The sequence below is a fragment of the Rhinolophus sinicus genome, linkage group LG14 (assembly GCF_036562045.2).
Source record: "Rhinolophus sinicus isolate RSC01 linkage group LG14, ASM3656204v1, whole genome shotgun sequence".
In the NCBI taxonomy this organism is placed as follows: domain Eukaryota; kingdom Metazoa; phylum Chordata; class Mammalia; order Chiroptera; family Rhinolophidae; genus Rhinolophus; species Rhinolophus sinicus.
Window position 1 is genome coordinate 39,533,586 of NC_133763.1, and position 237,956 is coordinate 39,771,541.

Below are 237,956 nucleotides of genomic sequence, written 5' to 3' on the forward strand. Positions count from 1 at the left end.
ATTTACAGGTATAATGATTCATGCATTGATAGTAAAGAAACAGCAATATGATTGCTTTATGGTAGCCTAGTGTAATCTATACAATTGTTCACAGTAGTAAGGAAATTTCCAAAAGTTTTCTAATATAATTTTTGAAAAAAATCAGCGTGCAAATGGACCCTCACTGTCAGTTTAAACCTATGTTGTTCAAGGGTCAACTGTATTTCCTAAACTAAATATATCTAAAAGCATGTAGATAGAGAAAAGTAAATATAGAGATGGGTAGAGAAAGAAAGAGTGGGAGGATATGAGATAGATATGATATATGATTTACATTTATAGATGATTGACAGTCATTATCTGAATTGTCTTTGAAGGAGGGATAAAGCAAAATGTTTTTTTTTTTCTGTTGTAAGATAAATATTCAAAATTTAAATAATATGTGTGTGGGAAGGGTTCAGTAATTTACTACTATATTAGAGTATACAGAATAGTTAAGACATTATAAAGTGGTACTCTACCCTTTTGGTATTTTCTCAGAAATTGATAGCTTCATTATTTTGTCAGTTCTTTCAAAGTTCATAAGTTAATGCCTGCTTTAAAATTAACAAAATACTTTAATTATAATTATAACTTATCTCTTATAGTTTAATATTTTTGTGTAGAGTGAAAATTTAAAATGAGAACTACAAGAGGTCAATATCTGAAATTCCTGCTTCACTACTAGAATAAAAATTAGCAGATTTCAAAGGTTGTGAAAAGATCTAAGAAAAGCTAAATTTACTTACTTTCCAGAATTAAAAAGATAAATTTGTCCTATTTTGGGAATTTAAACAATCATAATTATTTAATATGCTAATATTTGATACCATTTGTGGTAAATCTATATAGTAAGTGAATGATTATCTTATCTACAGATACCTTTTAAAATGTAATAACATCATCTCGTGCCTGATATCTGGTGTATCAGAGTATTTTATTATGTAAGCCGGAAGTTTTGAAGAGTGCCTGGTTATAGGGAACAATTGACTTAAGAGTCACTGTGAATATCTCCTTAATTTAATATGAAATCCCAATTTATCCTCAGTCACAGGAATTTTCTCAATCAAATGGCCATCAATGTTACTACAACAATTTGAATTTTTCTTTTTCCCAGCATAATTCTTTTTTAAAAAATTGTATTAATTTCAGGTGTACAAAGCAACATAATAGTGAGATATTTACACCACTCACAAAGTGATAACCCTCCTTCCCCAAGCTACTATCCCTTTGACATCGTATATAACAGTTACAATACCATTGACTGTCTTCCTTATGCTATAGTCCACCTCCCATGAATATATATGTATATATTTTTTCTTTATAGTTGACATACAATATTATTCTACTTCAGCTTCAGGTGTACAGCGCATTGGTCAGGCATCTACACAGTCTATGAAGTGACCCCCTTGATAAGTCCAGTGCCCATCTGGCACCTTACACATTTTTTTACAACATTGTTGATTATATTCCCCACGCTGTATTTCTAGCATCCACAGTCTATAACATGCTGTTCAAAGCCATTCTTCCTAGATAACAACAACAAAAATCATGCTATCAAAAAATAATCACAAAACAGAACTATCCTGATTTCTTTTTTATTTCAGTTTACTCCATCAATGAGAACCGTATGCAAATGCTAGAGTAAACAAATATAAACAAAAGTAAACAATATTTTAGAGGGAAAATTAAAAAGGGGGATTTCTGATTAAAGTGATCTGTTGGTTGGAGATCCCCCAAATTTACTGCCTATAAGACATGCAAAAGCTTAAAAATATTATTTTCAAGTAATGGAAGAGACTGCCAAAACACAGAATTATTTGAAACTAGCGCTGAAGCAAGAATACCATCCAGGAAAGTAAGAGATGGGAGAATTGCCAAAAACAAAAACAGAACACTGATGGCATTCAGCCTTAGTGTTTAGAGCTTAATGCCACCAGAGATTACATGGGTGGGGGCGGGGGGGAGGGGGGCCGTGCAGAGAGGGGTGCTATGGGATGAGCCTTGGGCTTGTGCTAGGTGATGAGGCAGAAGAGAAATCTCTCCTCACAAATATAAAATCAGGGAAAGATGTATCTTGAGGAAAGTGATGAACTTAGAAAATAGACAGCATTTCTTGTGTACTCTGGAGAGGAGATTAACAACACAAAAACAAAAATTAGAAAAGCCAAACTTCTTCCTCTTCCCTAGAATTTTAAGGGCATCAGTCACCCTCATGTGTGTTTAGGCCCTGAATGTTTACATCCTCAAATCATCCAGTTGAGATGGTACTTCTGACAGTACCAGGAAAAATCAAACAGAAGTTTTCATAGATACACACTCATACATGTGTGAATGTTTTTACCTAGGCAGAAGGTGTGGGGATCTCCAGTCCAATACTGGTGTCTTTGAACTTCTGTTCCAAGAGTTCCCACAGATGTGAGCCCACAGTAGTAAAATAATAAACACAAGAAAATAAGAGGGAATTCAAAACTAATACCCACACAGTAACTAAATCCTTAAAATTTTCAGTGAATTTATCTTTTATGCCTTTTATAAATTACATCAAAAGGGATTGACAAACAATGTTGATTTTATGGCAATTCCACTGTAATACTGGTTTTACAATAACAGGGAATCAAAGAGTCACTTAAAGTGAGGTGGTGGATAAATGCATCAATATTCAAATTAAACTAAGTAATTTATTTCCAAAATTCAAACACGGTGATAAAAACACCCTAATAAGATCTAGCCTGAATTGTCAAACAGATTTTTTGGAAATGCTGGAAGAGAAAGGAGTCATCAATAGCTGTGCCACATGGAAAATCCTGTAGCATACATACATACATGCTCGTACATACATACATACACGCAAACATAGAAAATAAAAAAAAATCCAAATTGTGTTTACCAAAATCATTCATAGAATTTCCAAACCACTATATCTCATGAATTAGAAATATATTTATATTTTTTCACAGGTTTCGATGTTCTTGTATACATGGCAGATGTATTAGATGTATAAATATTGATAGATATGCTGTTATATTGCTATATTGCTGGTGGAAAAACTGTACCCAAAGAAAATTCATTATAGAACTACTTAATATGAACAGAAATATCTTGTAGTATACTAAAAAATTCTCTCATTATTTTACTAATTTATTCATCATTCTAACATCTTTATTTAGCATTTACCATGTATCATTCACTGTCCTAGGAAGTGAGAATATAACAATGAAACAAAGTGCAAATAAAGTCATTAGCCTGTTACATTTATGTGTTGGGGAGGCAGACATTAAAATTGTAAACAAGTGAATGTATAATATATGACATCCAATAAATGCTTCGAAGAAAAGTAAGCCATGATAAAGGAAAATAGAGAATTACAGGATTTTTTAAAAGTATCAGGTTAGTATGCGTATGGTTAGACTTTGTCTGATAAAGTCACATAAGTTAAGAGACCCAAAGAAAGTGGCAGAGAAAACTAAGCACTTTGCAAAAACAAATAAACAAACAAACAAAAAAAAGTATTGTATCAGAGGAAAGAGCAGGAGCTAAGAACCTAGAGCAGAATAGGTTCAGCATGTTGGTGGGTACCAAGAAGGTCATCATGGCTGGAGCAGAAAGAGCAAAGTAGAGAAAAGGATCAAAGAGCTCTCATGTCAAACCAGAGACCTGCATCATATAGAATCTTGTAGACTGTTAGTCAGTACTCTAACTTACTCTCAGTGAGATGGGAGGCAGTGGAGAGGTCTGAGCAGAACAATCCTATGATTTGACTGTTTTTTGTTTTTTTAAATAATAGCTATGGCTGCTTTGAGGGTAATAAACAATGAAGAGGATGAGGCAAGAGCAGAAACAGGGAAAGCAGTTAGAGGACTACAGCAAATGCCCAGGTAAGAATTTAGGAATCTTAGATCAGATTGATAGCAGGGGCAATTGAAAGAATTGACAGGAGGTGAAGGTGAAAAGACTGGAGTATAAGAGAAAGAAAAATATTGAGGATTCCCTGATTTGGGGCTGGAGCAATTGACAGAATGGAACTGCCTCTTATTAGAATGCAAAAGACCTTTGGTGAGGGAAATCAAGAGTGCATCTTGGGACATATTTCATTGGAGACGTCTATTGGACATTGAAATAGAAATGTTGAACAGGGAATTTGATTTTCAAATGTTGAATTCAGGAGAGAGTTTTGAGTTTCAGCGGTACACTTGGTTGTCAGAATAAACGTTGTTTAATGTCATGGGAGACTATGACGTCACCTGGGAAGTGGATGTGTGTCGTAGGAGGGACGGCTGGACCTCAGGCTGTCCAAAGTCGGGAAGTCAGCAGGAGGAAAACGGTGGAGCAATGAAGTATGAGAAGAAGCCTCCAAAGAGGTAACCGGAGTACAGATAAGAGCGATGACTCAAAAGTAAGTGGAGGCTGCTGGGCCTGACCCTCCGCTCTGGGCTTCGTGGGTGTAGGCCACATGGCGGAGGCCTTAGGGCAGGGCCTCTTCCCAGCAGGTGGCGTGCCGCTGGCAAGGGCATCCGATGCTGGCGTGGTGTGGGAGGGACCCGCGTACGTGGCCGGAGCTCACGTGGCAGGTAGGGATGAATCCCTCAGAGACCCTGGGCGAGGAGCCAGGGCAGCCAGGGGCCAGTGCACAGGGGTCCCAAGGTGGAACAGGGCCCAGCAAGCATGGGACGAGGTGTAATGCAGACCCTGCCCTCGAATTCTGCTTCAGTGGGAGAGCACAGCGCAGGGGGTGAGGTGAGGGTGGGGTGGGGGTGGGGTGGGGTGGGGGTGTGGAGATGTGCAAGGAAAGGCTTGGAGCTGCCTGTCCCCACAGCAGCCACCAGCAGCGTGTGGCCATAGAGCACTTGAAAAGCGGCTGGTCTGATTTGAGAAGTGCTGTGAGTACAGAATAAAATATACCCCGATTTTGGAAGATTTAGCACCAAAAAGAAAAGTAATATGTTTTAGTAATTTTTAAATATTGATTATGGGTTGGAAGGATACTATTTTAACTATATTGGGTCAGATAAAACATAATACAATTTAAAAAATAAGTGGAAAAAATGTTTCAAGAGGAAGTTATGATCACCTCTGCCAGTTGCTTCTGAGTGCTTGAATAAGGTGTTACTTGAGAACTGAAAATTGTATTTACTAACTACAGGTCATTTGTGACCTTCATAATAACTGTTTCGATGGCATGGTTAGGAAAAAAACATGACGTTGTGAGTTCAAGAGATAATGCGTAAAGATAAAACACAGTCATTTGAGAGTTTTATGTAAATGGGAGCAGAGAAGTTACACTGGAGCTATGGAGGGATACAAGGTTCATTCTTACTTAACATAAGAAATGCTATAGCATGTTTGGGTGACCCTCAAATGACAGTGAAGATGGAAAAATTGATAATGCAGGAGTCGGAGGATACACTTGTAAGAGTACTGTCCTTGAGTAGGTGGGTAATGCACAAACAGGGCTGTCTTTTGCTGGGATCACGGATATTTAATGGAAAGGCAATTGTATGGGAATAGATACGGATTTCAACTCCATGCCCCACACCCGGCACCACTGTTCATTCCCACGGTCATCCCCTGTACTTGGCAACTATTCACGGAGCATTTTTAAATTAGGCATCTTCATACAGGCCAATGAAGAGGACACTGTTAAGGGTGTTAGGGTTCTTGGGTTTCCCAAGATAGAAATCGAGAGGAATCCCCAGGAAAATTTCCAGACAAATTTTATTAAGCTTATGTTTAGGCACAAGGGAGGCAGCATAGAGAAAAGGAAGGTCCTCTGGACTTGAGGGCTGGCTCTGCTTGGCTGCTTGTATAAGCTGGGGACAAATTAGGCTTGCACGAAAGGCGTTTTTTTGTTTTTTTGTTTTTTTGTTTTTAAAGGCAGGCCTTCTTTAGTTGCTCTGTTGCCTGGTAAACATGTTTGTGCATGCGCTATTCGGGCAAGATGATGGCTTGCTCATTATTGCCACCCAAGAAGGTTGTATGCTGTCCAACCTTCATCAACTTCGTATGAGAAACAGTGGTTTCCATCTCTTGGAAGGAGTAAAAAAGGCGATACAAATTACCTACTTCTGCACTTTTGTGTAGGGGTGAGGGGGTGGTGGCTTTCTTGTGGTCAGCTCATCCAGCGTTCTTCCTGGCCTTCTGGCATTCCTCCTGCCCTGGACGTAAGTCCCTCTGCTATCTCCACATCATATTTAGAAAGTGAGGTGAATTCAAAAATTGCAGATTCTAAGGTTCCTGGAAGGTAAGTAAGAATTTAAAAAAATCTACAATTAATGTAAAAGCAGCTAAAACACATCTGTAAATCTGAATTATTTTAGTTTTCTCACAGCTTGAATTGATAAATGTGTTCCGAGAAGCATCTAGATTTTGTAACAGAGCAAAGAGTTTGTCCATCCAGTGCTGCATAGAGCCACTTACGCTGACGCCAGGGTGCAGTGACAGTGGTGTTAGTTGTATAGAACTACATAATGGAGAAGGGGCACCTGGTGCTGGAAAACCCCAAACTCCCTGATGTGGGGTTGAGGCAGGTCATACGGGTTTAGCCTGGTCAGGTACGCAGAAGTGCTGGGGGGCAAGTTTTAATTGAAGCACCTTGTAGCTTGTTCATTTATGGTAAAGGGTGTCAGCACCGGCTCTTCCTGGAAAACTGAGCCTTCCCTTCTGAAAGGGTTCAGGTTCAAGTTCCAGTTTTGTCCCTGTCCTTCAGTTCCAGGGTGGGGAGGGAGGTGAGACTTTGGTTCCCTGTGCAGCTGGAGGTTAAAGTTCTCTCATGCAGGAATGCTTCAGCTACATAACTTCCATGTTTCCCGGAAAATAAGATTTAGCCAGACAATCAGCTCTAATGCATCTTTTAGAGCAAAAATTAATATAAGACCTGGTATTATATTATATTAATTATATATTATATTATATTATATTATATTATATTATATTATACCCGGTCTTATGTTATGGTAAAATAAGACCGGGTCTTATGTTAATTTTTGCTCCAAGAGACACATTAGAGCTGATTGTCTGGCTAGGTCTTATTTTCGGGGAAACATGGTTGCAGTTTTGTTCTATTGTCTTTGAGAAGCAACTCAGAATCATTTTAAACAGGACAGGACCATTCTGAGCTGGTTCTGCAGTTACAGTTTTCTACTCTTTTTTTCCCTTCTCATGTTTAGGAGAAAACATTCTAATATCTAATGTAAAAGGGAGCAGAATTTGTCACCCCAAAATATGCCTTTTTGGCATAAGGATTATTTTAGGCAGATTATTTTTAAGAAACTGCAGTCACAGGAAGAGCTCTGAAAACCAAGTAGAAGTTACCCTTTTATAAGAGACATTTGCATTTATAAGGGAAATCTGTATTTGTAAAGGGTCTCCCTGGCTGAACCAGGAAGGGGAGAATAACTAAATCTAGAAACTCATATCAATGGACAGGGCCAGGACTTAAATCTGCATAACAACCTGCTCTCATATGCTCCGACCCTATGCCCAGATCTTTTTTTGTCTTTGTCTGGAGATGGTATTTAAGGTGACGGCTTGCAGCACTTAGTTTCAACCAAGAGCCTAAAAGGGTTGAGAGAAAATCATTTTTCCACCCCCACAAATGGAATTCAGGTTGTTCTTTTTTAAATAGAAGATATGCATTCCAACACTTGTATTACCATAGAGGCTTGCAAAATAAGTTCTACTACTGGTCAGCATGCAACTACAAAAACCAAGAAGAGCACATGGGCTGACAGAAAAGCAGGAACATAAAAGAGACATTTTTTTTTCCTTCTGATTGCCCCCTCTTGTTTTTACTCCGTGTGCTTGTGATTTTTATGTGGAATATTAATAAGATGGCCCCAGGGTCGGCCCCAGCCCATCCTGTAAATTTTAATGACTTGGGATCTAAACACCTGGCATTTATTTTTAGTTGTAATTGGGAGATTATATAACTTACTAACAATGTAACTGGTAACATTACATAGCTCAGGACGTTTTGCAACTAATGTTAAAATGTAAATATAGTAGCAAATGTGGTAGGTAATATAACTAGAAACTGCAAGCTCTTAATTCTTATTCTTCCTTTTTGTTGCTATACACTAACCAGACCTCTATGCTCTGTTGCTAGTTACTTATAGGTAGCAACATATACTTGTAGAGGCTCTAACCTTTGTTTAAAGTGTTCCAGGGAGGATCTTGTAAAAGCAAGCTGACCTGGTTCCCAAATAACCCAGGTGCCAGAGACCAAACTGCAAATTCCACCAATGATGCAGACCGACCCTCTTTTTAATCAGTTTCAGATGTCTGCTGAGCAAACTGAAAGCAGGAGGAGATAACTTCAGGATCTCCAGAATTTATGAATTTATTTTGCAGAAAGGAATATCTCCAAGGCCCCTATGACCAGCTGCTGGCGCCCAGGAGCCTGATGTGAAAAAGCATTATTTATGACTTAAAAAACACAAGCTTTTCTCTCAGTTCCCTGGAGCCCCTACTCCCCTTTCACCACCCCCCCCCTTTAAAATTCCTCTGGTGGGTCCAGAACTTCGGAGATGTTTGGAATGATAGTCTGCCATCCTCTCAGGGTGCCAGCCCCTGAATAAACCTGATTTCCGCCCATCAACTCTTGTTTCTTGGTTATTGGCTTATGAGTGGCAAGCAGCCAGACCCAAGTTCAATAATAGTAGCAATGAGTTCTAATATTTTTCTGTTAAAAAAGGAAATCAAAATGGAAAAGCAATTTAAAAGCAAATTAATAATTTAGAGTAAAACTATCTCTTCACACTGGACATTGAATAGCTATTGCATTAATCCAATAATTATGTGTGTGTGTTTTTTCACTTTTATCATACAGTAATGTTTGTTTCCAATTAAATTGTTGACATTATCAGGCAAAAATGCTTCCAACATTTAAAAAAGGAAAAAGAAAACATGCTCTTTGTATTAATCACCTTTTTATATCTTCACAATATAATATATAACTCTGCTGCCTTAAAGTAGGGTAGAGAGATGCGTGTCATTTTTTCCTGCATAGAAAAATTTATGTTCAGAAGTTGTTTTTCTTTTTCACTTATATGATAAGCTAAAGTCTTTCTTTTGGTAAAAGAAATTTACCTTCTCTTTAACAAAAGATGTTTTTGCAGCATTTTTGAAGCATTAACTACATGTCAGCTCATATGTTCTGCAACTGTCCCTACTGATACCAAAGATAAATAAGTGAAATCAGTAGCAAGAGAATTGTGCTTCATAGATTGAGTTCAGTGTCAAGTTGGCACTCTCACCTCTTTGGGTCATCACCTTTCTTATGGTGATTGGCATATCTCATCTGACATTTTCCAGCTTGCCTTTCGATTGGCTGAATTTCTCTGTTAGCCCTCCCAAAGGCACAACCTCTTAGACCCTGTGCTTTGTCCAACAGCTGTGCTGCTCAGAAGTAGCTAAGCATTTTCATGAGGAAAGGACAGAGAGGTTAGGAAAAAATGTCAATCATCTCTAGTTCTATTGCATTCCCTACTGGCCTGAAGGTAAAAGGAATACCATTTAAGTGACTTCAGTGTAAATGCTATTATGTTCATTTATGTCTAAGCCAAATTGTAGTGTCTGGCCTATTCTACTTAATATAATCTGTGGAATCCAATCATTATTGAAATCATATTTCCAATAACGTAAAATCTATATTAAATTAGTAGATTAATGTAAATAAATGCCGGTAGGACAATGAAATAAACCTTTAGAAACTTAAAACATAGAGTTCCTAAAATACTTTTACATATGTAAATATATTCTTATTAAACTATTATGAAAGATAATGGTTTACCTTAGGAATAGGACTTTGTATCTCCTGCAAAGGAAGATTAAATAAAAAGCTCTCAAGCAAACCATCATTCCCCAATGACTCAGAAGAATCTTTCAAATGCTAACATATATTAGAAATTATTATAAGTTTGTAGCCTCAAGCATATATTGCCTGTAAATTTATGATTAGAGGAGAAAAAACAAGATATACTGAAATCAGTTAGCAAAAGCTGCATATTTTTCTGAATTGTTTCATATAATTTTGTCTTGGTAATATAAAGTAAGAACTGAACTAAAATTTAATTCTACTTTTATTAATTGCATTTATGTTTCCAAAGTAAGAAATAATAGAAATTTATTTAAGACATGAAATTATAAAAATCTATTAATATGGAATTGTTTGTCATATTTAAACAAATATCCTTTTGTGAATATCTGTACCTATTTTCTCTTGCCTGAAACAATTCAGTATCCACACAAATTAACTGCAATCACAAAAAGCATTAAGACAATTAAGTTGCAATGTAGCACAAATACTTTCTTTTATTAAATAGTTTCTGAAAGGTTCATACGATATTACATTTCTTTTCATAAGGATTTCAAAAAATCTGGTGGGAAAATGTTTACTATGTTCACACTAGTAACTTTGATAAAATAAATTAGTTCATTGTTACGGGGAGGAGAGGAGGAAAAGCCTGTTCACTTTGTTAAGGAGCTTATCTTTTAAAATGCATCAGCTGTCACCTGTGCAGTCCCCATTTGACAGTTCAGTACCTCCTCATCGTCTAAGAATGGCATTGCTGAGCTCTGAGTAAACTCTATCTGTGTGCAAACTGTCACAGAGAGCCTGACACATCATTAGTACTGACCTGCGTAATGACAATCACAACATAAAACCAAACAGCACAGCTAATTTTCATTAGAGTTCAAATTAATCTCCAAATCTTTCTGTCCAGCATCGTGCAAAGCAAGTCCCAGAAAGAAGGGCATTTGATGAAGTGTGTGATCAAATGACAAAACCCTGACGCTTAGGAATCCACATAAAAGAGTGTGTTCTAAAAGGCTCGATGTGATTATTTTCATAACTCGGGCAAAAAGCAACCTTTTCTACCAACAGTGGAATTAAATTAGTCGGTGGTAACTCACAGCAAGGATTCCAAATTGCCCAATCTTAGCAGCACGACTGCTGTAATTCCCTTCTAGCTCAGATGTTTTAGACGATCATCCACTGTCACAAGAGGCACACAGGTATGGCGTGACTCACCAAGCTCTCTGAGTGTCTTTGCCCAGCTGCTCTTTGGCCTTACTTGAGCATGAAGTGTGTGGAGAAGTGCATGGCATGTGACCTGCAGTATGAGGAAGCCAGGGAACAAACAGGACCAACAAGTGTCGTATTGAAACACCGTGCAAGCAGGCAAATGAACCAATTTTCTGGCATTTGACTTCCAAATGTGAAGAAATCACAGAGCTAGGCCATTTGGGGGAAAGGATGTTCCCCCAACCCCAGGACGGTCACAACCACACGTCACCCACCCTCTCATCCCATGAGAATTAAACAACTTCAGTCTGGACAAAGTGTATTTACTGAAACCATCCACACATTCAGCATCCAATCGTCTTGTCATACGTTTGGCATATGTGATTCCCTGAATATTTGTTCAACTCAATCTGGAGGAAAATACATTTTAAGGATAAAACAAATGATTTTAAATATTTAAACCACCTATTCCTGTGTTTTAATACATGAATTGATTTCTTGCAGAACCAGCCATATTTTCCCGGCAAATTATACTGGCACCTTTGGAAGACCATTAAATTTTGAGATAGTCCTGGTCCTTTTGCTCAAATTGCTGCTTCCAGGCATCCAACAGCGGCCTGTTCAGGGGCTCTGGGTATGCAGAACAGATGATCTACCGTGCAGACTTGGAAACAACCTCAACCTCTGCGGCATAACTGAGGATACTGAAGGGCACAAACAGCCAACTAACTTGGGAATTTAGTGATCGGATATAGATTGGCTTATTTTGTGCAGAGGCCCTGGACAGCTGGTGAAGGAAAGTGGCAGAGTTACAAATGGTGACAGGCTCTGGAGAGAGTGACTACATTAGCGACAGTGATGTATATACAGTGACTCATTTTTCCCCCCACTTTCAGCCATCCTCACATAAATAGCAACAGCATCCCCAATAATAGCAAAGCTGAGATTTGAAACATCAATGATATGTTTTTAATTTTCTCAACATTGTGATATTTGTCATAATTTATTGGAAGCCACACGGCATAGCAGAAAAGAGCACGGGGCTTTGAAATTAGATCAACCATGGTTTAAATCCTGTCTTGGATATTTACTGATCTTGTGACCTTGAAATAGTTATTTAAACTCTTTTATTCTCAGTTCCTCCTCGGTAAGATAGTGATAATAACATTCAAATCACTTGACTAAGGTATGGATTAGGAATGATATCTATGAATAGAGAGACAGTATCACTGGCACAGCAAGTGCTAATTATAGATTTGGTGTGGTAAATCTAAATTTCCTGAGAGTGTTCTCTTCTGCTAGATGTTTGAACTAAACTTTAAATAAACTGTTAACTGGTTGATAAGACTGTTTTGACTTTAATTTTATGGTGTGAATGCTTGGGTTTCCCCAAAGCACAGTTATTTAAGTAAATAAAAATGCAAACCCATTATTTACTCAGTTTTATTTTTCTCATAAAATTGAGGATGATTACTTAATGGCAGATGCTGACCACAAGGAGGAGCCCAAGATTCCTTCATACCCTCATTTCCCTTAAAATGGGATAAATCACATGACAGGGTAGGGCCCAGGTGATAGGTGTCCGTTTCTCTCTCTCTAGTTTAGGACTCTCATGTTTTCCCATTGTAACCTCTCTTGAGATTCATCACACTAGAGCCCTAGTTTTTCAGGTAATTAGGAGGAAACTGGGTAAATTGAGGTTTATTCCAATATGAAGAGGCTCTGAGAAGGCGCCTTCTAAGATGGGTACATTCATTTAGTTCTATTCTAAACATTGAAGAAAAACAAAAACAAAAAACACTTTCTTCACTTTCTTTTTTCTTTACTCTTCTTTAGTTCTTTAGTCTTTAATTCTCATGGGACTGGTTATTTTTTGAGGACTATAATCTGGAAATAGGTTTATGGAGAAAGAAGTAGATTTCTTGGCTTATTTAGGTGCTAGAACTTGTGTGCCTCATTTCAGTAAGAGGAGTGTTTGCCACCCCACAGTGAGCAGGCTGATACCCAAGGAGATTGCATTAAGAGCTCAACAGGGAACACACACTAGTATAGCAGCCTGTAGTAATCAGTATAAGCTAACTTGTGACTTGGTCCTGCAAGATTGATTGTTGAATATTTGAGCTTTCAGGTTCCTAGGTCCCAGGCAAAAAAAAAAAAAAAAAAAAAAAAAGTCATTCTTCTATATATATCAATGTCTCCCTATAGACATTGGTAGTGTGTGCTCAGAAATTGGGTTCAAGTCTTGGACCCTTCATTTGCTAGTTGCATGAGTTACTTAATCAGTCCTTGCCTGTTTCCTCATCTGTAAAATTGAGATTATAAAATGCACTTCTCATAAATTTAATTCACTTGTTCAACAAATATTGATTGGGCCCCTGCTACTTGACAGACACTACTCTAGATGCTAGAAAATAATGCTAAACAACAGACACCCAGTCTGCACAAACTATGTTCTAGGGCAGGACATTGACAGTATACAAATAGACAAATAACACTTAAAGTGTTATTAAGGAAAACAATAAAAGTCAAAGTGTTTGTCAAGAAAGTCATCTCTGATGTAGCAAGCCATGCAAATATTAGAGGAAAATTTGTTTCAGGCTGAGGGAAAATCAAGTACAAAATGCCTTGAGATGGTGTGTATTAGACAAGTCAGGATCTACAGAAATTCCAGGGTTGTTGAGTTAGGCATATGGTCAAAAAGTGTCAGGACACAGATAATAGAGTGTCCTTTTGGGACATTGAAAGAACTTCAGCTTTTATTGTGTGTTTGATGAGAAGGTATGTTCTCTTGAGCAGAAAGTGACATGATATGACTTCCATTTTGAGCACATGTAGACAATAGGACACATGAGAGGCAAGGTGGATGCAGAGAAATACTGGAAGGTACACGAATGATACAGCCAGTGGTTGTGGCTTGCACTAGGGCAGAAATGTAAAAGGAACGGGGAAGAAGAAAGAGCTTAGAAACATATTTGGACGGTACCGCTAATGAGTCGTTTCATGGACAGATTACATGTAGGGTGTAAAGGAAATGTATGTGTGAAGTTTTTGCCTTAGACCAAATAGCAAGGCCAGGAGAGAGGGAAGAGTCATACAAACATCAAGAGTTCTGTTTGAGATGTTTGCTTAACATCAAAGCGGAGATTTTAAGAATATGTTTTATTATAATTACTAAAGTCTCGAAACCACATTTTGCACAGAGTAAGAACTTGGAGAATTATAGTTACTATTTCTATTACTGTTTCTGCCTTATCATCTGATGTACTATTGATAAAAAAGGTGAATACGGGCATAGAAGATCAAAGGTAAAATGCTTCCTGGGGACAACAGGGCTCTAGTACTGAGAGTTGAGAGCTGCAATTAATTGGGACAAAATCCCCCGTTAAAGTAGCAACATCTGGTATTTGCAGAATTAGCATTTTTTAAAGGGGCTAGATGCATGGCATTTGGGGATTCAAAAGTTCCCTGGTCAATTCTTTACCAGAGTCTCACTGGAGACAAAATTAGACTAATAAATGCTATCTTTATTTCTACTCACTAGACCATCTACGGTTTATTCTCCCGGTTACAATCAAAACTATTTCTATCTTTAGGCCTAGTAGAATATACTTCCTAACTCACCTAGCATCCTGATATTGTCTGTGGTGCTTACTAAGGTGAATTACTGTGTCAAAGACTATTGCAGTTTCAATTAGCCTTTTAAATTATCTTTAGTGAGAGAGGTTAAAGTGCTTTCAACATAAGTGGAGATACAGACACTAAAATCTATTTTGAATTTATATTAGGAGACAGCTCTAACACAGATAAAGTCCTAGAAAACAAAATCATAGATACTTATGACCCTACCACCCAACTTTTTAAAATATTAGCATTTTTCCAAAATTGCTTCAGAATTTTTTAAGGAAGAAAGCATTATTAATATAGTTGAAATCCCTTAGGGTCCCATCCCAGATCTCATATTTCTTGCCAATCCCAAAGACAAAAATTTCCTTGATTTGGTGTTTATTTTTCCCATACATCTTTTTAAACTTGTATTACATAGCTATGTACTCAAACACAATCTTTAGTACTTTTGCAAGTATATAGATTTATCTAAAGAGTAAGAGTCCACAGCTTAACCATCTTCACTCTTTATATTTGGAAAAGTTATACATGTTGATACATGTATCTTTTGGCCATTTATTTTCATTTTTGGAAATATGCTATAATGTACTAACATAGTGTAATATATTAATTCATTCTCCAGTTTATAGACTTTTAAGTCATTCCAATTTTTCAAAATTAAAAACGAGGTTGCAAAGAACTTTACCTACATGGTCTCCTTGTGTACAAATTCGGTCTTTTCTCTCAGGCAGAGAATGTTTGCAGTGTGACACAAATGGGATACACCAATATGGTTGAACCCTCAGGTGTCTGAGCAGCTGGTGGCCAAAGGGAAAGAGCACAGACCGTTGCCTCTTGGAACAGCCAAATTTATTTACTCTAGTGCAGGGGTGTCCAAACTGCGGCCCCTGAGCCAACTGCGGGCCACAATCCATTTTTAATTGGCCCGCAGCAAATTCCAAAAATATATTTAGTTTACTTAAATAAACCAGGTGAGGCAATATGTACTTCACCTCGAGTGAGTGGCCCAGTTGTTTGTGTATTTTACCACATATGGCCCTTGGTAAAAAAACGTTGAAAAAAGTTTGGACATCCCTGCTCTAGTGTGTCTTCAAATATTATAATTTTCTATATTTTTTGTGAAACGAAAATATTTGGGAAACAGTCATTTAACCTGTATAGCTAAAAGTACAGTTTCTAGTAATGAGTGTGCAGGAAAGAGTTAACACAGCAAGCCTGACTGTCATCCTTTGAAAGGGCTATTTATAAGGTTGGCTCTACCCTGGTATCTGGGAACTTGGGTTTCATTTCAGGAAGGTTTCACCATTCCCGGAACTGGTAAAAGTGGCTTGCTGTGCCTGAAATGTTTGTACAAACAATATGATTTATACTGAATACCTGATTTCCTTCTGGGACTCTAGAATTTTGGTATGTGCTAGGCAGACGGTAGCTACATGACTAGCCCCCAGTACAAACCCTGAGCACTGAGTCTCTAACAAGCTTTCCTGAGAGATAACATTTCACATACATTGTCACAACTCTTTACTTTGGAAATCAAATGCATCCTGTGTAACATCATTGGGAGAGGACTCTGAAAGTTTGTGCCCGGTTTTCCCCAGACTGCACCATATACCTTTTCCCTTTGCTGATTTTTCTCTGTATTCTTTTTGCTGTAATAAACCATAACCATAGGTATGACTCTGTGCTGTATCCTGTAAGTCCTCCTAGAAAATCATCACCTGAAGGTGGTTTTGAGGACACATCGAGTATGGCTATATTTTTCTTACTGTGCAAGCTTCACTAGAAGCAGTTCTGGTCTTTGACTTGTAAACCAGGTCTACTCTGTTCTTGCAACCTGCAAGGCTCTAATCCTTTCCCTGGATCTGGGAGCCCTTAGTACAAATCCTCTGAAAAGGGGACACTTCCTCCTGGTGGCTGACATTGTTAATGAGCAAGCAGCCTGGCTAGAGTGGGCAAACTGTGAGTTCATGGGCTACCACGTCTGATGTCCTTTGTTTTTTGAGCACTACTAATATTGTACTTGTCTGTTCACTTGTTTCATCTCATATTATAATATTTTTCTACTTCAGAAACTTCCTTGTAGCTAGATTTCAAGAGATGGTCCACTTCAAAGGTAACTCCCTTCTTCTCCATTACTATTAATTATTATCGAGTAATTTGCTTGTAATTATTTCTCTAGTTATCAACCAACATCCCAAAGGTGAACTGTCTTTAAATAAAGAATATTTTGTCCCATTAGTTTAAGATTATCAACAATTTTAACTGACTATGTTTCTTTTCAGATTACATCCATTTTTCTATTCATAGCACCTACTGCATTGAAGATGATAGATGACAGATAGATAGATAGATAGATAGATAGATAGATAGATAGATAGATAGATAGATGATATATAGACACTAGGTATATGCTATGGACTATCTCAAGCCATATCTAGGAAGAGCATTTTAATTATTGACTAGAATTAAATATTTTCATCCCTTAAAAATTAATTGCTGATTAATTAAGAGAATTAACTTTGAATTGTGATATTAATAAATCCACAAGTTTGGATTTCACTGTTGTTTTTCTCTCCAAGAAGTTGTGTTTGAAAAGAACTCTACTCAAAGAAGTTCCTCTTAATTAAAAAATAATTTTTAGAAATAAAAATGTAAAAAGGAGAATAAGTTTTGAAGTTATTCATTAATTTTCTGGCTAAAAAGTTTAATCAGACTTCTAATTTAGCTCTCTGTGGGACACTGAGCCACATTATTCAAGGTAATGTGTTATAATTTTGGAGAGTAAATTTGGCATCTTCGGTAGCTGTTTCACAGGGCATGAATGCATTTAGCAAGTAACATCCGATACGTCTTATTTCCTCAAGTAGGTTGTAAATTCCTGGAGGATAAGGAGACATGATATAAGGAGCTAAGATAAGGTGTCATAATGATTCCTGGCATAATGATAGGTGCACAGGAGCCACACACACACATACACGCACACCATTGCTAAATACACGAGTATAAATAGGGGAATTACTGTTCACAAAAGAATTACTGTACACAAAAGAAAGTACGTTCTTTTTGCAAGTACACAGATGAATTTCCAAGGGGCAGGTATCTTATGATGACTGTCTGTTTCTAAATTTTTGGACAGAATTCCTCTCAAGCACCTCATCTGGAATCGTTAGAGCCCAGGAAAGTTAGTATGCTGCTACAACTTCCAGGCTTGTAAAAATGATGCTGCCCCATTCTTAGAAGTGATTTTTCAAAGTGCTCTGATCCAATTTCACTTCCAGGCCTGGCTTGCTGTGGTCCATCTCTCTTCTATTTACCACACAGCATCCACTTGGATGCCCTGCAGTAATTGTTAATGTAACCGCTATTGAAAAATAGCGTTGCCCAGGGATAGAGCCCATGCTGCCTGCATTAGAACTCACTTAAAAGTCAAGTGCCCAGATGTCAAAACCAGTACAAACCTTAGGCACCTGACATGTAGGTATCAATTCATTGCCATTATGGGAAAAACATGCTTCCAGCAGAGTGAAAGAGAATTCTAGATAGTCCCCCAAAAGAAAACGTTACATAGAAAAGGTTAATAAATAGGTAGGATTTTTATTGTGTGTTTTACTGGATAAAAGTTAAAAGGGAATGAAAATAATACGCTTTAAAAAAAAAAAAAGATTAAATCCAAACTAAAAATTAGTTTAGTGGTGTCAAGAGTAAATACAACCCATAAATATGGCCAAAACAATCAATTTATCAAGTGTCAATGAATCCTATAATTTCAGACAGGAAAGAGCTATAGAAAATATCTAGTTTGGAGATTTCAAATTTTTATTTTTTTAATTTATTGGGGTGACAATTGTCAGTAAAATTACATAGATTTCAGGTGTACAATTCTGTATTACATCATCTATAAATCTCATTGTGCGTTCACCACGCAGAGTCAGTTCTCCTTCCATCACCATATATTTGATGCCCCTTACCCTCATCTCCCACCCCCCACCCCCCTTACCCTCTGGTAACCACTAAACTATTGTCTGTGTCTATGCGTTTTTGTTTCTCATTTGTTTGTCTTGCTCTTTTGTTGTTTTTGGTTTATATACTACATATCAGTGAAATCATATGGTTCCCTGCTTTTTCTGTCTGACTTATTTCTCTTAGCATTATCTCAAGATCCACCCATGTTGTCACAAATGATCCTATTTCATCTTTTCTAACCACCGAATAGTATTCCATTGTGTATATATACCACAACTTCTTTATCCATTCATCTATCGAAGGACATTTTGGTTGTTTCCATGTCTTGGCCTCCATAAACAAAGCTGCAATGAACATTGGAGCACATGTGTCTTTATGGATAAATGTTTTCAGATTTTTTGGGTAGATACCCAGGAGAGGGATTGCTGGGTCATATGGAAGTTCTAGTCTTAATTCTTTGAGGAACCTCCACACTGCCTTCCATAACGGCTGCACCAGTCTGCATTCCCACCAACACTGTATGAAGGTTCCTTTTTCTCCACAGCCTCTCCAATACTTGTTACTATTTGTCTTGTTGATGATAGCCATTCTGACTGGGGTGAGGTGATATCTCATTGTGGTTTTTATTTGCATTTCTCTGATGATTAGTGATGTTGAACATTTTTTCATATGTCTATTTGCCATTTGTATGTCCTCTTTGGAGAAATGTCTCTTCGGATCTTCTGCTCATTTTTCAATTGGGTTGTTTGTTTTTCTGTTGTTGAGTTTCATGAGTTCCTTGTATATTTTGGATATTAGCCCCTTATCAGAGGCACTGTTTGCAAAAGTCTTCTCCCATTCAGTTGGTTGCCTCTTTATTTTGTCGATGGTTTCTTTTGCTGTGCAGAAGCTTTTAAGTTTCATGTAGTCCCATTTGTTTATTTTTAGCTTTTACTTCCATTGTCTTTGGAGTCAAATTCATAAAATGCTCTTTGAACTCAAGGTCCATAAGTTTAATACCTATGTTTTCTTCTATGCAGTTTATTGTGTCAGGTCTTATGCTTAAGTCTTTGATCCATTTTGAATTAATTTTGGTACATGGTGACAGATAGCAGTCCAGTTTCATTCTTTTGCAGGTGGCTTTCCAATTCTCCCAGCGCCATTTATTGAAGAGGCTGTCTTTTCTCGATTGTATGTTTTTAGCTTTTTTGTCAAAAATTATCTGTCCATATTTATGTGGTTTTATTTCTGGGTTCTCAATTCTATTCCATTGGTTTATGCATCTGTTTTTCTGCCAATACCATGCTGTTTTGATTATTGTAGCCCTGTAGTACAAGCTAAAGTCAGGGAGTGTGATACCTCCAGTATTTAAGATTGCTTTCGCTGTTCGGGGTCTTTTGTGGTTCCAAACAAATCTGATGATTTTTTTGTTCTATTTCTTTAAAAAATGCCATTGGGATTTTGATGGGGATTGCATTAAATCTGTATATTGCTTTGGGTAATATGGTCATTTTAACTATGTTGATTCTTCCAATCCATGAGCACGGAATGTCTTTCCATTTCTTTGTGTCTTCTTCAATTTCTTTCAAAAATGTCTTATAGTTTTCAGCATATAGGTCCTTCACATCCTTGGTTAAGTTTATTCCTAGGTATTTTATTCTTTTTACTGCAATTGCAAAAGGAATTGTTTTTTATGTTTCTTTTTCTGAGATTTCATTGTTATTATATAGGAATGCAATGGACTTTTGTACATTGGTTTTGTAGCCAGCAACTTTACTGTATTTGTTGATTGTTTCTAATAGCTTTTTGGTGGAGTCTTCAGGGTTTTCTATATATAGCATCATGTCATCTGCAAAGAGTGACAATTTAACTTCTTCATTCTCAATTTGGATGCCTTTTATTATTCCTCCTTCATATCTAAAGGATATCTTTGCTGGATATATTATTTTTGGCTCATAATTTCTCTCTTTCAATAGTTTGAATATTTGGTTCTACTCCCTCCTGGCTTGTAGAGTTTCAGCTGAAAAATCTGATGATAATCTAATGGGCTTTCCTTTGTAGGTCACCATCTTCTTTTTCCTGGCTGCCTTGAAGATTCTTTCTTTGTCGTTGATTTTAGACAGCTTCAATACAATGTGCCTTGGAGAAGGCCTGTTGGGATTGAGGTAATTAGGTGTTCTATTTGCTTCTTGGATTCGAGGATCCATTTCTGTCCACAAGTTTGGGAAGTTCTCATCAACAATTTGTTTGAATATGTTCTCTGTTCCCTTCTCTCTTTCTTCTCCTTCTGGTATGCCCATTATTCTTATATTGCTCTTTCTGATGGAGTCAGAAAGTTCTTGTAGAGTTCTTTCATTTCTTTTAAGTCTCAAGTCTCTTTCTTCTTCCATCTGTGTAATTTCCAGGTTTCTATCTTCGATGTCACTGATTCTTTCCTCCATCTGGTCAGCTCTACTACCTAAGCTTGTTATTTCATTCTTAATTTCTTCTATTGAGTCCTTAATCTCCAGAAATTCTATTTGGTTCTTTTTTAAAATTTCAATCTCTTTTGTAAAATGCTCATGTTGTTCTCTGTTTCTGAGTTCATTAAACTGCCTTGCTGTCTTTTCTTGCATCTCCTTGAGTTTTTTCAGAACTGCAATCTTGAATTCTCTGTCATTTAAGTCATATATTTCCATATCTTTAAGTTCCTTTTCTGGAGACTTTTCACTTTCTTTCTGAGCTGTCTTGTTGCCTTGGTTATTCATGGCAATTACTGATTTATTATTTCTCTTCCTAGACATCTACAGGAGTGGCTTCTGCAATAGGTTGATAGGAAGAGGTCTTTCTTTTGTTTTCCAGTACGTGTTGGTAGAATGTTTTATTTTCTCTCCGACTGCAGCCTTTTATTTTCTCTCTCACATGGTAGTGCTATGTTTTCTCTGCACTATTCCAGCTTCTCACACAATAGGGGGATTTCCTGGGAGACGGGCTTCTCCTCTGTTAATAGTTTGCCTGGGTCACAGGGCGCAGTGTCACAGTGGGTATGCGGAGAGCTTTTGATGTTCCAAAGCTCTTCCAGCTCCAGATTCAGAGCCCGTATGTTTCAGCAGTTCTGTTTACTCCTGCAAGGATCCGCCCAGATAGGTGGGATCAGGGGCGGGGTGAGTTGTGAGAGGTGGCCCAGAGCAATGGCGGGGACCACCACCTCAGCCGGTCCTGCTTCCACAGCTCCCTCCCCTTTGCCAGAACTAGTTGGGCTGTGAATCTGTGTCTGCAGTCCATAGTTCTCAGAACAGCAAATATTCTGTTCTTTTGATCTGACACGGCTACTGTTCCGCTTCTAGCACCAGGCAGGTGGGGGAGGGGCGAGCTCTGGGAGGGTAGGGAGGGGGCGGCTAGTCTCAGTGCCTAAGGCTTCCGTTCTCTGCTCGGCAGTGAGGGCTTAAACCACCGTTTTCAGCCTTCTTCCCTCAGTCTTTTCTCCGAGGTCTCTGCCATGAGCGTTGGGTTCAGCCGTGTTATATGCTGCCCCCTCAGCCCTGTGGGCCATAAGCAGAGCCCTAGCAGTCCGAGTTCTTCCCTCTCCTGCAGCTGTGGTAGTTCCGGGATGCAGCGAGATCGGAGCACTGAGCTAGGTCTGTGTCCTGCGCCCCCGCCTCTGTCTCCGCACGGCTCCCTTCCCTCTTCCCCAGCTCGCTTGATTCACCCACCTTTAGGCAAATTCAGTAGTGGGCCTCTTCGTCTTGCCTGTCTGCTGTGCACAGAGTCCTTTGTGGAGTTTTTGTTGTTCGATTTGTTGTAAATTCCAGGGGAGCTTTACAGAGGCTCACCTCATGCCGCCATTTTGATCAAAATTTTTTAACGTAAGAATATTTTTAAATAAAATCAAATAAGAAAGTTGTGTTTTCAGTTTCTGTTGATTTGGAAAACACCCAAAGATTCTTAAATATCTAGTATAATTTCAATAGTGTTACTAAATTTATACACACATTTTTAAGATACTTTCTCTAATTGGTACACACTCATCACTTGGGGGCAAATATCGATTCAACAACCACTGTTAAGTTATACCATTACCCTCCCTTTTCTCACTCCCGCAAAGTTCCTGATCAATACACTTGGACTTATCATGTAGAACAAGAAAAATCTGAAATACAGAAAATAGCTGATTTACATACAAACATGCATGTTCTTCTTGGCAAAGCAGAACTCAACATTAGTTCTTTTGATTTTCAAGACTTCTGCCTGAAGACTACTGCTTCATATCTTTCTAAGGATTACTGCTGTATGACAAAGAAGGCATGGAAAACCTATAGCCTGACTGGCATTTCCAAACAAGGCAAATGCTATCACTAATCAGGCCTAGCGGATGAGGTCCTTCCCAGAATAGGGAGCAATGGGTACACGACTAGGAGGGGTAGAGCAGAGGAAATGCCTCTGGTCCTCTACTGTCAATGACCTTTATTTAATTGTGTCTGCTCTGGTTCACTTACTTACACTTAGGAGTAGTTCTGAGGACAGTAGTTAGAAAGGAAGGATCTTTCCACTAAGGGTCTTCCTGTAATGCTGTCATGCTATCATGTCCAGTGTAGCTGTGGTAAATTTTTGAGGTGCAGTCTGCAATTTTGCACTGAGAGTTGCTATTCTTATCTAGAAAGAAAAGGAAAGAAAAAAAAACCATTACCTCCATACTGTTTTCCATAGTATGGAGGTATCTCAAAAATCTGAAAATGGAACTACCTTATGATCCAGCAATTCCACTCCTAGGTATCTATCTGGAGAAACACAAAACTCTAATTCAAAAAAATGTATGCACCCCTATGTTTATTGCAGCACTATACACAATAGCCAAGACATGGAAACAACCAAAATGCCCATCGGTAGACGACTGGATTAAGAAACTGTGGTACATTTATACAATGGAGTATTACCCAGCCATAAAGAAGAAAGAAATCTTACCACTTGCAACAACATGGATGGACCTTGAGAACATTATGTTAAGTGAAATAAGTCAGACAGAGAAAGACAAATACCATATGATCTCACTTATATGTGGAATCTAAAGAAGAGAATAAGTGAATGAACTAATCAGAAACAGTTTCAGAGACATAGAGGAAAAACTGAGGGTTGATAGATGGCAGGGGGTTGGGGATAAGGGGGAAGGTGAGGGGATTAGAAAGCAGTCAGTAGCCACAAGATTGCCAGGGGGTTATGAAAGTTAATTTGGGGAATGTAATCAATAATGTAAAGATTCTGTAGGGTATCCGATGGACACTTGTCTCATTAGGGAGACCACCTCAGGGATGATGGAGATGCCTGATCACTGCACTGTACACCTGAAGCTGAAGCTGAACAATAATGAATGTCAACTACAAGTTTATATATATATATATATATATATATATATATATACACACACACACATATATACACACATATCTATGTGTATATATATATATATATATATATATATATATATATGTGTGTGTGTGTGTGTGTGTGTGTGTATATATATGTATATAGTTACAAGAAGCAGAGTACAGCATTAGGAATAGAAACAGTGGAAATGTAATGGCTGTGTACGATGTCAGAGGGATAGCGGAGGGGGGGAGGGGGATTGACACAGTGTGAGGGATATAAATGATAAACGTCTAAGTATTACTATGTTTTGTGCACCTGAAACTAATTCAAAAAAACAGAAAACAAAAAAACATTAGACTAGAAAGCAGGTGATACCTGTTTTATTCAGTTTTCTAAGTACAGAGGTATTGATTTATGAACAAAGATTGTATATAACTATAGTGGGTGTGGCTTGGTTAAATGAGAACTGTAAATGACAACTGTCCACTAATATTTAAAGGCTGAGGAGCCCCTCAGGGGCAGAGTGTAATTTTAGCCAGGTTGAAATAAATATGGATGAAATATTATTGAAACAAAACATCAAAATCCAACCCAACAGAATAGATAGACTCTACCTGTAAATGGTAGGTTAAATATGCAAATAATATGAAGAGAAGGGAGAAGGTAAGATGGAGAAGGTAAAATAGAAAAAACTTCTTTTATGGGATATCCATTGCTTTGGGATGGGAGTTTTTGTGTTGTTGTTTTTCTGTGTTTTTTTTGTTTTTTTTTTGGGGGGGGGTATGTGTATAAGAGATTAATTGGGATCAAGAACAGAAAGGTTAACTGATAGAGGTAACATAACTAGCTATCTCCACACTTTCCTTAAACATCAGACTAGGAAACATCCCAGGCTCTCTTCTGCCTAATGGAGAAATATTTTATTCTAAATCCAAAACAAAGTACCTGAATACCTAAAAATGTATGTGAGTATTTTTATGTGGGGTATGCTCATTTAAAGGGTAGGTCATTGAAATCCTCTGGTGGTGAAAGAAGAAATGCTACATGATATGATTATTAATAGAGTTTTAAATATACTGATTACTTAAAGCCCTCCATTTCACTATAGTAAAACAGAGAGTATTTCATTTAAAGAAGTTAAATAAACTTTAGCAAAAATGTAAGCTATTCATTAGTATTAGAATTACAGTGCTGAAACTCAGCAGAAAGTAAAAAGAAAAAGAAAGAAAAGAAGATATAAACTTTTCTCTTATTAACTCTAGGGATCATTTTATCAACTAGTACAAAACTACATAACAATTATTCACTAAAATTCTTCCTTCTGATACCCCTTTACCCACCAAGAACTGATTTGCTTATTAGGTCAGGCAAGGATTTGCAGAAATGTCACTTACTGAGGGTCTTTCTGCAATGCTGTAATGCTATCATGTCCTTTGAGCCAGTGGTACATTTTTGAGGTGCAGTCTGCAATTTTGTACTGAGTTGCTATTCTGAGCTCAGTAAGAAAAACCATCAGACTAGAAGCAGTTGATTCACTATTTTATTCAGTTTTCTGACTAAGGGCAAAGGGATTGATTTATGGATAAAGATTGAAACAAGCCACAATGGGTGTGGTTTAGCTAAATGAGAACTATAAATGATAGGTATCCACTGATATTTAAAGGCTGAACAGCCCAGGGGCAGAGTGTAATTTTAGCCAGGTTGAAATAAGTATGAGTGGGGAAAAAGGATTGAAAAAAATAGTCAGCATAATCTAACTAGAAGGAAATGTCGCTATGAATTAGCTTGCAAGGAAGAAAGAAGGAGTACTTTATTTATACATATATATTTTTTAAATCACAGTTTAAGTAACGTACTCTCACATTTTGAAACAGAATTTCAATTTCAAGTGATACTACCTGGAAAGATGCTAAGGGAGAATGGTACGACCCAGTATGTAAATAACATCTGGGGTGAGAAGGTGCTTCTGGGACTACTGGCTACTAATGGCTTTGAGTTTGTTAAATTTAACAAATAGAATTTTAGTGCAGTTAGTTTGGAACATACAGGAGAGTTTTTATTTTATTTATAGCTAAAGAGGTGGTCATTTCCAATGGGCAAAATTAAGAACCAAAACAAGGAGTTTTTGAAAAACACTGGAAGTGGAAAAAAGAAAAAAAAAGAAAAAACAGAAACCTATAGAACAATGCCATCAATATGTAAAATAACTGATTCCAATGTACTAGTATGTTTATTGCCTGATCTCCCCCATTCCCTTTCCACATCTCATACAATAGTTTTTTATGATCCTTACTTAGATCCCACCTATTCCAATTTTTCCTTGAGGTTTTAGACTGAATCTCTGGCATAAAATTACTTCAAGTTTCTTTCAAATCCTGTCTTTGTATTATTTTCTTTTGGTTCAAATCCAACCTTTAGTACTTGTTTTGCTGAACAAAAATAATGGTAAATTATTTTAGTTTTTATGTGGACAAAAATATCTTTATTTTTCCCATATATGATGTTTTATTTTATATAAAAATCAAAGTTGAGATTTATTTCTCTCAGAGTGATTAAAATTTAATTTATTGTCCTCTATAACATATCTGTTGCTGAAGAGAAGTCTAATTATTTTGCCTAAGAATGACTTCTTTATGGATCGTCTGCTTTCTCTCTGACAGCTTTTCATATTTTTTCTTTATTCTTGCTGTTTTGCAGTTTCAGTGTATCTTCATCTTCTTTCTATGTGAGTGCAATTTTGATCTAAAGATACAATTTCAAATCTCAGCAACTCTCTTCAATATTGTTTCTCTCCCTTCTGACTATCTCCCTTTGGAACTTCATATAAGGCATCAAGCCTCAGATTGAATCTCCAGGTCTCATCACTCCTCTTTCCTTTTGGTTCTTTGAGACTGCTTGAATTTGTAGTATTTTCAAATTCACTATGTCTCTCCCCAAATGAATTCTGTCTTAGAGCTTATAGAGTTGTAATTGGTGTTGAAATCTAACCTTTAGTATTTACATAACTTACATTAAGTTTTTTTTGTTTGTTTCAATTACCTAAAGTCTGCAGTTCGCTCTTGGTGTTCTACAGTCAATGAGTATAAACAAATGTATAATTACATGCATTATACAGAGTATTTTCACTGCTCTAAAAATCTCTGTGCTCCACTCATTCATCTCTCCTTCCTCCTTAACCTCTGGGAACCACTGATCTTTTTCCTCTCTCCATAATTTTGCCTTTTCCAGAATGTCATGTATTTGGAATTATACAGCATGCAGACTTTTCAAGTTAGCATCTTTCTCTTAGCAATATGCATTTAAGGTTCCTCCATGTGTTTTCATGTCATGATAGCTCAGTTCTTTGTATCAGTGAGTAATATTCCATTGTGTGCATACCTCACAGTTTATTTATCCATTGATTCATCTTTGGAAGAACTTCTTAGCTGCTTTCAAGTCTCAGAGATCATGAATAAAACTCCTATAGGTATCTGTGTGCAGGTTTTTGTGTAGAAATAATGTTTTTTCATTCATTTGGGTAACCAATGATCCCTGTTGCTTTGGTTATAGCACTCTATCATCCTACTAATAACATTATAATAAAAACAAATTAGTTAAATAGTGATCGTGGACATTCAAGGCAAAATCTCATAAATTTTATTTTGAAGCAGACATTAAGGAGCATGTCAGTTGTTTCAAATAGAAAATAAAGAGGGAAATCATGTATGGGATAACTAGGATTGAAATACAGTTGATTCTAACTATTCACTATTCTTTGTTTTTTTAAAAAACTTGTGGTGTATGTGCTTCTTTTTAAACAAATCTTATTTACTATATCTTGTTGGTCCGTGAACATTAGACTCATGGCCAACAGTACTATAACTCATATCTGAAAGAAGCTTATCTAGCACATAGTTTCTTCACAAGGCACATCACAGCCCTTTGCACGTAGATACATGAGGCAGCACTTCAGCATTATGCTTTTGGGGCCAATTTAAACAATAAAATCACCAACTAAAAACGCAAAAATGCAAAAATCATGGCACTAAGAAGACTGCGAAAAAGATATTTATTTGTTCATAGTATAAGAAGGAAACAGAAGGGCAGTGTGTTGCTTTGTCTGATCTCATCTGGGGATGTGAACATTGGAGGCTCAAATTTTGTGCCATTTTGCACGTCTAGAAATGACTGTGAAAGCACCATAAGTATAGGCTTGGGGGATAAAAAGTAAATTTTGGGGAAGAGTCAAATGTGCAAATATGGAATCTCTAAATAATAAGGATCAATTAGATATGGAACATACAGAGTCTGCATGCTTCTCATTTCTCCCACTGGCATTGTCTCTACTTTGTAAATAAACCAAGTTCACAAAAATCCACGTTGCCTCACCTTTCCTTCCTGTTAATACCATGTTCGATAAGAAACCAAATATGCAGCCTGGCAGGGAACTTAATGTTATATAAGATACAAAATTGTAAGTAACCTAAATGTCCAACAAGAGGGGCTTGGAGCAATAATTTATATAATATTCTTAATATTTATGTCCTCTGATCATTAAATATTATGATATACACTAATTTTTATTCATATGGAAATGCTTTGATGTATTTCAAATAATAGATCCAATCCAGAATAAAAAATAGTGTGATCCACTTTAATAACATGTTAATTTACATGAAATGAATTTTTCTATAAATAGGACTGGAAGATTTTCACCAAAATTTCTATTATTGTCATTCCTATGTAGTGAACTTTGAGGTGTTTTACTTTTAATTTCTATTCAGTTATTTTGATTGTCTATTTTATATAATGATTATAGTTTATTTATGCATTTAAAAACACATATGACATAGGAAATGTGTAGAGGATTAAGATTAATTCAATGAATTATCAGTCATTACTCAGCATTATCTATATGCACAATGGTTTGCTTTCCTCCCTTTCCCAACTTTTGTTAATTTTCTTGTCATTTTCAGTACACATGTCTGGACCTTCTAATCATATCAAAGTACTGTCAGTCAAAAATCTGGAGGAACTGAACTGAATTCACACTGAAGTGTATATGGCCATTGTTAAACACTGAAATTTGAAGGCTTTTTATTATACACCAGGCACAAAACTAAGAACATTATATAAATGATTATATTTGAGCTTTAAAATAATCCTGTGACATGGGTAAATATTATTTCCATTTTTTAATACATGTGAAATACTGAAACATAGTGTACATAGTCAAAGCATACACAGCTAATAAGGGGTCAAAGTGAGATTTGTAGTCAGGGAACCTAACTTCAGAGCCTGTATACAAATCACTATGCTATTTGGCTGCCTCCAGTAAGACTCCTGTACTCTGCTTCCCTGTCCTACTTGGAAATAACCTATATATTTAAAGAATATATTTTTGAAGTGGACATTTTTATCCCATCCTGGAATGTAGTATTTAAGGAGGGGTGTTAAGGTTTAGGGTGGGTGGATAAGGTGAACAGGAGGGGAAGGAAGTGAAATTCCCTTGGAAATCTTAAAACAGTCTAGCAGTGCTACTATTAAAGTCTGCTTTCCATCTACCAAGTCAGAGGAAAATATCAATAGGCATTTTAGGTTTGTTTCTCATAAACTCATTTGATTAATGATGTTAGCTGAGGAGCATCAATTACCAAAAACACATTTTGCTCTAGGATATCCCAAGATCCAGTCACAAAGGGATATTTATGGGAGAACACAAGAGATTTATGCTGTTTATGGAAAGCGCTATATGTCTTGGATGATAGTTTGTTTATCTTTTACTTCAGAACAAGGATTCCAAAAATATACGTGCTGTGAAAGACATCGTGAGAGAAAGAGGCCCACAATGTGATAAATGCCATCCTGCTTCAACAACTATCTACTATTAAATAAACTGATCTTTTTAAAAATTTATGAAAGCAGAATATCCACTCAGAACCACCTATCATTGGCTGGGGAAAAAAAAAGGGACATTTATAGTTAGTACATGTGCTTATTTTTTGTATTAATATTGATATTGTCATTTTGGAATTTTTTTATATAATAATTTGTAGAAAATCAATAATTATACTTTTTTAAGGCTTAAGATTTTCAGTGTAGTAAGTAAAATGAAACAATAAAACTTTTTAATATACAAATATACACCAATGTTGAAAATAATTGAAATAAAATTAATTAAAAAATTTTAAAATATATGTTATCTAGCTATGTCCACTGGTGTGACCTAAAATCAATACCAATCCAGGAGAAATAAGTGCCTTAGAATCTAGATTTTTATCTTGAATATAATTTCTTCATAAAAGGAACCACATTTCTTCAGACAAAGGACTGATTGTAGTTCTGAGTCAAGAAAGGTGCAAAGTAAACCTCAGATATCTTTTTGTACCAGAAAGCAAAGAAATTTCCAAAAAATTCTAAGGTTCACATCAAAATGAGAAGGAGGCAGCATACAGGAGCCTGCACTGGAGAAAATAATGATGTTAATCATTTCAAACACAGTAAATCAGCAAAACCAATGAGTATAGAATGATAAATCTAAAAAAAATTTTCACCATTCAATGTCATTGATAAGCCATCTTCAAAATATTGTAACTAAAAGAAAAGTATTATATATATATATATATATATATTTTTTTTTTTTTTTTTTTTTTCCTTTCATTTAGGTACTTTTTTTCAAAGTAACTGACTAAGGACACTTGATTGGGGAAAGTTCTATTGTACAAAAGACGTCAATGGAATATTGTAGAATTACTGTTAGAATTAGAAATTCATTATCATTCTATTCTATAACCCTTAATGAAATTCTTAACTCATGCTAGGATTATCAGAGTGCAAACAGTTATACAAATAATGTAAATACAAAGTCTCAAGAGAGAAAAACAAATCACAGTGAAGGGATCAAGCCCGTGGTCAATATTAGCATCATTAATGGAGAGTCACCCCATGTTGAGTCCCCTAAAGTGATGCATAATATCATTTATGATTTATTCTACCCATATATGCTTAACTTGAATCTATAAACTTTTAAATCTAAACATAGGTGACAGATAATCTAATTGATACCACAGAAAAAGCAACCAGATAAATCCCCAAGATGGGACATTTTGGAGGACAAAGACATGGTTCTATTCGATAACCAAGGACGTGAGAAACAAAATCAATGATGTTCAAAGCAAAATAACATTAAAAGAACACGATAACCACATAAAATGTGTTTTTAAAAAGCAAATCTAACAAATTATAAAGGAAATTTGGGGGAAAATTTACTTACGGAGTTGGGCTTTAAAGAGATAAAAATCTGTTTACTAGGAAAGATACATTTTGGTAACTGAAAAGAGCAGTTTGTAAATAAACATATACAGTGTGATCATGTTTTGGTAAAAAAATGCTTGTAGATGAGATACATAATATATTAAAATATATGAGAAGTTCTTTAGATTGTTATGATCAGAAAGGCAGGAATGTGATGCTTTACTTCTTATTTTTGCTTTGCATTATTTTCTATCATTTTACAGGGTATATATGCTACTTTTGCATAATAAAAGATTATTTAACTTTAACAAGTCAATAGTTATGTTAGAAATTACATCATTTACAAATATGATAAAATACAGACGTTAACTTAATATTTTGAAACAGCATACACTGTATCCAACAACAATTAGGGAATTGAGCAAAATTGTTATTTTGAAGATGACGATCTAGATGAAGATGACTGAGAAGGCACTCCTGTAAGTCAACATGCAGAACTCAGGAATCCCGTAGAAGAATTATGAATGGACAGAGTATGGAAGAGGAAAGCCAAAAGGCCAAGACACTTAGAAGGGATGCTCACATTTGATGGTAATGAGAAATGCAAATTAAACAGTAGGGAAAGGCCACTGGATAGCTATTCAAGTGGCAGAACTCAGTTGATAGAGCCAAGTGTTGGCAGTGATGTACATACGTAGTTTCTACTGATGAAAATACAATACAATGTAGTACATCCTTTCTTAAAAACAATCTAAGAGGACTACCAACTCCTAGTCTTGTCTGTTTCTTTGCCAGCATTTTGATTCTGAGCTGACTCTCCTTTAAACTTCTCTGTGAGTACCCTTCAGTGTTGAAGTTGATTGTGTCCTGCAAAAAAAGTTGTGTTTGTTTTCTCTGGGGGGAAGGGAAGGAGCTCAAGTGTTTCAGTGGTCTACCAACCTAGGACCTGATATTTATTTATTTACTTAGTCAGTTAGTAGTTGGTTAATTAGTTAGTTAGTTAATTTAGCGTGTGCTTTTCTGTACAAAGTATGTAGTGTAAATTTAAGCCCCCAAACTGCGTGAGAGCAAAACAGGATAAAAATGTTCAAGGGAAATATTTTATCCCCGATCCTAATACGAGGACCAAGACACACAAGGTTTCTTGTCAAATGATGTTGCTGTAGGTGCACTTTATTTCCAATCCATCCTTCCACTGACTTTAAAAAATATATATCATTATTTACATTTTAGGTAGGAAAGAGTTTGGCAGAAAAAGATCATCAGAAAGTGACAAATGAAAATTGCAAATGAGTGAGGAGTTAATTGATGTACTAAGGACCCCAAAGAGGCATGAAGCACTGGGATCAAAAGCCAAGAATAAGTCAGTTGTGCTCTTCTGAAGGTACACACACCTCGCTCTGAATGAAGCAAAGAAAGAGGGGAATAACGAAGATCGAAGAATTGTTCTGGATTGACAAAGGGCTGTGAATGATTATGGAGTCTGCCTGCTTCTCACTCTTAAAAGAAGCAAAATAATCTTCCACTGGAGGGAAATATGATGGCTTTGGTCAGTAGTTCTTCACCTTGACTGTATGTTGGAACCACCAGGAGAGTTTTAAAAACTATAGATGACTGCTTCCCATTTTCAGAGTTATAAATTTAATTGATCTGTGTGGGTCCTGGATGTCTGGATTTTTTAAAGGTTCCCAGGTGATTCTAAAATGGAGCCATGGTTGAGAAGCACTGGTATAGAAGGGTGAAAAAAGGTTTGAAAATAGATACATGCAAAGAGATATAGGAGGTCATTTATGATAGAGACAAAGATTGCTGAAAACTGTAAAGGACTAATTGAGATGGGATGTATGTTCAATTTGTAATACTGCTAACTGAGGCAGGACATGTAGCCTAGGAAATTGACAACCCCCTCCAGGGTACAACCATGAGGTGCTTCGCTGGTTACATCAGTAACAAAGTGAATGTATCCTGTACCTGCAGCTGAACAAAAACAAGAACTAGTTTATTCCAGCTAGGCTGCTCCTTATGACCAGGACCTGACCTTCAGCTAATTATACTGTCATTATAATCTCATTTACACTGTGGTTCCTACAATGGGATGTTACCAAAACCTGCCCCAGGCGGTATAAATACGCCTGGTCAAGACTTCCTCCATGCAACTCTTCTCTGAGTTCAACCATCTCTTCCTCTCAAGTGTGTACTTTCATTTTCAGTAAATCACTTCCACTTTCCTGCATCTGTCTCACTGTTGAATTCTTTCTTGAGCAGAGACAAGAACCCAGTCACCGCTGCTCCGGGTTGAGTCCTCTCTTGCACAACCCCGTGAGCGATGCTTTAACACTTTAAACACTGTTGACATACATAGTCACAAAGATAAAGAAAGAAAACTATGATGTTAATATGTCTCTTGGAACTTGGAAATAAATTGCAATCTATTGCTCCACATATCCCTATGCCCAAGGCAAAAGTGGCGCCTAAATTGTCCAATAATTTATTTTTGACAATATAGATCAGTTATTTTACTTACTTACTCCAGGTCTATTCCACAACAAAGTTTTCATGTGAACCAAAATCTTTATCCATGCAACAGACACTTCAAAATAAAATTAATATGTGTGACCAAAATGAACTTACTGATAACACTCTAGATCTGAGGAACAATTTATATCACATTTGACAGCTTTGATTCCCTAATGAAGTAGTGTTTTTCCTTCCAGTTTGAAGGCAAAAATAAAAACAAGGTTTCAATTACTAAACTATTGACCTGATAGCATTTTTGCATGTTTTTCTCCCATCCTAAACAAAAGCAAACTCTTTGATGTGCTATAAAATGTAAGTGCTAGAACTGCTGTGTTTAATCACTGCTCTCGTACAAGCATAATTGCATGGCTGTAGGAAGCATCACACAAGTGAGCCCCACATGTTTCCTGAATAACAGGATTTCTCACATTTAAATCTTTCTTATGGGGGAAAAAAAACAAAACACATGAATCTTTCAGTGACTCAAATTATTTTATTATAACATTAAAAAAATATAAACCTAAAATTGGGTTCCTTATGATAATAGCTCTTTTATATCATTTAAAACCAAAATATTTTGACGTATTAAATAAAACCAAACCAAATAAAATCTAAAATTAACAACATTAAATACAAAATATTATGGATGATATTTTACTGATAACAAATGCCACTTCCAATGAAAATATTAGTGCCTTCAAGAGTAGCATTCTCTACCCCCCCTTTTAGCATTTCTTATTAACTTGTTAAGCTTTGTTTCCAACAACAAATTTACCTACTAGGATCACAGCAAAATTCTTTGTATACTGCATCATTTACACATAAAATCAGCCTGTATTTTTTTCTCATTATCCTGCAATAAGAAAGCAACAAGAAAGCTTGGAACCAATACAAAGACAAATAAGATGGGCCTCGAAAGCATACTATAGTCCGAGTTGTAAGGTAGCCATTCAGATGTTAGAGGATATAATAGCATGAATTTTTCTTAGGTTATAATTGAAAACAAAAAGTTTTTTAATGAAGAACTCACAGACATGAGATACATTCCTTGATGCTCTTTTAGAAATAATGATATAATTAGTCACAAAAGAAAAGTACTAATGAGTTACTGCTCTACTAGCCATGAAGCTCAAAGACAGTGGTATTTTATGTGTACAGGTTATTTATGTAAACCTCAAACAGATGGTAATTTCTATGTCTAAGTTTCTTCTAATACCAAGTAAAGATAATATTATTCTCAATCCTGGCTTTCTGCTGTTAAGGGTCAACAGATGTGTCATAAACACAATGTTGTATTCTAACATACTTTTCTATTACAAGAACAGATTTGAGTTTTGACCTCATGAAGACCTCCCCCCCTTTTAACTCTATAGAAGTTGAAAAATATATTTCTAAATGTAATAAGTGTCAGAAATTCACACAATTTTTAGACAAAAGGAAGCATATAAGAACATCTCAGAATGAAAAGATAATTACACAGTAGCTAAATGAAATGTTAAATGCAGTAACTAAAGATGAATTTAATTAAAAAACATTATTAATTGCTTTATTCTAATTTGGCTGCCAACTTAATGTTAAAATTCCTCATTGTAACGGGAGGTTATATTAGTTACTATTTCTACTCTGTTTTTTTATACACACATCACAAATCGTATCACTTAGCGGGAAAACCACTCAACTGTTTCAATCAAAGATGGCATATGCACCCAAAACTAAATACTTATTCAAAACATAATTTAAAATGCATAAAATATTTTGAACCTAAAAAAGGAATTATGTGACTACTTTATACTATGAATAGGTGGATTTCTACCATTGTTTGACAAGGCTAGTCCAAAACTCCAAGTATCTGCATACACGGTTAAGTACAGTACTGTGAATAGTTTTATAAAAATTTCAGTATTCTCCATGGATGTTATCATCTAACAAACTCTTCAATCACCTTCATAATACTGAAGTTACAAGTTGCTCATTGAATACCAAATTATCCATTAGGGAGAAAACTGACCAAGAATGTTACATCTACTAAAAATTATCTATTACTTTTACTATCTCTTATCATAGAAATGAATTAAGCTAACCAGTAACAATATCAGAGATAGGTATCACCATTCTCTTTGAAATTTCATCTGTCTTGCATAACACTTCATGTCTTTTAAGATGAGCTTTTAACTTTGTAGCTACTAGATCACTGTAATGTTAACTGAAATCCCAAGTGTGACTATCAGGAAAGAAAGAAAAAATTTTCTGAAGTGCATTTGCCTACAGCTATCTTTAAATGACTTTACTAATCTATGAAATATCATGTAGATACATCTTTTTAAAAAAACATCATGGATATTTACTCTCCATCTTTATTTGTTCCACATTATCTTCTTTTTGCTCACTCTGCTATTCTTTGTTTTGAGAATATTGACTTTTTAAGAATTCTTGTCTTTCATATCAACACCTATGTCAATTGATATGTTTGCATTTACTCTCAAAATAATCCACCTGGATTCTAATACCTTTCATCTTGATATTATTTTATGCACTGTAACTATAGATAAGCTCCTCTGAAACCTATTTCATGAATTGTTGCCAATTGCCTCTCCTCAGTCAGACAGGGAAGAAGGATCTAAGATCAGTGTTCTGTACAAAATAATCACATCTGAGCCATAAAACACACTTTAATAAATTTAAAGAGATAGAAATTATGCAAAGTATGTTCTCAGATTTTTGTAATCCATCACATTAATGAATTTTAAAAAAGGAAAAACCTATTAGAAGATGCAGAAAAAACATTCAAAAATGTTATCACTCATTCATGATAAAAACTGACAAAAAAATGTGTATAGAAAGAAATTATCTTAAACTAAGGTATATACAAAAATATCTATACCGAACATCATACTTAATAAGGAGACACTGTTTTCCTCATAAGTTCAAGAATTAAACAATATGTCCTCTCTCATCACCCCTATTTAACAGCAACTAAAAGTCCTATCTAGTACAGTAAGACAAGGGAAAAAAGGCATATAAATTCAAAGAAAGAAATAAACCTGTTTCTATTTGCAGATGACGTGATCACCTATGTATACACCTCAAAGAATTTGGAAAACTATTGAGATAGTTTTCATTTGGTCACTAGATACAATATCAGTATACAAAAGTCAGTTGCTTTTTTATGTTCTAACAAATAATAATTATAATATAAAATTAAAATACAACAACATTGAAAATTAAGTTCTTAAGTTTAAATCTAACAAAACATGCTGGATCTGTATACAGAAAACTACACACTCTAATGAAAGAAATCAAAGAACATTTAAGTAAATGGAGATATTTTCTATGTTCATAGATTGAGAGACAATGTTGTTAAGATATCAAATTTCTTAGCAATATTAATAGATTTAATGTAATCCCAATCAAAATCCAAACAAGCTTTTTAAAATAGATACTAGCAAACTGATTTGAAAATGTATATCGAAAGACAAAGCATGTAGAATAGGCAACAGTATTTAAAAAGAGCAAAGTTGGAGGATTCACACTACTTGATTTTGAAACAATAAAAAACTAGATTAACCAAGACAGAGTTTTACTGGAGAATTAATAGACATATAGATCAATGGAACAGAACAAAGAAGCCCGATATAGATCCACACAAATATAGTCAGTCAACTGATTGTTGACAAAGGCACAGCAGAGAAAGGTGAATCTTTCCAATAAAAGATGCTAGAACAACTGGACATCCATGTGCAAAAAACTGAACCTAGACACAGACCTTACACTCATCAAAATAGTTAACTCAAAATGGATTATAGACCTAAAAATATTCTAGAAGAAAAAACAGGAGAAAATTGAAATGACCTTCAGTATTATGATCAATTTTTAGATACAACACTAAAAGTACAATATATGAAAGAGAATTTTGAGAAGTTGGACTTTATTCCAAATTTGCTCTGTGAAAAAAAGCATTTAGAGAAAATTTTTGCAAATCATGTATCTGGTAAAGGATTTGCATCCATTACATACAAAGATCTCTTAAAACTTAACAATAAGAAACAAAAATTCAATTAAAAATATGGGCAAAAGATCTCAACAAATATTTCACCATAGAAGATAAATAGATAACAAATAAGCATATTGAAAGATGCCCAGCATCTTTGCCATTAGGGAAATGCAGACTAAAACAATGAGAGAATGTTACACATGTATAAGGATGGCTAGAATTCAAAAAAATGAAGATACCAATTGCCAGTGAGGATGTGGAGCCACAAGAACTCTTATTCATTGCTGGTGGGAATGCATAATGGCACAGCCACTTTGGAAGACAGTATGGCAGTTTTTCTTACATACATCACACAGTCTTACAATACAATTCAGCAATCATACTGCTTGGTGTTTATCCCACTTATTTGAAATATCATATCCACACACAAAACTGCACACAAATGTTTACAGCAGCTTTACTCATAATCACCAAAAAAAAAAAAAAAGGTAACAACTAAGATATCTTTCATAAGGTAAATTGGTAAACAAACTGTTGTAATACATATAATTAAATATTGTTCAGTGATTTAAAAAAAAGAAATATCAGTCCACACAATTAAATAGATGAATCTTAAATAAATATTGCTAAGTGGAAGAAACTAATTCTTAGTGAAAATGTTACATATTGTATGACTCCATTCACATGACATTCTAGAAAAGAATACTACGTAGAAGGATAGACATCAGTGGTTGGTAGGAGTTTGCAGAAGGGGAAGTTTTGAATAATTGAAATATAGGAGTTTTAAGAGTTGTGAAACTAATCTACGTAATATAATACTATAGTGGTATACATGATAAACATTTGTCAAAACCCATAAAAATGTATAGTACAAAGAGTGAGTCTTAGTGTACGCAAATTTAAAAAAAAACTAAATTAGGATATTCGGGGACACCATGATGAAATGTAGACTGTGACAACATAATCTCCTTGTATTATAATTGTCGGACCTCACCTCACTGTACATAAGCACTGTCTTCTAGTTGGCAAAGTTGTTTCTTACTGGTGTATGAGTTAGCAATTCTGGAACCACCGTAGTTGCATTCAAATAAATCAGTACCTGGATGGCAGATAGTGGGAGCCAGATTTCTCACTGTTGGAATGGAATGTTAAATATAACCAAGGGATGCAAACTAGAATGAGCCATGTGATACTAGAGTAAAGTTGGTTACATTAGTGTGAGTTTATGTTTAGCATAATAAAGATTCAGATGGGTAAATATGGAAATAGTTACAGGTATGTGTGTATACTTGGGTTAGTGTACACACATAATTACAAAACCTGTTGCTAGAAGCAACTACACCTAAGTACAAACTAGCATACCCAATGCCCAGATATTGGTTTCTGATACTATTCTTCAATACAAGAAATCAGGGCTTCTTGGAGAAATGGTTGATTCTAAGACTGGAATAAGAAAGATACAAAACGATACCAGAAGTAGTGTCAAAAAATAAAGAGGTGTTCAAAAAAAGAAAAGAAGAAAACTATTGAGGTGTGCCAAAGGGATATAGGAGCTGACTGAAAGATCTCCAATGGCCAAAATTGGAAAATTTGAGCAGCAAAACAAACAAACAAACAAACAAACAAAAAATAAACTTCATTATTGCATTATAACCCAAAATATGAAATAAATACCCCCAAGTCTATGCTGATAAAAATAAATGACTAAATAAACAAATGGGAAGAGGAAGTAGATTTCTCATTTACAATAATTCCAAATAATTTATGTTGGTACTGCCCCACAAGGACGTGGAACATAACTCTTCATCTCCAAGTCTGGGCTGTGCATATTGACTTGCGTCCTAAGAATACAATATGGAAAGTTAGGGAGAGGAAGTTTACAGTGGAAATCCGTAACTCTACTCCAACCAGCTGATGATGCGTAGTATCATGGAGATAACTGATGTGATAACATGTATCCTTCATATAATATGATAAGAATGACACTTTACCTCTGTGGTCTTTGTCCTCCAAACTCATAACTCATGTCTAATCATGAGAAAATATCAGATAATTCTGTTAAAGGACATCCTACAAGTACCTGACCAGTACTCCTTAAAACTCTCAAGGTCATCAGAAAACAAGGAAAGTCAGAAAAAGTGTCATAGCTGAAAGGAGCCTAAAGAGACATGATGAGGAAATGTAGCATGTGGTCTGACAATTAAATTCATGAACTTCTTTGCAAGGATGTTGCTAACCTTTCTTAATATCAAAAGGATTATTCATTATGAAGTTGTACCAACTGGACAAACAGTTAACCAAGTTTACTATTTGGAACTGCTGAAAAGGCTGCGAGAAAAAGTTAGATGAAAACGACCTGAACTTTTTACTTCCAATTCATGGCTCTTGCATCACAAAAATGCACCAGCTCACACGGCACTGTCTGTGAGGAAGATTTTAGCCAGTAAACAAATAACTATTGAAACAGCCTCCCTACTCACCAGATCTGGGTCCCAATGACTTCTTTCTTTACCCAAAGAGAAAGGAAATATTGAAAAGAAGACATTTTGATGACATTCAGGATATCAAGGGTAATACGATGACAGCTCTAATGGCTATTCCAGAAAAATAGTTTCAAAATTGCTCTGAAGGGTGGACTAGGTGCTGGCATCGGTGCATAGCTTCCCAAGGGGAGTACTTTGAAGGTGACCATAGTGATATTCAGCAATGAGGTAGGTAGCACTTTTTCTAGAATGAGTTCATGAACCAAATTGCCCAACCTCGTATGGTATACTGCATGAGATTCCATAACAAAAAAACATTAGATAAAAACTAAGGATATCTGAAAAAAGTATGGACTTCAGTTAATAATAGTATATCACTATTGGGTTATGAGTTGTGTTATGCACATCATGCTCATGGAAGGTCTTAACAGCATGTATAAAGTATACATGAACTCTATGAACTACTTCTGAAACTTTTCTCTAAATCTAAGACTAGTCTAAAATAAAAGTTTATATTATCAAATAACAAACAACTGGTTTATGTTTCTAGTCCATTGATCCCAAATTCTCCTTCTAAAATTAACTTAAAATTAGTAATAGTAATTAGAAAGGCATTATTTTATGATTTTTCAATTAAGATCTTTACTGGAAGGAAACAAACACTCTTTTATTCAGTAATAAATACTGAGAGTTTCTAGGACTTTGCTCTCTTCAGAGTAGAAGCATCATTACCATCACTGCAAATTGATAATAGTTTCCTATTTTTCTCTTTCCTTTCCCCCAAGGATTAATTCATGGTATGACTAGCATTACCTTATTTTCTTTAAGTGCCCTGTCTGTTACAGTCTATCAAGTACATAGTTCAATGCTCAATACATTTTTTTCAAGTACAGCATGTAATAAATGGAAGGTAGAATGAATTTTTTATTAACCATCAGATATGTATTTTTTCCTAAGAAATCTGGAGTAGGGAACCAATTTGGAAGGCATACATAAATTTTATAAAGGTATTGACAGAACACCAGTGAGCAATGTGATCAAACACAGTATTTCTTATAATTTGATGATATTTAAGTAGATGGGTATGCAAAGAGACCTAGAATAATATCCTGAATATTAAGCTCACTGTTCTTAATATCATTTTCAGGGCCATCCATATAGAGAGCCATTAGAAAACATTATAAAATTTAAAAAGTATATATTTTGCTTTTAATGTTAGAAAGAGATTACTTCACACAATTGTCTTTAGAATTTCAACATTAACTGACTGCTACATATTTTAGTAAAACACAAACCAACTTTTAGTATAATCAAAATGTCCTGATAATTAAGAAATTGATAAAAGTCCTAGCTTAACTTTATTAAGTATAGCTATTAATAAAGACTAGAACAGTGAAACTCAGGACTAATGTGTCCTGATACTGTTAAGTTGGTACTAGATCTGTAAGAAACAGCTTAAATGCCACATTTCTATCAATAGTCACAGGGAAAAAAAGATTTTCTTTTTTAAAAAAAGTACAACTGAACTGTAGAAAATGTTTAAACAAATAATTATCTGCTATGCTTTTTGTTACAAGATACCAGGAGGTAATTATGCTAAGATCTACCAGTTATTTTTTAAATAATTCTAAATATTTTAATAAAATTCAATGCTACAAATATTTTTGAGCATTGGAACCATCTACAATTACTTCACTTGCTGCTGGGCTGGGCATGTGTTAGTCACTATGCATGAAGTGTGTGTGTGTGTGTGTGTGACAATCTGTAATTAAATTTCTCCTAAATACATATATAGGTAAACAATGATGTGCCTGTGTTCATGCCATTCCAAAGGTGCTTAGAATACATCAACGAATATAACAGACAAAAATCTCTGCCTGGGTTCCCCATACAGTATGTTCTGGTAGTATGTTGTAAAAGTAAGAGGAGAGAAAGGAGGCAGACTATAAACAACCAATCTAATAAATAAGTACATTATTTCGTACATTAGAATGTGAAAAGAGCTGTCAGAATTTTTTTTTTTTTTTTTTTTTTTTTTTTTAAGTGGAGCCATGTAAGGGAGATTTAGAATGTGAGGGGGTAGGAGAATCGGTTAAAGTTTTAAACAGGTTTTTTTATAGCGGGTGTCATCAAGATGTTTAAGCAAAGATTTGAAGGAAAACAGAAAGTTAGCAATGTGGACATCTGGGCGTCTCCTGGGCAGTGGGAACAGCCAGCCTGATGGCATTAGGTCAATCCAGTGCTAGTTGCTCCCGGAAGAGCGGAGAAGCTGGTAAGGCTTCAGCAGAGTGAGCAAGGCAGAACATATTAGGATATGAGGCTGGAGGTAACATAGGTCATATTTTGGCAAGATTAAGTTAAAATAAGGTTGTTTTAATTGAACTGTATTATTTCAAAAAACACAAAGGCAAAGACGTGGCATTTATATATATAATATGTAATTGACCATATACTGGACTGAAAAGTCTCAAATAATCATAGGGCAGTGTCACTTACTAACTAACCTTCTTCCCCATTTTTACCAGTAAAATAAACTTTAACCAAAATAGAATGTCATGCTTTTTTTTTTTTTTTTTTTTTTAGGGGGGGAACTTTCATAGAGGCTGAAAGTTAATCATCAATTAAACTGTCCAAATTTGTGTTGTGGCTGTTTCACAGCAATTTTCTTTGCAGAATTTGATGCATTTTATTCTGACTATATCAAGGAAGGATTCCTGAAAGAGGAACATATTCATTTTATTCTTTAAAATGAAAAGTTTGTTTTGTTTTTGACAGTAGACTCAAAAATATTTTGACTGAATTCCCCTTTGTTAGATGACAAATCAGAGCTACATCGTGAAATAATTTTTCACTTACAGGTAATGTGTCCCCACTCCCTCTTGACTGAAAATGCTATTATTTTCTGAGGATGCTAATATATATGTCCACCAACATATATTCTTGAAGAAAGGGGAAACTATTTTTTTTTAAATAATAAACTAAATCAAATTATAACATACATGTCAAAAAGCACCAAATCATAATTAAACAGTTTGAAGATTAAACACATCTTGTAACCACCGTTTTGGCCAAAAAACAGAAGATTACTAGTACCCTAGAAGCTCTCCTAGAGCTCTACTCCAGCCATTACTATTCCCTCTTAAAAACGGCAACTGCTTTGTCTTCTTTCCTCGTTTGGTTTTTGAACTTTGTGAATAGAATTTAATGGTACAAATAGGCAGAATTCTAAGATGGCTCCCAAGATTCCCTCTCCCTGGTGTATATGATCCATTTATCCCCTTCCCTTTGAGTAGAGCCAGGACTTGTGAATATAATGGGATTCCATTCCTGTGATTAGGTTACTAAGTATTTGACTCTGAGCTATCCAAATGGGAGATTACCATTGATGAGACCGACCTACTCAAGAGCCCAAAAGAGGGATTAGGGCCTTCCTGAGGGAGTTTCAAAGACATACATGTTCTCCTACTTGACTTGAAATAACCTGCCATGTTATGAGAGGACCATGTGGTGAGAACCTGAGCATGACCTCCAGGACCCAAGCAAACCCTGGCCAGCAACCAGCAAGGAAGCACGGACCTCAATCCTAATTGTGAGGAACCAAATTCTGCCTACAGCTTGACTGAGTTTGGAAGAGGACCTCAAGCCTCAGATGAAATTGCAGTTTCAAAGGACACCTTGATTCAGCTTGGTGAAACCATGGGCATAGGACCCAGCTACTTATTCCTGGACTCCCCATCCATGGAAACTGAGATACTGAACATATGTTGTATTAAACTGCTAAACTTCTGGTAGATTTTTATACAATAGAAAACTAATACATACAACACATACCCTTTTGTGCCTGGCTTCTTTCAATTACTGTTATAAGACTAGTCCTTGTTGTTACACACAGTAATATTTATTCATTTTTAATGCTCTGTAATATGCCACTGTATGAAATATATAGATATTTCAGATTATACATTCTAATGTTGTTTCAAGTTTTGGGCTATTACAGACAGTGATATGGTGAACATTCTGGCACATGTTTTTGGTGCCTATACTCTACTGAGCAGAGTGGAATTGCAGCTGTAGGGTATGAATATGTTCATCTATAATAGATACTGACAGTTTTCCACAACAGTTGAATCAACTTGGAATTCCAAAAGCAGAGTGAAAGCTTGAGTTGCTCCATATGCTCACGTATCATCGATACTGATCTTCGACTTTTGTTTGTCTGGCTTTTTTAAAGCTTGGATATCGTGATGGGTTTGTAGAAGGATCTGACGGCAATGGCTACTACCAACATTGTGAACCATCTTCTCCCTAGTCTTCTGTTTAGGTCTATGCACTGACATCCTAAGGTTCATTCAAATTGCGCTGCTGTCTTTATGCCAGCTAACTAGAGAAAATAGAGATTTGACTTGTGGCAAGTTATAGGAAGATTATCCTTTTTTTAAGATCAGCAGGCAGCTATAATTACAACGAAAAAGACAAGATGCTTATTTAATCGGTTAGACTCTTTTCTTCTCCTGACCACTTATCCAGCGGTACTCCTGAGCTCTGCGTTCACCCTTAGTTCCGACTCCTACACAGAGTGTAAGCACAGCTGTTATGCAAAGAATTACCAGCAATTTTAGCTCATCTTCATATTAACTTGTCAGAATTCCAATGGTAAATGAAATAAAATTTTTGCTACTACATCCTTTCAACATTTTCTTCTTTTGCAACAGTTGATGCCAAATAGAAAAAGTTAAAAAAAAAAATAACAAACTCTCAATGTAATAGTCTAATTCTCATTGAATTGGTAATAAAATCCCTATAATATATTCATAAAATCATGCTGTTTCTTACAATAAAAATATCCATTATTTAAATATATTTTTTCCTGGATTGTTCTTATTTACTTCATGATAAGAAGGGCGTATCTAACATAAATCATGAGCTAGAACTACAGATATTGCGTAACTGCTTTGATGTGCCCACTTAGAGTTCATCAATCCATACACATCGTTTTAAGCAGATTCCAGTATAATACACTTTATGATTTAAAAAAAAAAAAAAAAAAGAATTTACTCTTGGATCCCTTACAGAGTAAGCTGTCAGAGGTTTTAAAAATTATTCCATTTATATAATATTCATCAACATATTTTTCAGGTAAACATCTAGAGTATAAAGAGACCTATACTTGTCATGTACATTTAGAAACAAATCAGAAAATTTATTTCCATGAAACATTTCAAGCCTAAAAAAGAATATAGAAATAGCATTAAGTGCCAGCACTCATCATTCACCTTTTACAAATACTAACATGTCATATTTAATTCAGAAATGTTTATCCAGTAACTAAAAATTACAGATGTTTACATCCTCCTCACCACCTCAAGAGAGAACCTGCAGTCTGAATTGGCTGTACCTCATCCTTGTGTATTTTTGAAAGTTCTCCATTTATCATCTTTGGTGAAATGTCTGTTCATTTCTTTTGCCCATTTTCTATTTGGATTGTTTGTTTTCTTACTGTTGCATTTTGACAATTCTTTATATATTCAAGATAAAAGTCCTTCATTACATATGTTGTTTGAAAATATTTTCTCCCAGTCTGTGTGGCCTGTCTTCTCACCTTCTTAGTATGGTTTTGGCAGAGAAAAGGTTTTCAGTTTCTATTAAGCCCAATTGTTTTTTTTTATTTGTTTCACATATTTGTTTCACATATAAGGACTCTTTACCAAGTTCTAGGTCCCAAAGATTTTCTCCTATGTTTTCCTCTAAGTTTTACCTTTTTTACTGAAATACATTATTAATTTTGAATTATTTTTCTATAATGTTTCGGGTTTTTTTTTTTAGCTTATGGATGGCCAAGTAGTCCAGCACCATTTCTTAAAGAGTATTCTTTCTCCATCTGATCGTTTTTGCATCTTGGCAAAAGTATTCAGTTGTCTATATTTGTGTGGGGTTGTTTCTGGATTCTCTAGTCTGTTGATTTATTTGTCTATTCCGGGTACTAATATCACAGTCTTGGTTATTGGAACTATATAACAAGTGTTGAAGTTGGGGAGAGTGATTTATCCCACATTTTTTTCTCTTTCAGAACAGTTTTAGCTATTTGTTTTAGAAAAAGATTATCTATATCTATAAAAAATCTTGCTGGGATTTTGATAGGAATTGTATTAAAATTGATTATACATCAAACTGATCACAGATCAATTGGGGAGATTTAAGATCTTTATTAGGTTGATTCTTCCAATCCATGAATACACTATGTTTCTCCATTTATTTAGATCTTCTGTTACTCATTTAATTATCGTTTTGTAGTTTTCAGCATACAGATTCATGTTTTTTTTAAGCTCATACCTAAGATTTTATTTTGGGGGTGCAATTGTAAATGATTTTTTACTTAATATGTAAATATATTGATTTTCATATGTTGATCTTCTACAAAGTAACTGTGCTGATGTCACTTATTAGTACTGGAAGGTTCTTTTTTTTTTTAAGATTTCCTGGGATTTTCTACATAATCATATCCTATCTGCTAATGGGAAAGATTTACTTTCTTTCTTTTTAATCTGTATGCCTTTTGTTTCCTTTTCTTGCCTTCTTGCACTGGCTAGAACTTCCAATATTGTCCTAAATGGAAGTGGTAACGGCAAATATCCTTACCTCTTCCTCCATCTTAAGGAAAGACATTCAGTCATTCACCATTAAGTATGATGTGAGTTGTGGGCTTTTACATATGTACCTTATTAGATTGAGGAAGTCTACTCTATTCCTAGTACCCTGAAGGAAATAAGGATTTAATATAAACATCTGACCAGGCTGTTGAGGGCATTAACCAAAAAGTTATAGAATTTCAGCACGAATTAAAGAGAAAATAAAGAATTGTTAAGCACTGCTAAGCAAGTAACTATGGATAGAGCATATTGGAGTATGAAAGAATGAGATTCAAGAAGGTCAAGTTGAACAACTATTACAATAATCCAGGTATGTATGAGCCTCAAAATTTCTGAACTAGATTAATGTCTATAGAAGCAACAGATAAGCTGTGAGAAAGATTAAAAGAAGAACAATTAGGCTCTAAGCAGCAAACAATGGTGATATCAAGTATGACTGAGGTTTCAAACCTGGATGCTAGGACGCCATTAATAGGTGCAATGAAATTACAAAGACTGGAGGAAAAATGATCAAATTGTATCATAAGTAGAAGTACAAGATTGAATTTAGATTGAAAACTGGGACTACAAACAGAAATACAGGTTTATAATTAATTATGAATTTAGAGGTCTCTTTTTAGGGGATAGCTTTAACCTAAGGTTTACAAATAGTAGTTTTTTATACTCTCTTTATATATATAATAATTTCCTTATAATTATTTTTAAGTAATCAAGGAACATATTAGATTGAGCTACGTAGTTGAACTATATGAAATTGCCAATATCTACTTTTGGTGAACACTTTTTTTGTAATTCAATCTAATTTTAAAGCTACACAATCTCTTATCTTTGGATCACATGTACATATGAATTATAAAACACATATATATAATATATATAATACATATGCATATATATTTATTTTAGTAAAGCAATAATGTGTATATATGGGATATTAATTACCACCCACAGCAGAGTCTGGAACAGCACCCCAGGGTCAAGTGCATTAATATTTTTTAACAAAATATTAATATACACCCTGAGTTAAATAAATAAAGTCAATAAATAACCCCACTTCAGTCCAGAACAGATTTTGCTACCAAATGGGTTGGAAAAATAAAATAAAATTAGAATAGGAATAGATCTTATCTCCTAGAGATGTTTAGAAGCTTTAAAAAAAAAAAAAATCTCTGGTAAAAGAAAAATATATAAATAAATAAAAATTTGTTTTTCATAGTTTTTTGGATTTCACAACTGTGGACCAGGGCTGTAGAGTAGTATAGACTATCTCACGTGCTATAAAAATTTTGTTTATTTATAAATGTGCATATTTTGTCATGCATTTAAATATATAAATAACTTATTTATATTTGACTTTTATAATGAACTAAGATTTAATGAAAAGCATAAAACTAGATCATTTGGGGGGTTTTTTTGTACTAGAAAAAACAAATGTCATCACTTGGTTAAACAATTCAAAATCAGAAATCATGACCTAGGAAGAGACCTGTTGTAGCTTTGAGCAATACAGCTGTATACACTTATAATTCAAAGGCACTGAGGCAAAAACTGTCAGAATATTACTAAAATTGACAAGGATATATGGTTCATTAGTCTAGGAACTGATGCATTATAAAGCAGTTGGTGATAATTTGAATAAAGTTGCATGTTTATGGGGAAAACACACACACACACACACACACACACAACTACTAGCTGCTATATTTAAATTTCAAATCATGCCTGGAAGTAAAGTAAATACAATTGTGGACATTTATCATGAGGTTAAACCTAATGCCTATCAGAACAAAATAATCAACGATCAAATTTAAAATACAATTGTTTTAATTGAAAATTTCTTACTATATTCTCAGTATTGACTTTGAAGACTTAACAGTGTCAATAAGCTAATTCTTGGTGCATTAACATGGAATTAACTTATAAATGATTCAACATTCAGAACAGTCAAATAAGACAGAAAAAAAAAAAAAAGTTTCACCAGGAGTTGGAAATATATTGCATCTCCCGGAGTTATTTTTTCTGACTTCTGAAATCCATTCATGCATACAAAGTATTTTTATTATTTACAGTTGACATTGTTATTCTAAAAATAGGGTTGTTCTAGAGTTCCTTACCCTGTGAAAATTCTGCATGAGGAAACACTTATAGTTTTTTGCCTTATTTCATTTTTAACATGATAATTTCATGGTTGTGTGGGAAGGAATGTACATGTGTGAATATGTTGTAACTGACGGCTCCAGAAAATTTCACCTGGAGGTAGAGTGCTAACATAAACCTGAAATGTGTAGAAATGCCCCAGAGGTTGGGCAGTTGGTGGTGAAAAGAAATACTGCATCGGGCAAAGGTGATAAGGCTCTTGATAAAACTATTGCCTTTATTAACACAGAAAGTAGATGTTCCCCCCAAGCTTATTATTTACTCTAAGGGAGCTTAGTAAAACTTACAATGATGATATGTGATCATTGCTTTAGTAAAATTCCACAAGGGAAGATAAAGTCAGACCAGAATTACATAATTTTCAGATAGAGATGGAAGGGGAAACAGCCCAGAAAAGAGAAACTTTCTTTGCTTGCAGCTGAATTTTTTTTTTTTTTTTCATTTTACCACAAATTGGTCATCATTCAGTTAAGGAAGAAAGAGATGTGCATGGCATACAGACTGATAGTGCATTCTTTCCAAATTTCAAGAATTATGACAAGATGAGAAGTTTGACTGTGGTTATTTGCAGAAGAGATTTGGAGAAAGGGAAAAAAAAAAACAGAAATTGATTAAGTTTTAGGGGATTTCTATTGTCAAAGGAAACATAGCTCTGCCTGCAAAAACAAACAAACAAACAAAAAAACACAAAACAAAAAACACCTCTGGTTTCTCTGCCTCTAAAGCAACGCCAGTCTCCAAAACTAAACCAGCAGAACAACACAGGCTGTGAAAACTATGGTTCTGCTGAACCACTTTTGATCATGAACACTTTTGATCTGATAGGACAACATTCTATCAGAAGGAGGAAAAGATAGTGGGAACCAGAATACGTTGATGTACCTAAGAAGCAGGACATAGTCACTTCAGACTAGGACCCTACATCTAGATTGTTCTATGGGAGAAAAACAAACTCTTGTCTGAGCCAATATATTTTTAGGGGGTGTTTTTTTTCCTTTCTTTCTTATAGCTACATATAATGCACCCTAAACATGCAAAATGAACTTGCCAGATTGTATTAAATAATGTGTTTAAGGTGTTATATGCATTATAAAGTGGATAGATTGACAAAAGAAAAGGGGAGAATATTAATTAATTAAAACACGAAAAAAAGGGACATCTGCTGCTAACTGAAATTGAATGGTTTGTGGCAGACCAGTGCTTCCTCAGATAAATTACAAATTTGAATGAATAAATGAGGCATTTGAGAACTGCAGAGGCAAGCCCAACTTGAAAGGGTAAGATCACACAGTAGGGAAAACCATTCTCTTTGGAGTATTTGCTGCTTCTGGGTCCCAAACAAGAAGGGGATAATCTGAGTCACTCATGAAAGAGATCAATATCTGGTTTTAAAAACCAGGAGTTTAGGGTAATTTCATTAGTAAAAGTAAAAAAAATTAGAGACTTGAGCAGCCAGAAAATGGAGGGGCAGAAAATTGAAATTGATATTTGACCTGTTTTCTCATTAAGACTTTTTATAAAATTCAAAAGCTTTTCAGAACAAGAGGTTGAGAAATTAGAGAAAGCTGTTGAAAAACAAAACAGAGATTCCTCTCTGCCTAGGACAGAGAAAGCTGGAAAGAATGTCACTCCAGGTAATCTACACAACCATGGCTTTTCTTGAGCCTTTCAGAGAACTGAGGTCACAAACCCAATAATCTGAATTTAAAGACAGTCAGGGGAGCTTTCAAGAAGGGGCAGAGCTTGAGCACTAGGTCACCTGCAACAGAACGTGGGAGGAAGATCAGCCAGACATAACAATGAGTAAGAAGAATTCAGGTTCAAGTTTAACTAATTGCTAAAATCTGAGTGTTGGCTAGCACGATAATATGAAACCCAAGGAGTCACAGACACAAGGGGAGATTGGACTGTAGGCACATTTCCATGGACCGCTATCAGGCTCTCCCAGGAAAGACCATGGGCAAGAAAGCAATGCAGTCCTGAGAAAAGGAATCTATCTCAGATTGTTCTCTCCTAAGTGACAATTGATTCAGCTCTTAGAGGAAATCTAGCCAAAACTACTGCCCCAGGGAACAGATGGATACCCATTGGGAGTGGGAAAATAAATCAAATTCTGTACCCTTCAAGGGAGGAACAATCCTGAGTTCAGACCATTACAGGTCTCCTACTGCTGGTTCTTTGGGAAAGGCCCATATTCAAGAGTCCGGTACACAGACACAGCCTAAGATTAAGGACAACAGAAACTACCCCCAAAATCCAACAACCAGACTATCAGCACCGAGTTAAAAGTGATAGCAGTTTACTACTGTGGGAGGGTAATAATGTGAGAAGCCCTGTCTGAGGCATAAGTGTAGAGAAATGGACTAAATGTGAGATTACAGCAGAAATATTGTGAAACATCTATTTACGCACATGGCAACCATGGAAGAATTCGCCCTTACAGAGGACTGACAATAACATAAAGCTGTATCAAAATCCAAACTCAGTTCAACTCTCAACTCTATTGACTCACCCCCTCTCCCCCACTAATGTCTTAACATAAGAAGTATGACAATTTTCAGGCATGCATACTATTTGCCTGAATTTACTATCCCATGTGTGATGTTTAGCACTGAGTCAAAACTTTAGAGACACACTCAAGGACAAATAAAAGCCAGGAGAAACAACCTACTGTCCAAAGAGAAAGCAATCCAAAGTACCAAACTCAGACATGGCACAGATGTTGGATCAGACAGAGTTGAAAATAGCTATAAATAATATGTAAAAGACTCTAGCACAAAAGATGGCCAAAATAAATGAGTAGGTGGGGAATTCCAGCACACAAATTTCAGCAAGGTACATTTAAAAATAACAAACGATCATAAATACCCAGACATGCCATATTCAAATTGTTGAAAGGCAACACTAAATAAAAAGCTTATATATATACACATATATATGAATATATATGAATTACAGTAAATTTCATGTCAGATATTCTGCAATCTAGAAGACAATGGGGAGGGGGTTAAAAAGGCTGATGGATTAAAAACTGTCAATCCAAAATTCAATACCTGGTGAAAACAGGTTTCAAAATGAAGGAGAAATAAAAAAATAAAGCCTTTTTAGATTTTAAAAAAACTAGAGAATGCATTGTCAAGGGACCTGGACTACAAGAAAGGTTAAAAGAAATTGTCAAACATATCAATATAATACCAGAGAGAAATTTGGGTCTATAAAAACCTATGAATCGCTCTGGATAAATTTTGAATGACTGTAAATATAAAAGATTGTTCCTCATTTTTAATTACACTTATAGCTAACTGCCTAAAGCCAAAAGAATAGCAATGTATTGTGAGTTTAGGGCATATGTAAATATAAAATAAATGATAATAGCCAGAAAAACAAATCCATTTCTGATAAAAACTCTCAACGAGCCAGGAATGGAAAGGATATCAACCCAATGCTACACTTCTATCTAATGTGAAAATCTGAATAACTCTTCCCTAACATCAGGCACAATAAAGATATCTGGTCCCATCACTTCTGTTTCACAACCTACTGGGTACCTTTGCCAGTATAGCAAAGTACTTAAAAGAAAAAAATCATACATATTTGAGAGGAAGAAACAAAACTGTTTCTATTCTCTCATCACATGATCTTCTATGTAGAAAATCCCCAATAATCTGCAAATTCTTCCAGAACCAACCAATGAGTTTAGCAACATTGCAGTATACAAAGTCAATGGATGAGCAATAAAGCTTTGGGAATTGAAAACAAAACAAAACAAATAACAGTAGCTTTTACTCTAGCATTAAAAATATGAAATGCATTGATACAAACTTTACAAAATGCATGCAAGATCAGTATGGTGAAATCACAAACACTGTTGAAAGAAACTGCAGAAAACCTAAATTAATAGAAATAAATATTGCATTCATGACTCAATGTTTAGATATCATTTTATCTCAGATCTATATATTAGATATCATCTCAGTCAAAATTTCAGCAGGATATTTTGTAGAATCAATAAGTTGAACTAAAATGTATATGGACAGGCAAAGGAAATATAATAGCCAAAACAATTTTTTAAAAGAACAAAGTTGAGAGACTCACACTACCTGATTTTAAGACATATAAGAAAGTTTCAGTAACCATAGAGGTTGGTATTGGTGTACTAACAAATAGATCAATGGAACAGAATATTCGTAGAAGGCCCAGAAACAGACCCAAGCTTATGTGATCAAATGATTTTTCTTTTTAATGCAACAGAACAATCCAATAGGAAAGAGATACTTTCAGCAAATGGTGTTGGAATAAGGAGATACCCATATGGAGTAGGAGGGAGAGACCTTGAGGCCTACTTCACACCACACACAAAAATTAATTTCAGATTCATCATAGATGAAAACATAAAAGCAACACTTTTAATGCTTCTAGAACAAAACATGAGAATACTTTCATGGCTTTGGGTAAGCAAAATAGTCTTAGGATATGCAATACAGTACACAGAAGAAAAATTTAATAAATTAAACTTCATCACCTAAAAGCGTCTCATCATTAAAAACAAAAAAATTATGTAGCTATTCAATTTCTAAAGGCCATATTACCTTACTTATAAAATAAACCTTTCAATTGAACAGTTGAACAGAAGGAAAATTTTACTGATTTTGATTTTTTAATCACTTAATTCAGTTACACTAACTCAGTAATTTTCAGTGTGGTCTTTAAACCAACTCCATAACTACATGACCCAGTTCCTGGGTCGAGGACAGTACCGTGTTTCCCCCAAAATAAGATTGGGTCTTTATTAATTTTTGCTTCCAAAGACACATTAGGGCTTATGTTCAGGGGATGTCATCCTGAAAAATTATGCTAAGGATTATTTTCTGGTCTTATTTTCTAGGTCTTATTTTCGGGGAAATACGTTACTACTAAAATAGACACGATGGTTCAGCCTGGAAGTCTGCACTTTAGCTGGCATCTTAGGTAATTCCTACACATTAATTTGAAATTCTTTAGATAAAATCCATATTCTGCAGATCACTTGAATTTATCTTATCTGATTATCTCTGCAAAACTGTGAGATTGACCTCATAATGTGGTTGTTGCTTCCACCCTTCCACTTTCATACCGTCATATTCTCTTTCCTTACTTTCATGGCATATTGTGCCCTGTCTCTATATCTCTATAGCTCTATAACCCCATCTTCTTCATGTAATCGCTTATTCCCTTATTCCCTCTTTTGTAAGTGCTCATTGAGGTATAATGCAAATAAAATAACAAACATCAACACCATTATTGGCATGAACGATAATTTTAAATATGTTCATTTTCATCTGTTTTGCAAGAACAAAAAAATAAATTACTCTCCCTGGATAGCTCCACATAAGGCCTGGAGTAGAGCACTCTCAACAATTCCTTCTCAGACTCAGGCGACACTGCTGCCTGCATCACTGTAAGAATTAACTTTGTCTTAATGCATTGAAAGTGTTAAGGTATTAAATTTGTCTAAGGAATGACGTACTGACTATGGCAAGACTGGTAACAGACTCACATAAATCTGACCATTTACGAAGTAATTTCAGATATTTATCTCCCTGTTTTCTTCCAAGAAACATAGGGTTGAGTGAAATCATTATTTATAGCTGAGGAAAGGCAGTCACAGAGAAATTAAGAATCAGAAATGATATCAACTAGTTCCTGCCACCTACTATTCAAGGGGTATCACTAGGCTAGTAGACTGGGAGGTGGCAGAAGCAAGGCTTGATGTTTGATGCTCCATCCCTTCCAATAATCTACACTGCCTGTTAGACTTCTGTGACAAATTTTCTCCTTCAGAGCTGTTGGAACAGTTTGCTTCATCTCCAACTTATCCAATCATTGTCTTAATGTTCAACATGACCAGTATCTTTGTCTAAAATCCAACATAAAAACTCTTACACTACACCAGTACTATCAGAGAAAGAATGCTCAGAGGCTCCGCTGTGATATTAACAAAGTAAACCCATTGAAAGAAAATCGTCTCTTCTGAAACTCCACTGCACAAAGGAAACCATATCCTTGTTTGTAACTACCATCATGCATGCAGCTAATCACCCAAGTGTATATAGATCATACCAGACATGCTCTTCCCAGGCAAGACAGCACGTTGAAAGCATTTGTTAGCCTTAACCTTGTAGCTTTGGAATTTGATTTTAAAGATCATCACACCTTGTAGTGTGGAATTGTGTTTTAAAGATAATTTTAACCCTGGAATCCTTATTTGTTGCCCCTGTACAAGGGACAGCAGCTTCAAATCCTAGATAACCTGAACTAAGCGCCTTACATAAAAGGACAGGTGTTTCCACTTCCCTGTTAATGACTCTCTAAGTATGGACGATGATGATCCTATCAGTCATTACTAAATTTACTTCACAGAAATTAAGAATTAAATTACAGTTTCAAGGCTCATTAGGTCTTGTTAAATTTGTTGAATTGCCCACATGTGTATGTCTTGTCCTCTATGGGGTATCTGTAAAGCAGGTGTTTTAATTCATTGGAAGTTTGTTGCATCTAGTCTGCCCAAAGTGTATGATGCTACGTATTGTATTTGAAATTCCAGGTTGGGTTCCTATATTTGAAGATCAGACTTCAAATAGTCATATTTGGCTATCAAGCTTAGTATAAAGAGGAATAATATGGAAATGGTCTCTTTGGGGAGCTTTTGAAACGGAATATTGAATGTGAAATTCAAGGACACAGTAGGGACCATATTCCATACTTACTGTCTTTCTCACTTGTCCCAATATTCTGATGCTAAATAATTCTACATGCAAGTACAAGTGGAAAAATCTTTTATATTATTATCCGTGTCTATGGGGATGTGTCTTCTGAGGCACTCAGAGCACAACTCATTTCTCTTTGTTTGAATGCAGGGGATATTAGGCCAGATAAAAATTACTGCTATTGTGTAAGTCCTCTTTGCCACGTAGTCCATATACTTTCCCTTTGGCAAGAGGAAAATGCCCCAGACAATGTCACCTTCATTTAATGTTCTCCTTTGAAAATGTAAACCAAATCAAAGAAAGTCTATATTTTGGGGTATAAAAAAGGAACTAGATTCAGGAGCAGATCAAATAACTGTCTGGGATTTAAAACAAATGTTTATATTTGTAAATCAGCCATTTTAATATGATTAGAGAATCCCACAGTATTTGGAAGATCAATTAACATACCCGATCTGTTATCTCATACTATCAGGAGATGCTGTAGTTGGTGATAAATTTACACTGGAATTTTAGAAATAGGATGATGTCTTACACAGGTATCCCGAGGCAGTGCAATGTCACAAAAAGAGAGAAGAAATTGAGAGTGGATTTCAGGCTCTTTAATCCCATTCTAGTTTTTGTCTTTACCAGATAATAGTGCCTGCATTTAAGAAAGAGAAGAAATATCTTACCTGATGTTGATGATGATGGTAATAACAATAATAATAATAATAATAACTGGAAGCCAGTAGCAACGATAAAACTACTTAAGGACTGTTTGTCATCTCTGTTGATGGAGCATCAGTAATTTTTCTTAGAACCATGAAATGGAAAATAGGAAAGTTTGTGAACTAAATGAGTTTTTAATGGTCAAAAGCAGAGCTTATAGCAAATTTGCACAAGAAGCTAAAATTCCACACCCCACCTCTAATAGCTGGGGGATTATTATGGCAGCATCTCCTGTCATCTTGGCTACCTACCCGCAGTCTCAAGGCAAATCAATATTCAAATCCTTGAAGAGTTTCCAAAAACGAACTATTTACAGTTGTATCACTGAAACAAAAACAACTCAGTTTCCTAAATTATGTATATCTTTCCACATAGAGAGTGACTGAAATAGACATAGGAATGTAAATCCTTGATATCTTCTCAATACAACCCTAAAAGGCCAACTAGAATAAGATAACTAGTCTAATAATTTATGAGACAGTAAAGAATAGCAATCCAGAATATAGGCTTTAAAGTCAAATAGACATTTCAATTGCAGATGTACCGCTTTTCTTAATATTTGGGTTCTACACATTTCAAAAAAACAGGTGCAAGTGAAAAGATTTTTAACTGTGTGTGACCTTGGGGAATCTCCTATTCAGTGTAAAATAAAAAGGAAAATGTAGTAGTAAACAGGTCAGAGATCTGTTATGATGGAAAAGTAGAATTGTGCTTATCACCTGCTAAGCATAGGATGTGGCACAGACTAAGCACTGAAGAAATATAAACTATTGTTATTATTATGGTCATTGATTTTACTATTGTTAAGCGTTACCCAAATCATTATAAATGCTACATAAATGTAATTCCAAACCATTAACACCTCAAATACAATTACAGTTAAAACATATAAAAACAACATTAATCAGTAGGTTCCTTTACTCTTAATAGGCAAAAAGATAACTTTAAAAATTGGCATTTAAGCATTTTAAAGCACTGCCTAGTTGCAAATTGGTACAGCCACTGTGGAAAACAGTACAGAGATTCCTCAAAAACTAAAAATAGAGCAGCCATACGATCTAGCAATTTCACTTCTGGGTATTTATTCCAAGAAAACAAAACGGATTCAAAAAGATATCTGCACCCTTATGTACATTGCAGCGTTGTTTACCACAGCCAAGATATGGAAGCAGCCTAGATGTCCAATAATAGATGACTGGATAAAGATGAGGCGGTACATATGTACACTGGAATATTACTCAGCAACAAAAAAGGATGAAGTCTTGCCATTTGAGACATAAAGGATGGTCTAGAGGGTATTATGCTAAGTGAAATAAGTCAGACACAAAAAGACAAATACTGTATGATCCCACTTATATACAGACTAAAAATAAATAAATAAATAAGTGAATAAATGGAACAAAACAGAAACATACTCATAGATATAGAGAACAAGCTGATGGTTGCCAAAGTTGAGGGGGTCAGGAGATTGGAATAAAAAGAAAAAAACAGTATGGTACTGGCATAAAAACAGACATAAATAAATAAATAAACAAATACTGCCTAAAATGCTCCCAAGTTTCCAGATACTCTATAAACATTCCAGAAAAATCTTTCAAGATTCTCTGCTAATTTTTAGTTTCATATCAGAAGCAAACTTTTTAAATGACAATAATTCACAGCATAATTTTGCAAATGACGAAAAAGAATTTCTCACTTTAGGCTTTGATTAAAAAACATTAATTCAGTGGGGTGTCCAGGCTTTTCCAAAGACTAACATCTTTTAAAATGCCAACCTGGTTTTTTGTTTGTTTTTAAATTCAGTGGATGGATTTTTATGCAGTATTATTGTACTCTCTGTTGTTTTCTTCACTAAGACAACAAAAGAAACCAAAACAGAATCCTTATAAAATTAATAATTAAATATTGCCTTAAGATGCAATAATTTTGCCGATGAAACATTTTTTTTCCCTTGAGGTATGTTGAAATTCAAAACCCATAGCATATGGGATTATAGCACCTAATAATGAGGTTTTTTAAAATGCATTGAAATTCAGCTCATAACTCTTCTTAAAAAATTACCAAAGGTATACATCATTTATAAAATATCATTATATGATATTCTATACATACGAATACATTTTTAATTCTAAATTTTTCTACAGTTTTTCTTTTGCCCTATGTTTCCTAAATCTATATATAAACATATATAAATAACAATCTGAGAAAGTAAAGATTATAAGAGAACAAATCACACTAACAAGTGACTCAATAATTTAATATTACCACATATTGATTAGTGATGGATTTTTATGTATAATTTAAACATAAGTAATTAAAATAGAAAAAAGTATAAATACCATAATTAATGGAAGAACATAAAATCACATGTAAAGAAATTTTTATACCCCCCATTTGTTCTTCATATAAATTCAGTGATCTATTTCTTCCATTAATTTTACAACATTGAAGTACTTTTCATGCCTCAATCACACAAGTTAACTCCCTTTTCATGAAAACAAAAGTAAAAGAAAAGATGGTTATATTTCTACAAAAGAATTAGAAAATCATCAATTAAATATTGTTTAAAGGGGTGTGTTTTTCTGATAACTTAATTATATTGCATTATAAAACTCCCATGAATCTTTGTGTGTGTGAATAAGTATATCATATTATATTGGCTATCTGTCTGCTGTTACTGTTTAAAAAAGTACAATTACATTGCCCCACCTTATTCTCCACAAGCAATAGAGACTCATGCTTCAAATAAGTAGTATTCTGCTATAAACTTAGCAATATTGGTCTCTTCTAAATATCTCAATTTACTTTTTAAAACCCTGCATATATAAATGTTTCATCACAATGTTTTAGGATATTTTTCATATAAACTTTAAAATAAACGTACATGCAATCAATTATATTTGTGTAAGTTTTAATTTTTCTTTAATTTTTTAGATTTTTGTTTTAATTTTTCTTGATAATTTTAAAATCAATCTTTAAAATATTTTTACTGTTTTATGATGTTCTGGTTAGAAATTCAAAATATATCACAATATTTCATGACTTTTTCCAGATTAATTTTACCACAACTTTCATCCCTGGGAAGTGTTCTTTGAAGATGGTTCCAAAGTATGAATCCAATGGGAACTGCTTTGTCATTTAGGTTTAGTTGATGTCACCTAATGAGATAAACATGCTAAGGTTACCTGTAAATGGGTCCAAGATATTGATTTAAAAAATAAATTCCTTTGTAGTTTAGATTCTACCCATCTTAGAGAATACTTCCTAAAATTTCAGTCAAGAAAATAGCAATCTCTGAGTAATGTTTCTTCCAGGATTTTAAGATTTAATATGGAGACATCTTACATGGAATATGATTTTCCCTAATAAAGAAACATATCTTGATATTAAAGGAATAGACTAATTAACTCTTATGAGTTTTCACTTACTGAGAGTGATATGTGGCAAGGTGACAAAGCCACATCAAAAACACAGAAACTACTGAACCAAAAATCTCAGCATATTCTTCTGCAGTATTTGATTCTTGTTCTCGCAGAATATATGAAACAATGAACAGATTTGGAATTATTGTTAATTTATAATTTTAACATAAAATTAAATATTAGTATCACTGGAGAGTCCCAATCAGTAAGACATAATGTAGGAACTGCTTGTATCTCCCCTTCATTCTCTATTCAACTGGATTTTTATATTTTTATTTTACGTTGACCTTCTACTGTTGTTTCCTATTCTATTCAGTTGATGTGTTTAGCTAGCCAATATAACCTGTTAACACATTGAATTTCCTAGCAGTGATTCAGTAGCTGTCACAGTAATCATCATGGGAACACCTAAATGCTATAGACGACTTCCTATTGATTGCTATAAAAACACACAAATAAAATGTGAACTCTAAAAATCTATTTACAGCCATACATGTAATCCTTAAATACAGTTTACTGATTTTTCAGCTGGCTTTGCTTGAGCCATTCCTTTCTTTCAAGGACATCCATTACACAGCAACATTCTAATAAAGCTTACAATTACAGGGTACTTGGGAAATACCTATCCTTTAATACTAATACAAAATTAACACTTTCTTGACAATAAACATATACATCCACTAGACCCAGCTTTACTTTGTATCAATGTTATATTCTACTGCACCGTCAATGTTTATATGACAAACCACCATTTTGGGGACACAGTGGCAAACTGAAAAACCCACTGGAGGCATATGTCTTAAATTGAATTTCTCTTCTGATATTTCCAGGTCATGCATGCAATCCTTAGTCTATCTCAATTTCTTTGAGTCCCAGTTTTTCTTATCTGTAACATGTTCTTTCCATTCCCAGAATTATAACATCCAGAGAATTTCAGAATTCTATGACAGCTTAGGGGTTATTTTTCTAACATCTTCATTTAAAATTAGGAAACTGAAGGCCAGTATTCAGGCTCAACTGAAGTCTTATATCTTGCATGAATATTGTTCTTGACAGAAAAGTAACAGGAGTAGTATTCACAAATTTAATAACTGGTAAAGCTTGGTATCCATCAGGCAGAATTAATGACTGGCTAATGAGAACACTGATTTACTATAAACAACTGACTATGCTTCTGCTAGTATGTAATGTATCAATTTGCTGGGGCTACTCAAACAAAGCACCACATTCTGAGTGGCTTAAACAAATTTATTGTCTCAAAATTGTGGAAGCTAGAAATCCAAGATCAAGGTGTCAGGAGGTGCACCTTCTGATAGCTGAGAGGAAGAATCTTGTCCATGCCTCGCCCCTAGCTTCTGGAACTTTGCTGAAAATTGTTGGCATTTCTTTGTTTGTGGAAGAATCCAAACAAGCATACATTTGGAGGTACTGGGGGGTTAAAATTCAACATAGGAACTCGGGGAACACATTTCAACCCATAATAAGTAAAATACAAATGTATACTGCAGAATGAATTACCAATATTCCACTGGTAAACTTAAATGCTCTCCATAATTTCTATCTTATAGTGTCACTAATTTTCCAATAATTCTTTTTTAAAAAAATTAAAGTTTATTGGGGTGATAATTGTTAACAAAGTGACATAGATTTCAGGTGCACAGTTCTGTAATACATCATCTATATATCACATGGTGTATTCACAACCCAGGGTCAGTTCTCCTTCCACCACCATATATTTGATCCCTTTTACCACCATCTACCACCCCCTTCCCACTTACCCTCTGGTGAACTATTGTCTGTATCTATGAGTTTTTGTTTCTTCATTTGTTTGTTTTGTTCTTCAGTCATTTTCAGTTTTAAATACACACATCAGTGAAATCATATGGTTTTCGACTTTTCCTGTCTTATTTCACTCAGCATAATAATCTCAAGATCCATCCATGTTGTTGCAAATGGTACTATTTCATCTTTTCTTATGGCAGAATAGTATTTTGTTGTGCATATATATCACATCTCCTTTACCCAATCATCTATCGAAGGACACTTTTGTTGTTTCCATGTCTTGCCCACCGTAAATAAAGCTGCGGTGAACATCAGAGCACATATGTCTTCACGGATAAATGTTTTCAGATTTTTTGGGTAGATACCCAGGAGAGGGATTGCTGGGTCATATGGTAATTCTATTCTTAATTTTTTGAGGAACCTCCACACTGCCTTCCATAGCGGCTGCACCAGTCTGCATTCCCACCAACAGTGTATAAAGGTTCCTTTTTCTCCACAGCCTCTCCAACACTTGGTACTATTTGTCTTGTTGATGATAGCCATTCTAACTGGTGTGAGGTGATATCTCATTGTGGTTTTTGTTTGCATTTCTCAGATGATTAGTGATGTTAAGCATTTTTCATATGTCTATTGACCATTTGTATGTCCTCCTTGGAGAAATATCTATTCAGGTCCTCTGCCCATTTTTTAATGGGATTATTTGTTGTTTTGTGGTTGAGTTGTATGAGTTCCTTGTATATTTTGGATATTAGCCCCTTATCGGAGGCACTGTTTGCAAAAATCTTCTCCCATTCAGTTGCTTGCCTCTTTATTTTGTCAATGGGTTCTTTTACTGTGCAGAAGCTTTTAAGTTTGATATAGTCCCATTCATGTATTTTAGCTTTTACTTCCCTTGCCTTTGAAGTCAAATTCATAAAATCCTCTTTGAAGCCAAGGTCCATAAGTTTAGTACCTATGTTTTCTTCTATGCAGTTTATTGTTTCAGGTCTCATGTTTAGGTTTTTGATCCATTTTGAGTTAATTTTGGTACACGGTGACAGATAGCAGTCTAGTTTCATCCTTTTGCACATAGCTATCCAATTCTCCTAGCATCATTTATTGAAGAGGCTGTCTTTTTGCCATTGTATGTTTTTGGCTTCTTTGTCGAAAATTATCTGTCCATATTTATGTGGATTTATTTGTGGGTTCTCAGTTCTATTCCATTTGTCTGTGTGTCCATTTTTCTGCCAATACCATGCTGTTTTGATTATTGTTACCCTACAGCACAAGCTGAAGTCAGGAAGTGTGATACCTCCTCCAGCATTGTTCTTTTTTCTTAGGATTGCTTTGGATATTCAGGGTCTATTGTGGTTCCATACAAATCTGATGATTTTTTGTTCTATTTCTTTAAAAAATGCCTTTAGGATTTTGATGGGGATTGCATTAAATCTGTATATTGCTTTGGATAATATGGCCATTTTAACTATGTTGATTCTTCCAATCCATGAGCACAGAATATCATTCCATTTCTTTGTCTTTTTCAATTTCTTTTAAAAACGTCTCACTGTTTTCAGTAGATAGGTCTTTCACATCCTTGGTTAAGTTTATTCCTAGGTATTTCATTTTTTTGTTGCAATTGCAAAAGATATTGTTTTTCTTTTTTTCTTTCTTTTTCTGAGATTTCATTGCTAGTGTATAGGAATGCAATGGACTTTTGTATGTTGATTTTGTAGCCAGCAAATTTACTGTATTCATTTATTGTTTCCAATAGCTTTTTGGTGGAGTCTTTAGGGTTTTCTATATATAGCATCATGTCATCTGCAAAAACTGACAATTTAACTTCATTCCCAAGTTGGATGCCTTTTATTTCCTTCTCTTGCCTGATTGCTCTGGCGAGGACTTCCAACACTATGTTGAAAAGCAGAGGTGATAGGGGACAGCCCTGTCGTGTTCCTGAACATAGAGCAAAGGATTTCAGGTTTTCACCATTAATTATGAGATTAGCTGAGGGTTTGTCATATATGGCCTTTATTATGTTAAGGTATTTTCCTTCCACATATTTAATTAAGTGTTTTAATCTTAAATAGATGTTGTATCTTGTCAAACGCTTTTTCTGCATCTATGATATAATCATATGATTATTATCCTTTATTTTGTTTATGCGATGTATCACATTGATCGATTTGCATATGTTGAACCATCCTTGTGCCCCTGGGATGAACCCCACTTGGTCGTGATGAATAATCTTTTTAATGCATTGTTGTTTTCGATTTGCTAGAATTTTGTTTAAGACTTTTGCATCTGTATTCATCAGAGATATTGGTCTGTAATTTTCTTTTTTTGTGTTATCCTGGCCAGGTTTTGGTATCAGGGTAATGTTGGCCTCATAAAATGAGTTAGGGAGTATTGTCTCTTCAATTTTTTGGAAGAGTTTGAGCAGGATTGGTATTAGATCCTCTTTGAAGGTTTGGTAGAATTCACTAGTGAAGCCATCTGGTCCCAGATTTTTGTTTTTGGGAAGGTTTCAGATGACTGATTTAATATCCTTACTGTCGATCAGTCTATTTAGATTTTCCAGTTCTTTGTGATTCACCCTAGGAAGGCTATATGTTTCTAAGAACTTGTCCATTTCTTCTAAGTATTGAATTTTGTGGCATACAGTCCTTCATAGTATTCTTGGATGATGCTTTGTATTATTGTGGCATCTATGGTAACTACCCCTGTTTCATTTCTGATTTTGTTTATTTGTGTCTTTCCTTTTTTTATCTTACCGAGTCTAACCAATGGTGTTTTAATTTTATTAATCTTTTCAAAGAACCAGCTCTTTGCTGCATTGATTTTTTTCTATTGTCTTTTTGTTCTCTATTTCATTTAGTTCTGCTTGGATTTTTATTGGTTCCTTCCTTCTTCTGACTTTGGGTTTCATTTGTTGTTCTTTTTCTAGTTCTATAATGTGTAACGTAAGGTTATTTATTTGGGATTTTTCTTGTTTCTTGAGATAGGCCTGTAATTATATAAATTTCCCTCTTAAAACTGTTTTCACTATATCCCTCAAATTTTGGTAGGAGGTACTTTCATTCTCATTTGTTTCTATGTATCTTTTCATCTCTCTTCTTATTTCTTCTTTGACCCAGTCATTCTTTAAAAGTATGTTGTTTAATCACATATTTTTTGTTTTTTTCCTGCTTTCATTTTGCAGTTGATATCCAATTTCAAAGCCTTGTGATCAGAGAATAATCTTGGGATGATTTCAGTCTTGTTAAATTTGCTGAGCATAGTTTTATGTCCCAATATATGGTCTATCCTTGAGAATGTTCCATGTATACTAGAAAGAATGTATAGTCTGATGTTCTAGGATGAAGTGCTCTATATATATCAATTATGTCCATTTCATCGAATGTGTCATTTAGGGCTGATATCTCTTTATTTATTTTCTGTTTGGATGATCTATCCTTAGCTGTCAATGATGTATTTAGGTCCCCTACTATAATTGTGTTTTGGTAAGTTTCTCCCTTTAGTTCTGTTAGTAGTTGCTTGGTATATTTTGGTGCTCCCTGATTGGGGACATAAATATTGATGACTGTTATGTCTTCTTGTTGTATAGTCCCCTTTACCACTATGAAATGACTATCTTTGTCTTTTATTACCTTTTTCATCCTGAAGTTTATTTTATCTGATATTAGTATGACTACATTTGCTTTTCTCTGAATACCATTTCCTTGGAGTGTCAATTTCCACCCTTTTGTTTTGAGTCTATATTTGTCCTTGTAACTGAGATGTGTCTCTTGGATGAAGCACATGTTTGGGTTTAGTTTTTTGATCCAATCTGCTACTGTGTGACTTTATATTGGTGAGTTCAGTCCATTTAGATTTAGAACAATTATTAATATATGAGAATTTCCCATCATTCTATGTCTGGTTTTCTGGCAAGACTGTGTCTCCATTGTTTCTTTGCCTTTTTGTTGCTGTCTATTATTTCAGTGTGGTGGTATTCTACGATTTTGCCCTTTGCTTCTTTTTTTATGTTATATATTTCAGTTCTGATTTTTTTGAGTTGTTATCATAAAGTTTATGTAGAACAAAGTTTCATATTTATAGTATTCCTTTTTCTTCAACATGCTTCCTTTCTCCAGTCTCTTGTACTGGTTCAGATCTTTACTCTCTCCCCTTTTATGTTTTTGTTGTCAAAATTATCCCTGTTTATGCTGTGAGTTGATTTCTGCACTGCAGTAGCAAGTTATCTTTTTCCTCTCTTTTTTTCTTAAATTTTTTTTCTTCTTTATTCTGTATGTTAGTTTTAAGTGTATAGTGTCCTATTTGATGTAGGGGTTGTGATTTCCTGTGTCTGTCTATCTGTTCACAATACCACTCTTCGTTCGAATAACCTCCTTCAGTATTTCTTGTAGTGCAGGTCGTGTGTTAGAAAATTCCCTCAGCTTCTGTATGTCTGGAAAGGTCTTTATTCCTCCTTCATTTCTAAATGATATATTTGCTAGATATATTATTCTTGGCTCATAATTTCTCTCTTTCAATCGTTTGAATATTTGATTCCACTCCCTTCTGATTTGTAGAGTTTCTGCTGAAAACTCTGACAATAATCTAATGGGCTTTCCTTTGTAGGTTACCTTTTCCCTGGCTGCCTTGAGAATTTTTTCTTTTTTTTTTTTTTTTTTTTTTTTGTCGTTAATTTTTGACAGCTTCAATGCAATGTGCCTTGGAAAAGACCTGTTGAAATTGAGGTAATTAGGTGTTCTATTTGCTTTTTGGATTCGAGAATTTAGTTCTTTCCACAAGTTTGGGAAGTTCTCATTGATTATTTGTTTAAATATACTCTCTGTTCCCTTCTCCCTTTCTCTTCCTTCTTGTATGCCCGTTACTCTTATATTGCTATTTCTGATGGAGTCAGAAAGTTCTTGTAGAGTTCTTTCATTTCTTTTAACTCTCAAGTCTCTCTCTTCTTCCATCTGTGTCATTTCCAGATTTCTATCTTTGGTGTCACTGATTCTTTCCTCCATCTGGCCAGTTCTATTACCTAAGCTGGAATTTCATTCTTCATTTGTTTTATTGAGTTGTTAATCTCCAGAAATTCTATTTGGTTGTTTTTTAAAAATTTCAATCTCTTTAGTAAAATGTTCATTTTCTTCTTTGATTGTGTTTTTGAGTTCATTAAACTGCCTGTCTGTGTTTTCTTTCATCTTGTTGAGTTTTTTCAGAACTGCAATCTTAAATTCTCTGTCATTTAAGTCACATATTTCCATGTCTTTAAGTTCCTTTTCTGGAGTCTTTTAATTTTCCTTCTGAGCTGCTGTGTTACCTTGGTTATTTATAGCAATTAGTGAATTATTATTTCTCTGCCTACGCATCTACAGGAGTGAGTTCTACAACAAGTTTATAGGAAGAGGTTTTCTTTCGCTTTCCACTAGGTGTTGGTAGAATGTTTTATTTTCTCTCTGACTGCAGTCTTTTATTCTCTGTCATGCTGTAGGGTTTATTTTCTCTGCACTGTTCCAGCTTCTAATACGATGAATGGGTGGGGGTTCCCTGGAAGGTGGGCTTCTCCTCTGTGAGCAGTTCACTTAAGTCTCAGGGCTTCACCCCTGTGGGGGGAATGTGGAGAGCTTCTGAAGTTCCAAAGTTCTTCCTACACAAGTCCCAGAGCCTGTGTTTTTCAGCAGCTGTTTACTTCTTCAGGGATCCACCTAGATAGGTGGAGGTAGTGGCAGAGTGGGTTGTGAGAGGTGGCTCTGAGCAATGGTGGTGACCACCAACACAGCCAGTCCTGTACTCAAGGGTCCCTCTCCTTCCCCACCACTAGTTGGGCCATGAGTCCGTAGCTGCGGGCCGCAGTTCTCAGAACTGTAAATGTCCTGCTTTTTGATCTAACACCGCTACTGTTCTGCTTCTAGCATGGGGCAGGTGGAGGCAGAGAGAGCTCTGGGAGGGTAAAGAGGGGTCAGCTAGCCTCCGTGCCTATGCCTTCCATCCTCTGCTTGGCAGTGAGGGCTTAAATCTCCACTTTCACCCTTCTTCCCTCAGTCTTTGCTTCAAAGTCTCTGCTGTGAGCATTGGGTTCAGCCGTGTTATATGCTGATCCCTCAGGCGGGACTGTGAACCATAGGGGGGCATTGGTCATCTGAATTCTCCCCTCTCTTTGGCTGTGGTAGCTCCGGAATGCAGTTCCTGGGAACTCTGGTCCGTGTCCTGCACCCGTGCGACCTGTGTCTCTGCACTTCCTCCTTTCCCTCCACCCCTGCTCGCTCAATTTGCCCACCTTTAGATGATTTCAGTTATGCATCTCTTAGTCTTGCCTGTCTGCTGTGCAGGGAGTCCTTTGTGGAATTATGGCTGTTCAATTTGTTGCAAATTCCAAGAGAGATTTCAAGAGGCTCACATGCTGTCATTTCTATGACATAATTCCAATAATTCTTTTTCTCTAGAAAAGTGTATAGAAAAATGTGGGGACAGAGCCAGGAGTGCAGTTTCCAGGCTCTCGGCTTCACACTAAAGGGTGCTGGCTCAGGTAGTAAATGGCCATCAATTGTGATTGGATGGTCATCAGCTGTGGCTAGTTGGCCATCACCTGTAACCAGTGAGCCATTGGCCACTAATATAACTGCCATGGCTATGCCAACAGAAAATGGGGGCTAGCAAGAAGATGGTGGCTGGCAAGCACAGATTGCAGTTAGGACGGCAGGTTGCGGACAGTGTGGCGCCTGCTTCCTGTGTCTCCAACCCAGCCGCCAGCGAGAATATAGTGGTATGACTCCCCTACCTATGGCTCCGTGGGTGTTCCTTTTTGGCCTCACCATATCCTGCGTTCTTATGTGGGGAGCTGGGGTAGAGACCCCACAGGCCAGCCCACATGACAAAAAATGTTACCTAGAAATAAATATGTATTTGTGAACTATTTATAATAATAAAATTGATGTCATTATGATCAAAACTTAGAAAAGTTGTATCAGAAGTTATGAAAAACATGGTTTTAGTAGCATCTAGCATGTCACATCCTGCACTTTATCTCTTATTCCTTAATGTCAGCAGTCAATAAAATAAACATATTAAACCAGGATTCATTATCAACAGTTTGACAGGAATTTGCAACAGCTAAACATTTCTCATGGTTTAACAACAATGACAACAATTCAGAAAGAAACAAATAAAAATAATACAATAAAATCTCAGACTGACACCAAACCATAAGTTATATTCATACGTACATACATATTTACCTGAGTGCCATAAGAAGTGAAGCTTGTATCCTGCATTCCCACCAAGAGAAGACTCTGGTTCAAGTTCATAAAAACACCCTTGGCTAGCCCAATTCAGACATCCAGAAGAGACATTAAATGCAAACTAGAAATCTTAGTGCCAATGCTGAAGTTTCCATGGTACAAAGCTAAGATGTATTTTATTTCCTTGACCTTTTTGAGGGTAATCTGTTATAAATGTGTAGTCAAGTAATAGAAAAGCCTTATGCTTTGAGGCTGTAGCTGTGGACATTTGGTTGAGAGCAAAAGAGCTTGGGGCATAGTTTTATTGAGGGGGCTGTATTTCATCACACTATACTTCCACTCCAGCTTATAAGAGTAAATACAATGGAGCTCATTTTAAAAAATCTCCTTTATAAAGACTGTCTTTGGAGAGAAAGAGAGTTCTTCTTTACCAATTGTATCATTGCCTTTTTTTTTTTTTTTCTTTATTAGCACTTTGTCCCAATGGATAAAGTAAAGTAATGTGGACCAGGGAACAGTCACACTTTGGAAATAATATTAATTCCTTCAGGCTTTTGGGGTATCCAAATGTGTCACTTTAAACTATAAAATGATTGTAGAATGTCTTTTTACCTCCACTATATGTCATATTTTATCAACATATGGTAACTTTCACATCATTTATATTTTCAAAAAACTTATTTTGTTAAACATTTTTCCTTTTGGCATCTTTCACTTGTAATATATTTCAATAATCACTTTAGGAAGATTTTTGTTCTGACTTCATAAAAAAAAAAAAAACTCTCCACTCTGATTTCATTGAATCTTACAGAACAAGAATTTGGGAACAAAGAAAAGTACTGAAGTAATCGTCTGAGCTAAGTTTATGGATTCAACTGAGGGAAATTTCAGGTCTATGTGGATTCACTCCATGTAGCATTTATCTGAAAGCAGACTACAAGAGATAGTAATGTTATACCATAATACAACACAAGCTATAGTAAAGACGTATTTGTACATTACAACACACTTGAAAGGGACAGGTGGGAGGGAAAATGGACTATGTATCATTTAGGAAAAGAATAATTGTATACTAGTATATTTTAATTATATTAATATATAGTACAGTCTATAGAATATATGATAGCATACCTAGAATAATAGTATATTATAATAACATGTATTTGATATTCATAATGTATCACAATAATTTTACACAGCAGGTGATATTGTTATCCCCATTTTTTTAGAAGAAAAAACTGAAGTACAAACAAGGAAGTAAAAATCACCTTTTGATCTTCTCATGCATAGATTCAGTTTATATTTTTTAAAATGTCAAGATAAGCAACCTTCGAAGTCATTTTTTTGTAAGGAAGTACTTTATTTGGTATTAGATGGGAAGTACTGAAGTGCAATGGAAATAAAATGGATTAGAAAATGAATGCACGGTTATTTTTGCACCTGCATTAACATAATGATTCCAAAAGGAAAACAGATAATTCTTACCAATTTAAGGTTTCCCTTAAAAATATGTTTGCTTAAAAAAAATAAAAAGTCACTGATGGTTTTCTTTATGTCAGGTGTCTTATGAAAAATATGCATATAAGAGTCATTTTCTAAAGGAAATTTTTTAAGTCACTGAAGAATGATTTTTAGGCTTCTAATACGAAATACGTATTTTAAAATTTCCACATGGAGAATGGTTTCTAGCAATTCACCCTTAAGGATCATGTCTAAATCTCACTGTAAGTGAAAAACAAACAAACAAAGGCTGTCATGATCTTTGTAAAGAACTACATTTAAGGTATCACTTGAGTGTCTAAACTTATAAATTTTTTCCCTCTTCAATGACAAAACAAATGGATAACGTAATAAAATCCCCAGCTTCTATGGTCTCTGGCCAACACAATATAAACCGGAGAAAGCCTGAGCATTGGAAATGTTTGTTTCCAATGAGAGATGTGACCTCTCTTCCTAAAATCTGCATTAAAAGCCATGGATAAGTCCACCTCTCAAATATCCACATGCTTAGTTAAACAGAGAAACTAAAGAAAAACAAACATGGACACTACATCTTTGCTTATGAGTAATCTCCTTTGCTAACTAAATTTTCTGAAAGACTATCTCTGTCTCCCTCCATTCTCTGGTTTCTCCTGCTGATTCATTCCTCACATCCCTACAATCTGGTCTCTGGTCCCACATGTACACAATACTGAAGCCATTTGAAATGTGTAGAAAAATTATGCAATTGATCATTTGGGTTTGCTCAAAAGACTTAAAATTTTTTCTTAACCATCTTTACAAATCTTAGTGAAAATAGGATGGGAAAAGATCCAAGATGGTCAAAATAGGTAAATGCTATATCTGCCATGTCCCATGATCACATTAAAAATAACAAATAAATTATAGAACAATCAACCTCGAGAAGCAGCTGAAAACTAGCTGAACAGTACCACTATAACTAAAAATATAAAGAGGAAGCTGCATTGTGACTGGTAGGAAGGGCAGAGACATGAAGCAGACTGACCTCAAACCCACAGGCAGTTGTTAAGCGCCTGGAGGGACACCTCGGTGGCAGAGGTCCCCCTGAAAGAGTGAGGGGGTTCCAGCCCCACACCAGGCTCCACCACCCAGGGGTCCTGTGCCAGGAAGAGGAGTCTCCACAACATCCGGCAGTGAAAATCAGCGAGGATTCTGTCCATCCATCCTGGTGAGATGGAGGGTGGCTAGAAATCCAGATGTCCTCTTAAAGAGCCTGCACACAGACTCATTCACTTGCAAGCACTCACCCTGGGCTTGCTGGAGGGGTGACAACTTGAGTGGTAGCAGAGACATACAGGGAAATTCTGAGTTGTTTGGCTTCAGGGCAAGGGTTAGAGGGACAGTTGCCATTATCCCTGTGTGGTGCCTACCTCATGTGTAACCTACAGGAGGGCGTCATCTTTCCTGTCTTAAACCCACACCCAAAGGGCCAGATCTGAGACGCCATTGGTCTGGTAAAATCCACATGCGGGTGTACCACCTTGCAACCCACTTGCCCACCCCTCACCACACTCCTCCAACTAATGCGGCATCACCCATGGCACTCCCAGATCCTGGGTGGCCAGCCCTTCCCTGAAAGCTAGAGGAGACTTGTACAACAGTTGACAGCCTGCTGCAGCCTGGAAAATTTTCAGTGGTGGGCAGTCAGCCCCAGTTTGTGCTGCAGGCTTTTTTGGGCATCTCTCTGAGATCTGTAGACCTAAGGTAAGGGATGGCTGGCTGCAGTTTTCTCTGGCCATTTTGCAGGGTGGCCACAGGCTCAGCACTGGCACAAGAAATGAATCTGCACTACATTTGTAAAGACCACAGGCCACAACCCGTGACTCCCTGAGACCCTGCCCCACCTATATTGAGAGGCATTGCTGGGGCACTGTCAACACTGGGTCATTCAGCCTGGCTGATGCACCTTAGGGAGAATCTTTTAGTGGCTGAGCGTCACAGGCAGCTGGTAGATGCCAACAGGCCTGGGGGGCTGTGGACCTTTTGCTAAGCTGTCCCAGGCTTGATACTAGTGGCAGCTGGCCTTGGTTCACAGCAAGGCCACCATCCCACACTTCCAGGTCTACCACAGACAGCAACCAATTGCATATAGCTTTGCAGATACTACTAGATAGCCTCAAGCTGGTCACAAACGTGGTTTGCCAATCCCAAGAGGGACCAGAAATAACGCACCCAGAGTCAAGCCCAAACCACACCAGAGTACTACCCGATTAGCCCCACAAGTAGCACACCCAAAGGGTGGTCTCAATAGGCACAAAGGCCCAGTTGGGCGTATTCTCCTCTTAGGGGTCAGCCCCACATAGCAGCTCATATGCTGTGGGCATAACCAATCCTCACAGTCAGCCTGGGAGTCAATCACAACCACTGATGTGCCAAAAGCAACTAAGGCTCAATTACAACAGGAGAACACACACAACATACACAAGGGACACTCCTGGAACACATGCCCAGCTGATCAGGGAGAATGTGCCACTGGACCACCCAGGACACCTACTATATATATTACCACTTGGCAAAGGACAGACACATAGGAGATCCACCTAATATGTAGAAGCAAACAGAGAGGCAGCCAGAATGAGGAAACAAAGAAACATCTCCTAAATAAAAGAACAGGAGAAACCTCCAGAAATAGAACTAAGTGAAATAGAGGCAACCAACCTACCAGAGACAGTTTAAAATACTAGTTATAAGAATGCTTAAGGAATTTTTGAGAACTTAAATAAAGAAGGATACAGAAATCATAAAAAAAGAACCACTCAGAAATAAAGAGCACAATAACCGAAATGAAGAATGCACTAGAAGGAATCAACAGCTGGTTAGATGAAGCAGAGGACTGAATCAGCAATTTAGAAAACAAGGCAGCAGAACACATCCAATCAAAACAACAAAAAGAATAAAAGAATAAAAAAAAAACAATGAAGATAGTTTAAGGGACTTGTGGGACAACATCAAGCTTAACAACATTCACAAAACATACACATAGGAGTACCACAAGGAGAACCAAGGCCAGCTGCCACTAGTATCAAGCCTGGGACAGCTTAGCAAAAGGTCCACAGCCCCCCAGGCCTGTTGGCATCTACCAGCTGCCTGTGACGCTCAGCCACTAAAAGATTCTCCCTAAGGTGCATCAGCCAGGCTGAATGACCCAGTGTTGACAGTGCCCCAGCAATGCCTCTCAATATAGGTGGGGCAGGGTCTCAGGGAGTCACGGGTTGTGGCCTGTGGTCTTTACAAATGTAGTGCAGATTCATTTCTTGTGCCAGTGCTGAGCCTGTGGCCACCCTGCAAAATGGCCAGAGAAAACTGCAGCCAGCCATCCCTTACCTTAGGTCTACAGATCTCAGAGAGATGCCCAAAAAAGCCTGCAGCACAAACTGGGGCTGACTGCCCACCACTGAAAATTTTCCAGGCTGCAGCAGGCTGTCAACTGTTGTACAAGTCTCCTCTAGCTTTCAGGGAAGGGCTGGCCACCCAGGATCTGGGAGTGCCATGGGTGATGCCGCATTAGTTGGAGGAGTGTGGTGAGGGGTGGGCAAGTGGGTTGCAAGGTGGTACACCCGCATGTGGATTTTACCAGACCAATGGCATCTCAGATCTGAAAAAATAATAACCTAGCAAAGGAAATGGACATATAAGCCCAGAAAATACAGAGAGTCCCAAACAAGATGAACTCAAACAGGCCCACACAAAGACACATCATAATTAAAATGGAAAAGTTTAAAGAAAAAGAGCTAATCTTAAAAGCAGCAAGAGAAGGACAACTAGTTACTTACCAGGGACTATCAGCTGATTTCTCAAGAGAAACTTTGCAGGCCATAAGGCAGTGGCAGAAAATATTCAAAGTTATGAAAAGCAAGGGCCTACAACCAAGACTACACTACTCAACATAGCTATCATATAAAATTGAAGGAGAGCTACAGAGCTTCCCAGACAAGAAAAAGCTAAATGAATTCATTACCACCAAGCCAGTATTCCAAGAAATGTTGAAGGGACTACTTTAAGAAGGGGTTGGGGGAACAAACAAACAAAAGAAGAACAAAGATATGAATAAGAAAATGGCAATAACTTTGCACCTATCAGTACTTGTGTTTAATATAAATGAATTAAATGCTGCAATCAAAAGACACAAGGTAGCTGAATGGTTAAGAGAACAAGACCCTTACATATGTCACCTACAGGAGACCCACCTCAGATTGAAAGACAAACAGACTTAAAGTAAAGGGGTGGAAAAAGTTATTTCACACAAATGGGAACAACAACAAAAAAAAGCTGTAATAGCAATACATATATCAGACAAATAGACTTTAAGTCAAAGACTATAGTAAGAGGCAAGGAAGAACATTACATAATGATAAAGGGATCAATCCAACAAGAGGACATAACTCTAGTAAACATCTATCCACGCAACATAGAAGCACCTAAATATATAAAACAAATATTGGCTGATACAAAGTGAGAGATCGACAGTGACACAGTTATAGTAGGGGAATTTAACACCCATCGACATCAATGAACAGTTCATCCAGATAGAAAATCAACATGGAAACAGCAGCCTTAAGTGACATACTAGACCAGATGAATGTAACTGATATTTTTAGAGCATTTCGCCCCAAAGCAGCAGAATATACATTCTTTTCAAGTGCACATGGAACATTTTCCAGGACGGCCCACACAAAAGTTGACAAAACAAGTCTCAATACATTTAAGATTGAAATCATATCATGTGTCTGACCACAATGATATAAATGGTATAAAATGAGAAATCAATTACGTGAAAAGAACTGAAAAACACAAAAACACATAGAGGCTGAATAACATGTGACTAAATAATGGATAAGTTAACAATGAGATCAAGGATGAAAAGATACCTTGAGACAAATGAAAATGAAAACACAATGACCCCAAATCTACAGAACACAGAGCAGTCTTCAGAGGGAAATTCATAGCAATACAGGCCCACCTCAAGAAACAAGAAGAATCTCAAATAAACAAACTAACTTTACACATAATGGAACTGGAAAAAGATCAACAAATAAAGCCCAAAGTGAGTAGAAGGAAGAAAATAATAAAGATCAGAGTGGAAATAAAGAAAATAGAGGCTGAAAGAGAATACAAAACATCAATGAAACCAAGAGCTGGTTCTTTGAAAAGATAAACAAAATTGGTAAACTTTGACTAGACTCATCAAAAAAAAAAAGAGAGAGAGAGAGATAACACAAATAAGTAAAATCGGAAATAAAAGAGAAGTCACAACTGACACCACAGAAATAAAAAATAAAAAAATTATGAAAATACTACAAGCAATTTTATGCAACAAATTGGGCTATCTGAAAGAAATGGATAAATTCCTAGAAGCATACAATCTTCTGAGACTGAGTCAAAAAGAAACAGAAATCTGAACCAACTAATTACTACTACTGACATTGAATCAGTAAAACAAGCTCCCAACAAACAAAAGTCCTGGACCAGATGGCTTCAAACACTCAAAAAAGAATTAATATCTATTTTTATCAATTATTCCAAAAAATTCAAGAGGAAGGGAGGCTCCCAAGCTCATTCTACAAGGCCACTATTACCCCGATTCCAAAACCAAACAAAGACATTACAACAACAACAAAAATTATAGGCCAATATCCCTGATGAACATAAATGCAAAAATCCTCAGCAAAATATTAGCAAATCAAATTCAGCTATACATTAAAAAGATCGTACACCACAATCAAGTGGGATTTATTCCTGGGATGCAAGTTTGCTTCAATACCTGCAAATCAATCAACATGGTACAGCACATAAACAAAGTGAAAAATAAAATCATATGATCATATCAATAGATGCAGAAAAAGCATTTGAAAAAATCCAGTATCCATTTATGATAAAAACTCTCAGCAAAGTAGAAATAGAGGGAACATATCTCAACATAATAAAGGCCCTATATGACAAACCCACAGCTAACATTATACTCAGTGGGGAAAACCTAAAGCCATTTTTCTTAAAATCAGGAACATCACAAAGATGTCCACTTTTACCACTTTTATTCAACATAATATTGGATGTTCTAACCACAGCAATCAGACAAGTAAAATAAATAAAAGTCATTGAAATTGAAAAGGAAGAAGTAAAACTGCCTTTATTTGCAGATGACATGATACTATATATAGAGAGAATTCCAAAGATTCCACCAAAAAACTATTAGAACTAATAAATGAATTTAGCAGAGTAGCAAAATAAAAAATTGATATTCAGAAATTGGTTGCATTTTTATACACCAATAATGAAGTATCAGAAAGAGAAATTAAGAAATCAATTCCATTTATAACTGCATCAGAAACCAAAAACCAAAAAAACAAACAAAAAATTAGGAATAAACTTAACCAAGAAAGTAAAAGAGCTGCACTCAGAAAATTATAAGACATTGAAGAGAGAAATTAAAGAAGATACCAATAAATGGAAACATATACCATGCTCATGGATAGGAAGAATTAATATAGTGAAAATGTCCATACTACCCAAAGCAATCCATAGTCAATGCAATTCCTATCAAAATACCAATGGCATTTTTCACAGAACTAGAACAAATAATCCTAAAATTGCTATGGAACCATAAAAGGACCCAAATAGCCATGACAATCTTGAGAAAGAAGAAGAAAGCTGGGGATATCATGCAACATGATATCAAACTATACTACAAGGCCATAGTAATCAAAACAGCATGGTATTGGCATAAAAACAGACACAGATCAGTGGAACAGAATAAAGAGCTCAGAAATAAATCCATGCCTGTATGGTCATTTAATCTATGACAAAGGAAGCAAGAATATACAGCGGAGTAAAAACAGTCTATTAAATAAATAGTGCGGGGAAAACAGGAGATATACAAAAAAGTAGAAAAGAAACCAGACCACCTTCTTACTCCACATACAAGAATAAACTCAAAATGGTTAAAGAGTTAAATGTAAGACCTGAAATCATAAAACTCCTAGAAGAAAACATAGGCAGTAAACCCTTAGATATTACTCTTAGTAATATTTTTATTAATATATCTCCCAAGGGAGATATAATATATCTTCCCTTCTTTGGAGCAAGGGAAACAATAGAAAAAATAAACAAGTGGGACTATATCAAACTAAAATATTTTTGCACAGAAAAGAAAACCATCAACAAAACGAAAAGACATCCTACTGAATGAGAGAAGATATTTGCCAAGGATACCTCTGATAAGAGGTTAATATCCAAAATCTATAAAAACCCATGCAACTCAACACTAAAAAAAACAAACAATCCAATTAACAAATGGTTAGAGGATCTGGGTAGGCATTTCTCCAAAGAGGACATACAGATGGCCAACAGACATATGAAAAAATGCTCAACATCACTAATCATCAGAAAAACGCAAAATAAAACAAAATGAGATATCGCCTCACATCTGTCAGAATGGCCATCATTAATAAATCAACAAAGAACAGGTGCTGGCTATAATGTGGAGAAAAGGGAACCCTTGTGCACTGCTGGTGGGATTGCAAATTGGTGCAGCCACTATGGAAAACAGTATGGAGGTTCCTCAAGAAATTAAAAATGGAACTACCTTAAGACCCAGGAATTCCACCTCTGGGTATTTATCCAAAGAAATCCAAAACACTAATTTGAAAAGATATATGCACTCCTATGTTCACTGCAGCACTATTTACAATAACCAAGATATGGAAACAGTTGAAATGCTCATAAATAGACTGGATAAAGAAATTGTTGTACATATATACAATGGAATATTACTCAGCCATAAAAACAAATGAAATCTCACCATTTGTGACAACATGGATGGACATAGAAGGTATTATGCTAACTGAAGTAAGTCAGACTGAGAAAGACAAATACCATATGATCTCACTTATATGTGGAATATAAAGAAAAAAAATAATAAGTGAACAAATAAAACAGAAACAAACCCGTAGATACAGAGAACAAACTGGATGGGAGGGGTGTTGAGGGCTGGGTGAGAAAGGTGAAGGGATGAAGAAATACAAATTGGCTTTACAAAGTTACAAAACAGTCACGGGGATATAAAGTACAGTATATGGGGAATATAGTCAATAATATTGTGAAAACAATGTATAGTGTTGGGTACTAGACTCGTCGGGGGATCACTTCATAAATTATATACATGCACATGTCTAACCACTGTGCTGTACACCTAACTCTAATATAAAAATAATCATAGGGATATATAGTACAGCATAGGGAATATAGCCAATAATATTCTAATAACTATGTAGTGTCAGATGGGTCATCAGCTTATTGGGGTTATTACTTTGTGAGGTATATAAATGTCTAATTGCTATGTTGTTTTGTACACCTAAAACTAATAAATAATAAATACAATAAGATGATAATCGAATAATCAGAGTAAGCAGATGGCTATTGGATTGAATATTTGTGAATTTATAGGGGACCTTAACATGAGCAGTATCAGTGGTTATCCCTCTTTTCACAGCACATCAGTGAAAAGGTAAAAGAAAATTAATGTTTATCCTTATGACAAGATACTAATTTCTTAAAAATGTAAAGTCACTTTCCTTTAAACGATACAATATCTGAGATTCACTTCAAAAATGAGAAAGTCAGTTTTCATGTAAATATCATCAGCTATGGATTTTCCTCTGACACCAAATTAAAAACAATAATGTATGTAATGGACTAGTTTTTCCCCTTATGAAACCTTGCTGCTATCAGAGTAACGTGAGAAAAGGAAAAATAAAGTTAAAAGTCCCACAATAATGGGGAAGCTTTTCATGCATAGACAATATATACATAGTTTTTTTTTCCTCCAAATAGTTACATAAAATCTGTGAGGGATGCATTGTTTGTCTTCTTTTCCAGATTACATTTGGAGGACCTGTGACAGAAAGTCATTAAGTCACACAGAAAGTCTGGGGCTGAGCGAAGCAAGACTCCTAGGTATTCTGTTAGCTAACCTCCTGTTATTTCCAATCAACTATGGTCCTTCTCACTTTTTTGTCCATCTGACTTTCAGAGTCCACCAATTTATTGATCTGATATTTATGAATAATGCCATGGCTTTATGTAGCATCCTCTCTTTGGTGCTTGAAGGAGAAGAGTAAGAGCTGTCCTCCCCACCTCATATGCCAGTGCAAGGGAGCTCTGGGATCTCTAGCCTTACTACAAAAAATGTCTTGCTTTTAGTCCTACTTACCTTGTATATATTTAATTCCAAGCATTTGCACTCTCTCCCCACATTCATGGGATCTGTACCCACTTGCTTACATCATCATCTATGAATTCACATTATATTTTCACTAACAGAGATGGTTTTTTAAAAATTTAAAAATTTTTGACCAAACCCAAACAACCAATTATCTAATCTATATACACAATTTCAAATGGCTGTCTTACAGAAGATGCTGAAAAAAACGTTGACGGCATGATTTATAATATATCCCCTACCCTGTTAGGGAGGTTGAGATAAAAATGTTACATGGTTTCAGAGCTTCCATAAAAATAGATAAATATTTAGCAAGAAAAAAAAAAGCTAATTTCCTTTACCCTTAGTGGTAGAGAGAATGGGCATTTTGTTCAGCTAGTTTGGTTTTATGCACTCTTATGCTCAAGTTGAAAAATATAAATGTTCAATAATAAAGTAATGATAACAGTCATATTCCATTTTCACTTTCTATCTTATTAGCTCCAGGTAGGTAATTTCACTATGTATATAAATCATTAGTCTTCATCAACTACTCAGTTCTCTAGTTATCTTAGGCTCCCAAGCAGTTTTATTTTGCTAAGAGCCATTCCCGAATGTCTCCAGAGCGATGACAGGGGTGAGGGAGAATTCAAATTAGCTTCAAGGTACATTTACTTCTATTATTCAGAAATAATACCCCTGTGACATACAGACTATTCCCTAGTCAAATACTAATTTACAATTGCCCTGTATCAGTATAACCAGCATGTACTGCTAAATCTTTTCTGACAAGGTTTGATTTCAATAATACAAAACCGAGCATTTTTGGTGATTCCAACCTGCTTAGTAAAAAACAAAAACAATTTCCCCCATAATTTAAAAAAGGTAACCAAGAACAGTTTTCAGGGAGGAGCTCAGAAAGAAAGTCTATGTAATGAGCAGAATTCCCCAAATGAAGCCAAATGAAACACCAAGAGCTTCAAGGGTTTTATTGATTTACTAAGGCACTTCTGTCAGAAAAGTTATGAAAAGAAAATTAATTATAATCACTAGACCTTGGGCAAGCCATTTAAAGATTAGGGGTCTTATGTGATGTTTGGAATCCTTTGCTTCTAATGTTTAATGTTAGTGTTTCCACAACTTTCATGTTCCTGCAAATATATATTGCAAGTATTTATGACACAATTAAGTCCAGAATACCTTTTTTTTTTGTTGAAGAACGAATGAAAAACTATAAATGGAATGAATAAAACAATAATGTGTTGTTTTTTTCTAAGACTTTCTTGATTTTTCCCTATATTTTGCTATGTAAAGTGCATAATTATAATGTGAAGGTAAGTTGGGAAAAATGAAACTCTATGATTTTCTATTCCCCTTCCAGCTCTAAAAGTGTATATAATATTATAGTGCAAGCAAAAGCAAATAAATAATACAACTTCTGTGCCTGTCACATAATAGGTGCTTGATAAATATTTGTTGAATTAATGCTAAAACTCCTAGTGGGCAGAACCTGAGAATAAAAAGGAACAGGAAGATAAGGTTAGAATTGTCTCACTCAAAGTAGTGCCCGGTTCATGCCAGTTAGGAAAAGAACAGTGCCTCTTTGTGTAGCTCTCAGTCTTTGGTGGTCTCTTAGCAGCCCCAGCTCCACCAGTAGATGGAAACTCTTACAGAGCAGTACCCGATATACCTCATTTTATATACTGTATTTGCCGATATGTGAGTCAATGAGTGACATATTTAGACCTCATCTTAAAGAGCCCAGTGACTGGATTATCCTTTGAACCTCTGAAATTTTGGCTGGGCTCATGAAATGCATATCTGGAGAGCTTGTTAGCTCCTGGGTGGAAAGAGGTGAGAGGATTGGGTGTACTACCATAGGCAGTTAAGAGATGAGGCATTCAGACATTGTGTCCTGTTGTTTCCTTGGAGCAGATGTCAGGGCTCAAACTGCTCTGCAGGGTGTCACCATCCTCTGGGGAGCTAGTGTGTGGAGAACGAACGTCTGGGTCAAGTAAACCCTTACTTCTCACCAACCCATGCTCCTTATCATTCACTATATGACAAACATCAAGCAGTGTTAGGAAAACTGACGAGGTTATTTGATTCTGAAAATAAGTGGCCTCACATGTTTTTCAGACAGCCACGTTCATGTTTGGCATTTCAGTCAAATTTTTAATGCACAAAGGGACACAACTATATCTCCTTGTTTTTTGTTAACCTTCCTAGAAATAAAACAGGTACTTAAATGTGTGTCTTTAATTTGGGATTCCTATGAATCCAAGGGTCTTTCTGTGTGGCTCTACCCCTAAAACTATTGAATACAGCTCCGACTCCTAATGGAGGACTTTGTTCAAAGAGGTCTTGGAGCGATGGTTCTCAATCTTGGCGGCATATTAGAGTCCTCTGGGAGGTTTTAAAAATGCAGATGTTCAAGACACATCCTAGACTATTCAAATCCGTGTTTCGTCACTTGGGATCCAGTCATCGATATTTTTTAAACTTGTCAGTGATTCCAATGTGAAACCAAGGTCGGAAAGTTCTATTTTTAGCGTATATCATATGTCTGGTGAAAGGATACCATGATTATATAATCATGTATTATATACACACATGTATATATTTGTGTGAGTTTCCTGCTAACGAAATAGAGAATTTAAAACTTTTTTCAATTCTCACTTACAAATGTGCCTATCACAGAGAGGTAAGTAACATTTTTTTTTTTTTTTTGCAACATGTAAACAATATATTAAGTATATACTTTTCAGTGCTAATGTAGAGTATTTGCATTGTCTTGGTAGAAATCCAGTACCCAGATATTTTGGGATCACCTTTATTTAAAGATTGCAACAACGGAATTAACCTCAAATTTTGCATAAATCAATTCTTGAATACTTTCTGCTGTTATGTGACACTGGGGGAAGCTGATTTAGATAAAAATAGATGCTAACCAATGGATTTGCTTGCTGCTATTTAAAAAAAAACATATATCAGCAACCACAAAGGCAGTATCATCAAATCATGGGAATTAATCAATTATTTCAGGTCGCTTGATGCAGATTCAAGTTTGAAGGCATGCTAATGGCAATATACCCTCTTTACAACTAATCCTGGTTTTCTCCTCTGACGTTATTTCTTTGGGCTGCAGCACAGGACTCGATTATTCATCAATTACTGAATCAAAGACTTATGAAGTCTGTGCTTTGTGTTGGGCTTTTTATATATGATATTTGGATTTTAAATAAATAAACAAAGAAAAAGGCATTTCTATTTTACATAAGACACTTTGAATCTAGCAGAGGAATTCGCAGCTATTTTCACTAAATATATTTCTGCTCCTGCTAAGATGCTAAGGCTTTCGCATAAGGAAGACACTAAGATGATTCTGTATTAACTAGAAGTAAAGCCTCCCTTTGTGGTTGCCCTAGAGAGCTCCAGTCACTAGTGAAGTCAAACATGAGTATTTCACAATCTCACTCTGAAATAACGTGGCACCAGAACTATATTCATGTATGTGAATAAGCCCCTAAAGAAAGCTGCTAATTGCATACATAGCATATGATTTAAATAGAAGGAATTACAAAACCTTATCATATTTTAAGGGTGTGAAAACACAAGAAACTTGGTTATGATTTTTTTCCCCCAAAAAAAGATACTCTAATATGGAGGAATGGCTTAGAACTGATTGAATGAAAACCAACTTGGTTTTTAACTCTATTTGAAAAAAACTTAAATCACCAGCATCTTCTCAGCCTACATTTCTACAAAAAGCAGGAAAGATTCTCACAATGAATAAAAGCTCTCTGAAGTGTCAAAATGTGCAATGTCAGTGTCACAAGCAGAGTTTAAAAATTAGCATAAACAGATCTAATTTGGAGCAAGGAGGTTTTAATTATATTAAGTTATAATTTTTAATTGTGATATATAATTTACCCTTATTTTGGATGTCTTTAATCATATATGTGTGTGTGTTTGATAAATAGAAATACATGCGAACACTAAAATGCATGTGCATAAAATTTAAGAGGGAACGTGTTATTATTATGTCATCCAGATAAAGGAAATCTTGAAAACAACATTTAGGTACTTTGCTATCTGTCCCATAACCAATAAGTGGTGGGTCCAAAGACAGAGAGTTGATCAGCTCTCACAAAAATTATCTGGAAAGGATAAAAAGTGGTAGAAGTCACTTTAGGCTTCTTTTAAAGGTCCATTTTCCAAAGGGAGTTAAGATTCTTAGAGCATCTCATGGCGCTTGTGATAACCATCACCCCTTCCAATTTGTTAATATTGATAGATTACAGTCTACATATTTTAGGGCACTAGAGAACACGAGCCTATGACTACAATGAAAGGTGGGCATTTTCTGTCTGAAATTTGACATACACTAAGGATGCTTTCATTATAACATAGTGTAATAAAGACTGCACACTTTACAGGCTAAATGTGTGCATTAGAACCTCCAGATGAATAATACAATGGTGGTGTAAGGAATTGCTTTATCCATAGAGGCAAAAACTGGTAACTACTACTTTTAAAGTCCAAAGAGAAAGCAGAGCATACAACAACCACTTTTAACCTTCTCCATGCACCAAATGAAAAGCAGGAAGAGGACTGAGAGAAATAAAAAGTCGAATGCCACACATATATGTGCCCACGTGTCTGTAACTCACCATTAGTGGCCTGCTCTGAACCAACTGTAGGAACATAAGGGAGCACAGGGAGGAAATCCCAAAACACCATTTGGTTTGTTTTCCTGAAGTGAGTCTTCTGCTATTGGCATGTTGGGTCCCCTCAAAACCTTAGGAATGACCCAGTTAAAATACTAGTTCCTTTTATCTGGCTGAGGGGATTGAGAATGCTATAGAGAGGAAGAATGCATGCTGTCTCTTAGAGCAGTGCTTCCCAAATATTAGGATGCCTACAGATGCCCTGGAATCTTGTAAAGATGCAGTTGCTGTGTTAGGAGTTCTGAACTGGGTCCCCAAGATTCTGCCTTTCTAGCAGACTCCTGATGATATCTACGCTGCTGGTATTTAGACACTTTGATTAGCCCAGTTTTAGAGCATAAAATGATCTGAGACACAGGCAGGCAGCCAAAACACGACCCGAAAAGAACAGTTTGGTTTTAGGTTGAAAAAAAAAGGGAGCTGGTTATAGGATTAGCGCTCCCCTAAAAGAAAATTGTGCCATTTGTTAATATCAGGTGTTTCTTTTCTATAATTTAAGAGTAACATTATTTTTAAAAGCCAGTATCTCTTCCTATAAAGTAAGTGTAAACAGCAAGAACAATTGAGCACAAATGCATTCTCTCTCTAACTTATTCAATGCAACCAATTGTCAGTATGTGAATTATCTATTTTTCTCATAACTATGGGATGTCTAAGACCAATTGCTTATGTCATACTAGCTTTCCAAAAATAGTGCTTGAGCTTCAACCCTGCTACCTGGCAGTGTGTGCAGAATACACAGCAAATACAGATATATTTATAGCATAGCTGCATGTATATATAATTAGGAAGGGAGGTTTTCTGAGGGAGAAAGAAATAACTATATTTGAAAGACAAAATTATATACACAGACATATATGTGTGTGCATTTTATATACATATAAAACTATATATATATATATATATATACATATATATAATGTACACACATATATATCTGTGTATATAATTTTACTATAATAATATTTTACCAAAGCTCCACTACTAAGTCCATAATGAAAACTTTGGAGAAGTCAAAACAGTTTCAGTAGATGAATAACTGAACCGAGACTCCAGACACTGCTATTTCAGGGTTCCCTCTAACAGCCAATTGTGTAACCATGGGCAGGTCTTTGAACATTTCTAGACTTTTCTTTCTCTGGAAAATGAAGGATCTGAGATACGTGATCTTTACGTTTACTCCCAGTTCTAAAATTTTATGGATTAAAAACAATAATAAGTGGATATCCTTTAAAAACTTCTCTTCTGAGCTGACCTCTCTTTCTCTAAGCAGATAAGTACTGTTACTTTCTCTCTTGTTGGGTAGTCTGGCCCATCTCTCATTAGTAGTAAGATGATATATATATTAAAAAAATGCTAATAATGACTTTGAGGCCTGATTTAGTTTGTATTTTCAAGATAAAAATGCCCATCAGTCCTTTCAATGGAAAGTAAATTGGTATTAGAAAAGCGATTGCTACAGGGGAAAAAGAAGGGTGGCTCTGCTATGGGCCTCAACCTCGATAAGTATCTTTAAAAGGTCCATTCAATGGAGAGATGCCTGGTGGGCAGAAACCAAGCAGAAATAAGATAGTAGCTTCTATTGTTAAGTGAATCCCTTATTACATCATTTACTTAAATAATAAAATGGAAAATGAGGTCAACTTCCTTTAAGAAAAATACCACTACCACGAGAATCTCTACATCCTCCTTAAACATTACCAAGTTATCTGCCAAGAGTATCTTTTGTTCTTATATGAACTTAAGACTCGTTGAGCATATGTGAGGCACAGTGCTAGATGTTGGGGTTCTGTAGATGAGTAAATAGCTTTTCCTGACCTGCAGGAATTCATTTATAAACTGACAGACACAGACACACAAAGGGAAAATGACATTTACTTAGTGTTTGTGACATGTCAGCCGCTTCTGGATCTGGCATATATTAGGTTATTTTAGCTTCACTGCTGCAACTCGGTGGAGTGGCATATGTACCCATTTGTCCAGTGAGGACCTTGAGACTCCAAGAGCTGAAGTAGCATGCCCAGCAAATAGTCGGTACAGCTGCGATTGGCACTCAGGGTTTTCTGACTTGCGCGCTTTCATTGCTCAGTGAGTACAGCACCACTCAGTCCACCAGATTCATTGTAATAGTCCACGATACTGACTGCAAGGAAACATGATAGAGATGAAACTAAATCTGCTTTCAGAAGCAGAGAAGACTTGACATTGTAGGCAACGGGTGGGTGAGTTGTGCGTCAAGGAAGGAGGATTTTGCCTGGAGGAAAAGGACATCACAAGCAACGGGAACAGTGTCATTTGTCAAGGTGATGACAAAGGCTTGAGCTGTACAACAAGAATAGCTTCAAATGCATTGAACTTTATAAAGCCTTTCTTCCCTTTTAACAAGAATGTTTTTGTCTTCGTCAGCTTGGGCTGCTATAACAAAATACTATAAACTGGGTGGCTTATAAACAACAGAAATTTATTTGTCACAGGTTCTGGAAACTGAAAGTCCCCAATCAGATTCCAGGATGATCACCTTCTGGTAAGGACCCTCTTGTGGGTTGCAGACTGTCAGAATCTCCTGTATCCTTACGTGGTGGACAGCAGAGCAAAGGAAGTACACTCTGTCATGACTTGTAAGAACACTAATCTCATTCATAAGGGGCTCATCTAATCCCAATTACTCCCCAAAGGCCCCACCTCCTAATGTCAGCCATTACATTGGGGGTAGTTTCAACATATGAATTTTGGGGGGAAGAGGAGAGATACGTATTCAGCTTTTAAAAAGTAAATGGGAGTGTATTTAATAAAATACAGATTTAGAAGACACCATTTTGAAAGATAGCGCATAGGACCTACTTTACAAAATACTGCTATTCATTCAATAAATACTCACTTTGTTCAGATAATGACAGTTTAATAAAATCTTGCATTTGTGAAAGAGTTTGTCATTTAAAAATATGTCTTTATTATAGTCACAACCATCTAGCAGATCATTGCAGGTATCATAATTCCTCTAATTTCAAGGTTCTTACCAATTTAGTGACAAGTAACAAGTGATTGGAGAATAACATAATATAACAAAAAGCAGGCTACTGAAATAGAAGATAGTAAGAATCCAATTTTCAAAAATTTGTATTATATACTGATAAAAACATACAGCACTTCTGAAATCACAAAATAAAATTTTGCCTGAAAAAATGAAGTTTTTCCTTACACAAGGGAAGGAGAGGCTCGAATGGGGTGATGACAATGGGTTTTGCAATACCAATATTCTCTTAGTGTTTACAAAATTCTATGGGATTTTTAAATTTGCCATTCAATGTTTTCAGAGATGAAACTCTGAAGTGCTACTTCTGCTTGGTACTGGTCTAGCTCTCTAAGTAATAACTGGCTAGCAGGCATGTACCTGAGAATCTTAACTTCATAACATTTTTCACTAAATTTGGGAAGAAACTTTTCACTCACCACATAATAATTTCATCTTGTAAACTGCATAGTGCTTCATAGAACATTCCCATTTAATAGCACATGGCTTCTTTTATAATGTAGTAAAGCTATATATTATAAATAAAACACCTATGTTCATCTGGGCTTTATAACATTTATATGGCTAAAACCCTTTTTCTTTTATTAGGAAATATGTGCTGATCCCTCTCCATCACATTTCGTCATTTTCATTAGCAATATAGTGCCCCATGCTCATGAAGTTGCTAACTCATTGCTAAAACAGGGAAAATATAAGAAATAACACACACAAAAAAATATCACTTAAAGAAATAATCATGCACAGTCTGAACTATATGTGAAATGAAATTAGCTTTGAAAGAGCCATTATATTGTGGTTCGGGAGCAGTGGCACAGGAGTATAGAGAATGGGTTTTAGAGCCAAACTTACCTGGATCCAAATATTAACTCTACAATTTACTAACTATAAAGACAAGTTGGAGTGTTAAATTCTCTGGGGAGCAGATGATGAGGTTAAATTTTAGCTTTTTGTGATGTCTTTTCTGATCCTACATCTTTTACTCCCACAATCTTCACTATACTTCTGTTTTCTCATAGAATCTAATTTATATTTCTATTTTAATACCCACCCATTTATCTTTTATATTCATTGTATGTCAAGGTCATGAACTAGACAATGAGATCTTTGAAGGCAGGGAGCATTTATCTTTTTATCATAAGTACTTAGCATAGTTATAGATACACAGTGCAGTAAAAATTCAAAAGAGTTCATTGAGTCAATGAAAATTGGAGCAGAATATTATTTTTAAATCTCCATTGTAATAAACTTTTCAGCAAAAGTCCTTGTATTTAAAAAAAGTTATTTTCAAAATTATCAAATAAACACTAGAAAATTCACCTATATATAAAGATCTCAATATATTTAACTTTCTACAAACACTTAATTCACAGAAAATATGTAACTTTCTTACAAGAAACAAGATTATTTTTCTCCTCTTGCTCAAAAAACTCAAACTTTACCACCACAGTTGTGCCAATTTCTATGCAGCAAAGTTTTAAACTTAGATGATTTTACAGACACCAGGAAATCATAGTTTTATTTTAAGTACACAAACGCATGACTTCCTTTACTTTCATTTGTGTATACATTATTATTTTATCTTAAAACATCTTTCTTGAGCCCCATCAATGTGGTCAACACAGTATGTGGCACTTGGTGGGATTAAAAAAGAGAATATGATTCAAGTGAAGTTCTCAGTCTGGTGAGGGGGGCAAAGATGTAAATAAACAGACCACAACCTTCCTGGTGTTATAATAGAGTTAGGTACATTACAATATAGAGGTAGAAATGCTGTAGTGACTGTAAAATGTCCTTTTTTTTTTTTTTTTTGGAACTGGAAAATAATTGTGAATTATGCTAATAGTGAAATCTAGGTCCCTGCTATTATAGCTGCCTTCCCTTTGAAATGCCTTTACTTTAATGGCTTTGTAGAATAAAGACTGTGACTATTGTAGATAAGCTCTGAATGGCAAACACTGATTTGAAAAAGGAAATGCATTACAGGGACATTGAGTATGCCAGTGCATTCAAACTGATTTTAGCAAATATTGAAACTTTATCTGACACCACAATGATCTAAACAAAATTATAGTACAATTACCTGTAATTAGAGAGTGAAATTTCTCGTGGAAAGCTTTCCTTTTGAGCCTCTGGAAACAATAGAGTTTTCATCTCTGCTTGGCAAAGAGTTATGATCTTTGTTTGGATAAATAATGTGTGGCATTTAAATAAGATCCTCTTTCCAAAACAGCCAATGGGGATTTGGGGAAAAAACAATTAGGCTGGCACTGACTAACTAATGTTAGTCTGCTTATATTTCACCACAGACAGCCCCTAAATCTCTTTCTAGGACAACATGTAGTGATAACTTGGAAAATATTTGTTTTTTTATTAGCAACCATCAGATTCCAGCACTGTCTCAACAATGTCAAGCAATCTTTATATTAAGATGGAAAAACACAAACTATGATGTTTTTAAGGAAGTCATTCTCTCAGCCTCAGTTTCCCCATATGAAGAGTGGGGTGATAAGGTTAAATGTAACCTCTGGGAAGTCATTCCAGAGGCACCTCTTCTCTTTTCCCTGCCAGTACTATCCACACTTAGATGCTTTCAGAGTACTTTGCTTATACCTTTATTTCCCTTGCCTGACCCAGTATAACAATGGAGAAATTTACGTCAGCAACCCAGGGAAATTCTCAACCTCCTTCCTCAATCTCCCTCATCCCACATAAAAATGTGTAGGGGGATAATTTTCTGAAATATTAACCATTAATTCTCCTCATAGTTCTATGTTCTCCCTTCCATGATGCAATCAGGTTCATTTATTGCTCCAGGAAATTGAAGAAATAGATTTCAGTTTCAAAAACTTAGGTTTTCCTAAATTTAGAGCCAGGAGGTATCAGAACATAAATGTAAGGTGTTGCTATAATAAATAGATGCCGTCTATGCTGGGAGCAGAGAGGAGAAAGGAAGAAAAGAACTATGAGTTAGACACCTGTCTATATCCTCTAGGACATATTTGAGTGCTGGGTTGACTTGTGTATCTACTCTCCCAGATAAACTGGGAAAACGTTAAGGAACTTTTTTAGAACAGAAGAAATGGTGGAGTGGATGTGTAAGCGTGGTACTCGACATGGTCTTCCTGAACCCCAGGAGAAGCAGAGTGTTTCAGCTGCACCAGGCAGTGGCACGGATGTGGCATCATGATCTGTGGGACTCTAGTAGTCTGGCTTCCTGGACCCAGAGGAAATAGCAGTGACTAATCTTCTCTGCGTCTTACCAACCTTTGGGGTGCAGCTCACTGCCTCCCTCTTTCAATGACCAGGTTGGAAGTAGACAGCTGCTCTTTGAAATATTCACAGCACTTTATCATACTTTATGTTGAACACTTGTCACCTTTTCTCATTGAGTAGATCACACATTCCTTAAAGGCTGAATCCTATTTTATTTTTATATCCTCATTGAGTACTCAATCAACATTTGCTAAAGTAGTGATCAAATTAATCTGTATTTGATCATCAATTAGAAAACAGCCCTGATGGAAAATATGAAGATGAGGCAAAATTGAAACCAGGTGAATACAAAAGGCATTTTTTGAATGGTGATAATGTTAAAGTCAAACAAACGAAATAGAAATCAACCTCATAGCCAAATTCTGTGGTCTGTGAATATAGCCATGACAGAATTAATCTGGCCTTTCTCTCCTACGTAAAGAACACCCCCCAAAATCAATATTATTAGACTAAGTAAAATTTCACCCTGACAGCACCGCCCCAACGGCCAAGAAAGAATACTAATGGTCTTGTGGTATTTGGCTTACCTGAAATGCCAATATAAATTAGTTCTGCTTTTCCTGCTTGCCAGCTTCTATCTGCAACCAATTCATAACTTTGTTTCTTAAACTTGTGCCCAAATAGACCACTTACCTGGTAAACACTCAGCTGGCCCTTCCTAGGCCCTGGTGTGTCTGTCATCTCCCTGACAGCCTGTAGAGCATGCTGTGTCCCTCACACACTTCTGTCTACACAAATGTGAAATAAAGCTCTTTTCTTCCCAAGGAAGCTAAAAATCTCTTTTTCTCTCTTTGAAGCGTAAAAGAAAAGGCTTATTCCCATCACATTAAGTAAATAAGCAATAAAGCTTGAATTAAAGGCGGAAGTAGAGAAGTTTTCAATCTTGCCTGAAGAATGTTTATATGTGATGGCTAAGTGCCTAGAGAAATGATTTATTAGGTAACATATTTATCTTCTGCAAAAGTAGTGCTTAAAAATACAGTCACGATACCCCTTGTACAGATGGGGAAAAAAAACTCAACATATCACGGTAAAAAAATATCTAAAGGTTTTTACATGTTACAGATACTTTACCTGGGGATAATTGAGTCAAAGTAAATATGGGGAAACTTTTTTTTTTCTTTTCGTATAGCTTTTTAAAAAATCACATGTCAATTATATGTAAGTATAATTCCTGGAAGTACTCTTCTTTCTTATTAAAAGACACATCAAAATGCTGTAATCCCCAAATCAATGACTCTGTTGAGGCCAGAGTTAGAGGAAGATTCTAGGCAAGTGTTCCTCTAATTGAGAAGTATGATAGGCGTCTTGAATCTATCAAAAGCCAGATATGATGTACACATTAAAAAACAGGCAAAACAACTGCAAAATCTTTCCCATGGTCTTTCTGAAGAGGAAGCGAGTAAGGTGTGAGAAATAACAGGTTATTTTACGAGCTTGTGCAAAACTTAATTGACTCTCAGAAATATATGGAAAGTAATGAGTGAAAACAAACCACAGACTGCGAAACTAATCAGTCACAGGAAAGGAAGCAAAAGAAGGTAACGGTAAAGAATTGCTGAGGCAAAATCCAAAGGAACTTGAGTCTCCCAAGCTCTAATTATGTCGTAGACATTTTTTTTCTCTGCATTTCATTCAATGGTTTAGCATCTTCTCAGCAAATCCTAAGCCATTCAAATGTCCCTCTTAAGAGAAAAAAAAAGGGCTAACCAAAGCAGAATAATGAATAAAACTTCTACCTTGCATTTGATTTAACTTGAATGACTAATAATATTAAATTTTGATGCACAACCAAACCATCAACGAGTCTAGCCTTCCTTTAAATTAAACTGAACGCAAAGTCAAATTTAACAATATTTGGTTATCCAGTATTTTTCTTTCTGTTCTCTGTCTCCTCTCTTTCTCTTTGACCATTTGCCCAGTTTATCCCTATGCTTTTCATATCTTTATTGCTATTAAGAAGGCAGAATTTCAATAAATCTTATGAAAAAAAAGGCTAAAGTGTGATTTTGGATTGTATTTTCTTATCCATGCTATGTTTACACATTATTCTTATCCATTCTATGTTATGTTAGAATGCGAATCACAGTGAGTAGTAACCATATTGGCAGTAAGCAGATTATCTTAATAGTTGAACACAGACTTTGTAGGTAGACTGCTTGCGTTATAAAAAAACCAGGCCTGAAATGTATTAGCTATATAAACTTCAGCAAATTATTTAGTCTCTCTGTGATTCTGTTTTCTAATCTAGAAAATGGCCTTGATAATTCTAGTACTTGCCTCCTAAAGATGTTGGGAGGAATAAATAAATTAAAGCATACAATGTCAGACAATTAAGTTTGTGAACTTGTTGCAACAATGTTGCTAACCTTCCTTGATATCAGAGGGATTATTCATTATGAATTTGTATCAACTGAACAAACAGTTATCCAAGTTTACTATTTTTGTTTTCCAAGTTTACTATTTGGAAGTGCTAAAAAGGCTGCATGAAAAAGTTAGACGACCTGAACTTTTCGCCAACAATTCATGGCTCTTGTATCACAATGCCCCAGCTCACATAATACTCACTGTCTTTAGCCAGTAAACAAATAACTGTACTGGGACACCCTCCTTACTCACCTGATCTGGCCCCCAATGACTTCTTTCTTTACCTGAAGACAAAGGAAATATTGAAAGGAAGACGTTTGGATGACATTCAGGACATCAAGGTTAATATGGTGACAGTTCTGATGGCCATTCCAGAAAAAAAGTTCCAAAATTGCTTTGAAGGGTGGACTAGGTGCTGGCATCAGTGCATAGCTTCCCAAGGGGAGTACTTTGAAGGTGACCGTAGTGATATTCAGCAATGAGGTATGTAGCACTTTTTCTAGGATAAGTTCACAAACTTAACTGTCTGACCTCGTATAATGTGCTTAGAAAAGTATCTGTCATACAGTAAATGGAATATAAGTATCTAATGTTATAATTACCAAATACCAACTTAAAGCAATGACAGGCTTCTTCCCTGGGTCATCACCCTGGGGAGAATGGTAGCCAACTAAGAGTGCCAGTTTGGGGTTTTATAGGGTTGATGAATGAATGAACTGTGGTGTTTGTTAATCAGCTGGCATAACTAATCTAATTTACTATCAGGCATGCTCTTATACTTTTTCTACATGTTTCTGCATTCACAAAGTATATGTACGTAATTCACTTTCTGATTGAAAATTATATAAATGATATTAAGTTGCAAAATTTCCCTTAAAATTGCTCTTTTTAAATATCCATCACATTTAAACACGTAGAGCTAGTTAATTCATGTTTAACTATTGTAAATAATTACTTTTTATGAATAAATGTTTATCTGTTCTGCTACTGATGAACTTTTATGTTGTTTCTAACTTTCTGTGGAAAAAAAAAGTTCTCCAGCAAATACGCAGGTTAATTTTCTCCATATGTAATAAAATTTTCCAATAATGAATGCTTAGAAGTGGATTTTCTACATCCTTTGGTATATTCATCTTCAACTTTAAAAGATAGTTCCAAATTGTGCTTCAAAGGGCCCCTGCCAACATACTGAGATATCAAATGTAAGTTAATTTTACCATTCTGATGTGCATGAAATGGTATTTATTATTTTGTTGTTTATTACATTTTCTTAATTACTAGTAAAAGTGAGCATATTTTCATGTTTGCTGACCATATATTCCTCTGTATATTGCCTGATCAAATCATTTGTCCATCATTCTATTGGAATGACTGACTATCCTTCTATTATTAGTTCTAAAAGCTTCTTGAGTGTTCTCAATAGTAAGCCCTTATATATTTTAGATGTTGTAAATATATTCTCAGCTCTGATTTATCTTTATCTTTTTTTACCTAATTTGTAGTGACTCTGTTTATTTTAGTAATATTTAGATTACTATTGCTGAATTTATCAATCTTTCCCTTTTTTGTTTCTGCTTTTTGTTCCTTTTTAAAGAAAAAAATTCATACCCAATATCATTAAAGGAAAAAACATGTTTTCTTCTAAGTGGTTCACACATCAGAAGGGGGTATATCAGTTTCTTTATATGTAAGACTGAAGATAGTTGTACCTATTTCATGAGAGTGTTATAAAGACTTACTAAGAATTCCTGTCCAGACCTGGCACTTGATATGGCAGATTTTCATTAAACGTTAGTTACCATTTCATTCCATTGCCTATAGCTCTCAATTAACAGGAGTTAATTCCAAGTTTCAGAAAGAAGGTAAATGAATCTAAAAGTACCTCTGAAAGAAATGAGTTAGAAAAAAACATTAATATGAAGCCAAATTTGATGTTCTCTCTTCTGTCCTCGTCAAATATCGGAGTCTCCAAATAGTAGACATGATTTAGCATCCTTGGGTCAGAGAAAACAGCAAGCATTTGATTTAAAAGAACCCACAAAAGAAGGTAAAATTGAAGTACTTTCTGACTGAATATCTTCAAGACAAAAGTAAATTTACCCTGGGAATCTAAAAAACTGCTAAAAAGGATATCTAACATAAGAGGGAAAGGTAAACAAGAATATGGGAAATTTGGTGATTAAAAGCTTGAACCAAACAGGGCTTAAACACCTGGAAGCAAGTATGAGATGTGAACTTCCAACTAACAAAAATGTAAGGCTACTTAATTTCACTTTTCATTTTGAAGGGACAGTAGAAATTTATTTCATACTGGCATATATATAAGGGAAGAGTAAAGATTTCTGTCATGAGGTTGTATGAGTTTTATGTGTCCTAGTAAAACTCATCATTAATATTCACTCCACACCACTATGCTTTGAGCAGGGAGTCACATGACGGTGACTTGTGTTTCAAATATATTAGTTATAAATCTTTCAGTGGAGCTTTTAGAAAGAAATAGCCAACATCCCTTGTCAGATTGAAATAAATCTGTATTTGAAGTGTTTATTCTCTTGTTGAAGGATGGTTTTTCTACCATTTCCTCATTAAAAAAAGAGAGTTAAGTTAGCTGAGATTCTATTTTTGGTGATTCTGATATCACAGAAAGCATTTGTTGTCCATAATTCATGAAAGGTAAGGATCAAATATGTAATTACAGATGTTGAAAAGTACATACGAAATTTTAAAACAGTATAGAGAAATTAGGTGGAAGGACAAACCTCATATCTAAAGTAAATCCTTATAGTCTTGGGTTGTTTAATTTTTTTTTTTTTCCAATTTATGGAGTGAAGGCATGACATATACTACCCCGCCCCTCCTCCCTCAGTTGCTCGAGGTAAGAAGGCCATAATTTGCAGACATAGAGCCACCCAGTGCCTAACAAATCCTGAAAGAATATTCAGAATATCATCCACCAAATTAGGTAGGACTTTGAAATAGTCATGCTGCTTTTCAGTGTGTTATCCAGGGGTTCTGGACCATCACCCCAAGTAGTGATTTGCTTATTTATAAAAATGTACTCTCCTCCTTTCTGTCACATATGCTTTTCCTATACCTATAGTTGGATTTCCTTCCCAATTCATAATTTAATCGTAATTTCTTTACCTAGTCTGCAAATATGAGGATCAAATTCTTGCCTTTCCTCTTTCTTGAGGGTTGACTCATTTTACTATGTCTTTAGATATTGTCTGAGCTCCAGCATAACTAGACCTGGACCAACCAGCTTCAGAACAAGTCACCAGCTTCCTGGCCACTGCCCTCCTGTCTGTCCTTTTCCTCCAAGTACATCTCTTGCAAAGTCCCTGCATATCAGACCCTTTTTGCTAATGTTTAGGTCAACTTGAGGCTTTAACATGTTTGTGACCATTATAAGTTTATGCCCAGGAGACTCTGTTCTCAGATATAATTCTCATATCCTAAGGCTTACTTGCATGATGCTTTTATATTCCAAGTCTTTCCTCGCTTTGTTTTTTAACATTAAGTTGCTGTATTTATTTTGTTTTCTTCTTTACCTATTCTCACTGGAGACAGATGTCTGACTATATTTGGAACATGTTTATGATGAACCAATTCAAGAATATATTTCTGATGCATTTGCTCCAAAATTAATTTGTGTAAATCACCCTCCCCAAATCATTTCACTTCAATTGCTCTTAAATTCTTGTCAGAAGGTAATGGAATCTAAATATTAATTTAAATTATTTTTTTTTAAAAAAAACATACGAACAGATTATAGTTTTGAAAATGGTGGGTTGGATAATTTTTTCTGACTCTGCCAGTGAAAACAACTTAAAAATCAATAAATATAATCTGTCTGTAGGTCTCAGACAACTAACATGATAATGAAGAGTAAGTGGATCAGATTCCAGTAGAGAAAAGGCCTATGGAAGTATGTCCAGCTTTCGGGCTTTATGCCCCCCCCAAAAAAAAAAAAAAAAATCTATTAGCTCTTGAAAAGACAGCTTACAGAAAGAAAGGCTAAGTGGCGATTTGACAACCTAAAGTATCTGGGAGAACAGATGCTGGAATCTAGGACCTACAAAGTGAGATCCTGTTGAACCCCTCTTTATTTGGATTGAGATCTGAAAGGGAGTCAGTCTCAGAATAACCAAAGGTAGATAATCCTTTGCAGGGAGCGGCATCTCTGCTCCAGAGCTCAATTCCCAAAATTCTATAAGGTGATCACAGATTGCTATTGTCCCCAAGTACCTGGCAGGGGCAAACATAACATTTCTAAATGTATTTCTCCAATATTTTTGTAAATACAGTATGCAGATATGATTAAACATAACTAGAAAACCAAAGTAAGACAAAAACAAAAGAACATGCCCACAAAAATACATGAACTACCAATTAGAAGAAATAATACACAACAGGTAAACCATCAGGGACTCCAGGGACGCCCATACTTATCTTCTTACTGCAGATTTTAGAACAAAAACCCAACAGAACTACTTACTTAGTTACAGATAAGTAACAGCTTATTGAAAGAAAAGAATTGAAAGAAAATATCTAAAAAATATATGTATATATCTAAAAAATTAAGGGAATCTTCAACATCACATTGATTTCTCTAACTTTGATCCTCTTGCTTCCTTATTGTAAGGACCCTTGTGATTACATTGGGCCCACTGATTATCCTTAGCTTAATAGTATTTGCAAAATCTCTTTTGCTATGTAAAGCAACACACAGGTTCACGTAAGGCAACATGCATGAATTAGGATGTGGACATCTTTGGGGGTGGGGGGCATTTTTCTGCTTATCACAAAATCTAATAATGTATCCACGTGGAGATGTTAGGCTGATGGTTGGATAGAAATCTGGATATCAGAAGAGAGGATTGAGATAGAAACTAAATTTGCATGTTATTAATATACAGATATGACTTAAAACCCAGGAGTGTCAGAGCCTGAGAAATAGCAAATTTAAAGGATGGGCATCCCAGGTGACTTGAGGTTGAAAAGCAAGGCAAGTGCCTCACACACCTGGAAAGCCAAGAGAGTAGCCCCATTCATGTACAAACTGAATTGAATTCAGCTGGGGTCATGCAAGAGAAAAAGTATGTGGCATAATAAATGAAGTTAGGGATTTTGATAAGAGTAGTTCCAACCTAACTGAAATGGGTTGAACGGTGACATGGATCCAGCAAAAGAAGGTCATGCATCGCAAAGCTTCACTCTGAAGAGCAGGGAATACACAGGAAGGCCAGAGGAAGATTTCAGTCAAGGAAGACGTGTTCTCCTTTTCTCAAGAGAGGAGATAAGAGAATATGCTTGTCTGTTGATAGAAATGATCCAGTAGAGAGGGAAAGGCTTATAATGACAGAAAGAGAAGGGGTGAAGGAAGGGAGAAAGTCCTTGACAAGTAGCAAAGAGGGCCCACACCACAAAAGGATGACTATGATGAGAGCAGATAACCTTTCTGGGAATAAAGGAGAAGGCAAGAAAGACAGGCATGGATGAAAACTGGCAGGTCAGTTTATGGAGCAATCATGAGGGTGATCCCCTTCAATAACTCTATTTTCTTAGTGATGACACAGGGTGAGAGAGAATATCCTCGCAGATTCTGTAAGTAGAAATCTGACAGGACACAGAGTGCATGTCTTGTCTCTGCTCCACTAAGTCTGAAGGCTTATCTGAGCAGACTCAGAAGGCAGAGGATGGAATCATCCAGAGACTTCCATCTCGTGTCTGTCGCCTGGGCTGGGATGACGGGAAAGCTGAACTCAGCTGGGACCTACTGATGGCCTCTCCATGTGGCATAGCTCACAGCTCTGCAGCTGAATTCTGAGAGGAAGTGTCAGACAGTGCACCTGGAACAAGAACTGAGTAGGAGCTGATGGCTTTTTCTAACCTAGCTTCAGAAGTCATATGGCATTACTTGTATCTTATTGTATTGGTGGAAGCAATCACAAGTCGATCCAGATTCAAGGAGGGAAAATTAGACGGCTTTGGATGGGACGTGGTATTTACAGCAGAACATGGGAGATGGAAGCAATTGTTAGGGTCATTTTCGGGAAACACAATCTGCCACAGAAAAATAAGAAAGTTAAAATTAATATAACTGTAGATGTAAGAGAGTCAATGGATAGCGCTACGGTCCCTCTCAGGGATGTCATCTCAGGAAAATCTACATTTAGGCAGAGACGTGGATGATTAAAGGAATGAATTGTCGCATCCAGCACCTCGAGGATTTAGGGGAGCAAGAAGGTCATAGGTGCAGGGTTAAGAAAAGACAGTAGCCATGAATAGAGTTAAGCGGGGCCAAGAGACTGGGCTGGGGGCCTGCCCATTAGCTTTTATTTGTTAGGTGGGGAAGTAAAGGAGATAAAGCTTGTCAATCTCAAGATCTGTGAATTCCACACATCATAATAGGAAACCAATTCAAGCCAATCACCCTTGCCTGCAGGCCACTGAACCATAAGTCTCGGAATGTTTGTACTTCCCCAAGGGACAAAACCTATATGCATATGAATAGATGGAGAGCACATCATTGAATCTCTTCCCTTGCAGGTTGTGGGAAGGAATGCAGCCACAGAGGCAGGGGCTTTCCTTAGCCTGGGGAAGGTGGGGGGCTGTGCCCACCTTTACGAACCCCCGTGGGTTCTCCTGTTGGTCCCCACTTGGCTCTGCCTGTCTTAGGTTGCTTTCCACGCGGAAAGTCGTGCCTGTCATTGGCTGACCAGCCATCTTTCTGGGACCAAACAGGGAGGCATAAGGTGGAAACAAAAAGGTTTAGCAAAGTCGCTGAAAGGATCCATCTTACAGATTCTCCTTTCTTTGGGGGCAAGTACAAGGAAACAAAAGGTTAGGCTGCTGTGTGGAGACAATGAATCATGTAAAAATCTGAGAAAAAGTATGCCCTAGCAGAAGCAATGGTTAGTGTACTGGCCCTGAAATGGAAAGAAAAAAAAACAAAAAAACTTAACCTGTTTGAGAAGAAGGAAGGCCTGGGCATCTGAAATGTAATGAGAATAAAATAGACAAGTAAGAGAGACGGTGGGAGAGATAGTAGGGCCCAAATAAAAAACAAAACAAACAAACAAAAAACCCCAACAATTATTGTTAAAACTTAAGGAATTTATTCTAATTGTAATTGAAGCCAACGGAGGCATTTAAGCTGGGTAAGGTGATCTAATTAAGTTTCTTAATAAAAGATTTGGTGCCATGTAGAGAAGTAAAAGTGAAAGCAGGGGGTCCATAGAAACCTGGTGTGATAAGCCAGAAGGCAGGTTAGTGATGTAGACTATGGAAAAATGGAGATGCTGGTAAGAAACGGTCCAAGAGAGCATAGAGGTGGCAAAAACTTATGGATGGATTAGATGTGGCATTGGAGAGGAAGAGCAGAATAAAGACGACTCCATAGTTTTGGGGCAAGAGTTACCGAGTGAATAGTGGTACCATTAACTGTGATGAGGAAGACGGGGGAAGAGACTGAATAGAAGAGGAAGTACAAGTTCCCTTTGGACATGTTGCCTTTTAAGTAAAATAACCCATTAAATATCCAACACATATTGCACACATCAGGATGTGTTGGGAAGAACATGAGAAGAATCAAAACATGGTATTTTCCATTATCCATTACAAAACGCATTAGAATAATGTAGTACTTCCCATAAAACAATTGTATAACTCAAGAAAAAAAACACACAAAAACTAGAAACATGTTCCTAGTCAAATGTTTATAATGCTATCCATTACAGGTTCCCAAGGTTAGTTTTTCCTACTAAATCGTGTTCTCTCCCTAACAAATAATCTACCAGAAGTGAAAAAAATGTAGGCCAAAAAGGGCCTGTATTATTTAATGCCACACTCGGTCCCTTGCAACATTTAAATTATTAACATTACCATCAAAGTCAATATCCAGAGACTACATTCTGCTTGCAACCTCATTTCATTTTTCAGCTCAACTCTAAAGAAATGCTTCCAGCACAAAATGAACGACCTAAATTATCTTTCTTCCAGGCCCTGGATCTTTCCTTCCTACCACCTCCAGGGTGTTTAAGAGGAGAGGTTTGAAGTTGAGAGGTCTGTGTTCTAGCCAGAGGGTACCTAGACTTGAGTAAATGGCCTTTGAGAACATGCCTGGTCTCTTCCTGAGGCTTCTAGGCCACAAGAGCTTTTCTCTCTCTCTCTCTCTCTGAGAACAAATGCAAGAATGAAGATGTTACCTGGTATGTTTCATTCCAGAAAACAATTTCTGCAAAAATGTTTCAGAGAACATCTTTGTCTATTATTATAAAAGTAGTAGGAAAAATCAGCAAAGGTGGTGACTTTTGGTTTAAAAAAAAAAAGACAACTAGGGAGAAATTTAATAGATTCAGATTTGATCATTTGAAAGATCCTATGTCCAGTAATTTTAATTAACATAGATGCATGCTTTGCTATTATTATAAGTAGTTGGTACAAGAATGCTTTCTCATTGGAAAGACAAATAATGTAGTGACCGGCACAGCCATTTCTGGAATCAGACACTTTGTGTTTGAATCCTGATTGTGCTTCCTACCAGCTGTATAATCTTGGCCAGGTTTTCAAATTCTTTGAGGCTTTATTTCTATATATGTAAATTTATTATCACATTAATAAAATTTCCCTCAGAGGGTTATTTGGGGTACTAGATACTTAAATAATTTAATAGAAGTAAAGCACTTAAAATGGAATGGTACATACTGTGCCCTATGCCAGCTAAGCCTACATATTAGCCATTATTAATTCTCCTTCTCATTTACTCTTTAATTTGCATCCCACTCAAGATGGGAATACTCATTAGATCATTACGTGATCCACATAGATCTTTTAGCCTTCAAAACCAAGAATTCCTCAATTAGAGGCACAGAATACTGAACTGAACTGCTCATTTTATATTTAGTGATAGTAATGTAACTATTCAGAAAATTGTGGCGAGACTAGGAAACAATCTTAATTTTATTTTGGAAATATAAGAATTGTCATTTTTGCTCCCTATTTGCCTGTTTTTACAGATGTCTCAGTGATAAAGTAATATCTAAAGACTTTTTGAGTGCCCAATAAAATTATGCCTGCAGGTGAGTATTATTATATGCCAAACACTATATATATATATATATGTCATTCACTTCTCATAAGAACCCTACAAGGATGGGTTATTTGTCCCATTTTACATTAAAAAAAAAACAAACAAAAAACAGGCTCATGATGATAAATGTGTGCCATAAGTTCCATCAATGGCAGATACAACACTGGGTTTTGACTCCAAAAACCATGCCTAAGTGTGGCAATAATAATATAATAACAGCAAAATATAAATGAAAGGACATTACATTATATATTGCTGTATTAAATTTTCTAGAGTTATATAAAACCAATTTCTCATTTGGTTTGCAAATACACATGGAAATTATTCTCTACAAGATGGTTATTTTTGACCTTATTCATTAAAGAGAATATTTGAATTGAATGTAAGAACACAATGTATTTCAGGACAAATGGCCCTGAACTGAAGGATAAGTGACCTTAGTATCTACGGGAATTTGATGGTTAATTTGTTAAACATTAAAAGGCCTCAGTTTCCTTAATTTGAAAGTAGAGTGCTAGACATGATTTTTTAATGATTTTTTTTTCAATGTTGAACTTTTTTGGAAAGGTCACGGAATAGATAATTTATAACGGGTCAATTACCTCTAAGGGTCAAGAAACTTCTCTGAGTCAGGTAAGGTGTTCAACTCTTTATGTTAATCTCCTCATATAATATTCCCTGAAACTGGGGGTTTATTATTAAGTAATTATTATTCTACTTTTCTTGAAAGAAAACTGAAGTTCAAAGAAGTAAACTAAATATCCAGAATATAGAGCTAATAAGCAGTGGAGCCAGGTTTCAAAACCAAGTCTGTCAGAATTCACGTTATTCCCACTACACTTATTGTGTCCTTCTGCAACTATTAAAAAAGCATGAAGGTTGAGTTAGTTTGAATTGAATCCTATAGACGAAGGAGAGGCGCCTTCTTCAGAGGAAGAACCTCACACAGGAATCTATTATTGTTTTATCAATATACACATTGTTAAATGTTGGGAAATCTATTATTATGTTGACTGTTTATAGCATTTTTATTTGAAATGCTACCGTCCTAGTCATTTCCTGAGCAATTACTGAGTATAATCCTATTCTGTGATTGTTTATCTGGCATCTGTTAAAGACACTCACTAAAATATTGGCTGTCTCATCTAAAAGATAATAGTGGGCCACCAAATGGACACAAACGATGACAGACTTGAACTCAACCGTCTCAGTGAGACAGCTCCACTTGAGCTAACAGAAATAATATGATCCCTCATATACCTACTGATTTTGATGATAGCTAAATCCTATCTTCTCAGGGAGATGGCTATGTGATTAAATAATTCCATGGGTGCTCCAGTTTACAGAGTTTTATCTTCTTCATGCATCAGATTTTTGTATATCCCAAAATGATGCGTATACTTGTTTTACCTGAAAAAAATGTACTATCCTCCCCACACAGAAGCAAAGGAAATGCATACTGTCTTGGGAATTGTTAAAAAAGAAAATCAATTCATAAGTTTGGAATAACAAGTTATTGTTAACTGCAGAATTAACCACATTTGACTTAATTATCATTAATAAAAAATTTTCCTAAGGGAATAGATCAGCTGTCAAATTTACTAAGTCCAAGACTAATTTTAAAAAGCTTATTAGTTGCAACATCTGGAATTGTGTCTATATCTCATCTCATCTACTATCAAAATCCAAGACCACATTAAATTTTCAAAAGTAAATTAATTACCTCAGACAGTTAAAATCAGAGTAAGGAAAACTTAATACATATCTTGCTTCCTGCTTGATATCAGGGAATCACGTCCTTTAAGAGAGTATAAAATACATGAATACTGTTAAAAACAAGATAGGCCTCCAAATGGAGTTGCTTATGCTAAGCCCCACATCACCAAACCAGGACTTAAGTACAGTTTGGCTCTCTCAGAAATGGAATCTGAATCCAGTCAATCACTAATCGCAGGACCAGCACTAGTTAGCTAATCTGACCAAGAGACCCCTGCCAGCAACTGAAGCCAGCCATGTGCTTCTTTCCCATGTCTACTTTTTGAATTCTAGAAAGTTTTCAGTTTTTCTGAATAAAAAAGATTCTCAATAAGAAATAAGAGAATAAAATAGTGTAAATGTATGGCACATGGCAGGCAAAATTACTATGTCACTCAAATGCCTCCAAATCCTAAACCACAATGCCCCCTCCCTTTTTTTTTGGCTCACTCTGTTCTACAGCGTCTACCTCTCCTGCCTTTGCTCCTTTGCTTGTCTTCTAATGATTCCCATTGCAAAGAAATCCAGATACCTCCCTCCAGGGTAGGGGTGTGTGTGTGTGTGTGTGTGTGTGTGTGTGTGTGTGTGTGTGACTTTTAAAACTATTTCTATGTTGCAGTAAAATAAATGACACATGCACTATAGTCTATGACTGATCTGTGAGTGTTTTAGCTTAAGTCCCAGAGATAACTCTTTTAGCTCTATGGCAACAACTTTAAGAACATCCTTGTGTTAAGTTCTGTTATCCTGAGGAGACAAAGGTCATAAAACTATATACTGTGTGTGTGTGTGTGTGTGTGTGTATGCACACATTAACACTAAGCTTAAAATGGCACATCTAACCGAGACATATATAATAATCTCAGCACATATCCTTAACACTCTACATGCAGAACTACTCCAACTTGGCTGTACTTCCAAAGATTTGAAGAGGAAATTGCTAAGTCAGATATTACCAGCAACAACTGCATGTTTTTGAGTGTAAAATTCTGGGGATGTGCCTGTTCTTTGGAGAATGTTGCAAAGCTGCCTTATGTAAACATTGTTAACATTGAATTTCTTACTTAAACTTTAGATCAGAAAATTCTGTTTTATTGACCCAATAAGTGTATGTATGTGGACAGTCTATCAGTACACACCTGTCAATAAATCTTCCTGGTATAGAAAAATTTCAGTGAGGGAGACTCTCCAGGGGCTGCAATAGGACTGTACATGGTGGCCATTACTAGGACAAAAACTGTCCTCAATTTTGTTCATTCAAATATTTCATTTGGTCAGAAAAACATCAACAACATTTACTAAATAACAACATTGACAAACACTAATGATAAAAAAAAATGAGTAAGATACAATTTCTGCCTTTACATCCAGTAGTCTAAACATGCAAGATATTTAACAGCTACCATACATGTGGTAGTAAGTACTACCTTACAGAAGGTATGTACATGAAGAAATTTCTCTTACTTTAGTCTAAATTGGTAAATGAACTTCTATGTGTAGAAAAGTCTGAAGGAATACAGCTGTGATAATGAGATTGTCTACTCCCTCAATATAGTAGTTTCCTCATCCTTAGCAGAGAATTTCAAATTTTTAGCCAAGTACACGGATACGCAGACTAAACAATGCAATTCCCATCTGTAGTGCCCCTCATTATTCCTATGTAATCATATGTTGGCCAATAGTATAGAATAAGAAGGGCTGTAAGCAATTTTAAGACATGTCCTTAAAGAGAGGAAGAAAGTTAGTCTTCCTCTGCTCTTTCCTATGTTCTGGAACATAGACAAGAGGACCAGAGGTTGAGAAAATTTATTTCATGACAAGAAAGCATGTTGAGAATTGTCAAGTATAAAGACTGAAGGAACCCAAGTCCCCAATGATGGTAGCAATATTGTATTAGCCCCTAATCTCCTCATCTCTGGATTTATTTTAAAATAATTTTATACGTTTCTATTTTTATGTTTTATTGTGCTTGGGCAAGAAGTCAGCAAACTTGCACTATGTAGCTTTTCTAGTTTAAGTGTTTCGGGAGTAAACTCTGATCTGGCTTCTGTGTGCTTTTAAACACTTTCTCATGTTGTTGTGTTTGTTTTTTTTTTTTAACAATATATATTTCTCAAAATTTTATCTGTTACCTATGGGTGGACTGACTCAATCTCTTCATTCTACCACCTTTCCATTATAGGAGTTCATTTTTGGCTTTTTTATGTGAGAGAAATAATCTTCTCTTTTGTTTAAGCTATAGTTATTCTGAGTTTCTGTCACTCTCATATGAGAAGATTAAATGAATTGATACCTGTAGTATGCTTAAAACAATGTCTAGCACATAGTGAGCAATATGCTGTCTGTCTATCTATCTATCTATCTATCTATCTATCTATCTATCTATCTATCTATCTATCTATCTATCATCACTATTGTTGCTACCATTTACCTAAGCCCATGTGCCACTCCTGCTCTACAGAGCCCAGAATGTTTTTGTTAATTATTTAACAGGTACCAAGTTCAAGGAGATTCCCATATTGTAGAAATAGAACTACAAACATAAGAAGAGAGAAAATCTGCCTGCCTGAAATCAGGTTACAGCCTCGATTAAAGGAAAAAGCATATAAATGATTATAATATGATAACTAATAAAATGGAGGTATACTAAAAGGGCAGGAAATCTCCCTATGATATTACGGGAAGGTTTCTCTAGAAGGTAGCATTGGATCTAAAATTTGAAGGATAAAAAGAGTTTACATGGTAAACAAACAGAGATACTGGTAGATTCAGTATCTTTTCATCAGGACCTTTTAACATAGTGTCTGCCTGAATATTCAAAGTTCCCTTTTTATATTCTATGCAAATCATTCCCGCTGTGGGGATTATAACTAATTTTGTTAGATTTTTTTCATTTATAATACTTTTTCATATGCCTCAAACACTTTGTTAGAGCTTCAGAAATCCCAAATCTACTCAGTTTTTATGGGCTGGTGAATTGAACAGCTGGCTAATATCACTCATTACACCCCGAGAAGGTGATATAGTTTTTATATTCTGCGAATATTTATATTATTAAAATCTATAACTTTCTTCTTCCTTCAACCCAATGTACACTACTTTCTACTCTCTTAATTCCAAACATTCATCCAAGAAAATATTTGTGAAATCAAAAGCATTCTAACATCTAACAGCTATTCTTCAAATATCATTATTCAACATTCCGGCTTGATCTTAAGAGCTGTATGCATCTAATTCCAAATGATGCTTTTCGGAGGTGAGATTAGATTTTTCCATTCTCTTCCTTCACATCCCATACTACGTTTCAGGCAAACCATCTCGGGCTCACACTGAGCAAGTGCTCTCCAGTTTGCCCCTAAAGCAAATATAGCCCTAGGACAGCATTTCTTTAGTCATCTTTGATTAAGAATTATGATTACTGTTTTACTCTCCAACCCAATGCATTGCAATATTATTGTAAAATCGTAGAAAATTAATTAGTAGAAAAAAATACCATGCATTTAGATGGTGTAAACATGTCAAACCGCTGTGAAAGTTTGTAAATGCTTGCTCTAAACGTCAGTACTTCACTGGTCTGTGACGCTTACGCTGAGCAGCGCTGGTTTTGTGTGTGCCCACAGAAACTGCTCAAAAGGAGGGAAGAAAACCACTTCAGTGAGGGCCCCGTGATCTCTGTCACAGGGTGAACACTGTTTCTAGCATAGCTTCCATCTGGCATCCTGTCATATGGTCTCACTGTAACCAAAATTATCATCATTGAATTTGTTGCTCTCCATCTGACAGAGATGATGTTAAATCAATCCAACTTTATCTTATAATTAGACTGACCTTTGAGGCTTGTGTTGATCTCCTGAGTGTTTGAGGAGTCTGTGGGAAATATTCATATTTTAAAAAATCAATATGTGGGGTATTCTGGTTTGGCTCTCATATTTATTAAGTGCAGAGTGGTATTTTGCAGGGATATTTTATGATCACAGTATGAGAAACATTTCATTAAGCTCTATTTGCATTAATTTAGCGGTTAATGGCATCTCAGATCAAGAAAGCTGGATGAGCTGAGCCCTCAGAGGTCCTTTCTTTTTCCCCCGTTAGCAATGACATCTCCATTTCCTTGCTATAAAAATTCACTACAGGAAAACATGTTCTCATTAAAGTAAATATATCTTCCCATTGGTTTCCAAGTTGGGATGCAGAGGCCTATGAAAATAATCAATTTGGAAGAATTCCCATAGTTCCTGTTACCGCTGTACATTGTTAAATGAAATAAAATACTCTTCTCTGTAATGTGCAACCTCGAGCCAAAATGGGTAGATTTCCCAGCATGGCTGCCTCAAACATACTAGTGACAAATATCTTTATACAGTTAAAGTTCAAAGTCAAGCCGTAACCAGAAAACAAACATGGACTTTCAGTTCTGATCAATTCACCTGGGCAAAAACCAGAGGAAATGTTTTATTCCAGATACTGAAATACTCATCAAGAGATTGCTTTTGCCACATTTGATTGCATTATAAGCATTTATTCACTGTTTGAGAGTCTTATAAAAGTGAAATTCACCTCTAAGGTTGGTGCTGTCTCTAAGCCCCCAAATAATAATATGTACTCAAGATACCTTTCAGATCTTTCAGATCCAAATAAGAAGGAATAAACTTATTTTTTATTTTTTTTCTTTTCCAAGGACTTATGATGTGTGAATCCTAAACACCGTCAGAATTGGTTAAGTGGATATCGAACTTCAAGATCTGAGTTGGGGCAGAGAAGTAGTGTTTAGTTGGTTGCCTAGTATTGTTGGTCTGGCTCTAGTACATCTGTGTGTGATTTGCTGCTTTGATACATCCTTTCTAACATGGATAAGTTTGAATGAATCTCCTAGAGTGCTTCATTCTTTTAACAAATATTTCCTGAGCACCTAATAAATAACAGGAACTGAACGTAGAGCAGTGAAAACAACAAAGACAAATAATATCATGGATCCCTATCCCTGGCTGGTGGAGTCCATATTCTAGGAGGGGTTAATAGACAACAAACAAATCAGTATGTGGTAAGGGGAAGAAAAAAAAAAATAGAGGGAAGGAGAGTTAGTCATGCTGTGTGTGAGGGCCTTTTGAGAGTCCTTTGACCTTTTCTTCTTACTAATGTCCTACCTCCAATTTGCCACCTTTTAGTCTTGGATGAAACTTCACATCGCAGCACAAGGGGCTTCCTGAGCAATAGCTGAAGGTCCTGGTTGGTACAATCCACAAATGCTGGGGGAGTGAGAAACTCTTGGGGCATATTTTGACCAGTGTGATATAGGAAAGAGCTGGGCATACAAATCCCCTCTTCTGTTCATTCCTGTGGATTACTCTGACACACAGTTTCTCCTGCAGACACTTCCAGACACTTCCATATCAAATGATTTATCTCTTATAGGCTCACTGTGTAGACAAACTTATTAGAAAACACACAAACAAAACCTCATTGTTTATACTATGCATTTCTCTATCTCCCCAATTGTCTTCTTCACTTTAGAACAAACTGTCCCAAAATTTATGCTCACACATGCTGAATTCCAATGTTTTTCCCCCCTTCTCTCTTGAACGCACTCCAGTCATGGCTTTACTCCCACCACGCCAAGCGATACTACCCTTGACAAAATCACCAATAGGAGGTAATATTGATGATACAGGAGAGAGAGGAGGAAATTGTTGGTATTCATAGAATCAAATTTCCTGAAAATCTGAAAATACGATAAATTTTAAACATCATGTGATAACTTAAGATTGAGTCTCTGGTAAGACAAATGGTAGCATATGTGAAGTTTCCTATTCTTTGTATAAAATGGACCACAACACAAATGAAGAACAATTATTTTAGTAATCATTTAGTTCACACACCATTTATAGATGCACCTTCAAGGATCTTTCAAGTTCCATAGTTTATTAGTCATTATACTTGTAAAAGGAAGGAATGCATTACTGATGCTTAAATCAGTAAGGCAATAAAAAGTCATTTTCTGGGCTCTAAGCAGGTAGTTAAATAAAATGTACAAAAGAAAAGAGTAGGGTAATAAATCAGTAACATTAGTAGTAATAGTAATAACAATAATAGTAATAGCTTACACTCACTGCTTATGTCCTATAGAGAGAGATATCACTTTATTAATATATAATTATGCAAATAATTATATATATTCGTATATGCAATTTATCTTCATGATGAAATCTTTTGTGGTTTATCACCATGTTGCACATAAGAACACTGAGGCATACAGTGTATATAGCCAGTAAGAGCCATTTATATTTATAAATTTATCGACATTATTCCCTCATATTTCTATTTAGATTTAGCAGTTCCTGAGTACATAAAAGTAGTTTTCAATATTGTACACTAACAACTACTAAGTGGGATGGAGCACTGCTATCGCTTGCTAATTGAGAACAGTGCAATAGAATAAATTCAATCCATTTCCAAAGAAATACTGCTTGTTAAAATCTAGTTCTTATGCTCACATTTAGATTTGTTAATATTTTTATTACGGCTTTTATAACTCGGCCTAAGTCTATACTAATGGTTTTAATCACCGCAACTGCAAGTTATATGAACTACTTGGTTATAATTAAGCAATACGACATGACAAGCAGTCTCCTTCAGGATGATTACAGGATATTATAATTTCATAATAAACTCCAATAATGTTCTATCTTAATTATACAAATTAATAGATTCTGTACACATTTAATTATCTGCTACATTGATATTCCCATAACTTTTAAACAGTTCTGCTTGAATATAACCAATGTTCAAACATAGATTCACTAATGGGACAAAACAAACAAGTTATCACTGTACTTTAAGATGAACACCACTCACTGATGTATGTGATTTTTCATAGTTATACAGGTATAAAAATAAGTGATTAAATCTTATAGCTATATAAAACATATTTATACAGATGTAAAAGATAAATCATCTTCTACTGCAGTAATCTGGAAGATGATTAAGTAGGGCTATGAATAAAATAACCATATTTAAAAAATAAAATATACTTTATTTGCTTTTCTTTTTTTTTAGAGAACAGACTACTTTTATGTATAATAAAGCCTGGCTTTAAAGAGTTTGTTAAATAGAACAAGAGCTTTGTCCTACAAATTTCAACTGTAGAAAGTTAAAAAAAAATTTATGTTGGATCTCTTTTTCATTGACAAACATTCTTCCCAGAGATGAATTCCCTCCAAAACATCTCTAGAAATTTGTATTGTTCATATCTCCCTATTTGGAGAACTGTTAAAAGGTAAACCTTGGTCTCACTAAATAATTTTACAAAATTATTGTTAATAGATCTCTGCCTTTTCCAATTATTTCCACTCTGCTCTCCTATTCCAAATATTCATCAGTACTGCCCACATTTTCTTGTTAGTAATTTGAAAATATTCAGCCTTATTGTTCCACCCCCCAAACTTTTACTGAACATTTCTCATTCAAATTTTTAAAAAAAGAAAAGAAAATCTTTTTATGGGTAATCCTTTGCAATAGTCTCCTAAAAGTGGCCCCTTTCTCATGACTTTCAAATTTATTAGCTACACTAAAGGTTGTTTAATATGACCCAGGTTTGTGTTCTCTGTATCCCTCCTTCCATCTCTTTTTTTTCCCTCCCTTCTCCTCCCCTCTTCTCCCCCCACAAACACTAAACCACTAAACGTGTATCCATATACATTTATCAGTTGCCATTCTGTTGTAAGGACAACTTTCTTATTCCCATTTATTTATTTTTAATGGTTTGATTGATATTAGTATGGACTTTCAGATTTTTCTCCACAAAGTTTATACCAATTTGCATGGCAAACAAAAATTATATGAGAATATATGGTTTCCCACAGACTTTCCAATAGAAAGTGTTATCATTCTTTTAAATGTGCATTGATTTTTTTATTGTCATGCTTCTGTCTATGTCTTCTTGAATCTCTTAAAATTTTTCCTTATAGTCTTATTTTTTATTTTTTGGCTTAGACATACTTATGTGCTATATTTTTATTGTGAATTGTGGCTTTTAGGATTACAGGTGGATCTCCCTCTTAAGTAATGTTCATGATAAGTAGGGCAGGCAAAATTCTAAGATGGCTGCCAAGATACGTGCCCCAATATACATGCCCTATGTAATGACCTCTCCTTGAGTGTGGGCAGGACCTCTGAATCTTATGGGCTATCATTCACAAGATTAAATTATGTTTTATGGCAAAATAAATTTTGCAGATATAATTAAGTTCCTAATAAATTGAATTTGAATTATCAAAGGGGAGACTACCCTGAACGGACTTGAATTAATCAGGCAAGCCTTTGAGACAGGAACCAGAAGCAGATGCTCTTGAAATTAGGAAGTATGAGACCTCCACCTTTGTTCTTTTTCAAAACTGTTTTGGCTTTTCGCTTGAGATTCCATGTGGATCTTAGGATGAGTTTTTCTATTTCTTCAAAAACCATCATTGGGGTTTTGCTAGGTATTGCATTGAATGTGTAGGTAGCTTTGAGGAGTAGCAACATCTTAACAATATTAAGTCTTTCAATTTATGAGCTCAGGATAGCTTTCCATTTATCTGTATCTTCTTTAATTTCAGCAATGTTTTATAGTTATCAATGTAAGTCTTTTGCCTTCTTGGTTAAGCTCATTCTTAAGTATTTTATTATTTTTGGTGCTTTGTAAATAAAATACTTTTCTTTCTTTCTTTTTCAGATTGTCCATTGTTGATAGGTAGAAATGCAACTAATTTGGTGTGTTCATTTATTATCCTGCAACTTGCTTACTTTATCAGTTCTAACAGTTTCTTGTGGTATCTTCTGGGTTTTCTACATGTAAGATCATGTTATCTTCAAACAGAGATAATTTTACTTATTTCTTTTTTTATTTGGGATGCTTTTTATTTCTTTTTCTTGTCTCATTACTCTGGCTAGTACTTCCAATACTATGTTGAGTAGAGGTGGCAAGTGACATCCTTGTCCTGTTTCTGGTCTTAGAGGAAAAACTCTCAGTCTGTCACTTTGAGTATGGTACCTGTGAATTTTTATATGTAGCATATGTTTGTTATATTAACCTGCCAAGTTGGTGATAATTTGTTTTTAGCAATAGAAAACTTATATAATAATGAAGAAAACCCTGTTCGAATAAAGTAAAACATAATTAGAGGTCAACCACGTGTGTCTATTTATCTCTTCTTTAGAAGATGATCCAGGAAAGAATTTAGACAAGGGTGATGTCACAAAATAGTTCATAAATGGAAATAACTTTGCTTTTATGTATCACAGTCAACTTCACCTGTACACTCACTAGAATGTCCAGGTACAGCCTAAGTATTGTGACTCCTAATTAGGTCAGTTTAGACAAAGAATCTTACAGCAATATATTTCTATCATCTTGTGTGTTCTACTCAGCATTTCTACCTAGAAAGTAGGAAAAGGTAGACACTCTCACTCTTGGAACACATTATATACTGGTCTGGGTTTGGATGTCTAGAGAATTATTTTAAAATGCTTTCCTGCTTTTTCTATCTCTCAAACAGTTTAGTTTAATGATAGGGCAGAATAACAGCATAATGTATACATACACATACACGCATATACGTCAATGTCACTGTGAAAATATAAAATGCATTACAAGTGCATAGACATATTTAAGAAAGGAGTTTATGCTTGCTCATTCTCTCTTTCCTTTTTTTCTCTCTCTCTCTGTCTCTTGACTTAACATTACGTCTGCTTTCTAGTCATTTATCAGAAGATTTATATTATTGGTTTGCTGCAGATCCTTTCTTTAGCAAGATCTGATGAGGATTTAGGAAGTATTTCTTCTTGACATTAATAAATATAATTTGTTCTTTAGAAAGGACAACCGTCTGTCTACATATATATGGAATAGAGGGAAAGGGCTGTGAAGATTTCAGAAAAAATATAACAATAATTTAAGGTTTATTAACTAAATCCTGGGCCTTCTTTATTCTCTCATTTATTACAACTGCCTTTTAAAATTTATATCTTTAATGTGTCTGAAGCCACAGCTTCTTGTCCCTAACATACCATCCTTAAGAACAAGGACTTGGGAGCCAGATTTCTTGGACTCACATCCTGGGTGCATTACGTATTTATTTTGTAGCTTTGGATGAGTTTCTTAACCTATCTTCCACTCTCAGTCATGTGAGATTTCAAATTGAGTCTAAAATCTCTTCTCTGGAATATCTTCATCAGCAAATTTAACTAAGTCCTACATTATATTCCTTTTAACCTGATGCAACATCCATAAGGATCCATTTTCATATATGTTCACCAGGTTTAAGACAATACAAATTGACAAAACTTGCAATCCCTTCAGTATTGTTTTCACTTTTACAGAGACCAAATGTTTTCCCCAATTCTTAAACTACAATTGATATCCAATGTTATATTAGTTTCAGGTGTACAACATAGTGGTTAAACATTTATATACCTTATGAAGTGATCACCACGATAAGCCTAGTACCCACCAGATACCATCCATAGGTATCAACTGTATTCCCTATGTTGTATTTTACATCCCCGGAACTATTATGGTAACTGGCAATTTGTATTTCTTAATCTTTTTCATATTTTTCACTCTTCCCCTTACCTCCCCCTCCCATTTGGCAACCATCAATTTGTTCTCTGTCTCTATGAGTTTGTTTCTGTTTTGTCTGTTCATTTATTTTGTTTTTTTAGATTCCACATATATGTAAAATTACATGGTGTTTGTCTTTCACTATCTGACTTACTTCACTTAGCATAATACACTCTTGGTGCATCCATGTTGTTGTAAATGGCAAACCCACAGCTAACATCATACTTAATAGCAAAATACTGAAAGCTTTTTCTTTAAGATCAGAAATAAGACAAGGATATCCCCTTTTACCACTTGCATTCAACATAGTATTAGAAGCCCCAGCCACAGTAATCAGAAAGCAAAAATAAATAAAAGACATTCAATTGCAAAGGACGAGGTAAAACTGTCATTATTTACAGATGACATGATACTATATATAGAGACAGCTAAAGATTCCACCACAAAACTATTGGACCTAATAAATGAATTCAGTAAAGTATTATAGCAGGATACAAAATTAATATTCAGAAATCAATTTTTTTATACACCAATAACAAACAATCAGAACAAGAAATTAGGCCACATTTTTTGCCTTACTGTCTGGGGATAGGTCTGATTGTAGACCATGAAGCAGTAAGAGCTGATGGGGTATGTTTTAAAGAGAATTAGCAGACTGCTGCAATTCAACTACTTCAAGAGAGCGCATTACAGTTTCTTAGGTAGGAAGAGTCTAACTTTTCCAAACATAGGAGGAAAGACTGTTTGTATAGGTAAAAGAGGCTCCGAAATATTTGGGAATCAAGTTCCCCAGGCTCATTAGAATCTATTCCGTATAATCCTATCCATCTTTTCAGATAACAACTCCTTCCTGATGAATGCCCTAATTTTAATAAAAGAGATCCTGTGAAGCTATAAATTTATTTGATTTTAATTTAGCCAAAAACAGTTTTAGATTTTGGGCTTAGTTTTCAGAAGTTTCAGGAGATAAAGGTTTATTTTAGGGCAGACTTAGAAGCATTCGCTTCTCTTATCCTTGACTGGAAAGTTAAACCTCTGATCTCATGAGGTACTTTTTTCAAGTCCCCTGGAATGCTTAGAAGCAACCAACTATACCTTTCATGCTCTTTATTTTTAAAAATATCATGTGGCAAAAATTGTATGGTCACCCCAAACCATTTTTTCCCATTGACGTTGGATTACAGATGTCTACAGGTGATTTTTCAGTAGCCATTTTGTCATGGTTTAATTGTGTTTGCATTACCACTGTCCACAGGATCATCAATGTCTTGAAATATAATTAGATCAAATAACCAATTCAAAATACCCTAGAATCATTTCAAAGAACATTTTCATAAGATTGTGTCCCCATAGAGCCCTTCTGGTATGGATTTCTCTATAATGTAAGGTTCAGTCAGGGAAGAAGAAGAACACACAAAGTGATACAAGAAAGGACCAGTTAGAGGGAATACAACATATGCAACTGTGGGTACTATGGAAAGTTGTTGATTCTGTACCTGATGAGAGTATAAATTTACTATAGATCAGGGGGGACAGCAGTCAAGAAGAAAAGCTAGGCATGGAGCAGGGGAGAGCACAATAGTAAACCACGAACACAAATTGGGATCCTCCTCTATCTTCCATGGCCTCCCATCTTGATGATGCAATGATGTGCAAAAGAAGCTGAAGATCCACATCTGGTCCACAGTTGAAGAAACTAAGGAGTAGATCCAATGGGATCTGAGGTCCATGCAATTCTAGCTGCTGACCTACACCATCTTCTATCAAATGGAAGATCAATGACAATGTATGTGAGCTACAATGGCACTGGCCCCTGCACTGACCTTCAGAGAATAATGGGTATTGTTTCACTACTGCTTTGCAAACCTCACCTGTGGCTAAACCTAACTTAAAAGGAAAACTAGGAAATGTACTCCTATTTAACTAAGTTGACAATATACAAAACTATCAGAGGAGGTAGGTATAATTATGTTAAGCTACAGAATTCAACAACTCTTCAAACATTTGGAAATCAAACTTACTTCATCCTGATAATTCTATTCTGACTCATCACCATCTCAGCCCTTAGATCTTCAGTTTGTAGAGTTATATTGTATTTTTACCTGTTGCTTAAAACTGCTAAAAATTTATAACTTATATGTGGTTTAATTTCCGTTAAGTGTGCTATTATTTCTCTAGGTCAGGTCCCATAGTTTCTACATTTAATAGTATGGTTGTTTGTACATAATTGAGCCCAAAGGAATGGGTATTGTGGAAAAAAAGAAAATAAGACTAAAAGCAAAAATATAGACTATATAATTTACTTAAAATTTTACTCATACCAATTAAGTTTTAAGATTAAAGCTTTTCATCCCTTGTATTCCAGGACTTCACCCACAATAACTAACAACTCATGGAGTCTGACTAAATTCGGAGGGGTTTCCATAATTTTGTAATGTCTGAAAGATCAGTCATTGGAAAAAGTTCTTAAAATAGAAAACACATATTACCTAATACCTTGGTGTATTTGACATAAAAATTGACATTTAATAACTTGCTCTGCTATTTTAACTTGTATAGAAATTTAAAAAATAATGTAGCAGGGGACATTCTCTACCTTTCATATCATTCCACATGAAAGCTGTACTTTAAAGGAGTCATATCTTCTTCAAATTATGATCAATGGTTTCTTCCAGTATTCTGAATTAGTTTATTTAATGCAGGAAGCATGATCTTGCTGACTCTAAAATGCTAATTAAATTTTTATGAAATATCCAATAAGCCATTTAAAAAGATCTGTATGCTTGTCTAATGGGTTTAAAGCATGTGTGTATTTTAACTTATATTCAAATGTTATTCCATTTGGTGATGATTAAATAGTTATTACTACAGAATTAACAAATAGACTAAAATAATACATCTGCTAAAGAAGTTATTGAGTCCAGAGTATCATTCCAGAATTGTGTTTGGAGAAGTAAGTCAAAACCTTCACATAAATTTCAATGAGTCTCTATTCCATAACTGATCAGTCATCAATATCCTTCTAAACATTTAATAATTCTAAAGGACATCCTATCAAAATATTCATATTCAATTATTTTAATAAACTTAAAAAATTCCCTATAAATCTTTCTCTTCTCCATTAGAGTTTTCTTTTTCCTTTTAAGGTATTTTCTCTTTGATGTGCCCACTTTCACTTATTCAGTCTTCTGTTTACTTATGTAATTCCTAGTTTCAATTGCCAAATACTCCTTAAGCATTATTCTTCATTTCTTTGCCTTCTTATTCACCCTTAGGTAGAAATCCCCTTCTTTGTTTTCCACTATGATGCATATATATATATTTTATGATAGGTTTTATAATAATTAATTCTTCTTATTTCTTTACTGGTCTGTAACCTCCTACTCTCCTGTGAGCACTTTGGAGAGAGAGAGACAATGTTTCACTTTCAGTCCCCAATGTCAAGCAGTGTCAGTAAAGCACAGTGACTGGAGGATGGATAGGTGGTTGAGTGAATAATAAAACGAAAGTGCCCTAGGAATCGGCGACTGTTTCTCTCAATGCAGAAGGAGTAGATATATTTGAGACTCCACGAAACAGAAGTAAAACCGTGTTTGTACAATGACTGGGAGTAAACTGCCAGAGAATGATCGCTCTGTATGATCAGTGCCTTTATGCCCTGGTATCATTCTAACTGTTCATACGCTTTGTGGATGTAAGACAGAGGAATAGCAATCAGCTTGAATAGGCAGCACATTTTTGTAGGGTTGATTGAACGTTTGTCTCTTGTAGCCCTTCTCTTCTGTTCACTGGGAGTAAGAAATCTTTACTATCAATTAAGGAAAAATCATACGAAAGGTTAAGAATCACTGCTCTGTTTGAAAATATAAATAAAATGTCCATAAGATCAATTTGAAAACACATTGCCCAGGATTCATTGTCTGGCTGCTGCTTCAGAGGCTGATGGATCTTTACATCAAAGTGGGGAAAGAGTGATGAGCTCCCATGGTACTCTGTTCTCCTCAGGCTCCTGATGAGACCTTCAGGCATACACACCGTGAGAGGGCACAGTAATAGTTTCTCCAATTACTTCCTAGGACAGCCAAGTTTAAAAAGGCTCAGGCCATTTCTTGTTTACTCTTTTAATACATGGCTAGGTTGAGAAATATAAGACGGGCTGATTGTCTTCATTCCTCAGGTATATCTCAGTTTCATTTTTTAAAAGTTTTATTGTTCTTTCTATTGGTAATTAGCATATCTGTTGAATGACTGAAGAACTTTAGTTTGTATCTCATAGAGGTGGATCAAGCCAGACAAAATGTACACATTTTCTTTTGTAACTTAGAAGCATATCTAAAATTAAAATTGACTTGCAAGGCAGAAGAATGTCTCCCTTTTTAAGGACTCAGTTTTTGTTATGCAAGGGAAGGATGAAATTCTGGTATTCTGGTTTTAAACAGGATACACAAATGTACACGCACACATGCACACACAATTGACGTGATTTACAATTTCCTCCCCTTCCCTAGAATAGATCAAATTTCTAATATTATGAATGAGACAGACATTAAAAAAAAAAAAAAGATATACATTAAATATATGATACCTGCCCCAATTATCCCCAAGGATATCAGATTTGATATAGCTTATTGTGTGCTACTTGATTTTGTAACATTCTCAGTCCTAAACAGCATGAGAATAAATGATTTAATATGGGCTCCAATGCCAATTCTTCAAATTGTTTCCATAGATAAATGCATCTAACATGAACTTTTTTTGGTATGAAGCCCAGCTAGACAAAGGCTAAGCTAAGGTAAATCTATTTTAAGGGGAATTCTGGTCTACAGAGAACGTGTTACATTGAAGTTACTATGCATTTTTAATTAAAAATAATTTTCAAATTTTTATGATATCCCTAGGGTGCTATTAAAACCAGGGTTTGTAATCACCAAGACAGACAGTTTACCATATGTTTTCACATAATATTATGGCTTTGTAAGTAACAGTTTTAACTTTAAGTATATGCTTCTCAAATATGCTGAAAGGACATTATGTGCTTTTTCAGGTTTGAAAAAAGGAAAACATGTTAATTCAACAGTTTTACATACCCATTTCTGTTTCTTTTTTTTCTTTCTTTCTTTTTTTTTTTTTTTTTTTGTAATTCCTGATCCTCATTAATGGAGTGCCCCAGGGGACACTTAAGTGCAACTAAACATTTGTGGAAAAGGCATCATGGCTTTAGTATCTTCCCAGAAAAGAGTCCCGAGTCATTTCTATTCTTATAAATTATAAACTTCCAGTGCCCGTCGCTGAGGTTTCTAACCGTACTGAGGCAGAGTTCTTAGCTTGTCGGATATTAATAATGGCTCTGCCTGGTTTCCCTTCAGCTGAGACTTGAAACCGAGGTCACATCCCCTTGCCTCTAGTGGCTGCTCAAGAGGAGTTAAAGATCACGTCATGTTTTTTTCTGAAAGAAAATGGGGGACCCTCAGAGCCTTGACCTTCATTTTCAAAACATGTAATACACAAGGCTGGGGGTAAGTTGTTGCTTCCTGTCTGAAGCTGCCTACTTGATTTCCACAGACTGTGGAATCTTCAGAATCAAAAAAAAAAAAAAAAAAAAGAAGAAGATTGCAACTTTCACTTTAGGATATTTTGAAATTATGAAACATAATTCAATCTTTTTTCATCCTATTTCCAATGCTGTAAGGTGAACAGCCATATTGGTAATTTGATGAGAAATAGCTTTTGCGTTATAGCTAAATTTTAATTGCCTACAAAAATGCCTTTCAAGAACCCACTACTTAAGCAATATAGACTATTGTAGGGAGGAGGGAGGCATAGCAATACCCATTTTTAAAGACCACATTTCATATACCATGTTAGATCACAAGCCTCAGAAGCAGATAGAATGGTCCAAGATGCATAGAAACATTCCTATGTTGTTTCAAATAAATTTTGATAATTTACATACTACTTGAAGGAAGCAACAATAGTCAATTAAATTTTACTTAAGTATATTATATTATCCATTATAAAGTAACTGGTGAAAACAACACAAATATCTATCAAATAACAAATGAATAAACCAAATGTGGTAAATCCATATGATGGAGTATTATTCAGCCATAAAAAGGAATGGATACTGATATATGCTACCACATGGATGAAGCTTGAAGACATTATGCAAAGTGAAAGAAGCCAGACATGAAAGTCCAAATAGTGTATGAATCTGTTTACATAAAATATACAGAATAGGCAAATCTATTGAGAAGAAAGCAGATTAATTGTAGTCAGAAGGTGAGGGCAATAGAGAATGGGGAGTGACCACTTAGTGGGCGTGGGTGTCGGAGACACTGTTGGACTAGAGAGTGGTGATGGCTGCACAGCGTTGTGAATACTAAATGGCACTAAATTGTCCCTTTTCAAGGGTTTAAAATAGTAAATTACCTGTTACGTGTATTTTACCACAATAAAAATGTATTAATACAGGCTTAAAAAAGTAACTGGAATGGACAATTTGCATTTTAAAATTGGGGTGAAAGAGTAATTACCAAGATAACTCAAAGCATATGCGTTTGGATTACATGAAGAGAATCGGACCTTCCCACAATGTAAATTTGTTTTCATTTTCTTAATGTGACTACTAAAAGTGAGAAACTAAATGTTATCACATGATTATATGGTATGAAACAGAAAAGTGAAAGAGATTACAGGCTGTATCTTGCTTGCAAGTTAATAGTGATAGGTAAAATACCTTGAAAGCAGGTTTTTTTTCCATTTCATGCTATTCCCCCCAGTACTTAATAGAGTTCCCGTCGCATACAGCTTAAGCAGACAATGTTGAATGTGCAGCAATGAATGAAAGAGAAATACTATCATGTATAAAATAACAAGTCTATAATTTTAAAGAGGCCTCTTGAATAAAACTCTAAAGATGCTGAATCATAAAATCAAAGAAAGATAGATTTCTCCAAATACTCATTATCTCAATAAAGACATATCATCAGACTCTTTGAGGAATCTCAGGAGAAAGCCCTAAGGCTACCTCAACAATTGTAGACCACCTCCTTTGGGCACCTGTAATAAGAATAAGATTACTTTTAACTTATCCATATCAAACTGTATACTACACTCTGCCTTGTTACCCAGTACAGCAAGAAATAAGAAACATTGTTTTCAACGTTATGGAACAACACATTTCAGAAACCACTGAAGGAAAGTTTATGGTTTAAGAACTTCCTCCTTAACACCACTGTCCCTTTCATAACTTCATAAAGAAGGCAACCCATTTAAATTTATGACTCATGCAGAGTTCTACGCCACTTCATTAGACTCTATTATGCTACTAGCATGTAAGAAATAGATCTCACTGGAACTTTGGAGTTGAAAGGAATGAAAAGTTGGTTAAAATAATTCAAAGGCAATAGACAGAGGAGGAAGACAGGGAGATATAAAAGCTGTCATCTCTAGTTTTCTCTAGATGTATGCAATGTTTGATTTGGAAACTAGGGATCAGATTGAATTCTTTCAGCCCCTGGTGTTAAGATTTTATTATCGTATGTCCTATAGCATGTTTTTTTCTTCTCCAGGGACCAAATCAGGGTGGCTCTGAGCTGAAAGAAAGAATTACCAAACATTTTTAGAATGATTTTCTCAAGGGGAAGGAGAAGGAAAAGGATATGAGAGGACCACCTCTGTAAAACACGGGCTTAGCTTTTGCAATTGAAGTGATAACTTTGACAGCCAGGTAGCTATTTCCAGTACATCACAGCTCTTTATAAAACTCCCTGCATAACTGTTCAAGGTGAGAGGTTGAACAAAAAGCTATAATAGAAAATAAAGCTGGAAGAAGGGGGAAAAAAAAAAACTTTCTGTACCAACACATTTTAAGTACATTTATTAGGGTAAAATAATTTTTACTGTAAATATTTCACACTGAGTCAGAGTTTTCCAATATATGATCTCCTACCTAGAAATAAATTAGGAATCTTTGAAAGCTGCATGAGTATTTTCAAACCACCGGCAGGAAAATATGTTAATGGTACTCGAAGAGATTGAACAACGAACAATTTCCAAAAATGCCTAATTCTGGGTCAGTGTATAAAACGCCAGCATCAAGCAGTTAATTCAGTCATCAGGTGAAGAGAAAACATATCAATTTATACGTACTAAAAACATTTTAAAAAGTAAAATCAAGCACTTCGTATTATATAGCCAAATGTATTGGCAAATTGATGAAATTTTGTTTTCCCTATTTTCAAAGATTTGAGAAGTATTATGGAAACATAGCTTTGCCCATGTTACATATAAATACAAAAATATAAATATATACATCTAAACTAAACTATGGTGTCACCAATTTAATTAATAAAGGAATAAGTAGCACAGTACTTTTCCCAGAACACCATTCTAAGAGATGACATAAGATGCTAAGCACTTCTTTATTCTTTTTAAATATATTTTAGTAAAAGTAATAGCTAGTGTGTATTGATTAATTACAAGTGCACTACCTCACTTAATCTTTAAAACAGACCAAGGCACAGAGACATCAATTGTTTTGCTGAAAGTCAAGAATTTAATAACTGGCAGAACATGGATTTGAATCTAGGTCGTCTGAAGACAGAGCCTCTGCTCTGAGCTTTAATGCTGGCCCTGTGAGGTCTCTAAAAACACTAAGTTAGATGTGTAAAGAATTTGCAGTACATTTAAGTCAAGTTCCTATCAGGCTCAAAGTAATGAGGCTGATTATTCAAATATTGCAATTTTTATATTTTCTAGGGCCTTACCTACAAAAATATAAATTTAAGTATGCAACATAAGTAATCAAGGATTAGACTTTTAGTGGTTGTAGATATTTAAAATGAGGCTTCAGTCTCAGACAAGTTAGGAGACCATTTCTACTCCAATTCTAACGTGGAGATAGAAACATCTCAGTTCTTTTTTGTAAGTGTTTAATGAGAACACAATGTCCTCACGGCCCTGGCCTCAAACTCAACCTGTAGCCATGGTTCCCACGTGTCTCCCAAACCTCTACCATTAAGGACTAACGTGAGAAATGGTCTTGGAAAGGAACACACCCATCCTGTTCCCTGGGATGCAGGAATGTCATGGGGTAGGAAACTACCTTGCAGATCAGCTTTCTTTCTACTTGTTTTCATTTTTTCACCTTCTTTATTGCCTCACTATCTCCCAAGTCTTCCAGCCCAAGGAGAGCCCGGAAAAAACCAAGGTTTGAGGTCTATACCCTCAAGTGTAATAAAGTGGGAAAAGAATTGGTTATAGAAATTGAAAACCCAAGTGTTACTCTTGATTTCACCACCATCTATCCAGCTTTACTAGCTTGGGAAATCATTGACTATCCCCAAGACTCTTTCTTCATTTATAAAATGACATAATTATACCTGCTCTGAGTTTCTGTGAGAACCAAATGAGATAATGTGTGTGAAAATGCTCTGTGGAATGCCCACATGTAAGTTGCTCTTCTTGGTGAAGAGAATAATTTAATAAGCAAACCCTTCTTAATATGATTATAAATCAAAAAGCCATGAAAACCTTTTAAAAAGAATATATTTTGACTTCCGTGGTGTTATAACCAGTCTAAGAAAGTTGTGAACCAAAGGGATAGCCACAAAACAGATGCAGAAACCAGGGTTTGGCTCCAACATGGGAGGGCAAGGCATGAACTCTGAGGAGGAAGGTGAGTGAGGGCAGATGCCCCGTAAGCTCTGGGCCAGCAGGCCCGGCTGGCACATTGGACTTTTTCAAACAGAGAGAAATTCCTTTTTTTTTCATTTTTAAAAGAATCCTGAATTTCTGACATTTCAGATATGTACACATTTAATTATGCATTTCAAACATAAATGTGAATGATCTGAGTAAATTTTTCACTCTTACATTGTTTGTCTTCTATTATGATGAATAAATATAAATTGCTAAAAATTTTTTCTTCGATAGCACCTGTTCCAATGAGTCCTTTTATTTCTATACAGACGTAATACACCCAGACTTTTCAGATACACAATCACTGTATTAACTAAAGAAACATTTTTTTGAAAAAAATAAAAGGACATTCAGAATTTGTTTTTCATTGACTTGTCAGATTTCTCAATGAATTTCTTTGCTTCAAAGAGTTGTATGCCACCCAAACCACATGTGTCAAAATATGAGGAAACAGAAAACAGTCAGACTAGGTCATATACACATTTATGTAATCATATTAAACATTCCTCTAAGAATTGCAAATAAGAAAAAATTTTAACTTTAAAGCAGGCTTTAAATGTGATTATTTCACTCTTAACAATTAGTAGTGGTTTGGTTACTATTTTTTTTAGAAAGGGTAGACAATGCCTGTGATACAGAGCTAAGAAAGGAACATGAGAAAAATATATAACAGTTAAACAAAGCACAGGAGAATTGGAGCTGTGATTCTATATTTCATTTTCAAAAAAAAAAAAAAAAAAAAGGAAGACTGAATATCCTTTCAAGTTTAGTTCCCCTAGGGTCTCCAAAATAGAACACTATTGAAATCATCAGGTCATGCACAAGAAGACGGTTTAACTGCTAATTAACACTAGATGATATACTGAGAATTACATGCTAATTAATTCTCTGTAGGCTTAAATGCCCTTTCTTCTATGTCATTTTCAATGACCATATTAATATGAAGACTAAGGTAGCATATTTGTCACATGAATTAGTAATCAATAAAAATTGCATTTCAAAAATTAGACACATTAGAATTTTTTTAAAAGTAGAGATGATTGTAGTGCAGAAAATTACTTACTGGAAAAAACTCACAAACGTATAAATGCAAATGTGAATGTTTTGAAAAATATATAAGCATTACCACAAGAAAAAAGAAAGTGAGAAAGGAATTGAAAATCTAAAGGACCCCTTGTTATATACCCTTAATCTCAACAGAGTTGGACATGTCTACGGTCAAAGCGCATTGTGTCAATGGGGCCCAACTCCATCTTGATCAGTGGTTTCATAAAATCCCTTTAAAATGCTTCTTACAGTTCTTGCAGGCGCTTCTCCAGGCTGCAGACAGCAATGAGGCAGAACATGCCTGATTGTCGGAATAACATGATTTCCTCTGGGGTAAGGTACACCTACCGATAAGTTGGGGTTTGTGGGGTAGACAGAGGTTGAGTAGTTGCACTATGTATACCTTACGGAAAGCTCAATATTTTTAACTGTGCTACAATGTCTCACTAGTTTGCTGTTATCCTTCCTCACGATTTCCTCTGTACTCTTCCCAGGGCAGAGAAGTTCACTTGTTTAAGACTCTCTTCACCACAAATAAAAACTATCAAACATATTTTAAAACCTCTGTGGTCAATCCTTTTATGAAAGCCCCATTATCTGTTGGTCTTTAGATGTGATTTGTCTGTTTATTTATTTATTGCTTTCATGTATTATTCTATTTGGTCTCCAACATTTAAAAAATAGCTAAATATTTTATAATCATTAAAGCTGTCTGGAGAGCTTTAAAAAAACATTGTTGCAAAGAGTTTCCAGCAAAAGACTCCCTTCTGGTGATGTAAGGTTGAAATGTGACTGAGTATAACAATTATAATTTTTCACTTGCAAAATAATTCATCTCTTGAGTAAACATTAGCTATGCATACATTTTTTAATAAGGAGAAAATATGCATAGCAAGTCAGAAATGATAATGTACACCCAATAATGCATATCACACGAGGGAATGTCACGGTTTTGCTTGGTATTGACAAGTTTGTTTGCTTTTTTTTTAAATATCAATTTCATTTAAAAGGTCAGATTAAAGTCCCACAAATGAGTGTACACTGTGTTTTAACTAACTGAACTGGCACATATTCAAAATCAAAATGAATTTTCATTGGTAATATTTATAAAAAGAGTCAAGGTACGTGGTGACAAAAGGACTTTGAACTTTGAAAGAGCAGGGTGTGATGGCTAGAACTGCAATTTGATTGCTTTGTAATCTTGCCTAAGTTTCTCATCTTCTGTCCTTAAGTTTCTACATATGTAAAATAGATATAATATTACAACATAGTGATGTTGTGAAGTTAAATGAGAAAATATAAGTGAATTATCTAGCATATTGCCAGGCACACAGAAAACAACAAATGTCAGAAAATAATGATTATGATAAAAATAAACATATTTTTCCTTTAATCAGCTGTACATGTATTTAACTCCAAATTAGGTTTGACCTAGGGGGATCCAATATCATTATAGAAAAGTAATTAATAAATGACGCTAGCATGGAAAACTAGTGTCATAGATTCTGATCAATAGCCATGAGTATCAGTCAATGTTTAGTACAATTACTCATGGCTAAGAAATTTTAGTTTAGTCTTGATGTGTTATTAACTAGCCCAGTGTCTTTACACCTCTGGGTATGTGTGTGTGTTTTTTTGTTTTGTTTTTCCCTTCAAGAGAGGAAACAGAGAGTAGTTAAATTCATATGCATATATTTTTTGGGCCAGACTCTGTAGATTCTAATCCTGGTTTTAACATCAGTAGGTGTGCAACTTGGAGCAAATTGCTTGGTCTCTCTGTGACTCAGTTTCCTCATTTGTGAAATAATGATAAAGGTAGTATATATGTGCTTTGTAGGGTTTTTGAGGGTATTAAATGAGTCAAGGATGACAAATATTTAGAATAGTATCTGTTGTGAAGTAAGAAGTTGATTTATTATTATCTATACAATAAAGGTAAGCTATAGATACAAAGTTTCCCCAAGCTCTGAGATTTTATAATTACATGAATTGATTGCACCCTTACTCTTATCCACTAACATGAATATCCCAGAATCTGACAACCCTATATCATTTAATTTCTTCTCTTCATTGCTCTCTAAGCCTGAGGATAAGTATTGGAAACAACTTGTCTCCCTATTTCTTTTATAACATACACATATCATAGACCTACATATGTATATTCTGTTTCTGAAAATTGCCATGATTTAGGTATAATCAGACTACTGTTTAGGGCATGAGTTCTGCTACCAACGTGGAAGAGTACAGAATGTCATTCTTCTCTCTGTGGCACTGAGTGAGCTAACATGGAGTCAAGGGAAAGAGGGCTGGAGACATTTGAAGAAATTTAACTGCACTGTGATGTATCTAAATACCCCCTTATACTTGTTATATTCCCATACATCTTCACCTTCCCCTAAAATGTCTTTATTTTGAGCAACTTTTCTTCTTAACCCAGGCAAACTCTATCATCCTAGAATTGAAGATTTGGGCATTGGGGGCGTAGGGGACATCTCAGGTAAATCTGGGGGTGGGTATGAATATGAGACAAAAGAGTGATAATTTGGAGAACTTGCTAGTAACATGGTGCCAGCAATGGTGAGTGTGAATTCAATAACTATGGTCAGCTTCTTCCTTCCAGTGATTAATTAAACCATGCAGTTTCATATCTCTTATTAGTAGCCATTGGCATCGAGACTCTCAGTCTGTCTTGAACTCTTCTCTACTCACTTCATCATATTCTGATAAAGAATTATCTTATTTCCTTGCAATTTGTCCTCCTTGGAGGCCCATTTATCATCCTTTGCCCAAATATATTGTGATATACGTCAGGTTATATCATTCCTTATGCCAAGAACAAAGGTCCAATCCACGCCCCTACAAAATCCTCATTAACTGCTTTACAAAAAGAAAGGACGGAAAATAGTGGAGGGTTTCGTACAAGGTGCTAAAAATGTATATACATTTTAAGAAAGGAAAAAAAATCTGTACTAAAATTAAGCTGATGGTAACCACTTTGAGCACCTCTTGTAATTGCAGAAATCAAACGTTACTCGTATTCAGTTTTGTTATCAATATATATTGAGTATTACAATTTTAATAGTTTTTTTCCTTTCTTAAAATGTGTATACATTTTTTTGCCACCCTCTGTATTTCATAGACCACACAATCAGGTGCACACACGATTCCAATTACGTGTCCTGTATGTCTTTTGTTACACACTTAGTCATCTTATGTGCATTGAGCATAAATGTCATCATTAAAAAATACAAAAAATTTAAAAGCAAACATTGATTTTTAAAAATATTTATCTCTACTCTCTCCTAAAATTCTATTAACTTAAGAGTAAAGACAAAATTAAATTGGTAAACAAATACATCTATCCACAAGGGAACATAATTAAGAGAATAGAGAAAAAAACAGGTGAAGCATTTCAAGAATTTTCATAGATTAGAAAGCAGAGTGAGGAATGGAAATGGCTTTACGATAGAGGAGGAAACTGCAGTATAATTGCCGAAAGAGGAAGATAGTGACAAAAAATAATCAATTTGAGGCTAGAATCACAGTAAGGCAAGAAATAATTATGGAGCTCAAAACAGAGAAACCTGGTTAAAAATGTGAATAAACAGTCAGGTGACTAATACCCACCATTCCCTCACTTCTTAAAACACTGTTATGTTTCTGGAGGAATAAAAATGACAGACTCTAGTCTCAAGGACCCCAGGCTTTGTAGAGGACTGAGGTACAGGGCTGAACATCTAGAATACACGAAGGTCTAGAATTGAGTGGTGAAAACTCTATGCCTGTCCTCTATTCTAACTATCAGAGCACAGGGCACCGCTTCAAGGTTTATAACCCAAAGCAGGAGATTGAAGAATTCTTATCTTACTAAACTCCATTATTCCAAATATCAACATTGGAGATTCCATCCAGTAGTCAAGTTGTTCATCCACTGTAACAGTCAATAAGCCCTGCTCATTTCAGGAAAGACTTCAGCCTAAAAACAGAGAGATCAAAGGATTCATAGAGGAAGGAAACTGGAAAAATAGAAACAAAGCAGAGGGAAGGAAACGTAACTGTATAATTAATATCCTAAAGAAAGGAGAAGATATTCCATCCATGAAACAGATATAGGGTGCTATTCATTTAAACGGAAATAGCCAGGAAACAGAAAATGGCCCTTGCAAATTAAAAACAGGATCACTGAAATTAAACATGACTACCACTAGTAATAATGGCAATACATAGGTTGGAAGGGTCACAGAATTTCCTGAAAGCAGGATAAAATTATTTTTTTAAATATTAAAAGCAAAATAAAAGATATTTAAAATTAGAGATTTAATCATGAGCATCCGAAATCCAACTAATAGAATGAAGAAAACAAAGAAAAGCAATCATATGGCATAGTTCCCCATGAATAAAGATTTTTCTCAAAACTGAAAGTCCAAGCACTAATTTCAGAATACGTGGAAAAGAGAGGGAAATGGTATCATGGTTCTGCAGGTGGAGTCTAGGGCCAGACTGCCTGGATTCAACTCCCATCTCCACCACTTGTCAGTCACGTGCCGTTAGAATGATATTGATAATATCTATCTCCGAAGGTCATTGTTAGGATTAAATTATTATTATGAAATTATTAAAATTCACCCAAAGCTCATGATGTAGTATCTTTTGTTTTGTTTTTTAATTTATTGGGGTGACAATTGTTAGTAAAATTACATAGATTTCAGGTGTACAATTCTGTATTACATCATCTATAAATCCCATTGTGTGTTCACCACTCAGAGTCGGTTCTCCTTCCATCACCATATCCTTGATCCCCTTTACCCTCATCTACGACCCCCCTCCCCTCTTGCCCTCTGGTAACCACTAAACTATTGTCTGTGTCTAGGAGTTTTTGTTTCTCATTTGTTTGTCTTGTTCTTTTGTTGTTTTTGGTTTATATACCACATATCAGTGAAATCATACGGTTCTCTGCTTTTTCTGTCTGACTTATTTCACTTAGCATTATAATCTCAAGATCCATCCATGTTGTCACAAATGGTCCTATTTCATCTTGTGCAGCCGCTATGGAAGGCAGTGTGGAGGTTCCTCAAAAAATTACAAATAGAATTACTGTATGACCCAGCAATCCCTCTCCTGGGTATCTACCCCAAAAATCTGAAAACATTTAACCATAAAGACACATGTGCTCCAATGTTCACTGCAGCTTTATTTATGGTGGCCAAGACATGGAAACAACCAAAATGTCCTTCGATAGATGAATGGATAAAGAAGCTGTAGTATATATACACAATGGAATACTATTCGGCGGTAAAAAAGGATGAAGTAGTATTTTAAAGTAATCCAGAATTGACTATTATTATAATTATAAATATGTTAGAGGTTAGTTGGGAAGAGTTTACATATAAAGTATCAGAAAGTGGAATGGCATCAGATTTTATAAACAGCACACTAGAGAAAAAAATAATAAAGCAATGCTTTCATAAATTGGAGGGGAAAATATTTTTAACTTAGAATTCTTTAGAAGCCAGGCTAACATTTAAGTGTGAAGATAGAACAAAAGTATTTTTAGAACTTCAGAATTGTCACTTTTTGTGTTGTTTTGTTTTTTTAAACACCATGCATTCTTTTTTCAAAAAACTTTTGAAAGACAGCCTACCTTGAAACAAGGAAATAAATGAAGAAAGAAGATCCTGGGAGGCCAGAATGAAGAGCTCCAACAAAGGACAGCAGTAAAGGATGTCTCAGGATAATAGCTGTACATCAGGCCTGGAAAGAAACCAGTGTAGCTTCATGGGTAGGTAAGATGTCTACAAGTGCGTGTTAGAAAAAAAAATAGAAGTGATCAATTATTTCATGTATTGAATGAACCATTTGGAAAATATTATTAGGAGGGCTTTAATCTATGAGTCTGAGCATTATGGAAAACTCGCTGTAAATAAAAACTAAGTACATTTTAAAAACACAAATATTAATTGCCAGAAAAATAACATGTGCAAGAAAAAAAATCATACTGTATTGCTTGGCTCAAAAGTGAACTCTATTTTTACAAAACCATAGTAACATAAGTACTGAGTATTTATTTAACTAAATCCTTGGAGGATGGAAGAAATGGTGAGGAAAATCTTATCTCCCATAATAGGCTATTGTTGGCTAATGTCTGACAGTTAATACCCTAAGGAGGCAGTAAAAGTTTGGTACTTTGAAACAGAGTGCTAAATAAGAGAAGACAACACTAAACAAGTTACAATCTGTCCCTGAGTAACATGACAGAGGTCAGGGAGAACAGAAATGTGTTCTTAATAAGTTTTGTAGTATGACTTATCATTTTTAATTATGTGCCTGTATTACATGGATACAATTATAGATCACTTGTAAAATAATTTATTATAAAATCGTAAAATTCTATTAAAACTTTCTGCCTCTCTGATGTAAATCTCCTTGAACTCAAGAACCCTCTCACCTTAGCTAAGTATTTCATATATTCGTTTTACCACCTCTTTCTCCGAGCAGCTTTCAGGCTTGTATTCGCTTATAAATTTCCTTTCTTTCTTATTTCAGGACCTGCCAAAGACCCTGTGGGTTATAACAGCAGGTCTTTCCCATTAATGCTACTGGCAGAGAAACCCAAAACATTCCTGATTGATTGAAGCCTGGTTTGCTAGTCCCTCACTTCCGGGAACACTAAATTCCTTTGCAAATTAAAAACAAACACAGCTGAACTATCTTATGTTTAATTTAGCCTAGCCCAGATTAATGGAACTTCAGGCAGTTTGGGACCTTTAGGAACTTTTCTGGGATAATTATAAGAACATACATACCGGCACCAAAATCTCTTCTTTAAATCAGTATTTTAAATGCCACATTTTAAATTCTAAGATGCTAGGTTTTTGGAGTGGCTTTCCTGTGTGAGCAGGGGCCATTGAGGGTGTAGAAACAGAGTGGATAATAAATAAAATGGATTATTGTCACAAAGAAGCCCCTCTCTAAAAATTATATCAGATTTACTTACAAATTTTTGTCACAAATAATTTCTAATTACTGGAACCAAATTTGTATGCAATGACAACCCCTTTTTTTCCTCCCCACTGTATTAAACACACATTTCCTGTGGTTCTAAAGCTACAGCTGCAATGTCGAGCTTGTGTTTTTGGATCTGGCAATGTTCAAGACTCTGGCTGCTTAATATAATTTGCCCCATGCCTTTACACAAAAAGAAAAACAAACGAAAAATAAAAACAGAAGCAAAAATCCTCACCCTATTTTATCAAACTTACAACAACATAGTCTGGGGAGGTATTACAGTCTCCAACTGTTAATGCCTGTGTCACAGAATGCCTTTATAATATTTATTTGGTCCTGCTTTTTAGAGTTTTTCTATATTAACTCTCTTTTCTGTGGCTATTAGGCTCTCCTGCTACAATTTATTCCAAAATATTGCCCAAAGGAAGAGTAGCCACAAGTATTTCTTCAAAGATTATAGTACTCTAGGCTTTCCATTATTTCTAGGATGCCCATATGTCCCCATTTGCTTGAGACAGTCCCAGTTTATATGTTTTCAAGCAAAATTAAAAATAGCAGTCAATGTCACTAACAAAATTGCCTGATTCAGGTTTTCAGATGTTACATATCTAAGGATATAGTATAACCAAGTCAGGTCCCTAGTTTTTAAAGGATGAAATATGTAACTATTGTAGGTCCCTGTAAGAGCTGACAAACTAACCAATCAGACTTCTGCTTTGAGCAGCAACTGTGACCATACTGACATCACTTTTCTTCTTCAACATCCACAAAATACAGTATAGGAATACAGAGGAGGGAGCAGGTTACTCCTACTAGAATGCAACCTGGTGATAAAGGAAAGCTTTCTGAGAAAAGAAAAACATATTTCATCTAAATATTTAAAGATAGGTAGACTTTCACTATATCAGAGAGGGAGAGGTCTGTCATGCAGGGTGTCATGCCGGGTCTCTGCTCCTGCTCCCCACATAAGAACGCAGGATATGGTGAGGCCAAAAAGCAACACCCACGGTAGGGGAGTCATACCACTGTCATCTCACTGGCGGCTGGAGCCACACAACCTGCAACCTGCTTTCCGCTTCTCTGCCTGCTAGCCAACGACTGACTCCCCAACCAACGCAGCTGTGGCAGTTATACCAGTGGGTAATTGGCTAACTAGTTACAGCTGATGGTCAATTAGCCACAGCTGACGACCATCTACTACCCGAGCCAGCACCTTTCCACGTGAGGCCGAGAGCCTGGAAACTGCTCTCCGGGGCTCTGTTCTCACAGAAGTCTCATCACTATAGTCTCACTGGTGGCTGGATTGGAGACACAAGAGGCAGGAGCCACAGAATCTGAAATGCACACTCGGCCACACTCCGCCGCTAACTGCAATCCTCTCCTGCTAGCTCAGCCACCACCTTCTTGCTAGCCCCCCATTTTTCTGCTAGTGTAGCCATGGCAGTTATATTAGTGGCCAGTGGCTCACTGGTTACAGTTGACGGCCAACCAGCCACAGCTGATGGCCATCCAATCACAGTTGATGGCCATTTACTACCTGAGCCAGCACCTTTCCACGTGAGGCCGAGAGCCTGGAAACTGCACTCCTGGCTCTGCCCCACACCCACCTATAGGGATGCTGGAGCAAAGAGCTGGAAATGATTTGGAGCCATTCTCTTCATGCTGAATTCTGCTTCTTTGTAATCATTTCAATCAAAAGCAAATACACACATCACATTCTTAAGTCACTGTTATATTACCCAAACCTAATCTAAATTGATACAACTTCCTAAGACTGTCGTCAATTTAGGGAGCTCATAGATGTAAATGACTGGCCTCACATCAGTTCCAGATCATCTCTGAAAATTTACCTGAAAATCGAGTCACATTGAACTAAAATTATTTTAATTATGATTTTTGTTAAATGGCTGTCTTTTAAAGCACATCCTTCCCCATTTTTAGACAAGCTGAATATTCAGCTCTATTTACAAGTACATTTTAGGGAAAAAATAATTTAAAAGCCTTTGTGTTTAATGATAGAAAGAAATAGCAATCACTTTTAAAAAGGTTGTGGGATTTTAAATCAAAACAACAATGCCATTTCGAGCAGGGACAGACGAGCCTCAGAGGGATTAGGATTTGAGTTCTAATTTGCAAACAATGTTTGTGTTTGGATTAGGATTTGATTCTGATTTCCCTTTATGGATTTAGGTAAAGCTTTTATTAATCACTCATCCTAAAGAGTGGCTTGAGTCTGTATGGGCTGGAACAATAGCTATGTTTTTATTTAATAAACTCAAACAAATGAAAAACTATGAGTGACTCTGGCTGTTGCACCTCAGCTTCCTGCCTCTTAGATGCCAATTGCTTTTTAAGAAAACATGTCATTTTTTAGGAGTCCATGATTCCATTCTTAGAATTCATTTGGAGTCATTACGTTGCAAATAATGTCCATGTAGAAATTATTTGGAAGAATTTAATTTTAAATCAAATTTCTTAAATATGTGTGCAGATGTACATGTACAATATATACATTTGTATATTATATTAATACTACTGTATAATATATAATATATTTTTATGTTTGTATATGTGCATATAGATATGAAATAGACAAAGAATTCTAGATAAGCAAAATTATGTATAATGAAATTATGAAATTATACATAATACTCAAAGATAATACATCTGTGATAGTACAAATTTTTATATCACTGCTAATTCAGATATTAGGCCACAGGCAATTGCTGTCTAAATGCCTCCCACCCTACTTTTTCAAATAAGGGCATGCTAATCTCCTTATTTTCTATATATGGAGAGATGGTGAGATGGAGGAATGAGACCAGAGGGGGAAAGGGTGGGTAACTCTGCCTTGGGAAGCTGGAGTTGACAGATGCTAAGACATGGTTTTCCCCAATTCTCTCAGCCCAAACCTGTCTGAGTGAAAATGAATTCCGACTACCATGGAGACTTCTAATGTGTGCTGCTGCCAGGAACTCTCAACCAGCCCAGAACATGGATCTTCCCCACAATTATTGCAAAGCACGCAAGAAATACTAGAAGGCACAGAATAGCCAGGAATAGAAGAAATCTTGCCCCATAGATAAAGCTCAAGAATTCCAGCAGGCCAGCTTGACGGCCAGTCCCTGACAGTTGTTTCATAAACCTCTTAAAATGATTGACTCTTTGGGCCACGTTATTGCGTTATGATGGAGATGTAGTGTATTGAGAAAAAGTCGAACCTCTTGTCAGTTACACATTGTCTATAATTTGCTGTGAGTTGTTGTAAATACACACGCCTGAGTCCACTCCAGCAAATTCTGACTAGTTTGTCTTAATGCAGAGCAGGCTCCTCCAATAAACCCGACGCTTATCCATATTTAGAACCACAGTGCAAATTATTGCTTTGTGAGTAAATTTTGTTTTTGCAAAAAGATGGGAAATCCTCTAAAGTTTTAAGACCTGCCTTTATATTTCTTTTGATTTCTCAACAGCAACTAAGACAATGCTGAGCGGAGCACATACAGCAACTTTAGTAATGTGATTCAGTGGCCCTATCTTTATCTTTCAATTTTTTTTTTCCAACCCAGCCTTCTATCCCTGAGTACCTCTCTTCCCTGGAACAGAGAAGACTGTGGTGGAAATTAAATATAAATGCATTATATTAACAATACATTATATTACATATATAACTACAGCTATAGAGTTATATGCATATATAACTGTATAAATATACGAGGTCTGACAATTAAGTTTACGAACTCATCCTAGAACAAGCGCTACATACCTCATTGCTGAATATCACTACAGTCACCTTTGAAGTTCACCCTTTGGGAAGCTATGCACCAATGCCAGTGCCTCGTCCACCCTTCCAAGCAATTATGGATATTTTTCTACAATGGCCATCAGAGCTGTTGTCATATTACTCTTGATGTCCTGAATGTCATCAAAATGTCTTTCTTTCAATATTTCCTTTATCTTTGGGTAAAGAAAGAAGTCATTGGGGGCCAGATCAGGTGAGAAGGGAGGGTGTTCAATATAGTTATTTGTTTACTGGCTAAAAACCCTCACAGACAGTGCCGTATGAGCTGGTGCATTGTCGTGATGCAAGAGCCATGAATTGTTGGAGAAAAGTTCAGATCATCTAACTTTTTCACGCAGCCTTTTCAGCACTTCCAAATAGTAAACTTGGTTAACTGTTTGTCCAGTTGGTACAAATTCTTAATGAACAATCCCTCTGATATCAAAAAAGATTAGCAACATCGTTTTGACTCTTAATTTGGACTGACAGAAGGTTTTTGGTCGTGGAGAGTTGGCTAACTTCCATTGTGCACTTTGGCACTTGTTTCAGGGTCATATTGGTACACCCATGTTTCGTCACCAGTGATAAAACAGCTCAAATTATTGTCTTGCCTCTCCAAAAGGTCTTGGCAAACTTTGACTCTCCCTTTGCTTTTGTGCATCAATGAGCTCCTTCTGGACCATTTTTGCACATAACTTTCTGATGCCAAGATTTTCAGTCAAGATTTTCCTAACTGTTTCTCTATCAATGTTTACTTGGTCTGCTATGCTTCTCACAGTCAGCCAACGATTTTGACGTACAATTTGACAAATTTTTGCATTGTTTCATCAGTTCTGCTCACTACTGACCACCCTGACCTCTCTTCAGAAGAGACACATTCTTTCCCCTCAGAAAAACGTTTAATCCATTTGTACATGGCCATTTTCTTCATAGCGTTATCCCCATAAACTTGGACTAACATGTCCCTGATTTCACTTCCACTCTTGCCAAGTTTAACAAGAAAATTAATTTTGTTCATTACTCTAATTCAAGCTCAGACATTCTCACAACGGCCCACAAAAACACGCAAGAACAATAAATAATGAACACCACTCAGCAAGACACCACCCCGCCACACATCGACCCGAACACAGCTGTGAGATACTGATATACCAAGGTTATCAAACCCTACCGAGCTGTTTGTACAGTGCTGCCAATGTAAGTGCACAGTGGCAAGTTCGCGAACTTAATTGTCAGATCTCCTGTAACTATATAAATATAAATACACGCACATATAACTATATACATGTATGTAAATCTCATATATGGCACAAAGCAGCTCAGTTGTGGGAACCCTACCCAGGAGAACTGGGCACAATGAAGGCAGTTTTTCTTAGCTGTGGAGAGGAATGAGAGGAAGGAGCAAAGTTGTCACTGCCCAGAAAACGATGTCTCATAATTCGAGTGGTGTTGAACATAGGAATTTATGGGACATATGGATACTAGCAGCACAGGAAGGTCAGCAAATGGTATAAAGAGTGGCTTGAGATGAAGAGAAAGACAGCAGCCTGTAAAGCAGTAGCTAGAGCTGGAGAGATGAAAAGGGCAGAGAAAGTCCCTCCTTGGGGACTCCTGGAGAGATGGGGGTTATTAACCCTACAGTCCTCCAGGAAAACCTAATAGTCACTTTGCCAAACTGAGGTCTAAGGAATGTCACACTATACACATGAAAATAACTAAGAATTCTTTAGAGTATTGTTGGAGGATAACTCCTAAATTGATGGGTATTTCTTATTGGACCACAGGATGTAGGTGAAAATTGAGAGAGAGGAAAAAAAATAAATGTGACTATGAATGTATTCAATAGTTAAAAATTTCAGTCAGATCTGTGATATATGCTTTATGGAATTATTGTTTTGTTTGTTTGTTGTTTGTTTGTTTTTCTTCCTGAAGAGCAATGTGGAAAACATTATTTTTCTTTACATTGCTGTATGTTAAAAGGGAACCAAAAATAATGTTACATGTATTACGCAACTACATTACCTGTAAACATATTTGTTCATTCAGTGGTTGTGCTTTGAAATATCTCAGTCTGTACCGATAAGAAACTAAATATAACATAGTGAATCACACAGTACACTTTAGTGAGCTGATTTCTTAAATTAAACACTGGGCCTAATAAGACTTTACTTAAATATATTGCCCTCTCTCTCATAAGGCAGATTTTCTCTGTTGTATTTTCTTCCCTCTAAGGACACTCCCACTGTTGCTTTTGTTTTTGTTGAATTATTGAACCTATCTTTAAACATGTGGCCTTAACTTTGTGTTTCATGAAAATCACATAGAATTATAATAACATTTTGTTTTGTAAGAAATAATGTTGGTTCCTATATGCCTTCTATTGTTCAGATTAATTGCCAATGATATCACCAATGGATTGTCTCTTTTTCCACCACCACCACCCTTTTTTTCTAAGTTCTAGTCCATATATATTTTGTAAAATCCTCTGAATGACATGGGGAAGCCATTTTATTAGTTACTGGTTTTTAGAGTAAAAGTGACAATGCTGACTTTTTGATTAAAACTATTTGCAGCCTCATTTTCTCTTCCAAATCATATAATCATAGTGTATAAATTAATTTTTCCCACTTGATAGCTTGTGAACAAAGTAAGTGTGGTTGCTAAGCATATGGTCACCGGAGCCAGACTGCCTGAATTCAAATTCTGGCTTTGCCACTCCAGCTATGTGACCTTGAGCAACTTGTTTAACGTCTCTGTGGCTTAGTGTTGTTAATTCTGAAATGAAGATTTTAATGATACTCAGCTCATGGGGCTATCAGGGGGTGAACCCAATTAATATTTGTAAAGTGATTATAGCAGAGACTGAAATAAAGTGGTATATAAATATCTAAATAAAGCATTAGATGTTTAAATAATGTGTAAGTGTCATGAAATTATATAGATAAATAGATAGACAGACAGACAGACAGACAGATAGATCTCTGGCCCCAGTTCCTGGCACAGAGCTCCTAAACCCCATTGAATTACCTGGGCAATGGGAGTGGTTTCTGTTCTGATGGGCTCTGGATGGGGACTGGTCACCAGAAAGAGGAAGCCATGATTAGAGGGAAGGGAGAGGCACTGGAAATGGAGTTAAAAATTGATTGGCCTATGTGATGAAATCTCCATACAAATCTCAAAAGTACAAGGTTCAGAGAGTCTCCAGATTGCTGAACACATGGAGTGCTAGGAGGGGGGTGCGTCTGGCAAAGGCAGGGAGCTTCCCCAGACCTTGCCCTATACATCTCTTCCATCTGGATGTTCATCTGGATCCTTTATCACCTTTTTTTAAAGTAATAAACTAGTAAACATTGTGTTTCCCTGAATTCTGTGAGCCATTCTAGCAAATGAACAAACTCAAGGAGGAATTACCCTAACTTGGTGAACATATTTACAACGTAATAAAGAAAATGTGATTAATTATGTAAAGTAGCCATATTGGAACTAAAAGTTTTTCACGTCTTAGCACTTGCTCCCAAATTTCAAACAGCACATGCACACATTAAATGAAATATTGTGGAATTGTATAAAAGCTAGTTTTCAGACCACAGTTTGGAAATAAAAGACAGTTTATGGTGTTCAGTTCTGGGAAGTACCCTATAGAGGAAATAATGAAACCCTGAAGAAGTTTCATAGGTGAATAGTGAGATAAAGGACAGAGAAATAGGAATGATCATAGGAGAAAAAGAAAACCTGGGGGCACCTGCTACTTATTTCCAGAAATTATAAAGTGATGTCATTGGGAGAAAGATTAAAGTGCAGTTGCATGGAGAACTACAACCAAGATGTAAGTCATTTTAGGCATACCGCTATTTCACGTAAAAATAGAATTCTCCATTGCTGTTTCGCAGGAAAGTAAAAATTGAAAAGAAGTGTATAAAAGGGAATAATAATAGCATCTACCTCATAGCAATTATGTTCATCACTTAATTCAGTGCCTCATGCGCAGTTAATACTCAGTAAATAGCAGTTATATTATTATTATTTTCATCATTATCATAGTGATGGAATTTACTACTTTGAGAAATAATGATAATAAAAAGACAAAAGGCAAAAGTAGACAGAAAGAAATTGGATAATTCATAAACTAGTGAATTGCTTCCTAAGAAAACTTAAAATAATTCTGCTTTAGGAAAAACCAAAGATCATAAATCATTTTGGTGTTGTCATTTTCATTTGGTTGTGAAGGAATCATACTGAACCAAAGGTGTAATAATGTGTTTCTAATGCTCTGCTTTCCTCTTTGTAGTACCATCTTTCCTATGTTTCAACTTCCATGAGGGTGATGAGTCCCCTAGTTGCCTGGGACCTGACCCTGATCAATTCATCTCGGCCCTCACGGTACCATTTTTGTCCTGAACTTCTGTCTCATCTCCCCTGAAAAACTACCTGCATTCAGCATGGTACTAAGATACAATAAGCACGCTAATGAACTCTTGCTATGGCAATGCAAGTTCAAAATATTAATTTTAACAAGTCCTTTCAATAATATATCAAAATAAATATCAATAATGGAAATTTCAAGCAAGAATGGGGACTGGTAGAGAGGATTGGAGCTATGCCTTATGTCTAGATATAAAATTATGTATTTATTAGAGGAAAGAAAATTGACTTGGGGAGCATGGCAAATTATAAGTTAAGAATGAAACTAAGGTGCTGTTGGTGGACAAAGAATGTTGAGTAGCCCCAGTATAGGTATATTCAGTATGGTATTGGCACAGACCACGTCTATGGTCAGTTTGTTCTGCTTTTCAGCTGGTGCTGGATGTTTCCCCACTATCCTGGCTCTTGTGTGGATCTTTAGCACTTAGTAAATTGATGCTTTTCATTTTAGACAGAAATGGTATCAATGAGAGAATGTCATGAGGGGGTCAATTCTGAATCTTCATCAGTCTGACAAAGACTCTCTATGGTATCTGAATAATGGGAACATGCCTACAGAAAACACTGGGTCCTGAATTTTGCAGAAATCAACACCGTATGGCTTGGGTCATCTCAAGTATGCACTCCCTAGAAGTCATCTCATAAATTGATAACTGAGGCCCTGTCAATACCTCTTGATAAAGACAGCAGATGTCTATTCTTAATATAGAGCTTGGAGGGTCAGAGAAGGATAAAGCTATTATATATAATCTCTCATCGGTTCCTGATTTAATTAACTTTACTGTAATACTAAATTTTAGGACCGAGTCCTTTTCCATCTGTGATATAAAGATCTCTTTATACTAATTTTCTAAGGTTTAATACAGAGATAACAATGTAGAAATGTACAACGAATTGCCTAAAGTTATTTCAAAATATAATTTCATCCAAGAACAATGAAATGAGGAAAGCTTGGCTAATGAATAAGTTATAAAAGAACAAAAGATCATCATTCTGAGAATTAAGTTTAATAAATTATTCTAAAAGAAAAACCAAGGAGAATTAATAGAATAAAGTTCTTTTTTTTTTTTTTTTTTTAGGTTATATAAATGAGTTACCCTAATTTTTATGCAATCAGTTGCGAAGTGTGGAAGAGTTAAAAAAAAAAAAAAACTATCAAAGGTTATGTGTTTATAACAGAGCATATATTCAACAGACTGAGTAGCATAAGAATTTCAAGCAACTAAAGTATGTGATGGGGGAGGGTTTCTCTCTGAAAATATCAAAAGGATTTAGAGTTAGATCTTTCTAAAAGGTAATTATAATTTCTTCACAGCTGGGTAAGCTGACAGGTAGGTTGGAAGAGATAACATAAATCTCTTGCCTTGGGTAGAGCCATTGAGTGAGGCGGGACTGAAGGCTAGTGCCACAATGTACTGACAACTATTGAACAGACCTCAGCAGCCAGATCAGAGCTCAAAGTCTTAGTGACTCTTGGAAGTGAAGTCAGGATGAATGCCATTGAAATAATTGTTATAAGGATATATCCAAAATAAGTGGAAAATAGCCATCATCATTGTATGGTTTGGTCTCAAGTCAGGTAGATTCCTTTTCATTTTTTTTTTTTTTACTTTTTCTTTTTGTTTTCCATAGAGTTTAGAGCCACCTTTTTCTGGTGGTTTCAATGTGGTTAAACAGCCTTGTTTTCTTAAGAATGCCATGCTTGCCTCCCATTTAAGTCAGTGAGTGAAGCAAAGCAGAGGCATAGAAGCTTCCCTGCTATTTCAAATGTCCTCACTCAAAATTCTTGCCAGAAAACATAAACTGCTGCACTCCATAGCTCAGTTCTGATATGGAAACTCAAACAACTTAAAACCTATGTGCATCTCTTAGTCAGTGTTCGATGTTTGCTATGACAAAGTAGAAGGGTATGGAAAATAATTTATTTTTAATAAAGTACTGATGCTTGCAATTTTTTATTTTTTTATTTTTTTATTTTTTACAAATTTTGGATGCTTTGTCAAGCTGAAAAACTGGGGGGAAAAACACTCATCAATATTAGCTGTTCTTTCACCTTCAAAAATGCTTTTGCTCAATTACATTTATGCCATGATTTTGACTAGAGAAAAAAATGAATAACACTCATCTGCTAAAGATATACTATTTACTTCACTGAAAATGTTGTCAAATATGTCAGACCATGTCCTTTCTATGAAAACCTGGGGGAAAAACTTCTTTAAGGCATCAATATCAAGAAAACATGCATTTCCCCTGGTTTTCTGGTACGTTCTAATAAGACTACAAATAACTATACTGACTTTGCTTTGACTAAATTGAAAATTTGAATTAAGCTTTTGACCTCTTATTTTTATTTAACATTAAATTATAGAATGTTTTAAATATATGCAAGATAAACAGCATAGTACATTTTACACTGAGGTATCCCTTACCAAACTTCAGTCATTATCCAGTCTTTAGTTTTCGTATGATTTAAACCATCTCCCACTCTCTATAATTATCATTATAATCACAATTTTATGGAAGATTTACATACCTCAAACTGCACAAATATTAACTGCACAGCTCTGATACAACCATGTAACTGAGAGGTCTTCCACCATACAGGACATTTCATTTCCCATTCTGGGTCCATCCCACTGTATCACACATTGAATGACTGAATAGGCCCTTAGGGCATTTAAGTCTGTATTAGTAGCTTCTTCCTTTCCCACTTTCTTAGTTCTCCTTCCCTTAGATGTCTTCTATTTATTTTTACCTTTTTTACCTTTTTATATTGTACATATATGTATATATGTGCATATGTATTTAACCTATTTTAAATATAAATTAAAGAAAATGAAGATTTTCTGTGGGTTATTTCCAAGTGGATATAAGTTGATATATCTTTATAAGAAAAAATTATTTCTAAGACAACTGTAAACGTCCTATAACAAAAATGAATATGTAGGAGGAAAGTAGACACATATTTTTCCAGGAAAGCTGTTAAGAATTTGTAGAATTATGATGTAAAAGCATATTATTACCTTCGAAATAAATTAAAACTTCATTCAATAAGCAGTTAGACCTAATTTATGACATTTAGAAGAAAACAAATCTAAAATGATGTAATTTTATGCAACCAGCATATGCTAGAACCATTTACTTTCATTTTTAGTGGTTAACCCTTTGACCTCAAAATCTATACTTGGCATAATAGGCTATATTCTTTCATGACAAGGTTTGTTGCTTATGATTAGTTCCTACTTTCTAACTAAGGTAAATTATTGTGGTTCATTAATATTAATGGCTTTATTTATAAAATTTCAATGTGATCCTTTTGTAACATAACTTTAAAACGCTTAAATCAGAATAAAAATTGCTTCTTAACATCTGGTGTCATATCATATTTCCCTGTATGGATTAGTAATAATAATAATAATAATAACAAATGTAACATATATAGTAATTGCTATGTATCAGGCTCTATTCTAATTGCTTGAAATGCAACAGTTTATTAAACCCTCATAACAGCTTGCAATTATCACTCCCACTTTATAGCTGAGAAATTTTACTGTGTAGCTTAGAGGTTAAGAATTTCATCTCTGGAATTGGACAGCGTGGAGTTGACCCTCAGCACCAACACTTGCTAGCCGTACGACTTTGGTCAAGTACTGTTGTTGTCCATTGCAATGTAACTGCCAAAAGTAACATAGGAGCTCTCTCTTCTCTCTTTTCCTTTCTCCATATAGTCTCTTCCTCCAAGGATTAGGCATGTAGCTTGGGCTTCGTAAAGTAAGGTGGTCTTAGGCTATTCACCCATTTATGTCTTATGCCATAGATACACATAAGCTTCACAGCACAATCTCTTTCCTTGTCATCAGTATTTGGCTCCACTGCTATGCATCTAACATTGTCTAACCTTCTTGATCGTTTCAAATTTTTAAAACATTGTTAACATATACTATTAGTTTCAGGTGTGCAACATAGTTATTTAACATTTATATACATAATGAAGTGATCCCCATGAGAAGTCTAGTAACCATCTGTCACTGTACAAAGTTACACAGTGTGATCAGACAATATGGTGAATGTTTAAATAAAAAAATTATTATAGTAAAAGACACATTGCCAATAATCCCCCTCAAAATACTCCCCTTTGCTTCGGACACACCTATCCCATTGTTCTGGCACTTTCTGAAGCAGTTCTGGAAGTCCTCTTTTGTGAGTGTCTTTAGTTGCACTGTCGTGGCTGCCTCAATGTCTTGAATCGATTCAAAATGTTTACCTTTCATGGTCATTTTGACTGGGGAAGAACCCGTAGTTGCACGGTACCAGATCCAGTGAATAAGATGGATGAGGATACATAGTAATGTTTTTATTTGAAAGAAATTGCTGTATACCAGAAGCGATGTGTGGCACAGAGCATTGTCATGATGGAGGATGATTTAGGGCACACTTTAAAACACACCTTCTCTCAACTGTAGCTCACACCCAACTGATTGTACTGAACAAGTTGAAACTTGTCATCCAGTGTTATTAAGTAAGGTTCGATGTGCCACTTCCTGTATTGAAGATCCCTGCCTTTCTGTTGGATGGCACTCAGCAGCAGTACTCACCGTATTTTGTGATCAGAACAGAAAGGCTTTCGTCACACCTCACTTCTGGTATGGAAATTTCTGTCAAATAAAAACATTATGGTGTGTCCTCATCCACGTTATTCACCAGATCTGGCACCTTGCGACTTCTGGCTCTTCCCCAAAGTCAAAATGACCATGAAATATAAACATTTTGAATCGATTCAAGATATCTGGGCAGCCACGACAGTGCAACTAAAGACATTCATGAAAGAGGACTTCCAGAACCTCTTCGGAAAGTAGCAAGAACTATGGGATAAGTGTGTTCAGAGTAAGGAGGAATGTTTTGAGGGGGATTAATAGCAATATATCTTTTACTGTAATAATTTTTTTTTTTAATTTAAACATTCGCCACATATTTTATCACACCTCATATTATGGTATTATTGACTATCTTCCCTAGGCTGTACATTACAACCTTATCTAGTTTATAACTGGAAATTTGTACCTCTTATTCCCTTTCACCTTTTTCACCTTTTTCCTTCCCCTTACCCCGCTGGTAGCCATCAGTTGGTCTCTATATTTATAAGTCTGTTTCTGCTTTGTTTTGTTTATTTGTTTTGTTTATTTAGATTCCACACATAAGTGAAATTATACAGTATTTGCCTTTATCTTCTGTCTAGTTTATTTCACTTAGCATAATACTCTCTAGGGCCATCTGTTTTGTCACAAAGGGCAAAATTTCATTCTTTTTTTATGGATTAGTAATATTTCATTGTGTGTGTTACACACACACACACACACACACACATTGACTAATGGCCAAATTATGAGGGTTCCAAACTCCATGTATACAGTCTGCAAACCTCAGTATGTCTTTCACCAACAGATCACAAGGGCTTGTCTTCTAGGTACTCACATAAGAGTTCAAGCTGGCACTTATTACTGATTTTTGCCACTCTGTGCCCTGAAAAGCATTCTTGTAAAGTCTCTTTTGCACCCAGCTGACCTTTTTCATTACATCTCATCCTGTGTCGGTAGGGAGTCGTGCCTTCCTACAATTCTATTGGGCCACTCAAGACACAAAGAATTCTGGTAGATTGTCAGATTCTGGCAAAAAGAGAATGCACCAACCTTTTATGTACCTGCACTCAGGATGGGCTTCCTAGAGCCTGATAATTTTTACTTCGTACAAAGAATCATTTTTATCTTCAAGGTACTTATGTGTAGCTAAGAGTTAACCTAGAATTAGAGGAATTCTAGAATTAGTGGTCCTGCAGATCTCAGAAGAACCTAAACCCTTTCTTTTTGCTGGGCTTTCCTTCTCCATTTGCAATGAATTTTCTTTTGCAGGCTTCCATAGTGCCTTCGAAAACTTTAGCTTTTGCTGGCTGCTAATCTCTCTTCTTTTCCCAAGCTCTCAGACAAAGTTTATGTATCTGACCTTGGATTGAAGAGATGGTGTAATTTATTTTCTCCCTTTAGGAGGCTCCCTGGAAATGATATAAAATAGTGGATGTGAACAGATACTTGGTTTTGAAAGGCAGGGTGTTGGCTGACTTCACATGCCTCTCTGAGACCCAGCTGGCACCCTATTTTCATAACCATTGACATGGTCTTTAGAGATACAGTCTTTATAGTTAAAGAAAATGAACCCTAGAACAGCCAAATAATTTTTTAATTTTATATACTTCAGCTAATGACAGAGTCCAGTGTAATTTCCACCCTGCTTTGATCCCTCTGTATAGATAAATTCACATGAAGGGTAGAGAGTAAAACAGGAACAAGACAGAACTGGGAAGAGAAGGGATATGTGAGTTTTACAAAAGGGACAGCATTTAATCATGAGATTAGCTTCTTGAAAATGGGGAGGAAATGCAGCAAATGGAAGAAAAATCATTTCTACCTTAGAACTTCTTAAAGGGTACCTAGTATTAGCATAAGTATGCCAAGGACACAAAATAGAAATATGTTATTTCCTTAACAATTTTTTATCAGATTATTGTAGGTACAATAAAAGAATCACTGCTACTCTAAAACATAGCTTTTAATTCAAATGATACCTAATCAAAATATTATTAGGGCCAAAGTCTAGCTCCCATGGTGCACATGTTAAAATTTCTTTCCCCCAAAATGGAGTAGGTATCTCTGACAATGCTTATCTTTGCAGCATTGTTATCATGTGTTGTTTCAATCTTTTTCTTTCACCCCATTGCCTTGTTCCTTTTACTTTTCTCGGAGCCGGTGTCCATGTACAAAATAAGCAAATATGCTTTCACTGCTACCTCAAAATATTTCTACAGACCCATGCAAAGGAAGAGACAAACAGCACACGATCATGGTCTTTGTGCTCATTTTGACAGGAAGGAGGAGAAATCCCTCTACTCAGAAAAGTGATGTCATAATAAAAACATTGACAAAATAAAGGCGCTCCCAGGTAATGTACCCCATATTCCTGCCAATGACAGTAGCTATGATCAACAGAAGAGGGAGTAAGTGAGCATTTGCTTGAAGGTGTTTTAATACAATATTAGTGCCACCTGAGTGAAAATAGCTATTCCACTGCCGTAAAATATGAATTTATGTGGTCACTTGGAATTCCATTAGTTCACTGCAATTGATAGACAAAATGCTCATGTGTTATGGACTGAAAAATAACATCAATACAATTCTGAAGATGCAGGTCTGATTTCTTTTTTACTTCCTAATCAAACTAATTACATATTACAATTTTATTGAGTTATGAGTCTTCCATCCTTTCTTACTTAATGAATCTTTTATAATATTTAAAGTCAGTTATACTCATGAAATATTTGATTATAAAATAAACTGAAATCACTAAAGAAAGAAAAATAAATATGTGTAAATCCTTTCCAGACATTATTTTCATGCACATTTATAAACATGACTGTTTATATATAGTATGCTAAATGTCTGTGTACAAATATAAATGGAAGAATGGATATAATTATATGGCTATCAACCGGTAAAACATTCAGTGCACATTATACTTTGTAGAAGGTATTTTGCCTGGGTGAGTTGAGACAGATTGTATAATAAAATGAACATGGCAAAAGTGAGGTTTAAGTCAGGAAACAGAATAGTAAAGCAATTTCCTGAGTTATGTAAATGCTTTCAAAGAGAAATGTCATTACATACTTGAGTTACACTGGCATATAATTACATGAGCATCACAAATAACAATGTCTTACTAAGAAAAACAGAAGTTATTATAGAAAAATTATTCCCCATCATAAACCTTCATTTTAAGCTCAGGTAAATACACACAAAGGGGATTTGCATGCTTTCAAAATTAATTCTCAGTCATTAACTTGTCAATTATTATGATTAAAAAAGTTTGTTTCTAACTACATTTCAAAAATCTTCCTTATAAGCATGCTGAAGGGGTTAGAGATAAAGTGTAGTGATTTCTGTTATTTCCTTTGAAATGGATAAAAATAAGATGGATGGGTAGGTAAATAGATGAATAAATATGTGATGTGAAACAAAATGTTGATTGTGGAATCTAAGTTGTGGCACTATGGGTGTTCAATGGCATTTCTGACAATGTTTATGTGTGTTTGATAATTTTCATAATATAATTTTGAGATAAAGTATTAAGAGGAGAAACAGAAGAACATGTTACAGGAAAGCTGAGTGTCATTTGAATATAGCATTTGTTAAAAAATTAACCAGGCACGTGCCTGGGAAGGAAAAGCAATTTTATTTGTGAAGGAATCTGTGTATAATACTTTGGTCTTTTTACTATGTCCTATCAAATGTGGAAATATGTTTATGTGACAAGCTCAGATCCGGTCAATTCACTTATTTAATAATTTTACACTATACTTTTCATATGTTACTCACTGTATAACCCATCTGCTAGATTCTAACAATATAACTGGGAAATAATAAATGGAAAAAAATAATGAATAGAAAATTAAAAGGTAATGGTTTAGGTAGGACGGTACATAAAAGACGAGGAACTTTGGAAACACCTGGAGTGGAAGTCTTGCATGGGCAATTTTAGAGAAAGAACTCTTTTATCCATGTAAAGGACAGATCGGAAGTCTTAGCTATAGTCCAGGTAAGGAGAAAGTTCGTGAAGGATATTGATAGCAAAATTGAAGAGGGGCACATCCTAAAATGCACGTCTACTTACCATTAAATAATTTACTGTTTTAAAGGACTTGATAGAGTAGGGTGGTAACAGGGACCAAATGAGTCTAGGCAAGACAAAAGCAACATTATAGTTACAAAAGGCTTAAGCTGAAAGAGAAAGATTGCTCGTGAGTACCATTTATTGCCTGGTGTTGAGGTTGGATTGTCGAAGATGCCATGTAACCTAACCCAAAGCTTAAAATCACCATGGTTACCCTCATGCTCATCCACGGTAGCTGTCCAAAGCCATCTTTTTTTCTATCGTTTTCCTGAATAGATCAAATAATTCAGACCACCCCAGTGAAGTCTAATTAGGATGAGCTTTTAACTTTATCTAGGGAAAATGTATTCAGAGCTAATGAAGCATCGCTGGGAAAAGAGACCTACGTAGCCATAAGCAATCTTCACACGAAGAGAACATTTTGGAAGCCTAATTCAAAGACTGCGTTGTGTGGATGAATGTATTCAAGAGTGGTTTTTGTCTCTTGAACTTCTCACCCTAAAACCAAATTTCCCTTGAAAACATTAATGTGTTAAGATGACACTTTAAAAGTTTATTTTAAGAAAGGGACAGGCAACATTCTTCTATGAAAAGCCAAGCATTCTGGTCTTTGGATATAAAATTCCTGAAAAAGTTCAAAGATTTAATTTCATCTTACAGCAACTGAAAATCAAATCATGTTGAAAACTGAAGAAAACATTCTTAGTACATGTATCTTATATACTTATTTTGTATAAAGAAAAAGCACATTTTGTTTGTTTTCTTAGGTAAGATGCATCTGAAATAATCATATATTTTAAATTGCATTAATGGATTCAGACCATTTCAGGTAATATTTAATGCTTTGAAATACTGATTTATTTGGTAACATCTCAGTTATGGTGAGCAGCTCTCAACCAGTGAATGATGGAGATTCATTTATAAACAACTAAACTCCCACACTTTGCATGTGAGGGTAACCTCCCTGTCCTGAAGATACTTCTTATTTTTGTAAATGGCATTCACATTTGGTAAAATTATACCCTTTAATTTTTGGTTCTGAGGTTTGGGTTTTTTGTTTTTGTTTTTTTGTTTTTCATTGGGACTACTTTATCAAAATGCAAACCCCCATGAATGAGAACCATCTTAAATATTTGCCAGCTAACAGGTTTCACAGTATCGAAATCTAAGCCTGAGAGAATGGGGCACAAGCTAGGCACTTGGTGATGGTTCTGAAAAGGGAAGTTAAAATATTCCAAAGACAGCCTTTGTGTCCTGTGCTCTTCTGTATGAGATAGGCCCTGGGGATATTATTAATCTCTTTAACATCTGTGAGGGAATTTAAGTCGGAGCACAGGCCAACAACCACACAGGGAAGTGAGAGATAACATGCAACAAAAGAAATCTAAGCAACAGGAAAGCTGCTGCCATGCCTTTCTTTAAAATCCACTCTCTGTGTAAGAGAAACCAGGCTTTGTCACTGGTGCTGACAAAGAACAGAGGCAGATCTGAAGACTATGTCAGACATCAGCCAAGGCATTAACCAAAGCACCCATGGTGTTATGGAGCTTTGAGCTTTGGGAAATAATGAGTCTTGGTCCTGATTTGGTTTTGAACAAGGGAGGCACTTAAGGAGAGGGTAAATAGGTTTTGTTTTGAATGCTTCAGCTTTGTGCCTAGATCAAGTGATGTAGTCATTATTCTCCCTAGAATATTTTCAGCTGTTTCTAGTAAGTTACAGAATATTCTAATTTTGGAGCAGAGGTCATTCTTCTTTATTGCTAAATGATGCAAACTTGACCACAAAAGACCTCAGTAATTAACTCACACAGAATCATAAAACTTCACCTCTCATGAGGGCCTTAGAGATCACACAGTTCAACCTCAATGCTTTACAGATGTATAAACTGAGATCCAGAGAGGTTAAATGATCCTGTCCTAGGTCACATTGCTCATCAATGACTGCGACGGGACTAGAACCAAGAACTCCTGAAACAGCTTCGTTGCAATTCTATCACTCCACGAAGCTCTTACACGATAAACAACAAATATGCATGTTAAAAGACCTCAAACTGAAAGACAACTTTAGAATCATATTCTATATTTATCCAGGTCATAAAAACTTCCAAATCTTCCCAAATTTTAAGATTTGTGGAATGACGGCATTGCAGTGGCACATGGCAGCCTGGATATGTACACGTGTGTGTGTGTGTGTGTGTGTGTGTGTGTGTGTGTGCTCACGCACGCACACACACACACACACACAAACCTGTATTGTCTCAAAGACCTGCTGAGGTATTTTTGGTAGGGTTACATATATGCTAGTATGGATCCTAAGGAAAGAGTATTTCAGAGTAGATCAATTTACTCCAGGAATTTGTTCTTCTAAAATACATGGGTTCTCTTTGGAGATTACAAACTATATAGATTTGTATACATTATAAATAACATATACATATTTTAATACTTCCATTAAGGGAGAATAGTAAATCATAACAATTTTGCTACTGGACTTTAATATCTATGCCAAGGAAATGCCCTTGTTATCCTGCTGTTTCTTAGGTTGTCCTTTATCATTTTCTTTGCTGGCGTAATCACCTAAAATAGAACCTTGGAAAAGTACCTTGCTTTTCTTAGTTCTAACTATTAAAAACATCTTTGGATAAGTACATTTACAAAACATTATCCTCATTTCTTTGTTCTTATAACCCCCATCCTCAGACTGTAAAGAGATGTCACTAATTCATTCTCTCCTTTTTGGTCAAACTTCTCATTTCCTCCAGTGGAAGCTAAAAAGGGTGGGGGTTGACTGAAGTCCTTCTGTTGGTATTTCAGATACAACACACACTGTGCTTGGCCATTTGGGACACAATCAAAGGTCAGTCAGTCCATTCCTCTCACTGGAGAGAAATCATTGACAAAGGGGAGGCTCTAACACTGCCAATAATAGCAATAACGACAAGAGATAATCTTTGTGGGTATGCTGAAGATTACCAAGAACTCCCCTTGCCTTATCTCAGTTGGTATTTGTAACAATTTCATACTGCAAGAAAGATATTATTGCCATGGTCAAATTAAGAAAGTGTGGTTATATCATAATTTATTATTATTTATATAAATAATTCATATAAATTATTAATTATTTATGAATTGTTACTATGAAAGTCTTCCCAGAAACCATAATTGCTAACCAACATTTATTGAGTGTCTCCTATAGGTCTTCCTGAAAAAATCCTAAGACATATCAAGATACCTTCATTTTTTCATATAAGCAGACTAAGATTTAGCAAGTTTAAGTCATTTGTCCAAGATCACACAGGTAGTAAGCAGTGGAGCTGTAATTTAATTCAGTTAGTATGTCACTGGTTTATGGGCAGGTAAGCTGTGAAAATTGAAACAAACAAAAAAAAAGGCATGAAGAGGAACAGGAAGCAAATCAATTATAGTTATTGCTAATATAGTTACTGTTGTTGCATTACTATTACAGAGAGGTTTCCTGCTGGCAACTAAGTTGAAAAGGAAAACATGGTGGATTCAGTCATTTCCTTTTTCTGATTTTGTCAAGATGGAGTGGGTGCTGCAAAGAATTCCAAAATATAGACATACAAGCCACTGGAGCTGAATGATAAGAGAATTTCTCTTTGGTGATCTAATGTCCACAGACATGGACGTTAGTGCTGGGGATACTCCATTCCCTTTCCTAGTCTTCTTTCTGTTCTCTACCTTGCTGAGCAGCTGACCTTTAAAAACCTGCTTTAATGCATTTCTTTACCCTCTGCCTTTGGTTTGATTTGTCCAATGGAGAACTGGCAGGAGGGCTAGCTTTAGGAGAGTGAGGTCAGAGCATTTATTATCCCCAGGTCCCTTCCTACTGGGTCACAGTGAGTTGGCTGTGTCCCTCTATTATAGGGCACTTGTCAGGTAGCCCTCTCAGAATTCTGCCGATTTGCTTCCTTCCCATCCCTTCAGACATAGGGTAAGGGCGCCTACGTGTTGTGAATCTGAGAATACTGCATTATCCCTTGTTGGGTTTCCTCAGCTCTGTCCACCTCTTTGTGAATAGTCCCTTGATAAAACTCTCCTCAACTCTTCTATCCTGCAGGTCACACAGCTCTTCAGTGTGAGATCCTGGCCAAACTTCAAATGTAATTTGTCTGCCTCCAGAGTCCATAGACCTTCCCTCACCACATGAAAGTTATATCACACTACACATATTACTCAGTGATAAGAAAGGTCTGTCCACCTGCCTTTTAAATGTGTCAAATGTAATCAATCTGTAACAGGAGAGTTACCCTACAGTTAGTTATCCAAATACCTTACAATTCAGTACTTGCTGCTTCAACCACTGTGCTAGACACTTCATGTTACTGCATTCATTTAGAAATGATGAATTTCTACACTGTCTAAATAAAATAACCAGCACTTTTCTTAGTTACCCACCTCCCCCACACACATTTAGGCCAACATTCACATGGCAAAAAGCACAGTTACTAGCAGCATAATGGCACATGGTATACTTTTATATCTCTGTGTATATAGTTTCCCAACCTCAGTTCTCCTTTCCAAAAGCCACTTGATAAATATGTACTTTTATTTGAAGTAGAACTTATATGCATGATATCAGGTAATCAGTCACACCAATTTTAAATATTGTATGGTAATAGGATTCAAGAAAAAATTTTCTGGGACACTATTTTTTGCTACTTAACGAATGCATACTGGTTTCACTGTTGCTAACATTCTTGACACTTTTAACAAGAGATGTATACTGTGTTTTCTTCTATCTGCCGTGGTAAAAGTGTCACTTGAAAGTTAAAGTCTTTCCATTTAAAAGTCACATCCCTTTAGTACACAGAACCATGTATCAGACTTCCAAAAAAATAAGAACCAAAGATGAAACAAGTTGGTTATACCATTTTAGTCTAGTTCCCTTTCAACAGCCCAGACTTAGAGGTATGGAGTCTGTGTCCTTTGATGATAACCACTGAATAGAAGTCACTGGCAATAGAATAGATTCTACCACAGTTGTCTCAAACAAATACTTTAAAATCAAGCTTGGTAATAAGAATCCCAAAAAGGAGACTTACAAAAAAGCGTTACTAGACATATCCATGCCTTTTTAAAGCAGGTCATTAAGGAAGGCCAGATCCATTGAACTTTATTACCACAAATCAAATTAAAATTTGTCATATTTAAGAGAATCAGTCCTTGATCTCTGTACCAAGAGATCTCAGAACTTGTTGATGGTTTAGTTATGTCTTCCCTTTCACATAACTGGTAAAAATAGTTTTTATAGAATACATTGAATTAGGTTAATGTGTGTTCAAATGTGCTTAAAATCAAATAGAATTGGAGAATCTTTTTGATACTCACCATCAAGAAAATATTACAGTAGCCTGCTTTGAATGTATACATATATATATATATATATATATTTGTATCTCATATCTATGTGTGTGTGTATATATGTATGTGTATATGTATGTATGTATGTATTTTTTGCAATTGCAGAGTGTTTATTTGATTTGTCTTTTTTTTTTGAGCTCCTGCTGTATTGTTTATTTCAGATCTTATTCAAGGTTTTTCTTAGGTTAAAGAAACAATTGATGTAAAGTTGCTGAGGAAACCTCTGGGGTGTGTGTTTGTGTGAGCAACTGTGTGCATCTCAGTAGTTTTTGAAGCCAGGTTTTCATCTTCAGGGTTCAAAGTGAAATAGACCACTTTATTGATAAACATAACAAAACAATAAAGCCTTTTATTGGTTCTCAATGGCAATACAACAACTTAAATCTTTTCTTTTTCAGTTACTGTTCACACACCCTAGTCCCAGGTCATAATGGTCATAACCATTATGTTCCTCTGAAATAATAATAATGTAGTTGTTTTCAGAGAAGATATTGGAATCAAACAGCCAGATGTGAAGCTAGAATTTCCACTTGTAAGTTATCTTCAGATCCTGAGACAATTACTAACCCACCATTCTAAGTCTTTATCAGTAAACTAGGACAAAAAAATCAGTTAAATCCTACCACTTCAAAACACCAGTACTTTAAATGAATTTAAAGGAGCAATGGCTATAAGATACATATTATTTTAGTCCTGATACATGGTGGTAGCTTAATAATTGGTGTGTTTTAAATATGTTATTAATAAATCTCCATCTCTGATATTATTGAATTAAAAAAATTCTTTTAAAAGAGGCCTCTCTATGTAGTAAACAGTGTCTTTTCAATGTGAGCTAATAGAAATGGTTTAGATAAAACTATGATTATGTTAGCTTTCATCTTCCCTTTCCATTTAGGTGCTACTTTTAGTAATCTTGTAACGCATTATCAATCACCCCACTCTAAAATATATATTGTGTTTCCCCCAAAATAAGACCTAACCAAAAAATAAGCCCTAGCATGATTTTTCAGGATGACATCCCCTGAACATAAGCTCTAATGCATCTTTTGGAGCAAAACTTAATATAAGACCCGGTTTTATTTTCGGGGAAACACGGTACTATTCGCATGATGCTCATTATGGACAAAGAATTAAAAAAATCATGGACATCTTATAGAGCTCCGTGTTATAATCTCTTTCAGACTGCTATATCTCTCCTTCTAGTCCAGTTATCATATTTATAATGCATATTAATTTTGATGACTATTCATATCCCAGTTATCTAGTGTTACCTAAAAAAATGTTGAAAAAGTTAATAGCTGAAAAATATAAAAATATTATTCTATTTATTATTTTATGGGTCAGAAATTCAGACAGGGACTGTTGGGTGGTACTTTTTTTCCACATGCTATAAACTGGGGTCACTTCAGTGGCATTCAACTGGCGTCACAGCTATTCTGAAATGGACAAGATGGCCATTCACATGACCAGTGCCTTGGAGGCAACAGATGGAAGGCTAGGCTCAGCGGAGCCCACAGCTACTCCACGTAGAATGAGGACCCTGCAAAAAGGTCTATCCTGCAAGAGGATAGGATTTCTTGCATGACAGCTCAGGGCTCCAAGAGAACAAGATAGAAATAATCTAGCATGGTGCCCTAGATATACTGAGGAATGAATAAATATTTGGGAACTAAACAAATGCATCTCCTGAAAATATTTTCATTGTACTAGAGAACTGGAAAAAACTTCATAACTCAACGGTATGGATAAATAATATTTAGCATCAATATGTAGCACTACATTAAATCACACCCACTCAATCAATGAGTATGGCTTGTTGATAAGATACTATTGCTTCACTTAACTTGACTACAGCAAACTTTCCGTTTGAACACTGGTGGTAACAGTGTTTAGGTACCAATTACATACACTGCACTCTTTCGGATGCTGCGAATAATACAAGAGCAAAAGGGAGCTCAGAGATTGCTATGTCATGAGCTATATGAGGACAGGGATCTGCTACATTGCATGGTGTGTCATATTTATTGGAGAAATACATGAAAATCTCTCAGTAAGCATAGGTTTTTCTTATGGTTGAAGAGTCATGTTATTACATATAGATATGTTACCATTCTTCGCTTAAAATAAAACTGTATTTTGTTAGGAAAAAATTTAAATATTCTAGCATTTAAAATATTCTTTCATACACTTCATCTGCAAGTTTCTATTAATGGTGGCAAATTTAGATGGCAATTCATCTGATCGACAAAAACAAGTTAAACATGAAACTAGTTCAAAATCAGTATACTCAATTCTCCAGCCTCATTATGAGATTCTTTACTATTGCTTGATTCTTATCAAAAGAAAAATAAATTTAAAGTATACAGACATGATTTGTAATGTTGAATTATGGTCATAAAGAACAAAAAGGGGGAATATTTGTGCTTCATTAACCATTCAAAAACTGAAATTAAAACCAAAAATAAAACTATACAAAACACTAATTTTTGTTGGGGAGAATTAAGAAAAAGAACAGCATATTGTATTCTGAGGACTCACAAAGATAGATTCTAAATAACAGTATTTGCCATTTATTAAATATTTACAACAAACCAACTATGGAACCATGTTGTATTAATTCAAGGGTCAAAAGAACCAGTGAATTATTACACCCATTTTACAGATGAGGAAACTGAGTCCTACAGTTGTAAATTGGTTGTTCCCAATTCATATGGCTAATACGTGACAAGCTACTATTTAAACCCAAGCCTGGTTAGTGCCAAAATCTATGCACCTAACCATCTTAGTGTGCATTTGCTCTACCTATTCATCTATTCCTTCAACAGATGGTGATCGGGTAGTTAAGAAGTATAAGGCATAGTTCAGGTGCTGGCGATAAAGACAGGAACAAACCAAACAAAGTCCCTCTCCTCTGCAGTTAACGATCCAGTTTGTGGAGATATATAATACACAAGATCTGGAAGTCATATTGTAATTAATGTTATGGAGAAAAATAGAGTAGGTGAGGGGGATATGGCGTATCCATATGAGGTCGCTATTATTATAAAGTCCATGAGTAAAGTCTTAACTGAAATATTTAAAGCATCGTTGCACTTGTATGCTTCCAGAACCTTGAAATTACTTTAGGAGAATACCAAGTTCCTAATTATATTGAAAATCAAGTCACGACGAAGAACTTTGTACCCATTTATCCCTCCGGGTTCAAAGTAGGTTTGAACTTGCAAGGACAGTGAGCTTCCTAACATACAAGTTTACAAACCTGGTAGTAGCCAGGTTTATAACTTTCACAAGGCCTAGCATATTACCTCAGGCATATAGAGAACTAAAAACACAGGAAATGAGAATGTATTTTTTATGTATTTTATAAACCATCTTAAAGGATGAATGTGATCAAATTAAAATTATTTAACCAATAAATGCAGACCTGAGCGTGGTCATCCATGATAGACTTTGATTTACCATTAGTCAGTATGTTCTACTTTATAGAATATATTGGTCAATTTCATAGTATATGGTATAATATTACTGTTTTGCAATATTATATTGGTCAATATAATGTATTTGAGGGTGGGGTTGAGAGGGATTGCAAGCAACTGACTACCTCGACTCAGCTTAAACCCAGGTGTGGATCTAGTGGACGTATGCTAAGGTTAGCTCAACAAAACCGAAAGATTTAGATCAGGCAATTCCAGGTATCTCACTGGATCCCTACGTGGTCCTCTTTGAGCGACATTAATATGGCTTAGCTTCAATGAGCCCCAACTTTTGATGACTCTTACTCGATTTTCAAATGTCCAAGAGAGAGACCATCAGTGACCAAGCTTGCACTAGGTGTCTGAGCCTCTGGCCCAACTGCTGTTGACCTGGAGAATTAGGTGATACTACTGAGACCTGGCTGATCAGAGAGTTCGTCACAGTCTCTACTTCACTGGTGCCACCGTGTTCGTTTTCACTCAGCACAATTTCTGCAGTGCTCCGCAGAGCACCTAGCACATGACAGACAATGAAAAAGCATTCATTAAAGAAATATTTCTCGCTTCTCAACATAGCCACATGCTAGAACAGTCTGCTATGAGCACCGGCACATAAAGGAGTATAACATTCTCACTTCAAAAAGTTCCTCTGAATCAGGCAATCCTATGAAAATTGGTTAAAAACCAAGCAAGAATCCTCTTTTCACTGCTTCATAATTCATGTCAAAGCATTTAAATGGTCAATATTGCTGAAAAACACAGTGCTTGAAGACTTTGTTTATTGGATGTGTTTGTCAATGAATTGAGTGTATTTATGAATCAGCTAAATACAATCATGAGTAATTAGTATTCACTTTAGCTACACAAAAGTCAGTAGAGAAAGCAGGGTTACTGAAAGTATTTAAGTATATAAACAAAGGACGCTTCAACTGAGAAATATACACATGTTTTGAGGCTTCGTCTCTTCTGAGGAGATCAGTCTTAGGGTTCAGTTCTCCAAATGCATCATGCAATGAAAGCAGCCGTCGGCTATACCAGTTACCCTGGTAGCCCAGACTCATAAGAACTGCCAGTATCTATCAATATAAAACCCAGTAAAGTTTCATAGAGGCAGCTGTGAAAAGGATTATAATAACAACCATTTATTATTTTCTTTTTTGCTATATAACTACTTTGATATTTGCTTATAAACCTGAATAAAACCTAGGGACAGGAAATATTTACTAATGAAGAAACTGAGGCCCAGAGAAGCTAACTGACTCCCCAAAGTAAACATTAATACTCATCTATAGAACAGGTTCGAAATCTTGTCTGACTGTGTCTGAAACCCATGTTTCTTCCTTTACATTACCTTGTTTCCAATACACCTTCAAAATGGGACTTGAGATGTTAATGTATATCTTTAAAAGAAATATCACAAAATCAAACTGCCAACAGCTGGGAAAGTGGAGATTACTGAATAACCTCAAAACAGATCATCTGTTTGAGAAACAAATCCTGAGACTAACAACAACATCCATCCTGCACTTACAGAAAATCCTGGGAAACCAAGATAAATTATTTTTACCAACAGAAACAAAAGTTGCCCGAACAATTGCAAAAGATATCATCACCTTAAACTGTAACTTTAATTAAAATAGTCTTCTGCAGATTAAATTTGAATTCTTGTGACAAATATTTCAGGTAAACAAATATATTGTGACAAATATATTAGATAAACAATCTAATAATAATATCAACCCCTATGACTTCAGCAAATTCATGCTTCCAAAATCTTGCAAGGACTTTTCCTAATTGTTGTAACCTTGTGGTCTCTTGTTTATATCGAAAGATGAAGAAACTATTGTGTGGTTGATAATCTGGTTGAGAGCACAGACTATATCTTTTACATGGCATGAAACAAAAGCCAGCATCTAACGTGGTATTTGGCACATAGCAAATATTCAGGAAACGTTGAATGAACACTTTTTCATTCTATGGGAGAGATTTGGACTCATCAAGTCACACTGTTGTACCCTTTCACTGATGTGCTAATTGGAGTGCTAACTTCAGAGAGCCACTGTGCCGGCAGTATCCATGGAGCAGTCGGAAGTTAAATGGGCTCAGGTGGGTATTTAGCTATAGTTACAAACCACACTGGCAATACCACAGAGTCGTCAGGATGTTTCGCCAATTAGCTTAGACGTGAAAAGAACATAGGACGTAGAATCAACTGAATGTGTAGCCCAGTTCCAACATGTCTCAATTATGTAACTTGTGTGAAAATCAATGAGATAATCAATGGAAAAGATCTTTAAGTTTTAAAGTATTTGACAAATGTTGGTAATTAACATTTTGGCATGTATGCCCTAAAATCATGTTTCCATTAGTATCTCTCTTTTAACATTTTGGAAACATGGTCCGAATTCTGTTAATGGATCTACAGTCCTCTATAAGAATGAGTATTATGAAAAATTTTCATGCATTTTATCGGAATGTTGTTTAGAAATGACTACCTGTAACTAAATGATTCTGTCTCATCCCTATGTTCTAGAGCCTACGCCCTCCCTTCTCCTAGTGAGAATTTGAGAAGGCAAGAGTAGACCAGAAAGAGTATCGAGAAAGAATTCTGAGGACCTGAATAACTGCCATATGACTTTAGGGAAATAATCCAAGTTCCCTTAAATACCATTTACATACCATTAAATGGGATTCCCACCTCCCCCCAAGCTCATAATGTAACTGTGAGGATCAAATAAGATGGTGTGCTTCATAAAGGATCATACAACTTAAGATAATATTATTGCTGAATATCAATTCACCATTTTTTTCAGACATCAATGGCAGAATCCTAGATGAATACATATTTCTGCCACAACACTTACATCTTATAGGTATTGACTTATGCGTCTGTTCTCTCCAGTACAGGCAGTGGGGTTTCATTTTTGTAGTTTCTCTGCAAATGCTTCTGTTCATTTACATGTCAATCTTGCAGCAAGTATTACTAAATGCCATAATTAAGTGCAAGTTACGCTGAGGGATGCGACTACACTGGTGGGCTAGACACCCTGTCCCCTGTCCTCACAGAACAAAAACACCTGAAGAATGTGGGAAAGTCACTTTTTACTACTCAGTGCTTCTCTGAGATAAAGTGTTTGGAATACCGTGTTTCCCCAAAAGTAAGACTTAGCTGGACCATCAGCTCTAATGCATCTCTTGGAGCAAAAATTAATATAAGACCCAGTCTTGAGACGCATTAGAGCTGATGGTCCAGCTAGGTCTTATTTTCGGGGAAACACGGTATGAGGAAATTGCATTATAGCTGAAGAGAAGTCACATAAAGCCCAATACCACCAGACTCCAAGAATGTCTCCCTCCCAGAGCTGTTATCTCTATTTTGCGACTTGCATATTTTGAGGAGATAAAAAACAGGCAAAACATACAGGTTGACCAAGTTCTCATTCAGATAGCCAACATTATAAAAATAACATTGCTGGGATCGCCTGAATTTTACAGTTAGCATTAAATACTATTTAGAAACAGCCTAATGCCATGCAATGGCACGTACCTAAACTTGCAAATGAAAAGGGTTAACTGAAAGTTTATTAAAATAATCACCCCCACTTCTGTCCATAACCCCCAAATTATGTGATGGTATGCACATGCCCAAAACTCTTGGTTTCAAAACATCATGAAAATTCCTTCAACTCACCTTGATCTAGAAACAAACAACTTTGCTAGAAATCATGTTCTCCCTGGAATTTGAAGGGCAACGATGACATTAATGGCATTCTGTTGTATGTCAAACTGATATAAAAGCTGCAAACATCTGACAACAGACTCCCATCCCTAAATGGCAGAAATTATTGAAACCACAGGGCACGTAGCCTTCTCTCTGGGAATTTTTATGAAGGAACAGTGGGAGGTGGGCTTTTTAGAGCAGCCTATAGTTACCTTCAATTCATGCTGGTCAGGTCTTTTTCCAGGAGAGTTTTGCTTTCAGTATTTATGTAGTGCAGCAGGCAACTGTTTACCTCAGGCCATGAGAGCCAATCCAGAGCTTCACAATCAGTGTGCAGGGGGCAGCTCTGTTGCCCATGGAAACAAAGGCTTCTTTGGAGGGAGAGGGGGTGCCCTGCAAGAGGCAAGACAGAAAATAATCACACCGATTTTGGCCAGTGCCCTTTTTGAATGTGTTTTTGCTACATGAACAACAGCCACAAAATATTTGTACAGGATTTTGATATTTTACGATCATTTAAGAACTTGTTTTTGAGGTCTCTAAATCGCTTGCAGTAATGGTCTACACTCCTTCCAATAAATTGGTCCTAAGTAGAGTAAATATTCAACTGGGAATGACTTGCATGCTTTCTCCCACCTCAGCAAAGAGAGGAAAAATGTCGTACCAGGTCCTCAGACTGTGTCATTAAGAAGCTTTGGAGATAGATTAACGCTGGACCACAATACGTGTTTTGAAATGTCATGAAAATGGCTGGGACTAGAATTTCACAAATGTCTTCTATCTTTCTTCCAACATTCAAAATATAAATTAAATCTCATGCCAGATTTTCATTATCAATAAACATTTCTGGGAGTTAGCAGTCTGGCCTTTCCAGTGGCCTTGTAATTATCTCACTTTGTGCCCACATAGCAGAGTGGAAGATGAATTGCAAAACAGATAGAGAATGAGACACCATCAAGGACGTTATGACAATAATCTAGTGAGTGATGTAGAAGGCAAAGGAGGCTGGAATGGGAACGAGAAAGAGGGAGAAATTGGTATGGATCTGTCACTTCACTTGCACCAAGATCAGGGACAGAAACTTTACCTGAATTGTCTCCTGGAACCATCCTAATAAAACTGAGAGATACATATCATTATCCCCATTTCAGACATTGGGGATTGCAGAGAGATGAACTTAATAGGTGTCTGAATAAATACGTAGTGAAAGAAAGTAACTTTTCAAAACTGCGTCTAAATATTCTCCGAGTCAGATTATACCTATCTTCTTTTTTTCTTTTTCTTTCTTTCTTTCTCTCTCTCTCTCTCTCTCTCTCTCTCTCTCTCTCTCTCTCTCTTCCTTCCTTCCTTCCTTCCTTCCTTCCTTCCTTCCTTCCTTCCTTCCTTCCTTTTTATTGCTGTGCCTGCAATACTGAAGGCATGGATGATGCTTAGGAAATAGTAATATTTTTTTCAGTGAATTATGACATTCACTGAAATCGAAATATGATCGCCTACATTATGGGATATGTTCTGGGCATAACGTCGAGCCTGGTGGGGACTGGGTTATGAGAACAGACTCACTGTTGTTCCTTGAACATCTTTATAATCTGGATTCACTTTACTTGAGATTCAGTTTTGACATCCCTGAAAAGAATAGAGTAAATTCCTTTCTGTTGCACAACAAAGGAATATCTATGAAAACAAATAAGGCAAAAAGTAAAATTTGAGTTTCCTGAAATACATAAAGTATGTGAAAAATATGGTGATTTTATTGTATGGGTTATGTCTGAGACAGGTAGACCCTCTGGATGCAAGTTTGGGCTCTGTCACTTAGTAGCTGTGTGATTCTGCACCTGTTAATATTTCTGCAACTCAGTTTCCTGACTTCCAACCTTGAGATTCTATTATCTCCCCCATAGAGTTGTGGTGAAAAGGCAATATTAGGCAAACACTGATTTAATCACGATCCAAGTTGTATGTTATAGAAAAAATTATCAAAACTCTCTGAAACACTGAAGAATATGGATAATAACTGAAATAATATGTGCAATAAATGTCAATGTAGTTCAAGATGCATTTATTGGTACCTATTTTATGAAGTCTGTGGTAACATACATATACAAACACAAATCAGATATCATCTCTGTCCTTGAAGAATATATCATCTTGTGGGGACAAAAATCCTAAGTTATTGTAATACAAGGTAGTAAAGTTACTGGAGAGATCTACACATAAGCTATTACATGGTAACAAAAGAGAGGTCGTTATGATGAAGATGAAAATTAATCAGGAAGTTAAAGGATGAATACAATTAAGAAAAGTAAAAAATATTTTTGATAAATGCACTGTAGGTGGAGCAGGTGCAATATCAACCTTGAAGAGACACCAAACTGCAAAGTGTAGAGAAAGATAAATGATACAGTTTGTGCAAATCTGTAATACCAAGTCAGAGAGATAAGACTTCCTCTTGTAGGTGGTGAGGAGCTACTGAAGAGCTTGAGAAAGGAAAGTCATCTAGACAATTTCTTTTTTTTTATTTAGGAAAGATCGCTCTGGCTGCAGGATGGGGGATGGACTGGCTGATGAGATGGCAGGAGGAGGCCATTGAAAGTGAAGGGTTAGGGTAGTTGGCTATTTCATCATTTTGTGCCAATGAGAATGAGAGTCTGCTTGAATTTGATATCAGATGGCTGTAGTGCAAAGTAGGAAATAGATTTTAGGACATTTTAGGAGGTAAGATCAGAACGATGCCACAATTGGTTGGATGTGATTGGTAAGGAAGAGGATTAATGGTAACTTCATTACAGGGAGAACAGGTTGACAGTGATGCTTTGCACAAAGCTGCACAACAAATGTGGGGAAAAAGGAAAATCTGGAAGACAAAATTACACATTTTTTTTTTTTAAGAAGGACCTCTTACATAGTGTTTCTACAATGTTTGAGTGGAAATGTGCAGCAAGATTTACATTTGTCTCTTTCATGCATATATGGGGAAGAGATCCATCTAAAGAGAAGAGACTCACATCCAGGAGATTAAGATTTAATGTGAGCAAAGCAGTGGGCTGTGAGCATGGAATACAAAAAAAATCACCCCACTTTAAGTGGCATGCAGAAGAGATGCTCCTGGGAGAAATTTGGCAGTAGAGGTCAGAGAGGATAAGAGGATAACTGGTCCCACAGAAAGAAACTCGGAGTTTCAAGAAAGTCAAAGAGCTTATATATCCATCCAGTAAAAGTTATTGCTGTAGGCCTTTATTCTGGGCGTATAAAAGTTGAAACATGTTCATGGGTTGGTGACCTTTGCCAGAGCAATTTCAGTTTGTTTAGCACAAAAGCTAACTGTGGCGAGTTGCATTGTAAATGGGAAATGAGGAAGTGGGGACAAGGTGTGTAGACCACCTTGTCACAAAGGAGAGAAGGACAATGAGGCTGTACCCTCGTTGTTCCAAGATCAAGAAGGGAGGTACAAAATCGAGACAGGCAAATTTCCGATGGGAGCGATCTGAGAACATTTAGGAGAAAAAACAACAACAACAACCAAAACAAACACTAGAATGGGGGAAGTGTAGGAAGGAAGTGCTAGTGGTGACTGATAGAGCAAGGTTAGAAGGGACAAGAGAAGCTGTGTTTGAGAGCAGCAGGTGGCAGAAGGAGGAGAGAGACTTCACCTTGAGAATAAAAAAGGCACATAGATGCTATGTCCAATTCCACTTAGAATTGTGGCATAAGACAATTTATTTAATTGAATTCCCAATAATATTATATCCCCACATAAAGTAGTTTAAAGTAAAGCAAGTAAAACACAGAACTTTATCTATATTAATATTGGATTATAAGTGAAGATGAAAAAGTGTGTGTGTGTGTGTGTGTGTGCGTGTGTGTGTGTGCGTGTGTGTGTGTGTGTGTGTGGTGTAGAGAACAGAAGCTAAGGAAAATCAAACCTATTTCCTCAGCTTTCTTAATGCTAGTGAGATTTTCTTTCCCTTAGCTTCTTCCTTTGTCCACATTCCTTAGGATAGAGTTGGGGGTGGAAAGTACTCAAAACAGGTGTTTCTAGAAATTTCAAAGTTCAGCTCAATATTTGTTGATCATCTGTGATATTCAAAGTACCCTACCAAAGAAGAGTATGAAAAGTTCATTAAGGCAGAGACCTAGCCCTCTCTCATAGGGCAGAGAGGTCAATATACAAACAACTAAAGGAAAAACATATTGTCACCTAAGGTTGCATCTTTCACCTCTTTAAAATCAAAATAGAATCTAGTTATTTCATGACCTACTCTACTTCAAGGACTGAGATATTTGGAACTGTTGGTGCGTCATGCGATGTGTAGAAACATTTGACATACATGAAAGAAGAAGTAACGGAAGAGGTTTGTCAGACCAGAGGAAGTGTGCCTTTCGGGTCCAAGGGGGTGGGGGGATGACAGGAGTCGCTGGGATGATTTATTGATCAGTGAAGATGTACAGTTGTAGTTCAAAGAAAGGCAGAGTCCGCTCTTAATAATAAAAATTCCATTCTAAGGGTATCTTGCATTTTTTATATTTATTTCAGAGATAAAAATAAGACACAGGCAGGGAGAATTGCTTTCCCTGAAACAAGAACTTTTACAAAGTGAAAAACTTGAAATTAGATCATACATCAGCATGAATAAGATAGCCCTGCGTGTTCTCCACTTGCAGCTTTGGTGCCTTGGTAATATGCCTGGCCTTGACAGAACTGTATGTATGAAAATAAAGATCGTCTTCCTCAGATAGCATTCTCTCCTGCTTGGATCTGTGCAAAATTTGCAACTCTAGATTATTTTCAGATTAGGAAATAGTGTGACTATATAGTGAACTCTGCAGCCCAGTTGTGAAATATGTGGGGAAAAGATTTATGTGTATATGAGAATTTCTTATTCAGTGTATCTTAGGGATACAATTGGTTTCAAAAACTGATTTCTAAGTGTATAATATTTAATTTAAATGCTTACTTTTACCAAACTTGTCACCATAAAATGCCCAAGTACACCTACTAGTTTGATTTTCAAAATTCTTTGTAAAAAATAAAGTTTTATACAAGGTAGAACTGGCGATTTTCAGTGAATCATGCAATAGAATAAAACAACAGAAAGCAGAAAGTACCAAAGTATAGACAAGGAGATTTAAAAAATGTAACAGAAAGAATGATAAATATGTAAGTTATTCATGTAAACTCATATATATACATATACATATATATATATATATAATTTATAATTTGCTATTAAAGGTTTTGAATTAATCTTTTCAGTTAACCCATGGGAATCATACTATCCAGGTAGAAAGGCATTCAGTCGGGAGTATCCTCACCTCCAAACAGATTTCTGGTGTCTAATGAATATACTTCATACAGAAATCAAAGAAAGGTTGAAAGTAATAGCAACTTCTCTGTCCTCTACACGACAAGCTAATTCGACTGGACTTATTGGAGAAATATCTCACCTCTTGCTTTGCATTGATGTCCAAAGTGCCAATCTTGATGGTTTGTCACAGACAGAAGGTCACAGATAGAGGTCTCGACATAGGTAATAGAATAGCTGGGAAAGGGAAGAGTGACAACTTAGGGTCATATATGTACTGGGTCAGATATGAATCCTGAAATATTTGGGGACCCAGGGAAAATTTAATTCAACTTTATGGTATTTTTCAGAATTTCTCTCTTTGTGTCCACCCAAAATTCATATGTTGAAACTCTACCAACGTGATTATATTTGGGAGATAATTATGATTAGATGAGGTCATGAGGGTGGGGCCATATGAGTGGCATCAGTGCACTTACAAGAATTTTGAGAGCGCTTCCTTCCTATCGCTGTTCTCTGCCATGTGGGAACACAAGGAAAAGTCTACAGTCTACAACCCAGAAGGGGGTTCTTAATAGAACTCAACCATGCTGGCATCCTGATTTCAGATTTCCAGCTTCCACAGCTATAAGAAATACACTTTGGCTGTTTATCAGTCATCTAGTCTGTGGTATTCTAGTACAGCAGCCTCGACAGACTAAGACTCTCCCCGACCTTTCTCTTTTTTATTTTTAATTCTTCTTGCATTATCCAGAATTTTTGGGTTGAATAATTTTATATACATATATGTGTTGAATTCCAGATCCCCTGCAAAAAAAAAAAAAAAAAAAAATGTTGCTTTCATATCTTTTTGAAGTTATTTAAAATTAATTCAACTGGCTTAAATCAATTTGGACAGTATTTACGATCATTGAGTAAGTGTCTCTGATACAAGGATATAGTGTATCTTCCCCTGAAATCATCTCAGATACAAATACTAGACAAAAATTCAGTCTATGTCGTTATCCCTTTATTCTGTCTCTCAATACATTCAAATTCAGCTAGGATCTATATTTAAATATCAAGGATAAATATTTTCAGAGAGACTAGCTAGTGTGCTGAGCAAAGTTTATAGTGCTTAAACTAAAGGGTGCTCGCCAACAAATTGAAGTATTGAATTTGTTCAAATGAGAAAAATTAGACATCGTTTGTATTTATTATTGGTATTTCTTATCCTGAAGAAATAGTAGCAAATGTGTGTGTGTGTGTGTGTGTGTGTGTGTGTGTGTATGTGTTGAAAGGTAGAGGTAATTGATCCAACATAAAATAACAAAGTAAAAGAGAAAACTATCAATACTCTTAAAAATAACTGCCCATAGATGCTTTTCCTATAAGTAATGGAATCGATTATAATTTATAAATCATAATCACTACTTATCACAGATCATTACTTAAAAGCAAATATTGTTATCTGCTTCTGTTTACTCCTTCTAGTTCATTTCTTAGAGAAACATGATTGCCTAAGACTCACGTCACAGCCACTTCCTATTCGATGAGGCCAATACACAAATGATTCTGCCTCTTATGTCTGAAAAGAATAAACATAGCTTTACATGCTACAGGAAAGCATACTCCTTCACGTTTAAAATGTAAATCACTCTGAAAATCAAGGAAATGCTGGTGTGGTTTTCTAACATTCCCTATGGTACTAAATACATGGGCCAGAAAAGTAGTATGACTTGTGAACTTAGAAAGAAATTAGTCACAAATTCTAAGATACAGTCAGTAATATACGAGGAATTTTTGTACTAGAGCTAGTGTTGAACTCCAGACAGGAAGTGATAAACTCTGACACTGAAGAGAAAGCCCAGGAAACAGAGGCTGAGATAAGAAAGACTTGATTGACAAAAAAAAGGGCAAAGAATGACATACCAGAAGTGCTATTTAACACACACACACACACACACACAGATTCAGAACCACACTCAGGAATAGCAAGCTACTTCAAATTGTGCTTATTACCACCCATCCTCCTCCAACACTCCTTCCTATTTGGGTCTCAGTTTTCTCCTTGCCTAATTTTTCTTTAGATTACAACCATTTTCCTATCCTGTACATATGAGGTCTGACAATTAAGTTAGAGAATTCATCCTAGAAAAGAGGCTACATACCTCATTGCTGAATATCACTACTGTCACCTTCGAAGTACTTGCCTTGGGAAGCTATGCACTGATGCCAGCACCTAGTCCACCCTTCAAAGCAATTTTGGAACCCTTTTTCTGGAATGGCCATCAGAGCTGTCGTTGTATTACCCTTGATGTCCTGAATGTCACCAAAATGTCTTCCTTTCAGTATTTCCTTTATCTTTGGGTAAAGAAAGAAGTCATTGGGGCCAGATCAGGTGAGTAGGGAGGATGTTCCAATACAGTTATTTATTTACTGGCTAAAAACTCCCTTTGGTTTTGTTCATCAGTGAGCTCCTTCAGGGCCATTTTTGCACACACCTTTCTGATGCCAAGATTTTCAGTTAAGATTTTCCTAACTTTCTCTCTCAATGTTTACTTGGTCTGCTACGCTTCTCACAGTCAACTGACAATCTTGACACAAAATTCGAAGAATTTTTGCAATGTTTTCATCATTGCAAAACATTGCAATTCTATCAGTTCTGCTGCAACATATCAGTTCTGCTCATTACTGGCTGCCCCAACCTCTCTTCATCAGTGACACATTCTCTCCCCTCAGAAAAACGTTTAATCCATTTGTACATTGCTGTTTTCTTCATGGCATTATCCCCATAAACTTGGACTAACATGGCCCTGATTTCACTTCCACTCTTGCCAAGTTTAACAAGAAATTTAATTTTTTGCGTTTGTGCGTTGCTCTAATTCAAGCTCAAACATTCTTGTGACAACACACAAAAACACGCAACAATAATGAATGTCACTCAGCAAGACACCGCCACACATCCACACAAACACAGCTGTGAGACACTGATATACCAAGGTTATGAAACCTTACTGAGCTGTTTGTACAGTGCTGCCATATAAGTGCACAGTGGCAAGTTCGTGAACTTAACTGTCAGACCTCGCATCTGTGTCCCTGAACCTGGTAGAGATCATGTTAGCACATTCACATGGAATTCTAGGAGTGTAGCCCTCAGGACCACAGATGCTTCACAATAAAAAAGGGCCTGGGACTCCACTAAAGTAGCAGGCACTACTCTGTCATGTGGCCAAAGAGGCTGTGGTGTTGGGAGCTAGAGGGCTGATTTGGGATTGGCTCTCACATGGCATGTCTCAGCTGTGTGAGTCAATTTCTCTTCCTACCTCAACATCAAGTCGCTGAAACAGGCTTAAGCCAGTTTTTCTGTTCTGGCTGCTGAACCCAAAGGACAGGAAATCATTACAGGAAAAACATTTCTAGCAAAGGTCGCTTTGATAGAAAATTACATCAATCACCTTGGAAAAAAAATACATTTCAATTGATGTCATCTGTTCATGGGATAACATCTGTTTTAGTTTCTGACTTGAGTTTTTAAAAGTTACTCTAACTTTTGGAAAAAGCACATTAAAAATTAACCATGTCTTCAACAGTGATTTCAGTCTTTTTAAAGGGAGAAGCGATTATTAGCTGTTTCGTTTCAGAAGCTAAATGGTTGCCTACTTAGAGAATTTTGTTTGTTTGTTTGTTTTGGATATACTCCCAATGGAAAGCTAAAAGAAGCAAATCTTGCAGAAGTAAAAAAGCAAGTATTTTTGTGTGTTGTTTTAGCATACTTTCTTATATGATTAAAATTTGGCAGATGCATATTTTAAAGATAGTGATAATTTTCTTTCCTATGTATGCTAAGTATATTCCATTTACTTCATGAAAATGCGTTACTTTGCTTGTGTATGTATGTACAAAAAAGAAGGGATAGAGAGAAGAAATCAAGGAAATTTTCAAAAAGTCATGTAAATGATAAGTATGGATGTGGCAACTGTTTCCAGTTTCCCCTCAACCTTGCAGAAGACCTGCCCTAGAGTTGTCTGGCCTGAAATGCCCATAGTTCAAAGTGGCCCCTTTTCTCCTTTGATTTTCTCCAAATGTTTTCAATCTACAAGAAGACAGTGGCTGACATGGTTTCTCAATCATCTCCTCTTTAAAACAAACAAACAAACATAAAACTATATAGAACATTTCAGACAGATATTAAATACAGATTCATCATGTAGGAAAATTGATGCAAATAATTCTATGTGAATGGCCATCCTTAAAAAGCCAGAGTGCCCCTTGCTTTCAAACTACACACCTATTCTAGTCTTTATCTCTGAGTCTGCCTTCCTTTACAGGCAACGGAAGTGTAAAGTCTGAGCAGCCCCCCCAGGAAAGCACTTGCTTGGACCCTAAAGTTCCATCTGCCGTGCTGTAGTTGTGCCTAAACTTTGGTCCCCAGACTAAGAGTAGCCTCAAGTGGAAGGTCTCAAGCTTCATCTTCGACCCACTGAATCAAAAAGCCTGAAAGGAGAGCCCAGCCATCTCTGTGTCAGCAAGCGCTCCCAGTGCTGTGATCCACACTCAAGTCTGAGAACCAAGGCCCTGCTGGAATCACACGGAAAAGAGGGGCCCATCCTTCTCGTCTCTGCCTAATAGCCCTGAGCCTCCGTAGCTGATAAAAAGGAAACTTAAAAAATGATTGGGATTTAAATAGACAGAGATATGAAGGAAGGGTATTCCAGGTAGAGAGAGAAGTTTGAGCAAATGCACAAAGGCAGGAAAATTAAACAGCTGAGACTAATCCCAATTCATAATAAGTTAAAGAACAAGAGTCAAGATTCAATTGCCAGGGGATAATTTTTACTGAAATATGTAATGTCAGCCAGAGCTGATATTTACAATGGTAGAATGGTATTAGCACAGAAATTTGTTTAAACACTCATTAGGCCAAATTCTCTTTAATCTCAAAATAACAGTTTTAACAATGGTTTAGAAAATTATTTTCAAAATAACACTTCCATTAAAAAATATGCTTTGAATCATTATGAAACCTGACAATGTGTCATTTATTTAAATTACAGTTGCTTTTATTTAACAGCAGATAACATTACAACAATAAGCAGGCACTTTAGGGGAAAAATCAAGTTTAAAATAATTAAGGAAGCAATCCTGGCATTTGGATTATAAACTGTGAGTTAATCTAAAGAAAATTACAGTTGCTATTTTATAGTCAGACAAATATGAGGGTGACATACATCATTCATTTTGAGGCATATAAATAAAAACCAATTATCTGCATGATTTGTAGTTTACCTGAAAAGTAGATATAACTCTGCGTTTCCCAGATTTTCAGGTGAATTATAATTCCAAAAAGTTCAAAATTTGAATTTCTTCAAGCCATTGGTGGTTATCATGGTCTATGGAAACATACATAAGTGATATGAAAAAAACACCACATAAATCTGTGTAACTCATCAGATAACAAATGGCCTTCCTATGTATTCTATGACTTGTAGGGCCGTTAATAAATTTTACTTCCCCATATCTCTAAACCCTGAAAGCAAAATTCATTATTATCCATTGTCTTTACACCAAAATTATGAATTCAACAGCACAAAACAGACTCTATTAATATTTCCTGAACTCTCAGCATCTAAATGGGAATGTATAAGCGCTGTAGGTCTTTAGAAAGCAAGCGTTTCTTCAATTCATGACATATTTCTTTTGAAGATTTTTTTTTTAAATCCCAGTCTATGTTTGTGATTTTGAGGCCAAGTCTTTTTGAAAATTAACTCCATCTCATATTTAATGTCACTTTATTACATGAGCCCGATTCTTTTGCATCTGTAGCATGTGTGAAAGCATAGGAGTGCAAAGCACAGCAGTTAAAATAAGAAAACCTTTATGAAGAAACTAACACGTGGCCAGGCATTATACTAGGAGCTGGCATATAAGAACCAATAATGTAAGTTCCAGATTATGCCCTAAAGGAGCTGAGAAAAGTGAGTCACAATTGAGACTAAATGAGCATAGAGCAATTTGAGACGTACTAATTAATACAGATGGTTCAAAATGCTAAAAGCAGACAAACCCTGGGGGTCATGGAAGTTGTCATTAAAGAAGATAATATATAAGCTAGAATTTTAAAGAGAGAGAGAGAGAGAGAGAGAGAGAGCTTTCCAGGTTTACAAGAAATAGGGAAAGATGTAGTTTTCCTGGGATGCTAGTCTCTTTGTAGATTTATAGGCAGAATTTCCTCCCTTCCTCAACTCCCAAACCCCTTGTCCATTATTCATTTTTTCCCATTCATAATATTTCATCTGGGGAAAGTAACTTAAAGTAATCATGTAAAAATCCAACCACAAAGCAAGGGGAAAAGCTCACAGTAGATGTTAAACTCATCTCCTGTGTTAAGGTAAGGAATTGCTACATGGAGCACTTTTTTCCCTCTCAGTGGGACCACTGTTCTTGTGAATTTATAGTTAAATTAAACACGATGAAATCATTCAAGGCAAGCAAATTTAGTGTTATTTGCATGTTCCCTCCCCCTAATTTTGGAGGCTCCTCTGTAGTCTCAGACTGGGGTTAATTACTGATGATTTCCCCTTTTGTATTCATAATTTTTCTCTGGCAGTTTCACACTATTATTATTGGGACTTTCCTTTGTCCTGCTTAATTAAATGCTGAAAAGCTTCCAGTTGATTTCGCAGTCTGCTGAGGTAGCTAGATAATTTGCAATCTAAATAAAGGGTTCAGCATTGACTCAACTCTCAAGACCTGCTCTCTTTTTTTAATTTTTTTTATTAGTTTCTGGTGCACAAATCAATGTAATAGTTAGACGTTTATCATTTATATCTCTCACACTGTGTCAACCCCCCTCCCCCCATCCACTATCCCTCTGACATCGCACACAGCCATTGCATTTCCACTGTCTCTATTCCTCATGCTGTACTCCGCTTCTTGTAACTACATACATAATATATATAAACTTGTAGTTGACATTCATTATTGTTCAGCTTCAGCTTCAGGTGTACAGTGCAGTGATCAGGCATCTACATCTTCCCTGAGGTGGTCTCCCTAATGAGACAAGTGTCCATCGGATACCCTACAACATCTTTACAACATTATTGATTACATTCCCCAGGCAACGTGCATGAGATGATACTGACAAAGTGATTAAAAACAAACAAACAGACAAACATTGGTTTAGAATACCTCCTCACTATCCTTCAAACAGGACCTTGCTTCTTGGGTTTTGACTGTCTGTGTTTTGTCCATAATTCATTCAGGATTGAGAACTAATTGTCATTGTCATATTGAGTTGCTCATGCTAGACAAATAAAAAAGCAGGACTCCTTGGGTGACAGTGATGGGCCCAAAGCAGCAGGCGGCTGCATGCATGAAGCAGTAGAGAATGGATTCGTGTCACCTCCGAAAATGGCCCCTTCGCAACATGACAGAAATCTCATCATATGCGTGTTAAGACTCAGGGCTCTAAGAAGGCAGCTTAACACACAGAAACACCTTTCTGTTAGGTCAGCTCAAGAGAAGATGTTTCAAAAAAAAGTAAACACGGGGATGCAGAGTAGCATTTGGTGGGCGTTTATGTAATAAGTAACCGTGCACGCGCTCATGTGCACTTGTATTATTGTAACAACCAAAGCCCTGGGCTGAAATGATTTCAAATCTGAAAGCCAATCCCCATAGCAGATAGACCTATGAAATATTCACATGGAAGTGCTGTGGCTTTCTGACCACTTTGGGACTTGTCATGCACTGGCTTAATGGTAATTAAAATAAGCAAACGAAATCCACCAGTCCCATTTCTGCTCAGAAGAGGCACTGTGGGAATAATCAGAACCTATATTTTCCCACAAACGTTTCCTACAGATGAGGCACACCGCTGGTTCCTTCTCCCCATCCCTTTTCAATCCCTGGGCACTTTCTCTGAGTGCTGCTTCATGTTGGTGAGAGTCTGTAGTGCAGCACATGTGGCTGCTTACTGAGCGTGTCATCTACTGAAAAGCACACGAGAAGTAGGAGGAGATTGACTATTAGGGTGAGTTGTGGGGTGGGAGTCAGCAGTCTTTTCAACAGAAGGATCACCATCTCCAAATCCATTTCATGTTCAGTATGGCTACTTTAGGATCTTTGAGAAATCTTATATTGCTTCCATTAGCCTTTATGCAAAGTTAAACCCTCAACTATGGAATATCACCTATAGAGTATTCATTGAGTCGTTTCTCTGACCCCAGGTACACCAGGCATTATGAGAGCTAAGGGAATACAAAATTTAGTCTCTCTTCAAATAGGTTACAATTGAGTTAGAGAGTAGAACTACAACCAAAATAATGACAAAGATAAGCTATATATATATATATATATATATATATATATATATATATATATATATATATATATGAATTAATGGTAATGAATTAAATAGTACATTTCCTAACAAGCTATAGGTCTGTATCAATTAAGTAATTGGAGTTGCTGAAGCTTAAAATCGCTAAGGAAGGAAGAATAAAATTTTACTTAAAGTGTGATCCACGGACCAGCAACATGAGTATCATCTGAGAGCTTGTTTGAATGCAGAATTACAGGCCAGTCATCAGATCTACTAGATCAGAGATTGGATTTTTAACAAGAGCCAGGTACAATAGAATTTGAGGAACACTGGACTAAGCTATAAGTTTCAAGAGGGCAGGACTCCAGCTAGATTTCTCATGGTAGAACCCCAGTAACTAGTCTTACAACATTGATAGGTGATCCTATTCATATTCATTAAAGAAAACAGTGCTGAGCACATAGCGTACAGGTGAAAATCAGGGTACATATCAGGATAAAAATGATGTACATATTTTAACAATATCCAGAGAACCCCCACTGTGGGCATGAAAAAATAATATTTAGATTAATTAGAAGAATCTTCATTTGGTGTGAGAATATCACTTCAATTCCTGGTGAGTGATTTTTATAATATCATTTAAAGAAAAGATATCTGTATTCATAAATCTCTATTAAATAACTAAATTATTTATAATATTTAAAATAAAAGGTATCTTGTTATGCATGTATAAAATGAAAAAATTATAAAGTTACAACTTCAGAATATAAAATAGATTTTAGAAGTATTTTGCTTCTATTCAATTATTCTTTATTGATAAGATTCTATGAAAATGATTTTTATATTAAGCTCTCAAAAAAATATTAAGAAAAAACAGGACATCTCTTACTATACCCGTTATCGATTACATGAAAAGTTAGAACTCTATAACGTTGGGAATGTAATCAAACTGTCTGTCTAATTTTTGTTATCAGGTTTTGATAACTGGGCATAACTTTGTAATTTTTTTTAAATGTTGAAATATTCCAATACAGAAATCAATAAAAAGCACAGAAAATATTATGTAAAGACATCCCGGTTTGAATAAGAAGAGGCTGATCCAAATCTGAGGTTCTCAGCAATCTTAACTTATTTTAATAGCCTGGACAGCTCACCAAAAATACCAAATGGCCAAGACCTACTTATTCTTATTAAGTTAGAATTTCTGGGTGTGGGACTTCACTATCTATGAGGTAAAAGAGGTCTTGCTATATTGTGTCAGTCCTTTATAGTTTTTGTTATAATTATATTTCTCACTCATAAACATCATATTTTGTTATCAGTGTTCATATTTTGCAGTAACATTGGCATAAGTCATAGAAGTATTTTGGCTAGGAGTAAACAAAAGGCCCATTACGATAAAATTCAAAATCAATCTATGCTTAATTTTTCAACTGACACTTCAAGACATAAGGGCCGTACAGCTTTTAGGTCTTCATTAAATTGTAAGTCTGAGCCCTGCTTTTTACTCTACTCTTGAATGTAGAGATAGAGCTGATGAAGATAGGTGTTGATGACCCTTTGCTAGCACCCTTCCCCTCTACTTAACTCACTCCATTTTAGGAATTTATTTCTATAGTCATTTCCTTTTGGGCAATAGCTTAGTGTATCTGTATAATTCTTCCATCAAACCAGGAATCAAAATTTAAAGGTAGTAAAATGATGCAAAGTAATAGAAGTTTAACTATTAATTCTAATTAATTCAACACTGTTTACCAAACATTTATTGAGCGTTTACCATGTGTCAGGCTCTCTTCTATGTGTTGCGATAATGACAGTGAAAATGGCAGACATGGTCCATGTGCTCAAGGAGCATACACTCTAGTCATGGGAGCCAGACAATGCACATCATTTCAGGTGGTGGTAAGTGCTCTGGAGAAACAAAAACAGTGATCCTCAGTGATAGAATGGGGTGGCAGAGAAGGCCTCTCTGACCATGTAATATTTGAGCTAAACTTGAATGACAGGAAAGAACAGCTAATTGTGAAAACTGTAAGGTCCGGATGAGCTTGGAAATTTCAGAGAACAGAATAAAAACTTATGTGGCTGGAGCAGAATGAGCAAGTGTTTGAGAAACAAGAAATCAAGTGAAAGGACCAGTAGAAACCACATGCTGTACCACTTTAGTCATCATGATAGGAGTCTGAATGTAGAATGTTGTGTGTTCATTGAGGTTTAAGTAGGTGCAGGGAGGTGAGGTGGGAAGAGGGGAGGGATTAGGCAGTAGATAACATATCTTACACAATGAATATCTAGGACTTTAACTTGATTTTTAGATCAATTGTTACAAAAATAATTCCTTTTATAAGTAGCTTTGCTTTAAGTTGTCTTTTCTTGGAGTGCATCATTAAAACATATTGTGAAACTTCTGCACTATTTTACATTCAATGGAACAGACTCAGAGACTTCAGAAAGCTTGCCAAAGGCTACATAACTGGGAAATGATAAAATTAGGAGTTAAGTTCTAAAACTGGGACTTACATGTTCATTTTTGGTGTTAAAAATAAATGAGCATAAAATGACAAAAATAAAAAAGTAATAAATAACCAACAGTTCCTATTTAGTAAATATCAGAATTTCTAATCTGAAGAACTGTACTTCAGAAAATGTCCTACAAGAGTAATGTGCAGGAAAAGTGCGAAGCTCAAAATGTGAGAACTGTCTTTCAGCATGGTGATAACAATCTGTGAAAAACCCTGTCCTAACTTAACATTAAGTTATCCATTCAAAACTAATAAAAACAAAAAAAACTGTCTACAGTTTGAACCATGACCAACTCAAATGACCCATTTTTAGCAGTCTGGGAGACAGCCTGGGTATCTCTGTGGATGGGCATCTCCAGGCCTGAGAGACAAGGAATGTGGGAGAGGAACGAACAAGGAGCACACTATGGTAGGGAAACTGAGGATGGGTCTGGGCTCCCTGCAGTGATCAATCTTTCATTTCTGTGGATCTTGGAATTATCACTGAGCCTCCATTAAAATACTGAAGTTATGGTCTGGGCTCCTCTGTGTCATGGGGAATGGGAGGTTTCTCCATGCTTAGGGAGAAACAGACAAATGGAAGGTAAGGTCATCTCTCCAAGATCAGAGTGGGGTAATTAAGTTATCACCAGTGGAGAAGATCTGTCCCAGCACAACTGGCAAAGCCCAGGGAAGCTCTGAGAACCAGATGAAAAATACTGTGTTGGCACTGCTTTCAGACACAGGAGAACTTGTGCCACCATAGTTTGGATTGTATGTGGATCTTGGGAGCAGTATAGTATATTGGATTCTAGAGCCTGAGCTCACGTCCCACTCTTCTACTTACTGATACGTGATGTTGTATGAGTCACGCCTCTGGGCCTAGATTTCCTCATCTTTATAATAAGGATAATAATTGTGTATATTTCATAAAATGCATATGAAGACTAAGCGAATTGAGTAAACACAGGGCATGGAAAAGTGCCTGGTATATAACAAGTGCTATGTAAGCGCTGACTATAATTATTAGTAGCAGTAGCAGTATCACTGTTGATGTGGTTATATAGCTCTAGTCTAGAAGATCCTGAATAAATGTGTACATGGGAGAAGGGGGCTAAACTGATTCTGTATCTGCAGAATACAAATAGCAATTTGCAACTTTTACGTTTAACCTATTTTCAACATGAAAAATGGAAATACACCTGTAGATTACTGATGAAAACATACCTACTTTTCTACCTAAAACTCTCAATGCTCATTTTACAACAAATGGAGTAAAATGAATGGGGTAAAAGACTACATGTACTATAAGCACAATGAAATTATATATAAGAGAAGGTCTTCAACCCGATTTATGTTTATAATCTTAATGCCTGCTACTGAACAAGAGTAAGCAATGAAAACAAATATTGACATGACAGTAATTTGTTCATTGATGCTATTTGATTTTCTTAGCAGACTGAGACCCACATGTTAGGTAGAGACCAAGTTCAAATACATTTAGTCAAGGAGTCCGTGGACATAATGCTGAACAAACTGTGACGTGAATCCTGGAAGCCCCCAGTCAGGCCCAGCCATCTTTGTCATTTACCCTCCTATCCCTTTCCTCCAGTTCAGCAGTCGGGTTCACCCACTAATCCCAAGAATGTCAGCCACTGCAATTAAGTGACTGTTGCAACTGCGCTAGCACCCAGAAGACATTTTAAACCTTCAACATGAGTATATCCTTTATGAGAAATGGTGGCTAGGATTTGAAGAAGAAAAAGAAGACGCCTTTTCCTCCTTCAGACTGTCATTTCCCTCTGACCTTGCACAGACCTCTTTTCACAGAGTCCCACAGTCCTTGGGCTGTCACACCTCAGCTAACTGCCTGCAGTGACCTTCGTCTCCTTCAGACACCTAGTTACCCCCTGGAGACCAGATTCTCCTACTGAGTCCAAGCCTGCTAGTAAATCTTGGCAGATATTTTCCTTAGCAAACTCTCACTTTCCCAGTTGATGTTTGTTTTGTAAAATGTCTCGGCACTAAACTTAGCTCTCTATGTGACCTTTGCCTCTCAGCCCCAAAGAATTTCCATAGCCTCAATTAGCCCCTAGGTCAGTTTTATTCACCATATAATACACATTACTTATGACATTCTCTGTGAGCATTCCAAACCACGATCTAGAAACAGAATTCAAGGTTAAATCTGAGGTAGTCATGCTTTTGAGGATCTTATAGTTTAGCCAGGAAGAGACAATTATGCAATCACTGAAATGTTACATATGCATTAAGAGTATACAAAGTACCTGGGAACACAGAGTAGAGACTGATTAGAGAGGAGATGGGGGCCCCTTTCCAAGAGTTGACATTCGACATAAGTCTGAAAGCAATAGGCAAAGTCCATCAACAAAAAAAGCCTAGAGATGTAGTGGGTGGGATGGGAAATACATTGCAGGCAAAGAAAATAATATTTATGAAAGCCTAAAATATGACTGATTCCTTCATTTTATAATAGCTTTTACCTGTGTAGACTCCCTACTCTTCTATTAGTACGTTTCTTACTTATCCCCAGCACAGTTTGAAAAATTAAAGTCTACTTCTAGGCCCTATTCTTTGAGTTTTCTCTCCATCACGATAAAATATCCAATCAACCCATACCCCCCAAAATGAATAATTTAATAAATTGTTTTCAAATAATTGGTTAGACATGTGAGATGTAAAAAGAAAAAAAAATGTGGAACGCATTCCAGATGGATCAAATATTTAAACATAAGAAGGTAAACTATGCAAGTATAGACATAGAAAAAATAAGAGGAAATATTGTTTATAACTTTGGAGTGGGAATAACCTAATGTAACATCAATACCAGAAACTATAAAGAAGTTTAACCAATTTGATTAAAGAACATTTAGATACGTGTATTTGGCAAAAGGCAACATGAGCAAAAATGAAAATAACACCGGAGTTTTTGTCTTGACATCCTTTTTTAATCTACTCTCCCTGTGACTGAATGATGGACCTCCAGGGTTTCCAAGAATCACTGATATTGATTAAATTGGTGGCTCCTGAGAGTTCTGTGGTGTCTCTCGAGCTCAGCCATGGAGAGCCACAGGAGGCTTGCTGCTCACTTAGAACTTGCTGTACTGCTCAGTTAATGTTCATTATTCTAGTTTCTAGGAACCTCTCTTTCCCTTGTCCCTTCACCCTAGAGGTAATCAGCTCTGGGTTACTGCATAAATGCTTGTGGCTCTCCCCGCCTCCACCCATCAAAACAAGGTCTTGTGAATTTCATAATTGGATTTTTCTCAAATTATCCTAATTTGATTGTGCCATATGTTTTCTGTTGGGACCCTGACAAATGTACTGGGAAAGAAACTGAAATATACATGACAAAGTTTAATGTGTGTAATATACTTCATCGAGGAATAATAATTGCAACATTAACAGTCACTACTATTTACTGTTTACTCTGTGCCAGGTACTTTGTAAAAACATAGTCCAAGAATTAATGCATTACTTCTCATAATTATACTAAGAAGATTCCAATTTCACTAACAAGTCAACTGAAGCTCAGAGAAATGAAGGAGCTTGCTCAGAGTCACATGGCCAGTAATTGGAGAGTTAATGTCCTAATCCCATCTGATTACAAAACCCATGCTCTTAACTATAATGCTATATTCAGAAGAGAAGAAAGATTAAGTGATTTGAATAACAGCACCAATAGTTAGCACTTATTTAGCATTTGTGCTCTGTCAGGAACTTTTCTAAGCATTTTATCTATATCAACTCATCTAATCCTCAGAAAAACTTAATGAGGTAGAAGAGCTAAGCAATGTGTTCAAAGTTATAGAGCTAGTAATTTTCAAACTTAGATACACTGAGAATCTAAGTTTGAGACTATGTAAGTTCATCTCTTTATTTTACTAACTTTTGGTAGTGAATAGAAAATTTACTAAAAAAGAAATACAAATGAATATGCCCAACATATCCAATAAACAAAGAATTGAAACCAACATTGAGATATTTCCTTTTGTCTAGAAGATTGGCCAAAATTATCAAGGTTTTTAAAAAGCCAGTTTGGATGAGATTAGAAATTGGATACTGTCATACGCTATTAGAAGGAGTATAAAATGGGGTGATATTTCTTGAGAACCTAAATATTTATCATTAGGGAATCCATTAAACAAATTATGGGGCCATGCGGCACTGCCAAAATTAAGCTCCATAGAGATAACCATCGATAGGGAGACGGTTTGGAATTACACTTTTTTAGTATCAAGAAAAGCCTGTAAAACAGTATGCCAAATATGATCCTATTTATGTAAAATTGAGTATGCCATAGAGTAATATGTAGAAGATATTCATTAAAATGTTAGCAGTGATTACCTCTGCATAGGGCAAATGCTGACCATTATGGTGTCCATGTGAATTAAAGATCTATTTAATTCCCCCAAGAAGGAAGCAGACTGTAGGGTGGATGTTAGTTTCCATTAGTCCTTTGAGCCAGATGCCTGCATGGACAACAGCGCTTGCCAGTGTACACAGCCCCTCTTTCTGGTGTTATGCTTTAAATATATTGTATTGCAAAAAAGTAATGTTCTTTTATTTTGGAAAAAAAATGAAAGCACATCCCTTATGAAGTTTTCCTACTCTACCTACAATGAAGTTTGTAGTTTCATTATCTGATCTTAATCTGCTGTAATAAATAGTATTTATTGGCCTTGCCTGTCTTGTCTAATTTATATTGCATGATTGATCGTGACCGAACTGCTTTGTACCCATGTTCTCAATTCTGATTTTAGGCCAGAACCTCCCAGGAATTCTCAAGTCCTTCATCAATTTCCAAATTTCTGTCATCCAATTCTACGCCCAACACACTGACCTCCTTTGAATATCATACAATTGTGTGAATGGTTTCCAAATTCAGTGTGTCTCAATCTAAACCTTATTAAACACGTTTTACTGCCCTTGTACAGATCTTTCACTTGCTTCACAAAAAATTGAAAACGTTCACCGCCCTCGACAAGCATTCTACCCAATAGTCAATCCTCTCTTTTTCAGAAGGCTGACTTGCTACTTAATTAAGAAAATTAAAAGCGTCAACATGAACTACCTCAAACTAGAAGCATCTGCCTTTCATCTACTTTCTTTTGAGGCCAAGCTTCATTTGTGGTTTTAATCTCATTCCCTTTTGCTACCTTTGTGACCTGGCTCCATCTCTCCTAGGTCCTCCAGATCTTTCTATTATTTCTTCTTCAAAGTTCTCTCAGCACATCATGTCATTTCCCAATCCAGAGTACTTCCCTTGCTGACACGCCATCTCTTTTTTTCTCAGTTAAGCTTCTTTAGATAGTATTATACTCACTTTTCCATGACTTTCCTTCCATTTGTTTCTCCAACCACTGCACTCAACCTTCAGTTGTCTCTACTTTTCTGAAACTTCTGTGGCCAAAGTCACGAGAGACTAGACTATCTATGTTGCTAAATCCAATGGACACTTTTTGCAGTTCCTAGCTTACGGGATCTCTGTTGCATTTGATATCATTTTCTGTTTCTTCTTGAAATTGTTCTACTTTTGTGGCTTCTGTGACGTATACTCCCTCATAAGATTTCAGCCAACCAAATATAATTTCAGCTGATTTCATGTGTTCCTCATCGTCTTCCAGTTTGTTTATCATGTTCTCCAGGTTCAATGGTTAGACTTTACTGTCATCTCAGTTGTCAGATCGCCTGTTGTGGGACCTAGGCATGAAGCAGTGAGCAACATGAAGTCTCTACTCTCACATACTTTATATCCTAGTTTGTGTCTGTATGGTAATTGAGGTCAGAGTAGAGAATTTATAACAAAATAAACAATAGAAGACAACAGATTATGATATATGATATGCAAATAATTAACTTAACTGGTTGCTATAGTGACTCGGAGTCCGAGGAGCTGTCACGGAGGAGATGGCATCTGAGCTGACAATGAATGAGGAGAAGAAGGCAGCCATGTCATGTTGCCTGGAAGACAATTCAATCAGAAAGAATGACTAGTCCAATGTTACAAATGAACTGAGTATGTTTGAGAAAAGCCAGGAATGTCTGTTGGGTTGAAAGTCTAATGAATAATGAGACATGGTGTAGTTGGAGAATGTACTAGATCATTAGATGCTTTAAAGCCAGGGGAAACAGGACAGTGATGACAGAATATATATCTTTATAATATCACTCTGTTTCTGGAAAATAAATTGGCAGCAAGAGTGGCAACAAAAAGACCATTTAGGTGGTTTTTACAGTGGACAATTTGAGATATAACAGTGATTTCCTGGACTAGAGTGGCACCAGTAGAGGTGGCAGCAGTGGCCATTTTGGGATACATTTGTGGGTATTGGCAGGAGGTGCTCATAAATTGAGAGTAAAGAGTGATGGACAGAGAAGAATCAAGTAATGATTGGCTTGGTCAATATGTGACAAGTGATACAATTAATTAAGATGAGGGATGTGTGAATTGTGGTGATGGTAGAGAAACATGTATCAAGAATTCTGTCTTGACAATGTGTGAGATTGATATTAATATGCCTATGGAGGCATCAGTCAGGAATTTGGGAAAGTCTAGTCTGTAATTCAAGGGAGGGCACAAGACAGGTGGTGTAAATTTAGAAGTCACTGCATGTGACTTGTATTTAAATCTAGGGGACAAGATAGTCGACTAGGGAAATTGGGTTGGTATAAAGAAAGAGGAGGAATAAGCCCTGGTTTTCTCCAAGGTGTAGTAATCAAAGGAGAATGAACTAGAAATGGAGATTAAGAAGAGAGATAAACAGGGTAACATAGTATTATAGAAGTCAAGAGGAAAAAAATGTGTTTTAAGGAGAGAGTGAATGAATAACTAGTTTAATACGACTTTGAGTCAAATAACAATGGTGACGACAACATTTGATTCTGATAATGTGATAGTCATGTGTGACCTACAGAGGAACAGCCTCAGTGAAATGTGAGGGCAGGACCCTATTAGAGGAGTTGAGAGAACAAGGTGAGAGAAAATGAAATCAGCAACTCTAGAAAACACTTTCAAGAAGTTTTGTGATGAGGGGTAGGAGAGAAATAAAGCAATAAGTAGAAGAACAAATAAGATCAAGAGGAGATCTGTGCATTAGGTTTGTTGTATTTGTTTGATTTCATTTTAAGACATGAAATCCCTTCCTATTTGTTTCAGTTTTCTGTTAAAACACCACTATCCACTCCATCACCCAAAACTGGAATGTGGAAGCTTTTATACACTCCTTTGTCTCCCTAACTCACATTCCATCAATTATTATAAACAGATTGACCTCCTGTTTCTTGATCTAAAACCTCCTTTCCACATCTATTATTGTTATTTTAGCTCAGTCATGTACTTAGATAATTTCCTTCAGTCTTATCATCCTTTACATTCTTTCTTTAAATTGCAACCAGAGTGAATCAGATAAAATACAACTATTCTATGTTGTGCATAAAATAGCTCTTTTCCATTGTACAGAATTAAGTTCAAGCACTGTAACTTGGGATAAATTCTCTTAATTTCATCTCATCTCATTTTTTGCTTTAATATGTATCATTGCTGTGGAATATTCAACTGCTAACCTAGTTTTTTGTTGAATACCAATATTGTTTGGGCTGAGGTATTTTTCTAGCCTATTATTCCATTTTGTATGAATAATTCTTACTTATTCTTTAATATTTAGATTGGTATTTCACTTCTCAAAAAACGGTTCTCTTGTCATCATAGAAATGGCAGGGTAGAGTGAGCCTCTTGAAATAGCCCCTGGAATTTACAACAAATTGAACAACTATAATTCTGCAAAGGACTCCCTATGCAGCAGACAGCCAAGACTAAGAGACATCCAACTGAAATCATCGAAAGGTGGGCAAATTGGGCGAGCGGGGAAGGAGGGAAGAAGGAAGTGCGGAACTGTGGGCTGTGCAGGCACAGAATGCAGACCTAGTTCAGAGCTCCCAGGACCTGCATTCCAGAGCTACCACAGCCATGGGAAAGAGAAGAATTTGGACGGGCATCACTCCCCTTATGGCCCACAGTCCCACATGAGGATCACCATACAATACGGCTGAACCCAATGGTCACGACAGAGACCTCACAGTAAAGACAGAGGGAAAAAGGGTGCAAACAGTGGTTTAGGCCCTCACTGCTGAGCAGAAAATGGAAGGCTTAGGCACGGAGCCTAGCCGCCCCCTCCCTCCCTCCCAGAGCTCTCCCTACTCCTACCCTCCCAATGCTACATAGAAGCAGAATGGTAGCAGAGTCAGATCAAAAGAACAGAATATTTGCCATTCTGAGAACTGTGGCCCGTAGCCATGGACTCGCAGCCCAACTAGTTCTGGCGAAAGGGAGGGAGCCTTGGGTGCAGGCCTGGCTAAGGTGGTGGTTGCCGCCATTGCTCTAGGCCACATCTCATAACCCACCCTGCCCCTGTCTTCCCTATCTGGACAGATCCCTACAGGGTTAAACAGAGCTGCTGAAACACATAGTCTCTGAATGTGGTGCAGGAAGAGCTTTGGAACTTCAGAAGCTCTCCACATCCCCCCACAGAGATGGTGCTCTGTGACCCAGGTGAACTGTTCACAGAGGAGAAGCCCACCTTCCAGGGACTCCCCCTGTTGTGAGAGAAGGTGGAACAGTGCAGCGTGAAAGAGAATAAAAGGCTGTGGTCAGATCCAATACAAAGCATCTACCAACACCTACTGGAAGGCATAAAAAAAACCTCTTCCTACCAACATGTTGCAGAACCCACTCTTGTAGATGCCTAGGAAGATAAATAATAATTCATTAATTGCCATGAATAACCAAGATAACAAGGCAGCTCAGAAAGAAAATGAGAAGTCTCCAGAAAATGAACTTAAAGACATGGAAATATGTGACTTAAATGGCAGAGAATTCAAGATTGCAGTTCTGGAAAAACTCAGCGAAGTGCAAAAAAACATGGACAGGCAGTTTAATGAACTGAGAAACACAATCAGAGAACAAAATGAACATTTTACTATATAAATTGAAATTTTAAAAGGGACCCAAATAGAATTTTTGGAAATTAAGAACTCAATAAAACAAATGAAGAATGAAATATCCAGCTTAGGTAGTAGAGCTGACCAGATGGACGAAAGAATCAGTGACATCAAAGATAGAAATCTGGAAATGACACAGATGGAAGAGAGAGACTTGAGAGTTAAAAGAAATGAAAAAAACTCTACAAGAACTTTTTGACTCCATCAGAAAGAGCAATATAAGAATAATGGGCATACCAGTAGGAGAAGAAAGAGAGAAGGGAACAGAGAGTATATTCAAACAAATAGTCAATGAGAACTTCCCAAACTTGTGGACAGACCTGGATCCTTGAATCCAAGAAGCAAATAGAACACCTAATTACCTCAATCCCAACAGGCCTTCTCCAAGGCACATTGTATTGAAACTGTCTAAAATCAACGACAAAGAAAGAATCCTCAAGGCAGCCAGGGAAAAGAAGACGGTAACCTACAAAGGAAAGCCCATGAGATTATCGTCAGAGTTTTCAGCAGAAACTCTACAAGCCAGGAGGGAGTGGAACCAAATATTCAAACTATTGAAAGAGGGAAATTATGAGCCAAGAATAATATATCCAGCAAAGATATCCCTTAGATATGAATGAGGAATAAAGAACTTTCCAGATATACCGTGTTTCCCCAAAAATAAGACCTAGCCAGACAATCTGCTCTAATGTGTCTTTTGGAGCAAAAATTAATATAAGACCCGGTGTTATATTGTATGATATGATATGATATACGATATAGACCCAGTCTTACATTATAGTAAAATAAGACCAGGTCTTATACTAATTTTTGCTCCAAAAGAGGCATTAGAGCTGATTGTCTGATTAGGTCTTATTTTCAGGGAAACACGGTATAGAAGCTGAAGGAATTTTCTAACACATGAGCTGCACTACAAGAAATACTGAAGAAGCCTATTTGACCTAAAACAAAAAAGCAAAAGAACACAAAACTAAGACTAGTATTATGAACAGACAGACAGAAGCAGGAAGTGGCAACACTTACACCAAATAAGACACTGTACACTTAAACATAACATAGAGGGTAAAGAAGAAAAAAGAATTAAAAAAAAAAAAAAGAGGAAAAAGACAACTTGCTACAGCAGCACAGGAATCAACTCACAGCATTAATAGGGATAATTTAAGACAACGAAACATAAAAGGGGAAAGAGTAAAGGTCTCATAAAAACATAAAAAAAGAAGAATCAGAGGCAAAAATCATAGAATACCACCACACTGAAATAGTAGACAGCAAAAAAAAAAAAAAAAAACAAGGCAAAGAAACAATGGAGACAAGATTTACCAGAAAACCAAAGATAAAATGATAGGAAATCCTCATATATGATTAATCACCCTAAATCTAAATGGACTGAACTCACCAATAAAAAGACACACAGTAGCAGATTGGATCAAAAAACAAACCAAATATATGCTTTCTCCAGGAGACACACCTCAGTTACAAGAACAAATATAGACTCAAAATGAAAGAGTGGAAATTGACAATCCAAGCAAATGGTATTCAGAGAAAATCAAGTGTAGCTAAACTAATATCAGATAAAATAGACTTCAGGATAAAAAAGGTAACAAGAGACAAAGATGGACATTTCATAATGATAAAGGGGACTACACAACAAGAAGACGTAACAGTCATCAAAATTTATGCCCCCAATCAAGGAGCACCGAAATATACCAAGCAACTACTAACAGAACTAAAGAGAGAAACTGACCAAAACACAATTGTAGTAGGGGACCTAAATACATCATTGACAACTATGGAGAGATCATCCAAACAGAAAATAAATAAAGAGATATCAGCCCTAAATGACACATTAGATGAAACAGATATAACTGAAATTTATACAGCACTGCATCCTATAACATCAGACTATACATTCTTTTCTAGTGTACATGGAACATTCTCAAGGATAGACAATATATTGGGACATAAAACCATGCTCAGTAAATTTAACAAGATTGAAATCATCCCAAGATTATTCTCTGATCACAAGGCTTTGAAATTGGATATCAACTGCGGAAAGAAAGCAGGATAAACCTCAAATACGTGGAGATTAAACAACATACTTTTAAAGAATGACTGGGTCAAAGAAGAAATAAGAAGAGAGACCAAAATATACATAGAAATATATGAGAATGAAAATACATCCTACCAAATTTTTTTGGATACAGCAGAAACAGTTTTAAGAGAGAAATTTGTATCATTACAGGCCTATCTCAAGAAAGAAGAAAAATCCGAGATAAACTCATGTTACACATTAAAAAAACTAGAAAAGAAGAACAAATGAAACCCAAAGTCAGCAGAAAGAATAATAAAAATCAGACCAGAACTAAATGAAACAGAGAACAAAAAGACAATAGAAAAAAGTATGCAACAAAGAGCTGGTTCTTTGAAAAGATTAAAAAATTGACAAACCCTTGGCTAGACTCACTAAGATAAGAAGAGAAAAGACACAAATAAAGAAAATCAGAAATGAAACAGGGGAAGTTACCATGGATGTCATAGAAATACAAAGAATTATCCAAGAATACTACAAAGGGCTTATGCCACCAAATTCAATAACCTAAAAGAAATGGATATGTTCTTAGAAACATATAGCCTTCCTAGGCTGAATCACGAAGAATTGGAAAATCTAAATAGACTGATCAACAGTAAGGAAGTTGAATCAGTCATCTGAAACCTTCCCAAAAGCAAAAGTCCAGGACCAGATGGCTTCACTAGTGAATTCTACCAAACCTTCAAAGAGGATCTAATACCTGTCCTACTTAAACTCTTCCAAAAAACTGAAGAAGAGACAATACTCCCTAACTCATTTTATGAGGCCAACATTACCCTGATACCAAAACCTGGTAAGGATAACACAAAAAAAGAAAACTACAGACCAATATCTCTGATAAATACAGAAGCAAAAATCCTAAAAAAAATTCTAGCAAATCGAATGCAACAATATATTAAGAAGATTATACATCACGACCAAGTAGGGTTCATCCCAGGGGCACAAGGAAGGTTCAACATATGCAAATCGATCAATGTGATACACCACATAAACAAAATAAAGGACAAAAATCATATGATTATATCAATAGATGCAGAAAAAGTGTTTGACAAGATACAACATCCATTTATAATTAAAACACTTATAAAATGGATATAGAAGGAAAATACCTTAACATAATAAGGCCATATATGACAAATCCTCAGCTAATGTCATAATTAATGGTGAAAAACTGAAGCCCTTTGCTCTACACTCAGGAACACGACAGGGCTACCCCCATCACCTCTGCTTTTTGACATAGTATTGTAAGTGCTAGCCAGAGCAATCAAGCAAGAGAAAAGAATAAAAGGCATCCAAATAGGGAATGAAGAAGTTAAACTGTCACTTTCTGTAGATGACATGATGCTATATAGAGAAAACCTGAAAGAGTCCACTGCAAAGCTATTAGAAATAATAAACAAATACAGTAAAGTTGCCAGCTTCAAAATCAATGTACAAAAGTCCATTGAATTCCTATATACCAACAATGAAACCTCAGAAAAGGAAATAAAAAATTTTCCTTTTGCAATTGCAACAAAAAGAATAAAATACCTAGGACTAAACTTAACCAAAGATGTGAAAGACCTATACACTGAAAACTGTAAGACATTCCTTTAAAAAATTGAAGAGGACCAAAGAAATGGAAAGACATTCCATCTTCATGGATTGGAAGAATCAACACAGTTAAAATGGCCATATTACCCAAAAAAATATGCAGATTTAATGCAATCCCCATCAAAATTCCAACAGCATTTTTTTAAGGAAATAGAACAAAAAATCATCAGATTTGAATGGAACCACAAAAGACCCTGAATAGCCAAAGCAATCCTAAGGAAAAAGAACAATGCTGGAGGTATCACACTTCCTGACTTCTGCTTGTACTACAGGGCAACAATAATCAAAACAGCATGGTATTGGCAGAAAAAGAGACACACAGACCAATGGAATAGAATTGAGAACTCAGAAATAAACCCACATAAATATGGACAGATAATTCTAGACAAAGAAGACAAAAACACACAATAGGGAAGATAGCCTCTTCAATAAATGGTGTTGGGAGAATTGAAATGCCACATGCAAAATGATGAAACTAGACTGTTATCTGTCACCGTGTACCAAAATTAACTCAAAACGGATCAAAGACCTACACATAACACTTGAAACAATAAAGTGCATAGGAGAAAACATAGGTACTAAACTTATGGATCTAGGGTTCAAAGAGGTTCTTATGTATTTGACTTCAAAGGCAATGGAAGTAAAAGCAAGAATAAATGAATGGGACTATATCAACTAAAAATCTTCTGCACAGGAAAAGAAACCATCGACAAAATAAAGAGGCCACCAATGGAATGGGAGATTTTTGTAAACAACACCTCCGATAAGGGGCTAAGGTCCAAAATATATAAGGAACTCATACAACTCAACAACAAAAATTCCCATTAAAAAATGAGCAGAGGGCCTGAATAGACATTTCTCCAAAGAGTACATACAAATGGCAAATAGACATATGAAAAAATGCTCAACATCACTAATCATCAGAGAAATGCAAATAAAAACCACAATGAGATATGACCTCACGCCATTTAGAATGGCTATCATCAACAAGACAATAACAAGTGTTGCAGAGGCTGTGGAGAAAAGGAAACACATATATACTGTTGGTGGGAATGATGATTGGTGCAGCCACTATGGAAGGCCGTGTGGAGGTTCCTCAAAAAATTAAAAATAGAATTACCATATGATCCAGCAATCCCTCTCTTGGGTATCTACCCCAAAACTCTGAAAATATTTACCCGTAAAGATGTATGTGCTCTGATGTTCATTGCAGCTTTATTTACAGTGGTGTAGACATGGAAACAACCAAAGTGTCCTTTAATAGATGATTGGATAAAGAAGATGTACATATATATATATATATATATATATATATATATATATATATATATGATGGAATACTGTACATATATATGTATGATGGAAGATGTACATATATATATATATATATATATATATATATGTATATATATATATATATGATGGAATACTATTCTGCCATAAGAAAAGACAAAATTTTTTGCTCCAAAACAGTCATTAGTGCTGATTGTCTGGCTAGGTCTTATTTTCAGGGAATCAGGTTAAGTGGTTGTCAATCTAAACACTATGCAGATCTTATGCGCAGTGATACTTACACAGTACAAATATCCTTTCCAAATGGAATGTCACTATAGCAAAAAACTATAGACTTTGGACACAAAAGAATTGCCTTCAAATTTCAGGATTTCTAATCATTAGCTGTCCTATAAGTCATCTAGGCTTTCTGAGCCAGTTTCTTCAATTGTAAAAATAAGATTACTAATACTTACTTTCTTGATGTGACTAATACTTATAATATTTTGAGAAATAAAATATATAATATTTGTAAAACTCCACACTTAGGATAATGCCTGACAAATAATAAGTGGTCCATAAGTTATAATTTCCCCCTACCTGTGAATTTCAGATTTATTCATTCCGCATGTATTTATTAATCATCAACTAGGATGTAGACACAATTCTAGAAGTTAGAATCCAACAATAAGACAAACATGATTCTTACTATAATAAAATTTATAAACTCTGGTGGGGAAGACCAAGGCTCAACAAACAATTATAGGCTTTATTTTTTAAGCAAAATTGTGAAAAGCGCAATCAAGAACCATATGTCCTTTCATACTAGACTTCATTTAGACACTTGCTCAACAATACTACTTTTGATTTGTAGATAATCTATGAGTGATCAAATATATATCAAGTATTCATTAAAGCAAAGATCTGGATTATTCACTGTAAGGGATACTAGGAAGTATACCATAGCTTTTGGTGTCAAGAAGTTCAGTAGTTAATTTGGGGAACGTACAGAGGGATAGTGGATGGGGGGAGGGGGGTTCACACAGTGTGAGGGATATAAATGATAAACGCCTAAGTTTTGCTTTGTCTTGTGCACCTGAAACTAATAAAATAATAATAAAAAGAAAAGTTAAGAATAGAAAAAAAAAGTTCAGTAGTGGAAATTAGCACTAAAAAATGAGTAATGAAAGTCACAGGAAATTAAAGGCAGAGATTCCCAGATGTGGAAGTCTTTAACTTGATGGTATCTGATATGGACGGTTCAGAATTGACGTAAGTTTGAAAGTGGACCCTCATTCCAAAACTTAATAACTATTACCAATACAGTCGGCGTTTTAATCTCTCAAAACCTGCCCTCCTACCCAAAAGTCACTACATTAATTTAGGTCCTTATTATTTGTCACCTAGATTATACAAAGTTCTTCTAAATGCTTCCTCCCCCAATTCCTTTTTTCTCTGTTTCTAGGGTGATCTGCGCAAAAACACAAATCTTATCCTGCCACATCCCTGCATTCAATCATCAGTGGCTTTTAAGGTTTTTCAAATAAAGGTAACATTCTCAACATGGCATTTAAGCTCTTGCATGATCCAAGTGTCATGGTATAATAATGCAGTGAACTTTCTGCTTGCTGATCTAGCCACAGCAAACAATGTATGATTCCCAGTTAGCCCATGCACTCTCATATAGTTCTACTTTGCTCCATTCTCCTTCTTCATTTTCCAAACTCCTACTATGCTTCTAGGTTCCAATCATACGCTATCTTTCACAAGAGCATTTGTTGACTCTCTTCCAATTTCTGATAGAAATGTTCATCTGCTCCCATAAAACTTGCAGCCTACCTCTATCTTAGCAGCTCTCATCAGTACTCACTTGTCTACTTGTCACTCTCCCCCATTAGATTGTGACCTTGCAGGGCAAGAACTATATATTGCTTATGTTTATTTCACTAATACCTAATAGGTGATGCCAGGATCACAAAAAAAACCTCACATTTTTTTGTATGAATAGATACAGGAATTCTTGAAAGAGTAGAGGCATCCTAAGGTATTGTGTTAAACTGAGCAAAATGGCTGGGGGGAAAGAAAAGGGCACAATCTGTAATAGAAACAAATCTAGTTTCTGAAGAGCAGAAATTTTCTGGAGAAGAACAGTAAATAACAAATCTAGAAATAGTTGTTATGAGATAGAACTTTCTGAAAATATTTTCTATTTTGAACTGTCTAATACAGTAGCCCCTAGTCACCTGGACTACTTAGCATTTTAAATAAGCCCAGTGTGTTGGAGGAACAAAATGTTTAATTTTACTCAATTTTAATTAATTTAATTTTAAGTTTAAATTGCTACCTGTGTGGTCTACTATATTGGATAGCACAAAAAAGACAAGTTTGCAGAAGGCCCTGGATATTAGGGTAATGAGACCACACTTTCTGGAGGTAATACAAAAATTTAAAGGGCTCTAAGCAGAAAATTGACATAACCAAAGAATGTCTTAATGAGCTATGAAAGTTAAATACTAATAACCAATGATATAAAAGTATGAAAACCACATATTGTTGTAATTGGTATTCTGGTTTATTTCTTCTAGAAATTTTATTTTGTCTCTCACTTTGTGTAATGAGGTGAAGATAATAGACAATAATTTTTTATCTAACTTACTAATGTAAGATGATAATGTGGTTTTTGGAAATATTACGAATAGAATTGGAGTGAAAAGCTTGACTATAAATTATTTCCTTATAATCTAATTAATTGGATAGTAAAATGCACAATTTGTAATTAAGAAAATATTTTGAATTTTATTGCATATATCTTACATAATATATTTCATCTGTTTGATCTGCATCCAGAATAATTTTAATAGTGTACAGCTATCTGACTATGGCTTAGGCATAAGGTGACCACATACCTACATTCCTGGGGACAGTCCATTTACAGCTGATGTAAATGAATTGATACCTGTTAATAGATTTTTAACATCCCCTTTTAGCCTCAAATGTGTCCATGCTCAGATGATAGATTATATGATCATTATTTATGCATCCCTATCACAAACTGCAATATACGCTTTTAGAAAATATATACCTTAGACTGCATAACAATAAAAATGTCCAATACACTTCTATGTGTTTTTTGTTTGTTTGTTTGTTTTGTTTTTTTCTGACTGCATAAGCTTGAGCAGAGAGTTTGAGATTCTGAACAAGGCAGAAGATCAGAGACTGAGGTAAAGACATTCTTAACACATTTAAAGGCTTATTATGAATGTCAAATTGTGAAGTGAACTTAAATTTGTAGACACAATTGTACTTTCTTCATATGGTTTATCCGGATAAATTACAATGATTATATAAAGCACTCAATGCAGCACTGGGCAGAACCTAAATGATTAGTGAATATCAGCTGTTATAATTCTTGTTATTTTGTATTGTTAGTATTAATGTTGACTTCCTGTTCTACTACCCTCTCCGGGCAGGTTCAACCATCCTGGGATGAGGTTGGCCAGTAAGCACACACCAGCATTAGGTGGCGCAAGTGGCTCCACTCCTAGGACACACAGGGCACCAGAAGGTTGAGTTTCTGCATCCTCCTCAGCCATGGATTCTAAGATGTGTCAGAACAGGGTGGGTGTAAAACTATACCAACCTGATCAGACTTAGCAAGGGATGTGATACGCCTGAAGTATTCCATTAGTTCTCAAGTAGGAATCCCTACATTTCTGCATTTATAGAATACTCCGCATAGTGCTGCTGTTTCTATACCCACTGAGTCATTAAAGTGCGAGGTGAAATCAGGGGTCCTACATTACCTTAGTTAGAGAGTATTCCTGCCTCTAAAGTTGTGAGAATTAAACACAATGTTTAGAAAATACTGTTTCCTAGTAAATGCTTCAAAAATAATAATAACTATTATTACGTTTAATTGATTTAGTTTATTTAACCATGATAAATAAACTGTATTGGAAAATGTAAACAAAGACATATGAGGGGAAAAAAGGAAGGAAAATAAACTAATTCAAAACAGAGGGCCTTTTGTATTTTAAGAGAATTAACGAATTGGGGGGAAAGAGGAAAGTATTCAAAAAGTTAAAAACCTTCAGGCAGAGAGTCCTAAGTTATTAAAACTCATATATATATATATATATATATATATATATATATATATATATAAATATTCCTATGTTTTTTTTATATATGACATCAATGTATAATCTTAGGAAGGAAACAACTTCAAACATTTCAAACATATCGAAGACATTTGGAAAGAATTTAAAGCAATGGGTGAAAGAAAGGCATCCCTGTGTGGATATGGTCTGGGAGAGTAAAGTTAAGATGTGTATCTATTATGTGAACCTGCTTGGCCATCGAGGAGGCAAGAATGAGAGGGCTATGTTAGGCCTACAATTAGACCTCAATAGAAAATTATAAGCTTCTGGACAAGAGAATGTCAGGATCTAAATGATGGTTAGGAATCTGTTTTTTACTGCTGCATGTAGGATGACTTACACAGGTGAGAGGCTATGGGAAGGTAATAATAATTAAAGTGAATCCAGATGAAAAAAGAGGCAGTTACCATGTTTCCCCAAAAATAAGACCTAGCCGGATAATCAGCTCTAATGCATCTTCTGGAGTAAATATTAATATAAGACCCGGTCTTATTTTACTGTAATATAAGACTGGGTCTTATCTAACAGAATATAATATAAGATCAGGTCTTATATTAACATTTTCTCCAAAAGACATATTAGAGCTGATTATCTGGCTAGGTCTTATTTTCGGGGAAACACGGTAGGACACAGTGGGGTCAGGGCATAGTATTGGTGCTGTAGATTTCCTCTTTGTTCTTTAAAAGAGAAGAAAAAGCCATTCATGTTATTTCCAGGTAACACTAAATTGGACATGTGTATAACCTCAATGGGGATAGAAAAATAAAGCAGTGATCCCTGTATAATAAGCATATGAACCAACATATTAATTAGATTCAGTATGGCAATCCATCCACAAAACATTACTTTAATTTACATAATTAAGCAGAAAATGAAATGATGAGTTGACAAAATAGATTATTCTTGTTTTCTTTTCATTCCTCTATACCACCCAATACACAGACAGTTGATTTTTATATTGAACACAATAATTTCCCTTAAATTTGGGAGATGTTTAGGCTTTTGCTCAATGTACGATGGTGATTTTCATTAGCCTGAAATCAAATGTGTTTTAACTTTACCACCAATATTGTATCTAATGATCCACGTTCATCCACTCAGAGCCAAGAGAACATGATGTATGAGAAAATGTTGCTTTTTTAATTTTTGGTCAAGAATCAACCAAGAGATTAGCACATTCAGGGAAAGAGATGGAATTCTGCAAAGACAAGAGAGAATTGGGAACTTCCCAGGAGAGTAGAACCAAGATATTGTCAAAATAAAAAGAATCTGGAATTAGATAGGAAAGGGCTTTATTCAGAAGAAAGACTTTTTTTATCAGAGAGAAAACTCCCATTTCAGACATCTGCAAGCATCTCAAAATCAACAGAGAAGGCTTTTCTTTTATAGTGTAAAGAGGGAAAAGCAAAGATAAGCTGAATCTTTTAAACAGAAGTTGGACAAGCAAGGAGAAATGACGAGTTGGATATGACAGGCAAAGTGTTGTGCTGATTCCCAGGAGAAGCAGACAAGGGGACATGTTCCACTTTTAAGTGCCAACTCAGGCTTGGGGATAAGCAGAGTTCAGGGACCTGCAAGAATGAGAGGATTCTGACTAAAGTTTGGTCAAGATGCGGGAAAGGTAAGAAATGGAAGCTGTGAACACTTGGTCAATGTTATTCCAATAGACTAAGATACATAATTGGGTGGGAGGTTGTATGCAAAATTCATGGGAAAAACAGATCATAGGAAACTAGTGCAGAAATTATGACTTGTTTCAGTAATATAGGGTGATGGAGGCCACCTGTTGCAAACGATTAACCCCAGGGCCTAAAATCTTCCCACAATCCCCTATTCCTAATGTGCAAATGTCCTGCACTGTTGGAGAGAGTTATTCATCAATGAAGGAAGAGCTAGGAGCAATAGAAGAAGCCCCTTATGGTAGGAGAAAGAAAAAATAAAACTAACTTCTCAGATAATAAACTACATATATTCATAATGCGGCTGCATTATTTAATATGATGCTTTTCTCAGCTATCTCATTGTAGTAAATAGCTTTAAAAAATTAGAATATCTGAAACATCATCTGGCAACAGTTAAAAACAAATAAATTAGGATTTCCCTGAACGATTCAAGAAACACAACTGGCAACCTATGTTCACCAAGATGGATATATATTCACAATAACAGTAATGGTGGTTGATATACATGGAGTATTTACTATGTACTTACTACTGCAGTGCTGAGGTCTTTCATTCATTATAACATGTAATCCTCTCAATCACCTGATGGATAGGTATTATTATGACCATTTTGCAGATAATAACCTTTACCTCAATCCCATGTGGTAAGTAAATGAGGCTGTGAACACTTAATTGATTACTGAAAGTCGTATAGTTCCTAAGGGCAGCACTAGAAATTGAAACCAGATGTTTCCAATCTCAAAAGCCATCTTTCCTAGTGCTCTACACTATGTAGAAGACTCAAGTCACATTCCAATGAATGTGTTTTCATTATCTGATGTTCAGCCATATTCAGACCACTGATATCCCTTCACATACACAAACGTTTGAACTGGACGTGCATATTTAATATACTCAGATCATTCCCACTGGCATCTCTGGAGGTCCACCTTGTTTGGTTTAAATCACCTTATTTTATAATCCCTCAGTTCTGATATAACTTTTGTACTATATTATTTCCTACTTGTTTACAGGTTCCTGAGGTTTCCAGTTATGAGTCTTATCTGTTCAACTAGATATCACTAACCTTGAGAACAATTACAATAGTATCCTTGACATGTCCCAAAGATTCAAAGACATTAGTTGATGGTATTTATATTGTGAAATTACCCCCAAAATTTTATAAAACATTCAACAACATGTAAATACAACAATGTCTAATGTACTAAGTTATAATATTAACTGTACTTACAAATTTAATGACTACTATGTTTCAATTCTACTAAATTATTTAAGGATTTGGAGATTGGAGAAAGAAAGAAGAACAGCAAATAACATTTACTTCAAGCAAACCATGTGCCAGCCATTTCATGTACATAATTTCATTTACTCTTGTAAGTACCATATGATTTAAGCATTATTGTCCCTCTTACAACTAAGGAGACAAAGGCTCAGAGTTAAGCAACTTTGTTGAGTAAATATTGTCAGTAGGCTCCTAAAACTGAAACATGAAGTTAGATTTCTATGACTCTCAACCTTGTAATTTTCTCACTTCACACCTGCTCCATTTAATCATCAGTGACCTCAGCAAATTTTTGTTAAAGATTCAGTATCATTACATAACAGAAAAAAACCTCAAGAACTAATCAATGGGGATTTCTAAATTAATTCATTTAAACTATAGGGTTTCATTCTACCTTTGTTCCTCTATGAGTATTCAACTGTCTACTGTTAAACCAGACATGAAAGAAATTTACAAATATGTAACAGAATGACACCCTTTCAATTTGGGGGAGAAATATAGCTATTATTCATAAAAATGTGGTATTTATGTTAACATTTAATGAGTTTATTGCTGTTCTTTTCAATTGAGTTAATATTTTAAATCTCAGTTTTAATTTCTAATGAGGAAAATATCTATAAGTATAACCCACATTAACAGAAACACTGGTGTATTCTCAAGAATTTTGAACAGTATAAAGAAACCCTGAATCTGAAAATTTGACAATTCTTCTTTTAAGCCAGTATCTGCATCCTTTCAATTTCTAACGCCCAAGGGGACAGAAAGTTGAACTTACCAACCACCTTACACAGAGTAATCTACCAAAGCCTAGGAGCTGAAGCCTTGAAGATCTTTTATCTTATACTTATTTTATACTTACAACAACTTCTAGGGCCTATTTTGAGCTCAGTACCTGGTTAACAAATTGCATCATTGAATACCCTGCCTCCCAGATTCATCAATACCATTAGGAAGCAGTATGCCCAGTAGACATGAAAATGTGTCCCTGAAAAACCAGGTGAGTAAAGGTCCAATTTGAGGTCACATCTCACAGAATCATTTTAGATAAGGAATATGGCTCACTCATTTCTTCAAAAACATTTATACTATACTACTCAGTGCAAGGCACTATCGTCAGACAGCTGGGGAGTCACAGTTGAATATGAATGGTACAGTTCCCACAGTATTGGAACTTATGTTTTGGGGGACATTACTCAGCTAATTGCATAATTAATGGTTGAATTATATTTGTAGCAAGTGTTACAAAAGAGACCTATATAATACTGTAAGATCCTACAGGGCATAAAAAAAAAGTGAGAAAAAGGTTTTAGGCTAGTTACTTCCTATTTAGAATAAGGAGGTGAGTGATACTGGAGGGAGTGGCTTATTCCATGTAACACTTATCAACTTTTTATTCATATAAGTATTGATTCAATAATTTGACCAGTGTCTGTTTTCTTCACTATTCTATCAAGTCCATAAAACAAAAAACAAAAACAAACAAACAAACAAAAAACATGTCTATTTATGATTTGTTCACAGCACAATTCTCTGAATCTAGCAAAGCATGATACAAGCTGTCATGCAGGGTGTCAGGCAGGGTCTCAACTCCCGCTCCCCATATAAGAACGCAGTACATGGTGAGGCCAAAAAGGAACACCCACAGAGCCATAGAGAGGAAAGTCATACCACTATATTCTTGCTGGCGGCTGGGTTGGAGACAAGGAAGCAGGAGCCACACTATCCGCAACCTGTCGTCCACTTCTCTCTGCCAACAAACCAACCTCACTTGCTAGCTGTAATCCACCTGTCTGTAATCCACAATCCATACTCCGCCACTTGCTAGCTCAGCCACCATCTTCTTGCTAGCCCCCATTTTTGCTAGTGTAGCCACGGCAGTTATATTAGTAGCCAATGGCTTACTGGTTACAGCTGACGGCCAACTAGCCACAGCTGATGGCCATCCAATCACAGTTGATGGACATTTACTACCTGAGCCAGCAGCTTTCTACGTGAGGCCGAGAGCCTGGAAACTGCACTCCTGGCTCTGTCCCCACACATGGTAAGACATGGCAGGTGCTTAATAATACATTTGCTGAGTAAATGAATGAATACCACATCTATCCAGAAGCTTAGTAGAGCTTCCTATTATATTCCCTCTAGACTTATATTGAGCTTTGGTTAACATATACAACTTACATTAAAAAGTACTAACAAAGGCTAAGGATTTTTAAATTATAATTAATTTTTGCTAAAAAAAAGTTTGTTCCAGCATATTAATGTGACAGGATAAATTCATTCAAAAACAAGAAACTAGTAGTGATTTCAGATCAAGATGGCAAAGAAGGTAACCGCTGTGCTCACCCCCTTCAGGACCACATCAATTACAACTAAACTACAAACAACCATGAATGAGGATCACCTGAAGTCTAACTGAACCAAAGCCTTACAACTAAGGACATACTGAAGAAGCCACCTTGAAACTAGTAGGAGGGGCAGAGCCGCTGAACAGGCTTGTCCCACACCCACATGTGGTGTGACCATTAAAAATCAGGAGGGATATCTCAGCAGTGGAGGTTACCCCCTGAGGAGGGTGGGGCCCCAACCCCTCTTCAGCCAAGGGTTTCAGTGCCAGGGAGAGAAGTCCCTACAACTTCTGGCTGTCAAAGCCAGCAAAGATTGTGGCTGAGTGAGACTGAGGGTGGCTGCACTCCCAGGCACTCCTCATAAAAGGACCACACATGAACTTACTCACTGATGAACTCACTTGCTCTGAGCTGCACCACTGGGACAGCAGCTCGAAAGGTACCAGGGACATATGGGAAGGAACTGAGTTGCCTACCTTCAGGGTGAGGGCTAGAGGGGCAGCTTTCTCCCAGATGGAGGAGCTGGTGGAAGCCATTGTTTCTTTGTTGAGCCCTCCCTCTCCCTGCATCAGACACAGGCAGATGTTATCACCTTGTATCTGCCCTACCTTAGTGATTCCCTGAGACCACAACCTACCAAACTTTAAGGTACACCCAAGCAGCTTCCATGTAAACAGCCTGCTTTGGCTCATGCTGCAGACTTTCCTAAAATCTCACAAAGGTTCACAAAAACCCAAACAAGCAGCAACTGAATTCAGCATGTCCCGTAGCTCTGGTTGAGTAGTCCTAAGCCCGGCACTAAGGTTAGCCAGCCTTGGTTTGTGACTTGGCCTCTCAAGGCACCTCCAAGCACAGCGCAGGTAGTGGCCATCTGTGGACTGCTTTCTGATTCATGCAAGTTGGCCTTGGGCAGGCCAAAGACTGTGGCTGAACTTGGCCTGCAGTGGGTCCCCTCCCAGGAGGCTCTGGGGCTGGCAGGCCCAGTGACCTATGTAGGACTGGACTCGAGTATCACCCAGCCACCATCAAGGATGACACACCTAAAGGACAAACTGGGCAGGCACCAGAGCCATGTTAGAGCAAACCCTGCTCCATAGGGTCAGCCCCTGCACAGCAGCTCTTCCACTGTAGTCACAGCCAGTTCTCACAACCAATCAGCCTGAGGATCAATCCCTCCCAATGATGTGCAAACAGCAATCAAGTCTCAACTACAACAGGAGGGCACACACAATGCACACAAGGGACACACCTGGAGCACCCAGCTCTGTTGACCAGGGAGACTGAGCCACTGAGTCCCACAGGACACCCACTACATAAAACCACTCTACTAAGACCAGAAGGCATAGCAGCCATACATAGAAACAAACACAGTGAGGCAGGTGAAAAAGGGGGATGAAAAGAAAACATTTCCCAAATAAAAGAACAGAACAGAGCTCCAGAAAAAGAACTAAACAAAATAGAGACAAGCAATCTGCCAGATACAGAGTTCCAAACACTGGTTATTAGGATGCTCAATGATCTCAAGGAGAACTTCAATAAAGAGATAGGAAACATAAAAATGGAGATAAAAACATGAAAATGAACCAGTCAGAAATAAAGACTACAATAACTGAAATGAAGAATACATTACAGGGAATCAATAGTAGATTAGATGAAGCAGAAGATTGAATCAGTGATTCAGAAGATAAGAACCCAATCAGAACACCAAAGAGAAAAAACAATCCAAAAAAATTGAGGAGAGCTTAAGGGGCCTATGGGACAACACCAAGCATACCAACATTCACATCATAGGGGTACCAGATTGAGCAGAGTGAGAGCAAGTAATTGAAAACCTATTTGAAGAAATAACAACAAAAAACTTCCCTGACCTGGTGAAGGAAGTGGATATACAAGCCCAGGAAGCACAGAGTCCCAAACAAGATAAATCAAAACAGGCCCACAGCAAGACACATCATAATTAAATTGCCAAAGGTTAAAGACAAAGAGAGAATCTTAAAAGCAGCAAGAGAAAAGCAATTAGTTACCTACACAGGAGCTCCCATAAGACTATCAGCTGATTTTTCAACAATAGAAACTTTGCAGGCCAGAAGAGATTGGTGGGAAAAATTCAAAGTGATGAAAAGCAAGGAGCTACTCTACTGTGTTTCCCTGAAAATAAGACCTAGCCAAACCATCAGCTCTAATGCATCTTTTGGAGCAAAAATTAACATAAAACCTGGTCTTATTTTACTATAATATAAGACCGGGTATAATATAATATAATGTAATGTAATGTAATGTAACGTAACGTAACGTAACGTAACGTAACATAACATAACATAACATAACATAACATAACATAACATAATATAATACTAGGTCTTATATTAATTTTTGCTCCAAAAGACACACTGCAGCCAATGGTCCAGCTAGGTCTTATTTTCGGGGAAACACAGTACATAGCAAAGCTATTATTTAGAATTGAAAGACAAATAAAGAGCTTCTCAGACAAGAAAAAGCTAATGAGTTCATCAACCACAGACAAGTACTACAAGGAATCTTAGAGTGACTTAAGAAAAAAAAAAAATATGAGTAATAAAATGTCAAAAACTACATATCTATCAACAATTTCTTTAAATGTAAATGGATTAAAGGCTCCAAACAAAAGATAGGGTGGCTGAATGGATAAGGAAACAAGACTCTTACATATGCTGCCTACAAGAGACTCATTTCAGATCAAAAGATACACACAAACTGAAAGTAAAGGGATGGGAAAAAGTTATTTCATGAAAATGTAAACAAACACACAAACAAAAAGCTATGGTAGCAATACTTATACCAGACAAAATAGACTTTAAAACAAAGGTTACGATATAACAAGTGACAAAGAAGGACCCAGTAATCCCACTTCTGGGTAATTATCTGAAGAAACCTAAAATGCTATTTCAAAGAGACGTGTGTGCATCCATGTTCATTGCAGCATTGTTTACAATGGCCAAGATGTGGAGGCAGCCTGGGTGTCCATCAATGGATAAATCGATAAAGAGTAGGCGGCACATATATACAATGGAATATTGCTTCGCCATGGAAGAGAATGGGTTCTTGCCATCTGTAGAGGCATTGATGGACCTGAAGGGTATTGTGCAGAGTGGAGTATGTCAGACAGCGAAAGACAGTGATTTTGCTTATACGTGGACTCTAAAGAACAAAATAAACACACAAACAAAACAAAAACAAACTTATAGATACAGAGAACATTTTGATGGTAGCCAGATGGGAGGGAGTTGGGAATTGGTAAAAAAGAGGAAGGGATTAAGAAGTACAAATTGGTTGTTACAAAGAAGTCATGGTGACGTAGGGTATAGCATAAGGAATATAGTCAATAATATCATCATAACTATATACAGTGTCAGATGGGTAATAGATTTATTGGGGTGATAGATGGGAGGAGGTTTGGGCAACAGGGTGAAAAAGGTGAAGGCATTAATAGGTACAAATTGGTAGCAGCAAGATAGTCATAAGGATGTAAAGTAAAGCATAGGGAATACAGTCAATAATATGGTAATAACTATATTAGTGCCAGGTGGGTACTAGACTAGTCTGGCGGATCACTTCTTAAATTATATAAATGTCTAACCACTATGCTGTACACCTGAAGTTCATATAAAATAATATTGAATGTCAACTGTTATTGAAAAAATTAAAAAGCGAGGGAAAATTGAAGGGGAATAAAAGGTTTAAATTTCCAGGTATAAAACAAATAAGTCATGGGGATGTAATGTAGAGCAGCATAGGAAATATAGTCAATAATATTGTGATAGCATTGTACAGTGTCAAATGGTTGCTGGACTTATGGTGATCACTTCTTTAGGTGTATAAATGTTGAATAACTGTTGTGTACACCTGAAACTAATATAATATTGCATTAGCTGTATTTTAATAAAAATCTTAAAAGAAAAACAAAGAAAAAACTAGTAAATATCAAAATGCAGAATTTTCTTTAGGCAAACAGTCAACACAGAAGCAACCAAGGAAGAAAAGAAAACTGAGAAACTAAAGAGAAACTAAGGACAGAACTCTAACAAATGGTACCATAAATGGGACAAAGGCAGACAGGAAAAGAATGATCCAATGAATGAGATAAAATTATGAACAAAAATAATCTGAAGAAACAGAGAATTTATTGAAATAGCAATAAAATGCATGGGATAAGAACAAAGGTTAATGACCACATTGTGAGATAGAGGAGATGAGCAGAGAGAAAAGGGGAGAACAAGAGAGACCATCCAAATCACCTTGGGTTGGTAAATTCTAACTGACTCCCTGGGAGAGAAAGAATTAATGATATGAACAATTTCTGCTTGAAAAGGCTTTCATGTATCTAATTTTTGCATGCTGAATACAAACGACTGATACATTTATTTCATAAGTCTACCCAGATTGGTAATAATACATGCTCCCAACATGATCATTAGATCATTAAAGTGATGCCTGGGAAGACTCTCTAATGATATTCTACCTTACTTAATGGTATTTCTTCTGTTGGTGGTACTCCATACTTTAGTACCTTCACCAGGGATATTGATTTCTGTGTATGTGTACTGTGATATTGTGATTTATAATATATATATTATATTATAATATATATTATATATATATTGGACCTTTGTCCCCATTTCTGGCATGAGGCTACTAAAGCCCTTGGAATTTCCTGACTGATGAGATAAATAATGATGGCTTTCATTATTCATAATAAGCCGCTTTCAATCATACCTGTGTTTATGTTCATGTTAATCAGATAACTTTTAGAAAGCCCCTAGATAACTTAAGGATGGAGGCTGGTTGCCAAAGTAACCAACCAGGATTAGAGGGTTGGAAATTCCAGCCCACACCTGGAACTTTGATCTTCAGGAAGAGAGAGGGTCTGGATATTGAGTTAAATTACCAATGCCCAATGATTTAATCAATTATGCCTATGTAATGAGGCCTCCACAAAAATCCAAAAGGATGGGCGTCAGAGAGCTTCTGGGTGGTGAGCACATGGAGATGTGGGGAGAGTGGCACCCAGAGAGCATGGGAGCTCTACGCACCTTCCCACCTACCTTGCCCTGTGCATGTCTTCCATCTGGCTGCTCCTGAGTTATCTTACTTTATAATAAGCAAGTAATCTAGTAAACAAACTATTTTCCTGAATTCTGTGAGCCACTTTAGCAAATTAATTGACCCTAAAGAGGGGGTTCTGGAAATCTCAGATTTGTATTTTGTCAGTCAGATACACAGGTGACAACCTGTTCTTTCGATTGGCATCTGAAATGAGGAGCAGTCTTGTGGGACTGAGTCCTTAACCTGTAGGATTTGTCTCTACCTTCAGGGAGATAGTGTTAGAATTGAATTAAATTGTAGCATACCCAGGTAACATCCAGAGAATCTGAGAATCGTTTGGTGTTGGCAAACCTACCACACATTTGGTGATCAGAAGTGACAAAAGTGAAGTAGAGTATTGAGAGTAGAGGAGATACAGAGGAATATTTTTTTTTCAGAATGATGATAATTTTTAACAGTATGGTTTTATAAAAATAAATATGCTATATAAAAAAATTATATGCGTAGCTTTTGAACAAACATAAGACTTCAAAGAAATTCATGCATAATCCGACATTCATTGGATCAAACCTGCCCCATCCATGGTGTACTTTAGAAGAAAACGTGTAAAATTCTTCTCTGGTCTACTTACTGAATGGGGAAAGGGAATGTCGTAATACCACAGAAGTTGTACAAAATAATTACTATTCCCTTAATTTTTATAATATGGACATACAATAGGTCATTAAAAGCTGAAGATAAAATCAAAATTCCTTCATTCTTATCAGTTGTTGAATGGTACTGATAACTGACAGCAAAATTAACTGGTTTTAGTTGCAGCATCGTTTTTTATCCAGGACCTCATCTCCAGGAAAATCCTCCTATACTGTTCAAAATATCTGTACAAACCAAGAACAAGAAAACTGCTATAGTCTGAATGTTTGCATCTCTTCAAAATTCATGTTAAAAACCTAATGCTCAATGTGATAGTATTAACAGGTGAGGCCTTTGGGGGGTGATTATGTCATAAATGGAATGAGGGCCCTTATGAAAGAGGCCCCAGAGAGCTCTGTTCCCCTTCTCCTTGTGAGGTTTCACTGAGAAGACAGCTTTCTAGGAGAAAGTGAGCCCTCACCAGATACCTTGATCTCGGACTCCCCAGCCTTTGGAACTGTGAGAAATCGTATGTCTTGATTGTAAGCTACCCAGCTTATGGTATTTGGTTATGGCAGCCTGAACAGACTGAGACAAAAGCAGAGTGGAAAGGATAGTCACTTTTCCAGAAAAAAAACAAAACAAAAAAAGATGGAAGTCTTCAGTGTTGCTAGAGAAGGAAGTCCTGTGTTGATTGTTGCTTTTTGGCAACATTTATGTTTGCAGCCTGGAACAGATGGCTCAGACCTTTCTTGTCCCTTCTAGGTTCCTTCTGTCTCCACTAGAAAGAAAGCTTATTTTGAAGACAAGTTCACTCTTCTAATGGTAATGGATGTTGAGATTCTCAGTTGATGAGAATGTAGAGTTTGTGAAGATTGGTGGGTTAGCCAATAATAATACTTAGGAAACAAATTAGGAGTAGAAATTGTTGACTAAAAATAACTGCTTCATAGAAACCCAATCCCACAGTACGGGGGAGTGAGTAAAAGTACAGTTCCTCCTGGGAATAAAGAACTTTCTGAGATGAATTACAACTAATAAAAGAAGAAAGCCACATTCTTAACTGATGAATGGAAATCCCTGAGGAGAAAAGTACTCACTTGTACTTTTCTCCTTTTGTGTGAGACTGATTTCTAAAATGTTAATTGTATTGTGTGAGCTATTTCTTTTCTGCTCTCAGATTTCTCTGCACAGAGAACATTGTCATATAATTGTTCTGATTATTTTAACTCAATTTTACTAAGTGCTCCAGTATTTAATCATTTCTTTACATCCTCTAATTGATATATCATTTATGTTACAAGCTAGTAAGAGATGTACAAAATATACATTAACCTGAATAAGAAAGAGAACATATCCTCTCCTGCCCACTCTCATTCACACAAAATGGTTGCTCCCCCCATTAGCTTGACATATCCTGTCTCCCCATTTTATTTTCTCCATGATACTGATCGCCATCTGACATACCATATGTGTGGGTAATCTTAATTCTAAGATAAATCCCAGTGAATCACAACCAAGCATGAGGCCCTACTCTTGTATCCAGACAGGACCTGTGACTTTGCTTCTAGACAACAGAGTATGGCAAAGGTAAAGGGATGTCACACCCTTGATTAGGTTATGTGACATAAGACTCGTTAGCTGACTGGAGCAAGAAATTCTCTTAATGACCTTGAAGAAAGAAGCTACCAGGTTGTGAGAGGCTGTGTGAAAGGACCACAAGGCAAGGAACGATGGGGAGATGAAAGTGGCCTCTGGTGTTAGCCAGCCAGAAAATAGACACTTCAGTCCTACAGCTTCAAACGTCCATAGTCTGCCTATAGTCACGTGACCTTGGAGGAGAACACCAAACTCCAGACAGAAATGCAGCCCAGCCAACACCTTGATTGCAGCCTTGCAGAGGACACAGCGAAGCCATTCCCAGACACTGTGAGATAACAAATGCATGCTGTTGTGAACTGCTAGATTTATGGTAACTAGCTACCCAATAGAAAACTAATACACTATGAGATTTCCTTATCTTTATATGTATTGTCTGCCCCCTCTCCTTCCCAACACATTCATTGGCTTGTAAACATCATGAGAACAGGAATTTTTGTGTTTCAAATTGCTGTTATCTCCAGTACTTAGAAGATTATTTATTGCCTAGTAGTCTTTCCATAAGTATATATTAAATGAAATAATATTTTTGGAAAGTTCCAAGTTTTTATCAGTGAATATATTTTATATCAAAGCTTCTATAAAATGAAATTCAAGATAACATGTTTGAAAATGAATGGCTTATCAATTTTAGAGAATTGGATTCCTTCCATCACATGTCTCTATTTTAAATTTTGATTAGAAAAGTTTTATTTAAATAAAAGAAGAACATTTAAAAATTATAAAATCATGCATTGAACTAACATATTAAACACTTATAGAGAGAGTGGGTAACTGTATCACATATTGGGGAGTACAGAACTGAAGGAAACTCACTTCTCCTGTTCAGCCCAACATGGGAAATAAGCAAGCGACCCGAAATTGTGTAAAAGTAGGAGGAATTCCATAATATTGGAATTAGCAAAGTGCTATGTAAACAAAGAAGGGCAAGAATAGTAATGGAGAGCATTACTGAGTTTTTGCTGTGCCACACCCTCTCGCAAAGCCCTTTGCATGCGTTATACGTGCTGCTCTCCAGTGTTCATAGCTCTGTTCATAGCTGAAGAAAACTGGGTCCAGGCAGTGTAGAGAACCAACACATGGTCACACAGGAAGTGACCAAACTGAGATTTAGTCGCAAAGCTGCTAATTCTAGAGCCCAAACATACAATTACTACATACCAATGGCTGGCTCTCAAACATTGATGTGAATAAGCATTACTTGGTGAGTCTGCTGAAAATGAGGATTTCAGGAATCCTTTCTCCAGTGAATCAGTGAATCCAATGAATCCAAAAGAGGCTCAGCTATATATATATATTTTTTTTTTTTTTTTCATTTGTTTTTTTAAGAAATTCTCCAATTGATTCTGATTCAGGGCATCCAGGACTATAAGTAACATTTCAGTTTACTATAAATTCAGTCTTAAGGAGAAGTGGAAAGAAAGGCTTCAAGAGGTGACATTTGGTAACATAAACCAGGTAGAGAAGGAGAAGGTGAGAGCCTAGACCAATATCACAATATTAAAAAAAAAAAAAAAAAGTAGATTAAGGCATGCATTGCATGCTGCATGGATTGTTAAGTGACTGTAGTTGAAACACGGTGTGTATGGTGGTGAGCAGGCAGTTAATAGGAGAGGGAGGCAGAGACCTGATCTCGAGGGGTCTGCTGGCCATCCTAGACAGGATTATCACATAGTGATTAAAAGCAACTGGGGACAAAAATACCCAGAGTCAATTCAAAGCACCTCTTTGTAAGTGATTTGAGAATATGGATAATTAACTTAACTGCTCTATGACTCAGTTTCCTCCTCTGTAATTGGAGATAGTAATCCTACCTTGTAGACTTGTTTAGATTAAAGAATAAAAACAAAGCACTTTGAAGAGTGTGGGGCATATAAGCATATGATAAATGTCAGCTATTAATTTTATGCCGAAGTTAGTGTATTGCCCCTGAGTAATTTTTATGTCAAGTCTTTCTCTGGTAGCTTTTTCATGGCTGGATTCAATGGAGGGAAATGCTGAAATCAAGATGACCATGCAGGAGACCATTCAATGTGCGCCAAGTATATAAAGTCGGAGAAGGGATAGAGAAGCAGAGTCGGATTTGAGGAATATTTAGGAGTGAAAGTTAAAGAATTTAGGAATGATTTGTTGGGAGTGAGAGACAATGAGGATGACTTCTAGATTTCTGACTCATGTGACTGGTGGTTTCACTAGTGAATTCGCCTGGCTGTGGCCTGGATGTCTGCACTGTTAAGTTAAGACAGCAGATATTGTATTCCCTGCCCCCCACCCCCACTTTCATTAGCTGTCTAATGGGGTTGGTAATTTTCTTTATACTGAAAGCACCGTCATTGCTTCATCTGCTCCAGGGGCACTAACACAGCCAATTTCAGTTTCTTCAAGCTGCCTTGGCCTTGATTCTGGCTATATCTTGATTTATATCAACATACTTAAAGCCTCATTAATGTCACCCAGGGTAGACTGTCAACTGGAATAAGCTTTCTAGCAAGTTTTCTCCCACCTCCTCTCAGTTTCAGGTTCATCAAACAAAGCATATGTTTCTGTCATTGCCAAATTACTGGTATGCACCACAGAAAGTGCATTCTCATTAATTACAGGGCTGTGTCAGAAACACCTTGGTACCGAAGCTGGGGAAGGTACCCATTATGCATGCACTAATAGTATGCCTTGTACCTTTCCCCCAAAGCCCAGCTACAAAATGCCAAGCATTTGTCATCATGAAGTGAAATCATTAGAGAATATGGGTGACTTTTGACAAGTGCCTATATGTGAAGAAATTTTAGTGAATAGCAAATCAGGGTAGCACATTTTTTGGAGAGAGTGGACCTTGCAATTAAATATCATTTTTTAACATATATTGATAAGTAAAAAGTTGCTGACTCTTTATGAGCCTGTAGCCCTTATCCTATAATAACAACTTTTCTCAGTATGTCCTGTGAGTTACCCTTGAAGAATTAGAGACAACAGGCCACAGGTTTATATATAAACATAAGGAATGTCAGTGGGGTAAAAAGTCAACAATACAGGAACTAATATATATTTTACAAAATTAGTATGTGGCAAGATGAAGGGTGGATTTGAGGAATAAAAATTGGAGACACAGTGATCTGTTGGGATGTTATTTCTGATAAGAAGGATGAAAACATAAACTAGATCAGTGATGGCAGAGATTAGTTTGATGTCAAGAAAGGTAACACAAATCCAGTTTACTGGTCTGCTGGAATCCACAGGTATCATTCTCCAACTTAACATCATCTCCAATGGTTCCCCTTTCAAAAGAATACAATTTAACCTTGTTGATTTCACAACCTTAGCGTTGCTCCACTAAATCACCCATCCTCAGAATCACCTCCCTCCCATTTAGTCTATGTTTTGCCACAAAGGATTAAATTTATGTCAATTGCACTAACTCATTTAAAAATTCAACAAAAACATTTATCGAGCACCTACTATATGCCATGCCTGCTCCTCCTATGCCCTCTATTCTAGTGATATGACCACTCAACATGAATTAGAGATCTGAAAAGCACATAGCCAAGTAATTGATAAATGTGTTGAGTACCTACCATGTTTCAGGCAATGTTCCAAGTGCTGGGAATATACAAAGTCAATTAAGTTCCCACCAGCAGGAGACTTCCAGTCTAGATAGAAGAAACATAGCAATAAGCAAAATAAATATTTGCTGTGCCAGATGACTCTCCGTACTGTGAGGGAATTGAAAGGGGTGGATTAAAAGTGTCAGTTTGGGGGAATAAAATTGTAAGTAAGATTATCAGGAAAGGCTTTATTGCAAAGCCATGGAGAAGATTAAGATTCAGACCATGCAGACATCCAAGGGAAGAGGGTTCTGGGCGGCAGGAAGTGTGTAGGCAAAGCTCTGCTGGGGGAGCATGTCTAGTGTATCCCAGGAACAGCAAGGAAATGTACTATGACTGGTGAAAAATGAGAATGCGAGAGAGAAGTAGAAGACGAGGTGACATAGGAAACATAGATTGTATAGAACTTTGTAAGAATTGCAGGTTTCACTCAGAGCAAGAATTTTGGGAAGAATAATACAACATGGTCTGGACTTCCAGAAAGCACAAAGACCAAAGCAGGGAGGCTGGTCAGGAGGCCGTTACAATAATCCTGACAAGAGGCAATATTATTGTGGACTAAGTGATCATTGTGCAGGTGGAAAGATTCAGTTCTATTCTAGACAAATGTTTATGGTAGATTTACAGAAAAGACGTACGGTATTATAGAAATAAAGAATTCAAGGAGAACTCAAGTCAAGTTGCCATTTACTGAGACGGGAAAGATATTTGGAGAAGCAGATTTCAGGGAAAAGTCCAAAAGTTGGATTTTAAACTAAGTCTAAGATCCAGTAGAAATCTAAGTGGAGATATTGAGTAGATAATTGGAGATAGCCTGTGTTATAGGGAAAGACCCACCCTGAAGCCAGAAATATAGGAGTTGTCATTTTTGCTGCCCAATATGGCCACAGCACATGTGGTTATTTCAATTTAATTTTTTCCAGTTTTATTGAGGAATAGTGGACATGTATCACTGTATAAGTTTAAGGTGCACAGCATGAGGGTTTGATTTATATATATTGTGAAATGATTACCACAATAGGTTCAGATAAACTCCATCTCAAAAAGTTCTATTGGACAGCACCAAATTGATAGCATTTAAAGACATAAGATAGGATGAAATCCACAAGACAGTGACTCTGTTTCTAAGCTGGGAGTGAAAAAGATGTTTGTGGGGGTGGGGGGCAGGGGGAGGTGAGACGTGTGTCTTTTTCTCACATCCCTGTAAATAATTGATTGAAAAATTCTTCTAGTTTTACTCTTCAATATTTAACTAGTTAATCTCCCCTTGTCCCCACCTGCCTTCACTTTGTATTTCCATCTTCCTTGCCTCTTGTTTGGATGATACAGTAACCTCCTCACTGGCTTTCCAACTCAGGTCTGTGTCCCTTGTATTCATCCTCCACACTCCTAAAATAAATATCCTATTAAGTGGGTCTGCAGTTTAAAGGCTCCCAATAGCTTCATTACAACCTAGAAAGTAAAGTCCAAATACAGTATTATTGCATATAAATCTTCTGTAAGTCGCCCCTTCCCTTTTTTTTCAGAGTCACATCTCATATTCTCTATCTTTAATCTTATGATCTAATAAAAATGAATTCCTAGTAGTCCTCTTTCTATCCTCTGTTTCTTATCTCTTTCTGGTCTTCTTTTTCTGAGATAAATTTCCACTTTTGACATACTTTTACCCATGTTATAAGGCAAGCTCAAAGATTGCCTCCTCTAGATTTGGGTAAGATGTTCCCTATCTTATAACACTCTGGACTCCTCTCAATCGCAATATTCAACGCCTGCTCCTGGAATGATGTTTACACATCTCCCCAGTGAACTGCAGCTCTCAGAGGTCAGTGACTATACAGTCTACATTTTTCTATCTGCAAGGCTGACTATACTACCTAGCCCATGGAAAGTAAGCAGTGGCTGCTCTTTGAACTGAAATGAATGTAACAGAAGGAGACTGCACTCCTGGCATAGCCGTGAACTATTCTCATGGGTTTGCTCACACTACTTCAATGTCATTCTTATTCCATGAATTGTCTTACCCCTTCTCATCCGTCACTATTCAACTTGCATTCCATTGTCTCTGTCTAGCATACGTATCCTCATCCAGACAATCTCACCTTTTCTTCAAACAGAAGCCCTTAGCACTATTTCCAAGACAGCCCTTTTCACAATAAGAATCATATCTCTTTCGCTCTTCTGAGTGAGTTTTATGGACAGAGAGAGGGTGTGATTCATTTCTTACATCTTGAGCCTTTTGTACTATTTGGCACGTAATAAACATTCAGTATGTTACTATTGAGTAAATCTTTTAATTATCATATTGATTTACTAAGAACTCCTAAAGAGGATAATGTTACATAAACCATTTTATTACAAAAAAAAAGTTGTCATTAAAAGTACAAATGAATGTAAGTGATTTTAATAAATGATTAAATCTAGGATGATCTTTGAAATTAATCTAATTTTGCACGTGAAGAAACTAATGCCAAGAGAGTTAAAATTGGTTTTTGAGCCAAATCTTTTGAAAGAAGATTTCACATACTTTGGCCATCACCCACCTACTGCTCCCCCTCTCTGCATTCTATTGCTTTGCTTCTCCCCAGTTCGACCATATCTAGCTTTTTGCCCCATCCTCTCAACGGAGCAACACTTGCATGGACATTTGGTATGATGAACAAACACAAATACATATATTTTCCCAGCCATGTGTCACAGTGGCATTTTGATTATAAGGTCAAGATCTCTGCCTGAGTAGAAACAAAATCTAGTACAACATTTAGTTTAGAAATACTGTGAATTACAAGTCCAACCCCTTTCTCTTCATAGGAGTCTAAAACTATACTGTACTTATTCAATAAAAACAAATGGAATGATCAGGTTTCTTGCAATATATTGTTTCAGGCCAGAACAAGGCTTAGAGACAGCTGGAAGTACTTCTGTCTCCTGAATGTGCAGTGAGACCAACAACGGCTATACAGAAAGGCTGAGTTTCTGAATACCCATTTTCTCACAGACAGGCTAATTGAATGAGAGTTGAATTTTCTACCGGTAAGGCAAAAACAATCTATAGACATAATATCCACTATTTAATCAGACATTCACATGCGTGCGCGTGCGCAAACACACACACACACACACACACACACACACACACACACACAGTGGATATTGTGCAGAAATAAATTATAGTAATTTCCCCCCCAAGAAACTACCAGAAGACGTGCAGTCATATTGAGAACATTAAGATAATTAATAATGAGCATTTACCACGAGTGAAACTGAGCTAATTACTATTTTCCAATTAAAAACATTTAAACAAATAGCAAAACACTTGTAATTGATCTAGAAACTTAACCTTCAAAATATGCATTTGTCCTTTTCTTGGAAAGCAAGGAAGCACATTTTTAAGAAACAGTCTCTAAAATCATTAAAGGAATGACACTTGGCCATAATTCTAAATTAAAATTATTAAGACTTTTTCTGGTTTCCATGGAAACCTAATTATACTATGCTTTCTCCTCCTCCTCCTTATTCTGTTGGCTTTATGATACCTTTACTCCAAGATTTTAGTCTCAAATAACTCTGTTTCAATACATTTTTCTCTTATTAAAAATGTCATTTTAAACTAATTTTCTATTTTTCCATATATGTATAATGAGCATGAACAAGAAATATATAAGAAACTCCCAGGATCTTGTTTCCTCCCGGATTGGGTAATGTAAAGTAGAAAAGGATCTGAAAATGGCAGGTGTTATAGGATTATCTAGTCAAATCCAGTGCTCCAAACAGCACGGATTGGTTGCCCTGAATTAACATATCACAAAACTTGGTCCCAGTTCAAAGGATGGGCTCAGTTCAAAGTTCAAGGTTGCATTTACTGTTGTTTATTCCCAGAGCAACAAATGGTGTGTTACTATTACTCAGAATTAGAAAAGGAAGCAGAGGAGTGGACACAGCTTCCCACGGCCTCTCTGTGTTCCTCTCAACCATGTCCTCAACTTCAGAGTTCTCAAAGTCTAAGTGGAGAGAGAAGTCCTCTGGGTCCAAGGATCATGGGAGCATGGGCTCTCTCTTTTTGATCTGGCGTCACCTCAGCACAGAGCATCACGCCTACTGTTCTCTACTTAGGAAACAACGTCACAAGGCCTGATTCCCAAGATGTGGTTCTTGCAACTCTTTTCTTACTGGTGCAGGGATTATGTTGCCTTCCCTGTGTGTGCCTGACTTGCATGGTTTTTATTTTATTTATTTATTTATTTATTTATTTATTTATTTACAGACAGGGACTTCCCAGAGAAGGCCACTCATAGACTACTCTATGACCCACAGAAGAAAATTGTACTTGTATCCTTACAGGAAAATGAATCAGAGCAGCCGTATTATCAGTGGTATAAAGCCCTTTCTTACCTCAGTTCTTCTCCTATAGAGAGATGACATGGGGTGAAAAACAAAAGAAATGCAGTTCCCATGTTCTCAATATGAATTATATAAAGAGGTGAAGTTTTGGAGTAATTTTTTTTAGTTAAGCCAGTCTTTGGAGACTGCCAAAAATCCCAATTAGTGCCAAATATTATAGCATTTCTATTTTAAAGCAACGTTTGTTTTACAATAAGGCAGCGTATATGTGCTTTATATTATCTAGTTGAAAGAAAACTACAAAAAAAATGAGGTGAATTAATATTCCTGCAAACGATTTTGGAGTCCACCCCCATGAATTATTTAAAAACTTGTAATTGGCTATTATATATTTCCAAGGAATATTTTAAATTAAAAAAAATAAATGTTCTTGCTCCAGATGCTATATTGTAAATAATATGACAGTTACTTCAACATATTTTCCCTTGTCAAAAGAAAAGAAAGAATTATATATAAATCTCCTTTAAGATCCTCTGTCTGGTAAACTGTTCTGAGTGGCTAGGGACTCAATTTATCCAGAAGAACTATTATCAATATTGAAGGACTGGGGATTCATCCCAGATTCTCAAAAATTGATAGATTGAACCAGCTGTGTAACCAAAAGCACAAAATCTCTTCAATATAGCCAGTTTCCCCACCTATAAAGATTGCTTTCCCCATTGTCCCTGAAACATAGGCCGGTCACTTGAATTCTGCACTATTTTTTCATATTGTTTCATCATTGTTATTCTCAAGGACACCAGAGTGATAAATGTTATAACGGATGTGAAAATAGGGTATAATGGGAACACACAGGTGATGTTCCCAGCTCAGATTGTCAAAGAAACAATCTGAGGGAAAAATAGTATTTAGCCAGGCAAAGAATAGTTGATGGACATTTTAGAAAGAGGAAGAATTACATGAAAAACAATAAAGAGTTGCTATATTATAGAAGAGAAGATAAGAAATGTTGGCTAGCATTAGGTTCTGGAGGGTATTGTGTGGTTTACCAAGCCTGGACTTTATCCAGAATATCGGAATGAATCAAAGAAGGATTTAAAAAGAGGAGAGAAAATGAACACAATTATATTTCAAAACAAGAACTCTGGAAGCAATGTGGAGATTTGATTCAATCAAATTAAGACTAAAGACATAACTTAGTTTAAAACAAACTAAAATGCATTTCTTCCCCAGGGAGAAATTAGAAGTGATTGAATTAAGGCAACGGCTTTGAAAATAGTGACAGGATGGATCCCAGAAAAGTCAACCAGATTGTTGACTAACATGATGGGTAAGGTAATAAAAAATAAGAAATTCAGAATTATTCTCAAGTCATTGCCTTGAAAAACTATATGGATGATACCAGTATTCACAGGGACATAGACTTAAGGAACCAGAAGTTTTTGTTTTTGTTTGGGGGGGGATGATGAGTTTAAGTAAATTATGGGTTATGAAATTATAATAAAATTAATAATATAGACTAATCGGTATTACTATAAACTATTTTTACCGTTATCTCATTTTCTTCTCACAAAAACCTCTGTGAGATGATGATGATGATGATGATGATGATGATGATTCCATGTTACAACTAAGAAAATTTAAAAAAAACTAAGTAATCTTTTCAAGGTTACCCAGATAGTTAAATTCCATGCCCAATAGACTATTGGATATACATGGTTAAAGCTCTGAAGAGCATTCAGGCAGACCTTTACATGTAGAACTTGCTAGCTCTGTAGTTGAAGTCATTGAAGTAGACATATCCACCCAGTTGTAATGTGTAGAGTGAGAAAAACAAGGACAAATCTCTGGAATAAACCTCCCCGGTTTATATAGTCTCCCAGGAACAGATTGAATAAGCAAAACATGAAAAGGCAAGAAGTCTAGGTAGGAATCATCATTAACAACCTCAAAAGAGACTGTTGGTGTATATGAGGTGGGACATGTAAGCTTGCAAACTCATCCTACAAACACTGCTGCAAATCTCATTGCTGAATATCACTAGGGTCACCTTTGAAGTACTCCCCTTGGAAAGCTATGCACTGATGCCAGCGCCTCGTCACCCCTTCAAAGCAATTTTGGAACTCTTGTTCTGGAATGGCCATCAGAGCTGTCGTCATATTACCCTTGATGTCCTGAATGTCATCAAAATGTCTTCCTTTCAATATTTCCTTTATCTTTGGGTAAAGAAAGAAGTCATTGGGGGCCAGATCAGGTGATTAGGGAGGGTGTTCCAAAACAGTTATTTGTTTACTGGCTAAAAACTCCCTCACAGACAGTGCCGTGTGAGCTGGTGCATTGTCGTGATGCAAGAGCCATGAATTATTGGCAAAAAGCTCAGGTCGTCTAACTTTCTCACGCAGCCCTTTCAGCACTTCCAAATAGTAAACTTAGTTAACTGTTTGTCCAGTTGGTACAAATTCTAATGAATATTCCCTCTAATATAAAAAAAAAGTTAGCAACATTGTTGCAACAAGTTTGCAGACTTAATTGTCAGAACTTGTATAAGGATGGCTGAGCCATTTTTAAAGAGACCATATGAGATTAGACAGCTTAATAGATAGAGCAAGCCCATATGAGATTAGCCTTTCTCTTTTTCTTTATATTGTTTATTTTCTTAGAGCAGTTTCACATGCACAGCAAAACTGAGTGGAAGGTACAGAGATTTCCCATATATCCCATGGGAATATTGGAATTTTAACATGTTTAAATAAGTTTTTTCTAAGATCACTGAACAACTGACTAGATAATATTTTACAAATAAAAAGAAATAAGGAATACAAAGGGCAAGTAATATAATTTCTAACTAAAATTCCTTAGAAAGAAAATTCAGGGTTCAAGTCTTGAAAGTGATTGGGTTTTGTTTAGTTTTGCTTCATTTTGTTTTGTGGTTTGTTAGTTTGATAATGAGCTGAAGTGGAATGCTGAAAAAGTTCAATGGAATCTAGGAGATTAAAGAACTGAGAGGCCACGACATTAGACAAATTATTAATATGATTTTTGAAGTCATAAAAGAAAACACGTAGAAGATTCATATATTTGCATACTAGTGCTTCAATGAAGTTACGGTGTAGTTCTTGGGTGAGTGCTGAGAACAGAAACAAAGGCTGAGCAAGGTAGTGGAGCAGACTTCTGAGTGACAGCAGGTAACTAAACAAAACAATAAACCTTGCAAGGAAGCAGGAAAAATACCACCTGCTTCTTGCATTCAGCCTTCAGGAGGTAGCATCTCTACCCCTACGAGAAAAGTTTAAAAGAAAAAAGTGTCAACTGGTTTGCTATAGTTTAATAAAGACTGTGATGGCTGAAGTTGTATTTGGAGAATTTCTGCTGGCATCTCATTAGATATTTTTCTGAGCTGCTTATTTGTCAGTTTCAAAGGTGAGTTTTAATGAATTTTTACATCCCACATCCAACACAGACAGAAAAGCCGTATGTTGATAAACTTACTGACACTCAATCTGCTTATCATTGTTTCCCTTCAAACCCCAAATTGCATATGAACAGAAAAACTAATCAACTGAAGCAGAAACACAGTATCAATTAGGTGGATGCCTGGGAACTGAAAAAAGAGCAAGCAAAATTAATTCCAATCAGTTTGGAAATAAAAAATAAAAAAATGTGTAATAACTTGAGATGATTATGCCAGAAAATAGTTGTGATTCGGCAAATAATTTCTATATATGTTTTAAATCCTTCAAAGTAGTATTCACATATGTATCTTGTTATCATTTTAAAACTATGTTTAGAATCACTGTTAAGATAGTTTAGACTGTGAGACAGGAAATTGAGTTTTTCAAATATACATCTATTTCTCTTTTGTGGCTGTGATCACATGTTGAAAATATTTAAAAACTTAAAACAATTAAGAATAAACGTTTATTGAGCATTTATTAGGTACTTTATGTAATTTACGTACCTTTTTAAGTAATCATTGTAGTCGTCATTCACAACATGATGGATTTCACTGTGTTAAAGGGCCTGCAAGTATCCCAGTGATGGCGGGTTCTCTGAATTACCTTCAAAAGTGCCCATGGGAAAAGAGTAGATTTAAACGCTTAGCAAGCTGAGAGAGTACTAACCTTTGATCACCTGGATAGAACCAGGTAAGTAAGATTCATGAGGAGCTACAATCCACCAGGTAGGTGGGAGAGGAGAAATAGAAGCACAGATTCTAGGTAAGGAAAACAGAGAGGAAATGACCATGTCTTACTCTGTGTGGTCACCAGCCTTGCAACAGGGCCAAGACATGGTGTGAAGAAGCCTTGAATAAAATTGGAAATTTTGATTATTTCCTGGGACTGAAAATATTAATTACAATTGAGTTGTTTTACCAGAATTTATTTTTTAAGAGAGTCCAGAAAATTATTGTGATTTTTCTTAAATTGCATCTCGTGAATATAGGGGTGCCAACAGAGTGGGCTTGCAAAGGCATTGAAACGAAAGATTGTAGTTGTTTTCTGATTTTAACCTGTCTCTTTAGTCCAGCATAACAGTTATATCTACATGTATATGTTAAATAAATTTACTTATTACAGTACTCAAGGCCTATAAAAATGACCCTGCTTATTGCCCCCACTTCACGAATTCTCCAAAGTATTCTCTCCTATATCTTAGATGTATGCACAACTCCTAGATGCCAGGCAATTTTATGAGTCCGTGCTATGTCCAATTGGTTATTCTAATGAAAGTTTCCATACCACATTGTTAAAATGTAACTTTCAAAAAATTAAAAACATGACTGTCATGCAAATGTAAAAGGAACAACTGAGAAAAGATTTTATGTAATTCATGAATTAATGACAGACTAAGTAAGACATCAAACCATTTGAAAGGAAACGGGAAAAAAAGATATAGGGGACGACTGACCATCAAGTTCACAAACTTGTTGCAAAGATATTGCTAAACTTTCTTGATATCAGAAGGATTATTCATTATGAATTTGTACCAACTGGACAAACAGTTAACCAAGCTTACTAGTTGGAAGTGCTGAAAAGGCTGCATGAAAAAGATTAGACGACCTGAACTTTCTGCCAACGATTCATGGCTCTTGCATCACGATGATGCACCAGCTCACACAGCACCGTCTGTGAGAGTGTTTACCCAGGAAATAAATAGTAACTGCATTGGAACACCCTCCCTACTCACCTGATCTGGCCTCCAGCTACTTTTTTCTTTACCCGAAGATAAAGGCAATATTGAAAGGAAGTCATTTTGATGACATTCAGGACATCAAGTGTAGTAAGACCACAGCTCTGATGGCCATTGTAGAAAAATATCCATAATTGCTTGGAAGGGTGGACGAGGCACTGGCGTTGGTGCATAGCTTCCCAAAGGGTGAACTTCAAAGGTGACTGTAGTGATATTCAGCTATGAGTTATGTAGCACTTTTTCTAGGATAAATTTGCGAACTTAATTATCAGACCTCGTGTATGTGAAATATAAAAAACGGTCATTCTGCCCACACACACACACACACACACACACACACACACAGACTATTAAATTAGTAAAGCTGAAATAAATTTACATATATTCAGGACTAGTTAATATCCTATAACCCATAGGGCAATAAAATGCAATATTCACGGTTATCACGTTTGTGAATAGAAATCAATTGAATCTTTACTAGAAAAAAATAATTTTCATTCCTATGAATATAAATCATTTATGTGATTCAGTTTTCTAACTGTTAACTATTACCCCTTCAGAGTTGCAAATAGCCTAGTAAACAGGAAATCAACAAAAGATACACAGCCCTGACTCACTAAATATCACTCAACAGTCTCCTGAAAGGATAAAATTTGCATGGCTTGGACAATTTTTCCAAAACCATTAATTTCCTGTTAATCACTTGCTTATCTTTCAAACGTTAGTCCAATTGTCATCTCCTCTACAAAAATGTTTTGAATGCCTCTGGGAAAACTCTTGGTCTCATTCTACCTTCAGTGGTTCCTCTGCTATATCACCTACATCATACTTTAGATGGAGAGGGTAGTCATTTTGCTTGTCTTGTCACTCTCTTCAGTGACTAATAGAACTATAGTCAAGTTGCTCTGTAACTGAAATGTCCTGGTTTGAACCCTGGTTCCATAGTTTAGTAGCTGTATAAACTCAGTCAATTTACTTAACCCGTCGGAGTTTTATTGATCTCATCTTTTAAATGAGAATAATATGTAACACAAAGTTTTATTGTGAGGAGTAAATGAGGTAAAATACATAAAACATTTGTTATAATACAGCCTCTCAATAAATAATATAGCAATGGTAGTAAAGATATCAAGAACCTAGAAAGTGGTAGAAGGAAATGAAATTTAGTTATACAAGGTTAAACTCATGAAGTCTGAGAATTTCTCAGAATGTGTGTTCTATGTGTGACTTGGTATATTTCACTAGACCATGGGAAGATCCTTAAATCTAAGTGAAAATGTCAGTTTCGAGTCCTCCTGAAAGCAGACAGTGAAAAAGTAGAAATCATTTACTTTATTAAATTGCTAATTGCTTTGGCAAATTATGTTAATTATAATAATTCACAGAACAATTGAAGTTTCTTTAAAAATTTAGCACCTAAAGAATTTTCTCCATGTTTCTTTGTTCTTTTAGTTTATAAACTACGCAATATAAATTTCCTGGAATTGTATAATTTTCAGAACCTCCTACCCAGATTATTAACTTAACATTTCAGAATAAAAAAATCATAAATATTTTATAGTTACCTTTACGAAAACATAGCTTAGTCAGTGATAATTTTTTATGTTAATGACTGGATAAAAACCACAATTCTACACACAAGGAATGATGTAGGATAAGTTAGAGGAGGTAGTGGTTTCCAGCAGGGTACTTCCACTCATCTGAGTGTTCCCACAAAGAAAACAGCACTATTTGAGCCAGAAAACCTGCTGTATTATTTGCTTCCAAACTGTTGGCCTGCTCATTTTGGAGGGAGAATGAACAAAATATTAAGCGTGTTTTAAAGACAGACAGATGGGAGCCTGAAACATGACAACAGGTCACTTGAATTCTTCGTGGAGGTTTGTCTCCAACCTATCATAATACCCACCATGAAACCAAGTGAAAAAATAACATCAGTATGTTCCAAAAGGTGTACCACTTTCACACAGTAGTTCGATTCCAGACATGTGGTATATAAACTAAAAACAACAAAAGAACAAGACTAACAACTGAGAAACAAAAACTCATAGACACAGACAATAGTTTAGAGGTTACCAAAGGGTAAGGGGGGAGAGGGGTGGGAGATGAGGGTAAGGGGGATCAAATATATGGTGATGGAAGAAGAACTGAACATGGTAGAAGGTGAACGCACAATGGGATTTAGAGATGATGTAATACAGAATTGTACACCTGAAATCTATGTAACTTTACTAACAATTGTCACCCCAATAAACTTTAATTAAAAAAAAAAGATTTTTCTAGGTTGTTGTAAATTGAGTCATATTTTAAAAGCACTGGAAGGACCGATGATCCAAAGGAATTCATAGATCAGTGTTTTTATAATGCAAACGTTCAATGACTTTCCCCTCTTTTTCTAACTCATAAACTCGTATTTTCATAGCACAGAACCATGAATTGGCTGATCAGGTTATTTGTTCGGAATATTCTACATTCTGATACCACATTTCGCAATACCACTATCTAACTATGTACTGTGTTGTCTTGCATAATAAATATCTAACACATTGAGTGCTTGCTTCGTGCTAGACAGCATACACTGTGCTTTATATAGATTATCTCATGTGATCTCACAACACACAATGAGGTCCATCTTTTATTATCTTGATTTTACAGGAAAAAAAAGAAACAGAGATGAGGTCATTTGCCCAAATGAAAAGATGGAGCCTGAACTGTGTACAGTCAGTGTGGTACCAAAGCTCAAGTTCTTCAGCGTCTACCACCCAGCTTTCCTTTCATCTTAAAGAGCCTGTCGTCACTTTAATACGTGAAAAAAGAATTTCTTCATTAAACGCTCAACATAAAATTCCTCATTTTCAGTGGCCAAGATAAGTAAGTGTAAGAAAAAAACCATATATTTCTCCTATAATCTTAACAGGAATTTTAAATGCCCTTCTTTGGAAGTGTGGAGGAAATAATGTTTACTTTTAGTTTTTCATGAAAGGATTTGGGTTGCTTTGACTCTGAATTTGCATAAATGGAAAGTACATTTAGAAAATTGTTAAATGTATTAAATTCACCTACTACTGGTGGGTCCGATTTTCAGGTATAATGAAACTTTCCAGAGAGCAAATAATGAGATGAATGTGTGTTCTCAAAATAAACAAGGCCCACAGAGGGTCAGCTTGATAGAGTCCTAGGATATCTCATCAGGATGGTCATGGTTTCATCTCAATCTCATTTATTTCTTCTCACCACAAATACTGCATAATTATGTATTATCTATTCAAAGGAGTAAATTAGACATCCTAAAATAATGACTAATTAACATAACAATCATCTCAGTATTTCAACTAATAATCAAGAAATTTTGTTGAAACCTAAAGGGATTGCAAGAATGAGGTCAAATACTAGAAGAGGTGTGGGTAGGTAAGTAGCTTTCAGTGATTATATCCCCATCCTTCCCAGCTATTAAATTTCTGTTTTTACTAGCCCTGCTATGAAATAGTAAGCAGGAGATATGACTGTCAGCACTGCTTTGACAGTAGGACTATAATCTAACAAGCAGTGAGAAATTGTCCAAAGATGGGTTGTAGTTATTGGAGGGGTGAATTTATCGTCTTGAATGAAGATCAGTGAAATTTAATCTTCTAGAAGCCAAACTTAAGGTGTCCTTTTAGACCTTAAAGGTAAAAAGACTCACTTATGCGTTATAACCTCTGACATTTTTAAACTTTGCAAACAAAGTGAAAAAACAAACACAAAAAACCAACAACAGAGGTTTGTAAGCGGACCCATTACTAGAATGGAAAAATGAATACTACGAGGAATTTAAAAGCTTGTTAAGAAAGCAGCAGTTAATAGCATTAGTTTATGACTGAGTGTATCATGTGTGATGATCAAAGTATTTTAAACTTTGGAGGATTAACATATTAAAATAAGAGCTAATCTAGCTGTTTTAATTGCCTAGTCAATTATCCAATTATTTAAACTGGATAACTAAGTTTTAGAACTAAACCTTTCTTTCCGACTTGAGCACAGATCCTAGATTAGTGGTTTAAAACAGGCAGTTCTGTTTGGCTGCTCTTGTAAATATGGAATCTTCCACATCACAAACTGCTTTTGTTGTTTAATAATTCTACAGGTGAAAGAACTGTGGATATGTGACACTGTGAGAAACCATTCTATTCCTCTTTTCTCCCAAAGAGATGAAACCTAAACAATTCCACATCCTTTTGTCATCTTAATTTACTCATTGACAATAAGGACATTTTCTGTCTTCTTGCTAAAAGTAATTCCTAAGCCTTAAAAACTAGCTTCCTTTTTCATGGCACAAAAAGGCCATGTCACTTAGAAACCAATCATTAAGAGCTGAGTGGATGTTGCCCCACCTTCAAAGACTGATGAATCACAGTGAAGATGGTGTCCCTGTAATGCATTCTCTCCATCACAGTCCATAACATAACAAAAGCAAGAAAAAAAAAAAAAACTAATGTCCTTTACATGGATAAAATATTAGAAGGTGCGTCACCTTTTTTTTCCCCTACATTACGTATTCCAAAAAGAAAAGTGAAATCGGAGTGACATTGTAAGCCAAAGTAATGGGAATGTGTCTGCAATCAAGAAAGGAAAAAAGAAAAAGAAAGAAACAAGCTTTTAAAAATTATAATTACAACTAATGCATGCTGGGATTCTCAAGCTAGAATGTGCATTGTGAAATAATAAAATAAAAAGTATTTCCTTTCATCATCACCATCAAAGTATACACAGCTAAGAAATTTGCCATTAGATAAAAGATTAGCAGTGAGACCGATTTCTCTGTTTACATGATTAAGTGCCCTTGTGTGGTCTAATGTATGACTGGAGATACCTCAGTCTCTGAAGGTCAGACATTGAGAATACAAAGTAACAGTGAGGAAAAAGATAAAAGCTTGCCTGTGGCAAAAACATTTCATAGGGAAAGAAACATCTGGAAGTAACTGTCGTATTTATGGGACTAGAATCTACCCCTAAGTATCTTGTGGCAACTCATAGACAAAATGCAGGTATTAAAAATGAATAATGTCTTCAAATCTTTACTGAGAATAGATTCTTTACATGACATGAAACAATTGTCAGTAATTTTTATGTAGCCTAGAAATACACATTATTGATCAGAAACAAGAAGAAAAATACAAGTCATTGGTATCTCATTGCTTCTGAAATTACCACAAATTTAGTGGCATAAAAAAATGCAAACTTATTATTTTATAGTTCTAGAGGTCCACAGTTTAAAACCAGTGTGTAATCTGGGCTGTGGTCCTTCTGGAGTCTTCATTGGAAATCTGTTTCCTTGCCTTTTTCAGCTCGGAGAGGCCACCTGCATTTCTTGGCCTGAAGCTCCTTCCTCACATAACTCCAACTTCTTTCTTCTGTCCTCATATCCCCTACTCTTCATTCACCTCTTGTCGCTCTCTTATAAAGGCCATTTTAATTACATTTGGAGCCCACCTGGATAACACAGAATCATCTCCCCACCTCAAATCCTCCATTTAATCATATTTACTAAGTCCCTTTTGACACAAGGTAGTATACCGTATTTTGCCGTGTATAATGCACACTTTTTGCCTAAATTTGTGAAGGAAAAATAAGGATGAGCATTATACATGGGTAGTACTAATTCCTTATCTATATAAATGTTTTTAATTATGTTATTTATGCGTATGAGTTAAAAAGTGTAACTCTAGAAATTAATAATGATATCCCTATGCAAAATAATACCCTGGAATATAATAATCAGTTTTGTTGAACTTACGACGAACTTGCAATAAGGAAGAGCTCTTGGCTTTCTATGACGTGTAAATATCATAAATTTGTTACTGGTACATAAATTTTTTGTACCTTGTATCTGTTTTTGTGTTTTGTAATTATTACGTAAAATTTATTGTACCATAATATGTTAAAAAATAAATGCTGAAATTCCTTTATAATACAAAAAACAAGTACCTAAATGTAAACAAATAACAATTTGAATTAAAAAATTAAAACGAAAGGCAATTTTCCCTGAAAGTTTGAGCCAAAAACATGGGTGTGCATTATACACCGCAAAATACGGTATTCTCAAATTCCAGGGATTAAGATGCAGTCATCTGGGTTAGGGAGAGGGGGATTAATATTCAACCTACCACAGTGTACCCTCTGGCTTCTAGATATTCACATCCATCTCAAATGCAAAATTCATTTGGCTCATCCTGGGATCACTTGACCCCAAAATTGTCAACTCAAGTCCAAAATCTCAGTAAGTCTTATCAGTTAAAAAAAACAAAAAAACTCACAATTTTTTTTTTTTAATTTATTGGGGTGACAATTGTTAGTAAAATTACATAGATTTCAGGTGTACAATTCTGTGTCACATCATCTATTAATCCCATTGTGTGTTCACCACCCAGAGTCAGTTCTCCTTCCATCACTCCTCTCCAACACTTGTTACTATTTGTCTTGTTGATGATAGCCATTCTGACTGGGGTGAGGTGATATCTCATTGTGGTTTTTATTTGCATTTCTCTGATGATTAGTGATGTTGAGCATTTTTTCATATGCCTATTTGCCATTTGCTTGTCCTCTTTGGAGAAATGTCTCTTCAAGTCATCTGCCCATTTTTCAATTGGGTTGTTTGTTTTTTTGTTGTTGAGTTTCATGAATTCCTTGTATATTTTGGATATTAGCTCCTTATCGGAGGCACTGTTTGCAAAATTTTTCTCCCATTCAGTTGGTTGCCTCCTTATTTTGTCGATGGTTTCTTTTGCTGTGCAGAAGCTTTTAAGTTTCATATAGTCCCATTTGTTTATTTTAGCTTTTACTTCCCTTGCCTTTGGAGTCAAATTCATAAAATGCTCTTTGAACCCAAGGTCCATAAGTTTAGCACCTATGTTTTCTTCTATGCAGTATATTGTGTCAGGTCTTATGCTTAAGTCCTCGATCCATTTTGAATTAATTTTGGTACATGGTGACAGATAGCAGTCCAGTTTCATTCTTTTGCACGTGGCTATCCAATTCTCCCAGCACCATTTATTGAAGAGGCTGTCTTTTCTCCATTGTATGATTTTTGCTTCCTTGTCAAAAATTATCTGTCCATATTTATGTGGCTTTGTTTCTGGGTTCTCAATTCTATTCCATTGGTCTGTGTGTCTGTTTTTCTGCCAGTACCATGCTGTTTTGATTATTGTAGCCCTGTAGTACAAGCTAAAGTCAGGGAGTGTGATACCTCCAGTATTGTTCTTTTTTCTTAAGATTGCTTTGGCTATTCGGGGTCTTTTGTGGTTCCGAACAAATCTGACTTTTTGTTTTATTTCTTTAAAAAATGCCTTTGGGATTTTGATGGGGATTGCATTAAATCTGTATATTGCTTTGGGTAATATGGCCATTTTAACTATGTTGATTCTTCCAATCCATGAGCACGAATGTCTTTCCATTTCTTTGTGTCTTCTTCAATTTCTTTTAAAAATGTCTTACAGTTTTCAGCATATAGGTCCTTCACATCCTTGGTTAAGTTTATTCCTAGGTATTTTATTCTTTTTGCTGCAATTGCAAAAGGCATTGTTTTTTGTATTTCTTTTTCTGAGATTTCATTGTTAGTATATAGGAAGGCAATGGACTTTTGTACGTTGATTTTGTAGCCAGCAACTTTACTGTATTCATTTATTGTTTCTAATAGCTTTTTGGTGGAGTCTTTAGGGTTTTCTATATATAGCATCATGTCATCTGCAAAGAGTGATAATTTAACTTCTTCATTCCCAATTTAGATGCCTTTTATTTCTTTCTCTTGCCTGATTGCTCTGGCAAGGACTTCCAACACTATGTTGAAAAACAGTGGTGATAGGGGACAGCCCTGTCGTGTTCCTGAACATAGAGCAAAGGGCTTCAGTTTTTCACCATTAATTATGAGATTAGCTGAGGATTTGTCATATATGGCCTTTATTATGTTAAGGTATTTTCCTTCTATACCTATTTTATTAAGTGTTTTAATCATAAATGGATGTTGTATCTTGTCAAATGCTTTTTCTGCATCAATTGATATAATCATATGATTTTTGTCCTTTATTTTGTTTATGTGATGTATCACATTGATGGATTTGCGGATGTTGAACCATCCTTGTGCCCTGGGGATGAACCCCACTTGGTCGTGATGAATAATCTTTTTAATGCATTATTGTAATCGATTGGCTGGAATTTTGTTTACCATTTTTGCATCTGTATTCATCAGACACATTGGCCTGTAGTTTTCTTTTTTTGTGTTGTCCTTACCAGGTTTTGGTATCAGGGTAATGTTGGCCTCATAAAATGAGTTAGGGAGTACTGTCTCTTCTTCAATTTTTTGGAAGAGTTTGAGCAGGATTGGTTTAAGTCATCCAAATTAGGTATGAGTGAGAGTCTGGGTTTAATATATCATGGGACAAAATTCCTCTCCATTTGTGGGCCTGTGAAACTAAAAACAAGTTATCTGCTCCCAAACCACAGTGGTGACAGGCATAGGTTAAAAGTTATGCATAGACATTCTTAATAAAAACAAGAGAAAATGAAAGGGGGAAAAAAGTTGTCAATCCCAAACAATTTCAAAATCCAGCTGGGTAAACCCCATCAGGTTTCAAGGCCTGGGAATAACCTTCTCTGGCTCTGGACTCCGCCTCTAGGGCTCTTGACTCCACCTTCTGGGCTCACAGCTCCATCTTCCAGGCTATTAGCTCTGTCCTCTGGGCTGCAGCTCCTCTGATTCATTCCAGCTTTTTCAGAAAGGACAGCACATGTTTGCAGCTGAGTCATGTTATTAGCTTATTGTCTTCCTGTAGAATTTTGGAAGTTCTAAAAGCCTCCTTTCATTTCATCCTCTCCGTCTTGGTCAGTCCAAGCTGACAGTGTTTCTGCTGGTATAACATTGTCAAAAGTCTGTGGGTCTTCTGTGATATCTCTGCGCTTCACTCCATTACCTAAGCGGCTCCTCCACAGATCTTTCCTGGGTAATTCTATCTCTGTCCCCTGCTTCTGCTGAAATGGCTGAAGGGATCCATGAATCACATGCCTAATTTTTTTCAAAGAGCCCTCTGAATTCTTTGATCTTTCATCTATTGGAGAAACTTGCAAAAGATTATCCAGCCAAACTTTTGACTTTATCTCTAGAGAATGCTTTCTTGACTGTGATTCTCCTAATTTTAGCATCTTTTGCAATCTGGGTAGAGTGAGAGTTTCTCAAATCAAGTCCTGGTTTCTTTTTGCATGAGAGATACTCTCTCAATTTATCTCTTTTGTCTTGCATTTCACTATGAGCAGCAAGAAGAAAATGTGAATGAATGAGAAACATTTAACTCAGACTAATGAGTTAAATGGAGGGTCTTTGGAGGGATCGGGCTCAACATGAAGAAAAAATTAGAATCAGCCAAATGATGGGGCATGAGTGAGTTTAGGCAGAGGCATTGACACGAGAAACAAGTTTTTACATTTTCAGTCACTTGTTTTAATATTTCAGAGAAACCTATGAATAATAGTTATAATAAACGTCAAGCAGCCTTTTCCTTTTCCTCTGTTGATCTCTAATGTTCCATCTTAAACAAAAATGTGTATCAGTTTCTGACACCACCCATTGCCATTAGACCATGGTTGGACAGGAGGACAACCAAACCTTTGCTGGCTAATTCTGTATTTCCCGAAAATAAGAACTAGCCGGACAATCAGCTCTAATGTGTCTTTTGGAGCAAAAATTAATATAAGACCCAGTATTACATTATATTATATCATATCATATCATATCATATCATATCATATCATATCATATCATATCATATCATATCATATATTAGACCCGGTCTTATATTATAGTAAAATAAGACTGGGTCTTATATTAATTTTTGCTCCAAAAGATGCATTACAGCTGATTGTCCAGCTAGGTCTTATTTTCCAGGAAACATGGTTATTAATGAGGTTGTCGCTATCGTATATTGAAACTAAGAGAAACACAGACTGAGGTTAGCTGATGGTAGGCTCTAGAGCTGAAATACTATGATCTAAATCAGTGATTTACAACAATCATCTGTAGAACTTTTTAAAGTATAAATTTAAAATACCATCATATAGTTTTATATCTTGAATTCCCCCGTAAAAATGGACAAAGTAGCTAAACAATAAAATCAAAACCACACAGACAGCATTTACAAGAAAACTACATGATGTGATAGTCCCCCCAAAACTAGTCTAGATTACATAGTGAATTAAATGTATTTTTAAACATACTTGAAGGGGTTAGAGAATTTTATGTACATTAGAGGGGACAGAGTGAAATGTACTAAAGTAACAGATATAAGAAAACACATCAAGAAAACTGATTAACCTGATACACTTTGACTATAAAGAACATAACAAAACATAAATAAAGATAATTTCAATATCTGGGGTTTCAAAATTTCTATGACAAATGGCCTGTCAAACTTACTTTCTCGGTGACAACTAAAAGCATATCATCACTTGGAAAATATTTTATTAAATTTTATAGCTTATAGTTTTGGATTATGGTTCAGTATGGTTTAGATAGATTGGTATGAATTATATATATAAAACCACCAATCTCAATATATTAAAACAGAGCGCTGGGAAAATGTCAGGTTAATATATAAACAAAGAAAAAATTTCATCTGTCGTAGTGTCAAATATATTTGTTACCAGGGAAATACTCAGGGTAGATGTTAAAACCAAATGGTGATATGAAATGTTGCTTCCAACACTAAAATTATGCACTGAGGTTGATGAAACTGAGCATGACAAGCATTCAAAAAAGTATTTGAGAACTTGATGCATAAAATGGATTTCTTACTATTGTATTTCCTATATTATTATATTTGTTTTCATGAATACTCCTACAATTTCTGCAATTGCTATAATCAGAGGAAAACACAGCTTTCAGAAGACTCTACTTTTGTCTCATGTCAAATTTTTGTTATATTCAAAACAAATTTATAAAATAAACATAATAATATGAAACGTATGGAGTCTTGTTAGCATAAATCTTATGCTGGCAGTTTTCATTCATAGCCTCTATGCACATCATCAGTCTCCTATGAAGAATGCATAGGACTCTTCATAGTAATAGTAATACAGTAATTACCTACTGCATTAATGAGTTTAAATATGCTAAGCACTATATCACAACCAGTACCTTTGACTCATGTCATACATTTAGCCCGCTGTGCTGCTAAAATCCCCTGATGTACAACCTCAATATATAATCTGGAAACCTAAATGGGAATTAACAACAACATTGTGTCCAATTTTATCTCCTCTATACTTTACAAAATGGTGTAAAGGCGATTAGCCAGGTACTTTGATCAATATTTACAGGGAAACTTGTCCACTTTGGCTATTATCCTGAAAACTGACATTGAAATTTGCTTCTTTTAATTTTATCCTCACATTTCTAAAATTTTACATGAAATATTGTTTTCTTTCATTTCTTTTTTATTTTACTTTTAATTTTATAAACTCAAGGTAGAAAGATGTGAGTTTAGTTTATTATTCCATGAATTTAGAATTGAGCTACAACTAGATCAAGCTATTTTATTTCTTCCAATCTAAAAATTGTTCATATAATCTTTACATTAAAAAAATTATAAAAATATATATCCTGTGTACTTTTTTAACCTGTAGCTCATAGTTTTTTTCCCCCTAGATTTAAAATGAATCTTTATTTATCAGAATTCCCATTTTATTGAATACCTTTCCTCCACAAATAAAATCAATCCTAAGGTTTTTCAGTAATTGAAATGAGTTGTATCCCTTACATATGAACTCAGTTAAATCCATTGTTTCTGGAATCTGTTCATCATAAAATTCATGTCTGATACATAATTCCTTTCTGTGACCCACGGCTGTTATGTCCTTCCTTTGAGACTCCAGAGCAGAGATCATAAACATATGAGATCTGACAATTAAGTTCTAGAACTCACCCTAGAAGAAGTGCTACATACCTCATTGTTGAATATCACTAAGGTCACCTTCGAAGTACTCGCCTTGGGAAGCGATGCACTGACGCCAGCACCTAGTCTACCCTTCAAAGCAATTTTGGAACTCTTTTTCTGGAATGGCTATCAGAGCTGTCGTCGTATTACCCTTGATATCCTGAATGTCATCAAAATGTGTTCCTTTCAATATTTCCTTTCCTTTGTCATTGGGGGCCAGATGAGGTAAATAGGGAGGGTGTTCCAATACAGTTATTTGTTTACTGGTTAAAAACTCCCTCACAGACAGTGCCATGTGAGCTGGTGCCTTGTCATGATGCAAGAGCCATGAATTATTTGCGAAAAGTTCAGGTCACCTTAAGTTTTTCATGCAGCCTTCTCAGCACTTCCAAATAGTAAACCTGGTTAACTGTTTGTCCAATTGGTACAAACTCATAATGAATAATCCCTTTGATATCAAAAAAGGTTAGCAACATCATTGCAACAAGTTTGCAAACTTAATTGGCACACCTTGTAGCTAGTACAACACAGCAGTCACGGTAATTCTCCAAAAGAAAATTAATAAATTTATTTTATGAAATACTTATTTATATAATTACTTACTGATATTAAGCATTTCTACATTTTTTAAAGGCAAAAATTTTAAGTGCCAATATATATTGAGCTAGTAGAAAAAAGGTTGAAACAAAGCCCTCTTGAGCTCACAAAGTTATATCCAATAAGACAAGAGAAGGCATATCTGATTTGTTCCAATCAGGTTTCTTGGAATTACAAAAAAAGGTTTTTGGTGTGTTTTTTTTTTCTGCCAAGGATGAACTTAGCTCACTATAGAAAGAAGTTTCTTTGAACGCTGCTGCTAAACTCACTTCATTTTGAAAAAGTAAACTCCAAGGCATGATAGTGCAAGGGGTAAGTTTTCCATTTATAGACTAATTATAGAACATTTATTGACTGTGCTGTCTCTAATTTCCAATTAATTTTAAAGAACAGAAACTGTTTTCATAAATTTCACTTTGCCTGAATTTACCAGTATACTCATGAATCATGACAGACGAGGGCAATTTGATTTTCTTGATGAATCTGTCTCGCACCTGCACATTGGGTCCAAATGTTGAGTTTCTGACAACTGCTGTGAACAAGGACTCTCCTCTTGCAAGTCCAGGGGTCTAAGAAAGGAATTCTCCCCCAGATTAAGTTCTCAAACATATTTTTCAGTAAGTAATTAAGAAGAAAACAGCACTAAGTGGGTAGTTTCTTTTCTTTCATTAAATCGGGGAGGTCTGAATATTCCTCGAGCCTCCATAGAGATGCATCGTGGATCACAATTCCTCCAATATCCCTACTAGAAAGCTCTGTAGGGTCAGATATTCATGATCTCTGTTGTCTGATTCCTCAACTCTGCCTCCAGCTACTCTTTGGAAAGGAAGAAGTTCTGCTCCACTCCCAGGATGTTTCAGTCCAACACTGGTAGAAGGAAATTGGAAAAGTCTACAGCTGAGGTCGAGACATAAAGACACTACTTTCCATGCAAGAATGGCTCAAAGTACTTTCTTGACTGTGTGGATGAATAAATCAGAATAAGAGGGACGAGATCTGAGGCTTCCCTGTGTCCTAATGTACATCTATATTCAGCTACAAACCCAGTTAGGATATCCGAGGACTGGACACCGGTTCCAAACTTTCGAGTGGCATCTGTCTGCTTAGCATGGCCAGCTGCAATCTTCTTGCTTGTTCTTTTTCATTTTTCATCTGAGTGATGCATCTTAATCTGTTACTTGCGCCTAACATTCAACAACTTGCTCACTTGTTTCCACATCTGCACACATTGCCTGTGTGAAGTGCATCATAAGCCTGTAAATCACCCTTTCATTACTTCATTACTTTCATGTCTTTCATTACTTCATCTTCAGCAAAAAGTCAGTGCCATGTTTTTTAACAACTTTGGCATAACTCTGAGAAGTATTTGGCACTGAAGGCACTTTGTACTCTTGCTGGTTAGTATTTCCTGGATTGGGAATAGCAAAGGATTTCCTTTGACTATATCTTCAATTTAGTCTAAAGAGAAGATACTAAAGCAGGAGAGGAATTGTTGGTGGAGATGGAGCTGAAGAGACAGCTCACAGAGGATGCCAGCAGCTGCTTATGGATAAACTCCCCTCCACGTGTTTCTGCTCCATTTCACTGGAAACACCACCAATAACTTTTGTCTCTGATCTCTAAGAATCCCACCCAAACTCTCTTCATTAACTTTGCTTGTGTTATCCTAAAAACTAAAAAAGTTTTGAACAAGGCTAATGGTGACAGATTTCAATTACTTGCAGAAGAAATTCTGTGTTGCTAATTTGTAAGTTACTGATCCTAAAAGTTTTATCTTGTTTTACCTCCCCGAGTGAAAAACACTTTCTTCAATGGCCTCTTACAAATATTAATAGCTGTCCCCAAATATAGTTGTACTTAGAATGGCACTATCACAAAGGGGGTCTACCTGACCCTGGCAGGAAGGGGCAGGGGAGTCAGAGGAGGCTCTGATTGGGCCATGTCTGTGCTTGGGCCCCTTAACTTAGGAAGAAAGTAGACCCCAGAGAAGTGCCAACCCGCAAACCTCAATGTGGGACCTGGAGCAGTACCCAAAGGTGTTTATATGTAGACTTTTTTTTTTTAAAGTACTTTATAGATTTTTTACATGTTTAATCAGTTTAGATCCTTCTTCTTTTTACAAAGATTTTAAACCATTTACATTTATTGTTCTAATTGTTATGTAGATGATGTTCTATAATCCTATTTTATGCTCTTATTTTACTCTTATCTTCTTAATAGCATAATTAACTATTTTATAATATACTATAAGTCTTGAAATATTAGAATAGTCTTTATTCCATACTGCCTTTGAAAAAAAAAGAGATGAACAAGATGAACACTTTTGTACCTTTTCTCTTACCTTCTGACTCTTCCCATATAGTTTTATTTCATCTTGAAGGTAGAGTCCATTAATTTTCTTTTTTTCCTGTTGTATCCAATTTGCTCCTGCAATTGTACTGAAAAGTTAAGATTTTTCAGTACCAGCTCTCCTTTAATTTCAGTGTTCTGTATTCCAATTTATTTTTATTTGTCGTTTTCTGATGTTCATGATATTGTTTAATTAAATCTAATTATTTATTTTCAAAAACAACAACTGAATTTAGTGGATTATTGATACAAAACTGTACCTATATTTTGAGATATCAGTATTATTTAACTCTTGAATGCTCATCATTAACCCATTGAGTCTTTCTGAGATGTTTTTGGACATATTAAGAGATAACCTGTACAATATGTATTTATACAAGAATAAAGAATGATCAATTTGGATGAGGTAGGAATTTGAACTAAGTGGACTAATACTAGGAAATGCAAAAAGAAAAAAAATATATTGTGGCTGAACTCAAAGTGTGGAATTTCACATTTTAAGGTGATGGATTATATCAAGTATTTGGATAAATTATTTAATCAGTATTTGTTAGACATGTTATTTTATTGTGTATTGGCATTGAATATTAAAGATGTTAATGTCTTCTAGTATTGGTTTACATTTATACATTTTACTTAGAACATACTAGGTTATTTTAATTTTTCTCAATTCCCAATCTTGGGAATTCATTTACTTACTAGAATTATTTATTTATTTATTTGTTTATTTATTTTTATATCCTTGCTTATTCAGTCATCCCTCATTGTTCTGTGCTCTTCTCTGGGGAACTCCTATTAGTGACACAGTATATTCTCATTCTCCATTTTCTCTTGCAATTATTTCTGTACATTTTTTAAATTACTCCAGTCTGTCTTCTGTTTCACTTGTCTGATTTTCTTCAAGAAAAATTCTACTACACTGAACTAAATGTTTTCAATGATGATTTTTTCCTACATCTAAGAAAATGTTTTAGTCTTTTCTGGGTTCATTGTTAAGACCTACTTTCAGTTTACTAAGCACGGGTATGAGTTGTTTCTGTAAAAGTTTCTAGGAATTCATATGAAAAATTTTTTCTTTAGAAGTTCATATTACCTTTAACATTTTTTGATTTCTCTTTTTCCTTTGTTGTGTCAGAATATTTTGTTTCTTTGTTTTAAACTGAGAAGAGATTTTCTTTAAATTAATACTCTACTAATTAGCTTGCTTACTTCTGGGGAACAGGACTCGAAACAGACTTAAGAGCATAAAAGTTTGGTATTAGGAAATAGGCCAGCTTAAGAAGTTCCCTTTAATTGCTCTTAAAACTCAAATAATAGCAGAACATATCCTT

The 237,956-nt window shown here is 35.9% G+C and overlaps 1 long non-coding RNA gene and 1 pseudogene across 3 annotated transcripts; both read right to left on the minus strand.

The window, feature by feature from the left end:
- Positions 1 to 31,900: 31,900 nt before the first annotated feature.
- Positions 31,901 to 220,804, minus strand: LOC141568474 (uncharacterized). 3 transcript variants are annotated; one of them, XR_012491619.1, is made up of 7 exons: positions 220,491 to 220,804; positions 212,165 to 212,239; positions 172,240 to 172,343; positions 167,114 to 167,208; positions 161,881 to 162,061; positions 130,808 to 130,917; positions 86,093 to 86,443 (listed from the first exon to the last, which is right to left on the minus strand). It is a non-coding gene; the product is annotated as an uncharacterized LOC141568474 (long non-coding RNA). The 3 variants fall into 3 exon arrangements; XR_012491620.1 differs by lacking the exons at positions 86,093 to 86,443; positions 130,808 to 130,917 and adding an exon at positions 31,901 to 33,532 and having other exon boundaries at positions 220,491 to 220,802; XR_012491621.1 differs by lacking the exon at positions 130,808 to 130,917 and having other exon boundaries at positions 220,491 to 220,802.
- Positions 220,805 to 234,450: 13,646 nt separating this feature from the next.
- Positions 234,451 to 236,217, minus strand: LOC109455137 (BRISC complex subunit Abraxas 2; annotated as a pseudogene).
- Between the last annotated feature and the right edge of the window lie 1,739 nt (positions 236,218 to 237,956).